We start from the raw sequence: 288358 nt of genomic DNA, 5'->3' as shown, positions 1-288358 counted from the left end.
TGTCTTCATTGTCTGATGTTCTATCTTCTAAGTGTTCTACTCTGCTGGTAGTATTCTCAATTGAGTTTTTAAGTTGGTTTATTGCTTCCTGCATTTCTACGATTTCTGTTTGTTTGTTTTTTATAACCTCTATCTCCCTGTATAGTTGATCTTTTGCTTCTTGGATTTGTTTATATAATTCATTGTCAAAGTGATCTTTCATTGTCTAATTTTGCTGTCTAATGTCTTCCTTGAGACTCCAGATCATCTGAAGCATGCATATCCTGAATTCTTTATCTGACATTCCATCTGCTGCAGCTATTACCTCTTCTAAAGTTGAGTTGACCTGCATTGCTTGTGGTCCTTTCTTTCCTTGTCTTTTCATACTGCTCGCATTTCTTTCTGCTTGGTGAAACTGTTGTGTTTTTGAAATTTTCCCCCTATATATTTATATTGCTCTTGTATAGTTGAAAAGTCTTCCTTGCAGGGGCGGGCGGCAGCTGTGCTCCTCCTCCAGTTGGGGTGATCTGTCTACCACGCTGACAGGCCGCTGGGCCTGTTCTGCCGGTCAGTCGCAGGTCTGCCTACCTTGCAGGCGCGGGTTGCGGCTCTGCTCTGCCCCTACTCCAATTGGGGTGACGTGACTACCATGCTGGCGGGTCGCTGGGCCTGTTCCGGGCCGGGCGGCGGCTCTGCTCTGCCCCTCTGGCTTGATGACAAAGTGAGAGAGACTCAGGTGTTTGTGACTCACTTTCTTTACCAGGAGACCAACTGTTTCTGTCGCCGCTGGTATCAATGAAGTTATCTCCTCCGCCGCTTTCTGATGACATCAGATCTCTGCCATGTTGGTATACCATGCGAATGGCAGCATTTCCCATCCTTTCATTCTTGATTCCTCTCTTTCTCTGTTCCCATGTGATTTGGTGACTTCCTGTAGTGGTGTGCTTTGATTCTGTTCTGTATTTTTTGGTGCATGTACTGCATATTTTTTTCTTTGTGATTACCCTGAGGCTTATATTAAAACATAGTTATAAAAGTGCATTTTAAGTTGATAATAACTTCACTTGGGTCATATGTAAAACTCTTCCTTGTACTCTCTGCAATTTCAATGCTTTATGATGTCACAGTGTGTATAGTTTTATGTTGGATATCCATGAACAAATTATTATAGCTGTAACACTTTTGTCTTTTAATCTTTATATCAGAGTTAAAAGTGATATACACCCCATTACATTGATTTTGATGATTTACTTTCCTTTCACAGTGATTTTTATACTTACATACAGTTTTATGCTACCAATTAGTTTTGTTCCAGCTTGTAGAACTCTCTTTAGCATTTCTTGTGAGGCAGGTCTAATAGTCATGAAATCTCAGAATTTTTGTTGGCCCTGCGCAGTCTGGAAGTCCTACTCAGAGCAATTAGGCAAGAAAAAGACCACCTGAATTGGAAAAGAAGAAGTAAAATTGTCTGCTTGCCGATGACATGCTCTTATATATGAAAAGTCCTAACTTTGGAATTAATAAGTGAATTAAGTGAACAGACTGATCACATAAGTAACATGAAAATATCAATCACGGTTTCATACACTAAAAATGAACTATCGGAAAAAATTTAATGATCTCATTTACAACAGCATATAAAATATTAAAATAGAAATAGATTTAACCAAAGAGTTAAGATATATATGTATACTAAATACTATCAAATATTGGTGAATTTAGAAAGATGCTCACCATTACCACATCAGGGAAATGTAAATCAAAACCACAATGAGATGTCACCTCACACCTGATAGAGTTGCTGGTATTAAAAAGTCAGAAATTGTGGTGAAGATGTTGAGAAAAGAGAAATCTCGAGCATAGTTGGTGGGAAGGTATTGGTGCACCCGTTCAGGAAAGCAGTGTAGAGGTTCCTCAAAGCTTAAAAATAGAACTATCATATGATCCAGAGATTCCACCTCTGGGTATATCCCAAGCAACTAAAATCACTATTTTGAAGAGATATCTGCATTCTGTGTACCTTACAGTCAAGAGATGGAGATAGCAGTGTCCACTGACAGATCATGGATAAATTAAATGCAATAGATAATGAAATAGTATTCATCCATAAAGAGGAATAAAATTCTTTCTTCTGAGACAACATGGATGAACCTGAGGATATTATGCTAAGTGAAAGAATCTAGACACAGTGCCAAAAAACCCTATCTAATTTCACATATAAGAAAAAATCAACAAAAGTCTAGCTCTGGTAGGGAATAGAGTGATATTTATCAGGGGGCAGGGGGCAAAGAGGAGATGTTTGTCAAAGAGTACAAACTTTCAGTCATAAGATGAATAAGTTCTTGCAATCTGATGTAAGCATGGAGATTAAAGTTAATAATGGTGGACTTGAAATTCACTGAGAGTAGTTCTCATCATGACAAAGAATAAGAAGATAACTATATGGGGTGATTGTGGTAAGTACTTCACAGTATACACTTACATCAAAACGTCACTCCATGCATCTGAAATAGATACCGTTTTTTTTTTTTATCCAACAGTCATATCTCCATAAAGCCTGCAAAACGTCTTTCACATGTTGCCTTGACTCAGTTTTTCCTTATTGTGTGAAAGTAGTATAGCCTCCACTGTTTGCATGAACTTTGAAACTTGCACCATACCCAGAGGCCAGCAATGGTGTAGGGTGAATGGAGCTACTGATCCTTAGGGTCCTCAGGGTCCTGGGTGAGAATCTTCCAGGCTCTGGGGCTGAGTTTGGCCTCTTCTGATATCCCCTGTACTGCCTGTACCTGTTCTCTTTTTCAGAACGTGTGGTTCCTTCCTCTCCTTTCCCTCAGAACCCTGGAGACTCCAGTCCACGCTGAACCTCATGGATGGGGAGCTTTGTGTCTGCGTGGAATTCCCAGCATGGCCCCATCCTGCCACCCTCTGGGCAGGAGCTCTGGATTCACTTGGGGATTCACTTGTCTTAATGCTTCTCATGGGCTTGCAAATAACAGGAGCCCTGCTTGGGGGTCGTCACGTTTTCATACAGCTTTACTGGGAAAGAGGGGTTTGAGTTTATTTGGCTGAATAAACCATCACGAGTGAGCATGCTCCCAGGTGAATCTAGGATTTCTTCCCTCAATCTACAGGCCTTTCCTCCTTTAGGATATTGTCACCTTGACTCAACCTTTTATTAGAGTCTGAACCCAAGTCTCTGAATCATATTTGCCTGGTATATTTTCTCCATGACTTTATTTCTCATGTGTTTGGTCTAATCTTGCACGTTTTTGGCATTTAAAAACTTTATCTGACCCTCTTCACCTTTGATTTACTTAGGTATTGTTCTATTATGACTTATTTCTGCTATCCAATTTTATGCTTTATTTTTCCATACTTTATTGTCCTTCCCCCTTCACATTTCCTACTTTATAGGTGAGATGTTCTTCTGTTCCTTTAAATTTGGAAAATTGTGATATTGTGGTGGTGGGTTGCATAATTATTTATGTTAATCTTGCATGTGTCAATATTACTACCATCTCAGCAAATTAAACAAATTCTGGTCCCCTTCTGGCCACCTTTGGTTCTGCTTTGTCCACCAGGACAGCCCAGGTCCAATGGGCTCTTTTCTTATACTTCACTTCTAAGCTGTTCTGGAAATGTTGTTTTCATGTAATTTTAGGTATAATAAATGCCCTTACCATCACTCCTTCTTTCCACATACCTAACATCGTGCACTTAGGTTTATTTTATTCCCAACCAGAGAATATTTTCAAAGGGATTCATGTGACACACATTTTTTTGAAGGCTTTATTCTGATAACATCTTTTTCTATGCCCTCATCTTTAAAAGATTTTTGGCTATATGTAATTCCAGGATTAACATTTATTTCCTTTCAACTCTAAAAATGTTGTTCTACTGAATTCTTGTCTCCAACACTGCCGTTGGAAAGTCTGTTGTCGATCAAAATTTTCCATAAGGAATGATCTGGCTTTTCATTATTTTGACAGGATGTTACAAAACAAAGAAGTCCCCAATGTTGCAAGTGTCAAATCAATTTGCAGCTATAAAGTTAACTAAAATATGAACCCAATATAAAAGGAATTGAAGCCTTCTTGAGACATGCTAGGGCAGAGGAAAATGAGCTATCATGAATTCATTTGGGGAAACAAATGAAAAAATTTAACAAAGGAGACATTTATTCGACGTGAGCCTGGTTGCTGCAGGCATGTGGCACCAGCAGCTGACAGCAGGCCTAGCCAGCTGTCTGTCCTAAACTGATCATGTGGCAAAGGTAGTAATAAGAAGCAGATCATCTTGGTGATGTGCTTGAAAGAGGTCTTGTTTCTTTTTAAACATTTAAAATAAAGGGTAGTAAAATTCCTGAAAAATAAAAACTGATGCACCATCAATATATAAAATTTGAGAAATATACTATATTTTTATGGATTTCATGAGTCCTTTATTGTAGGTGGTACCCCTTTTCAGAAATGTGCTTTAAAATTGAGGGTACCTCGCAGAAACATGACATGATTTTGAACATGTAATGGAGAGAAAAGAGATGATTCATCTTTCTGATTCTTGGCCTGGGGATTCTTTGTGGAGGCTTAGGTATTTTAACATGAGTTCCTCACTGTCCTGCAAACCCAATCAGGCCATCTGCACCGGTGGTTAAAAGAAAGAAAGAAATAAACATGATCATGAGGCTGTCAGTTCCTTTGAGATTCAGGGCCCAAAAGCGCCCTATGGACAAAGCATGGAGAATTTACTGTCAGTTACAAGACACAGTGTAATTTACATAAAACCTGACAATGTAAGCTTAGATAAAAGCCGAAATCCACGATGGGGAATACTGGGAGGAAGGGAAGTTGTACACTGATCTTTTCATCCTACCGAGCTGGTGAATGGTGTTCAGATTGGATAGACAGCATTTTATTTAAGCACATTTATTTAAGACATTGGAGAGCATTTTATTTAAGCGCAGTCTTAAGTACCATATGTATATTATTTAACGAGATTTAAAAATTTAAAAAGTTCACCTTAAAATGATTGGTTAAAGACCAAGTAGAAAATATGGTTTTAGAAGAAGAGAGTGAGGAAAATGAACTATGTTCTCCAGCATTCATAAATCAATAGGTATTACTTAAAATCAATAAAACAAATTAGGTGATTGTATAGGATTATTTATTGTTCAAAGGAATAACATTTAGTGAAAAAACAAACTAGTGAATATGCTTACCTCTGAGGAGCAGAACCAGATGTGTGGAAGGAAAAAAGAAGTGTGTGTATGTGTGTGCGCGCACGTGCGCGTGTGTGTTTTAATTTGCACTCTTTCCCCACCTGTTTGAAAGATTTCCCCAAACACGTGTGTTGCTTTCATTTAAAAATTTTATTTGCAGACTGATGTTGGAATAGTCCAAAATGGCATGTATGTGTAAGATTAAATTTTATTGAGCCAAAGTTATGTAAAAAGCAATGGAATCATCTAATGTCTTCTGATATTTGAAGTTAGACATTATTAAATTGTAATTTTTGCAAGAATATAAACATGCCCACAAAAACAGGCAGAACGTGACACTGAGCTCTGTGTTGTATTTACCTAAGTGAAGTTCTTATTAAAAAATAATGACAAGTTTCATATCTTCTAAGGAATACTTTGAATAAAAATGCAGGAGCTTCTCTTGGATCAAGCTCCTTGCAAGCAATAGTAAAGTCAACCAATATTAACACTTACATTTTCAAATTTGTATTATGACAAATATTTTTATCAAAACATGCAAGCAAAGAATGTTGTAAAGTAATCGTTTCTCAGAATCTTCTTTTTCTGATGGACAGCACAAGTCATATTCAGGGACATCTCATCAAAGAACTACAACAGGGAAAAAATTTTCATTCATTTTTTGACCTTATTATTAATATATAACTGGATAGTCATGACCACTGTTGTTAGTTAGTATCACCATCACATTCAAAGAGCACGATTCATCTTTCTTAACACAAATGAGGAGCACAAATAGGAAAAAAATTTAAAGGCTTCGGTTGCTTATTTTTTAATTACATATGTGTATGATATTTGAGAAGCTTAGATGAGAAACTATTTAAACATAGTCAATTCTCTGTTTCAATATTGAATACATTTGTGTAAAATGTTTAGACAATAAAGATTAGTTTGGAAATAATATATAATAAATGACTGAGAAATTAATAATTATTGAAGTATATGTTTAAATAACTCTTGAGATTTCCCCAAATTTTAAAAAATCAAACTGTAGAAACTGATACACTCCAAAATTTATCTCAAATATTCACTCTGAATCATTTTCTAATGAAGTGGACTGTAAACATATATGTCTAGATAATTTAGATAAAAGAAATTGATTGCTTGATTAACACAGAAGGTTTGTTTCATCGAACTCCAATGTAGGTTTTGCTATGACATCCAATTTTTTTTCCCTCTGACAGAATGTACTCAAACATTAAAGTATCCAAGGAGCTAAAAAACAAAAACTTCTCATCAGAGGAAGACACCTTCCATTGGGGCACACATGCTGATGATATTCATTTGATTTTGGTACTGCACTAATATTTTTTAAACACTAGGAAATTAAAACCCAATGGTAGAAGCAGGTACCATTTCCTCAATGTGTCTCTTCAAATACCATCCACTACATCACAGCCATCACTGAGCAACCCAAGAAGGAATGCAGGGTCTCTTGAGAAGATAAGGCAATCATGTTAAAATTAAATACTGAAGAAGAAAAGGAGCGTTTCTCTAAAATAGAAAGTGCAGAATTCTTGAGGAGGACTCCTTATAAAGCCTTGGATTTGTAAAAACAGAAAGAAAGAAAGAAAGAAAGAAATAGATGGGCTAAACTATGAAGAATAAAATAAAATTATGACAATAAATAGGATTGTGAAATTCCGCACTAACTGGCATAAATGGCTGGCGTTGAGTAATGCTTGCAGTAGGGAGAAAGAAAAATTGAAATGAAATAGTTGGATGACTATTTAGAAAAACCCTTTTCTAAGGTATTTGCATAATCAAATATTTTAAAACATCTGATTTAATGCATGCCTAAGTCAAAATAAGGGAATTCTTCAGAGATCTAGAAGATCAAGAAAATGTGAATCCAGAGGCATAAATGCTACGGCTGGCATTTGCTGTTGTCTCCCAAAGACTAGCAGCCCAGGTCTGAGAGCTCTTTCAGGAAACAGAGGCCCCAACAGGAGGAACAAGGGCTCCAGGGGCTCCCATGTCACTTCTGCATCTCTTAAGAGGAGCACAGGGTGCCTGAGCTAGGAAAACCTCACCTCTGCAAAAGGACAATGAAAATCTTTGTCTGCTTTGTTCTTCACCCCAATAGGAAAAAAAAAAAAGAAAAAAATTAAAAATTTGCTTTCTGTAATACTTCTTAAGTACTAAACAATAGCCATAGAGATGTTGGGTTTGAAGTCACACTATGTATACATTTCTAGAAAACACCAGGGTGAGAAATTAGCCTCCTAGAGACCTGGCAAGGAACTGATCTGAGGAGAGCATCTGCAAAGTCTCATGAGTGTTTGGAAACATCATTTATGACAGAGTTTTCATTGCAGATAAACAGAACTACAGATAACCCAATGAACAGAACCAGCCTAATTGATCTCCACATGGAAAGAAGAAAAAGAAATTAAATCCTCATCCTATATACCAAACACATAAATATATTTTAATTAATTTCAATAATAATTGGTAAAGGTAGTTTCTCAACATTTTAGAAGGAAAAAAAGTGAAGAATCTTCATGTAGCAAAGGAGAATGAATTTAAGGGAAAAATTAATTTGATCACATAAAAATTTTTAAATGCTGTTCACTAAAAATATGGTAGTGTTAAAAAAAAGACAAAACAAAAGTTTGAGATATTTGTATCACATCTTAGAAAGGTTTGGTATTCAGCATATTTCAATGCCTCCTACAAAGTAATTAGTGAGAGACAACAACTCTATTAGAATAAACCTCTTACATAAGAAAAAGTATTCAATGTACATTGAGAGGTCTAAAATGCTCACTTTGCATTTGTAAATAAGTAATATGGACAAATATTTGAAAACAAAATGTAGCTTATCAAAGTTGACTCAAAAGAATTAGAAAACCTGAACTCAATCACAGTCATGGAAAAGAAACTTAAAACTCCAATGCGACTTTCACCTGCCGTGGCCAATTTTTTAGACGTTTAGGAAAGTGGAATATCAACGAGGAGGAGAGCTGCTGAATGTGAACCCAATCCTAGGGGGAGGAAGGATGTGTTCAAAAACAGCTTGCTGTTACCTCAAGCAGCAGACGAGCAGGTATCCTGTGACCCTGTGATTCCACTTCAACCCAGTGGAACCTGGTAAACCCAACACAGGTCCCAGGCAGAAACTCTCGCATTTGTGCATCTAGGACAATGTTCCCACTTTAAAAAAAAAAAAAATTTAACAGCCCCAGTATCTTTCCATATGGCCAGAGCAGAATGGGTAGATAAATTATTACACTCTCCAGTAAGAGAAGATGGCACCAAAAATGAATGAACTGCGGCCGGGCACACCCTCAAAAACATAGATGCTGCAATAGACCTCTGGCCACTGCCAGAATGGAGGGGGGATCTGGAACATTGACAGCTCTGAGCCCCAGGGAGACTGGGGAGGAACAGGAGCTTCCCTTCACTGCAATGCAAAACGGTGCAGCCACTGTGAAGAACAGTTTGGTGATTTCTTACAAAAACAAAACTGACTCTCACCATATGGTAGAGCAATTCTGCTCCTGGGGATTCAGCAAAAGGAGTTGGAAAGCGATGTTCACACAAAAACCTGCACACAGATATTTACAGCAGCTGTGTTCATAATCACCAACACTTGGAAGATGTCCCTCAGTAGGTGAATGGACAAACTGTGGCATGGCCATGCAAAGAAAAATCATTCAGCACTAAAGCAAAATGAGCTGTCGAGCCACAAAAACACATAGGAGAAATTGACGCGCACATTGCAAGGAGACAGAAGCCAATCTGAAGAGTCTACTCGCTGTATACTTCCATCTCATGACATTCTGGAAAAAGTTAAACCACAGAGACAGTAGAAAGGTCACCCCGACACAATGGCGCACACCTGTGCTGGGGGTGCTGCGGCAGGAGGATCTCAAGTTTGAGGCCAGCCTGGGCAGCATGCAAGATCCTGTCTCAAATATGAAAAAAATAATAAAAATAAAAAGGGCTGGCCATGTAACTCGGTGCTAGAGTGCCCCTGGGTTCATTTCCCAGTACCGCAACAAAAGTAAAAAGACAAATAAAAAAACATTGGTGACAAAGGGCTAAGGGGGAAGGAGAGATAAATCAGCAGAGCAAAGGGCATCCACAGGGCATCGAAACTGCTCTGTACGGTACAATAATGGTGGGTATAGGTCATAGAATATCTAATACCAAGCATGAACTGTAATGGAAGCTATGGACTTGGGCTATAATGAGGTGTCCAGGTAGTCATCAGTTCTAACAAATGTGCCACTCTGGTGGGGGATGGTGATGGTGGGGGAGGGCACATGTCGGGGAGGGTGCATGTGGGGGAGGGTGGCATATGTAAGAAATCTTCATCTTCTGCTCAGTTTTATTGTGAACCCCAAACTGCCCCCAAATAGCATCTGATCATAGGATTCAACAAAGACCTCCACTTATTGAAAACTTTGAACATGTGCAAATCTAAACAATAAACAAAACAACAATGACTAGCACCTGAATGATTGACAGTTAAGGATAGTGGCTGCTGTTGGGGAAGGTGAGAGGCCCTGGGAGACAGCAGTGGGCCTCTGCGGTACTAGGGGACTCTGGGGAAACCGGAAGGGGCAGCACATACGCTCACCATATTCCTCAACTGAACATACAAACTTTATATCTGTGATCTATTTCATTAACATAATGCAAGGGGGATATTATAGTCAATTTTGTGTATACACATTTGTAAATAAGTGAGATTAAAAAATATTTGGAAAAATATAATTTATCAAAGTTGACTCAATGAATTAGAAAATCTGAATGGAACTCATTCCATTAAATAAAGTAATTGTGTTGATAATCAATACTTCTACAAAGGGAAGCATAAGGCCCAGGTGAGGTTGCAGACAGTTCCTGTGTTGCACAAATTATTTGAAAGGGAGAAAGAGAATATTTCTCAATTCCTATGAGGAGAGTATAATCTTGATATTGCACATCTCACCCATGCACACAGAGACACCTTTCATAAAAATATTAGGGAGGTGTATCTAGTGATGCCCAAGGGTGACACACAAATTCGTGAAGTGTTCCACATTTTTTCCATCTCACTTCAGTCAGAATAGCAATTACGAAGAATACAAGTAACAATAAATGTTGGCAAGGACATGGGAAAAAATGTTCACTCATACGCTGCTGGTGGGACTGCAAATTGGTGCAGCCACTCGGGACAGCAGTATGGAGTTTCCTTAGAAAACTTGGACTAGAACCACCATTTGACCCAGTTATTCCACTCCTTGGCATTTATCCAAAGGACTTAAAGCTAGCCTATTACAGTGATGCAGTCACATCAATGTTTATAGCATTCGATTCACAATAGCTAAGCTATGGAATCAACCTAGGTGCCCTTCAATAGATGAGTAGATTTTAAAAATATGGTATATATACACAGTGGAATATTACTCAGCTATAAAGAAGAATGAAATTATGGCATTTGCCAATAAATGGTTGGAACTGGAGACTCTCAGGCTAAGTGAAATAAGCCAGTCCCCCAAACCAGAAGCTGAATATTCTCTCTGATATGCAGATGCTAACACACAATAAGGGAAAGGGGGAAGTACTTTGGGTTAGACAAAGGGGAATGAAGGGAAGGGAGAAGGAAGGAAATAGGAAAGACAGTGGAATGAATCGGACATCACTTTCCTATGTTCATACGTGAATCATGACCAGTGGAACTCCACATCACCTACAGCTGTAAGAATGGGATCCTACTTAGAAGAAGTTATACTCCACGTATGTATAATATGCCAGAATACATTCTACTGTCATGTATATTTAAAAGATCAAATTTTTAAAAATAAAATAAAAAGACAATCATATCTACCAGCAAATTTAAAAAAAAGAACAGGTAGAAAATGGTCTATGAGCACTTGGAATCCATATGGGGAAAACCTCCCATTCCATAAATGGGCCCCTACCACTCAAAGGTCAGTTCTAGATGGACAAAGGACTTAAATGTCAAGTGCAAACATATTAACATCCTTCAGAAGACAACGTAGGTGAGGAATGACAACCCAGATCATTGTCTGCCACACAGACTGTGTGAACTTGGGACTGTGTGCTCCGCGTCGTACGTCTAGCATGTGAGTAGTCAGTCGGCCTTATAAACAGTGCATACGTGATTGCTACTTTACATACCTTCAGTCTTTTAGAAAGTCAGAACAGTTCTTCTCAACTACCCACGTGCTCCTCACCCCCAGGCAGTATCAGCTCATGCTGTCCTCCTCCAGGGTGTGGCCATCTTGCTGGAGATGCTGGGATGTGGCCACGAGGTACTCTGCACACTTTGAAAGTGCTTTGCTCTTTTGTTTCTTATTTCTTTTCTTTCCCTTCCCTCCCTCCTACACTCACTCTATCTATCTATCTATCTTACTCAACCTTAGTTCCTAGAGTTATCAAAGCAATATCATGAAAATAGGCACATTCCTTAAGTCCAAGCTCATACTCTATTTTTCCAGTGGCTTCTGACCTGAGATGACTCAAGAGACCCCTGGAAATAGGAGCACAAGAAGAAACCCAGGTCCTTGTCTGTCTAGGTCCCTGCCTGTGGCCCTGGAAGGCCCCTGGTCGTGGGTTCCCCTCCTCAGACCCAGGATCCCAGGCACAGCCATTCCCAGCCTCCCCCACAGACAAGCCCTCTTCCGGACTGATGGGGCTCTCTACTCCCCTTAATTTCCACATTTTGAAAAGCATTTCTCTCTACCTGAGTCTCCTCATGTGCCACACCCCAAAGCATACAGAAGAAGCCCAGTCTTCCTTTGATTTTTTCAGAGTTCCTGCTGTGAATTCCTCTGGTGACTTCTTAAATCACAAATTCCAAGAGTTGCTTGGCATGGGTCCCTCAAGTCAAGTATGAAATGTCTACCTCGCGAGGTATTTGATCTTTGTAATTTCATTACCATTCAGCTGTTCGTAATATATATATATATATTTTAATTTTTTATAAAAAGCAGTCTCTGTCATACTGTTGGCAATTATTTTATTGGATTGTTTTTATTCCAGAAAACTGATCTCTTCATGTGTATGGGATTCTCATCCCTACACACTTTGAATCAAGATTATTCATTCTGTATATTTTTTTAGTAGTTAATAAAATCAGGTTTGAATTTCTCTTGTTGTAGGGTACAGACGAGGCAGGGCACCAAAGAGAGAAACAAACACTTTTATTTGGCTGCAGCCAGGTTCAGAGGGCACAGCTTTTGCTGTAATCAATCAATCCCCTGAACCCTTTGTTCGGGTAGTTTCAGAGTTTTATACCCATCGTGTAAGGGAGGGGCTCAGAAGTTCACAGTCTGCAGAAGTTCACAAAAAAGCAGCTTTTCCTTTTATTGTTCTGGGCAAGTTAACCCTTCAAGGACACCACCTGAGAAGGGGAGAGCTTCTTCTCTGCTTTCTTTCCTCCCCTGCCAACTGTTACCATGGAACCCAACTAGTAACTTCTTTTATCTTGGAAATGTAGACATCTCTGTGAAGCCCCAGCTCTAGGCAAGAGGCCTTCTTAAAGGATTTTTTTTTAAGTCACATTTTGCATTTGTAAACACACTTCTACAAACAAAGATATTGGATAAGTGTTTGTGAAAAACTAGTAAAGGGGCGTCCAGCACCTGGAGTGATGATTTCTTCCAAGCCAGTGGCCAAGTAAAACAGAGCAACAGGAAAACAGGAAGTTTACCCACATTGAAGTCTTTTGTAGAGACTCTTTTGCCAATAGTCCTAAAATCAATTATGGTGAAGATTTCTGGAGAAGCTTAGTCAAGATTTTCTGTGGAGGAGGGGGTGCCACAACACTCTAGCCAGATAAAATATCTTCCACTCCACAAAGCAGCCAGAGGCTCTATTGGAGAGAGCACTGAAAATTTTCATGCAAGGTCCACTGCCTCGGCTGCAAATCACCCCATAATGCAGAGGAAAGTGGAAAATCAACTGCAGGCAAAAAAAATAACCAAGTGCGTGTTGGAAAGACATTTTGGTTAATTCACTTACGAGTCAGTTACGCAGCACTGCAATATTCCAGGCACTGTCCTCGGTACTTTGTAAAATTTAGCTATTTAGTGAGGAGTTCACACACTGGAGTTGTAATGTCTCATCAGTGCTGCCAATTTCTGGGTTCAGAAACCCCACAAAGCATCCCAGCATGTCTGGGAATGTGGTTCCTGGCAAGAGCAGAGCAAGCCCTGGCTGTGTATTTGGAAGGGGACATTCTTAAACGGACAAGTCCCTGGCACACAACTTCCACCAGGACAGGATCTATGGCTCCCACTTTGTGGAAGTGTCAATCATTTCACCCTAAGTATACTTGAGTTGTTCCCTTCCCTTCTCCACCAGCTCTGTCCTGTCTCAATCATGATGCAAAAGTCCAGACTCTTCTACCAGACTTTCTAAGAGCCCTGGAGAGCTTATTCCACAATCTCTTGGACTATCTTTGAGTCACTTCTGATCATTGGCCTAGATGAGCTGCCTCTGTATGTTTCCAACTTTTCTCCTCAATGGCAAGTCCTGGGAAGCAGGGAGTATTTGAGCAGATGGACAGATTTTAGGGATTTCGTTCACCTTTGTGCACCCTGCTGCAGTTTCTCCCATACAGCAGCCGCCACAGCACCTGTTGAGTGAGCACTGGAGCCATCTGGGATGCAAGTTCACTGAGCCTGAGTGTTTTGCAAATTAAGAGACTGCAAAGTCCAGGAAGGGGGCTCTGCTTTGCTGAAGCAGGTGAACAAATAAACCCCAGATACAAACTACTGAGCTCTGAGAAGCAGCTGCACCCAGCTGTCAGGCTGCTCCTCACAGCAGGGTGCATCCCTGCAGGTGTCTCTGTGGTGAGGAAGGAGAGCTGAGTGACATGGCCAGAGGGAAGCTGAGGCACTATGATGTCACTTTTCAGTTGGAATCCCATGAAAGAGAAGCAGGCACACATTGTCAGCTGAGGTCCTGTGGCTTGGCGTTGGAGGATCAGCCCCGCATGGCCCAGCCCCTGTCTCTTACTTTGTCCTTTTCAACGTGAGCACACGATTGTCCTCAACATTTTAAACAGGTTCTCTCTTGTACCTAAAGATGGATAGTAGGCAACTAAGGCGTGCCTGACTTAGCTCAATATTTGGCCTTTGTTGCTAAATGATTTATAAACTACTGGGGAGGAGATGAGGGAGAAGAAGGAGACCATAAATAATCACAGTAAAATGTGCCACCTGAAAGTTTCACCCCAAGATTATTCGGGTAATAATGTCCACCTGTTGCCAAGACACTGTCCCAGCCCCTTCCTGCAGTTAGAGACCTCGATGGGTATGAGCTCCACAGCCGTGGGTTGTCACTGGGTTGGAAAGAAGACGGTCGCTCTGGACAGCCGTGAGAGGAGGTGGCAGTGCAAGTTGGATCAGGGTGCCCCCCACTCAAGCGAGGCCCTTCCCCTCCCACAGAGACGGGGAGCGGATGGAGGATGAGCTCCTGGAGTGTCTGCCTTCCACTGTCACAGCTCTCCGGTCTCTGAGAAGACCATTCTAGGTTGTAGACCTGCTTGGAAGGCAGAGGGAGGGCTTATAACTGCCAGCTTTCTGAAGTGATTCTCTGTGTGGGGGGTTCAGGGCCTCCCTGTCTATAACCGGGTTCAGGCGGCAACCCGCAGTACACTTCCCAGGCAGCCTTGAGCTGTCCCAGGCAGACAGCTTAAGGGGTGCTGGGATCACCCTGGAGGCACAGCCTATGCATCTCTCTGTGCAGGAATTGGGACAGATTTGGGATGTGCCATTCATACTGCCATTGTGAGCAAGTGCTCTCAAAGGCCAATTTCTTACTCTCCACTTTGTGCAGATTTGAGTCAGACTTCCATCTTCCTCGCAGGCCCCTTTAGCTCACCCCCCTCCTCCCATTCAGCACACACCAAGTGAGAAGTGTGCCCCCTTATCAGCTTATCCCAAGAATTGACCATCAGCTGGCCACAGGGAGATATGTCTGTCAAATACCAAGCAGACCCCTGCCACTCACCCCTCACCTGCCCAACTTTCCCTCCGATTACTTTACCCCATCCAGAAAAGCCATTTTTCTTTTTGACTTTGAGATGCTTGCAGAATTCTGAGGTCAGAACATTTTCCTCTTCCAACACTCTTTTTGAATACAGTCTCCTTATCCAAGTCCCAATTTGCTTTTATTGGATACAAGGTCACACAAGAAGTTCATATAAGGGGCTTCACAGGCCCATTGGTGACCCTCGGAAGTTTCTGCCCCTTTGAAATGTGTTGCACACGAAACAAAGCATGGCCCAGCAGCCCTGGGGCGTCATCAACCCTGTGTGTGAGAACCACTGGCTGAGGTCTTTGTCAGCAGCTGGTCAAGCGGCCATCAGAGAAGGACCACAGAGATGCCAGGGAGTCTGAGGTTTTGGTGTGATGATGGTTCTAATCTGCAGTGAAAAGGAGAAGTTTATGTGTGAATATTTGAGGAATAAAGTAGTTTTTTCTTAAAAAAGTAAAATAAAGTGGTAATTTGTTGCAAAAATTCACTTAAATTTAAGAAATTTTGGAACAATGAAAAAAATCCACTAAAAACTCAGGTGCAGCTTAGTGAAAATCTATCTAACGGAACTGTGGCTATTGGTAGATTTCATCATTTATTCCAGCCCTTTTCTAGGATGGCGTCTTGAAATTTTCTCCTCTCATGTGGATCTAGTATTATCTCCCAATTATTCTTACGTAAAAAGTTCTCCCCCTGATTACTCCTTTCCCACCATCATTCTTAGGTCCCTTCCCAAGAACTAATCTAACAACTCATTGACTGTGAAGGCTGGATCTGCCTAGATGTGCACCTTTCTTTCTAAGGCACAAAAGAAACTCATCTCTTTAAATGTTTGCTTTTCCATTCTTCCTCCAGGTATGACTGAGACAATATTTTCTCTTCACATTCTTGACCTTCACTATTGACAGGTCTAGATCCACTTGTGCCCTTGGACAAGTCCTATGTCAACATTAGACTCGTGCCTTGCAGGAAACTCTGGACGTCACCTGTGATGAACAGCAAACTCTTGCCACAAACCATTTCATCCATGCACCTCCCTGCAACACACACAAACTAACCAGGTCTCTCAGCGCAGAGCCACCTCCCTGGATGCCACAGCTTTCCTTGACGGGCCTTCCTGGGAAATTTCAGTGCTGCTTGGAGTTTACTGTTTGTTCCAGCCAAATCCCACTGTAGGCCCCTGAGACACCCCCCCCCCCACCTCCTTTTTCTAAGAGTGTTTACTTTAGAAAGCTTATAATTATAAATCCTTTATCTGCCTGTTTGAGATGTAAATCTTCTACAACCCAGAAATGTCTTTCTGAAAGACCTGGAAGCCAGCCCTTTGAAGTCTAATCATCAAGAAAAGAGCACATGCCTCCCAGGCTCTGTGGGAGGCTGGGAGCCTCACTTTGGTAAGAGCCAATTAGCAAAGACAGATGGCCTAGTGACACAACACCCTGTCCCCTTGCTCAGTCCCTTGCTGTCCTTTAGCGCACTGGAGCATTTGAATAGTTTCTTGTCTTGTTTCCCTGGAGGTGGGTTCTAGCATACCAGGACTGGTGAAGTAGGGATTGACTAGGGGAGGAGATCAACCCCTGGATCTCACTATTAGGCTGACTTTCAGCAGGACAAGCCCCCTGGCCCAGGTGTGGCCCAGTCACCCTTCCAAGGAAGACAGGGCTCCACCTTTGGCTCCTTTGGACTCTACTGTTGCCTGCAGAGGAGAGGATTGTGGGACTGGGTGGTGCAGCAGGCTCACTTGAAGTCCCGGGCCAGGAGCCAGGGGCTGTTTTTCACCCTTTTGGGCCACAAAAGAGAAGCCCTGAGAGTGAGAGGGGCCTCTCTAAGGTGGCCTGTGGGCTCCGTCGCAGGTAATTGAAACAAGCTATGTTCTTACCTGATGAGCTCCACACAGCACTGTTCCCGTCCAAAGTCCTGGTCCCTCTCCAGTCACTTTTAAGTCCCTGGTATGTGGCTGAGACTGTTTTGTCCTCGTTCTTGCTGGATGAGAAGACGGGACAGTCCCTTTGCACGGCAGCGCAGGACATAAAATGACCCTGCAAGCTGAAGCTGCATAGCGACCCAGGGATCACTGTGAAATACTAAGGCTGTTGGTGTCCTTTAATTTGCTGTCAAAACACTAACAGTCTCTGCAGTTGGTTGTAAGTGTGCAGGGGAATGAAAGGAAGTGAAATTCATATTTGTTCTCATGCCTTCATTTAAAACATCAAAACATTCAGAATTAAAATGCATCAAGCAGCTCAGCTTCCCGGTGGCCTGTCCTGACCGCCTTCCTCTGCCACTGCCTCCCGCCATCGGGTCCTGCTTCACCTGCGGCCCACAGCAATGGCCTTGGCCATCCATGGCCTGAGGCCTCTGAAATGGCCGCTCGATGTTAAGAGTTCACTGAAGACTCCAGACTCTCACTCTGGTAACCAGGCGGTCTGCAGGAGTCATCCTGATGAAGGCAACTAGAAATGTGACAGGAAGGTTGTCTGAGTCATTCTTGGGGACATGATAATGGAGGAAGAATTAGGGGCCAAGATCTAGGAAGACGATTGGAGAGGAAGGTGATCCCTGGGTAGCAGCAATTTGTACAGCCCCACAGTGGCTCATGGGACCAAAATGAGGACACACTCCCTGAGACAAGGGGTGTGAGCTCATTCACCTTCCCCCTGTGGCGTTATGAGTCCTGTGTGCTCAGCCATAGGAGTGAACTAAGGAGTCGTTACCACCCAATTCCCTCCTCCCTCCCTCCCTCCCTCCTTCCCTCCCTCCCTTCCTTCCTTATTTCATTTTTTTTTAAATTCTGGGGATTGAACCCAGAGGTGCTTAACCACGGACCCACACCCAGACCTATTTATTTTTTGTTTTGAGACAGGGCCTTGCTAAGTTGCTGAGGCTGGCTTTGAACTTGTGATCCTCTTGCCTCAGCCTCCTGAGCTACTGGGATTATAGGCATGTGCCACTGCACCTGGCACTATGAAATTTCTATTAAGTTTGAACATTACTATTGTGTTGAAAACTTGGCAACATGTTTAGATATTTTTGGCTTCATTTTATTTTAAACACCATGCAGACAATTTACATTTACGGTTGACCTTTAAGATGGAGCAGTTATAAAATGTAACATGGTCAGCAGGGTGAGCATGCGGGCGAGAACTTAAAAAAAAATCACTTGAAAAGCTGATGTGTAATTTGTCACTGATATGAAACTGAGAGGAACACAATATTCTGGTAATCCTACTTTTAATTCTACATCATTAATAAAATCCTGAAAAGAAAAAAAATAAAAAAGTATTAAGTGTAGTCTGAATAGGGCTTGCCTTCCTCCTGTCATATCACTTGTGACAGGGAGACATATAATGACAGGGAGGGAGCAGTGTTTCTAGGCTTTTGGAACCACGCCGTTGGAGGACTAGGAGTCTTTAACTAAACTCATGTGTATTTGAACTGTGCAGAAACAGCACTGGGTGGACTCAGTTCCAGCACTGGTTGGACTCAGTTCCAGTACTGGGGAGGAAATGAGGACTGTGTCTTTCCAGAGCCTGAGGCCCTGCCCTCTGCCTGCATCCCCACACTCAGCTCTCTGCTGTCCCTTCCCATCCTGTCAGTGGCCTCTCAGCTGAATGACAGGTGAGGCCATCTGCCTTTGACTAGGAGAGGGAAGGAGCCCTGTCCCTCGCCAGGCTGGCCTGTTTTAATGTCTTTAAAGAACTTATTACCTACTGAAATAATCTCTTGTTCTTTCATGGCTTGATGCTTTTCTTGATTCAATACTTCTGACACATGCAGACCAATACTCCAAGGGGCAACATTTTCCCACATAAGTTGCCCAAAGTAAAAAAACTGCGAGAATAAAGAGAGAGAGAGAGAGAGCGCCAAAGTGCAGAGCCTTCATGCCTCACAGGAGCCCAAGTTGAAAAAAACATTTTTAAAAACCGAGTACAACTGCCAATATCATTTTTGACACATTGATTTTAATCCTGGGTTTATACGCTAGAGAAAAATCAAATTTCTGTGTTTAAGAGATTCATACAGAAAATAACGTTTTCTCTTTTTAATAGTAAAAAAGAAATAATGAATGACCCCAAGCTAATAAGACTAGAGTGCACATTCTAGTTTCATCCTATGATAGAAGTCCAGGAAGCCAAGAAAAGAAAGTACAGATGAACACATCAAAATGAATTTTGCAAATGTAATATTGAGCCCAAAAGCAAGTTTTCAAACATATATGCAATGTGATTCCATTTGTTTGAACTTAAAAATATGCAAAACAATATTTTATATGTTCTTAACCAATGCATTTATTTTTGTGAAACTCTAAAGACATGGGGATAGTCAATAAAGCATGACTGTGGATTCCAAAACTTTGGGTGGTTTTCAATGTTTAGGCAGGTGGCCTGGACATTAGTGCTTATTTTAATTTTTTTCGTATGTCTTCTGAATGACTTACATATATAACGCTTCACAAGTTTTAAAACATAAGATGTGATAATAATATAAATAGACCAAGGGGGGGTGGTGGGGAGGCATATGTGAAAACATGGCAGACTCGAATCATGTCTGGTAGTAAGCAGAACACAGGAAGCAGAAAAAAGATCTCTTGAATACTTAGCATAATAAAACTAATACACTGTTCCAGAGCACTTTAATCTCTCTTTTTTTTTTGGTACCAGGGATTGAACCCAGGGGTGCTTAACAACTGAGCCACGTCCCCAGCTCTTTTTTGAATTTTATTTTTTAGAGACAGGGTCTCACTGAGTTGCTTAGCACCAAGTTGCTCAGGTCCTCGCTAAGTTGCTGAGGCTGGCTTTGAACTCGTGATCCTCCTACCTCAGCCTCCTGAGCGTCTGGGATGATAGGTGTGCGCTACCGTGCCTTAATATTTTGCCTTAAATATTTTAATGCAATTTTTGGTTTTCCAACAGTGATGCCCAGTTGCCTCCTTTGTGTATCTGTTCCACACACTTGAGTCAAGTGAAAGTACTTCTGAGTTTTTCTGAAGCTAAAACACAGTGTGAAGCTACGTGACATGGGCACTCGTGTGGGGCTACTCCATGAGGAAACAGCAGCCGGTCTTTGGCAGTGGCTCTTAGGAGTCACAGGACCCTAAGACGAGCCTGAAAGATGGAACAATTCAAAACCGACCTGAGGTGAGTACAGGCAAAGGTAGGAGTCTTCAATGGGTGTGAATTCAGGCCATCTCAGGATATTCAGGTCTAAAAACCACGGGCACATAGGTGTTAGCTAGAGAGGGTTCTGCTCAGGAGAGAAAATAGGTAGAGAGGACACCAAAACATAGAAATAATTGATGCTTGTGTTATTTTGCTTATTTCATTATAATAATTCTAAACAGGCTTATGCAAAACACTATGTACCTTTTTATTTTAAATGTGCAGCTTGTATGCACTTGGGTTGTGTGGCCATTGGGGTTTCCATATTTATACAGCCTGTTTTGACTCTCTTCGTCGTCTTCATGAAGCAGTTGATATTCAAAGAGATTGGTCAGTTCCTCTTAGCCAGGGGCTGAGCTGGGACAGAGCCCAGTTTTTCTGATTCTCAGACTATGTTCTTTCCTCTTTATCATAATGGCCCTACCCTAAAAAAAAAAAAAAAAAAAAAAAAAAAAAAAAAATAGGAGATCTAGGCAAGTACAGCATGTAGTACTTATTTCATGTTGTCCTCTGTGAAATCAGGCCAGATGAAATCACCTGACTTAGGAAAACTCTCAGTGGCTCAGGTGGCAACTGTAGCTCCCTTTCTAAGTCAGGATGCCAAGTTCAGTAGGTTTCCCAAACAGAACCCGAGTGGCATTTGTCCCAGGTCACAGAGTATTCCCTGACATAAATTAGGACCTGCTGGTTCTGATTATTTATACAGGCACCTGTGGTCCTATGAGTGCTCTTAAATTTCATGTCCTTAGAGCAAGAACCTATAATTTAGGACACAGTGTAAAGATATAGTAAATTAAGACAGTTCTGCAAGATTTATAGGGCTCCTCATTTTCTTCTCTTTGTCATTTGTGGAACGTGCCTGCTGCAACGCTTTCTATCTCCACACGTGATGAACAGCAGGCCAGCCTCCTGAAATACGGCTGTGTGAAGTACACTGTGTCACATGCTGAGTGTTTCTGTGTGCCCTGGCTTATTTCCCTGAAGTGTTGAAAGGTAGAAAAACATTAATCATAAATCAAGTGATCATCATAAGCCTAAAAGAATAAGAGGAAATAATCAGTAGTTCTGTCAACTAAAATTATTACAAAAAGTGATGCTCTGAAGTCAGCACTATAATAGAGAAAATAAAGCTTTCCAGGAGTCAGTGAAGCATAGTAGCTCATATAATATCCCTCAAGGAGCCACTTGATGGTAAGGTTGGCTGCTCACGGCCTGGAAGAGTAAGCTGTCACCATCAATCTCTGCAGGTTAATGACTGTTTATAATGATCATGGAAGAAACTGCAACTGCCAATTGAAGAAATAAAAATGTCACTTCATGACTGGCTGATAATCTGTAAGAGTCACAAAGAATGCTTCGTAAGTTAAAAAAAAAATTAACACCAATGAATAATCGTATCTTTGGAGCTTTCAAATTGCTTATGGAGAATTATGGTGACTATCCACACACTCTTCCCTCCCCACACCAGACTTCAAGAGGGAGCTTCCCCTCCTGAAAGGTCTAACATTGAGTAAAGAGTTTGCAATGAGCCTTTCCCTCGAGTCCACCCCCTGGGTTGCAGCCAATTGGTGAAAGAGGAGTGGATACTGACACAGGGTGCAGACCAATTACCAACCCACAGCAACAGAGCCTCACAGATACAGCTGAAAACCAAACTCATCTCCTGCCTGAAAATTAGCTTCCCACTCACTTACTCTCTCTCTCTCTGCCCTTCACTTAACCTCTAAAATCGAGGCTCCTACTTCAGATGACTTGAAGTCACCGCATTCATTACAACCCCACTGTGAATCTTGCAATACGCATTTTATTATAGTTGCTGGTGATGATGAAATATACATGTGAAAGTCTTATCTAATTTTCTACAAAGTGAAATATGTCTCTCCCTATTTCACTTTCTTTCAAACACAGTTTCAGAGCACTGGTTTTGAGCTGTCATCCTGGATACAGGTGCTCTCTGGAGGCAGCGTTGTAAGAAGGCACTCAGGACTCTGCCTTAGCTGGTTTTGTCCTGCTCTCCAGGGTTCCCATTACAGCTCAGCAAAAATTGCCCAGAAGCACAGCTGCAGGTCGCTCAAGATATCACAGTGAGTTGGAGGAAACAGAAAGGTAAACAGGTAAGAAACACAGAGTGGTAAGTGCACCAGTGGTTGGTTCTGTGGGAAAACAGGAGGACTGGGCTGAGTCTCTGGAACTCAGAGAAGATGGATCTAAGTCAGGAGGATTAGAAAAGACACAGCCCTGGGAAGGAGCCGGGTGGTGACCTCAGCTGGAAGAAGGAGCAGAAGCAGCGCCATATTGGAGCCAAGCATTGGATTATTGGAACCTCAGAAGGACCTGCTCGCCTTCCTGAGTACCTTCCTCAGACTTTGCCAGTGATAAGTTTTGATGATTTGCCTCATGATTTGCTCGTTCTTGAGATCTTTGTTATTTCTATGGGGCATCTTAAATCTCAGCACCACTTCTTCTGGCTTCCACCACCCTGGTGAATCTGTTGAATTTTATTGAAATGGAGATGAAAATTCACCCTGCCCCCAAAGGACTCCTTCCCTTCAAACTTACATTGAAGCCAGATTTAAAGTTAGGTAGTCAGTGTAGTTAGGTAAATCGGGTCTAATGTCGAGTAAGATCTAAAATGGAGGCCATGTTGAGAATGAATTCCGGGAAAAATTGAACAACTCTTGGAATGTTAATGAAGTCCACTAAAAAGCCCAAGGCCAGAGCCCATCCCAAAGAAGTGTTAATGAACAGCCCCCAGAAAACATGAAGATGCTGATTCAGAAGTGCCCAGACTACTTCTTTGGCTCACCTGTGTCCCACCCCTCGGGCCTTCCCATCTACATTCCATCACTGAAAGAACTATGAAAAGGGGAAACAACCGCACTTCCACAGATTCCATCTCTTGGGTCCCCTTCTTCCTCCGGGAGAAGTCTTTGTTAGGGTCTGTAAACAAGTCAAGATGGCGCCTGGCATTTTGCAAGAGGGAGTGGTTTGTGAAGTGACGCCAGCGAGCCATTAAGTGTGGAGATTCCTTATTGGTTGACTGCTGTATCTAGTTTATGTTAATTAGATAAGCTGTGTGGAATGTATATATACCCCTCCTGTCCTACAATAAAGGGCTCCCACTCCTGCTGTATCAATCTACACAAGTTCCTCGTCACCCCCCGGTTATTTTGCTGCAGCCAGACTGCAGCAAGTCTTTTCTGCTGTCCTTTAATAAACTTCTAATTTCTACTCTGACCTTGCCTTGGCGTGCTTCTCTGGTGTTATTCTTCAACATTGGGGAAGCAAGGACTCCGTCACCGGTCAATAGCGTAACAACATCCCCGATGTCCATCTCTGATTTCCCAAAGCTTTTCTGCTTCCTTCAACCTAACATCCATCTAACCAGACTCCAGACAGTGGTTAATACACTGAACGTCTTCTTCCTTGTGGTCAAAAATGTCCCATTCATACTTGGCACATTTGGGGTGCAGTGCCCCTAAAGGGAGAAACAGACTCCTCTAATCTCCTTCCCAGGATTCTGCAGGAACACGTAAAATGGAAGGATTTGAAGGGTTCTGCCTAATGGTGAATAATGCATTAGACAAAAAACGCCTAGTCCTTCTTCCCGTCCACGTGGTACTCCTAGTCTGGCTATGGTAAAACCTGATGGAAGGGGATTTAGGTTAGTCTGTGATTTAAGATGTGACAATAGAATTGTCAAGCTGAGCTTCCCTCTGGTCCCTAATCTGAAATCCCCTTGTCTACTACACCTTCCAGTCCCCAGCAGGTCCTGAACTTTAATTGGCATTTGGCCTTTTTTAGTGTTCCCTTTTTTATGAAATCTCAGTACTTGTTTGTATTCATCTGTGGAGACCAACTGTATACCTGGATATCTCAAGGATTTATAGAGCCCCCTACCAACTTCTCAAGTACCAGGTTTGAACCTGGAATGTCCACCAAAGGTCCAGGTTCTGAAGGCTTGGTCCCCAGCCCGTGATGCTCTTGGGAGGTGGTGGATTCTTTAGGAGGTGGGTTCTCATGGGGGGAGGCTGGGTCATTGGGGATATTGGGTCCTCAGCCTTCTCATGTGTCTCCCTTTGTTTCCTGTCCAACATGAGGTGAAGTAAACTCATCCACCATGTGCTCCTGCCATGGTCTACTGTAACACCACAAGCCACAGCCACAGGGTTAAGTGATCATGGATTGAAAGCTCTGAAACTATGAGACAGAATGAACCTCTCCTTCTTTTAAGTTGTATGTCTCAGATATTTGCACAGCATTGGGAAACTGACCAACTTATACCTTAGATGCCACATGAGAGACATCAATTTCCCAGGAGACTCCACTTTAATTCCTCTTGTGGATGATCTCCTCCTGTCCTGTAATAGTCATGACAACTCCCTCTGTGTTACCGCTGTTGACCGGTGACGAGTCCTTGCTTCCCCGATGTTGAAGAATAACACTAAAGAAGCACGCCGAGGCAAGGTCAGAGTAGAAATTAGAAGTTTATTAAAGGACAGCAGAAAAGACTTCTCCCGGAGGAAGAAGGGGACCCAAGAGTTGGAATCCATGGAAGTGCGGTTGTTTCCCCTTTTTATAGTTTTGGTGATGGAATGTAGGTTGGAGGCCTGAGGGGTGGGACACAGGTGGGCCAAAGAAGTAATCTGGTCAGGAAGGACTTCTGAGTCAGCACCTTTTTGCTGGGGGCTGTTCATTAACATTTCTTTGAGGTGGACTTTGGCCTAGGGCCTTTTCAGGACTTCATTAACATTCCATGAGTTGTCCTGCGTTTCCTGGAATTATTCTCAGCATGGCCTCCATTTTAGATTTCACTTGGTATTAGACATGATTTATCTAACTACACTGACTACCTAACTTTAAATATGGCTTCATCTGGACACTGAGAACCTCCTCCAGGCACTTACAAAAAGGGCCACACAGAGTGGCCAGACAGAGGTCAATGGTATTTCCTGTGTGTCTCATTTCTACATCATGATATTTCAGCTGTAGGGAAAGACTGTATCTCCAGACTGAGGCTCTGCCATGTAGTATTTTCTCTGAAACATAAACAAAACAAAACAAAACAAAAAAACCAGCTGGAAGGTCTGGACCATACCCTATCCAAGGATGCTTTTCAAAGTCTCAAGAGCTCTCTCTTTTCATCTCCCAACCCTGAACTGTCCAATTACACCCTGGCTTTTTCCTGGTTTGTATATGAGCAAGAAGTCATGTCCTTGGTGTTTTATTTCAGAAGCATTCTGGACCCCAGAGACCTGTAGGGTACTCTGGTTGGACCCTGGACCCAGTAGCTAAGGCATAGCCCCCTGCCCAGGAATAGTGCCCATGACTATCAAACACATCCAGGTTACCTATGATTTAGTGTTAGGCCACCCACTTGAAGTACATGATCCCCATGCTGGGTAGATGCTTTTAGTTAATGAAAACACACAGCACTTCTCTGGTTCTTGACTCACCTCCTGTGAAATATTACTATTCACTTCCCTCTCACATCACAATCCATTGCTGCCCAGATCTTAACCCTGCTCCCTGCTCCCTTTGTCCAGGAGGGGACCCTGTACTCACAACTGTGTCATCAAAACTAGATCATCCCCCTTCCTAGGTTAGATGTCAGAAACCCTTCTTCCCAAGGTTGACCTTATGCAGCACTAACTCCAAAGGGAAGCTGAGGTCTCCCCTGATAGATATGCCATCAGGGCTCCAAAACGGCTTCTTCCAGACCAAATGGTGCCCAGCCTCAGAGACTGAACTAATTGCTCTCGCTAGGGCTTTCAGAAGGGCAGGGAGAGTGAAGGTCAGCATCTGCAGTGATTAATGCTATGCCTTTGGGATAGTACTTGGTTTTTAAGTTATGGAAACAGGACTCATGACAGGAGCTGGTACCCTGCCAAAAGTGAACCTCAAGTGACAGAACTTCTAGAAGCATTGATACTAACCGAGTTGGTTGCTATAAATAAAACTGAGGGACATCGTATTAAAAAAAATCAATAAGGCTCAGGGAAATAACATTGGCTCATAAATATTCTGAGCTATCATCCTCTTCCTTGGTCAGCTAGGAAATCTCTAAGTCTTGTGACTATACATCTGAGGTCCACTTCAGGTAATTAAACTTGTGGTGGGATGGTTAACCTTTCTTTGATAGGGATAGTTTCTTTAGTATACCTTAAAAATACTGAAGGAAATCTTCAGGCCCCAAAGAACAGCTTCAGACTTAGAAAGAACTGGATAGGAAAATACTGGATATTTAATCCACTCAATGGATCTTGGAAACACCCAGAGGGCTACCTAAGTCTATCACCCAAGTCATTGTGTACAATACACAACCCAACTTGCCACAGGAAGGACAAAATGCATGTGTTCTGTGTAAAACACAAGATATATCAGGCAAAAAATGACTTGGGATTTTTGTATTTTATTTGGACCAAGAAGTTTCTAATTGTCTCCTCTGCCAAAAACATAACCTTGGTCTTACAGACCAAGATGGGTTAGATTCTTCAGAAAAATAGACCTGGTCCAATTACCAAAAGCATGAGCCTTCTGGTAATTACCAATACATACTCACTCTAGTCTTTATGACCAGCTATATCAGTGGCTAAGAGTCTCCTAGCTTGAATCTTCCTCTCTTGGTTGTCTCCTCTTGTCTCCAGTGATAGAGGACCACATTTCTCTGGCAAAGTTATACAAAAAATAAGAAAGGAACACATCATCAAAGACTTCACTGCTTTGACTTACCCTCACTCATCCAGTTCTGTAGAAAGGGCCAACAGCATCTTCAGAGACCATCTGGCTAAACTGTCTGAGAAAAGGACCTTATCATGCCCACGGCATTAGCCATCACCCTATATGACTCTCAGATCCTACCTCCGCAGCGAAATATGCAAAGGACTAATGAAGTACAACACAGTCCAACATCAACAAGCCAAGGCTGCCTCTTTCCTGGGACTCTCAGATCAGTCATTATCTGATTCATAAGGAAGTGGTTGGCATTTGGGAAATACCACCATTAGAATATCACCATGCACAAAAGTCAACTCAAAATGGATCAAGGAGCTAGGAATCAGACCAGAGACTCTGCGTCTAATAGAAGATAAAGTTGGTCCTAATCTTTATCACGTGGGGCAGGCCCCAAATTTCTTAATAAGACACCTATAGCACAAGAGTTAAAACCAAGAATCGACAAATGGGATGAATTCAAACTAAAAAGTTTTTTCTCAGCAAGAGAAATAATATGCGAGGTGAATAGGGAGCCTACATCCTGGGAACAAATTTTAACCCTCAAACATCAGATAGAGCTCTAATCTCTAGAGTATACAAAGAACTCAAAAAGTTAAACAACAAAAAAGCAAATAACCCAATCAACAAATGGGCCAAGGACTTAAACAGAAACTTCTCAGAAGAGGATATACAATCAATTAACAAATACATGAAGAAATGCTCACCATCTCTAGCAATCAGAGAAATGCAAATTAAAACCACTCTAAGATACCATCTCACTCCAATAAGAATGGCAGCCATTACGAAGTCAAACAACAACAAGTGCTGGCGAGGATGCGGGGAAAAAGGTACACTCATACATTGCTGGTGGGACTGCAAATTGGTGCAGCCAATTTGAAAAGCAGTATGGAGATTCTTTGGAAAGCTGGGAATGGAACCACAATTTGACCCCAGTATTCCCCTTCTCGGACTATACCCAAAAGACCTAAGAAGAGCATACTACAGGGACACAGCCACATCAATGTTTATAGCAGCACAATTCACAATAGCTAGAATGTGGAACCAACCTAGATGCCCTTCAATAGATGAATGGATTAAAAAATGTGGCATTTATACACAATGGAATATTACTCAGCACTAAAAAATAATAAAATCATGCATTTGCAGGGAAATGGATGGCATTAGAGCAGATTATGCTAAGTGAAGTTAGCCAATCCCTAAAAAACAAATGCCAAATGTCTTCTCTGACATAAGGGGGGTGACTCAAAATGGGATAGGGAGGAAGAGCATGAGAAGAAGACTACCACTAAATAGGGAAGAGAGGTGGGAGGGAAAAGGAGAGAGAAGGGGAATTGCCTGGAAGATGGAAGGAGACCCTCATCGTTATACAGAATACATGTATGATGTTGTGAGGAGAAAAAGAAAAAGTGTGTCACCTTAGATTGGATAGAGAGAAAGGATGGGAGAGGAGGGGAGGAGTAGGGAGGATGGGAAGGGCAGCAGAATAGAATAGACAATATGATTGATGTATGTACAGTCCATGTATGTATTATATATCAAAATGCATTCTACTGTCATGTATGACTAAAAAAAAATTAAAATTAAAAAAAATAAAAAATAAAATAAATGAGAAAAAAAAAGAATACTGATCTTAAACCCAGATAGAAGGGGTGTGTACTGTTTTACTCCTTGTTTGCACTGCTGTGAAATGTCAGGGTGTTCGACCCTGGATTCACACTCTCAGTTAAAAAACACAAGACCTATTCATATGGGAAGAGGTCTCCAACCAGAGACCTTAACCTGGGGCTCCCAAAGCACATGACAGCTGGGGGCAGCCATCCACCAAGACCTATGGAACCAGTTGGGGGATGTGAGGGGAAATTCAGGTTCTTCCTGAGACCATGAAACAAGACCCACCTAGGTTCTCCTTCTCCCCTGCGTTCTTTCTCTACACCTGTATCCCTTACAAGGCCCCATCTCCATCCACACACTTCCTTACTACAGACATGTCCCTTTCCCATCCACAACCACAGCGCCATGATTCCTCTCTGTTCTGTCCTTGTCTTTCCCCGTACTCCGTTTTCCTGTTGTGACCATAATTTCCTCATTCTCTTACTTAGCCTATCAAACAGCCGATGACATTAACCAGAATCGTTGTTGGGTCTGTGGCTGTGTTCACCAGCTTTGTCACTATAATAAAATATCAGAGACCATCAACTCATGAAGAGAAAAGGTTCATTGTAACACACAACTTTGGATGTCTGAGTTCAGGATTCGTTGGCCCCATTGTTTTGGGCCTGAGGTGAGGCAGGAACATGTGACTAAGCAAACCCACTTAGGTCACCACCCAGGGAGCAAGAGACACAAAGAGGATGGGACTGTGGTCCCATGATCCCCTTCAAGGGCATCATCCCCCAAAGACCTAAGGACCTCTCCCTAGGCTCCACCTAAAGATTCTGTCACCTCCCAATTCTGCCACAATGGGGACCAACACATGGGCCTTTGGGGGCCATTCAATAGCCAAATTATAGTCTCTGTGCTTCCTGGCTCTCGTGAACTGAGTGGCTGTCCTCCACCTTGCCCTCCTGCCATGATGCTCAGCCTCATCTCAGGCACAGAGAGATGGAGGTGGTCAGCCATAGACTGAGCCTTTTAAACCATTTTCCAGAAAAACAAGTTCTCTGGACTTTCTTCAACTGACCTCCTTCTAATAGTTTAACCAGACAGCTGCCACTGTACATTACAAAACTTTACTAGGATTTTTCAAAAATATTTCCTAAAAAGTTGCCATGAGAACTCCTGTATAACTTTTTCTTTCCTTTTTTTTTGTGATACTGGGGATTGAACCCAGGGGCACTCCACCACTGAACTACATCCCCAGCCCTTTTTTATTTTGAGACACGTCTTTCTAATTTGATGAGGTTGTCCTCAAACTTGCAATCCTCCAGCCTCAGCCTCCTGAGTAGCTAGGACTACAGGCATGTTTCACCACACCCAGAAACCCCATATTAATTTTTGACACTGTCTCAGGAATTTGGTTTTCAACTTCATAGGTTCTAACATATGGGTTAAACGTTGATAATCCATTTATATGAAATATTTTTTCTTTTAATGTTCATCTTTTCTTTTAATTGTAAAATCTATTAAATTATTTCATTAACCTACTTACCTTGTTCTTGTGAAACTTGGTGGGCTGCATCTAATTTAGCAATATGAAATCCAACTGCCACTAATCCACTGGGTGACCTTCATTAAATTACTTTTCTGGCTTTCAATTCTTCATGTATAGAGAGGGTAGGCTGACTATATAATTTCCAACATTCCTTCTCTCTCTAAATTTCTAGAAACATAAATTAATGTTATCTGAAATGACAGAATTTTATCTGGAATTATTTTTCTTATTTACATTTCTTCAACTGGAATATAGTTTTATTCTCTATTTTTTCACTTGTTGAGATGCATTTTACATGGTCTCTCAAATACCATGACATGTTTATAATGCATGCACAGCAACTACAAATGAAAAAATAATTTACAAGATTGTTGTGTCTCTAGTTTTGAACATTATATCTTGATTGCTTCTATTCGGGATATTTATATCACAGAGATATGGTTATATTGAACACTACTGATTTCGGGGTCAGACTCAATTTTAGTGAGAACTTGTTTATCCTTCCATCATGGTCCCGTGAAATTTTTGCCTCTATTAGTGTGTGGGTGTCAGAGTTGTGTGTATGTCTGACTTCCATCCCAGTTTAGAACCCCCCAGAGGATAAGAATGGCCTCTAATTCATCTTTGGAGCTTGCCTTAAAAGCCCTTGGGACTGGTAAGGCCCGATGTAGGCTCTTTAACCTAAGAACCATGGTGTTTTATTAAAGATCCATCTAATAGGTATAGTCACCCCGAGGGACACAGTAAATGCCCCATGTCCCAATGGCAAGAAGAAATCTAGTTTCATGAAACAGGAACTCTTTGTAAGGGTCAGACTCTCTTTAGAGATATTTTTTCCTTCAACAGCCCTGCAATGCCAATAGCATAGGCAATTCTTTGATCCAGAATCAATATTTTTTGGTGGACTGAAAGATCAGGCCAAGGAAATTACGGGTTAAATTGTGCCCAAATACCCAATTATTCAGGAGATGATGTTTCTGACCCTCCCTACAGTCACAGTTTTGGAGGCTCCAGTGTGGGACCAGTTGGCCCCATTGCTTTGGCCCTGTGGATCTGGTAGTCCAGAGCCCACTCCCCGTTAGCACCTCAAGCCTCTGTGATCACCACTAGAGGCATTAACCGACACTATTATGCTCTGTAAGGGACATTATTTAATACGTGGTCACCAAATATGCGAAGCGCTTCCAACCCATTGAGCTCACTACTCTTTCGTGGTTTATGGTGTCCTTTAAACTCATGAAAGATGTCCCAAAGGAAAATGGGAAACATGAGCGCTCTCACGATCTCTGAAACTCATGAAGGAACCATTGCTGGATTATAAACAGTGTAAATAGGCCAAATTCACAGGTGCCCTCATTCTTGCTCTTCTTCCCTTTTCCCTCAGGTTGGCCAATGCTGTGCTTGAAGATGGGATTTCAAATGGTATTAGGAACAGTACCCTTAGAGTTAGGAAAGTCCAGCTCAAACTTGGGAGAAGTTGTTATTTCATTTACCCACAAGGTATCAGCTTCACAAAAAAGCTGGAGACTACCTCCTGGCTTCTGGAGAGGGTGTCTCTGTGCTGGCAAGTCCCCCGTGTTGTATATAAGTGGATGACAGAGATATTTATCAAGAAGTGGTGGCAGCATAAGTGCATGCCAGAGAAGCAACCAACATAGTTCAAACACCTCCACTGGCTTGTTTGATTCTCTAAAGAGAAGAAGGTTTCCTCAGCTTCCTGAATGGCTTGGGGGACTCTTCAAGGGACTTGGCTTCTTAATACTAACCTTAATGGTATTGTGGTGATGTTTTGTCTCCCAAGTCCTTCTCTTGGGCGGGGGGTGGAGGGGACGACAATTGTCTGCCTCTGAGGACACTTCGACACTGCCTTGGTTACTACATCAACCACCCTCACAGCTCCTGACTTGCATAATGGTTGAAGTGAAGCAAGGGAGGGACTTTTCTTGGGGACTTTGGAATGTAACAACCTTGTTTCTGCTTTGAGGAAAGACATCCATTCTTTCTCCTTAACAAGAGGAGGGACTCCCCTGGGTTGAGCACAGATGACGAGTCTGAACCTGTGCCAAGAGACTTGTCTGTACTCCAGCCTGGCCTTCACCTGCACCAGGCCATGTTCCTAAAGGGGACCCAGGCATCACACTGAATCTGCAATGCTGCCCAAACACAAAATGTACATTGTCCCAACCCATGCCACCGAACCATTTCCAGTCATCCTGACCTGCTTCCTTCTGTCATCTTCCATTTCTGCCTGGCCCCATTCCCTGTGTCCCCCTTTGTCATGTCCCCGTAGTGACCTTTTATTCCCCATCTATTCTTTCTTTTAAAACCGTGCTCACCTTGGTCTTAGTTGGAATTGAGCTCAGCTGATACTGGAGGCTCCCTCCCCCGTTGCAGAAGTCTTCTGGTCACCTTTACCAAGTGCCAGACGTTTCCCTTTGACAGTTTCTAGGAAGGAGGGTCACCTCAGGGGCACTGGGAGCAGATGCATGGGAATGCACGGTCCACAGGATTAGGACTCCAGACTCCCAGCCCAAAGGCAACCCCGAGAGTGCCTCTTCTCTCTTCTTGCTGTCTGGGGTTTTGCTGAGTATGTTGAACTGAGGAAAGGGAAAACAATCACCAACTTCTCAGGTCTGTCTCGTCTCTGTCTTCCCCAGTTACACAACCCCGTGATGGTGCTCTGGGTTAGGAATCAGATTGTGTTGCAAAGAATGTCTTAGATTCTTTCCTGGAAATAATTTTCTTTAGAGTTGACAACTTGGTGTTAACCTCCAAGCAAGGGAGTGCATTGAATGGTCTCTTGAAGCCATCCTCATGAACCCGTAACTCCGTGACCAATTGAGTTTTCTTCCTGCTCTTGAGCAATTTCACTAATTTAGCCCAAAATGCTCCTGGGAGGGAAGTCAGTGCTCTCTGAGATGCTTGGCTGGTGTCTCACAGGTGACGATCACTCTGCAGAGGATTTCCTCCCCAGGAATCTGCTCCTTATGCTTTTTCTTTGCCAATTGTCTATGAATAAAGTAGCAATTACTCTCTGTTTTCACTATTCTGTTTGTTTCTGATCATTCACTGAAGGCGTAACCCAGCAATGGTTGAGCCCTCTGTTCCTGCTTGAGTTGAGCACTTTCTCAGTATGAACAATATGGTCTAATTCTCCTGAATCAATGTTGAGATTTATTCAACTATGAAAATTTATTTTATTTTGATTTGAGAATCTCAAATGCCGTTTTAATATGAAGTACATTTAATATTGCATGCAATATTAAAGTATAATTAATGTTGGCGAAATTCTAAAATAAGTCAAAATGTTTTTTACTTCTGCAGTGTGAGCTTTTGATTTCTTTTCATGATATAAAAAGCATGTCTAGTACTTTGAAAGACTATTAGAGGTGAAGATTAAAAAAGGTTGAACATATGTTTGGGTGCAAATTTTATGGCTTATTCAGGGAAGAGTCATCCTCATGATAAACTGGATGATTGTTTAGTATTGTTTACACTCTCTTTTGATATGAGAGTAAAATTCTTTAAGAAAATGGCAAACATAACTGACCACCATTACAATTCTAATGGCTCACATTTTTTGAGCACATATTTGGCACCCACTACTGTTTAAAGCAATTCACTCATAATTGTGACAGTAGCATTAATTTAATTGTCATGTATTACAGATGATAAAAGACACAGGGAAAGATTAATTGAATTGCATAAAATTATCCAGCCAGGGTGTTCTTCTGTTATACTGGTTATTTGTATGTTAGTGCTGTTCTTGAAGTAACTTGTGGGATGTATTGTAGGCTTATTGGTACTTTCTTGAACTCCCAATTTTTTTTCTTTAATTTTTATTGTTGGTTGTTCAAAACATTACATAGTTCTTGACATATCATATTTCACACTTTGATTCAAGTGGGTTATGAACTCCCATTTTTACCCCGTATACAGATTGCAGCATCACATTGGTTACACATCCACTGTTTTACATATTGCCATACTAGTGTCTGTTGTATTCTGCTGCCTTTCCTATCCTCTACTATCCCCCATCCCCTCCTCTCCCCTCCCATCTTCTCTCTCTACCCCATCTACTGTAATTCATTTCTCCCCCTTGTTTTTTTCCCCCTTTCCCCTCACTTCCTCTTGTATGTAATTTTGTATAACCCTGAGGGTCTCCTTCCATTTCCATGCAATTTCCCTTCTCTCTGCTTTTCCCTCCCACCTCTCGTCCCTGTTTAATGTTAATCTTCTTCTCATGCTCTTCCTCCCAACTCTGTTCTTAGTTACTCTCCTTATATCAAAGAAAACATTTGGCATTTGTTTTTTAGGGATTGGCTAGCTTCACTTAGCATAATCTGCTCTAATGCCATCCATTTCCCTGCAAATTCTATGATTTTGTCATTTTTTAATGCAGAGTAATACTCCATTGTGTATAAATGCCACATTTTTTTTTATCCATTCGTCTATTGAAGGGCATCTAGGTTGGTTCCACAGTCTTGCTATTGTGAATTGTGCTGCTATGAACATCGATGTAGCAGTGTCCCTGTAGCATGCTCTTTTTGGAATAGACCAAGAAGGGGAATAGCTGGGTCAAATGGTGGTTCCATTCCCAGCTTTCCAAGAAATCTCCATACTGCTTTCCAAATTGGCTGCACCAATTTGCAGTCCCACCAGCAATGTACAAGTGTACCCTTTTCCCCACATCCTCACCAGCACTTGTTGTTCTTTGACTTCATAATGGCTGCCAATCTTACTGGAGTGAGATGGTATCTTAGGGTGGTTTTGATTTGCATTTCTCTGACTGCTAGAGATGGTGAGCATTTTTTCATGTACTTGTTGATTGATTGTATGTCCTCCTCTGAGAAGTGTCTGTTCAGGTCCTTGGCCCATTTGTTGATTGGGTTATTTGTTCTCTTATTGTCTAATTTTTTGAGTTCTTTGTATACTCTGGATATTAGGGCTCTATCTGAAGTGTGAGGAGTAAAGATTTGTTCCCAGGATGTAGGCTCCCTCTTTACCTCTCTTATTGTTTCTTTTGCTGAGAAAAAACTTTTTAGTTTGAGTAAGTCCCATTTGTTGATTCTAGTTATTAACTCTTGTGCTATGGGAGTCCTATTGAGGAATTTGGAGCCCGACCCCACAGTATGTAGATCCTAGCCAACTTTTTCTTTTATCAGACGCTGTGTCTCTGATTTGATATCAAGCTCCTTGATCCATTTTGAGTTAACTTTTGTGCATGGCGAGAGAAAGGGATTCAGTTTCATTTTGTTGCATATGGATTTCCAGTTTTCCCAGCACCATTTGTTGAAGATGCTATCCTTCCTCCATTGCATGCTTTTAGCCCCTTTATCAAATATAAGATAGTTGTAGTTTTGTGGATTGGTTTCTGTGTCCTCTATTCTGTACCATTGGTCCACCCACCTGTTTTGGTACCAGTACCATGCTGTTTTTGTTACTATTGCTCTGTAGTATAGTTTGAAGTCTGGTATCGCTATACACCCTGATTCACACTTCCTGCTTAGCATTGTTTTTGCTATTCTGGGTCTTTTATTTTTCCATATGAATTTCATGATTGCTTTCTCTATTTCTACAAGAAATGCCGTTGGGATTTTGATTGGCATTGCATTAAACCTATAGAGAACTTTTGGTAATATCGCCATTTTGATGATGTTAGTTCTGCCTATCCATGAACAGGGTATATTTTTCCATCTTCTAAGATCTTCTTCTATTTCTCTCTTTAGGGTTCTATAGTTTTCATTGTATAAGTCTTTCACCTCTTTTGTTAGGTTGATTCCCAAGTATTTTTTTTTTTTTTTGAGGATATTGTGAATGGAGTGGTTGTCCTCATTTCCATTTCAGAGGATTTGTCGCTGATATACAGGAATGCCTTTGATTTATGCGTGTTGATTTTATATCCTGCCACTTTTCTGAATTCATTTATTAGCTCTAATAGTTTCTTTGTAGACCCTTTTGGGTCTGCTAGGTATAGAATCATGTCACCTGCAAATAGTGATAATTTAAGTTCTTCTTTTCCTATTTTGATGCCTTTAATTTCTTTCGTCTGTCTAATTGCTCTGGCTAGTGTTTCGAGAACTATGTTGAACAGAAGTGGTGAGAGAGGGCATCCCTGTCTTGTTCCAGATTTTAGAGGGAATGCCTTCAATTTTTCTCCATTCAGAATGATGCTAGCCTGAGGCTTAGCATAGATTGCTTTTACAATATTGAGGTATGTTCCTGTTATCCCTAGTTTTTCTAGAGTTTTGAACATAAAGGGATGCTGTACTTTGTCGAATGCTTTTTCCGCATCTATCGAGATGATCATATGGTTCTTATTTTTAAGTCTATTGATGTGGTGAATAACATTTTTTGATTTCCGTATATTGAACCAGCCTTGCATCCCAGGGATGAATCCTAGTTGATCATGGTGCACAATTTTTTTGATATGTTTTTGTATCCGATTCGCCAGAATTTTATTGAGGATTTTTGCATCTAGGTTCATTAGAGATATTGGTCTGTAGTTTTCTTTCTTTGAAGTGTCTTTGTCTGGTTTAGGAATCAGGGTGATGTTGGCCTCGTAGAATGAATTTGGAAGTTCTCCCTCTTTTTCTATTTCCTGAAATAGCTTGAAAAGTATTGGTATTAGTTCCTCTTTAAAGGTTTTGTAAAACTCTGCTGTATACCCATCTGGTCCTGGGCTTTTCTTAGTTGGTAGTCTTTTGATGGTTTCTTCTATTTCCTCGATTGATATTGGTCTGTTTAGGTTGTCTATATCCTCCTGACTCAATCTGGGCAGATGATATGACTTAAGAAATTTATTGATGCCTTCACTATCTTCTATTTTATTGGAGTATAAGGATTCAAAATAATTTCTGATTATCTTCTGTATTTCTGAAGTGTCTGTTGTGATATTGCCTTTTTCATCCCATATGCTAGTAATTTGAGTTCTCTCTCTTCTCTTCGTTAGCATGGCTAAGTGTCTGTCGATCTTATTTATTTTTTCAAAGAACCAACTTTTAGTTTTGTCAATTTTTTCAATCGTTTCTTTTGTTTCGATTTCATTAATTTCAGCTCTGATTTTAATTATTTCTTGCCTTCTACTTCTTTTGCTGTTGTTTTGCTCTTCTTTTTCTAGGATTTTGAGATGAAGTATGAGGTCATTTATTTGTTGGTTTTTTCTTTTTTTAAGGAATGAACTCCAAGCAATGAATTTTCCTCTTAGAACTGCTTTCAATGTGTCCCGTAGATTCCGTTATGTTGTGTCTGTGTTTTCATTTATCTCTAAGAATTTTTTAATATCCTCCTTGATGTCTTCTATAACCCATTGATCATTCAGTTACCTATTGTTCATTCTCCAAGTGATGCATGATTTTTCCTTCCTTCTTTTATCGTTGATTTTCAGTTTCATTCCATTATGATCAGATAAGATGCATGGTATTATCTCTACTCCTTTATACTGTCTAAGAGTTGCCCTGTGACATAATATATGATCTATTTTTGAGAAGGATCCATGTGCTGCTGAGAAAAAAGTGTAACTGCTTGATGTTGGGTGGTATATTCTATATATGTCAATTAAGTCTAGGTTATTAATTGTGTTATTGAGTTCTATAGTTTCTTTATTCAACTTTTGTTTGGAAGATCTGTCCAGTGGCGAGAGAGGTGTGTTGAAGTCTCCCATGATTATTGTATGGTGGTCTATTAGACTCTTGAACTTGAGAAGAGTTTGTTTGATGAACATAGCTGCACCATTGTTTGGGGCATATATATTTATGATTGTTATGTCTTGTTGGTGAATGGTTCCCTTGAGCAGTATGTAGTGTCCCTCTTTATCCCTTTTGATTAACTTTGGCTTGAAATCTATTTTATTTGATATGAGTATGGACACTCCTGCTTGTTTCCGAAGTCCATATGAGTGATATGATTTTTCCCAACCTTTCACCTTCAGTCTATGTATGTCTTTTCCTATCAAATGCGTCTCCTGTAGGCATCATATTGTTGGGTCTTGTTTTGTGATCCATTCTACTAGCCTGTGTCTCTTAATTGGTGAGTTTAAGCCATTAACATTTAGGGTTATTATTGAGATATGGATTGTTCTTCCAGCCATATTTGTTTATTTATGTTACTTAACATGGTTTGTTTTTCCTCTTTGATTATTTTCCCCCCTTTACTGTACTACCTCCCACTGTTGGTTTTCATTGTTATTTTCTATTTCCTCTTCCTGTAATGTTTTGCCGAGGATGTTTCGAAGAGATGGTTTTCTAGCTGCAAATTCTTTTAACTTTTGTTTATCGTGGAAGGTTTTAATTTCATCTTCCATCCTGAAGCTTAATTTTGCTGGATACACAATTCTTGGTTGGAACCCATTTTCTTTCAGTGTTTGAAATATGTTATTCCAGGATCTTCTAGCTTTCAGAGTCTGTGTTGAAAGATCAGCTGTTATCCTGATTGGTTTACCCCTAAATGTAATCTGCTTCCTTTCTCTTGTAGCTTTTAAAATTCTCTCCTTATTCTGTATGTTGGGCATCTTCATTATAATGTGTCTAGGTGTGGATCTCTTATGATTTTGCACATTTGGCGTCCTGTAGGCTTCTAGGATTTGGGATTCTGTCTCATTCTTCAAGTCTGTGAAGTTTTCTCGTATTATTTCATTGAATAGATTGTTCATTCCTTTGGTTTGGACCTCTATACCTTCCTGTATCCCAATGACTCTTAAGTTTGGTCTCTTTATGTTATCCCATATTTCTTGGGTATTCTGCTCTTGGTTTCTTAACAGTCTTGCTGAGCTGTCTATGTTCTTTTCCAGTTGAAATACTTTGTCTTCATTGTCTGATGTTCTATCTTCTAAGTGTTCTACTCTGCTGGTAGTATTCTCAATTGAGTTTTTAAGTTGGTTTATTGCTTCCTGCATTTCTAGGAATTCTGTTTGTTTGTTTTTTATAACCTCTATCTCCCTGTATAGTTGATCTTTTGCTTCTTGCATTTGTTTATGTAATTCATTGTCGAAGTGATCTTTCATTGTCTGATTTTGCTGTCTAATGTCTTCCTTGAGACTCCAGATCATCTGAAGCATGTATATCCTGAATTCTTTATCTGACATTCCATCTGCTGCAGATATTACCTCTTCTAACGTTGAGTTGATGTGCATTGCTTGTGGTCCTTTCTTTCCTTGTCTTTTCATACTGCTCGCGTTTCTTTCTGCTTGGTGAAACTGTTGTGTTATTGAATTTTCCCCCTATATATTTATATTGCTCTTGTATAGTTGCAAAGTCTCCCTCGCAGGCGCGGGTGGTGGCTCTGCCCCTCCTCCAATTGGGGCAATGTGCCTACCATGCCGGCAGGCCGCTGGGCCTGTTCTGCCGGTAGGTAGCAGGTCCACCTACCTTGCAGGCACGGGCAGCGGCTCTGCCCCTCCGTGGGCCGCTGGGCCTGTTCTGTCTGTTGGTTGCAGGTCTGCCTACCTTGCAGGCACGGGCGGCGGCTCTGCCCCTCCCCCAACCGGGGAGATGTGTCTACCACGCTGGCGGGCTGCTGGGCCTGTTCTGCCGGTGGGTCGCAGGTCCGCCTACCTTGCAGGCGCGGGCGGGGGCTCTGCCCCTCCACAGGCCGCTGGGCCTGTTCTTTGAACTCCCAATTTTGGTCTCAAATTGTGAGTGATATTTCTCTTTAGTGAAGTTACAATGTAATTCAGAAACAGTGAACAACATGGAAAATATTTCCTTATTTACTAATAATTGGATATGTCCTAGAATATTAAAAAACCCACCTGTGAGCATTGAATTGAGCCATATTTTAGCTTAGCTGCTCAAATTTAAACTGTTATTATCATTTTTATTCTTTAAATTATAGAGACATTGTACGCATAAGTTGGTATTCCAATTTTCTCTCCCAAGTAAATAAAAGATGAATTTATTTTGCTCAAAGTATTTGTAGAAGTGAAAGCGCATCAGTCCAATGAAGAACAGCCAGACAGCCTGAAGCTGGCTTGTTGTTATGACTGACAGTCACAAAATCATCCCAGATTCTCAGGGTGCCACAGAGCTGAAGGCCACAATTACAAGCTGACCTCTGGTTAATTCAGAGTTCACTGTCATTATTACTCTCCAGTACCCAATAACTGTGTGTGATCCCAGAACATTACGTGCTTAGTAAGAAGTAGAGGAGAAATAAAGTCGTTTTGGACTTTGTATGGTGCTGCCCACACCAACCATATAGGCTTATAGGACTTTGAGCTCTTTGTGGGTCATGATTTCTCTCCTATAATCTTTTTGTCTACAAACAGCCAGGTTGAGGTAATAGTATTCAGGATTTGCTGACAATGAAGAAAATGAAGACAATTTAAATATATTTACTCTGAATATTGTGAATTGCAGACGATATTGATTTTTCAGGGACCTGGATAATTTTTAATCATTTTCATAGTGACCTCAGCTTGCCTGTGTTTATGTGGGAAAACTCACATTAAGAAACATCCCCATTTTTACTTGAGTTTATTTGGGTAGATATGAAAATAATAGAAAATATCTTTTTATGTCAAATTCCTTGTAAATACAGGCAAGCCAAAGAATAAAAGAGGGTCTATAAAAGTATTTTCAGAGGTAAATATTACAGTCTCAACTTTCCCAATTGGCTATTAAAATACATTAAAAGTTATGGTGGTGCACACCTGTGATCCCAGCTACTTGGGAGGCCAAGCAACCTGGGCAACTTAGTGAGGGATGTAGCTTAGTGGTAAAGTACCTCTGGGATGGATGATGTGTGTGTGTGTGTGTGTGTGTGTGTGTGTGTGTATTAGAAGGCAATTGCTTAACCCAGTTTTATGATGTATCCAGAAATATGCTCATCTCCACATTTACTTAAAGCTTTATATAGTAATCAAAAAAATCAAATGCAATTATGATACTCAAAGGAAGAGCTTAGGAATGGGCTTTCACTCCAGGTGCCTTGGAGTACCCGCCCATTCATCATAGGTCACCCTCAGTTGGCAGCCTGCGTCTTGCTTGAAATCACCCACCTTTTAAAATTTTGATTGTTTTTATAGATGCAAGTTTGTATTTCTAATATCTACTTATAATTTTTCTATCCAAAATGAAATGCAATGAATTTTTTTAAAAAAACCAGATGACAAAAATGATGAAAATAAGAAAAATTACATACAGTTATAAACAACAGGTTTTATTCAGCCATTTGTTTCTTTTATTCTCTAGCAAATGTGAATGTAGTCTAGAGAATACAAAATTAAAGAAAACAAGCCAAAAATGAACTTTGAGTGTTACTATAATAAAAATCTTGTAAAGATAAACATTAATCGTGTAACTTAGAAATGAGTCTCCAAGTTTTCACTGTCCAGAAATTTCCCTAAAGTCAGCTTAATTATTAATAGCATATTTTAAAGTTGTAGAATTAATGTATAAAAGCAATAAAACAAAATGAAGCATGAAATCATACAGAATTATATGAAATGAAAAAAATGTTTTTTTTTGGTGTTTACATACTTACCATATTTTCAGTGCTGAGCATATCTTTATTGCTACTTGTATGAAAAATTTAAAGCATCTAGGAAAAGAGAGAAGTCACATAATGAATGAGTGGTACAAAGATCTCACTTGCCTGAGAGACTGCTTCAATTCATGAACAATCTCCACTCATCTGCCCCTAGGTCTGTACAGATTAACTGGAGTATTTCTGACACCCAATCATTCCATCCATAAATATTTCAGTGTTTATCTCTACAAGATAAGCCTGCCCCCCTTTTAGAGCAACACATAAAAAATTAACCAGAATTACTACTTTCCACCGAAATCCAGGCAGTGTTCAAATCTTCCTCATTGACTTATAGAATTTTTCACATTAAAAGAAAATACCAGTACTCTGGTATATTTCATACTTTACAGTTGGTTGTTGATGTTTCTCTAATACATGTCTTATTCTTTCCCTTCTGACTTTTTTATTTCTGTGTGATTTATGTGTGAAAGAAGCTGGGCCCTTTCCCACAGTCTGGATTTCTATGACTGTATCACTGTCCTGTCAGTTAATGACCCACAGTATTTGCTGTGAAAACTGCAGGCTCAGGGGCGTTTCCACCACTCAGCATGGGACCTGATAAAAGCCCAGTCCAGCAATCCCATGACCACAGCACTGTATTTGCCTGATTTTGACAGAACACCAGAGAGCAGAGCCTTAAGAGTGATTGGGGACAGACAGACGGGAGTGGTGGGAACCCAGGGGTGGGAGAATAGCTCTATAAAGTAGGCCCACTATGCTGTGCTGACCCCCAAGTGCTTTCTTTTCTAAGAAGCAATTTATCAACAGCCCTGCCTGGGCTCAGTGGGTAGGATATGTCACATTCTTCAGCAAACTACCTGTTGCCTGTGGGAGAAATGTAGGCCCTAAATAAAGTTGACAATAGGAACCCAAGTTACCCAGAAGGGGGAGACTTTGGTGACTCTTTTCCTAGACCAGATGCCAAAGCTCAGGGAGGTAAGGATAATTCCTCCTAACCATAAAATCTGTAAGAATTTGTGGTTAAGAGTCCAATTAAAACCGCTCAGCCTGGGCCAGCGCAACCCAGAGTTGTCATGGCAGTGGGGACTTGAAAGCCTGATGTCAGTCAAAAGCCAAGAGGTGGGCCTGGGAGGAACTCTCTGGAAACGTCTCTGGGATCCCCAGTAAAACTGGAGTGCAGGAGAGGCACACTGTCCCTCTCCTCTCTGAGAAGACATGCTTTCTCCCTTGAGAGTGTCCCCTTTCTCTTTTCCTGTTCCTTGATAAACCCATGCCTGTTGCTCTGAGTGACATCTCTGAAATCCTTCTGACTTGATTGCAAGAAGCAGGGTTTGAAGTGTGTGTGTGGGGGGGTCTTCATGCCTCGGTTTCCTGGAAGGCCCCGGTTCTGTGGCACGAGCACTGCTGTACACAGAGGGTGGGCACAGGGAGCCTGCCCTGCCTGGCCTCTGTGCCCTGCTGTCCCTGAGCAGCCTCCCTCCCTCCTCTGAAGTAAACTGATGTATTTCTTTAGCTTTAGCTCCAGATTAGAGTTGTAGAATTAAGCAGAGAAGGACAATGAGAAGCACATGGGTAGACCAAGCCTCCCATTGGTAAAGTGACATTTGAGCCGCGATCGGAAGGCAGTGAGGGAAGCAGCCATTTGGATATCTGAAGCAGGTTTGTGCCAGGCAGAGGGCAGAACAGGTGCAAAGGTCCTGGAGCAGGAACAGGCCGCCTGTGTTTGAGAGGCAGCGGGCTGTTGTAGTCGGATCAGACAGAGAGGAAGAAAGATGGTAGGAAACGAGGTCTGGAAGGAGCTAGTTCACCAGCTCTGCAGCCAGTACAAGGACATTGGCTTTTGCCACCAGTGAATGAGCAAGCCAGTGGGGGCTTTGCCTAGAGGAGTGGCACTCTGACAGCTTTTCAAGGATCACAAACAGCTGGAATGTGGCTGCTGGGGGGCCAATGAGGAGGTGAGGGCTGTGATCTGGGGGATGGACACCCTCCGTCTTTGCTTTGTTCTTGCTTTTTCATTCAGGCAAGCTCATTAGCAATTCCAGATTCTTAAGGAGCCTTTCAGACTATTTAGAGAATAAGGCACAGGCCTAAACCATCAGTGCAGACAGGAGAAGGGAAAGCTGGGAGTGTGCAATCAAAGTGCCCTGGAGGGCCGACTGCTGGGCACATGAGGAGGGCGTGGGACGTGGGTGTCCAGGACAGTAGAAGACACAGATAGTGGATTTGGGGGAGAGGGAAAAGCCATTTCAGACAAAGGGGTGGGGCACTGGGGGACCCAAGAGCAGAAGCAGACTCAGGGACTTCGAATGGCTTTGCGTGCACTGCCTGGAGTGTGGGTACAGGGTGCTTTGAGGGGAATAAGGTCCTGGAGGATGAGGGATTGGATGTGGAGGGCTTTGCAGGTTGACCCAGGGCCCCTGGAGCTCATTCATGGGTACTAGGGAGCCAGCGAAGGTTCTCTAAAGGATGATGGCATGATCGCACTCTGGTTCAGGAGCCACTTGTCCAACAGCCACGTGGGGTGACAATCGATGTGTTGTGAGACAGCACAAGAAAACCTGGCAACAGTCCAGGAGAGAGGCAGTGGGTGGTTTAAATTAGAAACTGGCCCCTGGGATGTGTAGGTTGGAGTAGACAGTCATAAGACAGGGCTCATGGAAGAGAAGGGAGCAGGTCAAGGTTGCACTGGGTTTTAAATGCAGGGACCCAGGAGGACAGACCAGCGGCCTCAGCAGGACAGAGCAGAGAGAAGAGCTTTGGGGACTCTTTAGTGTGGGTCGTACAGATTTGGGGGTTTGATACCATTTCCAGTGCCACGTGGATTTTATAGTCCTAAGCATCTAAGAGCTAATCATCTTTTTAGTCAGGGCAAAATCTTCTCATTTAGAAATTCAAAATTTTATTCTTCAAATTTACATATTTGTTCCAGAATATTCTACAGATGCATATCCATTAGATGTTGTGACTTAAAATTTCCAATTATTCTGTAGTGCCTCTTATCACTGTAGTCTTCCGAGGAGGAGATCTCGGTTCTTCGTGAAAATTGTATCATAATAAGTGAGTCAAGAATTTAGGATTCCTTCAAGGTCGCCTCTATAATTACGCTCTTTTTTAACATTAATTGCTTTTTGACCTACTTTACATCTTAACTTTAATGTTATATTTTTCATTGCCCTGAATCCAATTTTGATTTAGGAAACTCTAAAAAGAACTAAAATTGGGTACAGCTTATGCCATTTTGAGAAATCAAGGAGCATATTTCATCATACCCCGGTTTGATCCCCCCACACGGGGAGCATGAGCAGGGCCGTGCAAACACAGCTCGATCACCTTCCAGCTTCTCCTGGTTTCTGTACCTTCTGTGCCCACTTCTCTTCCCTCTGGAGAGGAATTCAAGCTTCACATTTTGCCAGGGCTTGCAATGTATGAGCGATGAGTGTTTATATGGGTCAAATCTTCTTCTTTTTTTTTTTCTTGATGAGGTTTTCAGGAACTTTCACCCCTTTGGGAGAGTAAGAAAGCACCTGAGGGTCATAGGGCACCTCTTCGTCTTCCAGCCTTTGGGGACTGCGGAGGGCAGGAGGTTTGGGCAGTGTGTATGTGGGGTGTACTGACTGTGTAATTGAACTCTCCCTGAGAAGCCCCCTGGGCCTCTACGTGTGAGTCCACAGACTCACCTGTCTTCAATCTCCCACCTTTTGTGGGATCAGAAAAACACAGAATATAAAAAGGAAAAAGGAACAATCTAGAACTTTCTAAAGTTAGAGGCAAACACCAAGCCACACGGATCCAAGAGGCTGAGGACAGTCAATGCTACTTTTCTCCTGACATAAATTAAATGCTTATTTTATTAAAATAAAGAAACGAAAAATAACCCACTGGTAGATATACCAGGGTGAAGGAGAGATGAATCCCATATGTCAAAAACTTATTAAAGAATACTAATATGTTGGCACTAAAACCATAATATAAAAAGCCAGAAGTCAGTTTCTGCTTCTGTGAATGTGGTAAATAAATATTCCATCCATCACTGGGCAATGCCAAGCGAGTCACCCAGGGAAATAAAAAAATAACTTCTTTTGTGTTGAATAGATGAGCCTTTAGGTTATTGGATGAAGAAAAACATTGTAATAAGTATAGATCAGGACTCATGTGCCTATCAGTGCTGTATAGAATCTATAAACTATAATGCCAATTTTATGGTGACAGAATTATTTGAAAATAGCTCTGTCAGATCTAAATTCTAAATGAAGAGACTTTCTTAAACTATCCACTAGATTTAATATTACAAATGGCCATAAATAATTTCTGTTAAATTGAAGCCCCACATTTAGGGAAACAGGTTGCCTTTGTCCTTAAAGCGAACTGATCATTTTACGATTTCTCAGGCTTACTGCCTGCTTTGGCGTGTTTAATTTCACCTTGGCTTTTCACTTTGGTAGACTGTAGGATTTATAGCACTGGGGCTTTTCACAACACCAGTTTAGAGAAGTTTTTCTACTTTTTATTTGGCGTTCTATGTTTAGGTGTATTTTTAGCTGTAAGTCAACAGTTGCATAATCTCCGGTAAAATTTAGAAAAGATTATTATATGTTGCAAAGGCAATTTCCTGTTAAGATTGATGGGACATTGTTTAGGGAAACAAAGAGTATAGATGCACGCTGGGAAGAGAATTTATTAGATCCTACGTATGTATTTTATTAGTTCCATACTTTTTTGGAATGTATCTTCCTAAAAGTATGCTAATATACAAATCTCCAATAGCTTTGAAACAATATTTTGAAACTTCAGGCTTAAAGACTTGAACAACCTTAACCTGTGGGGGAGTGTATATCTGCAGACAAAGGGACAGAGGGGACAGTGCAAATTTTATTCTGCCACTTAACTGTATGCGTATGTCTTCTGCGGTCATTTACCCTATTTTACCATGAACTCCTGAGAAGAAAGTGGGCAAATGACCAAAAGTGATTATATATCAGGAACTCAGACACCAAAGATGAGTTAGTATTCCAGAGTAAATATATATTTTAAGTTTTTTTGTGCTTTAATTTAAAGATATGTTTGTATACATGTACATATTTATAGATACATACGTATGTATTTGCTGAAGGCTGTTTAAGGTCATTCTGATGTCTGTTACTTGTCCCCATCTATAGGCCTTTATGAAAACCCAAGTAAGAAATGACCCGGAAGGAAACAGATAACGGTCTGTGATCCGAACACCCACATAGTGACTATTAGTACTAAATTGCTCGATGGAGACTAGGTATTGTCAATTTGGATGTCTCCAAGGCCACACCCCCAGTGACCCACCTCCTCCAGTCACGTCCCATCTGCCTAGAGCTGCCATCATCAGTCCACTCACTCCCACAGATGAAGTCAGACATTACAGACACCAATTCATTGAGGTAGGGTGCTTCTTTTTAATGTAAACATGGGCTTCAGTTATTCTTGCTAATATCCTGGCTTAACCTTCAAAGTCTGTTTGTAAAATGATGATAGTTCCAGAATTGTGTGTCCAAATTCTGCATTATGTCTAATTACCTTTAAAATGCATCGAAAATGCATTTTCCTTAATATACATATATTATCTGAATTACTGTGAATACTGAAAAGCCATAATTGAAGCTTTTAATTGTTTACAAAGGGAATAGAGGGGCAAAGATGAGATTCTCCCGAGATATTTAGAGAAAGGTCAGGTTGAGTAAAGGAAAAGATTCAAGTTGGCATTCTGATAAAAATTATAAATTAGGTGAACAAACCTGATATATGTAATAGTAAATAAAAGGAAAAACAGAGCGCAATATGTTACTATCTAGTATGGTTGGGGATTTCATTAACTCTTCACATTCACTAGTCGGAAAATTAGCAAAGATATAGAAGGTATGAATGAGTCCATCCTCCAACACAGCTGTATCTATATCTATATCTATATCTATATCTATTCCTATTCCTATACCTATGTCTTTGTTATAGTTTGGATGTGAGGTGTCTCTCAAAAGCTCACTTATGAGACAATGTAAGAAGGTTCAGAGGAGAAATGACTGGCTTATAGGAGTCTTAACCTAATCAGTGATTTAATCCCCTGATAGGGATTAACTGAGTGGTAAATAAAGTGGTAGGTGGTGGCTGGAGGAAGTGGGAATTGGAGTGCAGATTTGGGAATATATTTGTATCTGCAAGTGGAGTCTCTCTCTGCTTCCTGATCATGACATGAGCCTTTCCCTTCACCACACTCTTCTACCATGATGTTCAGCCTCACCCCAAGCCCTGAGGAATGGAGCTGGCCTTCTATGAACTGAGACCTCTGAAACCATGAGCCCTCAAGTAAACTCTTCCTCCTCTACAGTTGTTCTGGTCGGATTTTTGGTCACAGCAACGAAATACCTGACTAAAACAATCTTCTACATATGTATCTATATATCTTCACCCAATATTAGCATAACCCTTTTATTTTCAAGTGCTATGGAACAGCAAACAAGATAAGCAATACACAATATTCTGGGCCATAGGGAACCTCAGAAAAAATGTTAAGACTCTAAATGTTGCACTTTGTATTCTCTGATCCTAATGGCATCAGACTAGAATCAGTATCAGAAAGACAGCAAGAAAATGTACAAACATCCTTTCAGCCCTAACAGTTTTTTCTCCATAAAAATGCATGGAGCTCGACACCAGGCTGCATGTTCACTGAGGATCGTGTGTCTTCATGGTGGAATGGCCTTTTTGCCATCATGTCCTTCTTTGTCTCCAGTAATTTTCTTTGCTCTGAAGTCTACTCTATCCAATAATGATTCAGCCATTCTTGCTGCATTCTTTTAATACTGCATAGTATGTGTTAGTCATCCTATTTTGTTGAACTAGAAGTGAGTTTCTTATAAATAACTTCCAGATCTTAAAGTATACTACAGAGCTATAGTAACAAAAACAGCATGGCATTGGCACCAATACAGACATGAAGACCAATGGAACAGAATATAAGAAACAGAGACAAACCCATATAAATACCATTATCTCATACTAGACAAAGGTGCCATAAACATACATAAGAGAAAAGATAGCCTCTTCAACAAATGGTGCTGGGAAAAATGGAAATCCAGAATGAAATTCAACCTCTATCTTTCACCCTGCGCAAACTTCAACTCAAAGTGGATCAAGGACCTAGGCATTAGACAGAGATGCTGAGCCTACGAGAAGAAAAGTAGGCCCAGCAAATTCTATGATTTTGTCATTTTTTAATGCAGAGTAATACTCCATTGTGTATAAATGCCACATTTGCAGATTATGCTAAGTGAAGCTAGCCAATCCCTAAAAAACAAATGCCAAATGTCTTCTTTGATATAAGGAGAGTAACTAAGAACAGAGTAGGGACGAAGAGCATGAGAAGAAGATTAACATTAAACAGGGATGAGAGGTGGGAGGGAAAGGGAGAGAGAAGGGAAATTGCATGGAAATGGAAGGAGACCCTCAGGGTTATACAAAAGTACATACAAGAGAAAGTGAGGGGAAAGGGAAGAATAATACAAGGGGGAGAAATGAATGACAGTAGAGGGGGTAGAGAGAGAAGAGGGGAGGGGAGGGGGGATAGTAGAGGATAGGAAAGGCAGCAGAACACAACAGACACTAGTATGGCAATATGTAAATCAATGGATGTGTAACTGATGTGATTCTGCAATCTGTATATGGGGTAAAAATGGGAATTCATAACCCACTTGAATCAAAGTGTGAAATATGATATATCAAGAAATTTGTAATGTTTTGAACAACCAACAATAAAAAATTAAAAAAAAAGAACAAAATGAGTTAATAGTGAAAAAAAAAAAAAAAAGAAAAGTAGGCCCAAATCTCCATCACGTTGACTTAGGAGCTGACTTCCTCAACAAGAGTCCCAAAGCCCAAGAAGTAAAGTCAAGAATCAATAAATGGGATGGTATCAAACTTAAAAGTTTCTTCACAACAAAGGAAACATTTTTAGGCTAAAAATAGGAGAAAATCTTTGCCATCTGCACCTCAGAGCACCTCAGAGCATTAATCTCTAGAATATATAAAGAATTCAAAAAACTTAATGTCCAAAAAACAAATAACCCAATCTATAAATGGGCAAAGGAACTGAAAAGACACTTCACAGAAGAATAAATGTATGTAACAATGGTCAAAAAATGATCAACATTGATCAATGTATGAAAAAATGACCAACACTTCTAGCAATTAGAGAAATGCAAACTAAAACTACACTGTGCAAGATTTCACCTTGCTGCAGCCAGAATGGAATTGAGATTACAAGCAACACTAAATGTTGGCAAGGATGTGGGGGAAAAGTTACACTCATATATTATTGGTGAGACTGCAAATTTGTGCAACCATTCTGGAAAGCAGTATGGAAATTCCTCAGAGAACTTGGAATGGAACCACCATTTGACCCAGTTATCATACTTCTTGTTATATACTCAAAGGACATAAAATCAGCATACTCCAGTGACACAGCCACATCAAAGTTTATAGCATTCAATTCACAATAGCTAAGCTATGGAACCAACCTAGGTGCCCTTCAACAGACGAACAGATAAAGAAAATGTGGTACATATAAACAATGGAATATCACTTAGCTATAAAGAGGAATAAAATTATGGCATTTGCTGTTAAATGGATGGAACAGGAGACTTATCATGCTAAGTGAAATAAATGAATCCCCCAAAACCAAAGGCTGAATATTCTCTCTGATGTGTAGATGCTAACACATAATAAGGGGTTGTGGGGAGGGAAGAATAGAAGTTCTTTGGATTAGACAAAGGGGAACGAAGGGAAGGGAGGAGGGATAGCAATAGGAAAGACAGTGGAATGAATCTGACGTCACTTTCTTATGTTCATGTATGAATAGGTGACCAGTGAAACTCCACATCATGTACAACCACAAGAATCGGATCCTCATTAGAGTAAGTTATATTCCATGTTTATATAATATGTCAAAATACACTCTACTGTTATGCATATCTAAAAAGAATAAACAAAAAATACGCATAGCTTTCAATTGGGTATACTTAAATCCAGGTTGTTAATCTTTCACTTTTTATTGAAATATTTTGCAATTTTAAAAAAATAACAGTCTGCAGTTTATAACAGTTCTGGTCTCACAGAAAAAAAACAAGAGAAAAACAAGCACAGAGTTGTCCTGCGACCACTCAACCCCCCTGGTTTTTTGAAAATGTGGCACATATACACAATGGAATATTAATGCACTATTTTCACTACAGTTGATGGGCCACTATTAAGGCACAGCATATAAAGTCTATAGTTTATATAAGTTTTACTTTTTGTGTTTGACATTTTATGGGTTTCAACAAACATAAAATGACACTATCCAAAATCTTAGTGTCATACATAATAGCTCTCTGTCCTAAAAATCTCCTGTGCTCCATTTCTCTCTTTTTGCCCTGGCAACCACTGAACTATTAACTGTCCCCATAACTCTGCCTTGTCCAGAATGCAGTGTAGGTGGAATCACACAGTAAGTGATCTCTTCTCAGTGGCTTTTTTTGCTTAGCAACATACACTGAAGGTTCCTGGTGTCTCTTTGTGGCTTGACAGTTCATTTCCTAATGTCACTAAGTGATATTCCATCATATGGCTGTGCTGCAGTTAGTGTGCACATTCACCTATTAGACATCAGAGTTGCTTCCAAGTTTGGGCAATAAATAAATAAATAAATAAATAAATAAATAAATAAAGCTGTTATAAACATTTGAGTGCCAGTTTTTGAATGGAGAAAAATTTTCAATTATTTGGGTAAAAAGACCTGGGAGAGTGATTGCTAAATCATATGGTAAAGGTATTTTTAGTTTTGTAAGAAATTGCAAAAGTATCTTTTGAAGTGATGGAATCGTTTGTTATTCCCATGACAATTAAGAAGAATTCCTGTTGCTTCCCATGTACTTGGTGTTGATGTTTTGGATTCCAACCATTCTCATTGTTCTACAGTGATATTTCAGTGCTGTTTCAATCTCATTTCCCTAATAGCATGTGATCTTGAACATCTTTTCTTATACATATTGGCCTATGTCATTCTCTTTGGGTGATGTGTCTGTTCAGATCTTTTGCCCATTTAAAAAAAAATTGTTAGGTTGTAAGAAATCTTTGTGATTTTGGATACCAGTCTCTAAATCTGATATGCACTTTGCAAAGATTTTCTCCAAGCCTGTATTGTTTTTTTCCCCCTTGTTTGAGATTATCTTTTACAATTTTAATTTAAAAAATTTAATTTTACCAAAACTTAGTATATTGATTTTGTTCATTTGTGATTGTGTTTTTGATATTGTAACTAGGAAGTTATTGCTGTACTCAGAAATGTATAGATTGTCTTCTGTGTTATCTTCTAGAAGTTTTATACTTAAGCATTTTATACTTAATCTATGATACCTGTTAAATAATTGTGTGAAATATGTAAGGTCTGTGTTGAATTTTTTTTTTACATGTGAATGTCCAGTTCTGCCAGTACCATTTGTCAAAAAGACCATTCTTTTGCCATTAAAATTGCCTTTGCTCCTGAGTCCAACATAAATTGATTATATATTTGTATGCTTCCATTTCTGGTATTTTCATTGATATGAATGCCTATTTTTCACTAATACCACTTTGTAACTTTTAGTAAGCTGTGAAGTCAGATAGTGTTGGTTCTCCAACTTTGTTCTTCTTCAACATTGGATTGGCAGTTCTGGATTTTTATCTTTCCATATAAACTTTAGAGTCTCTTATAGATATATGCAGAATAATTTTCTAGAATTTTGGTTGGCATTATATTAAATTTATAGATCAAATTGTGATGAACTGACATTTAACAACATTGGTTCTTTCTATCCATGTACATGGAATCTCTGTTTACCTAGGTCTTTGATTTCTTTCATTGGAGTTGTGAAGTTTTCCTTATAAAGATCTTGTACATATTTTATTAGACTTGTACCTAAACATCTATCCTTTTTCATGATAATATAAATGGCATTATACTTTAAATTTCAAATTCCAGTTGTTCATTGCTGGGATATAAGAAAGCAATTTGCCTTTGTTATTAACTTCATATCTTGCAACCTTATAATGATCTTATTTATTAGTTTCCCAAGTTCTTTCAGTCAATTCCTTCAGGAGGCTGTCTATGATCAGAGAGTCTTGTTCCTTCCAAATCTGTATTACTTTATCCTTTTCATGTCTGGAAGGTAAAAGAGCAGCCATTCTTGCCTGGCTTCTCATCTTAACCAGGAAAAGCATCTAAATTCTCCCTGTTAAGCATGATGTTAACTGTAAATGTTCTGTAAACATTCTGTAAATGTTTTTTATTATTTTGAAGAAATTCCGAATTCCAAATTTGTCTGATTTGATGATTTTTTAAACAATAATTAATGGCTGTTAGATTTTGTCAAATGTGTTTCTGCAACTATTGAAATGACCTTGTGATTTTTTAAATTTGTTCTGTTGATGAGATGCATTACATGGATTGATTCTCAAATATTGCATACTTAGAATAAACCCCACTTGATCATGGTGTATAATTCTTTTTATGCAATGTTGGGTCCAATTTACTAATACTTTGGTCAGGATTTTTGCACATATCTTTTTAAAAAATTATTATTTTTAGTTATAGATCAACACAATACCTTTATTTTATTATTTATTTATTTTTATGTGGTGCTGGGGATCGAACCCAGTGCCTTATGCATGCTAGGCAAGTATTCTACCACTAAGCCACAACGCTGGCTCTGCACATAACTTTATAAAAGCTATTATTCTGCAGTTTTCATTTCTTATAATGTCATTGGTTTTGATATTAAGGGTAATTGTGGACTTATGAAATGATTTAGGAAACTTCTTTGTCTCTTTTTTCTTTTTATTCAGTTTTTGACCCAAATTCAACTTTTTCTAAAATAAGCATAGCTATTCCTGCTCTTTTAGCTTCCATTTGCATGGAATATCTTTATTAATCCCTTTACTTTCAGTCTATCCATGTCCTTAAAGTTAAGTGAGTTTCCTGTAGACAGCATATAGTTGGTGCTTGTTTTTCTAAGCTACTCTATGACTTTGGATTGGAAAATTTAAAAAATTTGTATTTCAAAGTAATATTGATATGTAAGAAATTAGTAGCATCATTTATCTACTTGTTTTTGGTTATGTTGTTGATCCTTTGCTCCCTTCTTTCTCTATTGCTTTTTTCTTTTTTTAAAAAAATAAATGACAGTGGAATGCATTACAATTCTTATTACACGTACACAGCACAATTTTTCATATCTCTGGTTATATATAAAGTATGTTGACACCAATTTGTGTCTTCATACATGTACTTTGGATAATGATGTCCATCACATTCTACCATCCTTGCTAATCCCCTGCCCCCTCCCTTTTCCTCCCACCCCTCTGCCCTATCTAGAGTTCATCTATTCCTCCCATGCTCCCCCTTCCTATCCCACTATGAGTCAGCCACCTTATATCAGAGAAAACATTTGGCATTTGTTTTTTTTTAGGATTGACTAATTTCACTTAGCATTATCTTCTCCAACACCATCTATTTACCTATAAATGCCATGATTTTATTCTCTTTTATTGCTAAGTAATATTCCATTGTATATATATGACACATTTTTTATCCATTCATCCCCTGAAGAACATCTAGGTTGGCTCCACAGTTTAGCTATTGTGAATTGTGCTGCTATAGACATTGATGTGGCTGTGTCCCTGTAGTATGCTGTTTTTAAGTCTTTTGGGTATAGTCTGAGGAGAGGGATAGCTGGGTCAAATGGTCGTTCCATGCCCAGATTTCCAAAGAATCTCCATACTGCTTTCCATATTGGCCACACCAATTTGCAGTCCCACCAGCAATGTATGAGTGTACCTTTTTCCCCACATCCTCGCCAACACTTATTGTTGTTTGTTTTCATAATAGCTGCCATTCTGACTGGAGTGAGATATCTTACAGTGGTTTTGATTTGCATTTTTCTAATTGCTAGAGATGATGAACATTTTTTCATATATTTGTTGATTGATTGTATATCCTCTTCTGAGAAGTGTCTGTTCAGGTCCTTGGCCCATTTCTTGATTGGGTTATTTGTTTTTTCTGTGCTTAGCTTTTTGAATTATTTATATACCCTAGAGATTAGTGCTCTATCTGATGTGTGAGGAATAAATATTTGCTCCTAAGATTTGCTCTCTATTCACCTCACAGATTGTTTCTTTTGCTGAGAAGAAACTTTTTAGTTTGACTCCATCCCATTTATTGATTCTTGGTCTTAATTCTTACGCCACAGGAGTCTTATTAAGGAAGTTGGGGTCTAATCTCACATGATGGAGATTAGGGCCTGCTTTTTCTTCTATTAGATGCAGGGTCTCTGGTTGTATTTCTAAGTCCTTGATCTACTTTGAGCTGAGTTTTGTGCATGGTGAGAGATAGGGGCTTAATTTCATTTTGTTGCATCTGGAGCTGTACCTTCCAGCCCCTTTACCACACTGCTCCAAGGGGCATCACTCCTGGAAGTGTGTGTGCACCTGCTTAAAGCCACTTATTTTAATATGATCTGGGGAAACTTGTAGATGCTTATTCCCTTCTGCTCCCAGAGCTAACAGGTTTAGGACAGAGTCTAGTAGGAGGTAGCTGTAAAAGTTGGGGTGCTTGATGCAGGGTTGAAACCATGGGAGGACTCAGGGAGAAACAGGGAACTGCCTAATTTTTAGCCCCTCCCTCTCTGCACTGCTTGAAGAAAGAAGCCCTGGACACACCTGTGTGCCACTTTTACCTGTGGTCTACAGACATTCGCATATACGTTGTCCCCTCTGCTCCCAGAGCTGGGAAGTTTTAGGTGTGGTCCTCTCCTGTGGAAGACATAGATGTTGTGTTTGATATGTAGACGGACTCCTAGGAGGGTTCATCCGACCTGGAGTTACTGCTGGGGCAGTGAACCTTGAGATGCCGACCTGCTTCCCAGGCTTCTAGCTAGTTAGTGCATGCCTGCCCTGTCACTCCCTGGCACACATGAGACAAGTAGCCCTTGGAGCAGTTTATTGCACCAGAACGACTTCAAAGTTTATTATAGAGTGAGTAAGTTGGAGATTAATGATTTCATCTGTTTTTTTTTCTTTTTTACTGAAAGCCTTTATTTCATTTCTGAATATCATCTTAACTTTGCTTTAAAATTCTTACTTTCAGTCTTAAAGATGTTGTTCCTTTGCATTCTCATCGGTGTTGTTTTTGGTGGGAAATAAGAAATCTGCTGCCATCTTTAATTTTGTTTTGTTTGTATTTTTTTTTTTTTTTTTTGGTACTTAGGATTGAACCCAGGATTGCTTAACCACTGAGCCACATCCCCAGCCCCCTTTTAAAATATTTTATTTAGATACAGGATCTTGCTGAGTTGCTAAGTACCTCATTGAGTTGCTAAGGCTGGGTTTGAACTCGCAATCCTCCTGCTTCAGCCTCCTGAGCCACTGGGATTACAGGCATGCGCCACTATGCCCGGCCTTACTTTTGTTCTGACCTATGTGATGTGTCTTCCCTACCCTTGCAAAAGGGCTTCTCTTTATCACTGGTTTTGAGCAGGTGATTTTGACGTTCCTGCAGAAAGCATGTACAGAGGAATAAATGAGGTTTTTCAGTCCAACTGGAAGGAGCAGACACTCCTCCTGGCCCCATGTGAGTGTCCAGTACTTTTCTTTTGAGTCCTTTTGAAGGGTTCTCTCTCTGGCCTTAATCAACCCTTCACTCCCTCTGTCTTCAACTCCACAGCTCTGGGCTCCATCGGGGTCCTTGTCTCTCCAGGTAGCAAGCTCTAGCAGGGGGCACCTCACTGAGCCCTATCTTTCAGGGATCACTTTCCTTTGTTTCCTGAGGTCTGTGTTTGGAAAACTGTTGCTTCATCTGTTTTGACACTGTTAATATTGTTTCAAGTGAGCAAGTGAATCCAGGCCCTGTTCCTCATCAGTACCAGAACTTATAACCCGTTACCAATATTATTCATTCTGAACTTCACCGATTGACATACAGTTGCCATACTTTGATAATTTTACCTGTAATCTTTATTACAAATTCTTATCCCTTCTTCAATGGATTTTATTCTAAGAGGCCTTTTCTTTGCTCAAGACTCCTTTTCTAACAAAGATGTCATAAACTATATGTGAATATTCCATGTTCCTTGGCATGTGAGCAGATCATCAGCTCTTTGCTTTCTTACTTGGTTACTTCCTAAAAATTCCAAGTTTTCTGAGAACCAAAATACTTTCTAACTTCCAGATATGCTTATAGAATTAAATATGGATGATCTGATTTTTAAAAATGTTCTTTCGCATGTTATTTTGAAGTTTTCCATTTCTGTTCACACACTGCTGCCTTTATAGTAATGCCTCAGCAGTACTGTAAGGTAAGTGTCCCCTTCCCAGTGTTCAACACTTATTCATTTATAAAACACCTACGGGAGTCCCTGAAAACATGTCCTGTTATCACTCCTACTCAAGAGACCAAGCAATATCTCACCCGGAGTTGCCCATTAAACTGTGTCCCATAGGTGAATAAAATTTTGCTTTTGCCATAAACTTTACATATTGAAAGGGAGGCTAAAAGGGTAATTTTTTTTTTTGGTACCAGGAATTGAACCCAGGGGTGTTTAACCACTGAACCCATCCCTATCCCTTTTTAGTTTTCACTTTGAGATAGGATCTTGCTAATTTGCTTAGGGCCTTGCTAAGTTGCTAAGGCTGGCTTTGAACTTGTGATCTTCCTGCCTCATCCTCCCGAGTTGCTGGGACTACAGTAAATGCACCCAGCCTAAAAAGGTAATTTTTAAAGGGAGACTGAAATACATCTAAATTAACTTCTATATATCTGAAAAAAGAGACTAATGTTATTTAGTAATAAGACCAATATTTTGATGGTTGATTCAACTATAGCAATACAAGAAAACTTTAGGGCTAAAATGAATCCTTATGAAGTTAATTTTTGTTTAAGGGTGAAATTTGCATAAGCATGAAGAATTTCAAAACCTATTTGCCCATCCTTTGGAGAATGTTCTGTAGCTCTTCCATTCCTAGTGAAAGGAAACCTCCTGTATCACTAGGCACCATATGCGTTAACGGACACTTGACAAATTGCAATCTGTTAGAACTGTTGACAGAAACAAAAAGTTAATAAAAGCAAATCATATGAAACAAAATAAGTAGTAATCCTAATGTGGTTGTGAATCTCTCTTTAATGATAATTATGCATAGGTGTTTATTGTGGAATATTAAAATTTTATAAATGTACACTGGCCATTCAAGAGAATAAATGTATTGGCACAAAACCCTTTGAAACCACAAAGAGTGCTCTTTATCCATTATTCATGTGGAAATTGTGTTGGCAAACCTCATTCTACAGTGCTGCAAGAAATTATAGAGCATCAGGAGGCCAAACTCTAACATTTAACCATGCCCTTCCTGGGAAAAATAATATTTTGAAATGTCCTTTACAGCCAAAGAAGAGTGCATTTGCTTTGAGATAGAAAGTCACCTGGTGACAAGAAAGCATTTTATATTAATGACTGTTAGTTTTTGAAAAAGTTCTTAAAGGACATGGGTTTATTTTAATTAATGACAATGTGAATAATTTATTGAACACTTACTATATATTTCAGGTAGTATTTGGCCACTTTGCATAAGTTCTTTTCAAATAATCTTCACAAACTACCCAGACGAGATATAATGGTGCTCATCATAAACACATGAAATTTGAGGCCTAGAGAGATCTAGCGTCTTGCTGTAGGAGAGACAAGCAGGTTTCTAAAGTTTTGGTGCTTTATCTTCAGACCATCTTATTCTGGAGTCACAGGGTCCCCTAAATATCAAGTGTGACCAAGTATTCTGTCACCTCAGGGCTGCTTTGTTTATTCATCTTTCCTCTTTTCTCTCTCTCTCCCTCCCCTTATACTCAAGGGAAGTTTCTTTTAACCTTTGGAACAGAAGATGCATATGATAAGTCGTCTGCAGAGTCTCTTATTTAATATTCTTAGGAAATTCTCTACAGGTGACCTTCATTTCCCCTCTGTCACTACCAGGCACGTTGGATGTGATCCCACATCCTGGGTACAGCCCCTGGAGCTATCTGACTTGGCCGAAAACATTTTGTATCATACAGAGAACAAAACTTTCCCCTTCTTCGATATTTTATACTATGAGAATTTTGTGCTCATATTCATTATTGGACTGAGAATAAAATTGCATGTTTTTGTGTAACGACTAGGTTTCTCCATGCCCTGAGTCCTTGTGAAACTGTGACCTTACCTTGGCCAGCTGCCTGGACCCTGAAAAGAAGGGCATCAGGCTAAGTGTGCTCCTTGTGCCCGCTTGTGTCTCTGCCTCGATGTGCAACAGCAGAAAGTGTGGCCGACTCCACGTGCACAGCCTGTCCTCCTGTCTTCTACTGCGTACTCAATGCCAGCTTCTAGATTGTGCCTTTGTAGTGTGTGTGAAAGCCACAGCCAGTCCTCCCAGGAGGAGACGACCCCACAGTCCTCTCCACCGCATGGAGACCTAATGGCTTTCTAAGGCACCCAAAGCTCCTTGGCTGGCAGCACAAAGTGCGCTGTTCCCCAGATGCAGAGCTGGTTGGGGACTGATAGGAATTCCCTGCACTTGCTACAGACAGAACAGCTTCAGCCCCTTGAGACTCAGAAATTCAGGCTGCACCGAGGCTGCTCCAGCCCTGGAGCACAAATGCAGGCAGATCTGAAAACTCCTCCAGTTCTGTGTCCATTGATTCTCTTCCTTTAAAGAGGAACAGTGTTTCCTTAGAGCCGCAGGTCAGCAGAGTGAAAAGGTGTCCCAAAAGCAGGGTGTCATTATTTCAGCTGGACGTTTCACAAGGACAACTGCCTTCCTGTCTTCTGGGAATGGCTTTCTGCAGAGACTAACCGAAGGGTCAGTTTACTTCCGACAAAACTGGAACATGAATAAATTCATCTCTGACATCTGACTGGCCCCTTTCTTCACCCTCCCTGGTCCCTAGCTCACCCCTCCTCTGTCTCCTGATCCCCAGGCTCAATTCAGTTGATCTCTCTTATATTAAAGTTTGTCTCCCATATTAAGGAAAAGATCTGACATCCACAGGAGATTTCATGATAAATATTAGCCCAGCTCAGTGGTGGAATGTTGATTCACTGAAATCCAGGGTGGCTTTTCTATCTCCTAAGATCACATCTAATTTTGCCACTATGCCTCCTCCTCCTCCTCCTCCTCTTCCTCCTCCTCCTTCCTCTTCTTCTTCTGTTAGAGATTTATAGTTATATAGAGTAGTTGGGTTCATCAACAAACTCATATATGCATAGAGTTGGATTTCAGCTTACAGTCCTTCTCTTTTCCTTCCCCTCCCCTGTTCTCTTTCCCTCTACATCCTAGACATCCTTTCACTATTTATTTATATTTGATTGGTTCTTTTTACATATGCATAAAGGTGAAATTTCCTGTGGTGTATTTATATACACACATAACATGATTTTTTATACCTTTATTTTTATGTGGTGCTGAGGATCGACCCCAGGGTCTCACACGTGCTAGGCCAGCGCTCTACCGCTGAGCCACAACCCCAATACATGATTTTTTAAGAATTCATTCTGCATTGCCTCCCCTCTCCCACCCCTCCACTCTGCCTCTCAAGCTCCTTCGTGTATTCCACTGATCTTCCCTTTATTTTTATGATATCCTATCCTTCCCTCTCTCTTTCCTTCTTTTGACTTAACTCAAGTAAATATTTGACCCTTGATTTTTTGAGTTTGGCTTATTTCACTTAGCACGATATTCTCCATTTCTATCCATTTACAGGCAAGCCCACTTATTCTATGTAGAAGATTCATCCAGATTTTGGATGAGAATTATCTTTTCATGCAAAATAAAACATTGGAGAGAATCTTTTCTTTGATATCTGGACCCCTATGATGTCTTTTTGTAGCAGTATTAACGTGATTTGTTGTTTATATAAATATGAAATCAGGGAATTTATATAGAACAAGGCTCCAATAAATAGCTATGCAAATTTTTATCACATAGCCATTGATTATTATTCTCTCCTCTTCCTCCCATTTCTTTCCAATTAGTCTGGGATGAGAGACTGGGAAGGAAATTTCAACTTATTTACCATTTATTTTATATGTATATTTTAACCGATTGAACTTTGGAAGGATTAACTTTTTAGACCAGTTTGTTGATGTCACAGAAAAAAAAATAACTATATGATGTTTTAGTAAAGAATATTTGTTTTTATAGTTGAGCACAACTTAGTTTCCCAATTGGTCAGGAACGGTGAAAATTGTTTTCTTAAAATATTGATGGATGTCAGAAAAGCAGAAGCGAGGCCTCCTCTTTCTCTGCTCTGTGGGAACATCGATCTTTCCATTCTGTGAAGAATAAGGAAAGGTAAGTGGGCTCAGGTGACTCCCTGATGCTGCAGTTAATGAAAAGCTCCACTTGCGGCGTGATATTCAGCCTGATTGATCTTCCCTGGGACCAAAGCAGGAGGAGAGGGGACTATTTGATATCAAAGTTCTGGTTCAATTTCTGGATGTAGAATGACTTGGGCGCCTGAGTTAAAAACAAAACAAAACTCAGGTTCATCCTCCACCCTCCACTCCCTGAGCCTCCATCACAGAACAAGAGGAGGCTCCTCCACAGCTTGGATGCCTGTCCCCGGGGTGTGCGGTCCTTCCCTGACCTCCCGCTGTCCCTTGCTGGCTGACGCCCACTGGGGTTGGCCACGGAGAGACCCCCGCAGGAAGAGGAGGAGCTGCCAAGTGGGGCTCAGAAGGCCTTTTAATCCCGGGACTGCCGCTCGCTCCCGGGAAGCCCCGCCTGCGGCTGCTGCAGAGCCAGAGCCGCGCCTCTCCTCCCTCTGCCCCTTGGTGGCAGCGGCTCTCTGCTGTCACTCTTCTGAGAGTGCCACACACTTGGTGGGGAATGCTAGGGTTTGGACAAGGGTCGCCAGCGGGCGGGCCATGTGTTACAGGACCAGAGAGTGGTGCTATTGGGAGGTCATAGGACCTCTACGAGGTGGGGCCTTAAGGGAGTCCTGGGGGGTGGCGTGACCCTAAGAGGGGGGGTGATCCTGGGGACCCTGGTATCCCCGACTCTCTCTGCTTCTCGGCTCTTATATGATGTGACCCCTTTGCTCTTCCTCCCATCCATCCATGAGGTGCTGCCAGAGACCCAAACTGCCTGATCTTGGACTGGACACTCTAGAACTATAAGTCAAACCAACCTTTTCCTCGTTAGAAGTTAATTGTCTCCGGTATTTTTGTAATAGTAAGGGAAAACTGACTTAAAACGTCTGAGTGGATTCTGCTTTCTACCTTGACAAATGCAGTAGTGTAATTTTAAAAACTGAATTAATATCACATTAGGTTGCTTAGGAAAAATATAAGAAAAAAGTATTCTTAGAGATGTGGCATCCTTGTAAGAGTAGACAGTCGGACTTTTTCCCCTTCCTGTGCTGGGGATGGAACTCTGGGCCTATGTGCCCATTAGGATAGCGCTCTCCTGCCGAGTTACACCCGCAGCCCCCACTGAAAGTGCTATTAGAGTGGCAAGAAAACGGACATTTTTAGTGTTCTCATTCTAATTTTTTAGAACTGAAAGTTGAAGGATATGATGGATTCCAGCTCCAATTGGAATGCATGTGGGACATGACTAAGATGAAATTGCAGAATGAGAATATAGCACGTGGCAAAATTACATCGAAATAAAAGATGCACAACCTCGCGCACAGGGTTGTGTGTGTTTGTGAAGAAGAAAAGCAAAAATTGCAGGTTGATATTTTGTTGTTTCATTCTGGGTCCAATTTACAAGATGCCTTCCAATTTCTGTTTTTATCTCACTCCAGGCAATTAATGTGTCAATCAAGATTTCACATTTATAATAGAAGGGAGATGAGTGGAGGAGAGGAAGGGGGGAGCAGGGGGAGGGGAGAGACAGGAGCAGGGAGGAACTGCAGAGTGAAATTGAGGAATCATGCTGTGTACACACATGAATATGCCACAGTGGATTCCACCTCTGTGTATATCTATGGAGCATGAATTAAAAACACAAAAAGGGAGAAGACCAGCAGAGTAAAGGAAGCAGGGGGAAGGAGCAGGGCAGTGAGAGTAGAAGTACTGAGAATCGTAATGAAGCAAATTATATTCCATATACGACGTCAAAATAACCCCACTACTGTGCATAATGCATTAGTGGACCAATAAAAAGATTTTACACTTATTATTTTTTTCTGTAATGAAAGAAGTGTAATTTTCATAGTTCTTGTGCAAAAGTAATTTTAAGCAAATCTAATTAATAATTCGCGAATGACTTAAGATTCTTCTGTATGATTATGACATTTGAGTTCATTTTAATGAAGAAAAAGGCTTTCAGGAGTGATTTGAAAGATGATTTTATGAAAAGAAGACCAAAAAGTACACACAGCTTTCATTCCTTTGAGATACCTTCTAAACATTTAATAACTTATTTCTGGAATCTCGCGGTGGTACTTGCAGGGAGTGTGCCCACCTTCTGCCTGGGCTGTGAGTTTTGGAAGCACCGGAAGGGGAGGACCCCATCCCTCCTGTCCCGGCCCTGGCACATGTGATGCTCAGGATGAGCTGCTCCTGCAGGGAACCCCTCCTCACTACCCATGAGGGGGCTGCTCCTTTGCAGGGAAGGCTGGAACTACATTTACAGTTAAGACTTCTAGAAAGGCCAGAGCTAGGGCGAGGGCAGTAAGCATTCGTCTCCCGTGCAAATTTTAAGTAACGGTAATCAAGATAAATAATGTTTTAATGCAATATGAAAATAATAAAATGCACACCCCCCAACAAAACCCCCAAATCAAAACCCATGATGAACAATATAGCAAAATGTTAAATGAATTCAGTATCCATCCCGCACTGAGCTTCCATTCTAGTCTGAATCCCAGCGAAGCCCCAGTGTGCGCGTCGCAGGAGTCCACGCTGCGGAGGGAGTTCTCCCTGCTCCATCTTTTGAGCAGAACAGGAACCGATTTCCTCTGTATCCGCTGCTTTCCTCTTTGGATGAACCGCCCAGTGATAGCGTCGGCTCTGAGCACCTGCAGCCAGAGGAGTGCGCACGAGGCGGGGGCTGTGCGCCCCAGCGGGGAGGAGCCTCAGGTGTGTGGCCACCGAGGGCGGCACGGGGGCGTGGGCCGGGCTGCCGACTCCTCCCAGGCGCGCGGTGCCCCTGCCAGCTCCCGGGAGCGCCTGCCACCTCCGGGGCGCGCCTGCCACCACGGCTAGGTGCTGGAGGCGCAGCCCAGCGCAGAGCGGTGGAGGCGCCCGAAGGCTGTAGTCCTGCGAGCGCTGCAGAGGGACAGGCGGCTCCTCCTGCGCCAGCCGGCTGCGCGGGGCGAGTGGGAAACCCAGAGCCGCGGAGCGCGGGAGCCTGGGCAGCGCAGGGCGTTGAGCGCAGGCGACCCGAGCCGCCGCGTCCTCGCAGCCGGGGGCGCGGAGCGCAGCGAGCATGGCCTCTGCCGCCCGCGCCTTCTTCCAGGTGCTGCTGCTGCTGCTGCTGCCTCCGCAGACCTGGAGCTGGGCAGAAGCGGGGAATCCACGTAAGTTCAGCGAATGCTTTGCTACTTGGGCGAGGCTACCTGGAAAACTTTGTATTTTCATTATTGGTGATATTTGGACTTGAACTTGCAGGGCATGCTCCTGAAAATAAAGAACCTTTAAGGAAACCTAGTCAATTGCAACCTGAAAAATATAATTTTTATTTACAAAAGACTTTCATCTTGTGGAGGGACTTTAAAATATATGATGAATATTTGACTTTTTATCTATATATTTGAATGTACATTGAGAACGTTTTTTATAAAACTGAGAGGAACGTGGCAATAAGGGATTAGTCTACAAATGCTGTCATTTATTCTTTTTTAGGATTGTAGCACCTCAGGAATTAAGTCTAAGAGGGAAATAATTTGGCAGACATTACATCATATTGCATCAATTTAGATGTTAGCAGCGTACAGTTTTGCAGACGTTGGCAGCTTCAGAGTTAAGGTGCTAATTAACTCATGCGCTACGGGGATAGAGCACCTGTAGGTGAAGCTAAATTTTAGAACACAAATTTAATAATCTGCCGCTGCTACTAAGACTAGCTCGAGGGCCGTGCCTTGCTAGGGAACTTCATTTCTCACAGTAGAAAGTTGTTGCTTACAGACAAAACTTAGTCGTTTAAGTGATCTTGAAAATTGCACTTCTCTGGATGCTAATATTTTCCATTTTTAAATTTGTCATTGGAAGCCTTTATTATAGAACGGGCTATATTTGAATACGATGCTAATATCCCGAATACTTCAGCAGAACCCAATGCACCCATATTTTATCATACATTAAAATATGTTAAAATTATTTGTTCGGATTAAATCTCTTCCTAAAGGATATTTCCTTTCTTGATTAATTTAAGCCAGCCCTGAGATTACATTTTAAAAATATCTTCCTCCTTGTAGTAAAATCACTTTAATTTTCTTTGATTTTTCTTTCACTGGAATCTCCCCAGTCTGAGTCTCCAGCTTCTCCTACCAAAATCTCCTTTGAAACGAGCAGATCAGTGCTAGTGGCTATGCTCAGAAATTTAGATTGCTGCAGGAAAGCCAGAGGTAGCTTTCAGCGGTTCGCCTGAGCCACCCTCATGAAGTTTGTCGCAGCTCAGTGTTTTCCTGCTCTGAAGCCTCACACCAGGACACACACTGGCACCGGTGGCCTGAGCACCCTGCATGGCCACGCTGCCCTGCTCCTCTAGGAAGGTGCTCCTGATTCTTTGGTCACACGTTGTACCATGTTTCAGATTCAGCTTTAATTTGATTTCGTGATAAGTCTTTGTCGATAGAACAGGGATGTTTAGGTCAAATCAAACTCCTTAGGTCCTGCAATGGAAACCGCTGCTTTGCTTAAACAAATCCAGAAATGAGAAATGAACTCTTTACAGAAAGGGGAGTAAAGCAACCCAGCCCTGGGCCGGTAGACTGCAGCAATAACATCAGCCACGAGAGGCCGCTCTTGCCACTCACTAGCGGGCTTCAGAAGCCTCCCCTGGAGGAAAGTCCAGCAGTGGTGTCCAGAGGAGACCCTCGCACCAGCTTGCCTGGTTCTGTTCTCGGGGCGATGGCGTTCAGCCTGCAGGATTAGTTGTTGATGGTATTTTGCTTGGAATCCAGTGTTTTGATTCAGAGTCAACAGGAGTCGGGCTGCTCCCTTTCACCGTGAGCATCCTTCTTGGAAGAGGAGGGGGCACCGAGATGAGCTTTGAGGAACCCACGTGCGAATGTTCAAAACGAGCTCCTCACTCATCTTGGTCTGGCCGGTCCCTGGCCGACACCGAAAACCCCAGGACTAGAGTTTTTTCAGTCTCCTTTTGTTGAGAGTTTTAAGATTTTCATATTCAAAGCATTTTTATTCTTTTTAAATTGCCTTTTACAAAGAATAATTGTTCTAGATAAAAACTATGTAGCTAACAAAATTGAAACCATCTTGAATACCAAGAAGAGAACGGTGAAGACTCGTGCCAGGCTCCTCCTGCAGGCCCTGGACTCTCCAGAAGCAGAATCAGCACCACCAGGGCATGAAGTGAGGTCCCGAGAAGAGCCAGCCAAGATCTGGCCTTTTAGGGGTTCTGTATTTTTCACTTGAATATTAGTTTACCTGGCAAGTGAATGGGGAATTTCCATGTTGGGAGGATTCTGCCTGAAGGGGGATTCGTTTCTTAACTTCAATGATGATGGGCTTGCTTTCTTCTTCCTTCTTCTCTTTCTTTTCCTGTATTGATCCTGTATACTCTCTGTGTTTCTGGAGATGAAATATCTAGAATGTATTGCATTCTTTGCATTTTTAGGATAGTTCCTGATACTGTAAAATCTCTGAATGGAGTCACCTGTTTCCCCGCCCACCCCCCACCCCCGAACTCATACATGGTTATGACATTTTGAGGACAGACCCCCAGAGTTCTGCATTGTCTTTATGTCCTTTCATCTCTTGTTGGTTCTCTTACTTGCTACCAAGGACATGAACACACCTCTGCATGTTACAATCACCCTAGTTCTGTTCCCAGTTCCCTCCGAACACCAGGACACCGTGGAGGTGGCTGTGCAGGAGGATCTGACTTCCATTGGACCTTACGTTAATCAAAATTGGTGCCTAATAATGAGTCTGATTGTTTTTCAGCATTCATATTAAAGTTGTTTTCTTGTCTTGTCATTTTCTCTCCTGTCTAAGCGTGGATGAAATGTCACTGATGGCTCTCACCCAGCACCCAAAACAGTAGGAAGAATGCAGAGACAGGGCAGCTCTGGGCACTGATCTCAGGGGTGTATAATCAAATGGTTGGGTGGATTTTATGGAAGTGCCTGTAACTGGTAAAACGCTGAGTAACAGCCTTCTGTGTGGCTTTTCAGTGCACTCATTTATTCATTGCTTAGCTACACACACTTTTACTTTTAATTGTTTCTTTTTTTTCCTATGTAGTTGTTATTTTTTTTCAGGTTCACTAGCCTGGTTGGGAGAAGAAGGGCAAACCTAGCACAGAGTTTGTGGTTTAGGAAGGTGATTCATTCATTAAGCGATACTGTTTTAGTCAGCTTTTTTTTGCTGCTGTGACTAAAAGACATGGCAAGAACAATTAGAGGAGGAAAAGTTTATTTGGTGGCTCAAGGTTTCAGAGGTCTTGGTCCATAGACAGCTGGCTCCATTCCTCAGGGCTTGAGGTGAGGCAGAGCATTATGGCACAAGAGTGTGGTAGAGGATAGTAGTTCACATGATGATCAGGAAGCAGAGAGACTCCACTCACCAGATGTAAAATATGAACCCTAAAGCCACACCCTACCTGCCTTCAGTCATGACCCAGTTAATCCCATCAGGGGATCAATTCACTGATTAGTTCAAGGTTCTCGTAACCCAGTCATGTCTCCTCTAAACCTTCATGTATTGTCCCACATATGAGCTTTTGGGGACACCTCACATCCAAACTATAACAGATTTAGTGATATGTGTTAGGAAGAGTACCTCATACTGTAGGTGGGTAATTATTTCAGCAGATGCTTCAATTTGGACCTTTCAGTAATACCGTTAAGAAAAAGAATCTAGATAAGTAACAGACTGTTCAGTTTAGTGTCAAATGGGGCACCATAAAAGATAGAGTCCATATTGTCTTCATTCTTTTCCTCCAAACTCCATACAGACAGACTTTATGGAGCATAAGCAGTCCATGTAAATAATAATCACTTCTGAAAAGTGAATTGACCATGAAGAAACCCAAATTACTCATTTTTCCTCTTCTTCTCTCCTCTTTTTGAACAACTCTGTCACCAACACATTCAATGAGGCTGAGCAGAGTGGCATCCACACTGGGTAAGGAGTGGCCAAGGACCTGGAGCCGGGTTCAGACTCCTTCTGCAGGGTGCAGAAGGTACCACAGAGTGGCAAGAGTGGGCCTTGGGGAGACAGTGCTATGTGACCTTCAGCACATTGTCACAGGCTGAGAAGGGTGTGGAGGGAGGCTTTCTGATTACAGGAGGTTAAGAAAGCTTAACAGCTAAATGCTAACCATGATACTGCACCGGATGCTTGTTCTGTAAAGGACATTATTGGGAACTGGTGAAACTTGAACAAGATTTGAGGATTAAAAGTTGGACTTGTATCCAAGATGACAATCAAATTTTGGTTAAGTGGGAACTGTCTTTGTTTTGGAAATGCATGTTATTCAGGGGTGATGATATATATATATATATATTCATATAGCTCTGTCTTCTCCATAAATTCAAGATTGTTTCAAAATTAAATGCTTATTTTAAAAAAATCGTCCAAAATGCATTTAAAGTCATCATGGAACAATAGAATGACTCAAAATAAGTAAACTTAAATTGACGCTTTTACCTAGAAGCATGTAGACTGAATATCAAGAGGATAAAAAAATTAAATAGTTAGTGAGAATTAATGGTACATTTACCCATGGAACAAATTAGCCTACATTTCTGAATGACAAATGCACTTGGCACTGGGATTGTTCCCCCATTCTTTCCAGGAACATTTGGTGGCTGTGACTCCTACATCAGACTTCTTCCAAGTACTCTCTAGGACTGGGCTGTCTGAATGAATCCCTTGGACTGACTGGATAGTGTCTTCTGGACACCCCCCCCCCTTGTGATATGACTTTTCACTGAAAGGCTGATTGCTGCTTGGCCTGTTTTTATCTTTGTTGCCTGGTACTGGAGAAGTTGGATCATAATATGGCTGTACTCATGCCAAATGTGTTCTCTCTGCATAAAGATATGACTTTTCCACTTGATATATAAAGTATAGGACTGTCTTAAATATCCTTTGTCAAGAATTTCGTATAGCTGCTAAGTGTGGTGCTAAGTATGGTAACTTTCAAAAGGAACTCATGAAATCCATTTCCCACGGACTCCCAATTTGAGTCTCACAAGTCCGATTTTCTAGTGAGTGAAGTGTATGTCTAGTCTGATTCAGATTTCATAGTGAATCTACTACTCTCATGATAAAGATGGAAAAATTACACAAAGTAGGGATAAAAATGATATTTTTTGTGTTTGAGTTAATGAGCATTTTTTAAAAACAATTTGTTTTGTAATAGTTGCTTTTATTTTATTTGTTAATTTTTATGTGGTGCCGAGGGTCGAACCCAGTGCCTCACTCATGCTAGGCAAACGCTTTGCCACTGAGCTGCAGCCCCAGCCAAACAAGTATCTTTATTGTAATAAAATGGAGAGTGATTAAAGTCTAAAAACAATGGACATTGAAAAATAGTTGTAACATTGTAACTACTGGATTGCAGTTTAAACAGTATATCTATTCAATAAGGCAGCAATTAAAATTATTTCTAAGAAGTGAATTACTAAGAAAAGTGATCTAATACATATCAGCTGGGCTGTGGTTTTAATTTCTTATTTGTTTTAGGTGCAGTATAATCTCATCTCTTGAGAATGAAAAAGACCAAGGTGTTACTTGCTTCTGATTCACAGAGATGTTTATGCCCCTTAAAATATTTGCAACTGAAATATTAAAAGGATTATATACTAAACCAGCATATTGAATTATGCCTTTTAACTCAATATATATCTTCCTAATTTTTTTAAGCATGTAGAAAGGGGTATTTTTTATGTATAAAATCAAGTATACATTTTCTGGCATATACATTATGCATTCATCCCTTTTATTTTTGTTTTTATTAGTGCATTATAGTTTTACATAATTGTGGGGTTCATTTTGACATATTTAGAAATGCATATGACATAACTTGCTACATTTTAATCCCCAGTACTACCCACCTTCCATACCCTCCTCCCTCTCCCTGATCCCCTTCCTCTACCCTGTTGGTCTTCCTCCTATTAATCTATTTTTTTAAATTGGCCCATTATAGTTATGCATAAAAGGAGAATTTATTGTGATATATTTACACATGCACATGACATAATTTGGTCAATTTCATTCTCTGGTCTTCCCCCTTTCTTGTCCCTCTCCACTCTAAGTCCCCTTCATCTAATCCATTGTTCCCCCTTCTATTTTCATGAGATCACCTTTTTCAAAAATTTTTTTACTTCTCTTTAGCTTCCAAATATGGGAGAAAACATTCTACCCTTGACTTCCTGAGTCTGGTTTATGTCACTTAGCATAATGTTCTCCAGATCCACGTATTTGCTGGCAAATCCCATACTTTCATTCTTCTTTATGGCTGAGTAGAATGCTGTTGTGTATTCATACTACATTTTCTTTATCCAGTCATCTGTTGAGTGATATCTAGGTGGGTTTCATAACTTGGCTATCACGAATTGTGCTTCTATGAACATTGCACGTATCATGTATCACTATTGCGTGCTGATTTTAGTTCTTCATGATAAATATCAAGAAGTGAGGGTAGCTGGGTCCTGTGGTTGTTCCATTCCTAGTCTCTGGAGGAATCTCCACACTGCTTTCCAGAGTGGTTGGCTTAATTTGCAGTCCTACTAACAATGTATGAGGGTACCTTTTCCTTTACATCCTCCTCATCATTTATTATTATTTGTAATCTTTTTTTAAAAACTTTTTTTAAATTGATTTTTATTTTTTTAAAATACACGACAGCGGAATATATTACAATTATTATTACACATATAGAGCACAGTTTTTCATATCTTTGTATAAAGTACCTTCACGGTGGTAATTCATATCTTTATACATGTACTTGGTTTTTTTTGCATCATAATTCTTATTACACATATATACCACAATTTTTAATATCTTTGTTTGTATATAAAGTAGGTTGACACCCAATTTGTGTCTTCATACATGTACTTTGGATAATGATGTAGTCTTGATGACTGCCGTTCTAACTAGAGTGAGATGAAATCTCAGTGTAGTTTTGATTTGCATTTCCCTGATTGCTAATGATGTTGAACCTTTTTTTTTCATTTATATACATTGGCCATTACATTTCTTCTTTTGAAAACTATGTTTAGTTCATTTGCCCATTTATTAATTGGGCTTTTTTTGTGGTATTAAGTTTTTTGAGTTCTGTTACATATTCTGGATATTAGTCTCCTGTCAGAAGAGTAGCTGGTGAATTTTTTCTTCCATTCATGGTCTTGTTTTCTTCACCATGCAGAAGCTTTTTAATTTGATGTCATCCTACCTATTGGTTCTTGGTTTTGTTCCTTGAGCTTTAGGGGTCTTATTGAGGTAATCAATGCATGCAACAATATGTCAGAATGTTGAGCCTACATTTTCTTCTAACACCTGTAGTGTTTCTGGTCTAATTCCTAGGTCTTTCAGCCACTTTGCATTGGCTTTTGTGTAGGGTGAGAGATGGAGGATCTAGTCTCACTCTTCTACATATGGATATTCAGTTTTCCCAGCACCATTTTGTTTAAAAGGTTATGTTTTCTCCAATAAATATTTTTGATACCTTTGTTAAGGATCAGGTGACTGTATCTATGTGGATTTGTCTCTGTGTCTTCTATTCCATACTGCTGGTCTTCATGTCTGTTTTTATGATAATACCATGCTGATTTTGTTTTGGTAGCTCTGTGTTATATTTGAGATCAGATATTGTGATGCCACCAGCATCACTTTTATTTTTCAGCATTACTTTGGCTATTCTATTCTAATCTTTTATTCTTCAAAGTGAATTTTAGGACTGTTTTTTTCTAGTTCCATGAAGAATGTCATTGATATTTTGATGGGAATTGCATTGAATCTGTGTATTGCTTTTGATCATATGGCCATTTTGACAATATTACTTCTACCTATCCAAGAACCTGGAAGTTCTTTCTGTCTCCTGAGGTCTTCTTCAATTTCTTTCTTCATTGTTCTATAATTTTCACTATAGGCTTTTTTTTTTACCTCCTTGGTTAGATTTCTAAGTATTTTATTTTTTTTGAGGCTATTATGAATGGAATTATTTTTCTGATTTTTTTTCTTAGCAAATTGGTTATTGAAGGATAGGAAAGCAATTGATTTATGTATGTTGATTTTGTATCCTGCTACTTTGCTAAATTTATGTATCATTTCTAGAATCTTCTGGTGGAGCTTCTTGGGTCAAATATAACAAATATAAAATTGTTACCAGCAAACAGATAATTGAACTTCTTGTTTTCCTATTTATATCCCTCTAATTTCCTTTTCCTGCTTGATTGCTCTGGCTACAGTTTCAAGGACTATGTTGAATAGGAGTGGTGAAACTGGATACCCTGTTCCTGTTTCTAGATGGAATGCTTTCAGTTCCCCTTTTAGTATGATGCTGGCTTTTGGCTTGTTGTATTCAGCATTTTTGATGTTGAGATAAGTTCCTTCTGTCCCTAGTTTCTCTAGTGTTTAAACATGAATGGGTGCTGGGGGTTGTTAATTGCTTTTTCTGCATCAATTGAGATAATCATGTGATTCTTGTCCTTAATTCTATTTATGTGGTGAATTACATTTATTGATTTGCATATGTTGAACCAACCTTGCATCCCTGCAATGAAACCCACTTGATCATGTGTGGTTTGAATGTAGTCTGCCAATGTTTTATTAAGAATTTTTGCATCTATGTTAATCAGGGATATTGGTCTAAAGTTTTTTTTTCCTTGATGTGTCTTTGTCTGATTTTGATATGAGGGTGGTGCTAGCTTCATAGAATAAATTTGGCATGAGCCCTCCTTTTCTATTTCATGGAATAATTTGAAGATAATTGTCATTAATTCTTCTTTGAAGTTCTGGTAGAACTCAGCTGAGAATCCATCTGGTCCTGGAAGGTTTTTTTTTGTTGTTGTTGTTGTTAAACTTTTAGTAGCTACTTTAATTTCATTATTTGATATTGGCCTAAGTTTTTTTATAGCCTCATGGTTCACTTTGGGTTGGTCATATGTGTCTAGGAATCTGTCAATATCTTTGAGATTTTCTAGCTTATTGGAGTATAAATTTTCAAAATTGTTTCTACTGTTCCTCTGTATTTTAAAAGTGTCTGTGGTGATATGCCCCCTACCCCACTTATCTCTATAATTTTGTTAATTTGGGTCTTCTTTCTCTTTCTTTTGATTAGTTTGGCTATGGATTTATCAATCTTATTTTTCTTTTTAAACCATCAACTCTTTGTTCCCTTTGTATTTTTAAAATTTTCAATTTCATTAACTTTGGTTCTGATTTTAATTATTTCCTGTCATCTACTGATATTGGTATTAGTTTGTTCTTTTTCTAGGGCTTAACGTGTAAAATTAGCTTTTTATTTGGTGTCATTTTTTTTTTAATGTAGGAACTCACTGTTATAAACTTTCCTGTGAGAACTACCTTCCTACTATCCCAGAGATTTTGAAATGTTGTACTTCTATTTACATGTGTCTCTAAGAATTTTAAGATTTCTTCCCCAATTTCTCTGTAATCCATTCCTCATTTAAAAGTATATTATTTATTCTCCAGGTTTTAGAATGGTTTCTGTTTTTTATCCTGTCATTGATTTCTGATTTCATTCCATATGATCTGATAGGATGCAAGGAATATCTGTTGTTTTGTATTTGCTAAGATTTGCTTTGTGCCCTACTATATGATCTGTTTTAGAGAATATTTCATGGGCTGCTGAGATCAAAGTGAATTCAGTCGTTGATGAATGAACTGTTCCATAGATATCTGTTAGGTCCATTTAATAGTATTTTTAATTTCTGAAGAATCTTTATTTAGCTTATATCTGGATGATCTATCCAGTGGTGAGAAAAGTGTGTTTAAATCACCCAGTATTATTGTATTGGGATCTGTCTGAGTCTTCATATCATGTAAGGTTTGTTCTATGTAAGCAGGTATATTGACGTGCATAAATATGTAACTATCATCATATCTTGTTTTGGGATAGTTCCCTTAACCACTATAAAATGATCTTCTTTGTCTCTTCTGATTAATTTTGGCTTGAAGTTTAATTTTTCAGATGAAAGAGTAGTTACTCCTGCTTACTTTTGATTTCCAGAGCCATGGTATATCTTTTCCCATCCTATGACCTTCAGCCTGTGGATGTTTTTGCCTGTACAGCAAGTCTCTTTTGAACAACATATGGTTAGGTCTTGTTTTTTCTTCCAATTTGCTAGTCTGTGTCTTTTTTTTTAATTTTAGCATAAAGTATTAAAATCATCTTGAATACAATTGAGATTCACTCCTGCCAAATAAATATATCCTGAACAGAATTAATTACTTTATGCTTTTCTAATTAATCAAGAACAATATTCTAAATATTTTAGAAAAACAAAAATTGACACATGTATCATACTTCTTTTTTCAACATTGATATTCTCTAGAAAATGAGTTGTTTTTTTTTTTTAATTTTTATTTTTCCGGCACTAATGATAAAAACCCAATGGTGCTTTACTGCTGAGCTACATCCCTAGCCCCCTCCTTTTTTGTCTGTGTCTTTTAATTGGAGAGTTGCGACCATTTACATTCAGTGTTATAAAAAGATAATTTTTGTTTTTTATTGTTCTGATTTATTTCTAATATTGAATTCAGATTTTATTGTGTTTTACTTGGTTATGCTTCTGCTAAGTTTCAACCATTCACTGACTCTGATACTCATTTTTTATTTCTTCTGCTTATAATTTTTAATAAATATGTTCTGTATTGCTGACTTAGTAGTCACAAATTCTTTTAGTTTCTGCTTATCTTGAAAAGTTTTTTATTCCACTTAAATTATGAAAGATAGCATTGATGGATGTAATAATCTTGGTAGGCAACTATATCTTTCAGAAATATATTCCAAACTCTCCTGACTTTTAGAATCTGGGCTGAAAGATAGGAAGAAAGTCTAAATGTCATTTTCTGTTTTTCCTCTGGTGAGTTTTCAAATTTTATCCTTGTTCTTATCTTAGGCATTTTAATTATAATAAATCTTGGAGAGGATCTTTTTTGACCTTGTCTCTTTGGAGTTCTATATGCATCTTATATTTGTGTTTCTATCTAGTTTTAAAATTTTTTTGATATTATTTCATTGAAGAGTTTGATATTCTTTAGTTTGTATTTTGGTGGTCTTATCTATGCCAATGATTTTTAGATTTGATCTCTTAATGTTATTGCAGATTTCTTGAATATTGTCGGCATGGTCTCTTAACATCTTTTCCTTTTTGTTCACTCTATTTTTAAGATTACACACTTTGGTCAGGCACAATGGCACATACCTGTAATCCCAGCAACTCAGAAGGCTGGGGTAGGAGAATTGAAAGTTTAAAGCCAGCCTCAGAAATTTAGTGAGGCCCTAAGTAACTTAGCAAGAATTTGCCTCAAAATAAAAATAAAGAAATAAATAGATAGATAGGCTGGGGATGAAGCTCAGTGGTAAAGTGTCCCTGGGTTCAATCACCAGTACCAAACTAAATAAATAAATAAAATAAAATAAAAAACTGCATATTTTGTCTTTGAAGCTGAAAATCTGTCTTATCTACTGGTGATGCTTTCACCTGAATTTCTAATTTGATTTATTGAGTCATTTTCAGGATTTCTGTTTGATTCTTTTTCTGAATCTCTATCTCTTTATTGAAATGTTATTTCACTTCCTGTACTTTCTTAATTCATTTCTCATATCTTGTTTTAATTACTTGAGTGTTGTAATTGTGAACTTTCTAAATTCTTTATTTGAAATCTCCTCCACTGTGGTGTCAATGGGATCAGTTGTTGAAGTGTTATGGGCTCCATGGGGGGACTTGTTCCCTTGCTTTTTCATATTGTCTCTATTTCTACCCACTGCTGGGATGATTATCTCTTCTACTTTTATGCAAGGAACTAGTTAATGAGCTGCTTTATCTTAAGTTTCCTAGACTGTGTGAAAATCCAAGTATGGGTCCTCCCAGTGTGTATCCTCTGCTAGGCCCACTATCCAGGACTGTTAAGGCGCTATTCCAAAATCCCAAATAAAACTCTGGGTCTTATTTAAGAAAAGACAAAGGATTTATTCTGGCCAGGGCCAAGGGAGCAGAAAGCCCCAAGAAGCTGAACTTATGGGTGAGAGGGCCATTTCAAAACAGAAAACCACAAGAGAGGGGTGGAAGAGCCAAGCAGAGTCACTTGGTAGCAATCTGCAACTGCGGGACCTGTGAATACACCTTCCTAAGTTGAGTATTTTAACTGTGAACTTTCTAAATTCCTTATTTGAAATATATTTAATATAATATTAAATATATTTTCAGAAATATATGACTTATAGTTTCTTGACTTAACTTATTCTATAGTTAAATACCATTAAAGTTTTTTTTTTTTTTTTTTTAGTTCATGCCACTGCATCTTAGGCAAATGTAAAGTTAAGGGGGAGGTTGTACATATTGGAAATCATTTGGAAGTCTTAGTCTTGATAGCTCAAATCTTCTATGACTTTGACCTTGAATTCTCTGGCTTGTGGCTAGAATCTTTTCACTACCCTTTCAACATAAACCTAATGTTTATGGAATTCCAGACCCAAAGGGAAAGAGTTCTTTGGAAACGGAGCAAGCACTTTGAATTATTCTTTGACATACTGGAATAATTTGATCTAAAATACTACCTATCACTTTTAGATAGCCATTAAATCAGAGGTGCCTCCAGTATAGGAAGATAACACTTGTTTTGGACTTTGAAATGTATTATCTTTCCAACAAGGTGGTAAAATTTAAGTTGGATATAACATTCAGGGGCAGCAAGTTGACGGGGTGCACAGAAAGTGAGAGAAGAGCTGTGAGATGCGTGGTATGGACCTGAGGGTCCCAGAGACCTGTGTTAAAGGCTTGGTCCCCAGGCTGGTGCTTCTAGGAGGTGGTGGAAGCTTTATAAGAGGTGAGGTCCAGTAAGAGACCTTTTGGTCCCTGGGGGAGTGCCCTTGAAAGAGTGTAGGAACCCGGCCCCGTACTCCATCCCTTTGCTTCCTGACTGGGGAGGTAGGTGGTTTGGCTCTGCTGTGTTCTCTGCCATGATGAGCTGCCTCTCCACAGGCCCAAAGTCAGGGGCCGATTTATCATGGACTGACACCTCCCCAACTGTGAGCCAAAGGCAACCTTTTGTCTTTATAAACATTTAATTATCTCGGGTATTTTTTTTTAAATAGTGACAAAAGTTGACTAGCACATAGGAGAATTAAAAACACATTGTCCCCATGTTGCATTTACCCAGTAAAATTACCATTGGGACGAGGTGTTTTTGTATTTGCAGAGAATACTTCGGGCTTACATTCATAAGAAAATGAGAGTTGAAAATATAGCATCATGACTCTTCTGATAGTTGCCTACACCATACCCTCAAACTCCACAAGAGGAGTGTCCTCTTGAACTTCCTATACTCAGTCTGCCCTCCGACAGGTCCCTGTATCTAATCTTTTTGAAGATAGCAGTGAAGATACGGTACCAGAAATGGACTTGGATGTGAAAATCACTAGAAGACGATCCTAACTTTATTTTGAAGATAAATCCATTGACACAGATACAAGGAGAAAGGCATTTGAAGCAAAATCCCTATGACAGCAGATCAACTTTTAAGAATGGTTCACTTTGGGTCTCCAATTTTAGGTACTTTTGAGGTTATATATCGCCACCATAGAAATGTATCTAAATGCTTGATTTTTCTCCACTTTAAGGACTTGTGCTATGACTTCACATTTTTTTTTTATAATTAAGATATTCATGATTTTGTTGTAAGAAGATTGGTAGGATAAGTGTTACAATATCAAATGGCAAACATTTTGTAACATTACACAATTGTTTTCTCTTTTCCTCTCTAGCTTCCACATGAGAGAAACCATACAACCCTTGACCTTCTGAGCTTGGCTTATTTCACTTAACATAATGCTCTCAGGAACTTGATATTTTTCTATAGGAATATACAGAAATAAATATTTGTGTAATGTTACAAAACTGTCTTGTTCCATGTTCGGATGATTCTTGTGCTAGTTTGAACTGTTGTATAACATCAGGGGAAAAGTTCACAGTTAATTAAGAAAGCCCTAGGGCCTATGAAATTCTATAGCACAGCTTGTTACAAAGCCAAAAATTTGCAAACATCACTAAAGCTTAGGGAAAGTGTCCCAATAGAACAAGATGCTGCTTAGCTTTAAGAAAGCAACTAATCCACCCCCTGCTGTTCTCATTGTCTGTCAGGAATTCCAGAAACCCAAATAATCTCTAAAATTGTAATAAAACTATAAAAATATCTCAGATATTATGAATCACCATAGGGTAATAATTTGTTATTCTTCATGTATAAAATAAGACACTGATTAATAAAACCTAGGCTATAAAAGATTTATTTCTGGGCAATAATGTCTTTTACGGAATTAGCTCTATTTTTACTTGTTTTCCTAGAAGACAGATTATATGTGCTGGGAGACAGTTCTGCAGGGGTCTCTGGAACTTCTTCACACTCTGCAAGTGAGGCATTGTCATTTTAAGGCTGTTTGTAGAGCAGAGTCCTGGGTCCCATTCATGGTGTTTGCCTCTAGAGTAAAGGATGTAGTGTTTACTGCCCATAGAGAGACGTCCAGTTCCTGAGAGCATGACGCTAAGTGAAATAAGCCAAACTCAGAAGGTCAAGGGTCATATGTTTTCTCTCATATGTGGAAACTAGAGAGGAAAAAGGAAAAGAGAGGTGGGAGTGGGATCTCATGGGGAGACTGGGATGAGTAGGAGACAGAAGGTCACTGTGAGTGGACATCTCTTCCTGAGACAGCAGGGTGGGTTGGTAAAGCTCCCCTGCAGGTGCTAGCTCCTTGCTGTGGGGTGAGGACTGTGAGTGAGCCGCTGGTGGGCATCTGCAGGCCTTCCCTGGTCAGCTCAGCAATGGCCAAATAAGAGGTGAGCCAGGAGGAGTGGGGCAGGGAGCGGGTGGCCTGCCAGTGTAGGTTAGGGTCATAGTGCACTGGTCTGCAGAATAAGTCCGTGTATTTATTCAATTTTAACACATCTGTATTTAGAAAGCAAGTTTTGCCTTCATGCTACATCTCATTGTTAGATTATCTTCAATTTTAAATCCAAGCTCCTAGGAAAGCAGACCAGTATCGTCACAGCCTCTCTTGATCCTTTTCTGAGTTACCAGTTCCCCGGCCCCTTCTTCCTGCCCCTCAATACAGCACTCCCTCAGCCAGGCCTGCAGCTTCTTCCCTACCCTTTCCCTTTGTGGTCTGCTGACTTTCCCTGAACCATCTGTATTTCCTAATCTCTCTGGGAGGCTGAGGAGCAGACTTCACTATCTGCGGGATGCCTTTCCAGTCGCCCACACTCTGCTCTCTCCACGTGTTTTATTGCAAACCCCTAATTCCTGAGGGGCTCTGGTCTTGCTGCACTGCAGTGGATCCCTTAAAAAAGGCACCACGTCCTCTGGACAGCGCTGCATCCAAGAGGGGTTTGCCACCCCCAGCCCCTGGCACAGCACCCGGGAGGTGATCAGCGTCCAGTATCTATGGTGTGAACAGGTGCATCGCTGGCTCTGACTGGTGGACACGCAGGGGAGGATGAGGCTGGACGGATCAGTGGAGCTGCAGCCCCCAGGGTGCTGTTACGTGGAGAAAGCCAGAAGGGTGACTTTGACCCGAGAGTCCCTTTACTTTTGCAGCTGATATTTGGAATTCAAATCTAGGCATTGTATTTATCTGCTGTGAATATCATTTCCCATTTTGTGAGATTCACAATCTAAACGGGCTTGCATTTATTTTTTAAATGACTATAAACTAGATCATGAAGTTAATGTGCTTGTCTGTGTGCACTCTTGTCTAGTTTATCACTTATTTTCTTTTGTAGCTCTCACAGGATAAAGTCCTTGGGGTTAGAATGTTAAAGTCAATGTGTCTTCATGACTTTATAGTCACAGGTCCCTAAGTCGCTAGGAAGTCACTTGGACACGCTGGTGCCAACAGGTATTTGGCATCCCTGTAGCAATTTTTCTTCAACAAGTCCAACGTCCTTCAGAGGGGGAGATGGGTTGGACTCCATCCTCTCGATTCTGCTTCCTGCCATTGACTTACAAGATGTAAACAGGCTTCCGCGGTCTTCTTCCAAGCATCATCTCTTCCCACGGTGGGTCACAGGATTGTCTGTCACTCCAGGAAGCAGATGCTCCTCTGCTGGTCCTGCCAGTTGCTCCCTCACCCGGTCACCACAGCAAGGGCCCTCTCTGGAGTGAGGTCCTTGTGTGTCCACCCACCTGCTGCTGCACGTGGCTGCCACGGGGCTCCCACGGAGGAGGCTGCTCCCACTCCACAGGGCGCAGCTGTTCTCCATGAGATGCACCTGAGCGTTTCTGTGTGCACACAGGTGAGAGCGCTCAGGGCAGAGCTGGTGCTGGAGTGGAGCCTCAAGGTCAAGGTAGAGGAGGAGCCGAGAGGAGGGCAGAGGGCACTCCAGTACAGGAGGGACAGCACGGGCAGTCAGTGTGCACCAGCTCAGGCAGGCCAGGTGCAGGAAATGGGGAGAGCATTAAAGGAGGGAGCTCATCTGAGAAATTTGTAGGGGACCCAGCTATAGCCTACAGTGTAAGAGGACCAGAAGGTGGAGGGCACTGAGTGCCAGACATCACACCTGAATTTCAGAACGCGGGCAGAGTGGGGGCCCTTAGAGGTGTCTGAGATTGTTAATGTGTGACTCATTTTTAAAAGGTTTCTACTGTGGGGATCCGTAAGGTATGTGTTGGGCAGTAAATCAGCATTGGCTGTAGGATTAGTTACCCAGTGAAGCTGAGGACCTGGGGGAGGACGATGGTGGAGATAATGGAAAAGCATCTGTACCTACAAAGGAAAAGAGGTGTGATCCTTGGTGATTCCCTGGCTGTGGACTGAAAGTAAAGGGTAGGAACTAAGGGGCAGTGTTCCTATTAGACATCCTTCAACTGTAGGTAGTGAAAGCTCCAGGAGGCTTAACCATGAAGGAATCACAGTTACCCCTGATTCATGCCCAGCTGGATTTAGAAATGGCAAAATCCTGTCATGGCGTCGCCTCTTCCTGCTTCCAGTGGACTCCCTGCTTCACTGTAGATCAGCTGTTACGCAGCAGATCCCGGCACACGATTAATTAGCTTAGAAACATGATCACTTTCCTTGCTCTTAGTGACTTCCAGTTCTACAGATCATATGGCTTTGTCTGTCCCCTTTTGGAGGACAGGGGCTGGGAGGTCCTGTCTGGAGCCCTGGAACACACAGGGATCTCTGGCACACGCAGATCTGCAGCGCGTATTTGCTGAATGAATGGTGGATACTTGCCAAGGGCTCAGCCAGAGTCCCAGGTTCTGCCCTCAGTCACCCAGCTTGGCTTCCTGACCGTCCTGAACCAGCCCCTCCCAGTAGCACATGCCATTCACCTGGCCAGCTCTGCATCAGGTGCCCATCTGGACCTAGGTAAGGGGAGCCTTATTCCAACACCACGGAGTGAGGTTTAGGGAAGGCAGTGACTGAGGTCGATAGAATAGACTCAAGACCACTTGAAACAGAGGTTTCCACAAGGAGAAAAGTAGACTTTAAGTCTAGAGTTATCACTTCTGTTCCCTGAGCGGAGTGTGCTGTTCCTAGAATTCCCCGTGGGTAGCAACACACAGGTCCTGCAGATTCGAAGCAAACACTTTCAGTACCTTCTAAATAAGAGCTTTATTTGGGCTCTCACTACACTAGTGCTAAAGAACTTTAAGAACCAGAATCAGCGATACCAGGGAAGAATGAGAGAGTGCTGCCCATGGTGGACACATGGACATGTCCTGAGAAAGGTATGTGATAGTTCAGGCCTCAAAGTTCAGCACCAGTGTCAAGGTACAAGGTCAAGATGTCAGCAGGACACGTGCCCTCCAGAGCTCTGGGGGTGCCCATCTTTGTTTTTTTCCGCCCTCTAGTGGCAGCCCACTCTCCTGGACTCATGGATTCATCTCGCATCTCTCCCCCCATCTTCCTCTTCCTTTGCACTTGAGGTCACTCATGGTCATTTGTGTGTCTCTTGCAGGGACAATTCTAATGGCACATAGGACCCACCCATTTGATCCAAGATAATTTACTCATCCCAAAGTCCATAACCACATTTGGAGAGCCTCAACCTTCAGGTGACAGTTGTAGCTTCTGGGGATGGGATGAGGACATATCCTTAGGAACCATGACCCCATCACCCATGGCATGCAAGATTCACCTCTCATAAAGACCCTGAATACGATGTGGTCTAATCTCTAAATCACAGTCCTCAAGCAACAGTGTCATTTCTCATTCATGTCTCCATACCAAGATGCCAGAAGGGGTCCTCTTTAATTTTAAAGACCCTCCCCTTGTCCCCTTCTCCTTGTGGCTTGTCCTCTTTCCTCTGAGATATGGGCTCAGTCCTCCCTTGAATCATCCACACAGTCGTCTTTATTCCTTTCTTAGCACAAGAGTCCAGAAACCCGTCACACTGTCCCTCCTCTGGAGCTGTGTGCAGGGGGCAGCTCAGCCTGCAGCACCAGTTGCCAGTCTCAGAGCTGCAGTTTTGACCTTGAGGCAGTGCCCTGGCCACTTCCTTTCAGAAGCTGGGTTTGTTCCTAAGCAATTAAGATGCTTCCATCTTAGACAGTGTTGTCTACAGTTTTTGCTCTTTTCTGTTTTGCCTATGAGGTATTTTCACTTCCCCTTCCTGCCGTGACCAGCACAGCCGTTAATTCAGAACCAGAGGAGCACTGGGGGATGAAGAAAAGACAAACAGACACACGTAGAGAAAGAGCTGGGGCCAGGTGGTTCAGCCAACCCTGATGGAGCAAGACTTGACACCAGAGCTAGCTCAGCACGTTTATTATATAGGTTTTATCATCAGAAGGTTATTTGTGAGAAAGTTTTAGCAAAGCAGGCAGCCTGAAGGATGTGGCAAAACTTGCAAGACATTAAAGTCATCTTGTTATGCGCAGAATTATCTATCCCTGGGAGTTGGTGACTGAACTCAAGTTTCTGACTGATACAGCAGTGTGCCTTTGCATATAGCCTCCTTGGCTGGCATTGCCATAGCAACTGGGCCACCTTGACCTGCACCTTTCCACAGGAAGTTCCTAGGCAAATGTAGCCCTATGAGGGAATCAGAAGCTATCGCTCAAGTCACCACTCTCCACACCTTCTCATATCAGATTCTAAACTTCTTCAACTTAGAACCAGGCCTCTCTTTGTCCTCAATGATCCTCTGTGTATGGTAGGTGCTCAATACAATTTCATTAAACAAGCAGAATAATTAATATATTCAAATGAAATGATGCTTTGAAAAATATTATCATCTCTGACTGACTTAGGAAGGTGAAGGCAATTGCATATATATATATATATATATATATATATATATATATATTTTTTTTTTTTTTTTTTTTTTTTTTCAAAGAGAGAGAATTTTTTAATTTTTTTTTTAGTTTTTCGGTGGACACAACATCTTTATTTTATTTTTATGTGGTGCTGAGGATCGAACCCAGTGCCCTGCACATGCCAGGCGAGCGGGTTACCACTTGAGCCACATCCCCAGCCTGCTCATATTTTTTAAAGCATTTTTATCTCCACATGTTAAAAACTGAATTATAAGATTAGCTTACCTGTCACTCCACATTGCATTCATGCATCAAAACATCACCTTGTACCCTATAAACGTATACAATGATTTGTCAAAAATATCAAACTTAAAAAGAAAGATTAGTATTCTATGAATGCAGTGTTGGTTTTTGTGAAGTCCATACACTATTTTGAATGTTCCTTGTCTTCTATGAGCATACTGCTGAAGAGTGGTTTCTGGCCCACACTTTCTCAAGCAGCGCAGTTCAAATCACCAAGCTTGCTGTCAACTAGGGATGGCAGGGTGAGTGTGACGCCAGGCAGGGGCCGGTGGGGTGGGAGGGGACAAACAGAGTGGGATCAGGAGGCCCGCAGGTAGGACGAATCCCCAGGACCAGGTGGAGAAGCCCATTTTATGAACGTTCTCTTCTTCAAACCTGTAAGTTTTGGCGAGACTAGCTGAGTCACCCGATTAAGTAACAAGGCAACAAGAGGTTTTTGTAGTTGTTTTTTGGGGAATTCTAACATTTTTGAATAGATATAAAATAACCTTGTAGAAAACATTTAATATAATTTTCAAACATGATTTTATAGCAGAGCAGCATTATAACATACACCTAGTGGAAGTGAATCTCTATCTTTGGCTGGTGAGAGTAACTAAGAAATATTTTTCTGTAGCAGCACAATAAAACTCTACAACCTTCCATGCTGAGTCGAACACATGGAAACACAGCGACTTTTGACCAAACTTCCAGATAAGCCGGAGGAAGCCCAGGCCTCCAACAACTGGGGGGATGCCCAGAATTCAGAGTGATAGGGAAGGAACAGCAAGGAAACTGAGGTACCAGCCATGTGCTTTTTAAAAAATAGTTTCTTGCCTTTCTAAAGGTCTGACTTCTTCAAGCCTGTGCTAGAAACGGCCCTCACTGTCAGGGGAAGCCTTGGCAGACACGTGCTATTGGCTCCTGGATTTTCCAAAGGGGAAACTGGAAATTCCAGTCATTCTGTTTCCAGCTGTCTTTAGAAATTTATTTCTTGGACTTTAATATTGTTGGAAATCATCTGAGACCAGAAAAGCAGAGTTGGGAAATTAATTAAGGAGAAACCAAGTGAAAACATAACGGTGATATTATCTGTTAACACCTATCCACAACATTCTCTTGAGATCACCTTAGTATATGAACCTGTGATGTCTCTAAGACTCTTGACTTTGAACTTGAACAATAAAATTCAGTCTAATTATTAAGGAAGATTAAGTTTAATTAAATCTACTGCCTAACGATGATCATACTGTTTACTCAATCAGTTAATAAGTGCTCAAGAGCAGTTTACTGAGCATGTGCCGTCTTTCAGATGCTGTGCTAGGTGTGCAACCCACAAAGTTGGGTAAGGCTTGTACTGTGCTCTCAGAGAGCTCATGATTCCCAGGGGGAGCTAGGCCTGCCAGCCAGGAGTCCCAAGGGCACGTGGAAAGCCCAATGCAGCAGTATAGAAAGAAATGGAATGCAGTGTGATTTTAGTTAGCATGTCTTTTTTTCCTTTATGATGTAAGAATATTTTTACTCAGTATTTTTAATGCTACTTAGAAGTTGTCCCTGGGTTTTTTTCCCCCCATCAATGATGAAGGATAACAACATTAGGCAGGTACATTGAGGAGGCAATATTCCCTAAATGCTGCCCTTTCTTCTTGGATTCTGCTGTGACTATTCATGGGAGCATGGGACCTGTCACCTGAAGATGGCTTGGTTGTCTTTTTTTCTCTATGCTTCGTCACAGTTTTAAAATGCTTTTTTTGGGGGAAACTATAAATAGTAAATATTTATCAACTTGGATTAGTATTTATCTATTTTTTTCTTATCCCATTATCTAGCATATTTGCTAAATTCTGAGAATCCTCACTGCCAGTGTTATCCAGGGAAAATGTGGCTGGGGAGTATGGAGACAGGCTCTACTGTCGGTGAACCTTAACTCTTCTAAGTGTGTTAATCATGGTCTCAGCCAAATTGTACTGCTCTTTTTATGTTAAGATCACAAGCCCTAAAGTCAGACTCACCTTATGTAAATGTCAGTTGTCACCTAGAGGGGATACATAGAAAGATATTTATGTAGCAGCTACTTTGCACATATACCTAAGCAGTGAAACATTGTTCCCCCTGTTGTGGGATGGTTGCTGCAGGATGAGTTGTTGATCTGTTGTTGTTCTCACATCTTAAGATGTGTCACTGTCTTCATAGTATCAAAAGGAAAACTTGAGACGAAGTGACTTTAGCAGAGCTTATTTGAGCAAAGAAATATTTGACGAACCAGGCATGGTGATGTGTGCCCATAATTCAACTACTTGCGAGACTGAGGCAGAGGGCTTGTGAATTCAAGGCCAGCCTGGGCAACATAACCAGACCCCACCTCAAGGAAAAGAAAAATAGAAGAGAAAAGAGAGAGGTTTCCTGAGTCCACCAGCAGTCCAGACATAAAATGGCTCAGTAGACACCACCTCACCACATACACAAGCTTTATCTATCACCAGAGAACAGGAAATGACATACAGAAGTGACCTGCTTGGCTGCAGTTGTGGTTTGCCTTATATGGTCAAATCTCGGCAGCTTTTAGCCTCTGATTGGCTTTTGGTTCAGCTGCTATGAGACTTGGCACGTTGTTGTAAGAGTGTACTTCCAGGTCTGGTTATGCATCAAATTAGGTTACAGTTCACAGCATATGGAGAAACCTTTAGGACAAACATGAAATATATATGGAGACAGCTTCAGGCAAAACAATTCAAATTCCATTTAACAGTGGTAAGACACTCTTTTAGAAATGCTGTTGTTAATTCCAATATTTTTTTATGAAATCATGTTCACTAAAGCCAATTTTATGTACTGGATTTGTTTCTGTGGTTCCCAGTATCATGTACTCAGCCTAACAAATCATCAGGGGAGACCCCAGGCTACCTCTTACATCTAGCTAATTGACGGTACTTGACATTTTGCCAGGTTATTGCAATATAATTAATTCTGTATGCCTTTGCCCCACCTTTAGTGAACTTAACAACTTGCTCACAAAGAAAAAAGTACATATAAATACACAATTGAGAATCTTCTAATGATATATTCGAGGTATAGCATTCCTTTTTCATAACATATCCCAATGCATGATAGAAAATATGTTTAAAATTAACAGATCAATAACCATGGTAAAAAGAGGTAGCTTTCTTAGAGAAAATATGCACAGCATCTGAAAGGGAAATGAGTACAGATTTGAAGGGCACAGAAGTAACCCAAGGCACACAGAGTACTTTAGTCAGCTTTTTCACAGCTGTAACTAAAAGGACCCAACCAGAACAGCTGTAGAGGAGGAAAGGTTTATTTAGGGGCCCTTGGTTTCACAGGTCTCAGTCCATAGATAGCAGGCTCCATTCCGTGGGCTTGAAGTGAGGCAGATCATCACGGCAGAAGAGTGTGGTGGAGGGAAGCAGCTCACATGATGATCAGAAAGCAGAGAGAGAGAAAGACTCCACTCTCAAGATACAAAATATATACCCATAGCCATGCTCCCAAGGTCCAACTCCTCCAGCCACACCCTACCCACCTTTAGTTACCACTCAGTTAATCCCTCTCTGGGGATTAATTCACTGATTAGATTGAGACTCTTACAACCCAATCATTTCTTCTCTGAACCTTCTTGCATTGTCTCCCACGTGAGCTTTTGGAGGACACCTTACATCCAAACCATAACATTCTAATCCTGGCCTCCAAAAGCTCACACTCATCTGACCATGCAGAATATATTTAGTCTATTCCCAAGAGTATCCATAGCCTCCTCAGTTCCTAGATTGCTCAAAGTTCAAGTCCAAAGTCTTCTCTGAAGCTCAAGGCAATCTCGCATCATGAGCTCACGTAAAATCAAAAGCAATTTACAAGTATCCAGTATATAAAAGTACAGAATAAACATTTCCATTCACAAAAATAGGGGCATGGAAAAAAGGGATGGGACCAAAGCAAGACTGAAATCCAGCTGTTCAAGCAAGTCCTGTAGTTCTGTGTTTGGCATCTGGAGCACTTTGCATGATGTCCTCTCCGAAGGGCTTGTGTAGCTTTGCCCCTGTGGCCCTGTTGGTTGCAGCCCAAGTGGCCTCCCTGTTGGCTTGTCTCTGTGTAATTCCTGCAGCTTTCCTAGGACGATGTCCCACATTATTGGCATTTCTTAATCTCTGGAGTCTCCACTGCAGCTTTGGCTACCTCACATCTCCACAGCTTGCCTTCTCAGGGAGTGCCTGCAGGGAATTCAACACTGCTGCCCTTTGCCTGGCTTCCAAGGCCTTCCTTTGAAATCTTGGTGGAAGCCTCCATGATCCCCTAACTCCAGTGTCCACAGTCCTGAAGAACCAGTATCATGTAGTTGATGCCAAGCTCTGCCGCTATCTTGATCAATAGCTGTGCTTCTGGGGACCCTGGCTGCAGCAGCCTCTGATTGTCTGGGTAGCTGAGCATGTTGAAAAAACTTCCTAGGCCCCCTTATTCAAGGATTTCACGCTGGTCTCTTCTCAAGAGAATTTCCACTTTTATTCCCTTGAGCCTGAGATGGATGTGGTCTGGCCAGCTCCTGAGATGCCTTATTGTCTCTGGCCAAAGTCTTTAGCATTTATTTAGTGGCAGTAATGTCATTAACAACTGCGGCTTCCTTGGCCCCAGTTTTACTCCTGCCTTTCAAGTTTAAGTTTTTCAAATATTTCTGCTCTGCTTTCTGCTCCTGAATATCATAATAAATTTGGCTAAAAGCAATATCTAGACCACTGCCTGAATGCTATGCTGTCTAGAAATTTTTTCCACCAGATTAAGAAGTTCATTGCTTTTAAAATGAGCCTCACAGAAAGTCTCAGGACTTGAGCAAAATGCAGACAGCTTCTCAGCTAGAACATAGCACAAATGGTCTCTAGTATAATTACTAATAGTATATTCTTTTTCTTCTAAACCCTCTTAAGCCCTGTCTTTATTGTCCAGAGTCCTATTGGCATTCTGGTCTTCTGAGCTTCTACCAGAATCAGCCATTAAGCTCCGCTTACCATAACAAAGCATTTTCAGATTGCACTGCTAAACATCTCAAAATTCCTCCCACCAATTCCCAAAAGCTCAAAATTCTCATGAACCACAAGTTCAGTTTAGTCACAGCAGTGACCCCACTTCTTGGTGCCAATTTCTGTTTTAGTCAGCATTTTCACTGCTGTGATGGCCTTTTCAGGCCATTCCCTGAGAAGCCAAAGATGCCAGGCAAAGGCGGGGGCACACACCCTGTAGACAGAGCTCCCCCTGAAGAGGTCAGCACAGTGAGGTTTCCAGTTCATTGCTGCAGATTTGCTTTTCACAGACCCTGGCTTCCTGCAGGTAACTCTGACTTGAGCACCTGGCATACAGTCCACCTATCTTGTCCCCCACAGGTTCTGTGCAGGAAGGGGCACTGTGAGAACTTCTAACCACAGTCAAGGTCTGGGCATGGAATTAATGCTGCCCGTGTGGCGGTGTCCCTAAAGGCCACAAACATCAAGTGCAGTTTCCAGTAGTCTTGGGTTAGTGGTGCACCCTGACCCCTGGCTGAACACGAAGATGTGTGATGTGAGGGAATTTCAGGGCTGAGGGACCAGTTCTGTATCTTCATTATGGTCGAGAGCACACATGGCCGTATGCCTTTGTCAAGGGACTTTGAAAACGATTTAAATCAACTCTCAGGAAGGTCACTGTGTGCATCATACTCCAACAGAAATATTAAGAAGTTAAAAACTTAAGAGTGATGATTATCCTGCATCCTAATGTTTTTTGAGCTCCTGTTTCTTCACTCCATTTCACCTGCATATTTATTAACCCTAATGTGGCTTCCCCCCTTGGCAGGCGACTGTGACGCTCCGCTGGGATCCGCCTTGCCTCCGTCCTCCTTCAGCAGCTCCGCGGAGCTGTCCAGCAGCCACGGCCCTGGGTTCGCCAGGCTTAATCGGAGAGACGGTGAGTCTGCTTCTTCCTTCTTGCTGATCCTTGGTGAATCTCATTGGGTTTTCACTTAATAAAATAATTGCAATTGATTGATGCTTTATAGAAGGAAATAAAATTCCAAATAAGCACGTTTGCTCTCATTGGACTCTGAGGATTTATTTTGCAAGAATTAACTGGCCCCTGGGCAGCTGGTGTGTCTGAACCTCTGGGTCCAATCTTCACAGCTTTGGAACAAGTCACACACACCTGGCTTTGACAGTGTTTGATCTTCCGGTAAAATCGTTTTGGTATTTAAGTGTGTGCTGAAGGCTTTAGCATCTGCTGTGTCCTGTTATCTATCCTGAGTTGTTTCGTTCCTCCTTTCTTGTGTACATTGCCCCAGATTGCTTAATTAGCCCTATTTAGATTGAAAAAAAAATGGCAGATTAAAGAAGCATTTTCAAAAGATTTTTATTGTTTTAACTAGAACTCCCAGTTTGCTTCTCATGATGGCCCTCTGGATTTTCTCTTTAGCATTCACTGAGGAGAAAGAGCATTTAATGGTTTATTCGTGTTCCATTGTGAGTTTCCATTGATATCTACAGACATTTCTTGAGAGGAGCATGTTTTCCGTTACATGGGTTTAAACAGAGGTGTACGGAACTGAGTGCTAACTTGCCGTGTGGTACAGTTTGGGTAAGTGTCCTCCAAAGACCCATGACTTGGTCCCTTGGTGACCCCACTGGGAGGTGGTGGCACTTTAAGTGATAGGACATAGTGGGTAGAAGTGAGGTCACTGGAGGTATGACCTCAAAGGAGTTATTGGGACCCCTAGCTCCTTTTTGTTTCTCTTAGCTTCCTGGTCAACATGAAGTGAGGATTTCTCCACCATGTGCTCCTGCCATGTTTTGTTACCTCACCACAGTCTAAAGGCAGTGGGGCCAGGTGACCATGGACTGAAATCTCTGAAATTGTGAGCCAAACATTTCCTCTTTCTAAGCTGATTATTTCAGGTACTCTGTTATAGTAATGGAAAGCTGACTTACACACTATATCAAAATAGGGAATTTAAGAAACCTTATACATAGTGATGAGGCACCATCTGGCATTTTTAAAGCAAAAACTAAGGTAAACATTCTTTGAATAAATTCTCAGGAAATTGAATTCACAGTATTGACAAAAAATATTTGTAGGCATATATGAAAAGACTCAAAAAGTGCACTATAAATACCATGCGTCCTTATTTCCTTATTGCCTTCTTTCTTGTTGTTTGTTCTTACTGTTTTTTTTTTCTTGCTGCTTTTCTTGGTGTTTTCAATATCTGAGCACATTTAGTAAGTTGCACTTTGGACCAAATTAATGTATTATTTCCTTTGTTATGGACAATATGGTTATCAGAATGAATGAACTCACTTCATTTTGCTGAAATGCACTTATGTGAACACAGTGGCAAATATGCAAATAGACTGCATGAATTCTAAACTAATACATAAACAAATATGTTGGCTGAAATACCATGAAGTCTGCTATTTCATTCATTTGCTAAGATCTGGTTCTTTTACTCCAGATGATGTTCCTGCAGAGCCTAAGTGAATGTGGCCAACATCACTGGAGTAGTGATTGATACTGGGCACAAAGGATAAAAGAAAACAAAGGTCATCTCAAGCCATAGCTCTTTTTAATGGCAAATCACATTTTATGTTAGGATAGGACTGTGAGGATTCTCCATCATCATTTTTATTCTTAGTTCATGTTCTTGCAACTCGTATAGTGCAAAGGCATGATATCAATCTTAATAAAATTTATTTTCATGTGAATGAAAGAAAAATGGTTCCATTTTATCATTTTAATTAACTACCAGCTGAGGTGTTTATAAATTCATTGTTGTGGGTTTTTATTTTTTGTTTGTTTTGACTTTTCCTCCTCCCTATAAGAAATTCCAAATTGTGAGTGATACATGGAAGGCTGTAGATTATCTCTGGTGTTTTAAGATCCTTTATCAGATTTAGAGTGATTTATGAAGAGCAACTTAACCAGTCTTCTGATCATAAAGAATTAAAGCAAAATACAATTGACTCTGGGTCACAGATATTACAGCCTTTCTCCAGAGGAGTGCTGAGATCTCAGAGCCACATTCAACAGTCAGGAAACAAATGCTCTTCAGTCAGACAGCCCAGTACTTGGAACCTCTAGGATGGGAAATTCCATGAACACATCTCTGGTCATTGCGAAAACCCCAGTGTGAGGGATGAGAGGGGAAGGTGACTGTGTAGTCAGTGAATTACATCTGACCCGGTTTAATTCCGTCTGATCCTCCAAAGATTGCTTTTTTGGAAGTGTCTTCATTTATGCCTCTGGGAAAGTAATAAACAAACTAAACTAGTTCTTCTGTTTCACTAAATGAAGAACCCCTGAGCCACAAAGTTAATGTACTTATCAAACCAAGTTATTCTCTGCCCCCCACCTTTTTTTTAATGGGGAAATACTCCAATTTTACATCAAACATTTCATAAACTATGAAACATAATCCAAAGTTACTTTCCACTTATAAAAATTCATTACCATACTGGCCAGATTAGAATGTAATTAATCAAATATATTTTTGCTTTCTACATTTTCATAGTTGAAATTTTAATATGCTTGAATTTTAGTGCGTTAATGAATACAATGAACACAGTTTTTTAAATTGACATGTAATGACTTTACAGATTTATGTGGTACAATGTGATAATCCGATACATATAAACAATTTTTAATGGTTAAATCAGGATAATTGATATTTCCATCTTCTTAAATATATATCATTTCTTGGAGCTAGACTCTTCAAACTCCTCTCTTTTAATTCTTTGTAAATCACATAATAAATTGTTCTAAACTAGAGACCAACTACTGAAGATGCACATTTTAAAAACCCAAATCTGTATGCAGCAGGCCCGGTGATAGCACTTACAGGTTGACGTGGGGTCTCAGAGCAGGAGCTAATGATCACGTGTGCCTGGGACCAACAGACCCTTGAAGTGACAGCACAAGGTGCCTTAGTGAAATATTTCCCCCTGCACTAGGGGAATCTGAAAATGCATTTTTGTAACCTATAATTATGCATTTGCAACAAGGAGAATTTGAAGAAGTAGAAAGAATTAGAGTTTGGAGTACAATAACAGCACATCATTGCTCCCAGAAGCAACAAATGCTCTTTTTTAAACCTCTTCCATCTGCTCCAAAATTTCCATCTATTGCTAAAAGAGGCAATATTGTGATTTCTTGCTGATGCATCTTGTTTTATTTTCTACTACTGAATCTTTGCATAGCCTGGAATCCCTTTTAATGTTAAGATGAAACTCTGCTACAAATGACAAGTAGAAAGTTAGCTAAGATCTATTATTGATGAAGAGGGCTTAAGGGCTCAGGGTTAGGGCACGTCCCTAGCATGCTCACAGCCTTGGGTTCAGTCTCCAGCACCCAAAAAAGAAAAAAAAAAAAAACCAGAAATAAAATGATTCTGATTCTTGAATAAACCACAAAAAGGGCTAATCTTAAAATTTAGTGAGTATTTTTTTGGGAAGTGTTTTAGTGTCCTAAAATAACCCACTCTTGGAGGCGGGGTGTGTACCAGGGATTGAACTCAGGGGCACTCAACCACTGAGCCACATCCTCAGCCCCAATTTGTATTTTATTTAGAGATAGGATCTCACTGAGCTGCTTAGTGCTTCACCATTGCTGAGGCTGGCTTTGAACTAGCGATCCTCCTGTCTCAGCCTCCTGAACTGCTGGGATTACAGCATGCATCACCATGCCCACCTAACCCACTGTTCTGTGACCTTAGTGTGTAATGGTCACTTCTCACATGCTTCTGATGATGGCATGGTGCCTATGGGTCAGGTCCTAAGAAGTAGAGGACTAATGGACTTTTCTTGATAAATATTTTCTGCAGCTTAATCTATGTTGTAAAAATATTCAAAAATCAGTCCTTATATATTTAGCTACCTGGTAGTTTCCCATTACTGGAGAGTGCTTTTAAATAATTAGGAAAAATATACAGAATTGTGATAATTATATCAAAGCTGACATCAATTAATTGCCAAAAAAGGGGGGTGGGTAATAAGAGCTGATTCCTTGTGCTTCAGGGGAGATTTCAAAGTTTGGTGCTAGACTTTTGTTGGAGTGAGCCCAGGAGAGAGGTGATGGGGGAGGTCCTAGTTACCCATCCCCACAAGAAGCCCCATGTGCTGTGGGTCATTGGGGGCTGAGCAGGGGTCCATCCTACAAGGAAAAGGGGGGACAAGTCAGGAAGCTCAAGCAGGTCTAGGGCGACCTTATATGCCACAGATGAAGTGGCAAGGAGGATGGGGACTTAACTCAAGGCCTATACGGGTGCCTGCAGCTCAGCCTCAGCTCTGAACCAGGAAGCTCTTGCTATAAAGGTCAACAGAGCTCTTCTGCAGCTTGAATCCCTGATACACTCATAGCATAAGGCAACCCCATGTCTGCAAATGTTCTCTGGCTCCACCACCCTCTTGCCCAACCACAATGAGCTCCTGAGAACTCTCGGGCCAGTGTCACATGGATGTCCAGTGCATGGCCAATCCCTGCATAAGATCCCATTGACTCCTGTCTCTGTACTGGACGGAAGGAAGAGCAGCACACCCGGGTACAGTGCCCAGCTCCCTCATGGCATCCTCCTAATCCTTTCCAATCATCATGGACCTCTGGGTTTCCCAGGTCCACATCTGTGAGCCTTCAGGGGTACCCACCTCACTTTCAAGATTAGAGTTAGTACTACTTCTCATTAGGACCTCAGCTGAAGATGAGTCGGGAAGGGTCCTCTGCTAGGGTCCTGTCACACATGGAGGCAGGTCCTGGGGAGCTGCAGGGGCCACATCAGTAGATAACAAGGAATTACTTAGCCTGCCTGTTGGCACTTTACCCATCAGCAGGTATAGAGACAAGCAATGCATGTCTGGTTTTCCCTCTCCTGAAAGTCAAAGACTGCGTGAGAAATTAAATTTGTGCCAAGTATGGGGCAGGAGGATAAAATGGGGGTGATGGAAATCATGACCAGATCAATCATCCTGTGTCATTATCCAGGCCCAGAAAATTCATCTTACAGGTGAAGGGCACTGCCATTAGATAATGTCATATATTGTCATGACTAGACAAATTAGAATGAGTGGCCTGCGAGAGGGTTCAAGGTTCCCTTCTCTCTGGCTTAGTGCTAGATGGTAAGACCAAGAGATGTGAGAGTTCAGGAAGACACGCTCACTTGACTTAAGTATTAATTTTTAAGACACCAGATTTGTAAGTGATCTAGATTTGGTGGGACAATTGATGGTGTGGTTCGGGTATCACAAACCACCCACCCACATGCTCACCTGCACGGGACAGGTGTCTCAGACACCCACTGAACATGCAAATCTAACTTGCCTTCTTCATAGGTGATAACATTGAGTTAGTTGGAACATGTTAGCACGATGGTCAAAAGCATGATGCACAAGACAACAACATGTTGGGATCAAGGTGGCGTTTTGCACTTATTTTGGAACCTGCTTGCACAGATTTGAATAACAAATGTGTCAGCAGTGCCTGGGAAAGTGATTGCAGGATTTGAGTGGGTCCCAAATGGCATGCTAAACAAATTCAGCTTATGAAATAAAAGCCTTATCTCCCCAAATGTCAACTTTGAAACAGAAAATTGCTTATAGTAGGCAGTTTCAGGTATGAGCTTGAGGGATGCTGTAAGTCCCTTTGAGTCCCCTTGTACTATAAGCCAAATGTTTAAATCTTTGTACATGTAAGAGTGGCAGGAGCCAGTTCCCTGAGAGACCCAAACGCGGCTTGTCAACAGGGTTTAAACTCCTAAGATGAAGTCGGGTTCCAGAACTGTTTGATTGACAATTTGGGGCAAGTAGCCAGACTTCAGAAACTTTTAAAATTTATGGCACTGATTTTTCCAAATACTCTGTCACAATGAAAAGTCCTAATGGATTAATTTCCAGACCTCAAATAAAATCTTGTTTTCAGTTGAAACATTATAGAGGCAATCAAATGAGGAAAACTTGGGGTGGAAATGGTCTAATATCAGAAAGTATCTATAATTCTGTGAAACGTTACACATTGCATTAAACATAAGATATAAATCGCAAGCAATATTGTGACAGAATCCAAAGCTGGTAAGGGTAATGTCTGAACCACGTTTTCACGAGTATTTCATGTGGACATTTGACAGGGCTGAACTTCTAACATGAGACTGGCTCATCAGAAGAGAAAATTGATCTGCTGTAAATTTTATGATGCCAAGGATCAATTTGCATCTCTTCACCTTTTAGATTGAACAACTCACCACTAAGAAGTGTGTGGCATATTTCACATAAAAGTAAAACTAAAATAAACTGTCAAAACTTTAGGAAAGGAAATAAGATGGGCAGAATTTTATTTCTAAATAAGAAAGAGAATTTGAGCAAAAATCAGAGAACAGATTTTGATAATGGTGTCAGGGAAATTCAGAGAAGTCATTAGAATCAAATATTTAATTATCTTAAGATAATATGGTTATTATTCTTTTTGCTATGATTGTTTTGGGGACACTCAATTAAAACTTCTGAAAACTAACATATGGTCTAAAGTGTCTAACATAAGAGAATTCAAATAATATCTTAGCACATAGTAAATTCTTGCTATTTTTGAGTGAATGAGTGTATGATCTATATTAGGAAATCTTTATAAGTGTGTGCAATTGTAGGACTTGATTTTCTCCATGATCAGTAATTGACTTTGAGAAACAAGTTAATTATATAGTCATTGTAATTGGCTTTAATACACTTTATAATAAATTGATCAATGTTCTGTTTAGTTAGCAAACATACTCAAAGGTGAATGAGTTTTGCTTTTTGTGTCAGTCTGTTTTCTCATGTGTTTGGTCAAATGGTTTTATGAAAATCTAATATCTTACTTTAGGCAATTTTAATCATTAATGAACATAGTGCAGTTATTATTATTTTCACTTTAAGTTTTTTAAAAAAGCTTTTCTGCATATCATTTTGTTTGTTGGCTGAAAACACACATTTATTTGTGCATCTGGTACTCTCTGACTCTTCTGCATATATTTTATTAGCAGACTAAGATCAAAGTTATTTTTCCATACTTCAAATTCCCTGCTTCTTATGCTGGTTTTCATAATGATAATGATATGACTTTCTAAGATTAGGACATAACACTCTCTTTGGCATATTCTTTTAATCCTATCTAGAGTTATTTTTATGCAAAACAATGGACTAGAATAAACTAATTGCAGTTTCTTCACGAGGGAAAAATTTACACTTTATCCCTTCTCCTTTATTGTGATTGTTTATTCTTATTTGGAAACTTCAAATTGCCTCAAAATTTTCCAAGATCAAAGAAGACATCTCACCAACAGCTGTTGCTGTTGTCTTCCTCTTTAACTTTGCTCATCTTCTTCAGCAGTGGTTCTCTCCAATTGCATTTCATTTAATTTTAAAGATGCAATCATATGGACAGTATCTCCTGCTTGTTAAAGTTTTAAAGTTAGGGAAAAAAAAGGTCCCTGAAATTTCCAAATAGAACTATAATAGACCTCCTGTTTATATTCCTGTAATGTGAGGATTCTGACATAAGTGAGCATTTGGTGGTTGCTCATTGAATGGAATCTTGGCTACTCTCATTACTGTCATGATGAGAGTAACATAAATACTATGCTAGTCAGCTTTCTGTTACTATAACAAAATACCTGAGGTCATCAGTTTATAAAGAGAAAAGGTTTATTTTGACTTATAAGTTTGGAGGTTCCGGTTTGTGATCCAATTGGTCCTGTTTGCTTTGGGCCTGTCATGATGCAGCTCATGATGGTGGGAACATGCGGTGGCAGTAGAAAATCCCTCACCATGGAGCAAATCAAGAAAGAGGAAGGGGGCCAGGGTCTCACAGTCCCCTGGAGAGCATATCTTCCATGACATGAGGTCATCCTACCTGGTCACACCTTTTAAAGTTCATACCACCTTTCAATAACACCACGCTGGGGACCAATCCTTTTTAGCACAGGCCATTGGGGACTCTTAAACAAAAGATAGCAAATAATCTTTGCTCTAAAGAGAGGAAGCTCGAGACTCAGCTGCTGTAACCCTCACTACTGCGCCAAGCTGGATCCTTTAATACATGGTGTCACTTGGTTACTTTTAAGATACCCCCCTTTATGAGTTTTCCTCCTGAGGCTAAAGGAATGCTCTGTATTCAGCAGAATTTGGAGGTGATGGTGAAGAACTGGAAAATGAAAAGCCTAGGAGGTGTGGTGATGACCTGTCAGAGTCAGGGAAGAATTAACAGCATGTTATGATGTTGTCATGAGGCCTCATCCACATCTGTCACATTCTCTAGCATTACGCCCAAGGTCAAGGGGAGGAAGGCTGCATGAGCCATGTGACCCCTGGGTCATTCATGTCTCATTACATCCCTGTTCACATGCTTCACCAGACTTGGGAGCCACTAGGAGGCTGCATCCCTAAGACAATGCAACGTAAAGAGAAGAGAAAACATAGTAAGCTGTGGCAATGTGTGAAAAACATCAGAGAGACTTTGGCTTCTCTTATCATGGGTATAATTCTGCAGCAACAAGTTAAATATATACTTTTCCCTAAAGATAGCGATGGATTCTCATGGCCTAAGGAAGATGACGATATTATTGTTCATGGTTTGAGACTTTTACAGCAGCCCCTTCTAAAAATCACAAAGTGAACATACAACAAAATAAGCAGAAATATAACAACATTGGGGGCAAATTTGGCGTGAAACTTCTTGTTTATGGGATTGGGGAGAAATACCCATTTCTAGTAAGTGTGACAGAATTTCTAAATTCCTAAATTTAGCAATCCTAAAATTTATAGGATTGCTAAAACAATCCTATAAATTTTGGAATAAGACTTATAAAATACAAACAGTCCACCAGAAACGGTCTCTGCTCATTCTTCGCCATGACAACCACGGGGGGAGTTGCTGTCTATTCCTGTCAAAGCTGAACTTAATCAGGTCTTATTTTCCGAAGCTTGGTCCCGGTCCTCCTGGTTTCCCCTTCCAGCACTGACGCTTTGCGCCTGGACAGACTGGTCAGCTGTGCTGCTGTGTGTCTTAGATTCCTCTCCATTTCCAAGCCTGGTTCTTTTTTTTTAAATTCAGGTCCTTGTTCCCCCATGACCCCAGCCACCCACGACTCTGACTGTACAGAGCTCCTGACGCTAGGAGAGCCCCGGTGCAGGCAGGAAGGAGGCTGTGACCTGGCTGCAGCTCAATGACAGTCCCCACCTTTGCTCCCATCTGCCCCATGGGCATGGATCTTACGGGGATGGTCCCAGCCCAAAGTTAGAGAGTACCAGTTTGGTTCAGTACACTTTGAAAACACTTGCTACCACAATTCAGTTCTTTAAGTTTTCATTTTCATTTTTTTTTTTTTTTTTTTTTTTGGTGCTGGAGATCAAACCCAAGGCCTTGCATATGGTAAACATGAGCCCTAGACTAAAACCCTCAGCCCTAGTTCTTTTTTATTTTTCCTTTTGGTACCAGGGATTGAATCCAGGGATGCTTAACCAGTGAGCCACATCCCCAGCCCAATTTTTACTTTTTATTTTGAGACGGGGTCTCACTAAGTTGCTGAGGCTGGCTTTGAACTTACGATCCTCCTGCCTCAGTCTCCCGAGGTGCTGGGATCACAGGTGTGGGCCACTGTGCCCAGCCTAGTCCTTTTCAGTTATACATGACAGTAGAATGTATTTTGACATATCATCATACATGGGGTATAACTTCCCATTTTTGTGGTTGTACATGACGTGGAGTTACACTGGTCGTGTGTTCATATTTGAACATAGGAAAGGGATGAGCCATTCATTCTACTCTCTTTCCTATTCCTATCCCCCCTCCCTTCCCTTCATTCCCCTTTGTCTAATCAAAAGTACTTCTCTTCTTCCCTAACCAGCCCCCCTTTTTGTGAGTTAGCATCCACATGTCAGAAAGAACACTTGGCTTTTGTTTTGGGGGGATTGGCTTATTTCACTTAGCATGATAGTCTCCAGTTCTCCATCCATTTAATAGCAAATGCCATAATTTCATTCTTCCTTATGGCTGAGTAATACTCCATTGTTATTTACCCATTCCTCTGTTGAAGGGCACCTAGGCTGGTTCCAGAGCTTAGCTACTGTGACTTGACCAGCCTCTTTCTTGATATCTGTTTCATGAGGAAAATAATTCTGGTATACAAAAGTCAGAAATGGAACCTTCTTTCATAGTTGGCAGATGTCACTTGGGGAAAGCTGCTCAGAAAAAAGAAGAGGTGAGAGCCATACTTTCTCAGAAAAGAGAATAGAGAATGAAAATCAGCTTTTTGACAATTACAGGCTCAGAGATTCCTAAATCATCTACCAAATGCAATTGCTGATATTTAAGAGGGGGAAAATCAGCAAAGGCCAAATGACCCAATAGCAGTAATGATCTTGAAGATCTAACCGTGCAACTAGAACTGAGGAAGGTTCATGGAGTTTTTCAGGGGGCTTTCACTCTGAAACAGGATGTCTTGTTTGGGAATCTATAAATGGCAAAAATGGACGTTGCTGTACAGCTTTCTGTTGACGTGACAAAAAACACATCAAGTGATATCGGCTTTGATTAAATGAGAATTGTGTTTAAGAGATACTCTCTGCCTCACTTCAACTTTAATTATTTGGGAAAACATCAGGAACTGATCTCGCAGGAAAAGAGGGGAGCAGGGAGGGAGTCTAGGGGGCAGTCCTTCTTCCACACACAAAACCAAGAGTGCATTAGCGGCCTGATTGCAGCGGTGGATACATTAGCCCAGGTATCAGATGTCTCTGCAGCTCTGCAGAGGAAACAGGAGAAGCAGAGACACTGGTTTCTCTTGCAGCACAGCCTGAATCTTCTAGGAATGGCTGAGCACTTTCTCTCTTTGCACAAATAACTGACTCAACAGAAAAAAATAAAAAGCAATCTTGGCCCGATTGTGCTAAAAAAAATGCAGAAATTTACCTGTATACAGTAAATATATCAACACAGTTGGTGATTTTTCAGTAAGTATAGAAAACATTTAAAGGGGTGCTTCATTTTCCAAGCAGAGAGTATAAATATTTGGGGGAAAATGGTATCTTTTTGATGTAATCAACCTACATAGGATAGATTCCAGTGTCAGTAAGAAAAATAGATTCTGCTTCTCTGAAGATATGTGTGAAACACATGGAGAAATAATGGTCAAAAGTTGCTTTTAATATAAAAATCCAAGGATCAATTTGTTACAGTAGTACTCGTACTCCATATGAAGACTGCTCTATTACTAATTCAAAATAGAGGCCATTAAAGTTGGATAATTTGTGGGGGGGAGAAAATCTCAGAATCGTCCTTGTCTGCTCAATTGTTCCTTCCTAGCCAGTTGCTGAATTCTGAGTATTCTCTTTGAAATATTTCACTCTTAAAAGTCTTTCTTCTTCATTTCCATGGATTTTGCCCCAAATCTGTCCCTTAATGTCTCACTTATGTGGCCTTAATAGCCCCATGACTGATCTTCTACCTTTGAAGCTTTCCCTAATTAAATAAATCCCTAGAAAAGTCCTCAACTGACCTGCTTTGAAGCGCTGTTCAGTTCTGCTCACGCGCTCACTCTGTGGATCTCAGGAACTAGCCCCTGCACGAAGCAATCCTCAGACTGCTGCCTACGGGCTATCTAAGCTTCCCCGAAATTAGGCAGGTGGTTGAGACACTTTAATAGGAGAAAAATAAATATATGTTTCACCAAATGAAAAAGTGAGGTTAATTACCATTTGGCTAATGTAATTAAGAGAATATAGGATGTCTCTGTGAATACTTCTTTGTGTTTTAGAGTATTGCTAATTTTTTTTTTTTTTTTTTAGATTTGGTAGCTATGACTAAATTGTACCATGTTCCTGCTTCAAGGATATGAATTAGTGACTCTACATGGTTCCTGGAGGCATGGAAACAAAGATGATCAGAGACGTGTACATTTCAGAATTGAGCTTAGAAAACACTTTTAGTAACCACTACTCAAATAGATAAAAAAAAAAAAAAAATCTGTGTTAACCTGAGACAAAATTGACTCTGCATGTGATAGTTTTGCCCAGGCAACCAACCAGGGAAGTGTGGGGTGAATGTTTGGAACCTGGACTTTCTTAACAGGGATGTGCTCATCCCTGGCTCCTCCTGTGGCTGTGTGCTTGGACACCGTGTCCATGTTTTCAACTAATTTTCAAACAAAACTTGGGTCATATAAAATGTTCAAGAATAACTATGGGATGATGTTTTTCCAATATTAACTTGGCAAATTTTAGGAATTTTGGTTCCTAAAATTTGAAGGATAGGGAGAGCACGTGCCTAGCCAGTGCGAGGCCCTGGGTTCCATCCCCAGCACCCCCTGCCACCTCCACAAAGTGTGTTTGCACTACCCAACCATTGTTTAGAGTGGCATACCTAACACCCAAAACGTCTGTGCCACCCTTTTGTGGCCTACAAACTCCTGAAGTCCATCACAAAGTTAATATTTTGTTTGAAGAGATAAGTAGGATGAACTATTGGCACATTTCTTTAACATTTTTTTAAAATCTGATCTTCCTGAAAACTATTGATGCTGGTGGCAATGCCTTTCTATTTAATCAGTCACGCTTTTGTGAGTGATTGTGCAAGTCAGCTAGAAACAGGACAGGAAAACAGCTGCCAGGTGAGCTGTGCAAACGAGAGGGCTGACACATGGATCAGAGAGCGCCCCGGAAAGCCATTGTTCATATATATATATATATATATATATATATATATATATATATATATATATATATATATATATATATATAAAATTTTTATTTACATATATACTTATTTGCACATATATTAATTTATACATATTTATATGTCATAGATTTATATTGATTCATTTACATATATTTTATTTTTATTTACATATATATTTACAGATATATATATATATATATATATATATATATATATATATATATATAATGTCATGCAAAAAAATCACCAAGTAAAATCTGTGCTGATCGTTATCATAATGCACTGGGAGTTGAGGGGTGGAGGGATTTGAGACTTAAAATTAACATAAAAACTTTCTTTAAAACACTTGCTAATTCCCACAAAGACCTTCTTTGTGCGATGGCCAGTGCCCAATCAATGTAAATGACTCTGGATTCCAAACTCACTGAATTCTTTTCACTGCTATTCTGGGTCTCTGCTCCTAACTCAGGTTGTTGCTGGTCGTCTTGTGCAGAGAGAGGGGATCGCTGCAGCCTAGGAAATTTCAATAGGGTTGGACTTTAGCATGGGTGGGAGATGGTAGGCTCCCCGCTGAAGCTCTGCCCTGATGCTGGCTTCTGAAGGGGAGCACCCTCACGGGATCTCCACTGAGGTTCTTGTATTTCAGTGTGTTCTCCCGAGTGTCTATTGGAGAGGAGGCAGCTTGTCCCCAAAAGAAATCTGCTCAACATCCTCATGAGGGCACATTAAGACAGTGACAGGTCTGGACTGCTTCAGCTCCAGGTAGCAAGTGAAGATGGTCCCAGTTTCCTGAACTGGGCCCAGACCTTGAGTGAATAGTTTTGGTCTTGGCCCAAATTGGAGCTCCAATTTTGAGAAGTTCTTTGGGTTATGGAAAAAAATGAAGTCACACTTTGCCTCCTGGGTCTGTGATTGGAAACTTGACACCTGTGTGTTGATTCTGATTTGTCCCAGGGGCATAACAGGCCTATATTCAATATCTCAACAGCTTGAACCTTCCACTTCTAGGCCAAAATGCCATGTCCTGAAGGATTACTTGAAGTTTTCTTAAAAAGACTTAGATGTGATGCAAAGTGTTTGCACCAATGGAGCTTCTCACTTGTACTCACCAGAGCCACAGATACAAAGTATGCACAAAACCCACTGACTGCTTTCTCTCGAGATAAAGCAGCCAGACTTGAGATTTGATATGTGCCATTCGAGTCAATTGATAATTTGTCTGCTGAATGTGGACAGCTCTGATGTCTGTATTTATCCAGAATCATCTGAGAAAATCACCAGGCCATCCTCAGGGACCTGTAGCTTTAAATTAGATTTTTCTGCATAAGAGATACAAAGGGTAATGCAGTGAATTTACTGCCATCCATCCTTGAGCTCCATGTAGGTAATTTGGTTAGGATTTGCAAATATTGATTTCTTTCTCACCACCATGAGTTAATCCTTGACATCACTTACGATTTTTATGAAACCTTGGTTCATTTTCTAAGATTAAAATTGTGGTGAGTATTCTTTCCAAATTCCTGAATTTATGGACCCCTCTGTATGCCAAACACTCCTAAGGTTAAGAGGTGGAGCATTCATTCCCCTTACCTTTGTGGGAGGCACCCTCCACACAGGCTCCGCCTACCCTTCCCTCTGAGGGACCTCTGCTCCCTTCTCACCTTTTAGCTTCATAGCAGCCTGAATTGCATCCTTCTGTCATTAGGGCCTCAGCATTTACCAGAATCCCCCAGCAGGACCAACTCTCATTTCAACTTTTTAAAATTCTACTTTAGGACCTGGGTGAAGTGTCTTCTATTTCCTAATCACCCCGCCAAAAAGAATCTCACCATCCTTTTAAAACAGGAGTCAGCTAGCTTTTTTTTTTTTTTTTCTAAAGAGAGAGAAAGTGCTTTTGGCTTTTAGGATCACTGCTTTATTTCTCCTTTCTTCCCCCTCCTTCATAGTCTCTGCCCACCCCACATGCACCACTTTAAAATTTAAAACCATTCTTAGTTCTCTGGTCATAGAAACAGGTCATAATGTAGGCTTGGGCTGCCAGCCATATTTATTGACCCCTGCAAATTAAATATGTCCAGCACTATTCCTCAAAAAACTCTCATACCATTTATCACATGCTAGCATGCAGACTGGGTGTTTACATGGTTTTTCTTGCTCTTCTTCTAGATCTGCTGAGGGAAGAGTGCCATCTTATCCTTAGTGATTAGGAATAAGCTTGAAGTCAGATGATTCTGTTTTTTTGTTTGCTTTTATTTTAACCCTGATGCTACCACTTACAAGCTGTGCGATTTAGGACCAATGGATTTATTTCCTTGCATTTTTGTCTCCTCAAATATAAAATGGTATTAGTAATAGCACCTTTTATGAGAGAGTTAAACTGAGTGAGGATTAAACAGATGAACACACCTAAAGCAGTTTGGATGTAGTACAGAAGTGTTCCCAGCAGATTTATTCAGAGCAGCCAAGAGGTTGAAACAACCCAATCATCCATTTGATGGATGAACAGAGAAATAAGAAACAATATACATGCAATGGTATGCCATTCTGCTACAAAAAAGAAGGAAATTCTGATACAGTCTTACAACATGGATGAACCTTGAAGGCATTGTGCTAAGTGAAATAAGGCAGTCCCCAAGGACAAACACTATATGACTCTATTTACATGAGGTATGGAGAGCAGTGAAATTCATTGGGACAGGAAGTGGAGTGGTGGTTGCCAAGGGCTAGGAATGGGGTTACTCTTCAACAGGTGCAGAGTCTTAGTTTGGGAAGGTGAAAGAGTTCTGGAAATGGATAGTGTTGATGGTGGCAGAACAAGAAGGTACTTCAGACTATCAGATCTCTTAGATCCATGAACTTAAAAATAGGTCAGATGGCAAATTTTATGTTAGGTATATTTTACCACAATATAAAATTAGCATATGATCGGATCCAACACAGCCTAGTATTTATTAAGTGCTTCTTAAGAAAAGAATAATTGTTAGTAATTATAGTAGGAATAAAAGCCATTAAGCCTATTATGGCTGTCACAACTTCTAGCCCAGAGCCTTGCAAGAAGCAAATATGAAATAATATATACTGATGTGGTAGAAAACTTCAGAATAAAACACAAATTAATGCCAAATAATGTCAGTTGTTATCAAAGAAATGTCCAAACCCTAAAAAAGCTTTTTCCATTAGGTTATGGCAGCCCATGGGGCTCTTATGATGTACAACTAGTTTGCAGTGACCAAGTTTCCTTATGGTTTCATTTAAATTGGTCACCACACTGCTGGTGATATGACATTGACAACTTAAAACAAATCTAGCAGAAAAAGCCCTAAGAATAAGATTAATGGATTTCTATGTTGAAAGCAGCAACAACAACCAAAATAAATAAATAAATAAAAATTAAAATGAAAAAAACAGAAAAATATCGTAAACAGTTTAATTATGAAGTAGCTGTGACAGTTTTAACTTCTGAGTTAGAAATAAAATTTATTTTTGTGCCTTTTAATTAATTGTATCAGGAGTGCCAATCAGATAAAGAGTTTTAAAGTTGCCACTGTATTTACCAACCTGAAGAGCTCTTCACTGTTGTATTTAATACTTCACTGAACACTGAATTCTAAATTTATGCCTCATGTTTTGTAGATCAACACCATTTTGGATTATTCCCACCAGTGGAATGTATATGAATATTTTCTGCGTAGAACTAGCTAACTCAGGACCCTTCCCATTGTCCCATAGATCTTTATGAATGTCAGTGGATGTAGCAATCTCCCTCTGGTTCAGATCGTAGGATGCAAAATGACGACGATGATGATTGTGCTGGCGATTCCTTGGATATTACAGGTTTTGCTTTTAAAAATTGTTGATTGGCCTTTAGGGTAGGAGCTGCTTAGGTCAGGTCTTGAAGATCATGGAACTGAAGTTAAAAAAATAATTAAACTATGATTGATTTAGGAAGTTCATTATGGAGTCTTAAAGAACATGGTTCTTCTTACCTTTCTTCCATGAAGAAGTTCATGTGTACCATCTCATCACTCCCTCTTTCCTATTAGAGTAAAGCTGTAGGAAGATACCCTCTAATGATTGCAAAGATAGTTAACTGATCTGTGATTTACGTTAAGCCAGAATAAGGGACTTTTATGGTTTAAGATATCAATAGATATGAAATGGAATTCACACGATGATTCAGGCACTCAAAACATTGGATAAATTAATGTAAAATTGATGTAAAATGCATTTTTGAAAAGAGTTGCGACAAGAAGACAGAAGTCTTTGAGGCTTTGTAGAAAGTGGGAGGACTGGGAGAGAATAGTGCCACCTGGGCCAAAGAGGAGGTACCCAAGCCACAGGGTCCTGGTGTGACCAACTCACCCACAGTCTGCTCTGTCTTCTTATCAGATACCTCATCAATGAATATTGTAAAGAGGTAGTAATTATAACCCAACAAATGTAAAGAGTAGTGGTTCTTAAAAGCATTAACAGTCACAAATATGATTTTAATACTCCTAATTTATAGTAGTCACAATTGAAATTCACATTTCTTTTAGAAATTCCTGACTTGAAGTCTGGGAATGTATGTATTCCATTCTAATCTAGAAACTGCACAGCCTTTACCTCTTTATGCAAAGAAACACAAAGGGATGAAAAGCTAATCCCAATTGTATGATTAATTTTGCCTACTTAATTTTTCAAAATTGATAGATGTTAAATAAATGTACACAAATAACTGTATGTGTGTCTGGGTGTGTGTGTGTATGTGTGTGTGCATGTGTGATCTCCCAGTTCCATCTCAAGTTCTTAAAATTTGAGATTAACCATAAAACTGACTTGTGGTCATTGAATTTATATTGGTAGTTGTTAGAATGGGAAATTGCTAAATTTTTTTACAAAACCAAAACTCTTAAAATATGATGGTACATTATAAACAAGAAAAGGCAAATAAGTAAAAATTAAAAAAATAAAAAAAAGAAAGAAAGAAAAGAAAAAGTTCAGCTCTCTTTTTCATTCTTTTTAACCATATTCTTAAGCAAACTATGCAATTTCAGGTTATTTAGATCTTTAAAAGCTTCAAAAATAAAACATTAATACATGCTGGTATTCAGTTATCCTATTTGCTTATCAAAATTATCATTTTTATGATCATTATACCTTTAATTGTGAGCATTTTTTGGGTTTTCTCAGTAGCATTTTCTTGGAACCTGCTTTCCATTTCTGTGACTGCACACCCTCCTGTCAGAGTGACATGGCGGGCAGGAGTCGAGATGAAATGAATAGTCTTGCAGAAACAATTTGAAACTTCCTAGGCAAAAGCATGTGTGTGCTTTGTCCTTTTTCTCCCCACCAATAAGTGCTGCCTTAACTCTCCTTCACAGCCAGAGGCAATCCTTTATCAGGGACTCAGGGAACGCTTTCATACTGAAAACCACGAGCTCTGATGTGAAGAGTCCAGCCAGAGAACAGCAGGCCCATAGGTCAGGTTGGAAATTAGAATTGCATAGGAATTAGTTTCATCAAAAGGGAAAATCCAGAAGCCTGAGTGATTTCCTGCAAACACAAAGCAAATGGAGACACACCGGGTATTTTCTTCCTCTGTTCTCATCCATCACCACGTAGATGTCTGCCCACAATCATGCTTCCTTAAAACACTGCCTAGGTTCTAGGTGATGAAGAGGCAGAGAAAATATTTGCCTAATGCTTCCAATTAAAGAGGGAAGTGAATGGTGCTGAGGCTTCATGCCTGGCCTGTGCATGGATATACTGGCTGTGTAGGAGCAATGGGGGATGAAGAAAAGACAAACAGACATGGAGAAAAGGCTGGGGCCAGGTGGGTAGCCAAGCCCTGGTGAGGCTTGGCTGACTCAGAGCTAGCTCGGCAAGTTGGTAACATTGAGAGGTTAATTGTGGGGAAGTTTCAGCAAAGCAGACAATCTGAAGGGCACAGGGCTAGCAAGACATTAGGGTCATCTTGTTTTGCTCAGAATTCACTATCCCTGGGAGAAGGTGTTGAACTCAAGGCCAAAATAGATACAGCCCCACAGCTTCACGTGTAGCACCCCACCGGGACCCCACATCACCATAGCAACTGGGGCATCTTGACCTGCAACTTCAAACAGGCAGCTTTGTCAGCCCAAAGCTATCCCTGAGGGAGTCAGAGGCCATGATTCAAATAAACCACTCTCCACAGAATGGTTCAGGATATTTGTGTGTGTCATTCAATGTTGAGATATGTATTTCTTACTTTAGAAGTGATAGCTCCTACTGAAAACTTAGCACTGTACCTAAAAATCAAGTTACTAAACAAAAGAAAAATCTTTACATTGTAGGAAATGACCCTGACCTGGTTTCTTATAGCATGTGGCCTCTGACTATGAGAAGTTTCCATTGCTCTGCACAATGCAATATTTCAAGACAGAACTGAGTGTAAGACTCCATGGTTTTGTGAGGCATCTCTTTGTTAAATAGTAATTAACTTACGGCTATGCCACATTGTGTTTATCTATTCACTAGTGATGTACATATGAGTCGCTTCTACTTTTTTCTGGTATGAGTAATGTTGCTATGAATATTCAAATTTTAGAGTGGATGCATATTTCCATGGAGTGGAATTTCTGGGTTGCATGTTCACTCTAAGACTTAAATGACCACAGCAATATTATATTATATTTAGCAATAATATGAAAGGTACTACATTTCCTTAGCTTTGTAAGCTATTCCCACAGAGGAACGTCATCACACTCCTTTCTAGGGTCTCCACACCATGCATTCTATCTTATGAAATTTTCTCCCTTTACTTTTCCTTATTCAAAAAAATCCAGTAATATACATGATAACTCAGCTGTCATGCAATACTTAGCACAGATGTGAGCTCGAACAGGAAGCTTCCTCTTTACCAGAGGTGACTGGATTATTAATGGTATTGCCCCTTCTGCTTCTGGAAAAATAGTACATATCCTTGCCCTACTGCTCCAGCTACATATGTTTCTAAAACAGTATGATATATAGCAAACAAACATAAGAATGAAAAAAAATGGAGAAGAGAAGGAGGACCAGTTAGGAAACTGATGATCTGAGGAATGGGGGGAAAAAAGAGAGAATCTGGGGCATAGAGGAAGGATCTGCACAGATGGGTCAAAATGAGTGGCTGCTGCTTAACTATAAAGAGTAACAATGAGGAGGGGCATTGTGGCAATGAGATGGGTCTCTTTCTTAATTATGCTGGTGGTGACAGGACTCTCAACATGTTACGAAGTGACACAGAACTTCACAGACACATTATTTTCCTGGTTTTGATATTCTAATATAATTATATAAGTTGTAACTGTTGGGGGAAAGTAGAAGATGAATACATGTTATGTCTCTGTACTTTCTTTACTGTTTCCTGTAAAGCCAGTGATTTTAAAATAACGCCAACTTGCTGAATGGGAGTTTAATTTGTGCCACAGAGCTGACCTAAAAGAACCATGGCCAATAACAGGAGCTGGTAAAACACCACAGTGGGTTCTGTAACCAGATACCTTAGTTACTAAGTCAGCATTATATGAGGCACTCTTGAATTTCTGCAGCATGTGATGGAGATTGGCCCATTTTCCTTCATGATCGTGCTTGGCAGTTGGATTCTTTTGAGGTGGTCATTATTTCCCACAAAGAGTTCAATAGGACAACCTTGGTGGAATTGCTTTTTCCCTAGTGTGCATTACCTGTTGAGTTATTTGTCAACAGCACTTATGTTATGATAATATTTAGAGCACATACTGAGATGTTACCACATTCCATGCAATAATTAATAAGTGCATGTATCATCTCATACAAAGTGTTCCTGCAACTTTACAAACTATAATTACTTCAACAGCCTAATACTTAGGGAAATGTATATTTGGAAGAGAATGGACTGAGACTTATAGTTGACTGAACAATGAATCACATGCAGACAGATTTATTCTTCACTGAAATTGTTATTTCTGAGCATTTTGCCCTTGAGTTTCTTTGCATGATACCAGATGGCATTAAATAGGAAAGAAAGGTGCCTTCCTTGCCTGCTCAAGTGACATTTTGAGATTCCATATCTTATCCTATACATAGTGAGTGTATGAAAAATGCACAATGGCGGTTTTATTGAACTACACACAGTTACGGAGATGAATGGAACCACATACCTCAAAACCAAGATGCAGCAGAGATGGGGAAGGATAAAGGCTGAGTGGTTTAACCCTCAGGGGCTCTTTCTGGTATTTTCTGCGAGTGCCCAGTGGGGCTCTCAGTGGAGGGCCTGAGTGTTGACGTCAGTGCCCAGTGGAGGAAATACCTGCAACAGGGTGAACACCCCTAGCCTCTGAGGTGCCTGAGGATTTCTCCCTGTCCCACCAGCCTGCTCTGGGAAGGTGTCAGCAGTTTACAAACCTGATTGTAACAGGTGGGAATGAGACTCCTTGTAGCTCTTTATTTCTTTGGACATATGCTTAGAAGTTGCATTTCATAGATTTTGATATGTTGTATTTTTACTTTCATTCCATTTAGAATATTTTCTGGTTTCTCTTTTAGTTTTTTCTTTGATTTATGGATCATTTAGTCTGGTAGTTAAGTTTCTTAATGTTTCTCAAATTTCCAAAGATCTTTATTGATTTCTAATTTAAATATGTTGCATATCACAGACAATATCCTTTGCATTAATTAAATCATTTTAAATTTATTGAGCATGTTTATGATTCAGAATATGGTCTATTTCCTTGAAACTTCCAAGTGAATTTGAAAATACTACTTATTTTATTGTTGGATGGAATATTTCATAAATATCAAAGAATCATACTGGTTGATAGTGATGTCTCTATGCTCTTTTTCTGCCTTTCTGTTCTGCCAATCATTGAGAGAAGGATAATACAGTCTCTTACTATAATTGTGGATTTGTCTGTTTCTTTCAGTTTCATCAGGTTTGCTGCATGTATTTTGAAGCTCTGTTGTTACATGTATAGGATTATTAGAACTTCTTGACAAATGAGCATCTTTTTATTATGAAATGTTCTTCTTTATCCTTTGCAATAACTTTTCTCTGGAATCTACTTTGTCTAATAACATCAATCCATATATGTATATTTTTTGATTAGTGTTAGCATGATGATATCTTTTTTTCCATTTGTTTACATTTCACCTATTTGTGTTTTTATTTTTAAAGTATATTTCTTGTAGGTAGCACATAGTTGGATCTAATCTGACACCATTGACATTTAATTAACAGTGTTTATACCATTTATATTTAATATGATTGTATGGTTAATTTTTAAGTCTATCATCTTCTCTTCGATTTTTATTTGCTTCATCTATTATTTGTTAATTTTCAGGCTATCAGAGGGTATAAATGCATTTTGTAAGATAATAAATTCTATAAGTTGTTCCATACACTCTGAGATCTGAGCCATAGGTAAGGGTAATTCTTCCTAATGAACATATTTTTGGGAGGTTGAATGTTCTTCCTACATCAGTCTTCCAAGGTTGAAGAAAAAATAGCTAAAAGAAGACCAGAGTGAAAAGATAGATTCTCTGGAAGGATAAGTATATATTTTACTTGGTTAAAAAGACTGTAATACTTGAAATTCTGCACATGTCTGGTTAGAGCTTCATTTTAAAAAAAATCTAATGAAATCAGGCCTCAAGGAAATGTTTACATTACCTCAACAAAAAGGCAGACTTACTGACAAAAAACTTTGGAGTTCAAAGCCCATAAATCTCAGAAGTGGGATAAGGAAGTTCACTTAAAATCCACTCTACTCCTTCCCTAGAAATACTTAAAAATCACACTGGAATGTAGGAGTGGTGATGGACCCACTCTCATCTCTCACCTCCTGCTGCCTGTTTACCTACTGGCAACACCTGAAATCTGTAATGATTCTGCAATGTATTAAGAGTCAATTACATGAGGAAAAAAGCAAACATATTTGGATAAAATCACATTTGAAACAATTGTCTTATAGGAAATTATCTCTTTGTGATGAGATCAATTTAATTATTTATTTGATGGATTGCTAGAATCCCCTACTGGTAGTTAGCTTTGTATATTTACTTTGTTTATTTATAGTTTGTGTTCTTGAGTACCTTTAATCTTGGTACTCATCACATGTTGAGGAATGCATAGGATGATGATGATGATGATAGTGGTGATAATGGTTGTGCTGATGATGGTGGTGATGGTGATGGTGATGATGGTGTTGATGGTTATGGTAGTGATGATGGTGATGGTGGTGATGATGATAGTGATTTGATGATGGTGGTGATGGTGGTGATGATGGTGGTGGTAGTGATGATGATGGTGGTGATAGAGATGATGATTGTGATGGTGGTGATAGAGATGATGATTGTGATTGTGGTGATAGAGATGATGATGGTGATGCGTGGTGATAATGGTGGTAATGATGGTGGTGATAGAGATGATGTTGGTTATGGTGGTGATAATGGTGGTAATGATGGTGCTAATGGTGGTAATGATGCTGGTGATGGTGGTGATGATGGTGGTGGAGGTGAATGTGGTGATGATAGTGATGGTGGTGGTGGTGATGATGATGGTGGTGGTGATGTATGGTGATGATGATGGTGATAGTGGCGATGGTGGTGATGGAGATAATCATGATGATGATGATTTACTTTTGCATAACTTCCCTTATTAATAAAGTCTTGTATGCTCTTACAGTGCCACCTCTTTATATGTACTATAGTAATGGGAATTTTATTGCTTTTTTTTTTTTTAAACTAGAAGCAATATGGTTTCTGCTGAGGGATTTCTACTCAACTTGTTCATTCACACTTTCAGGTATTAAAATGTGATTGTCTACCCAGACAGAAAACTTACAAAATAGTGACCAAATTCACCCAGGTTATTTATAAACAAAAAGCACTAAGTGATTGATAAGTCATGTGAATATGTTCCTGGATGAGATTAAAAAATGAAAGAGGAGCTGATTTTTAAAATAATATCTTTACATGTATGTAAATTAATTGTTTATTATTTTCTCATTAGTAAAATGGTTGCAATAAAGCTGAATCACTGGATGCTTTTAGAAATAAAAAATGATAATGTGGATGGAAATACCTAGTAGCATTCTCAGCACACAATGCATGCCTCACTGTTTTTCATTTCTCTTCTTTCCATTTCCATTGCAAAATAAGTGGCAAAACTTCAAACATTTCCTCAGAGCTCTGAGGTGTAACAATGGAGAAAATTGTGGATGAAACAAGTGCCAAGTCATGTGCTCATATGGAAATAGTATGGTAGCGAAGCTCAGCATTCCTGCTGTGGTCCCCAAGTCAGTCTTCACAAAATAACTGCCCTTTAAAAAGCAGCCTCTGCTGTTCATCACATGATAGCAATCAGGAGGGAGATCTTTAGTTCCTGGACTTTGCTTAGTCTCATTCAGGTAGTGAAATGCACCTGTCAGAACATACCTAATGAATGGGTGGGATGACGTTCTGATCATCACAGGTTCTAAGGATCGACTACAGGCTGAGCTCTCTGCCTATAGTTCCATTGAGTGTTTTGTGACACCTCAGTTAGCTCAGATGCATTGTCCTGCCAGAAAGCAGGGGGGGGAGGAGGGTGAAGAGGAGGAGTGGAGCCAGTGATAAGCTTAGGGGATGAGCTGGGGGCACATGCCCAGTGCCTTTTAGGTGTCTTTAGCTTTAGTGACCATCAAATAGACTATGCAAAGATGCTCCCAGGTTAAGTGGAATTGTTCGGTGTGTAATCTTGACTCTACCGTTTGCACAAACACTTTCATTAGTTTTAATTTAAAGAAAACAAAAATTGAATATGACATCACATTTGTATAAAAATTTTCAGTTCCAAAGTGCTTTAGCATCAATGACTCCGTGGTTCTCCTTGCAATCCTATGAGAGTGGTTAGTGTTGTCCTTTTAATGTTTTATTATTTGTGTGTGTGGTGAGGGGGAAGAACGTGCATGCCAGGCCAGTTCTCTACCACAGAGCCGCACTCCAGGCTCTACAGTTTTAAACAAAAACAACTACAATGCCAAAAAAATAATTAATTAAACAACAAAAGACAACTAATTAATTAAACAACAAAGGACAACTTTGTTCCAGAGACAGATGACGGGGCAATTGCCACACACCCGTTGGTAGAGTCAGCCAACTTTCTTTTTCCATGACTCCAGTGTGGCCTTCATTACCAACCACCAAAGCTGCCTTTAATGAAAGCAACTAGACCAGCGCGGTGGGACAGTGATTTTCTATTTCCCACCATGACTATTCAGTGTGTAATTAAGTCACCTGCAAAGCAACACATCCTTGAAGCCCAGCTGGGATTGCAGGTTTCCTGAGGCTGCCACACCTGGTGCAATTCTTCTAATTCCAGGGTTCATTACTTTATCCATAGTGGCTGAACGGGATGGCTGATTTGCATATGAATACTGCCTCTTGGCACAGGTACAATGGAGTAACTGGAATGTATTGCTGTCTGTGAGCAGGAGTGCCCTTATTAAAACAATCTAGCAAACTGTGAGTGACAGAGGACAGGGATGACCAGGGTTTCTCTTTCTTCTAATGATAACTCATGATCCCAGGGCAGCACACCAGGAACAGGCTGATTCATTTTCTCTCATTCTCCTTCTCCACATGTGTTTCTGTGTTGATTACTTTTCTGGACCTGGGGTGAGAGGGAATGAAAATACAGAATTTTTTTTTTTAACAAAAATATACAGTCAAAGAACATGGACTATACCATCAATGCTAGCTAATGACGAGGGGGAAAATCCAAAATACTTAATAGTTCCTCTGAGGTCTCAAGTGAAATATATAAAATTCCCAATGTACAATAATATTGGGGAGAGGGATTGGTTAATAGCATCTCTTTCGCCTTTTTCCAACTCTTCTGTGAAACAATTGTTTAAAAAAATTAAAGAACAGGAAAAGAAATGCAGTTGCAGTAGTGTTGTACCTTTGGGACTCTTTGTTGTTAGTTAGATGAACCATGGAAGGATTTCACAGTTATTAAACTTTACGTGGACTTGGGAGAGTGGTATGTTAGCTTCTCATCATAGTGAACAAAATACCTAACAATGAATTCATTGGACGACTATTAATCCATTGGGTTGACCGCCTACCTCCTCCAGCCACTCTCTACCTCGTACAGTTACCACACAGCTAATCCACATCAGAGGGTCAATGCACTGATTAGGTTAAGGCTCTCCTTCTAATTGTTTCACCTCTGAAAGTTATTGCATTGTCTCACACCTGAGCTTTGGAGGGACACCTCCTATCTAATCCATAATAGGGACGATGTTTCAATACAGGAGCTTTCTGGTGTTGTTCCACATCCAAACCCCAACCTCAGGGATCTGGTAGATCTCAACAGGAAAGTGCCAACAGATAAACCCTCACTCTTACTGTGCATCCGCTGTAGGATCCTGGGCCTTGTCTGACCAGGAGGATGGAGTGTCACACTGCCTGCACTTCCAGAGTACCCGACTCCACTCCAAACCTACATTACATCCTTTGTGCATCTACATAGGACCTTCATGTCCCATCAGCACCTTCAAAATAATATGCTATTAAGAGTTTGTTATCCCAGCAGCTCAGGAGGCTGAGGCAGGAGGATCACAAGTTCAACTTAGGGAGACTTAGCAATTTAGGGAGACCTTGTCTCAAAATAAAAAAGGGTAGTGGTTGAGTGCTCCTGAGTTCCATCCCCAGAACCCATCCCCAATCTCCCCCAATAAAAGAGTCTGGGATGTTGTCTAGAAGACAGTGACTTAATGGTGGCCAACTCTGCACATTGGGCCACTGAAGTCTCCCCTACTTTTCTGACACTCACAGGTAGGAGGTGGGCACAGTAGGTGTCCTTCTGCACATGGGGATCATCCTCCATTCACACAGCATGCTCTTTTACATGAGGGAAGATTGAATCTTGTATGATCTGCAGCACAATTTACATTTGTCCCTGCCAGAGACAGTGCAAGGATTTGGGAGACACCTTATGTGCACCTCAGTGGAAACTGCTCCCATGGTTTCTTTCCCACTCCTGATCCTCCCAGCATACTTCACTTTTCAGGCAGTCAGAGAGCACTACCTACCCATTTCCATTCTTGTGCAACATCTCTCAATTTTTAACCATTGAGAGCTTTGGGTCAGGCACAGAGTTCACTTTACAGGAATTTTGTCATTTAATTCCAAAGGTAGCCTTAGGAGATAAGCAGCTTACCTGGATTTTATTTAGAAAAGGTTCTCACTGAGTTGCTTAAGGCCTCACTTTTGCTGAGGCTTGCTTTGATCCTCCTGCCTCAGCCTCCAGAGCTGCTGGGATTACAGGTGTGTACCACCATGCTTGGCTACCTCCCAGGATCTTCAAGTTAAAGTACAGAGCAATAAAAAGCAAAGCAACTCCCCCCCATATCTATCTATCTATCCATCCATCCGTCTACCATCTATCTATCAGTATCTGTAAGTATATGTATAAATATATGTGTGTGCATATATATACATATATACACATATATATCTTCAGAGTCTGGATCAAAAAGGTTTGTGCTTATGGTACATTCAAAGGGAAAATATTTTGAACATAGATTGATTACCAAAAAAAAAAAGAAAAAGAAAAAGAAAAGAAATCTTAGAACCTGAATTCTAAAGAATCTGAAAAATTTGAGCTCATAAGCACATAGTATTTAAATTGTGCTTATCAATTCAGAGAGGTGCCTATAAATACAGTTCTCTGCACTCCTACGTCCCATCATATAATGGTGTAATATCATCCCCTCATTCATTTCTTTCCCCAGTTATGTCAACAATAACAAGCTTTTTTGAACCTTTACATTATGCTGGACATGGTACTGAATATTTTACAAATTAGGGTATAGTTATAAAAATAATCCCTAATAAAAAGACACATACCCCGAGTTAGAAAATAGCAGTGTCCAGAATGTTGATTATTAAAGAAACAGTAGTTCAGAAATATCTCCCATTTTATTTATTTGACCAGAAAAATGACAAGCATCAATAAGACCTCACCAGCCATTGCTATTCTTGGTTCCCGTGTGACCTTTGTCAAAACAAAAAGAGCAGAATCTTGACTCTGTGCCCAGCAGACTGCGTGCTCGATTCATGATACTTGGCAGACTTCTCATTGTCTAAGACACAGGCACTCTGTGGGGCTCTCCCCATCTCCCTGTGCTACAGCCAGAGAGCCCACAGCCCTGCCGGGGACTCCCTCCTCCACTCCCTGCTCTGGGCCTGTTCATTCATTTTTAATTTTCAGGTTTTACCATTGTCTCTCCATCCCATACCCTCAGTCCCTGGTGACCCTGTTCTATTCTCTACCTCTGAGATCCACTTCTTTAAATTCCATGTATAAATGAGATCTGTTCACAAGTATGCTGTAGTTTGAAATCCCTTTTATTTTTTGTGACACTGAAGATCTAACTTGGGGCCTCTTGAATGCAAAACAGGTGCTTTACCCCAGAGCCCAGCCACCAGCCCCGTGAACTAGTGTCTGCCTCGACTGTAGGCAGTCTGAGCGCAAGGACTGTGTTTTGACTATTTTCATTTACTTAATGCTCAATACTGTGCCTTACTGTAGGAATTTAGTCTCTTATGTTTGACAAAGGACAAAACTGGTCCCCCAGGAATGACGGGAATGATGAACTGGCTGCCCACATGACATCAGACACTTCCTCCACTCAGTGTGACCCTCTGAATGGCAGGAGTCATCTAGCTAAATGTGAGGAGAATGTAGGGTCCATCCTCGTTCAGTTTCTTTTTTTCTAACACGAATCTATGATTTTCTCAAGTTTATGTATACTTCTAAGCTGACTGTTTGCTACTCCAGGAACAGGTATGCTAAGTTATTTCCTCCTCCTCCTTACCATTCTCCTTCTTTTTTCTGCCTTAAAAAAGGAGCTGGTGGATGGACCCCACTTGTGTCAAATAAATACCAATGGCTGCAGATTGACCTTGGAGAGAGAATGGAGGTCACCGCTGTGGCCACCCAGGGTGGATACGGGAGCTCCGACTGGGTGACCAGCTACCTCCTGATGTTCAGTGACAGTGGGAGGAACTGGAAGCAATATCGACGAGAAGAGAGCATCTGGGTATGTTTTCCAATAATTAGAATCACTACTAGTTGCTGCAAACCCATAAAGAGAAACAGTCTTCATGTACACTTTTTATTTTGTTTTCAATTGACACATAACAATTACACATATAGGAAGTACAGTCTGTTAGATACATGTATGCACTGAGTAGTAACTAAATCAGGGTATTAGTTTGGGAAAGGATATTTTGGAGAAAACTCCAAAATCACAACCAACAAAACTACAAGTAGAAAAATCAGATTATGACTAAGAAGCTTCCATACAACACAGGAAGCAGTGAACAGTGAAGAGATAACCTACAGAATGGGGAAAGATATTTGCAAAAGATACTTCTATTGAGAAAAAGGATTTTAAGAATTACTTTGAAAAAAAATTTTATGTGAAAGCAAGTTGCCCATTTCAAAGAAAATATTGAAAGAGCCTCTTGTTACTATATCCTTAAGTAGTGTGGAAGATTAAGAATAATACAAATCCTATGTAATTTTCCTTGTTTTGTTGAATAATATATTTTAGCATTGCCTCTGCATGATTTCACATTAGTATATTGAATTTATTCTTTCATTTTCTCTGATTTAATCCCATGCTTCTGAAAGATACTGAAGTTTTAAAATTTAATAAATGAGCAGATTCTCTATGTAGGACAGGTTCAAGAACACAGGCTTTGAACTTGAAAAATCGTGTTTTCTTTATTATGTAGATACATTGAGAAATTCCAGGCTGTAGATCTCAGTGAGATCCTCCAGAAGACTTTGAATTTCCTCACGGTGGTGGCATTTCTATTGGTGATTATGTCTCAAAGCCTTTTTGGAGGAATAATTTTTGTTTTAATTTTGTGAATATTTAACTTATTGTGTATTTAACTAATTGAAATGTATTGCAAAAATAATTTGGTACCTAATGTTTGGAAGTAACTCAGATGTGTTTGAAATCTTGCTCTGCATTGATGAAGGCTATTTAAAAGGTTGGGGACGGTTTCCCTATAAAAGAGATATTCTAAAACCAACACCATCTGTCTCCTCTCCCTTCTTTCCCTGTTTCCTTTTTTTAAAAAATCTTATTCTAAAAGGTAATATGCTTAGGGAGAAATAATGTGAAGAATAAGGTCCTTATTAATCCAAAATAGTGTAAGTAGCACCAAATGCCAGTCCCCACCTACCATCCCCTTGGGCTGAGCTGAGCTTCTCTGGAGTGACTGGTTTCCTTTCCTGAAGCCACATCACAGCGTGAGCGTCCTCTGAACTCGTCGTGTCTTTCTGCATCTCTGGTTTGGGTTGACTTGTGCTTCTCCAAAACACATGCTGGAATTCTAACCTACAGTATGTTGAAAGCTGACTTTATTTTGAAATTGGATATTTACAACCACATTAAAATGAGGTCAATAGGGTTGGTCTTAATCCAATATGACTCCTCCTAAAATGAAGACATTTGAACACAAAGATGGACACACATGGAGGGAAAGAACACTCCATGAAGAGGAAGTAAGACGTCTACAAGCCAAGGAACACTGAGGTCACCAGAAGCTAGGAGGTAGGCAGGCGTGGAACAGGTCTTTCCCAAGTGCTTGTAGAGGTAGCTGCCCTGTGGTCAGCTCTGTCTTTTGGCCTCTAGGAGCTTAGTTACTTTGTGTGAGGTACTTTGTTATAATGGCTCTAGGAAATAAGTGCATTCCATGGAGTTTAACTCTTCCATGTAGAGGCCAGAAGATGAGCAAATGTTTTCTGAATTAATGAGTGGGATTCATCCTCTCCCAGGATGCCTTTCTTGAGCAACCACACTGACCGTAGTCTCTCCCAGCCCTGCACTTGTCTAGGACATGGTTGCACTAAAACCAGGATGCATGGTACTGTGAGGATCTGGTTCTTTCCGCCATTTTGATCCAAGAAGTGTTTGAGGGCAGGGCTTTGTCATGGCTCTCCCTTCATCCTCCATCCCTCTGACCTGCAAATAGTCACCATTTAATAAATTCAGTGCCTACTCTGATTGCACAGAATTTTGTAGGGTGAACCAAAGTTAATGCTAAAGAGATGGAACCCACAGACCAGCCAGAGATGATTATTGGGTGTTCACCTACGGGACACAGACCCCAGGGACTGCAGAATGGAGCTTAGACAGGCCTTGAAGAGAATGTTTGGAGTGCTGCAGAGTGATGAAGTAGGTGTCCTAGAAAGCAGAAGTAACATGAACTCCGAGATGCAAGAGGACTGGCCATACTGAGATGGGGAGACTATGAGGAGTTTCATGAAAGTTATAAAATAGCCAAGAGCGAGGGTCTCACGTTTGAATTATGAAATGCCTCTGCAGATAGCTGAGTTTCTCCACCTACCTCAGCATCCAAGGGACCTTTTCTTTGTTCAATCATCCATTCTTGCTTTTAGTAAATAAGTAAGTGATTGGTAGACTTTAATAATATCTTCTAGGAAAATATAAGCTGAATCACGATTATATTCTTGATGAGTGTGGCCTCTCTGGTGTGTTCTGTATCAGTTACTTTTTCAGAAATAAAATTCATTGATTGTCTTAGGTTTATCATTTTCTTAAAAGGATGAGTTGATATTGGCTGTTATATAGTCTTGTCATCGCTGCTGTAATAATAGATTGCATATCTTATATGAGCTTTCACCCTTTATCTAGGCAATAATTCTAGATTTCATGAATGGAGTTAAAATAAGTTAGCTTAAAGAGATTTGGTTTTTATGTATAAAATTATTTACACTATGGATTAAAGAAAACTGCATGTTTTTGTAAACTTACTATCATTTTTTTTCTAGCACAGATTCAGACTGGCTGCAGTGCTTGCCTTAGATTTATTGCATTAACCTTCCTCTCGCAGGAAAACAGAATGTGTCTCCAGATCTCTTCTAAAAAGCCTATTTCTTTTATTTTTATGATAAGGACACATTAAAAATTTATTCTCCAACCTCGTATATTTCTTGGATGCTCTCCTTATCCTGTTTTTTTAATGGCTTTTTAATTTTTTGGGCCTGGGTCTATTCATTAGCTACACTACTGTTTTCTATTATTAAAGATCCACACTTGCTTCTCTGCAATGCCTAATTCCAGAAGCAAAGTGATTAAAATGATAAAACCCAAACTCATATAGCAACAAAATCTGAATGTTCCAACTTTGGGGCTGTTTATGTTCTTTATTTATCCTGCTTAATGTGAATATCCATGTGTTTTATTGCAGAAATAGTCATGTGTAAGATTTCCGCCTAGTCACTGATACTTGGTGTATGCAGTATAGGACCTTCCTAAAATCTGAAAGAAAAACAATTTGAATCTGAAACAAATCAGGTGTCAAGGTGTCATGCATTGGATCTGGAATGTCCCCCAAAGGCTTTGGCTCTTGGAAAGTGATTAGATCAGGAGGATTCTGGCCCCAGGAATGGATTAATCCATTGTTGGGTTCATAGCTGAATGAACTATTGAAGGTGGTGATTATTGTAGGTGAGATCTGGATGGAGGGAGTGAGTCCTTGAGGATGTGGTCTTGGGGATTAGATGCATCTGCAGCCCCTTCCTCCATCTCTTTCTGCTCATCAGAGGTCCAGAATCATTGGACCCAAGTGATTATGGACTGAAACCTCAGAAGCTGTGAGCTAAAAATAAATATTTCTTTCCTTAAGTTATTTTTCTCAGGTATTTTGTTACAGCCACAAGCCATCATCCCTAGTGTAAATTTTCCACTTATTTCTGTGAGACTTAAGAACCAAACCTGTAAAGAAATAGATCAGTCTTTAATTCCTCATGAAATTTTCTACAGGCTGGGATTGGCTATGGTCAGATCCTTATCCAATCCTTCCACTTGGCTTCAAGCTTTCCCCGTAAGCATCAAACTCCATTTCTGTTTGGGTGTCAAAAATATAAGAAAATGAGCATGCTTAAACACAAGTTATTGCCTTCCACACCCTCCCCACCACCAAACCTATCTCCCCTGGGCATCTACCTGTCAGTAAATATTGCCATATTTACCAGCTGCTTGAGCCAAGATCCTTGGAGTCACCAGTGACCTCTATTCCTGCACACCCCACATTGGCTCCATCAGTGTATCCTGTCAACCCCAAATCCTTTGAAAATATGTGGGGTCTGTCAGCTTCCATCACTTCCCCATTACCACTACGGCTTGCCTCCCGGTCCTCCCCTGGACTATTGCATATGGCTTCCAATTACAAAATTCATGGAATTTTATTTTCTTCAATTCTTGCTGCAAATGACCATGGATTTTGTGTACCGTACAATTGTAGTTGTTTTCAAGAAAGAACTTCTGTAGATTAAAGGAAGCAAAATTGACTGTATTCACTGCTTCTCTCTGGCTTCATAACATTTTGTGCTACACTGTGCTTCTGGATGCTCTTTAAAGGTGTCAAGTGAGGTCCGTCTTTTGTAGTATCTGTTCAGTCCCTTTGAAATCTTTCCCTAGGTAACTTAGCATATATAACTTCCTCGGTTCATTTCTCAGATAAATATTCTCTTCTGCATAAAATTCTTTTATTCAAGGCCCGAACACACATACACACAACCCTTCCACCTCATCCATCCTTCATCCCTGTCTCTTCCTTTGCTGTGTGTTTCCTTGTGGGACTCATTATTTCTTGGTACTGTGTATGGAGTTTTGTTTGTGTTCTGGATCTCTTGCTCCATTAGAATGTTTTATGCAAAGAAAAAACGTATCCCCTGAATAATATTGTGTGAGTTTGTTTTGTAACTTTTTAACTTTCTGGCAAAGAGGATGAGTTTTGCTTTAATTATATCATCGGTTATCTTTATCTTCTCCCAAGTTTTATCTTTATCTTCTCCCAAGTTTCGTTTCAAAGAATTACCTTTCATCTGTATTGAAATTCAGCCGAATTATTTCTCAGTACTGGTCATCTTATCACCATTTTACTTTGGAATACAAGTAATATCCACAGATATTAAGTCCTTCAGTAGGAATAATTAATATTATGTGAAAATACAGTCATTTGCCTCATAATGAAATTTTAGACAAAAACAGCCATATGTGATTGTGGTCCCATTGGACTGTATGACTTAGGGACATCACAGCCATCTTAGTTTGTGTTAAGTACATTCTAATGATCACTATATGACAGAGTCACTTAATAACACATTTTTCAGAAGGTGCCCTTTGTTAGCAACTGGAGACAGGGTGTCTAGGTGTAAGATATGACTGTTAAGTTATGTTAGTCGTTAGGACTTTTTAAAAGTAGTTTTAGTAAAAGAAGTGTTTTTCCCCCTCATTTGTATTCCACATAATATCCTCTTTAGTAAATATCTCTTTTCAAAGAATTTTGTATCTGTGTTAGTCAATTTTTTGATGCTGTGACCCAAATAACCAACAAGATCAACTTAGAGGAGAAAAGTTGGGCTCATGCCTTCAGAGATTCAGTCCATGTTTGGCCAACTCCATTGCTCTGGCCCACGGTGGGGCAGAACATCATGGCAGAGGGCCACTGTTCTATTCATGATGGCCAGGAAGGAGGGGGGGGAGGGAGAAAGGGCCACAGGGAAGCTGTATTCTTCCCGGGCACATCCCCCATTGACCCACTTTCTCCAGCCATGTCCCACCTGTCTATAGTTACCACATAGTTAGTCCATTCACAGTAAGTTGGACTGATTAGGTGACAGCTTTCACAATCGAGTCATTTTACCTCTGAACGTTCCTACATCAACACAGGAGCTTTGGGGGGATACCTCTTATCCAAACCATTCCAGGATCCAAAATGTCTGACCATCCAAACTGGGAAATCTAAATATACCTGCTCACTCTGTGTGTTCCTGAAGAACACTGGTAGACCTCCCTGGCAGTATAGGTTGTCTGAATTTTCTCCTTGATGGTCTGGCCTGATTGGAGCACAGGTGAGGGCATCTAATTCAAGAGCATGAAGATGGGGGATCAGAGAAGAGCTGATCATGTTGGAGTGAGCAGGGACCAGATGGAAGAGGCTGCACTAAGCACCAGGCAGACAGAAAAGCTCTTAGTGGCTTCTTTGTCCTTCTACAATAATGCAAATGAGTGCATCTTCTGAGCCCGGCAACAGTTAGGTGACCTGGGGAGAAGAGGAGCTGGTGGGGTGGCTGGGTAGCCAGCAAGCCCTGTGCCCCTGACAGGCATTGACACAGTGAGTCAGAGGGAGAGCAGGTCTGCAGGACAGAGCCAGGCCCCTGTCCCGTTATACAGGTGCAGTGCCTGAGCTCTGTTTCCTCCAGGCTCAGGGGTGATCATTTGATCTCCTGTCTCCATTGATGTTTATTCTGCTTCTGGCTCTAGTGACTGTAGCTTGTTCCTTCTATATACCCACATCTTCACATCACCTTCCCTTCATCTAACACCAAGTTGGGCATATTGTCTATATAAAGCTGACTGCATTATCAACAGATCCATGTATATTGTGCACATACAAAGAATACTCAAGATTAGGCAATATTTTTTTCCCCTTGAAGGAAAGGGCTTTTCCTAAATAGGGAGCAAGAGGGAAAAGCAAATATTTTGTCCATGATTGAAACTAATGCCATCTGCTATTTATGAAGAACACTCTGGGCGTCAGGCTGTATGCCCTCTGGGCTTGCCAGTACCTCCATGCCTGATCTTTGCACCATTGCATCCAAAGTCCTGATTTCCAAGAAGGTGAAGAAACAGTCTTTTTGCATTTTTCCTGATGAAGTAGTCTGCAAAGATTTTAGCTCTGAACATATGTAATCCACCTCAGAGCAAAACTCAAAGAGAAAGAACGTCAGTAATGACAGAATCTTTTCTGTGAGTGGTGACCATTGAATGGGAAGTGTTTCTTAAGCTGCGTTTAAGGTCAAGCAGCCCAAGCTTGAAAAATTCCTTGAGGTAGGTCTGTGCAAGCCAGGAGTGCCACATCAAGTGACACCTCTACAATTTGACCTTTCCAACGCTCTGGGCCTTCTTCCTTGCAAACTGAAGGGCGTCACAGGGTGTCGCCCACTTCATGAGTTGTTAAAAGGCATGCTATGAGTTTCAGTTGCAGGATTTAAAGAGTTCTGAGGATGGCTGGTGGGGACGGATGCATAATCTGAATGTACTTAATGCCACTGAACTGTAGGCTTGAAAATGATTGAAATGTTAAGCTTCACGTGACATCTATCTTACCACAATGAAAGCATTTTTTAGAAAGTATGCAACAAGTTACTTCAGTAGTCAGTGGGCTCTATTAATAATGCATGATCTACACAGCACTACTCATTTTTTTTTTCTGTTTTTAAGCTAAAACCTTTAAAAAGCTCCTTGGGTTAATATTTTTAGTTTAATATTATTCATCCGAGTTCAGTTAGTGTGAAGGGGGAGCCCTCTGCATCCCGATAGCACCAGGAGCACAGAGGTAGTCCCTGCAGGGAAGGATGTGGGTCAGGGCCACATAAGCTCCATGGGTAGACCTGTGACCTTGAGACACAGCAGAAGCAACTTGAACTTACACTTGTGTTCTCTTGAATGAATAAATTGCCCAGGAATTTTGTGGAAAATCAAAATGGCAACTGTGGATGAGTGTCATGAGATAATCAAAGATGGCAGTGGAATGCCATCATTGACCTCCAACCCCTTGAAGGACAAGCTCTTCCAGCTCCTTCCTTATTCCATGCCCTAAACTTTTGAAAGCACTTAGGATGATATTAAGAATGACAGGGCTACTCCAGAATCTCACTGATTAATTTCACAGTGAGAGATTCTGTTTTGTTAGGGATTCTGTTCTTTGGTCACATTTAGAATCCATATAACAGCTCAGTCCCATTTTGTCTTGGTAATAGTGAAAATCTCCCCTGTTGTGGCTTGGACACAAGGTGGTCACTCACATCCCCTGGGTTGATGCAGGAATGTTCAGAGGTGAGATGATCAGATCACAAGAGCTGTGACCTAATCAGTGGATTGATCCACTTGATGGATTAATAAATTGAAAGGACTGGATGGTAACTGTGGGAAGGGTGAACATCTTGCCACGATGTTCTGCTCACCTCGGGCTCAGAGCAGTGGAATCAGTTGGCTGACCGTGGCCTAAACCTCTGTAACCACGAGCCCAGATAAGCTTTTCCTGCTCTAAGTTGTTCTTGTCAGGTGTTTTCGTCCCAGCAGTGAAAACCTAACTAACATGCTCCCCTTGTGGGTTCTTTAAGAAAAGCAAGGCCCTGAAGGAGACTTTCTCAATGGAAGCCTGGTTTACTAGCAGAATCCTTTGATTTCCCTCTAGGTTCCTGATTGTGAGTCATTTAACGTTCTGAAAACAACTACCCTACAACTACAGACTTCCTAAGAGGTCACAGCCTTCATTTTTCATTCAGTGACATTGACAAATCAGAGCTATTTGCTTACCTAAGCAGTTTTCTTTCAAAAGAAGTAGAGTATATACTCTACTTCTATCCAAGATATTGACATGTAGGGCTTTTTCCTGCACAGAAACTTTGGCTACCATGATAAACTTTATCTTAGGGAGAATAGCCCTCTATATAGTTAGTGAAAGTTCTAATTAATAATAACTGTCAGGGAAATGCAAATTAAAATTACATGAGATATCATCTTGCATCTTTTAGAGTGGTTCTTATAAAAAAAATAGCCAGGCACGGTGGTACACACCTATAATCCCAGCAGCTAGGGAGGCTGCAGCAGGAGAATTGAGAGTTCAAAACTAGCCTCAGCAACAGTGAGGCACTAATCAACCTAGTGAAACCCTGTCTCTAAAATAAATACAAAATAGAGCTGGGGATGTGGCTCAGTGGTTGAGTGCCCCTGAGTTCAATCCCCGGTAATAAGAAAAAGAAAGATACCAAGTGGTGAGGGTGTGGAGAAAAGGAAACTCTTGGTAGGAATCTCTATTAGTGCACCTATTATAGAAAACAGTATGGAGATTCCTCAAAAAATTAAAATAGAACTTCAAATGATCCAGCAACCCCACTACTAGGCAAACATTCAAAGGAAATGAGGCAGCAAGTCTAAGAGACACTTGCAGTCCAGGTCTGTAGCAGCACTATTCATAGAAGCCAACATAGCCCCTCTAATTGGTCATCAATGGATGAATGGAGAAAGGAAATGTGGTATATGTAAATGGCAGAATACTCTGAGCCTTTAAAAAGGAAGTCCATCCTTCATGACAGCATGGAGAAAGGACATTATCTTAAGTATAATAAGCCAGGCACAGAGAGACAAATACTGCACAGTCCCACTTAGATGTAGAATCTAAAAAATGTTGAACTCAGAGGCAGAGAACCTGGTGGTGCCTACCAGGGGCTGGCTGGCAGGGAGGAGGCTATTTGGGGAGATGTTGGTCAAAAGGATGCAAACTTGCAATTACATTAGAGGAATAAATTCAAGAGATCTGTTATTCAACACGGCCGCTATAGTTATGGTGTTCTGGAAAATCACTGGGAGTAGATTCCAAGTTCTGTCACCACAAAAATGGTGCATGAGGTAAAATGAATACATTAATTACCTTTATTTTTGGGTACTGGGGATTGAACTAGGGGGGCTTAACCACTGACTCACATCCCCAGCCCTACTTTTTTTTTGTATTTTATTTAGAGACAGGCTCTCACAGAGTTGCTTAGTGCCTTGTTTTTGCTGTGGCTGGCATTGAACTCACAATCCTCCTGCCTCAGCTTCCCAAACCCTGAGAACATTTGTCAATTTAAAAAATAATTTTAAATACCAGGTATTGAACCTGTGGGTGCTTAACCACTGAGCTACATCTCCAGCTCTTTTTATTTTTTATTTTGAGACAGGGCCTCACTAAGTTGCTTAGGGGCATCACCAGGTTGCTGAGACTGGCTTAGAACTTGGGATCTCCCTGCCTCAGTCTCCTATGCCTCTGGGATCACAGGCGTGTGCCACCATGCCCAGCTAAAAAATTAATTTTAAAAAAGAATAAGCTAAGCAATTAGTATAAAGAATTATAATAAGGGAAATTAGTCCTACAAACAGGAGAAATATATAATAAATTTTTGGATGCTAAATATTAGTATGAAGAACAGTGGAAAAAAATATGGTATCTGTTAATAAATTACAACATGTATGCTGATATGTCAAATATATGATATTTTAAATAAATAAGAAAAATAGTTACTTAATACATTATATGAAGACAATTAAGTAGTTATCTGCAAAAAGAAAAAAAATGCTGGATCCTGACCTCACTTCTTTTTTTTAAACATTTATTTTTTAATTGTAGTTGAACACAAGATCTTTATTTTATTTATTTATTTTTATGTGGTGCTGAGGATCGAACCCAGGGCCTCGCATGTGTGAGGTGAGCGCTCTACCACTGAAGCCACAACTCCAGCCCCTGACCTCACTCTTTATGTCAAAATAGATTGCATATATTTAAAGATATAAATTAAGGCATCCATAGAGACAGTCTCAGAGGATTCTGGGAGAAAGTTTGCCTGTACAGTATTGGAGTGAGCACATATTTTTAAGTAAAATGCAAACCCAGATCACACTGAATAGACAAATTATCTTTCTTGAAGAATACTACATGAAAATATGCCACCAAAGATATCAATCCAGGATTGGGAAATGAGATTTTAATGGACACAACACTGTTAATTTCCTTATCTATAAAAGTACCCTTACACATTGATGGATAAGGACGGAAAGGCAATGTAAAAATGAGAAATGTTAATGAGCAGCCCAGACCAAGAAATGATTCCTAAATGTATGAAATGATGTTCGCCTTGCTTACACATTGAAGAAACAAAAATAAAGCCGCAGCACTGAGACTCTCCTCAGCTCAGCAGGATGGATTAAAACATTTTATTTTCTCCAACTTTTACAGTTACGCATTAAGTGTAAAGTCTCTTAAAATCAAATGTAAACAGCACACCAACCCTGTGAGATCATGGATAGTACTGCTTAGCCTAAGACTCATGTTAAAAAAAATTCAATGAAAATGAAAAAGTTTTAGTTTGAAGACCTAACAACCTGAGTGCTTCAGTGTGTACCCAGCAAGATCTTTTGTGCTTTGTACATGTTTAAATCCTTAACAAGACTCTACGAGGTAGATACTAATGGTCTTCCCAGATAATATCAAGGAAAGCAAAAAAAAAAAAAAAAAATTTACAGGTTTTGTCTATTTAACCCAACTGTAGAGTGAATGGGTAGTGGCTCAAGGATTTGAACCCAAGAAGTCTGGCTTCAGAATCTGAGCTCTCTTCCTCACCCCAGAACTAGACCTGTTATGTGCCTGCTCCTGAGTTGAGGGTGGAATTTGGATGATTCAGAATCAGCACCACTTCAGATGCTGGAGGGAATATATATTGATACTACTCCTAGACAGCCAGCCATTTGACAATATCTATATTTCAAAATTGATCTCCTTGCAGTGTTCTGGATGAAGGTAATGCAAAAAGAGCAATGTTTTCATCTCTCAATGTATAAGCTACATAAAGCAGTTCTACTTGCAGGAATGTATCTCACCCTTACGGCACTAATATATGCACATATATGCATGTAGGAACATGCATAGATTATACCATTTTATAATAGTAAAACTATATGTTGATATAGTTCTCTAATTGCTAGGTGACTGATAAATAAATTCAAACATTTATCCTCTGCAATAACACTCACCCTTAATAGAGAATGAGGTAAACATATCGACTGATAATGAACTTCAAGATTTTTTTTTAAAGCAAGGAAGAGAATAAATTATTCTCCCATTTGAAATTTCCAAAATGAATATCTACATCTATAGGTATACTGTGTACGTGTAAAATACAGGACGTTTTTGGAAGGGTCCACTAGAAAAATAATTGTAGCAATTTTTCCCCTCTGGATAAGAATAGGGGTTAAATATATATATATTTAAAATGGATCCATGTATGGCTTAAACTACATGTGTCATATAGTCTTTTCAATTAAATTCAAAGCAATTAAAATTCATTTAAAGTAATAAATAATGTAATTCTTTTACTTATTTATTTATTTATCTGGTACCAGGGATTGAACACAGAGGTGCTTAATCACTGAACCACATCCCAGACATTTTTAATTTTTTTAATTTTAGAGACAGGGTCTTGCTGAGTTGCTTAGGGCCTTGCTAAGTTGCTGAGGCTGGTTTTGAACTTGAAATCCTCCCAAGCCTCTGGGATCACAGGCGTGCGCCACGGTGCCTGGATAAATTATGTAATTCTGTTATCCACTGAAGTCTCTCCAGGATGAAAACCACCTGGCAAAGCTCTGCTATAAAGCCTTAGAGTGAGCGTGCAGTCCTGTCTTGCCCTGAGAGGGAGGGGATCGTAGGGGGTGAAGAGGAGAGAGGAACTGGGGTGGAGTGGCCCACGTGGATGGACATCACTGTGTTGGAAGGAAGGGGACTTTCATGGACTTTCAAATGAGGAAGAGCAGCCTCATGTCAGAAAGAGACCCACAGAGGAAGGCCACATGGAATATTGTGAAAGGGACTTATTGGGTATATATATATATTTTTTTTTTCTTTCTTTCTTTTCTTTTTAATATCTAATATGTATCTCACTCAGGGTAAATGCCATTCTAACTTTGTTAACATTTATTTTGGTTATAAGCCCCATGGAATTAGACTGGAGGCATCAGATTCTAGTTTTGATATTTATTTTAGTGGTATTTCGATGACATATTTGTTTGATGTTTAATGAATGATATTTATCCGTGCCCTGAGCCCTCCAGCCTTAGATGATCATGGGCTATGGTGGGGATACCATCTAATGAAGGGTAAAACTGAGCCCTGTTCCTAACGTGGCCTCTGGTAAAACCCTTGACCAAGCGCCAGGGGCTCAGCACCTGTGAGCTTCTCTTCTTTTTATTACGAAGTGAAAGGTAGAGGCAGGATCCAGTCTTGTGCTACAGGCCGAACCATGTGGAATTGCCAGCGTCTAAGTAATTTGACCTATACAAACAGCAGTGTCAGGTGACAGACTAATAGACACAGATTGATTCTCTTTCTAGGCTTAAAATTGAGTGGTTCAGCATCTGTTTGCCACAGAGGCAGCTGCAGCTCATTCTAAGTTCTGATCTGTGCCCTTTTCAATTCATAGTGTGAACTTATTTCTTGTGTTAGTGTTTCCTGGGTGTATATACACACATGTATTTGCATGTGTACACGTACACATACACACACACATTGCTGCAATAAGCTGGAAAAAAAGAAGCCTAAGGAAGACTGAATGATGAACTTGGACCTCCTTAATAAGTAATCTACAATAAATAAGAACAATGATGTAAAGCTTAGCAAGTATTATTCATTATATTATTGTGCTATAAAGTATATTGAAGCTCAAAGAAGTATTAGCTTTGCTGTGTCCTCTGCTTTCTATTTTTATTGACCTTTCTGTTGATAGATAGGGTATCAGAGTTATCACAGAGGATCCATCTGAAATGAGGAAAACGTATGAGTACAAATCTGTCAGGATTTGGGTGAGTTCGCTAGGGAACCTTGTGAACAGAGGTGACACATCACCTTTGTTTTAAAATACATTTCATAAAAATGTGTTGCTTTGCTGTGGGAGCCGTGGGCGCTGTCCACCACTTTAACCCTGGCTTTCTTCCAAGATGATCTCCTTTTGCATTTCAATCATTGACTCAGTTTCTAAATTTTTGCAGCTAGATTAATCACTAGGATTATAACTTTGACCCTCATGATCACTTGTTTCCCCAGGTACTGGGAATTTATCCCAGGGGCACGCTACCCACTGAACTCTATCCCCAATTCTTTCTTTCCTTCCTTCCTTCCTTCCTTCCTTCCTCCCTCCCTCCCTCCCTCCCTCCCTCCCTTCCTTCCTTCCTTCCTTCCTTCCTTCCTTCCTTCCTTCCTTCCTTCTTTCTATTTTGAAACAAGTTCTTGCCAACTTGCCCACACTGGCTTGAACTTATGATCCTCCTGCCTCAGCCTTCTTCCTGAACACTGGGATTACTGGTGTGCACCACCATATGTGCTCATGAGCACTCCTTGCTTGTCCTTGGTTTGGGGCATACCTGCCCAAAGCTTTGCATCTCATCACCTCTGCCTGGGGCCCTTTGACCAACAGTAAAGCCATGTGCCTGCCATCTTCAAAATATTTCTCTCCACCTTGAAAATATTCACCAAATTATTCCTTCTCTATCACAGAAATGGCTTCTGAGACAGTTCCATTTCCAGAGGTTTTATGAATTACCAGGAGCGGAAATGGTTTGCCTGATCTCTCCCTGACAACATTTGAAATTCAGTTATTTTCTATTCTATTTTGCAATGACTTTCACTCTGCTCTCTATACCAGCTATACATGAATGCCTGTGGACATTAATATCTATGGACTACTGGCTAAAATGTGTATCACTTAGTCTGTCTCATTATTAGAGATAGCATTGTTCATTTCATACTGAGAATTCTAAGAAATGAGGACTTTGTCATATCTCCTTAATATGGATAGAATCTTAAATCATCTCTACAATGGATGTTTGCCTAACGTGTCCTTTTAGTACATGGATAAGAATAAATATCAATAGTACTATATTCTAAACGACCACCTTTTTGGATAAAATGGCATGTGTTATCTAGTCATGTCATGGATTACGTTATAGATGTTTCTGTTTATTTATAGCAAGACACTTTACATAGCTCTGACAGTGTATAAATACTTACAAGAAATGCTCTTCCTCATAATGGAGGAGTAAGATCTGAACCAGGTGACTCACTCTTTCTCTTTCTCTTTCTTTCTCTCTCTCTCTCTCTCTCTCTCTCTCTCTTGGCCTCACACATGCTAGGCAATTTTATTCTACCACTGAGCCACAACCCCAGCCCTAGACATCTCCTACCACTGAGCTATGATGCCCTTGGCTCTCAAGTGACTTCTCTTCTGTCCATATTTCCAATTCCTCTTTTTGTCCCCTTCTAAAGATGCTCCTGTAAAAGCCTTTCTTTACAGCAATAAAATCACATTTCTCCTTTCACAAATGTTCCTGTGCAGTAAACTTTGGATGCTGTGGAAAGTTGTCCTTTGTAAAAGATTCAAGGGCCAACGCATCACTTCTGAAGTAGCTGCAAGCCCGAAGAGAAAAGATGGGCCTTAAAAACATCAACCACTTAGGCTCAGAATCGTGCGTATCAGACAGAAATGATGCAGAAGAAGTCAGTTTTGTTCTCCATTTTAAAGATCGATGTTCGTTTTGAATTTGAAGTCTTATCTCTTATTTTGTATTTGTAAATGTCCTTATTAATCATTCAAATCATTCAAATCAAATGGCTTGTCTTTCTTTGGGCGCCTGGAACATTCTAAAGACACGATATTATTCTTTTTAAGAGAGAGAAAGAGAAAAAGTACCTCAATGGTGGAAAGAGGTCCCTGGGGAGCTATTGTGCTCCACTCCAGCAAAAGCTTCATTAGCAAAACTTCTGACTGAAAGGAAAGAAATTCAGATTCGAGAAAGGCTTGTATTTATTGTAAAGAAGTTTGCAAAAATGACTATAAAAAATACCTGAAAACTTAGTACAAAATTACTCTGGCAGTATTCTCTCCACCCTTGCTTCCAAAATAATAAAATGGTCAATAAATTTACATTAACAATGATTTTTTCCACCCTCTAATCAGAATTGCTTCCTTAATTAGTTAATTAAGCAAACTCAAATGAAAATTAGCTTCTCTTCAAGAGCTCCCACGTCAGAGATGCCAGGTCACAATTAAAACACCTCTGTACTAAGAAGGCATTGTCCTTATCACATCTCATTAATTTGCTACAGACAAATATTTGAATACATTTGTTGAATTCTCACAAGGCTTACCATCGATTTCTTATTCTGTTTGGAATCTTAATGTTGAGAGATTTTTTTTCCCCATCTGACCCAAAATCGTTTTGCTATGAGATGAAATATTTTTTAAAAAATTATTTCTGAATGGAAACTACATTTGTGTACTCTGATCAGACTGAGCAGGCTCTGGGTCCACCTGAATTTGGGCTCAGGAATATATATATCTTCTCACAACCCCATCCCCCCATCTTTCATGGGCTGCCTGCTTTGGTATTGCTTGCAACTTCTGGTTACCAGGAATCCATGGAGTCACATCTTAGGGCAAACTGCTGCTTGCTCCCAGGGCTCCAGAACATTCGGTGTTGGGTTAGTCACCCTTGTCTGTCTCTTCCCGTCTTCTCATCTTCCCTCTCTTCTCCACCCATCTGTCCAACCTCTTTCTCTCTGTTGATCCTCACCTTCCAGGCTCCTCAGATTGTGGCACAATCAGTGTGGCTGGACCTGATTGGCTACCTAAGGTGCCAAAGGAAAACATTAGTAGGAACCTTCAGCACCCGACCTCTCTTCTGGCACATGTGTGCATCCCAAGGGTGGATTTCTGGAAATTATGGTCCTACCTCTGCAGTGTAGCTCAAGATGGACTCAAACACTTGGAATGTCAAATCAGGTAGGACAGAGCTGCCATCCGAGCAAGCAAAGATTGGGTGAGCAGGAGGAAAGAGTAGGAGGGTAGGTAAAGAAGGCAGAGGCGGGAGTCAGATCTGCTGGGTTCAAATATGGGGTCCACCACTTACTAGCTGTGCTGACCAGTAGCTTAATCTTTTAACACCTTTTGTCTTCATCAATACAGGTAGGTATTACTCTACTATGTACCTGTTGGGATTATTGTGAGAGTGAAACAAAAATATCTGTATCAATGAATGAGAGATATAAAATGATCCGTAACTTTATCTGCCCAAGGACAGGGGCTGCCTGATGGCAGGGGTTTAGGAGCAACACGAGATAATGAAACAGAGGAAGCAAGTAAGGCTTGGTAGAAGCGTGATGCTTGGGGAAGGAGATGGACTTGTGTGAGCAGAAGAGAGGATGAAGGGGAACCTAGAGACACTTGTGTGTGATTACAACCTGGGGGACTCGGTCTACTACTTTCAAGAATACCTGAAACTGGATGAGTTATAAGGAAGAAAGGTCTAGTTTGGCCTATGGCTCTGGGGGCTGGGAAGTCCCAGAGGATAGGGCTCCATCTGTTTGGCTTCTGGTGAGGGCCCCATGCGGCTCAGGTGTGTGTGGAAGCGACAAAACACAAGGGACTCAGAGAACAGGTACCGGAGGGAGTGGTAGGAAGAAGGACCCAGGATATAGAAGACACTGGAAAGAGACAGTGCTTTTTCTGAAACAGGAGGAAGAGGTAATTATGTGTTATGTAAAATTTCTGAAAGGGACTTTCTGCCTGTTATCTATTTGTTGTCCATAAGATTCAAGTTTTGTGGTAAGAGCCATGCGGGAAAGTGGAATTGGAGCAGGGAGTCTGGATGTGTGTACGGCAGTCATGTGGAATGGAAGAAAGAATTGGACATGGAAGGAACAAAAGGGACCTCTAGTGACAACATCTTTTTACACTGAGAACGCCTACGTGGGCCATTGCCCAGGTCACTGAAGTCTGAAACTCAGGCGTGGGGGACCTGAGCATGTGTTCAGTGATCCACCTGGTGATTTCAGTGTGAGTCAAGCCTGGGAACCGCTGTCCTGGTGGCTTAAAGACCACAGGCTGGAGGTCATGTATAAAGTCCCCTTCTGCAAGGCTGGGGTTTCTCATTAACATTCAAATATGTGAAGGACTTGAGGAGGCAGCTCATTGGATCGGCCCCAAATTAGCCTCTGTAGGGATGTTGTCATTGGTGACTTTGACACTAGCATGCCAACAAATTGACAAAAGAGTGAGTGAAAAAAATATACTATTGTGGCAGCAATCGGGAGGATAGTTAGACCTTGAGAGGCTGATAAAGTCAGAAAGTCAGCATGTCCAAAGCAGATCTATATGAAGGTGAGAATTCTGACAGTATTTGGAAATGTACACCAATCCATAGAATTTAAATATCCAAGATTTGAAAAATGGCACCACCATCCCAACAGATGGTCAAGGTGGCCGTGGGAGAGAGCGCCGGAGTGGGGCAGTGGAGCTCACGAAGCTCAAGCACGTTCTGTCAAGGCATCTTATGGGTCTGCCTCAAAGCTGTGCGAGTTCTGAAGTTGGGATGGAGGAGATGGAGGTAGATGTGAGGGAGTGCCTTGGAGTTTAGTCCATGACAGTGGCCAGGAAATGCAGAAGGGGCAATACTCAGGAGATATTTAGGAGAAGGGTTATTTTGTCACTGCTTTTGGTTATTTTTTGTGAGGGAGGAAATTTATTGTTCTGCAATTGATGGGAGATTGATAACAATGCTTTCAGATCTCACCACAAGGAGGACGAGGAAACATGAGGGAGGTGTGTTCCTAAGGGTTTTAGGACAGTGATGTCCAAAAGACAGGTTTGGATTTCAGTCAACATGATCATCACAGACTGGCACCTAATACTGCTGAATGTTTATTGTGAATCGGGTGCCATTATAGGAATTTTTTTACAGTATTTTTTTTTAGTTGTTGATGGACCTTTATTTATTTTTATGTGGTGCTGAGAATCGAACCCTGTGCCTCACACATGTCAGGCAAGCGCTCTGCCACTGAGCTACAACCCCAGACCCATTATAGGAATTTTAGGTGTATGATATCATTTAGTCTTTCACAATGAAATTAGGATGAAGAAATGCAATTCAAAGAGGTTAAGCAACTTGTTCATGTTGCATAATGGGTCAGTGGGGGGATTGATTAGAAACCTGAGCTGCCCTAATAGAGAGGTCTCAATTTTTTCTTTCTATAGTAGAACATTCTAACATTAAGCAAGTTTTTTTTTTCTTTTCTTTCCTTCTTATTCCCATCCTCTCCCTCCCTTCCTTCCTTTCTTCCTTCCTTATAAATGAGGGATATAGAAGAAAGAACTGCAAGAAAGGAGGAGAGAAGTAGGAAGGTACATTAGGGAGACAGGGATCCTGAGAGCAGATAAACTGGCAGGTTGATCTGAGGCTCTGTGTCCAGGGAGATAGGAATGAGAAGCCCGGGGAAACTGCTGGCCTCGGGTTCTGAGCAGCATCCTGGAGGGATGTGGTTTGCTGCTGTCCTGGCTCAGACCACGTTCAGCGTTTTACTTAGCAACAAGTCGTTTGGTGCCTCTGGATTCTGTCTGCCTAGAGAGTCAGACCTGGTATAGACCAGGCACAGCTGTTCTAATCAGGTTTGGAATTCATCAGGGAGGAAGAGTTTAGCATTAGGTAAAGTGCATGCCCTGCTTCACAAGGAGACCCATCAAAAAACCCCGGGATATCTGCATACAGAGACATATTGTATGCAGAAAATATTTCCACAGAAAATCTTCACTAAGCTTCTCCAGAAATCTTTACCATAGTTGGTTTAGGACTGTCAGCAAAAGAGTCTACAAAAGAGTTCAGTGTAGGTAAACTTCCTGTTTTCCTGTTGCTCTTTTTTACTTGGCCACTGGCCTGGAAGAAATCTGCACTCCAGGTGCCAAAGGCCCCTTTACTAGTACTTCACAAACATTTATCCAGTAGAGTAGTTTATAGAAGTGTGTTTGCAAATGCAAAGTGTGATAATAAAAAGACAAATCCTTAACTTCAAGGCCTCTGGCCTTGAGCTGGGCTTCACTGAGATGTCTACATTTCTAAGATGAGAGAAGTTACCAACTGGGCTCCATGGTAACAGCTGGCAGGGGGAGGAAAGAAAGGGGAGAAGAAGCTCTCCCCTTCTCAGGTGCTGTCCTTGAAGGGTTAACTTGCCCAGAACATCGAAAGAAAAATCTGCTTTATGTGGACTTCTGCAGACTGTGAACTTGTGAGCCCCTCCCCTTACACACTGGGTATAAAATTCTGAAACTACCTGAACTTGGGGTTCAGGGGATTGATTGATTACAGCAAAAGCTGTGCCCTCTGAACCTGGCTGCAGCCAAATAAAACTGTTTCTTTCTTCTATTTTTGGTGCCCTGCCTCATATGTCCCCTACAACAATATCAGATGGAGGGAAAGACAAGTTTGGGTCTTTAAGTTGCAGTCCTAAGAGGCTCTTCCTGTCCCCCTCCGATGTGTTCTCTGAACAAGTCTGTACCCAGGGGACTGGTTCTAAATCACTGTCCCAGTCTGAGAACTACAGAGGAAAGGGAGAAAGAATGCAAAGAAGATGCAGGGGAGAGTGGCAAGGGGCAGAGTGTGGAGAGTCCTCACCTGCAGAATAAATCAAAGAGCAGAGCTGACTGTTCCTACGTGGGGGCCTGGAGATTTAGGCCCCACCAGGTTCTGGGCCTTCTCTGCAGAGTTTGCTGCATCGTTTTTATTTTCCCTTTTTGACTTGTTTTGGGGTTGCATTTGCTTTGGTTTGGCTTTCTGCTTTTCTCGTCTTCATTGTAGCTTTATTAATTCCATGTGCTACCTCTTTTCCAGTGACCACTTTCCTCCCGTTACTGCCATTTTACCTTGAAAGCCAAAGGCTGATTTTCTACTCACTCATAGTGATGCAAACTCATAGAGGGAAGTCTGACTGCCCTTTACAAAAATGGCAACATCTGTAAGTTAAATCATGTTCACCTTGAAGGAAATCATCTGCTCAGTTAAAACCGAGGACTGCTGTCCCTGGGGACCGTGCGTACACACATCATAGTTGTACTTTCACATGTGTATTAATAACAATGGTCAATGCCCCATAACTTATGTTTTTAAATGTGATACAGTATTTAAGAAGAATACTGCAGAAGCATGTGCTTTTATTTTTCTAAATTATTTCTGGCTTAAATCTCCCATCCAAATACTCATGAAACAATAATAGTGATAGGAGGACTAAAGGGTGACTTATGATAATGAGCAATGTGAGAAGCAAATACTTTACGTTGGGGTCAAAGTGAAGAAAATGATTAGCCGTGAGGTCTGAGAATGTGCTCTCTGTGAGCACATAGGAAGCAGACCCTGCAGACTTGAAGAGGATTCGCACAGCTCTTTCAGAAAAGCAGCCTGAGAAAACACCTTGCTCTTGCAAATTGCACGTATGCAAAGCCTGAAACACAATACTGTTTCTTCCAGTATAACTCCTTTCTAGATCCTACTTTTCAACCTAATTTTCCTTTACCCAAATGAGAAAACATTTAACTTGGAGAGTTTAGTAAAGTTTTGAAATACAGTAAGAAGAAAGGAGTAAATCACGTCTTAGCATTTGTTATTTTGCTGTGGTTCCTCCGGCCCCTTTCAGATGCCTTGGAGAATTTATGAGAGCAAATACCAATAAATAAAAATGTTATGGTCCTGCCCTGAATGCCTGCCCGCAGGCCCCATGTTGAAAGTCTGGTCCCCAATGCAGCAAGGTTCTGAGGGGGAGCTTTGGGGTGGGATTGGATCAGAAGGGCTCTGACCACAGCAGTGGATCAAGCCTTTATGGCTGAATGGAGCACCGGGAGTTGGGACCATGTTGGAGGAAGAGGTCACTGGGGGAATGCCCTGGAAGGGACTGTCCTCTCCCTGACCCATTCCCCTCTCTCTACTCTCTGGCTGCCATGAGCCTACCAGCTTTCCACTGCATTGCATCTCTGCATGATCTTCTGCCTCTGAGCCAGTCTTGGATTCAGAGGATTGAATTCTCTAAAACCATGAACCAAAATAAATCTTTCCTCCTCCGAGTTGCTCTTGTCAGGTATTTTGTTCACCGCAACAAAAAGCTGATTAACACAGACATATCTTTGTCCTTCTTTTTTATTCTTTTACTACCTTCTTTCTACCTTGCTTCATTCCAAAGTGGATTTGAAGTAGAAATCATTTGAATTTTCTAATGTGCTATGTTTGAGGACATGTGCACATCTTTCCTCAGGTAAGGTCCTTGTGGGGTCACTATTATCTCCATTTTGCAAATGAAGACATGGACATTCCAGGATGACAGGTGACTCATATCATAGTTGAAATCATGATAGTTCTTGAACTTGGATTTAGATCTTCCAGTGTAAAAACCATCCTCCCTTCCATGAAATCTAGTGGAACTTCACTCAGCTTGTAAGTAGGTTGCACGTGGGCAGAAAGATGCTAGGTACTTACACTTTCTCAGGGTCACATCATCTCCTGCTGAAGGTTTCTCACAGGCTGGCCCATAGGGATTTTGCAAAGTGAGCCTACAACATGACCTGTGGGAAGCAGCCTTGGGCCATGGCTCTGTAGAGGATGAAAGAGCTGGAGGATCTCACCACCCTCGGTCTATCCAGGCCCATCCTGAAGCTGCAAAATTTTGTGGGGAGTTCTCCTAATGGGTCCAGCCAGGAATCACAGAGAACCGGTTCCCAGGGGATCTCTAAGTTGCCTGCACCACTGAAGAAGTTTCAGTGATAGGAAAAATCTAAACCCTACAGAGATAATATTGAAATCATTGGTTCAAGATATGAGTGTCAAGATGACAAATGTCACCTGAATACTAAGATTTGTTATGGACCACTTCAGCTAGTGATTTAGAATTTCTACCATATGTTCTTTATTCATTCATCCATTGACAAGCATTTGTGTTGTTCCCCATCTTGGCTGCTCTTAGTAATGTTGCAATGGATGTGGGAGGACAAATTGCTCTTTCAGATCCTGACTTCAGTTCTCTTGGGAAAATACCCAGAACTGGGATCCTTGGATGCTATGGTACATGCTCTATTTTTTATCTTTTGAGGAACCATGCACCATTTTACATTCCCACCCATGGTGCACAAGAATTCCCTGTCCTCCACAGCCTCATCAACACCTGTTATCTTTTCATGCATAAAGTTTCAATTACATAAGATGAATAAGTTCTAGAGATCCTCTGTACAACATTGTGCCTATAGTTCGACAATACTGTGTTGTGCACTTCGTTTAAGAGGGTAGATCTCAGGTGTTCTTGCCACAACACAAAACTTCTACCTGAAAACATGCCTACAACTTCTTCAATGACTATAAACTCAAAATCTACCAAGAAAATGCTTCTTAATAGCAAGGAACCAAAAGGCTGGTAATATTCTTTACTACTTCATCTAGATTTGAAGTGAGTATTCAGAGTTAAAAAAAATAGGCAATTTTTTTTTCACTGTTTTCATTTGGAGTTGCTACAGAAACAGCCATAAAATTTTTAAGAAAGAGAAGTTCATGCAAAAGTGTAGAGAAGAATGATTACTTATACCCAGAAATCTGACTCCTAATAGTCTCAACTTGTAAAGAAGGAAGCAGTTTATATGTTAGGAGTGTAATTATAAATTGGTTAAGTGTCTTTTTTATCACACGGTGGTACATTTTTATTGCTTTAACTTGCTCAAGTTTTCTTCATTGCTTGAGATTTTTCTCTGAAATATGCGTGGAGGAAAGAGCTCTCCATTGTAAAGCCACAGCTCCACCTTAGACCTCCCTCAGTTCATGATCCACTTCCTCTAACACAGTCTATACTTTATTTCCCTCGTAGAACCAGCCCAAGGCAAAAGAACGAAGAGCCCAAATTTAGTCTTTTATAAAGGGTGACCTATTCACTGCATTTTTTCCAGTGCCCAAGAGTCTTTCATAAATATTTTGAATAAATTAATGAACAGGAAACTAACTCATAAGAATCACCAGGAAAGGGAATTTAAACTCTAATAAGGGGATCCATGAGCACTAAAAGGCTTGCAGGCAAAGGATGCCTACTTAGATGGTGGCACCTCAGATACAAGATCTGGAGATGACATTTTGAGAGAAGTAACTCTTTCTAGTAGTTTTCTTTTTAAAAAACAAACAACAACAATTTTTTTTTAGTTGTAGATGGACACAATACTTTTACTTTATTTATTTTTCCAGACCTGGGGAACCAGTTGTAAAATATGTTAGGCTGAAACAACCATTTTTGGTGAGTTCAGTTAAATTCTTACTTTAGTCTTACAATAGAATACATTTGCAACTCTAAAAATTGTATTTCTAAAATGCAGGAAAACATTTTAGTTTAGCTCTCCTATACTAAAATAAGGAACAAGGAATTTTCTTCTAAAACTGGAAATCTAAAATCTGTAAAATAATCTAGAAGAAAAGTAGTGAAAATCAATATTTCTATGTAAGCTCCAGAATCGTTCTTGCATTTCGACCAGATTTAGGTGAGGGTGATCATAGTTGTCATGACAACTGGTCAGGAACTGTATCTAAGCAAGGGCCTGATGAAGTTCATGGGAGGTGCCCAGCACACAACCCTGATCATGCTGATGCCCAGGACACTGGTTTGCATCAGGGAATATAATCCCCTCTCCTTTGGCTTGTTTGAAAGCTAGCCAAAATTCAGTTAAAGGGGGAAAAAATCATTAAATTTTAGCAAGTCATTCTATTTATTCCTTCATTATACCAACCTGACAATCTTCTGTGGCCAAGAAGAAAAATACACTGTGCAGTTCCTGCAGTCACCGACTTGACTGAATGCTTAAAATACACCTCCATGTGATGGTGAAAAGGAGTGATTCAGCAATGAGCTATCCTGTGGGTTAGGAACATATCCCTAGGAAACCCTCGGAACAGAAATAAATAAGGGCAATTCCACCCTGTCTGCACAGGATGTTCACCGCAGTGTCATATATCTGTCAAAATGGCAGTTCTCTAGTGTCTAGAAGTTTATTGATACAGAAGAGGAGAATGATGTTTGGCGCACATCATGCAACCCTGTCCAGCTCTTAGAACGAATGAGGCCCAAGTACACAAAGCGGAGAGATTTCCAAAAGTTGTCTCATTGAAGTGAAAAAAAAATTTAGGAAACAAAGCAAAGTATGTTCCCATTGTTGTTAAAACACACCCAGACAACAGCATAAAGTATATAAAATATATGTGACCACAGTGTTAAGAACTTGAAGAGTACTTCCTGTTTTGGTTATTCCTAGGGAAGAGAGAGAATGAGAAAAAGAGAGAGGGAGGGAGGGAGGGAGAGGGAGAGGGGACAGACTGGAAAAAGATGACTAACTCATTTTGCTCCATATATTTAGGTATTCTTTGATTTTTATAATTTTTTATTTTGTGTGTGTGTGTGTGTGCATGCGCGCACGCATCAGGGATTGAACCTGGGACGCTTTACCACTGAGTCACCTCCCCAGTCCTTGTTTATATTTTATTTAGAGAAAGGGTCTCAGTAAGTTGCTTAGGGCCTTGTTAAGTTGCTGAGGCTGGCTTTGAACTCTCCATCCTCATGCCTCAGCCTCCTGTATTGAAGCTTTACAAGAACACATGTCTACAAACATAAATAATAATGATAATAATAATATAGGTTGAATATCCCTCATCCAATAATCCAAAATCTGAAATATTCCAAAATCTGAAACTCTATGCACTGATACACAAGGAGAAAATTCCACACCTGACCTCATGTGAGAAGTGGGCGTCCAATCACAGGCACACTAAAAATATGGTATAAAATTACTTTTGGCCTAAGTATATGAGGCATATATGAAACATAATTGTGTGCTTAGACTTGGGTCTGATTTCTAAGATAACTCATAAGGCATATGCAAATATTCTAAAATGTAAATATATAAAAAAAACTGAAACATTTCAACATTTCGCATAGGGAATCCAAGCTGGAATAATCATGATAATAAATACTTCTTGCATATGGTATCCTAGCATTTTATCCAAAGTCCTGAATTTAGTAAGTGGCTCCAGAGTCTTTATTATTAACTTTCCTCAAATTAACTCTCCTCAAATCATAGAAACTGGCCCCAATACAAAATGAAAATATGGGGCTTCTTACTCAAAAATCATTAGGAATTTAATAATTCTTAATGATGACACAAGCAGAGAATGAGACCAAAGACTGATGGGGCCCTTTGAAGCCTGGGGACCTGTGACACTACACAGATTATATATGCATAAAGTTTATCCCACAGAGAAGGAATAAAAAATTATCAAGAAAATGAAGACCTTAAAATGAAGGCAGTTCCTGAGAATGTTTCTAAAACGTAGAGTGATTTTTATCTGGAGGTAGTTAGGAACATGCTCTTAGAGATTAGGCAGATCTGGGAATCCAGTGCTGTCAGGGACCCTCTGCTGTCCTCTGAGCAGGTGGTATCGAAGGGTGACAACTGACCTGAAAATTGAACCATAGGACACAGCCAAGAGGGATCTTTCTGCACTTGTTTGCCAGTCTGTGCCTCACGGGTTACTGTGGTGGGAGGAGTTAGCAGGCTTGGGGAAGAGTTCATAAACTCTCCTAATCTGGGGTCTAAAATCCCCAAAATCTGAATTTTACATGTCTATTTTAAGATCTCAAAAATGTACTCCGTAGTTATAAATAAGAGCATCTAAGAATTCTGGAGTATAGGAAAGAAATATTTAGAAATCAATTCTGTTTCTTCTATTATCATCATTATTATTATTTGCAGTATTGGGGATGGAACCCAGGGCCTCAGGTATGCCGGGCAAGCGCTCTACCGCTGAGCTACATCCCCAGCGCTTCACGTTTTTATATAGGTGGAAATTGTATTTCAGAAACAAACTCTGAAGATGGAAGTGATGTAAACAGAAGTTAGTGTAGTGGAACTTAAAGTGAACCAATCTGATAGACAATTCATGAGCTGCGTGTTTCCTATTTGCCATATGTCCAGTATGAATAGCAAGTAGGCCACAAAAGTGATTGTCATTAGTGCTGCCTTTGTGTGGGTGAACAAGATACACCTAGGGTCACTGATCAAAGAGAGATGCAGTTAAATACTCTTGAGTTCTGTGAAGGATTGTTGGAAGCACAGCTAAAGGAGGTCTGTTCTGGCTGGGAGGAGAGAAGGTTCTAGAAAGACTTCCTGTGAGGCACAAAGGCACGGCCAGACCCCAGGCTTTCAGGTGGGGAGTAGGAGTGAAGGAGCATTGTTTCACACTTTTCTCATGACCTTCCAGCCTCTAGTTTCTCTAGAACCTCGTGAGTGATGGAGGTCATCCCCCTAGCCAGTAGAGGGGTTGACTGCCCCTTAAGCCACGTCCTTCCCAGTTTGCTCTGCGCTGTGCTGTGGGGATTCCCACCAGAGAATCTGAAGATCCACTGCTAAGATACAATCCAGGGGGTGATTTGGAAAAGATTCCCTCACATCCCTCTTGTTTGGCTAGAGTAGGGAGCCTGGGGGGTGACAAGGGCCCCTTCTCTCTCCTGGAGCCTGATACTGAGGAATAAACCCTCCATTGCACCCTCTGGGATTCCACAGCATTTCCTGTGATTTAGTAAGTGGGTCCATCTGGGAGACCACGGTGGACGATAGTGGTTAAATTTCTGTAAGCCTCGGTTATGTCTTTGAACTCTACAAGGTGGTGGGCATCGTGCTAGGAATTAGGAACTCAGAGCAAAACCTGAGAGAAGGCATGGAGAGGGGCCCCGCGTGAGCACAGCCACCACCATGCAGCCTAGTAGTGCCATCAACAGCAGCAGCTATAACAGGAGTAATGGCACACAGCAGGAGGGACGGGGATGAGAGCCAGGATGACACTTGATCTGAAAACAGAACGGAAGAAGGGGGCAGCCAGAGAAGACCGTGGCAGGAGGCACATTCGGAGATGAGGGCAGAGTTAGAAAAAAGCCTAAGAAATAGGTGGGAGTTTTATAGGGGAAAAAATCACAACAGGAGACCAGGAAACAAGTGGGAGAGAGAACTAGGGAGGGCGTGCCACAGCAGTGCTCTTACACACCAGGGTAACCAAGGCTGAGAGCTGAAACCCAGGGTCAGTGTGTGACAATGAAGCTGGTGGTCACTGAGCACCAGGAGACGTATGGGAAGGGGGACTGGAGAAGGTCTAAAGTTAGTGTGTGCAGACAAAATGGAAGGAGCAGCCTTAAATTTTATATATATATTTATGTATATCATGTATATATTAATTAGATTATGTATTTATTAATTATATCACATATAATATAAATATAATTATACATTATACTTATATATTGAAATATATAAATATTTTGCATAAATATAAAATGTTTATGAATCTATATTTATGTTTACCTCTTTCCTGGAGCGAGGTTGTCAAGGTGTATCAGTCAGCTTCTTTTACTCTATCAAAACACTTGAGATAGGCATCCTAGAAGGCGACAGGTTTATTGTGGCTCACATTAGGGAGGTTTCAGTCCACGACTGGCAGACTGTCACTTTGGGGCCTGTAGTGAGGCCGCACATCCCGGCAGGAGTGATGGTAGAGCTGAGCTGACTTTGTGGTCATTGAAAAGCAAAGAGAGAGAAAGAACTGGGGGGTCCCAACATCCCCTTTAAGGACATGCGTTCAGTGACCTAACTCCCTCCCACATGGCCTCACCTGCTAAAGGTTCCACCAAGTCCCAGAGCTCTACAGTTTGGGAACCAAACCTTCAACACATGGGCCTTTGGGACAAATTTAAGATCCTGACTATAGGAGAAGGCGTCCAAGAGCAGGAAAAAGACGTCTTTGAAGTTTTGCATGGTTCATGGTAAGATGGAAAGTAGGCAGGTTTGTTCTGGTTATTTTGGCTAGGTGATAGATGATAGAAAATAGAGATAGATATGGATAAAAAGTAGATGGCTAGGTAGATTAGATAATGGAGATAGATCAATAAGTGATAGATAAGAGAGAACGATAAAATACATGTACCAGCTATATATTTATTGCATTTCTGACAAGTAGTAAAATCACTAGAAATAACCAACCTGTAATATTTTCTAACATGGCAGAAAATCAGTATGCAGTATCACATAATAGAGACATGCTATCGCTGGCTTTTAGATATTTTATTAAAAATATTATTTCCACCATGTGTCATTGTACATTATTGTCTTTCCATTTGTCTGTGTTATTTTAAAAGCTATGTAAAATTAGAATCAGCATTATTCAGAGGTACAATGAGAAGACTCCTTGCTCGGCATGCTTCTAGGGAATGAGAACAGGGGTTGTTAGCCACACTGTGTCCCTGAATTGGACCTCAGCACCCTGTGTGTATCTACAGAGCTGCCCAAACATGAGTGCTTTGATCCTTTTGTGGGAGTTCAGACAAAATACCCATAAATTATGAGGATCATTGTGATGACTAGTGAAGATTCTGACATTTGGAAATAATGTCAATTAAAGGTAACGTTAGGGGGCTGGGGATGTGGCTCAAGCTGTAACGCGCTCCCTGGCATGCATGCGGCCGGGTTCCATCCTCAGCACCACATACAAGCAAAGATGTTGTGTCCGATAAATATTAAAAAAAATTCTCTCTCTCTCTCTCTCTCTCTCTCTCTCTCATAAAAAAAAATAAAGGTAACATTAGGCTGGGGAGGTAGCTCAGTGATAAGAGTGCTTGCCTACAATGTATGAGGCCTGGGGTTTGATCCCTAGCACCAGCAAATAAATAAGTAAATGAAAAAAAAAGGTGAAAGGTAAAAATTTCCAGAACAAATGGGAATGCTTGGTGTAGGATGATTATTTCTAGTGATATTACTGCTTATATAAATGCCATCATAAGTAGACAACTGGTATACATTTTTATCCTCCTCTCTTATCTATTATCTGTCTCCATTAGATATTTTCCACTGATTTTGGTAAGAATTTTTATCATAGTTTATAGTGTCTATTTAAAACACCATTAGTCTCTGTGAATCATGCTCTCCGTGGTAATTCAGTAATGGTTTATCCACAGACAAGTTTTTCTGTTAAATACCAGAAAAATCCCTAAACTAGTTTAGTCAGCAAGAAAGAGTGTCCTTCAATGTATATAAGCTAAGTTGGTGTGTTAGCTTTTCACCACTGTAATCAAAATACCTGACAACAACTTAGAGGGGGCAAAGTGTATTTTGGCTCACAGCTTCAGGGAGCTGATCCACTGTTGGCAGACTGTGGCTCAGGGCCTGAGGTGAAGCAGAAATCATGGCAGAAGAATATTCTGGATGAAAGCTGCTCAGTTCATGGCAACCTAAAGGCAGAGAGGGAGGGAGGGGGAGATGGAAAAGAGAGGGAGCCAGGACAAGATATAATCCCCAAGGGCACTCCCACCCTAGAAGTGGCCTACTTCCTCCAAGGACCCCCCACCTCCCTGTAGTCCATTCACATTATTAATCCATCAGATGGATTAACCAACCAATGAGGTTACATCTCTCATCATCTAATGGTTTCACCTCTGAACATCCCTGCATTGCCTGACACATGAGCTTTTGCAGGGGACCCCCTCATATCCAAACCAGAACAATTAGTATTTCCATAATATTTATTTACTTCTTGTTTATTATTTAAAGATGGGTGGATTTTTTTATCTTAAAATTGCCTTTGCTAAACCTAATTGGAGAAGATACATTTTAAAGACTATTAGCCAACATCTATGACCATTATTAATGGGAAAATGTTTTTTTTTTTTTTCCCTAAGGGTTTAATTTTAAAAAGTTTGTACCGAAAGACAGATTTTAATAGCCAAATTTTTTAGGTTTTCCTTTTTCTCAGATTTTTTCCCTTAGAAAAATCATCCAAATGGAGTGTTTTTTGAATTGAACTATCCCCACCCCCCTACCCACATTCCCATGTTGAAGCCTTAACCCACAATGTGGCTGTGTTTGAATGTAGGGCCACTGGACGGGTAATCAAGGTTAAATGAAATCGTGGGGATCGGGGGCTCAATCCAATAGGACTGTGGCCTTTTAGGAAGAGGAAGGGAGATTTCTCTCTCCTCCATGTGAGGACACAGAGAGAAAGTGGCTATCTGCAAATCCAAAAGAAAGCCCTTGTCAGGAGCCAGCCATGAAGACAACCTTAGCTTGGACTTCTCACTCTAAGGACTGTGAGGAATGAAACCCTAGTGTTGAAGGCACCCAGTCTCTGATAGTGTACCATGACAGCCTGAGCAGACCAAGACAGACTGGTAAGACATCTGGACATTTCCATCGTTTTAAAGCTCTTTGGAACTGTGTTAACGATTCCTAAGAGTCAACCCATAACTCCAAGATAAATATTTGCAGAAAATTGATTCCTTCAAACACTAATCCACCTCTATGCCAGGAAGTTATTCTTGAGGGAACATTTGCTGGTTTGTCTGTCTAAAGTGTTTGCTAGTGCTTGCCATTGTCTCCGGTTAGCCCCAGTGTGAAGGCGTTATTTCTACGTGATCATATTTCATGGACTTCAGCCATTATAACAGGGAGCTGTGGGTGTTCTTTTTTTTTAGATCAAGTCTCACTATGTTTCCCAGGCTGGCCTTGAACTCGTGGGCTCAAGTGATCCTCTACTTAGTCACCCTCTAAGTAGCTGAGATTATAGGTGTGCACCACCATGCCCAGCTACTCTTTTTGTGAATTTTCAGCAAAGATAACACAGAATACAACTGTTAGCTTATAGAAGGAGCCAAAGTAGTCACTAGGTCTCAGCCTCAAACTCATGAGCTCAAAGCTCAAGATATTGAAATAGTGACATATATTCTGGCAAACAATGTAAAATACTTGATTATTTAAAGCTATAGTGCTAAGTGGTAGAAGGGAAACTATGAAGGCTATGAAACCCTTTGGAAAAATGTATAAGGGACAGTGCATCTACTGACTGAAAGATCTGTAGCCACACAAAATAAGTCCTGCAGGCAGAGGCTCCTGACGGATATCAATAATGGACATTTGGACAGATTGCATTAGTTCAAACTGACCATTCATCCAACTCAGCTGATCCCAGTCTGCTCTTGGACCAATTTCAGATCTACTTAGAGCTTTAAGATGTGATAGATTCTACTGCTTTGCCCAAAATATTAAATAAAAGTTTTCTCTGAAACATATTTGGGTTTACCGAAATAGCTCTAAGTCCTATTTTCTGAAAGTAGACTTCATTAAGCCAGATTTAGAGTGGGAGATGATTACACAAGGAAAAGGAAAAAAAAAAGGGAGAAAATTTATTGAATAGAGTCACTCCTTGGTATCCATCAGGGACTGGATCCAGGAGCCTGCCAGTATACCAAAATCCATAGATGCTCAAATCCCTAATGTAAAATGGTATCCATTTACATGGATACCATTATACGTATCCCATTGATACATATAATTAAGATAATAAAAATAATGTTTCTAACCTATGCATAACTTATGCATGTCCTCCTGAATGCCTTAAGTCATTTCTAAATAATGCTTAATACAATTTAAGTACTTCTTGATTGCATTGTTTAAGGAACAAAGACGAGAAACACATCTGTGCATGTTCAGCGCAGACCCAATTTGGGTGGAATATTTTTGACTCATGACTGGTAGAGTCTATGGATGCAGAACTGTGGTCACAGAGGGCCAACCGAACATAACTTAAAAGTCAAGTGCAGTCTGAAATGGTTGACATTTCTCGAATTTAATTTTCATGAAGACGTATGGTCAGACGGAGAATCAGCTAGGTGAAGAAACGTCACTCAAGTCAACTAGTACTAACTTGGGTTGAATGAAGACAGAATTAATTTCTCTTGAGAGTTTCTCAGGCAGGTACTTATATGTTTTATCCCAAACATAGAACAGCCACCCATTCTGTAGGGTGTGGAAGAATCACAATTTGAACAGATTTGGCATGACTTGTTCTATATTTTCATCTCATTGTGAAACCCTCCTTCTCAAATTTAAGATGGCAAGTTTGGACTCAGTCCCGAGCCAAAACTTATTTTAGCATGTCTGTATGAAACAGTAATATCAGTGGCAGATCCAGAAATCATGTGACCTGGAGCGTAGTCAAGACCAAATGATTTCAATTAGTTCTGCTGCTTATCCTGCCTCCACCAAAACTCTAGTGAAGAATGGAACACAAGCTCTAGGGCAGAGGGATGATCCAAAACAAAACCTCCCAGTCTGCAAAGAAGAAAGAAAAGAAGGCAAAGGCAGCTTTTAGGAGTGATTGGAAAGTTTCCATAAAGTGGAAACACATCCCGAACCGATCAGAGAAACTTGTGAACATTGTCATCGAGAGGATGTATTTTGTGAATCTGAACTGAGGGGAGCGGGGGGAGAAAAATCAGATAATCAAGGTTATTATTCTAGAGATTCAAACCTAAACATAGTTACTTCTTTTTGCTAGACATATGTAGCAAAAGGAAGTAATTTATCCAAACAAAAGTTAAAAGATAGGGTAAATGGATATATACGGGTACAATATGAACTGATAGAACTGGAGCAATTAATGTCTCCATCTCCTGGGCATGACTTTGTGTTTGGAGCCTCGAGCTCCTCTATTCTAGTTGTTCATAAAACATACAAAAGGTTATTGCAGAGCGCAGTCACCCCACGGTGCTGCAGAACATTAGAACTTATTCTGTGTTAATAAAGTCTTTTAAATGTTTGATGAGATGGAAATATCTACCCTGATTTGATGATTACAACTATACACATTGTTGAATTATCTCCCTATATCCCATTGATACGTATAATTAAAATAATAAAAATTAAAAATATGGGGAGTATCTTCTCAGGGGACCCAAGAGGATGGAAAGAGGCTGGTAACCAACCCTGTGAGGTCCTCTTGGTCAGTCCTAAAGCAGAAGCCAAACCATTCTATGCAGCTCTGAATCTCTCCCTCTTCCTCACCTCCTCTCCTGGGTAGGAGAAACAGCTAGAGGTGAGGGAAGGGACCCAGGCCAGCTATCTCTGAGGCAGCAGGGTCAGGGGCTGATGCTCTCTGCAGTCTGAGGCACCCAACACAGGATGAGATAAAAGCAGATAGGAACCTGGCACAGGTCAACTAATACAGCTCCCCTGTTCTGCCCCATAGGCTGCAGAGAACCAGTGCCCCCACCTTCAGATCACAGAGTCTCCCCAGGGCACATCATGGCCCCAGAGCAAAGTGGGGAGGTCTGTGTGAAGCTGCCCATGTGGGAGCCTGAGCACCTACGTGCCAGGGGAGGAGCTGTGGAGTCACCACAGACACCCTGTGGGGTGACGAGGAGTCAGAATGGAACACCCCCTGACTAAAGATGAACGTGCAGCTTAAGAAGGGGTGGTCACGACAAACCCTTGAGCAGTTATTTTCAAGATTGAAAGAAAGCATGACTTCCACTTTTATATTAGTTTTTCTGTACTTTAATTTTCTTTCTTTTTTATTTTTTGACACAAACAATCATATAATATATATTTATGGGGTCTGGTGCGATAATGTGATACATGTATACGACGCGTAATGATGGACTCAGGGTCATTAGCATGTCCATCTCCTTAAACATCTATCATTTTATTTTAATTTTTCACCAACTCAACAGATCATATTTTTTTCTTTGTTATTCTCTGATCAAAATCAGACAACAGAAGGAGATAAGCAGAATGAGTCTTCCCAAGGCTCACTTACCTCTCACTGATGGAGACAGATGAAAAGCAAGACATTTATCTCCATATAATAAAATACCAGGCTAACATATTAGCAATGGAGACTTTATATTTAATACTTAAAATAGGCACATTTAATGCCTATTCCCAAGGGAGTCAAGAGACCTTCTTTTAGGGGACTGATTTCCTGGGGGTCATTGTCAGTCACCTTGAATCAGCTCTCTGTCCTCCATCTGAGGTGTCATGTTACATATGACAAGGGACAGGGACAGAAACAGAATGTCTCACACTCATTTCAATTTGCTTTTCAGATACATATCTACTTTCCTTTTCTCTCCAATTCAATATTTAACTTTTCATGTGTAGCAGCATGCATCTCAAATTTATTGTCAATAATAGGCCTATTATCATTTTGGATTAGCAATATTATGGACTTTTGTAAATGCTAAGGAAATCACTTTTATCTTTTTACCAAAACATCTAAAACAGCTTTAAAACATAATTTGATGGAGGTTAGCCATTTATTTTAACAGATTTCAAATATATCTGGCTAGATTTTGTTTAAATTAATATTTCCTTTAAATGCAAAATTGATTTTTTTAAAAAAAGTAATTGGTTCCTTTTTTTAGTAGAACATGACAACAGAATCCATTTTGATATAATTATATAAGCATGGACTGTGTCTTATTCTAATTAGGACCCTCTTCTTGTAGATGAACATGATGGTGGGATTCATTGGGATATTTTCATACATGTACATAGGAAAGTTAGGTCAGATTCATTCCACTGTCTTTCCTTTTCCTATCCCCCTCCCCAAAATAGATATTTTTGATAAATGATGGGTGCTTTTTTGTATGGATAACTTCTCCTATGATAATAAACCTATTTCTCTTATAAATATATTATAAAACTCTGTTAGTCCATTTAACTTTACTATAATGAAATACCTGAGGTAGACTAACTTCACTAAGAGGTTTAATTAGTTCATAGTGTTGGAATTTCAAAGGCATGGTACTGGCTCAGCTTTGGTGAGGGCCCGCATGGCTGCATCACATCATGGTGGATAGCAGTGGTGACTTTGTGTACAGGAGGGAGAGATCACATCTCAAGACAGGAATCCAGAGAGACTGAGGTGTTCTCAGTAACCTACAGGTGCCCCTTGCGCTCCCTTCTTAAAAGTTCCACCACCGTGCTAAGGACCAAGTCCAACATGTGGACATTTGGAAGACCAACTTAAGGTATATCCAAACTATAGCAAGACATATCTAACAATTCCAATTTGAGAAGAAACTTGTGAATGACGTAGTTTTTTTGTTTGTTGTTCTTGCTGTATTGTTTCTTGCTATCAAAATGGACAGTTATCCTCTTAAAAAGAAAAACCCAACTAAAAAATGATCAAAACTAGCTTTGGAGAGAAGTATTATTGATTTAGAATTGAGTTGATAAATATATCCTGATTGGGAAGCTCTTGATTTTTCCAGCAAATGCCATTTGGGCCAACTCAGAGTGATTTAATACAGATCAGGTCGTAGCTGAATTTATTCCCCGGAAATGGAGTATCTGTTCAAGGTGACTCATGTTCTTTTAGCCAGTTTTTCTTATTCTCTTGTGATTATGAACTTATTTTTAATTAATGATTCCAGATGCAGCATATGTGATTCAACCAGAACTTAATGGTTAATGAAGATATTAATACATTTCCCTATTCGCATATTCTAAGCACATATCACGGTCAAAACGAATGATCTCAATTTCAAAGACGCGTCATGAAACCATTGGCTGACCTCATGCAAGAGTGACATATAGTTGTTCTTAAAGTCTGTCTCTGGAGACATGTTGGCTGTCACTTGGGTTGTAAGTGTGCAAGAAGCTGTCTCTCTTAGTATAACAGGTGTGCCTGTGCTAGGCGGGATGGGCGAGTATAAGAATCAAAAGGTAAATCTCAGATACATTCTGCAGACCCTGTGTAGGCCCTTGTCCCCGTTAAGTCTGGCATGTTGATTATTTGCCTCTGGTATTTCTGTTTTTTAGTCTAAAGCATTTTACTTCCCTTCCTGTGATTACTCATCTTTCTTTCTGTCATCAATATTTACAGTCTTGGAGCTTCAACTTCAATTTCATGGTCTATTTGATTTCCCCTAAAATGTCATTAGCATACTTCTAGGTCTTTCAAAGTTGAGCCCTTTTTAAGTCTGACTAAGTGAATACCTATTCAAACGCACAATACTAGTTGATTAAGGAGATTCTAAGAAATATGAAATTAAGCAAATGATTACATTCAAAAATGGGTAAGAGATTTAAAGTCCTAAATCAGGAAACTCTAAAATTTAAATGTTCAGCAAATAAAAGCTTCGTAGGAGTATGATTTGATCTACCAGTTGTTTCACTTTAAATAAGCACACCACTTCCAGAGGGAAGACGTTCAGAAGCTCAGCTGTTGCATAATCAGCATGGAAAGGTAGGTAAGCCTGTGAAAACCACACCCAGCTGGGAACTAACCTAATCCAACCTCCATGAGGAATATTGAAAGACGTGACCAATCACGGGACTAATACACTGTCAGGAGTGAGCACAGATTCTGAATTCTGAAGACCTTGACCTCAGAGCCAGCCTCACAGAGAAGTATGTAAAACAAGACTTTGTCGTTAGTTAGTTCTGTAAAACTATGGTGTCAATCCAGTTCTGCTGTTTTCTCAAAGTAGGATGATGCATAACAACTACAACTTTAATTCCATACAAATGGAGCTGAATACCCACCATAGCTCTGCACCCACTTTCTGGCTACCTGCATGCTTTCAGGGACTGTTTTTTACTCACAATAATAAAAAATTAATTCTATATTTATGAATCGGTATGATTCTTTGGGTCTTGATTTCTTTTTTCCACCTGTGTGTTGTTGAGGATGGGAATTCTTGAGTGAGTCCTTCTACTGGGTCAGTCTATCACAGAATTCATGGCCATTTTTTTAGTACTTTTTATTGTTTAAATATTAATAATGTAAAATATGACCATCTTTGATCAGATAAGAGACCCTGACTAATTGCATAAAAGATTTCCTTCATCTTCTTTGGCTTAGTCGTGTCAGATTCCCTAGGAAAATTTCCAGCCTTCACCACAAATTTTGATTTACTATTGAGCAAAAAATGTGTAAGTGGGTTCTAAGGCCTCACTTGTTGAGCACACAGGAAGTCCAGAACACTGCAGCAAACCTCTCTTTCAGAAAGCTTGTCCCATTTGATGGTGTTTGGAATGGCCATATTTATGAAAATTCTTCTTTACGATGGCCAGAGACAGGCTCTTTGGAGACAGACAAATTTGTCTACGCACAGGGAGTCTGGAAAAAAAGCCTCACCCACAACAAATGGATTATTTCTCTCTCTGAGATAAATGTTATTCAGGAAATAAGCAAAAGAACAGAAATCCATGAGGGTGGATGGAGCCGCCATAGGAAGAGATGAAGAAACCAACTCTTTCTTTCCAGCTCTCGGTCCTCCTCCGCCACCTCCTTCTGTTCCCTTGCCTCCCTTCAGCCTGCCTTGCTCCAATCTGGGAGGGAGGTGACGGTTGGCTCTCAATGGCTGTGGGTAGCAATGAAACACCTTCTTCTCCAAAGGGTCATGGAATCAACTAACAAAGACAAAGAAATTGGAGTGAAGACACGCAGATTCATCCCTTGTGTGGAGGCAACTGCGGAGTGTGACTGCACACAGGCCCCACGTGACGCAAAAGCCTATCTATCTGCTTTCCAGGGGGAAGGAAGAGTGGGGAGGATGCACACAATATTGGGGGGTTAGTAAACTTAGGGAAACTCAGTAGGCCTGAAGAAGGCAACACGGAGGGCTCTGGGTCAAGGTCCATTGGGCCTGTGGAACAGATAGTAGATCAAAAATGATTCCTGTTGGAATACCTAATGCCACTGAAATAGGAGACAATGCTATGTGACAGAAGTATGTCCAGGGCTGTTGACAGACTTCAGCTTTCTTCCTGTGATGTGAGTTCACTTGGAAAATGCTCAGGGAAGGGACCAGAAGTAATATTTCTCCCTTGGTGGATCTGGACTTTAGGCAGATAAGGGAATGGTGCAGAAACTCTCTTGGTGGGAAGAAGCAAGATGGGTGAGAGGGATCTTGCTTCTGAGCCTGCTTTAAGTCCTTCTAACTTTCCTTCTGGTTAACATGACAACGTCCCAGCCCCAACACCTGGGATGACCTCTCTTTGGAAGGCACAAAACATCACCCTTACTAGAATATCCTGATGTTGGCTGTCCTGACTCTCCTCTGTGATTTCCTCTAACTTAAGTAGGAAAACCATAGTTAAGGATCCAGAAAAGATTAAAAGGAAATCAGTAGTCATTGGGAAGATGGGTAAGAGATTATGTCTAAAAAAAAAAAAAGGAAGAATGCGCCTTTGGTTTTAAGAGTGGTTGTCTTAGAAACCTGGAAGAAAGGAGATAAAAAGAAAGTGAAGCTGTCATAGGAGAAGAGCTATTTCTGGAAAAGAATCCTGAGGAGTTTTCAAGGAAAGGAGAGCTTGAATCAGGACCAGGGGGACCCTTGACATACCTGATGGAGCAGAATTTCAGCATGTGCAGTAGAGGCACAGATTTTTTTTTTTTTTTTTTTTTTTTAGGACAGCAAGGAATACACATTCAAGGGAGAATGTGGGTCAGCCCACGAGTGGGAGACATGTTTTGGGGACTCCTGGCTCTTCTTTTAAAGAAAACTTGGTGAGGTCTGGGTATGGGAAGGTGTGTAAGAATGCCATCAGTCTGGGGATCTCAAGATAAGGTGTTTGATGGTTTGGACATTCTCAGAATTCTTCATCTGACGTGGTTTCCATGATCTGATCAATAGGTAATGCTGAAAAGTCCCCTAAATTATAGGTTCCTTAAAATATCCTCTCTCTTTCTTTACTTAGTATATTGTGTGGTGGGTTAATTGACAATACACAAGGTTGATTCATAGATTTCACAGAAACTTGGGAGTGCCAAGCCGCTGAGAGAGAGAGACTAGCTTGGAGAGTGACCAACTGAGAAAAGTACATGGAACTTTAAATTAAAATTATATTTCCTATTCCTTCCTTTCTGTCTCCTTTCTGCCTATTTTCTTTTTATTCTTCTATCTGACCTCAAAACTACTGTGGCAAAACAGGAACTGAAACTATAGAGCCAAGCAACCAATAACTATTTTTCATCTCAACATAGAGAAAATCAGCCCTCCCCCTTGGAACTCCATTAACTCAAATGTCAAGTCCATATGGTCTTGCCCCCTGTGGATATTACCCACCTTAAGAGTTCTTTTTCTGTTGCTCTTGGAAGATTCAGAAAAATTTACAGAGATTCTCTGCAGCAGTGTTTCAGTAAACAGCCGTGTGTGCGGGATCTACACTGCCTGCTGTGAATTGCTGCCCTGGTGGATTCACTCAACTCACAGATCAACATGACTGGGCCCAGATGATGACCCCACCCACCCCAATCAGGGAGTGCATGGCCTTGGGAAGCCAGCCATCCTCCTCTCCCAAGATCCAAGTTGTACCATGGGAACCCAACACAGGGCTCACTGATGAAGTCCTTGAATTCACTTTCTTTGCCTGTGGTAATGCCACCATAATGCACTCAAGGGTCAGGTGGGATTTCCTTGGCAATTCACTCAAGCATTTCAAAATTGATGGGGATCAACCAAAGGGAAGATCAGAATATGGCATTAGTCGTCTACTCTTTGTAGCAGTCATTTTTTTTTTAAAGTTTCTTACTTTATTGGCGGAGGGTGGGGGCAAGAATTTTCATGCTGGGAATATTCAGGTTAAAAAAATACATATATATATATATATATATATATATATATATATATATTTTTTTTTTTTTTTTTTTTTTTTTTTTGGCTGGCCAGGGCAGACAGTTTCTTGTATCTTGATAAGAAACAGCAACCCTGTTATGAGGAAAAGACAAAAACAGAAAAACAAAAAGGAAAACAAAACTTGAGATTGCAGTGCTAGCTGTCCAGTTAGGATCATTCCCAGAAGAGACACACTTCAGTGGGCCCCAACAGCAGATAAGAGAGAGTGTTCTGGTGGAGATCCACTATTGTAAGAAAACAGAATATTGGAGAAAAGAATGCTGGAAGAGATGAAGGAAAAATGCATAAGATGCAACCTGACCCCAAGCTTTATTTCCTCCTCCAGGAGCTTTGACTCCCAAGATATCAGGCAGGAAATAATTGACAAACGGTGCAAACTAGTGGCCAGCATTGACCTGATTGGTGGTGATGGTGGGGTGGGGGTGGGGGTGGCAGCTGTGAGTCTGTTTCTTTTCTCATCTTAATCTTTCCCTTCTCTTTCTTTATGCATCGTGGAGCCAGATATTATGTGATTTAAAAAATATTTTTCTGATAAAATATGGGACAGGTAAATCAATATACTTTTTCTCTAGTTTAAATATAAAGAATAGAATCTGTAGTTAAAAAAACAAAACAACCAACCAAAAAACCACTAGGGAAATAGAGTATGATAAGGATAGGGATGTTTACCTTGTTGTTCTTCTATATTACATGCGAGAAAGGGAGGAAAATTTAATAAGGTAACATGACTGAAGATATACACAAGATCTAATAGAAGGAAATACATTTGTGATTCCTCTGGCCCCAGGGGTACTGACGTTGCTACTATTTTAATTGGCATACCAGTGTCAGCTTTTTCTACTTTAGCAATATGTTCACTTTTCTTCTCTGTACCTTTAAGTGAAGAACCAAAGATCCTTTTTGCATTCACCTATGAAGACTTGCAATATTCATGGCAAGGGGTTTAGAGATCCTGCAGGATTTAGAGATCCACCTACTACATATTCTCGGCATTCACAAGAGAATGTAAAGTAATTTTCCTCATGGTGGGACTTCACACTAATTCAATATGTGGATGATTTATTGATAGCTGGCGAAACTTTATATGCTTATAAAGAAGTCATTGTAACTTTACTAAAATGCTTAGCTTCCCAAGGACATAAAGCATCACCAGGAAAATTGCAGTATAGTCAAACTGAAGTCAAGTACTGAGGATATGGGCGATTGATATAGTCTGTCTCTATATTTTACGAATGAAGCCAACTGCCACCAAAAAACAAGTTTGCCAGTTTGGGGTGTGGGTTCGTAATTGCATGGGTCGGTACCTCTCTTTTCTGAACAGACGAAGCCTATGGTCAGGGTGGTCACACACAGCCTCTGCTGGGGTCTATTGAAACTAGAGGAGACTTTCAGAGCCTTTCCGAATTCCCCACTTAGGAATCCCTAAGGTTGGGAAAGAACTCTTTTTTTCTATTAGGAGAATAAAGGGCAACCCCTTTATTTATTTTTACAGCCAAAATTCAGGTTGTGTTGGTCACTGTTGGGTGCTTTTCTGTGATGTTGGATGCCATCACTCTGGGGTTGTGAGTCTGTTCACAAGCCATGGCAGATCTTCTGAATGAAAAGCTCAACTCTGAACCCAGTACAGAGAATGTCCTTGTGCCCCATGTTGCCGCCATTCTACAAATTCATCAGACATAAAACTTACCAGTGCCCCACCAGAGTAGCTATGACCCAGTGTTGTCCTCTAATCCTCATGTGATTCTAGGCAGGTGGCACCTTGGGGACTAGCCACTGTGTTGCCAGATGCTGACCAAAGAGGTGGCCTGGACTGGCTCAGAGTTTTGGAAGGTACTTACCTTAGTTTGATTCATACGACGCTGACAGAACCATTTACTGGTGTGGTTTGCACGAGAGATATGGGGAAATATGGATACATTTTATGCCATCAATATTTTGTACAGAGGACCTTCTCTCAGAATATTTTATAAGTGAATGTAAATGTAATTTTTTTTCTATTTCACATGGTTTTTAGTGGCTAAAACCTAAAAACTAATAAAAGTCTTTGAAACTGTTACTGTTACATAGTTCCAGGTCAGACAGCTGACTCCTGGTCCAGCCACTCCAAAAAACAAGAAAAGGCTGAGCGTGGTAGTGCATGCCTATAATCCCAGTGGCTCAGGAGGCTGAGGCAGGAGGATGGCGAGTTGAAAGCAGCTTCAGCAAAAGCAAGGCACTAAGCAACTCGGTGAGATCTTGTCTGTAAATAAAAATACAAAATAGGCCTGGGGCTGGGGCTCAGTGGTCGAGTATCCCTGAGTTCAATCCCTGGTACAAACAAACAAAAAAACCAACCCAAGGAAAGATCATGGTGAAAAGCAAGAAGAGAACTTCAGGCACCATGACCCTATTGGGAAGGCCAAGGCAGACCCAGCATCTCGGGCCTGCCTTCAGGTGCTGACAGGAGCTTTGGGTTTCAATAGAGGAAGGACAGGCAGAGGCCAGGTCTGCCTCACTAAGCAGCCTTGGTCAGACTGAGGTCTGTTGACCACTCTCAGGGCTGGTTCAAATCTTGCCTGAGTCTTCAAGAGGGACAGGGTAGGTCAGGTCAACGATGGGCTAATGGACCTTGTGTCACTCATTTGTAGATGAACACCTCTTACATGATTGCATGCCTATGTGCAGAGTGGAGCAGGGATGTGACCCACAGTTTAAGGTAATAAAGGAGACAAATACAAAATGAAGTCAGAGATGGCGAGCTTTATCCTGCTTTTAGTTCCCCGAGGGCATCTGCAGGCCCAAGAGCCACTGCTTCCAGCATGGGTGTCCTGAGTCCCTGTTATAGCTTCTTCCCCCAAACCTTGCCTTGTCCACTCCTAGACCTGGAGGGTCAAAGGGGATCAGCCATCTGAGTCTATGGGTTTCTTAGCCACATGGTGAACCAGTATGGAATGGGGACAACCAGGGTCTCTAAACAATGGCTGAAGTATTTAAGTGAAAACAGCCAGATGCTTAAGTCTAGAAGTAAATTGTAAAGCGGAATACAAGAGGGGGCCAAAGTCAGACGATGTTCCATTTAATAAAGTATATACAAGTGGGAGCCCTTTTGCTCAATGTCTCCCTGAGTTTAGCTTTTCTTTTACCTCCATAATAGCACATTTGCCTCTGGTTAAATTTCCCTGCTGGGTGTTCAAGACCAAGCCATTAGCCCTGTGTTGGCTCAAAATTAACCTTTTTTCTTTTTACTGGTAAGGCCAGTCAGGATTCCTCAGGAGTTATTTTTAGGAACATGGTAGTATAAAGATTCATTGCCATTTCTGTCTGTCCTATAGGCAATGGCTATTCTTTCAAAATACCACTTGGATTATTCTGTTAGAAGTAGTACTTATGCAAAATGTTAACAAGCAACAGTTAAAAGTAACAGTAACCATTCCAGTTTGTCTTAGGAATAAATGTCATAAAGCCTTAAAAATAAAGTGGTTGTGGTCTTTTAAGTAGAATGTACTTGCTTAAAGATGCATCGCCTGAGTGACCAACGTCCACTCTTTTTAATTGTCCGTGGGGCACGGTTCCAAGTGCAGTGTTCAGGCCTGAACAATTATCTTTGCTCAAAGATGATGGTCATGATACAATTAGGGATACACAAGTATAGGCTGGAGAAGGCTGTTGTGACTATGAACAATGTCTGTTTGGAGGATACAGCTTGGTAAATGTTCTCTTCAGGTTTGCATTTTAGAGCAGTCTACTTGGGGAACATAAATACATTGAACATACAAACAAGTCAGTAATAATGAACATCACAGACACACAGAAGACCTATATATATTAATTTAGTCTTTATTTTTGAGCAAAATTTACAAACCATGGCTCAGTAGGATACTTTATGTGTCTGTCTTCAATAGGTCTACATAGGTAATATGATTGATGGAGTTAAAACTCTGAACAAGTTTAGGAAGTAATGCAACTGACCTGGTGATATACAGGTGTATCTCATATACACAATAATAAAACACTTACTTCATCAAAGCAAATAGATGTAAACCAGGGTATAAGTGGCAGGGAGTTTTTTTTTATCTGGATGGTATTGAACGCATATGGCAGAAACGTTGAGTTTCATTGACCACTGCACATATTTAGGTCCAGCTACAATGCGTATTGTGTAAAAGAGAAAACTAACTGCTTACCTTCATGTATTAACCTGTACACCTTTAACCTTACACATTTTTGTATAATATTCAGACAAAGCTCAACCATGGCATAGTTAGCCCTCAGGTGCATACACATCTCTACTCACAGCTATCTAGGGTACCACATACATAGTACGGTGGCCCCAAATAATAGTTGTTTATAAAGTGGTCATTTATAAAATAAAATAGACACTTAAATAAACCTTAACTCTGCTAAGACTCTATTTCCTAAATAACAAAAGCCTCACAAAGACAGCAAACACAGAGATTCTTCTGATAGAGCACAAAATCTTTGTTCTTCCAGCCAGTTCTTGGTAAATGTGACTAAGAGCAGAAAACCTGCTGTCTCAAACGTGGAGGATTCCATTTTGGTTTGACATCAGTGTATTAAACTTGGACCTCAGTAAAGCCCTTCAAATAACTTTTCCAGTTACAGCCAACTTAATCATACATGAATTTCCTAATGTGGTCCTTCACAAATCTTCTGTGACTGGTTTAGACATTTTACAACTTGTTTATATCCTTAGTTTTTGTTCAAGCTTTCTTGTTCATTTGTGACCTTAGGACAAAAAAAATCTTATTTTGCCAATCAAAATCTTTTCTTTTTAATCCCCAAACTTCCCCCCCAAAAAATGTCCTCACACTCATAACCTTTTTATATGTCTTTTTCCTACTTATTGATTCTTTTTTGGCCTTATTTTATCTTTAGTTTACAATAAGAAATAATCCTTATGAAACTTTTAAATTTAGGCCAATTGTTCCTTTTTTAATAAGACAAAATGGTTTATGCTTTTTATACCTTTTTTTTTTTAAATCAGAACACAGCCTCAAGTTTTAGTAGGTTTTTTCAATGTCAATTAGAATTAGCTCTTAGTGGTCTATGTAGAGAAGGCTCAGGAAGAAAACAATTTCAAAATGTTTTCTAAATCTGAAAAACTTACAAAAAACCACATTTAATAGGCCCCAATATAGTGTATTTTTGTAAATGTTAAGATGCTTATTTGCAAGTTTTATATAAACCTTGGATTAAGCCGTTTTCTATGGCAATAGACCAGTTTTCAAAGGCTTTCTTTCATTCCTCTCCCTTTTTCTTCAGCCCTGTGTGAGTTGGAGAGTTAACCCTTTCCTAACCCTCTTGGTTTTCCAGACTGGGTGAGACTTAACCCTTGAATAACCAGTTTTCTGAGTAAAGACAGCAGAACAGACAGAGGGCCAAAAGCCTCCATTTACACAAAACCAAACAGAACAAAAATATATGAATTTAAGCACGCAGACCTTCCTCCTCAGTGAATTCAGCAGAATAACCACGAGCTCAAAAAGGCAGTTGTTCTTGCAAAAAAAAAAAAAAAAAAGAAAGAAAGAAATGGCTGCAGTTTCTTTCTTTCTTTCTTTCTTTTTTTTTTAAGGAATTTGTGGGTGGGAGATTCACCCAGAGGCACTGAAACTGGACCAGGATTATTAGACTCAGAACCAGCTGCCGTAAAAGATGGGGTTTTCTCCAAGCCCTTCTCCTTCCCTTAACTCCTTTCTCATTTTAGTGGAAGTGCCCCTTTTGTTAGGCCTTTATGATCAGGTGTTCATAGAACCTCTGCCTTAAAAGGGACCAGGTTAGGATGACCAAGAGGAGACAAAAGAAAGAAAGGAAAAAAAAAAGCAAATTTACCTAGCGGAGGAGCATCAGGAGAGTCTCAGTGCTGTGAGCAAATGTGACAAGTGTTCTGAAACAAAGGATTTCCCAGTTACCCAAACATCACAGACCAAGAGCCAGACAAGAAAGGGAGAACAGTAACTTTGAATCCAAGTGCACTTTCAGATACAAAGGCCAGCCGTGCTGCAGGGGAAAATCATCTTAGGTTTATAGCTGTTAAAAAATTAAAACAACAACAACAAAAAAAACAGATAGTGAAAAATTTCCCTAGCCTTGAGACAAAATTAGCACTTGCCATTCTTAACCAAATACAACAGATCTCCCCCAATCAACCTCCTTTCTGCATCTACCTTGGTCCCTTCCCTCCTAATTGGTACCACAGATAAAATGCCAGATAAAATGGCAGAAGCCCAAGTAGGTTCAAAAGAACTGGCTCCACAGAGCCCCAGACAACAGGAAAAGGAAGGGCAAGGCCCAGTGGGCATTGTCAAGGAGAAGACATCAGAATCCAGGGCCCTGGGCTCCAGAAGTTCATTTCTCTGCCTCACAGAATGGAAAATCAGCTCAAGCAGGCACAGAGGGGAGGAAACAGAAATCCTGAAACAAAGGTGGATTCAGCCCCAGCGTGGCTCACCCTTCTCTTCCCAGGGTGGAGGTCAGCCGGCCGCAACAGGCTGATGCTCAGACGGTGTGCTTTCTCCCCTGGCAGCTTGCTACAGCAGAGGCCTGACTCCAGAGATCCCCCCAAACCTAGTCTGGCCACTCACCTTAAAAACCAAGCAGAAAAGATCATGGTGAAAAGCAGGAAAAGAACTTCAGGCACCATGACCCTATTGGGAAGGCCAAGGCAGACCCAGCATCTGGGGCCTGTCTTCAGGTGCTGACAGGAGCTTTGGGTTTCAATAGAGGAAGGACAGGCAGAGGCCAGAGGTCTGCCTCACTAAGCAGCCTTGGTCGGACTGAGGTCTGTTGACCACTCTCAGGGCTTGTTCTGGGAGGAGCTGGCTCTGCAGAGGTCCTTACCACCTGAGGGGGCAAGTCCCACCTGCTGTTCAGGGTGTTTGTCTGTGGGACCTGTGATCCTGGGAGGGGGACATGACTTGGAGCAGCACTCCAGGGGCTGAAACAGGTGGCTACAAATCTTGCCTCAGTCTTCACGGGGACATTATAGGTGAGGTCAATGAAGGGCTAATAGACCTTGGGTTACTAGTTTGTAGAAGAACACCTCTTAGATGATTGGCATGCCTACGTGCAGAGCAGAGCAGGGACGGCAGGGACGTGGCCCAAAGTTTAAGGTAATAAAGGAGACAGGTACAAAATGAAGTCAGAGATGGGGAGCTTTATCCTGCTTGAAGTTCCCCAAGGGCATCTGCAGGCCCCAGAGCCACTGCTTCTATCCAGGCACCCTCTCTCCCTGAGCCATTGTCACAGCTCTTCTTAAACTATGAGGACTGTGGACTGTTTTCCACAGTAGCTCCTGGATCACGACCATTTCAGTGGCATATCCAACACACAGAGAGAAGGTCACGTGGATAATCCAGTTTAACAAAGTGTGTTGATCTGTTTTCTCCTAAAATGGACAAAATGGATCCATCTATCCGATGGCCAGTACTGACCCTTAAACATGACAAACAAGTGATCTGAAGAACTGTGTTAGCTTCACATCACTGTGACAAAATAGCTGAGATAATTGACTTAAAAGGAGGAAAGGCTTATTTTGGCTCAGAGTTTCAGAGGTCTTGGGCTGTGGTCACCTGGCCCTGCTGCCCTGGGGTGTGTGACAGCACTGGACACCAAGGCAGGAGTGTGGAGCACAAAAAGGGCTGAATTCTTGACAGCCAGAAGCAAAGAGGAGAGGGAATGGGCTCATCACCTCTTCAAGGCTACTCCCTGGGCCTCACCTCCTTCCTCTGTGCCCCCCCGCAAGGGTTCTACTAGCTTCTAATAATCCCACAGGCTGGCCACCAAGCCTTTAGCACACAGGCCTTTACAGGGACATTTAAGACCTAAACTGTAGCAATTAAAACACTACTTAGGCCACTGATTTAGTAATAGTCATTCCCAACTCATTCTTAATCTGGGCAAGTTGGGACCCTCGGCAATGCGAAAGGTGAAAACGGTCCAATTAAGTAACTGCTCTGTGGTTGGTAGCAAGCGGCAGAACGTGACTGGAATAAGGGCAGAGGTGCAGATGCAGAGAGCACCCCATTCCAGCCAAGGACTGCAGATGCCCGGATATGTGCAGACCAAGGGCCCGGTCTCTAGAGATGACCTCTGACAACCAGGTCAACCCACTAGTATCTACTAGGCGCCAACTATGTGCTCAACACCGGTGAGAGCCAGGAAGGTCAGAGAGGGGTGTGAGTCTTGGGGGCCCTGGCCCAACCCTCAACACAGAAGGCATTTATTGACCTGGAATAGGCCCTGATTCTGCAGCCATGTCCACTATGTGCCAGTACAGGCTGGTCACTGAATGCCTCCAAGAAGTCAGAGATGGCACCAGGGGAATGGCCTGGACTTTAATGACAAGCCAGCTCTAGATGTCTGATAGGACACCTGAGAGCAGGAGGACCTGCTCATCAATGTCACAGAGCAGGGTTCCCCCAGGGCCAAGTCAAACGACAGTTAGATGAATTACCTGCTTTTAGAAAAGGCATTTAATTAATTAGTGGGGTCACTTAAAGTCAATGGCAATATCTCGGTAAGAAAGCCTATTGAACTGTGTTATATATGTAGGTATCCGTGTATATAAAATACCTGCTTCAGGGCAGGTTCCGTGACCTGCCTCCTCCAGCTAGGACCCACCTTCCACAGTTCTCATGGCCTCCCAATCATCATCCAATCATGAATCCATCAAGTGGATTAATCCAGTGAGGAGGTCAGAGCCCTCATGATCCAGTCATTTCCTAGAAGCCCCACTTCTGAACATGCTGCATCGGGGACCACGTCTTTAACCCGTGAGTCCTTCAGGGACACTTCATATCCAAACCATAGCACATGTTCAAATATCAAGCATCATGCAAACATTCTCCACGACTCAGTCTTCAAATAAGAGTCTATACCTAGTTAAATATATCCATCTATCTACACATGTATTTTAAATATGGTACTCATACTATTGGGGATTATTCCTTCATTTTCTCTATAACAACTGAGCTTGTCTATACCTGAATAGAAACCCAGTGTGTAGACCACAGTCTTTCAGAGCTAGAGGAAAACGCTTTGGATTTTATAGTAGTTTGTACGGTGCCCTCCATGTAAACTGACACCTCAAGTAACTCACCCTGAATCTCACAGCCAATCAATGTAAACCCAGCACCACCACCCACAAGTCATGCTCCTGGTTAAGTCCATTAATTTGTGCTAGAATCAAGTGAAGCCCCACTTTCCTTATTTTATTTATGTTAATAAGCACTAATGTATTATAGTGGCTAGTAAATTATTAACAGAAAATGATGATTCAAGAGCCCTTACTTTAAAATAATTAAGTACAGCTGGGTGCAGTGGTGCACACCTGTAATCCCAGCAATTTGAGAGGCTGAGGCAGGAAGATTGCAAGTTGGAGGCCAGCCTCAGCAACTTAGTGAGACCCAGTCTCCCAATAAAAAATAAAAAGGGCTGGAGGGGTGGTCTTGGCTCATTCTAGAGTACTCCTGGGTTCAATCCCTAGTACTGAAAAAAAAATTAAGTATAACTCCTCACATAACCAATTATAGGTACCAATTTAAATAAGAAGCAGTTTTACAGGCTACATCACTTTCTATAATCCTCTGAAACTAATATGAAAAAAAAATGCTATTCTTTCCTAATATCACCTGCTAGTGAGGAACTGCCGACCTATGGATGAAGATGAGTCCATTTGAGAATTAAGGGTGTGTGCAGAGGCTCATGGAGAGTTGTGGGGTTAGGGGGCGTGGATATACCTTATTCTCTGATCCCTGCTTCAGAGAACAGTGTTATAAAAAGAGGAGGAAATATTTAGCATAGCAACAATGACAGTAACAAGCAGCATTTGGTAATGATTAATCATTTATCATATGTTCATCCTATTCACATGGGCCACCAGTAATTTGTTCACAGTCATGGAACTAATAACTGCTGGGACTTAACTCAGTCTCAGTTCAGTCTGTGGGGCTCCTATAATTTTCCACTTACTGGAAATTCCAAACCGTAAAAAGCCTTCAACAGTGTCTTAGCCTGTTTCCTGTAGCTATGACAGACTACCACAGACTGAGGAATTTAAAAACAATAGAGGTATATGTGACTCACAGTTCTAGAGGCTGTGAGTTCAAGTTCAAGAGCATGGTGCCCCTGTGCTGCAGTGTAACACTGTGGAAAGGCAAGTGAGCTTGGGAGACAGAAAAATTGGACCAAAGTTATACTTTTTATCAGAAACTCATCCCCATGATAACTAACCAACTTCTACAATAAGAGCATTAATTCACATGAAGGTGGAGCCCTTGTTACTTAATCACCTCTGAAAGTTCCCATGACTTAATGTTACAATGTTAATAATGTAACATGACAAAGATTCTTTTTAATTTTTAAAACTTATTCATATGTGAACATAGAAAAGTTCTGTCTGATTCATTCTACTGTCTTTCCTATTCCCATCACCCCACTTTCCCTTCATTCCCCTTTGTCTAATCCAGTGAACTTCTATTCTCCACCCTCCATGCCCAGAGATAACATCTGGCTTTTGGTTTTCTGGGACTGGCTTATTTCACTTAGCATTTTACCTGCAAAAGTCATTCTTTTTATGACTTAGTAATATTCCATTGTTTATATGTATCACATTTTTTTTATCCACTTATCTGTTGAAGGGCACCTAGGTTGGTTCCATAGATTGGTTATTGTGAACTGGGCTGCTATAAGTGTTGATGTGGCTGTGTTACTGTAGTATGTTGATTTTAAATCCTTTGGTTATATACTGAGGAGTGGGATAACTGGGTCAAATGGTGGTTCCATTCCAAGTTTTCTGAGGAATCTCCATACTGCTTTCCAGAGTGGTTGCCCCATTTTGCAGTCCCACCAGCAATGTATGAGTGTACTTTTCTCTCCACATCCTTGCCAACACTTATTATTATTTGCATTTTTATAATTAACATTCTGACTGGAGTGATATGGAATTTCAGTGTAGTTTTAATTTGCATTTCTCTAATTGCTACAGATGTTGAATATTTTTCATATATTTTTTGACCATTTGCATTTCTTCTTCTGTAAAGTGTCTATATTCAGTTCCTTTGCCCATTTATTGGTTGGTTATCTATCTATCTATCTATTTATTTTTGGTGTTAAGTCTTTTGAGTTCTCTATATATCCTGGAGATTAATGTCTTTCTGAGGTGCAGGTGGTCAAGATTTTCTCCCATTCTGTAGGATCTATCTTCATTTCTTGCGTGTTTCCTTTGCTTTGAAGAAACTTTTTAGTTTGATACCATCCCTTCTATTGATTCTTGATTTTACTTCTTGTTGAGAAAGTCAGTTCCTAAGTGACATGGCGGAAAGTTGGGCTTACATTTTCTTCTAGGGTCTCCAGTCTAATGCCTAGGTCCTGGATCTACTTTGAGTTGTTTTTTGTCCAGGGTGAGAGATAGTGGTTAAATTTCATTCTGCTACATAAGGATTTCCAGTTTTCCCAGCACTATTTGTTGAAGAGGCTCTCTTTTCTCCAATGTGTGTGTATGGTACCTTTGTCCAGTATGAGATGGATGTATTTATGTGGATTTGTCTGTGTGTCTTCCATTCTGTTCCATTGGTCTTCGTGTCTGTTTTGGTGCCAATACCATGCTGTTTTGGTTACTATAGCTCTGTAAAATAATTTAAGGTCTGCTTCACTTTTCTTGCTAAGGATTGCTTTAACTATTCTGGGTCTTTTACTCTTCTAAATGAATTTCAGGAGTGTATTTTCAATTTCTGTGAAGAACATCATTAGGATTTTAATAGGAATTACATTAAACCTGTATACCACTTTTGGTAATATGGCTATTGTGGCTATTAAATTTCAACACAAGTTTTGGAGGGGACATCCAATGTAGCAGACAGTCACAGAAGTCAATCACCCTGCTGGAGTGATGGCTTCACAGTCAGCTGGGACAAGTCTCTGGGACAGCCCCAGGCCACACCTGCAGCAGCCCTTCCTTCAACCACAGCTGGTCCCTGGAGAAGAGAGAAGGTCAGGAGGTATCAGCAGAAGGTTGAAGGCGCTCCATCCAGATACTTGGGTCCACATGCTGGAGCCTGTGCGTGTATGTGTGTGTGTGTGTGTGTGTGTGTGTGTGTGTGTTTGTGTGTGTTTGGCTTTGAGTGCCAAGGGTTTGACTGGTCATATTCTTCAATGAGGCATCAGTAAAGAATTGTTCTGGTCTGTGTGAGGTGGCCCTGCTCAGCCTCCGTATCTCTTCATTCATTCATCATTCCTACGATTCACCTTTCCTGAGTCCAATGTATTTTGTGTATTCTTCTAAAAAAAAACAAAAAGGCTCGATTCTTTTGTTCACACATATTTAAATTTACGTAAATGTTGTTTTATCTTTCATCATGGTTTCTACTAATTCACTTTTTACACAGGTGTAATTATACTACTCATAGAAAGGTGATAAAGATAATATACTCACTTTTTAATAACCTGTAGAAGCACCATTTAATTGCTTCATAAAATGCTCTCGGGGCATATGCCGGGTTAATTACACTCCTAATGCTCTACACTTAGCATTAATACAATTTTTTTTCCTAATAACACTTATAAATTACAAACTATCTTAATCAAATAGTCTTGTTAACATATCTTATGGGGCAGGTTAATTATATCTTTCATTTGTATAGCTCCTTAGAATTTTTAAGGCACTTTCAGAAACTTTCAACAAGCTGTAAATTGGGCAGAGCAGTTGTTATATTTCCCATATTATTCACAAAGAAGCCGAGATCGCAGAGACTGAAGCTCGTGTCCAATATCAGCTGAGTCGGTCAATCCAAGGAGAATTATAGCCGAGGAGTACAGGGTGCTTCCTTACCCAGGGGTGCTGTCCTGCCTCATAACCATGACCGCTAAGATAGTAACAGCATATTGAAATAAGAGTCTTGTTTAGTACAATTTTTTTATAAAGTATATTTTTTTGTAGCTGTAGATGGACAGAATGCCTTGATTTTATTTATTTTTATGTGGTGCTAAGGATCTAACCCAGTGTGTCACACATGCTAGGCACTGAGCTCCTTGTTTAGTACATTCAAGTGTTGGGAAAACAAAAAAACTGGTATCTTTCATACACGTTTCTTTGTGAGTTCTGACTGAAGAAACAGTGGGGTTGCTCGGTGCACTGGTGGTACCTCGTGGAGACTTAATCCTGCTTTCAAATGTCTCTGAGATTCACTTCTGTAACTCATCGTTTAAAATAAAGATTTAATAAAAATCCATTAAAGACAGAACTGTTTCAGAATGACAGATCTCTAAGAGGCTTCTTAAAAATTACTGTTGTTGGTGAATCTTAGACTGGCCGCCCATTTGTCTACTGAAGGCTGGGCGTGTGATAGTGACCCCACATCAAGAGTGTGGTCCATGAAGCCACATTAGGTAGGAGACCAGGTGGTCCCATGAGCGTTGTAGCCCCTCCAGCCTTCTGATTGTTAAGTCTGGCCAATGTGAATGTGAAGAGCAAACCAAAGTGTTAGGGGACAGACAGAGGAGGATGGTGGGAACAGGAGGTCAAGGGGATGATTCTATAAAATGGGCCCACCGTGCTGACCCTCACGTGCTTTCTTTTCCAAGAAGCAATTACCTGCAGCCCTGCCTGGCCTAAGTGGACAGGATACGTCACATTCCCCAGCAAAGTCCCTGTTATCTGCAGGAGAAACGCAGACCTAAGTTGATGTTGATATGAGGAATCCAAGTTACCCTGAAGGGAAGAATTCTGTGGCCATAACCTGAAACTGGAAGATAAGGATAGTTCCTCCTTACCATAAAATCTGTAAGAACCTGTGGTTAAGAATCCAATTAAAACTGGTCGGCATAGGCCAAGGTGACCTAGATTTGTCGTGGCTCTTGGTGCTTTCAAATCTGAAGTCATTTTGCTGTCAGTCAAAAGTCAAGAGGTGGGTCTGGGTGGGACTTTCTGGAAACTTCTCTGGGATCTCCCATAAAACCAGAGTACAGAAGAGACACCCTATCCCTCTCCGTTCCGAGAGGACATATTCTCTCCCTTCAGAGTGTCCCCTTCCCCTTTCCTATCCCTTCAATAAACTCATTCCTGTTACTCTGAGTGACGTGTCTGAAATCCTTCTGACTTGATTGCAAGAATCAGGGTTTGAAGGGGGTCTTTTGCACTGTCTCAGTTTCTCAGAAGTCCCCCCAAAGCTGTAACACATACACACGAGTGGTGGGGAATTCTGTAGAGAGAATAGTCTATAATCTTACAAATCCTTTACATACTTTAATGGGTTTAATCATGTCCATGATTTTCAGGTAGACATTATTTTTTCACTTTCAAAAGAAATTATGGTGCCTTCCATGAAGGTCAGGTGCCTGAGCAAGGACAGAAGAGAATTTGAAGGACTGTGGATTCTAAAAGTCATTTGCCAACCGTCCCCTCTCAGTAGTGCTGTGTTTCTTATCTGTCTCTAAATGAAGATTTAAGGCTCTGGAGAGTTGCTGAGGGCTGTATATTTCCACAGAGAATGCCTGGCCCTCTGCTTCTAGAACCTTTGTTTTCTATGAAACAAAACCAGGCAGGAAGAGCTCTTTATTCTTTATGTCTAACGTGCTTCTGTTTTTGCTTGCCTATAAATTCATGTCTCTTATGGAAACTCTCAAGGCAAATTTGGAATTTAATGAATAAAAGACTACCTTACATTTTTAAAGACACAGTATTTTATTGAAAAATAGAAGGTGATTTCGAGAATGAGCCCTAAATGTTACAGGAGTGAAATACTCGTATAGATCATCCCTCTCTTTTTAATTTCTGCATCTTTAAAGAACGACTTTATTTGGTGGGTATCTTAAGGAACTGGTTATAATTCTAAAAAGATATGAATAATATGACTTTACACTAGCATTGAAATTGACCGCCCTCACTAAGGCTGTTCTGTGGTTCAATTTCCATTTATTTATACCAAGGGAAGCCCACAGGGGGTCTGGGACTTTGCAGATTTTTTCTAATTCCATTTATGTTGTTAAGCTGGCAAATTCTTTAACAAAGCAAAATAATTGGGCAGATAACATCCTTTTAAAAAATTTGTTTTAGGTGTAGATGGACATAATACCTTTATTTATTTATTTTTATGTGGTGCTGAGGATCAAACTGAGCACCTCACATGGGCTAGGCAAGTGCTCTACCACTGAGCCCCAGCCCCAGCCCAGATAATTTCCCTGACAGTTGGCTGAAGTAATGGGCCAGCTCCAAACATTGAGTGTAACTGCATGCCCCAGGCATGTTAGGAAAAAGCCATTCTACTGTTAGAGTCTCGGCAAGCAGACGTTTTGCTCCCTAATTTCATGATTATTAAGTGAAAGGGTCTCTCTGTCTTTGAATTTCTCTCTAATTCAGCTTTAGCTGCAGCTAAAAAGTTTAAAAGTTCTGATTTAAACCTTTATTCATTAGGAAGCCGGTTCTTCATGAATCCCTCATCTCCACCCACCTCTGCACTTTTTCATAATAAAACCCACATGCTATGTTTGAACACCCTAGTAAAGGGAGTTATGCACAGCAGAAAATTGTATAAGAAATGAAAATATTAATTTTTCTAAGTGTTTTACTTCCATGTGAGTGGTTATCAGCACTGTTTTTATCTTATTGATTGAACCGGTCATTGCTAAGTGATCTCAAATAAATGTGTATGAGCAGGAATATCAGTCTTCCCCTTGTTTCTGCACATTTTTATTAGTTTTGATTTTTGATTAACGTGTCCTAATTGTGCCTGGTAGTGATCCAACCTCCTTCACCTGCCCTCCCTCCCACACAGCAGGAAACGAGACAAAAAGTATTTTATATAACCTTCTTTGCTCACACTCTGGTCTTTCATGATGATGATCAGGTGGTGACTAGGCAAAAGCACTGTCCTTTGCCCTGGGCAGATAAGGTTGGGGGGGTGCCGGGGGTGTTCCCTGGATACCCCCAGAACTCTGGCCACAGGAAATCTGGGTTATGAGGTACAGTAGGGAAGAAGACCTGCACTGATGTGGAGACAGCCAGGTAACATGGGATAAACTCTGCAACTGAAGTAGAACCCCTAGGAAGTGAGCCCTCCCACCCTAAGTGGTAGCCACTGACCTCCAGCCGGTCTCCTGTCTGGAACCTAAGGGGATGGGGCTAGATCCATGCTAGGACCCCCACCACGTCCCATTTTAGGGTTCTTCTGTAGTATTGGATGTTCATCACCCAGGTGTTTTATCACCCTGGGTGATGTGGTTGATGGGAGCATCTTTATTTCCTGGATATTAGAGGAGGAGATAAAAAATTCAGAAAAGCAAATCTGATGGAAGTTACTGTGTTTATGGACATGTTAAAGGTGCTGATGAAATTCCCACTGTCCTGTAAATAAAGAAAACTTGGACAATGGTGACTGATGGAGAGACCCAGGAGAGGGTGTCACATCTGGGCTGAACATTAGCAGATATTCTTGAAAGAAGGCTTTTCCACAACAACAGAGCGCACTTGCTGTGCCATCCATGGAGCGGAGGCCAAGGGAATGTGGTACTCTGCCCTGACCTGGATCTTTCTCTGATTTCTCGCAGGGATTTTCAGGAAACACAAATGCGGACAGCGTGGTGCACTACCGGCTCCAGCCCCCCTTCGAAGCCAGGTTCCTGCGCTTCCTGCCTTTAGCCTGGAACCCCAAGGGCAGGATTGGGATGCGGGTCGAGGTGTATGGGTGTGCATACAGTAAGTAGCCTTGGTTACTGGAAGAAATCCACACCTGCATGAGATGCCGCAAAAGCCAAACTGCCAACTGAACTTGACTTCTGATTTTTAAATAACTGTGCAGCCATACTGATTTTTTTTTTAAATCTTGTGTCAATCTTCCCATGTCAGAGTGGACTTTAGTTTTTACTTTTTATAGTTGAATTTAGAGGTGGACCTTAATCAAGATGTATTAATATTTAGATTTCCAGAGTTTAACAGAGTACTTACAATGTAATAGCCATTTAATTAAGTGAATAAAGTTCAAACCAGGAGCAGATGATGCTGTTCTTCTGATGTGGACACTCAGTATAGGAATGCAGGGGGGATGGGGGGGCTCTGGTTTCTTAGGCACAGCGCCTGCTCAGTGGTGTCTCAGTTCTGACTCTGCCTCTCTCTGTTGACGTCCCTGGGAAACCTCTGTACAGCGCACTGAGGCTTCACTTTTTCTTCCTTGGTGGGGATACATGTATATGCATTATGTCAGCCTCTTTTTCTCATCTATTAACTATAATCAAAGTCAAAAGACTCGCCTGTAATTCTAGCTCCTTGGGAGCTGATGCAGGAAGGTCACAGGTTCAAGGTCAGCCTGTCTCAAAATAGAAAATTAAAAGGGTTGGGAATGCAGTTTAAGGGCAGAGCGCTTGTCTAGCATGTGCGAGACCAAAGTAAAAAGAACAGAGGTAATGTGAGTATAACACAGACGTGAAAAGCAAACCATGGAATTGTGTGGCAGGAGTTTATCATCTAGCCGTTATTGGATAATCCAGGATATACTTGTTCTGTTTCTTTATATCATCATAGATTATTGTCAGAATGGGACAATAATAAAAATAATTCCTGTGTAGACCTGGAGAACATGCAAAGAATAGACTGGATGGAAATATCTTTGGCATCTCAGGTTTGGTCAGGTTGGACCCCCGTGTGACACCATTTGCACACAAACACCCGCCTCCCTTCTTTGCTAATCCCGGCTTTGACCTTGCAGAATGTTAATTTTCTAAAACATAATAATAATCTACCACCCATGAAGTATTTAAAGTCATGAATGCTATTATTCACATTCTGTGACTCAACCCCTGTGCAAGCCAATTAATTTCCTAACTCTGTAATCTAATGTTTACATTTCTATGGGACATTAAGTATAATGGTGTTGTTTTGCCATCCGACTTTCTTTTCTTCCCCTCCCATTGGTCATTTTCTTTCATCACTGTATTCTCTTGAACCCAGCTGAGTTCACTGTTGCAATGGCTACAGTGTCTGATACTTGGAATTTCTCTTTGATGCTCGGAAATTAGCTTGTCCTCCCATCACTCTGAAACAACTTCAGGTTTACTGACTTCAAAGCAGAACACGCTCTTTGATGGGGATTTGCCATTAGCTTGATGTTCCTTCATGAGGAGATGCTACTCCAGCTCCTCAGAGTAATATTGGAAAGATCAAAGCTCCGTGACCAGTCCCAAGAAGCACAGTGCGCCGTGCAGATCTTGTGGAATCTCTCGGCACCGTTCACTTCTGTAGACTTGAGCTGTTGGGTAAGAGTGACTGGGGAAACAAGATGCAGATGGATAAGATCTCACCACTACTGAGAAATTCAAAATATGTCCCCCAGAAGGTGAATCTCTACCATGTCCTTTTTGTCTTAGAGGAATTATTTTTCAGATGTATTGATTTTGTTTATGCTGTTGACACTTTATGTTAATAAGGGTGGTACGTTTTAGTATTTTCATTTGTATGTCCACTGCCCTGTTTTGATTCAAGAACTTTATTATGGGATATGACGTTGCTTTAAGGCAGTGTCTTTTCCCAGTTACACTCTATTTATAGCAAAATGCTCACTGTCACTATAAATTTTCATGGATTCTGATTAGCATGTGCAGTTTCTCTATCTCTGCCGCTTTTCCAGATTCTAGGGATTGGACCCAGACACCCACATGTGCTAGACAAGGGCTGCACCACACGTTGAGCTATCTGAATGGAGACATAGATTTTACCAAATTCCTCCCAGACAGGTGAATACTGTCTGTGACAGTAAGTTCTTAGTCTTACAGGAATTAATCTTTGAGAGCCTCTGAATGCATCAATCTTTGGCTCTTTTCCAATATTCCTTTCTGGGAAGCGCAGTGATGATGTAATTGTACCAATCATCTTCAAGTGTCATTTCTACACTCTCTCTCGCCTCTAAAATGAATAGATAGACATACTTCCCAGTAAGATTTAGGTCACCAGCGATTGAAATGAGTCAGGCTCAGAAAGAGGCTGGCTGGCAGAGAAGGAGGCAGCTTAGGTGTAGGATCGTTGTAAATATCTCTCTCCTTGCCGGGTGGGATCCAACCATGGGACTTGAAGATTTCTTGCATCCTTCAAAAATGAAATTCGTTATCATTTTAAGCTGCTGGCTTTCCTGTAAGTCCTCTGTGTGCTGTTGAAAACTAATTTCCACCTTTTTTTTTTCTCTGCCCAGAGCTCTAGAAATCATAAGCACTTATCCACTGTGGGCCTTCTGTGTGCTAAGCACTGTTGTGAAACTCCACAGATGTTAACGCGTCGGATTCTCACAACAGTCTTGTGAGGGAGGCCTGTTTTCAGTCTCATGTCACAGATGAGGAAACTGAGCTCAGAGAAGGTGTGTAACCTGTGTAGGATGGAACTAAGATTCACGCTTTAACTCCTTTGTCCTTCCTCTGAACTAGTACGCTATATTATGAAATGTCCCAAAAAGGGAAAGAAAAGAGCTGGTAATGGGACTAGAACAGAGTCTTAATATATAAGACAAATTAACCTCCATACTGGAAAATATAGCTCTATCTAATGGTGGTGTATCTGTGTTGTTAATAACCACAGAAATCCAGTAATCAAAACTATAATCTCAATTGCTAAGTTGAATAATTATAAACCAAGTTCATATCAAATTAGACAAGCCCTTCCTGTTTTAAGCCAAGAACTAAGTTGTCGCCATTCATTTGGGATGGCAGAAAAATTTGAAGAAGTTTGGATTTCTGATTTTCCAGTATCCCTCTGCATTTCCTATTCATATAATTGAATTTTGTACCAATAAATTTTTCTCTTAAGGTTATTATGAAAGTTTATAATAAATATGATACTGAATTTTTATTATTTTAATGTTTTTATTCAAATATATATTATAGAGGTTTACTTGTATTGATAGGGCTATAAAATATTTACTTGCTCTTACAAGAGTCTTAAATTTCTAAAAATATGGCAGATTGCCGCTATCTGTCTGGGCACAAATCACTAGCCACTGAAGCAGGAACAAACTTTATTTTTGAACTGCAGGAAAACACTTCACACAGCTCCCAGGGAATCCTCCCAAACGCCAAGGGGCTAGTCCAGGAACCCCCAGGCGGAAATATCTCTCCTGGAAATCCCTCCTCCTGCACTTCCCCAACCAATGGGAACTCCTGGGGAATCCCCGGCAATCCCCACGAGAACTCCAAAATAGTGCGAGAACTCAAAAGTTGCGGCAGAGGCGGATAGTAATGCCTCGCCTGTCAATCAATACTGTTGGCAAAATGCCAGGGGCCACACAGACTCGGCAGTGGCTCTCAGCAGCAGATGTGGAAAAGGCTGACTTTTAGACTACCTGTAAGCACCAAGTCCTGAAAGGCTTGCTTCTCTGATGGGCAGATCACTCCTGAGAGAGACCTTGTGGAGATCTCCCTCACCAGCACCCAATTTTCAAAAATTAAAATTGCTGCTTAATTTTTGAGCTAAATGTTCTCTATCCCAAACATGAGCTTTTATTTAGTTTCATTTTTTTTCATGTATTGACTTCACAAGTCAGAGTTGACTATTTTTTAACTTGGATTTTTTTTTTATCGTATTAACTTATTTCATTCAAAAGTCCCCATACTGAGTTAAAAGCATGTGGTTAAATTTCTAGATTGAAGCAGCGTAGTCACGTTTGACAGAAAGACAAGGCATTACCTAATGGACTAGACCTTGAAACTGGTCTTGAAACAAGTCTTCTAACACTTACGCTCTACCATTTGCCTGAGAAAAACGTTTCAGGAAATCTCCTTCGTGTTTCTTAGAAAATCAATCCTGCTGTGGTCTAGAGTAGTCACAGTGAGAATGAGGAAAAGCAAAACTCAAAACTAGATCTAAATCACCCAGGCAAGACCTCTTCAGGAGCAGAACACTGTGTTAAACAACTGCAAAATATAAAATCCCAAATATTAGCGTTATCTTTGAGCAACACATAAAGACACAGTCACAGCAGAGGTGATGAGAACAGCAAAATGTGAAGTCTTTGCTGTCTTTCCAAAGCTTTCCTTAGTTAATTGCCAACTCCTAACTGTACGTGGCTTCATTTGGATTTGACAGTTTTGCTTTTAATTGTGCACATAAAATTAGTTCTATAACAAGGAATAATTGGTTTACATATATTTTGCACAGAATGTAGTATAATGTAGTATAAAGTAGCACTTAATACAATAATTTCTCTTACATACCTTAACCCCATGTGAGAAAATCAGACTTGTAAACTTTCAAATATTAGCTGCACAAAATGGATGATTTTTTGAGGCACAATTTTTTATATATTTTTGCATAACCTAAAGAAAAGGGATAACCACATAAAAGACTTGCAGAAATATTTTTGTGAAATTAAATACGATAAACAATCTATCTCAGCTTGAATGATTGGGCTGGTTGGCTTCTGATGGCTTCACATGTTTTGTGCACCTCCGTTTATTAGATACATATATTTTTTTGAAGATAACTGCTTTCTTTTTCTTCCTTTTAATTTAAAAAAAACACAAGAGATTTTTCTGGGTAATGTTAATTTTTTTTTGTCTGTTGTTCCATCTTCAGTTGATTTTGACAGATGTTCTTTTGTATTATAGATAAGACACACTTGTTTTTTGATGAAGTGAATGATCATGACCTTTATAGTTGAAATTGTAAGGCCCTGTTAGAAAGCTCAGAAGAAACGGCAGAATTGTAGTTCTGACAGGCTTCTCCGGAAGGCCCAAAATAGTGTTATTGAAGTCATGCTCTCTCAACAAAGCATCGAAATAAAAAATGTATGCCTTTATTAGTTAAGTTCCTCCAGAGAAACAGAACCAGCTGTGTGTGTGTGTGTGTGTGTGTGTGTGTGTTTTATAAACAAACAAAATCTTCACTAATGTGTGTACATGTATAAGAATCAAGAGAAGTCAAAGTTACTGGGAATGAATAAATCATTTAAATTGAGTGACACTGATTCTTAACAGAAGAACGATCTTAAAACAGACAACTCATTTAGTAGAAATACAACATATTTCCTGATTTTTAAAAATCAAATAGAATGAGAAGAAATAAACCAGTATAAAGACAGAAGTCAGTGAGAATATATTAATAAATGTGTTTTTCAATGATAAATTTGGAAAATGAAAAAGCCTACCAATGAGTATTAGGTAAATCAACTTGTGACACCAATCAAGAATACATGGTTATCAGTGTTTCCAACAATGAGCAACTAGAAATGTAACCTGTGTGTTTGTGTATATTGAGGTGTATTGGCCTATCCATTTCCAGGTGCAATGTAGGATGTATTACAGTTAGAATTACTTTGTCTTATCCTCTTTCCCAGGATCTCAGGTGGTTTATTTTGATGGACTAGGAGCCCTGCTATACAGATTGGATAAAAAGCCCATGAGACCGATAAGAGATGTTATTTCTTTGAAATTTAAAACCATGCAGAACAATGGGATTCTACTCCACAGAGAAGGACAACATGGAAATCACGTATCTCTGCAATTAATTAAAGGAAAACTTGTCTTTTCTCTTAATTCAGGTAAAAGGCATTTGTACTTTCATGCCAGTGATTAAAATAACAATCTGGCTAGTTTGAAATACATCCATTGGTACTTAATTTTCACAGTTAAGGAAAGAGACCATATGATTTATCAGTGAAGCCAAACACCTTTGAAAGTTCAGGGACACATTACTGATAGTTACCCTGGGATAATGAGTGCAAAGTGGAATTGTCATGGGAAAGTGCGAATAAGAACTGAGGGACATTGCTAGCAAATGCATCCAGCCTGTACACATCTCCAGTAGGATTTACGCAAACAGCACCTACTTTGACAACTGTGTAAGAAGGCCATTATAAATGCATTATACATATAATATATCACATATCGTCATTATACATAATCATACAGATAAGAATAGGCTGTTGTGAAATTATGAGCTGGTGCCGAGAGTGATGTTCTAGCAAAGAAAATACTTGCAAGGTAAATGAGGATGTCATGAAAAGTAATAAAAAACAAATCACTGAAAAAAAGCAATTTCAACAAAGTGTAAAAATGAATACAAAAGAAATCACAAAAGATGTCAAAATATCATTGTTTTCAGATGAAGAGAAAGTTGGATGATAGCTACGTGGGATGGAAGGGTGGACCTAAGTTGTAGTGCTGATGCAGCAAAGGGAATCCATGGTTTTTAACAGAGCCACCTCAGCCTGTTGTGCTTTCTCCTTTCAGGCAATGCCAACCTGCAGCCTGCTGGTGCCCACGTGAACCTCACCCTGGGCAGCCTGCTGGATGACCAGCACTGGCACTCCGTCCTCATCGAGGTCCTCAGCACTCATGTCAACTTCACGTTGGACAAACACACTCGTCATTTCCATGCAAGAGGAGAATCCAGTTACCTGGATCTTAACTTTGAGGTTATCATAAATTGCATGATTAAAAAAAAAAACATTTGTGGTTTTAGATGGATAGACTGCCTTTATGTTATTTGTTTATTTTTATGTGGTGCTGAGGATCAAACCCATACGTGAGGCACGCGCTCAACCACGGAGCCACAACCCCAGCCCTATAAACAGTTTCTTAACTTCTTTGAGGACATAACATCTTTTGCAATACATCGCCCGTATGTATCTAACTTTTCAATGACATCTATTCTGCCTGTTCTTCAAGGACAGTTTTGAGCTACTTTTGAGCACATGAAGAATCAGAGCAAACCAGGAAAGCTGTGATGAGTGTCTGATACCCATGGTTTTGGCACATAATATCTACAGAGACCCTGGTCTATACCAGATCATCCATGGTTTTATTACCTTAACTGTGTAATAACAAAAGATAGGACCCAGTGTAGAGGTTGGCACTTTATAGGCCCGAATCTGGTCTTATTTTAAAAGAGCCATTTTGTCGTTTTAAAAAGTTTCATTGGAACACATGTCCATTTCCAAAATGTGTTGTCTGTGGCTGCTTCGGTGCTAAAACTACACTATGGAGTGGTGCAGAAGGGACCAAGTGACCCACAGAGCAAAAAATATTCACAACATGGCCTTTCATAGAGAAAGTTTGCCTGCCGCTTTCTTTAAGTTAATGCACAAAGTCTGGTACCAGAAATAAAACCATCAAAAAGTGCCACTTAGAATAGGGGGGGCCTCATTTGAAATGAACAAATGTGGAAATATAAGCAGATGCAGATGGATTTGTGACCACCATTGCTGTACCTGTTAACCATCACTGTTTTAAAGAGATAATCAAAACATCACTAAACAATGTTATTCATGTCATTTTTCTTTCTAAGATCAGCTTTGGAGGAATCCCGACATCTGCAGGGTCCCTGGCAATCTCACATACAAACTTTCATGGATGTATAGAAAATCTTTATTATAATGGAGTGGATATTGTTGAATTAGCCAAGAAAAACAAACCACAGGTCCTTGTTATGGTAAGAAGCTTAAAAGGAAAGGGAAGGAAAATGAATTCTTAGTGTTTTGTGCCCTTAAAATATTTCTTTTGGGTGTTCATTTCATATAATATTCATAAAATCAACTCTTATTATTTAAACAGTGGCATGTGATATAAGTTTTTTATTATGTATTGAAAAGCTAAAAAGTAAATGTGCCTTGCGGGACATGCTTATTTCATGTTAATATGAAGTAAAATAACTTTTTTGCATGGAGATCAGACATTGTATGTCTCAAATATTTTGGGTATTATTATTCTCAGGGGACTAATTATTTTGCAATGAAATTCTCCAATGAGCTATCCCTAGATAACTTGAAATGCTTCCAAATCAGTAAACTTATTTCCATGTTTAAAATTAAAAATACCTAAGTTTTGGGTTACAGGGCAAGTTCATGTTCAGTTCAACAAGTGTCAGAAGCACATCACGGGACTACTTACTGATATTGTTTTAAAAAGTGTTTTCTTTCCTCTTATGGGCTTCAAGGAGTTGGCTTATGGGATTTAGGACCAAAATCTGACAATACCTTTGGTTCTGGCTCAACAGGCCACAAAATGAATACTTCACTTGGGTTTCAGGTAGAAAGGGGGAAAAATAGCCATGAGACCCATGAATCTTCCAAGGAGCTTAAGGGGAAAAAAAGAGGAGAAGGAGGAGGAGGAGGAGGAAGAGTTAGAAGCCTACTGTGAACCATGCCAAGGAAACATAAATGGTGGCTAAGAAAACATCAAGGTGCTTGAAAAGCGAAACACGAAGGGAACACTGATAAGAAGGATCCAGGTACCTTTGACAAGGTGAAAGATAAAGGAAGAACAGTCTTTTACCTGAATCCCCGTCCTTGGAGAAACTGAGACACGGAATATTTCTGGGACAGGAAGGAGAAGGGAGACTCTCAGTTACTGACACCAGCTTTGCCAGAGGTGCATTCTCAGAAACCAATCTAATGCAAAGATGTGTCTGGACAATGGGCCTCCACACCAAGATGCCTAGCTAACACCTCTGGAACTTCAAGCCATCTCGTGTTTGCCAATCCCTGGTGTAAAGAAGAGTCCTTCATCCCCGCCCTGACATTTTTGGGGCTGCTGCCCTATGTACTGTCATTGAGGTGAATAGGAATGAGTTAAGAATGAGTCACAAGGAGCCACACTATTGGAGGGACTCAGACATTGTTTGCCATGCAAATTTCATATTACACTGGATCATGGATGGATTTCTTGGCATAATTATCATCTGATTATAACCAATCAGGAGAACCACAATAACCCTGACACCTATGGGGTCCTAAATATCCTTCTAACGAAAACTATTAACTAATTAATTGAATTGGTTGAAGATGGTGAAATGTATCAGTTTGACATGGAAACAAGTGAAAAGAAGATTCCTTCCAAATTGTGCATGGGAATAAAAAATGGTAGATCTAAGAATTCCATTTTGAGAGTTATTTCAATGTCAGGTGTTCTTTATAAAAATAGAAAATCTGTTGCTTCAACATTTAAAAGGAATATATATATATATATATATATATATATATATATATATATATGTAATTTGGAAAATTCAATTGTCAGAATTGACTCATTCACCTACTCATCACTCATCTGTGGCAGGAAGCTTCACTTCTGGGTGGGTGCAAACAACTACCACCTAAACAATGAGGACAAGTGTTTGGAACAACCCAGCCCTGATAAGCTAAAGAGGGAGAGGCAGACAGTCAGGACTGCACAGAGTGCTGTTTATTGGGGGTCTTATGGACAGAAGCTCCATCCTGGGTGGCAGCAAAACCAATGCATCCCCACAATTTGGGTCAGAAGGAGGGGCATATGTGTGGATTAGGACAAAAATGACTTCATGTAAGCCAGAATGTTCCTGGCTTCCTTAAGCTAATGCCAAAGAACTGAGCTCATTCCTGCACCAGGGTCAGCTTCTAAAGCTCCACCTACCACTCTGATGGTCTTATCTATTTGTAGTTTGCTATAAAACTGTGCAGAACAAAACTGGCCAGCTTCCTCTGGGACCATGATTGTTATGACTCAAGATGGCTGTGGTCAAGTCAGACTGGATCCCTACCATTTGCAGCTGATGAAAAAATTTTAAAAATTAATAATTGTCTGATGATTAGATTTATACTATGGGTTAGTGTCTATTACTGTTCATCTTTTTATATTTAATTCATCATAGCAAATTTTTTTACAATAAAATTTATCACATTCAGTAGAATTTTTTTAAAAAGCCAAGAATGGATGTTCTGATTTATATATATATATATAGTTTTAATGTACATTGAAGATTATTTTAAAATGAAAACTGAATTATTTTAGTTTCTGAAGTATGTTAAGACAGAATTTTTAGAAATATGATTCAGTCTTAAAAGTGACTTTAATCCTTGGATCACTAATTCTAAAACTTGGCTTTAGCTTGGAGGCACCAGAGGAGATCTAAAAGATACTCTCACCTCAATCCACTCCAGGAGACTGGGAATTAATTGGTCCAGTTGTGGATTTTTAACAGCCATCTGGTTCAACAAGGCTTGAGAACTACTAACCTAGATTATCTATGTTACTTTAGTAATGCTTCCCCCTCCCGAAATCATATACAGTATATTAATAAAAATTATTCAAAGAAAATTCCAAATAGAATAAAATTGCTTTTTCTCTGCAACTGAAATTCATACATGTAAATAAATAACCACTGTTCCTTCCTTCCACCACCTGAAATAAAAAACAAAAACAAACATAAAGAACAACATAAAGATGGTGCCTTACAGAGCTAACATCATCAAAATGGTGATATTACCCAAAGTTCTCTACAGGTTTAATGCGATGCCAATCAAAATCCCAACAGCATTTCTTGTAGAAATAGATAAAGCAATCATGAAATTCGTATGGAAAAACAAAAGACCCAGAATAGCAAAAGCAATTCTAAGCAGGAAGTGTGAATCTGGAGGTATAGCGATACCAGAGTTCAAACTGTACTACAAAGCAATAGTAACAAAAACAGCATGGTACCGGTACCAAAACAGGCAGGTGGACCAATGGTACAGAATAGAGGACACAGAAACCAATCCACAAAAGTACAACTTTCTTATATTTGATAAAGGGGCTAAAAGCATGCAATGGAGGAAGGATAGCATCTTCAACAAATGGTGCTGGGAAAATTGGAAATCCATATGCAACAAAATGAAACTGAATCCCTTTCTCTCACCATGCACAAAAGTTAACTCAAAATGGATCAAGGAGCTTGATATCAAATCAGAGACACTGCATCTGATAGAAGAAAAAGTTGGCTACGATCTACATACTGTGGGGTCGGGCTCCAAATTCCTTAATAGGACGCCCATAGCCCAAGAGTTAATAACTAGAATCAACAAATGGGACTTACTCAAACTAAAAAGTTTTTTCTCAGCAAGAGAAACAATAAGAGAGGTAAATAGAGAGCCTACATCCTGGGAACAAATTTTTACTCCTCACACTTCAGATAGAGCCCTAATATCCAGAATATACAAAGACCTCAAAAAATTAAACAATAAGATAACAAATAACCCAATCAACAAATGGGCCAAGGACATGAACAGACACTTCACAGAGGAGGACATACAATCAATCAACAAGTACATGAAAAAATGCTCACCATCTCTAGCAGTCAGAGAAATGCAAATCAAAACCACCCTAAGATACCATCTCACTCCAGTAAGATTGGCAGCCATTATGAAGTCAAAGAACAAGTGCTGGCGAGGATGTGGGGAAAAGGGTACACTTGTACACTGCTGGTGGGACTGCAAATTGTTGCAGCCAATTTGGAAAGCAATATGGAGATTTATTGGAAAGCTGGGAATGGAACCACCATTTGACCCAGCTATTCCCCTTCTAGGTCTATTCCCTAAAGACCTAAAAAGAGCATGCTAGAGGGACACTGCTACATCAATGATCATAGCGGCACAATTCACAATGGCTAGGCTGTGGAACCAACCTAGATGCCCTTCAATAGATGAATGGATAAAAAAAATGTGGCATCTATACACAATGGAGTATTACGCAGCACTAAAAAATGACAAAATCATAGAATTTGCAGGGAAATGGATGGCATTAGAACAGATTATGCTAAGAAAAGCTAGCCAATCCTTAAAAAACAAATGCCAAATGTCTTCTTTGATATAAAGAGAGCAACTAAGAACAGAACAGGGAGGAAGAGCATGAGGAAAAGATTAACACTAAACAGAGACGAGTGGGGGGAGAGAAAGGGAGAGAGAAGGGAAAGCATATGGAAATGGTAGGAGACCCTCAATGTTACACAAAATTACATATAAGAGGTTGTGAGGGGAAAGTGGGGAGGGGAACAAGGGAGAGAATTGAACAACAGCAGATGAGGTAGAGAGGGAAGATGGGAGGGGAGGGGAGGGGGGATAGTAGGGGATAGGAAAGGTAGCAGAATACAACAGTCACTAATATGCCATTATGTAAAAACGTGAGTGTGTAACTGATGTGATTCTGCAATTTGTATTTGGGGTAAAAATGGGAGTTCATAACCCAATTGAGTCAAATGTATGAAAGATGATATACCATGAGCTTTGTAATGTTTTGAACAACCAATAATAAAAAAAAAGATGATGCCTTACTTGCCAGATATTAAAACATGCCCTAAGCCCATAAGAATCAATATGGTGTTGGGTGGGGTTAGGCAAGTTGGTAGAACAAAGCAAAAACATCAGAAAGATCCCAGGCTACTTGTAAGTTAGTAACAAGTTGTAGGGTTCAGCCCAGTGGAAAATGGAGGAACTATCTCATAAATTCTTCTGGAAAAGACCAGTGTCCATAAGGCATAAAGTAAACCTGGATCACTATTTTGAATATACCAAAATATGTAAATTTCAGGAAGATGAGAAACTAACAACAATGATAGCAATTCTTGGAAGAAAATCTGCGTGATTATGCATAGAACCTGGTGGGGGGCATGAAACTTTCCTAACAGACTGGAAACTCAAAAGCTACCCAAGAAAACAGAGACATGATTGAGTATAAAAATTAATATCTTCATGCTAAACACACTATAAGCAAACTTTTTATGTAACTGCCTGAGCTGGAAAAAAATTTGGAATACTGTCAAAGTATAATTTTCCAAAAGCTAAACAAATATGAACCATGTAATTGTTGAAAAACCTTATGTCAAAAATGTAATTGACTCATTAATTAATGGGAAAATCAGTAAAATAATGAACTTGGTACAAAGCACATTTTGAGGAATGTTATTTAGGAAAGATCAAATGTTGTCCAGGAGAACAGTCAGAGTATGGAAATGTCCTGGTCATTGTCATCTGTCAGAGGACTGGAAAATGGCGGAAATAGAATAACTCCTATTGAATTAGATGATACCACTATTCCTTTGCTAATGCTGAGAAATAGAATAGAGGAGATTTTCACACACACACACACACACACACTCATACAAAGTCATCAGGATAGGTTTTCCCAATTATGATAATACTTACATTGGAAAATCAGACAAATATAATAGATTCAAGCTTTATCAAGTAGATTAATATCATTCTGGATTGAAAAATAAAAGCCCTTGTAAATCTGTGCAAAGTCTATCTTTCATTAGACAGAAGCACCGTGAAGCTCTAACATGACCTTTTGTTTTATTTATAGGGAAATGTGTCCTTCTCATGTCCACAACCACAGACCATCCCTGTCACTTTTCTGAGCTCTAGGAGTTATCTGGCTCTGCCAGGCAACTCTGGGGAGGACAAAGTATCTGTCACATTCCAGTTTCGTACATGGAACAAAGCAGGACGTTTGCTGTTTGGTGAACTGTGGCATGGTGCGGGAAGTTTTCTCCTCTTTCTTAAGGATGGAAAACTCAAACTGAGCCTCTTCCAGCCAGGGCAGTCATTGAGGAACGTCACAGCAGGTAATGTATGTTCACATAAACCTTACAACCAACCAGAGGGTGACTCATTGTGTACTAAGTCCATACCTGAGGCCACGAGACACCTAATGCTCCTATTTGGAGGAACAGGATGGCCATTTTCCTTGAGGATCTTCCAGACTGTTTATATGGGGGACATGTAGCCATCACTGTAGTGATCCTTGGACCCAAAATGATTATATATAAGAAATGAGAACCCAGCAGCTCCAGAGGCTGAGGCAGGAGGATTGCAAGTTCAAAGCCAGTCTCAGCAACTTAGTGAGGCCCTGTCTCTAAATAAAATATAAAAAGGGCTGGGGATATGGCTCAGTGGTTAAGAGCCCCTGGGTTCAATTCCCAGTACCAAATAAGAAAAAGAAAGGAAGGAAGGAAGGAAGGAAGGAAGGAAGGAAGGAAGGAAGGAAGGAAGGAAGGAAGGAAGGAGTGCACTTTTCTGCAGATCTACTTCTGATATATCAGAAAAATATGTCGTATACTTAAGCTCCATTTCCTGATAAACATGTGCCCAGCCTCCATCCAGTAGAAATGCCGGGGGGGACCTAGTGAAGCAGATACCACACAGAGATGTTCACTTTTCCGTTACTTTCCTCCCTTCTTCATCTCTCCTCCTCCCTCTGCCTGCTCTCCTCTTCTGCTATGGGGAGAGGTATTCTCTACACAGTAGGTAACTTGCAGCAAAGGAGGAGATCCACAGAAGTAGCCGTGGAGATTTTGAGCCCTGGGTTCTTGCAATCTCAGGAAGGATCTCAGACGAGTCACATGCAGGAGTTCATTTGGGAAAGTGAGAATAAGAGAGAAGTATACAGCGTAGATACTGAATGGCTCAGATGGTCTCTGAAAAGAAGGGAGTGGCCTTGCAGAACTGAGGATTCTAAGGGGTTTGAGTTTCTTTGTCCTGGTTCTATTCTCTTGGACCCCCTGACGTGGTTAATTATGTGAGGGTCTTGATGACCAGGTCACAAGGGGTGGTCTTAACCTGGTTTTAGTGACAAGGGAGGGTCCTGGCCACCTGGTTACAAGAGATGGTGGTGGCATGGTCTGGAACTGGCAGTTCCATTAAGGGATTATAATTAACCATGTTTGGAGAAGGCCCATCTCTCTGGAGCTTGTCTGCTTTGATGAAAGTTCCCCCTGACTTCAAGCGAGAGTTCCCTGAAGGGATTATAATTATGTATGGGTTGGCGAAGGTTGGACAGTTTGTCCCCCCAGCCCTGCCATTTTGTAGAAGGCTGCCTGCCCAGTCAGGCTCCCTGTGGCCTCAGTTTGGGGACTCATGGATTTTTCTTAGTGATGTCTGAGGTCTTCCCTGTTTCTTCCTGCCCTCTGTTGTCCTTCCCCTACCCACCGGCTCATGGCTGACTCGCCTACCAGACAAATTGATAACTGTTGCCTTGTCCTGAAAGATGCCAGCAAATACCAGGAGTCCTTACCCTTTTGCTGAAGGCTGACCCATTTTCAAGACACCCTGTGTTCAAGGAAGAATCTCAGCAATTCAAAAATCACAGATGCTCCTAAGCCTCACTATTTTCCCCTTGTGAAGTGGAAACCTTAGTCTTTCAAAGAAGGGAGAACAATAGGAAGGAAATCTGGTTTTATTAGCATAATGGTTATTCCCCCCCATCAGGCCCCCCTTTTTCCCATCTCCCTCCCAGGACCTGTTTTTGTTGGGCAGATACTTCTGGAATGATCCAGCAAGTCCAGATATTAGAATCTGTATCTACCCTCCTCTGATCCCAGAAAAATGACTGAGGATAAAACAGAGGTATTCAGATTGAATATGTATTCTTCACCTTTTGAAAATGCAAACCTATTTTCTGTTTCCTCACAAATAGCATTCCCCCCTGAAAAAAAAGTGTGAAATTGTTCCCCCAAAATATACAAAATAAATATATGTCAAAGATCAACTCATTCACTAGTAACAGAACCAATTCTGAGGAAATAAAAATGAGATCACCTGCCAGTTTAGTGAATCTTCTTCACAAAGAGAGAAAAGAATGAAATGGTCTTGTTATTGAATAAGTATTAAACGAGTCTTTGATGCGCATCTCAGTGATTGCTAACAAGGCGATAAAAAACAGAAAGAAATTTCATCCATCTCTGCAGCCAACCAGATGTCACCCGTTACACATAAGTCCTCAAGGTTAAAAAGAAAATCTAATAAATAAGCCAGGCTCAGTGGCACATGCCTATTATCACAGCTGCTCAGGAGGCTGAGGCAGGAAGATCACAAGTTTGAGGCCAGTCTCAGCAACCTAGGGAAACCCTGTCCAAAAATAAAAAGGGCTTGGGATGTGGCTCAGTGGTTAAGCTCCTCTGGGTTCAATACCCAATGCAGGAAAAAAAAAAAAAAAAGAAAGAAAGAAAAATCCAAGAAACAAGACCACGTAAAAGTAGAAGGGAACTATCAGTGAAGAGGAACAGGATGTGGGAGGAGAGGTTATGGTGTGTGGGAATGTCCAAAACATGTCACCTTCATGGGAGAATGTGAGGCCCACTACTCTGTATAATTAATATGCTCTAATAAATAATTTCCTACCAAGAAAAGATAACTCCTCTTTAAGTAAGGGGACCCAACAGGGCCTTTTGCTACAATAGCCCATACTAAATTCCTCTGGTAGCTGGGGAGACCTCTGTAAAGGCTCCTTGTTTTATCCAGAAGAAAACTACAGCCCTTCCCTCTTTGACAAGCAGGTAAGTCTCAAGGTGGGACCAGCACCCTTGTTAAACCCCCACACCGACATCTACAAATCTACATGTCAAAGAAATGTCTCCAGGACCCCAAGAAAAAAAAATGTCCCTAGGTTGTCAAACTACAAAGAATCTAAATCAAATTTTTATAAGTTTTTTATAAGATTTCTAAAGTTATTTTAAAACTAAGTATTTTTTTTTCTAAATCTACATACACATCTACACATCGAAGAGGCAGAGGAAGAATTTACAAGTTTTCTAAAGGAAATGTTCTAAGAAAAGGGAGCATGAGTGAAAGTCTTTGGCATTAAGGAAGTTTTTATTTGTATGTTGCTGAGGCTGGCTTTGAACTTGCGATCCTCCTGCCTCAGCCTCCCCAGCCATCTGGATTACAGGCGTGTGCCACTGTGGCCAGTGATTTGTGTTTTACACCAGGAAAGCCAGTTCAAAAAAGAACTCCAAATGCTTCACATTTATAGTCAGAAAAAGGAATCCTGAAATGAAATTGCAAATAAGTGCAAATCTAGCAAAACTGGTCAGTGTCCAAAGGACAGCAAAGCCCTGTGTTCCTTCCCTGAACTGCGTGTGTGTCTCTGAATAGGTCTCACATGCATTGCTCTCTGTTCTCCACAAGTCAGTTTCTGTCCCTACACGGTTGTAAAATACCTAGTCAAAGATGGAGAATTATAAAATCAGCTTAATTCTTTCATTGAAAATATTCCCAGCCACCTCTTTGGTCCATTTCAAAATCTGTTCAGATTTTTTCCTTCAGTAGTAAGACATTATTGCTAACGTGTTGCATGTTTCCTAGATGTGGCAAAGTGCTGAGCAAGCGTTTTCTCCAGTTCCGGTTTGCACCCTAACAAGAATTAAATACAAAGTCCTTACATCACACCCACACACCCACCGCTTTAGCTGATGGATTTGCGAGAGTGACATTGTGCTTCCAATTTAGTTGTTGACAAGAGATCGTCTTCACATGCAAACGTGTTTAAAAAAGAATCTCTGTTGTAGAATCTTGCTTCATTAATTTAAGATTTCTCATTAAAATGTTCATAAATACTGTGAATGATTTCCTTGGATATAAATTATGGTCAAAGGCCAATTATAACCTAACAGTAAAAAAGAAATTATTTGCAGGATAAATGATAAACTTAAAAAAAAAAAAACTATACCAAGTTTACTTTCATTTGTCAAAGATATTTTTAGAGAGGGCACTATCGGGATTTTACATAGTTATAAAAAGAACATGTCAAGGATTTTTATTTAACTCATTAGTTAGTGAGGGAACCAGATGTTACAACAAATTCAAAGGATAATTCAGAGGATGACAGATAATGTAAGCAGAAAGTGACAATGAATTTACATATAATATAAAACTAGTCTGTTTCCTGGGGTGGGACTGGGTGGGAGGAGGAAGGAGGTCAGTTGGGTTTCCACCAAATTCATTTGCATGTCTGGGGACAACCATCTTTCACTTAATTTGACTTTTCTACTGTTTTAACAGTAGCAAAGGAACTCAAAGAAGGTAAAAGGCACAGAGATGCACAGTATCAAAGGAGCCCAGAGATTGTGTTTAGACAGGGCCTGTGTTTACATTGAGGACATTAGTCATCTGGTACGTTTCAAAGTGCAGTTTTTCCTTATTACTCTTAGTATTTCTGTTTCTGCTTCACATATCACTGAAGGTTAAAAGGGAAAACTGAAATATTAATGTTAATCGTTAAAATATAAGAGCCACACTACATTTTGCTAATAATATATTAACTTTTTTTTTAAAAGTATGTGTGGCAAGGAAATAAATTGAGCAAGAACCATTTTAATAATTAGCAGGATTCCTAAGATCATCATCTAAAATGTTAAATGTATTAAAAAAAATTCCCAATAACCTAGAGGTTAATAGATTTGACTCCTTAAGATTTTTGCCTAATTTTGAAACACCAATGAAGTGTTCACATAACAGGCTAATTTTACACTTTTAATCCATTTATTGGAACGTATCTTTGACATATTACTTAATGAAGGAAAATAATAGTCTACCTGTAGTAGTTATAAATACTTAGTGCTTAAAGTTGTCATCAAAGAATTTATCATGCTATCATATTATTTCAAAATAATATGATATAATAATATGGATATGAATGTAAATATATAAAAATAGTGTACTTACATGTAAGGTATGCCTCTAGTTACTTCCTAAGCATTTTAAATCAAATATTAAATAAAAGAAGGTACAATGATGTCTGCAATTGTAATGCTCTCATTCAGAGAACACAGGGATATATGTTAAAGATTTTAGCTGGGGTTGTGGCTCAGTGGTTGAGTGCTTCCCTAGCATGTGTGAGACACTGGGTTCGATTCTCAGCACTACATATAAATAAGTAAAATAAAAGGTCCATTGACAACTAGAAATAAAAATAAATTTTAAAAATATTTTATTTAGCTTATTAGTTACAAGGAAACCAGTAAGATGAACCAATCAGTTCAAAGGAGAGTTTCAAGTACCATGCATACTGGTTGACAAGGAATGACAAAATGAGTTTACAAACAGATACAACATCATCAATAACTAATTATTGTATCTCACAGGCACAATAATTTGCATTTCTGTGGACAAAAATCGTTTTGCATTACCACCAGTTTTGCTCAACTAGTCTGAAGTCCCTCAAACAGTGAAAGCAGAGTTGACCTTGATGGATGCACTATAGTGGGTGCTTAATGACCTTTTCTCCCATTCAAGACTTTTACAGTTTTTCTCCTTCTTCTTCTTTTTTTTTTTTTTGTACCAGGGATTAAATTTAGGGCTATCAAACCACCACTGAGCCACATCCCCAATTCTTTTATTTTTATTTATTTTTTTTAATTTTGAGACAGGGTCTCACTAAGTTGCTTACGGCCTTGCTAGGTTGCTAAAACTGGTCTTGAACTTGTGATTCTCCTCCCTCAGCCTCCTGAGTCACTGGGATTATAGGCATGTGCCACCACTCCTGGCTACAATTATTATTGACTTAATTTGAACAACTATCTCCTGATTCTTTGAGAATATTTATTTTTATTAGATTTAGTGAAGCAAGTAAATATTCCCTTTGAAGACTGAACCTTATAAACTGCATTTTAAATCCCATGGGTAAAGGCTTTGGGCATGTATGTCTGATCATTAAATTCAAGGTGCTACTTTAAGCACATTATCAGAATTTATTAAGTGACTCGTTAGAAGGAGTAATATTTTTCACCTGTGTGCTCTGGTCAAAATAAATGAAATCCTTTCATTAAAGAAAGGTAGCTATTTTTTCCTTTTCCCCGTGATATATCAACATGTAAATACTGCTCTCACTGGACTGATTCAGTGGTCTGAAAAATTGTTTTCAAGTGTTTACAAAGTTCATAATTCATCGTTGCCTTGCACCGACCTTCCCTCCAGGTGCTGGGCTCAATGACGGGCAGTGGCATTCTGTGTCCCTGTCTGCCAAATGGAACCACCTGAGTGTGGTGGTGGACAGTGACATGGCTCTCCAACCGCTGGTGACGGGGCTGACGGGTTCCAGCAACACCTATTATTTTGGAGGTAAGTGTAGACAGGTCAACTACAGGGAACAGTGGAACCATGTTTATCTTTACTGCCCTGCCTGCATCCAGGGTCTCTTGTCAATTTAAATCACTTCATATTAAGAAATGATCTCTCTCCTTCTATAACATATCTAAAAAGTTTAATTTATTAATATTACTGATGGAAAAATCAATCCCTCCAGTAACTTTACTTACTGTTTCAATGACCTCATAATTTCACATAATGTTAAAAGAAAATACATGCTAGCTACACACAGTAAACTGGAAACAAGTGGAATTTTTTCAGACGGCAAATGTCATAAGCAAATTCTCTACAACAGATGATTTTAGACTTCTAACAGCTTTTAAAAATCAAATAAATCAGGCTGGGGTGTGGCTCAGTGGTAGAGCGCTCGGCTAGCATGTGCGAGGCCCTGGTTTCTATCCTCAGCACCACATAAAAATAAATAAATAAAATAAAGGTACTGTACGTGTCCAACTACAACTAAAAAAAAATATTAAAAAATCAAATAAATCATATTGTCCAAAGTCATTGGCTTACTTAAAATCTTATGATACATATACTTCAACTCATATTATTTAATCATTTTATACTGCTCAGTTTATAGATGGATAAATAGATATTTTTTAATAGGAAGGGAGTAATAGGAAGTATAAAATATTCTGTAAAGAATTTTTTGAACATCAAATGAATAAATAGGACACAAGTATACTAAATGTAGCCATAGTGCAATTGGTGCTACATTGGTGCAAAGGGCCAGATATTTATATGCTCCCTAAATCCATATGGTAAAATCTTAACTTTGGGAGGATAATTAAGTCATAAGGGTGGAACCTCAAGAATGGGATTGGGATCCCTCATAAAAGGACCCAGAAACTTCTCTAGCCCAACAGGAGGGTGGCCACCTGTGAACCATAAAGCAGGCCCTCTGCACACCACGTCTCCCATGGCCCTCATCTTGGACTTGCCCCTCTCCAGAACTGTGGGACATTAAGTAGCACTCAGTTGGTGGTGTTCAGTGTCGCCATCTGAACTGATTAAGGCACCCGATGGACAGCACGGATCTATTATTAGGAAGGAAATTTTGCTTCTTTTTTTTTTTTTATTAAAAGAAACCCTAAAAGCAATGTCGTGGATCCTAGATGCTTCCGTGAGACGAGATGTGCCTTCCAGATTAGGCTTGTATACCCGGAAAGCCAAGTGAAGAGAAACAGGTGAGGAAACCACACAAAGGAGCACAGATACCTGTGCATGGCAGGACTGTCACAGTGACACCAGCTATGGGAAAAAAAAAAAACTATGGGAAAGAAAACTACCTATGGGAAAGGAAACTCATTCTGGAGTAAGAGAGCTTTCAACCCAGGAGGAGATTCCAGGGGAATGTGGACGCACTTCTCACCATACAGTTGGTGGATACCCCAACACTCAGGGCCACTTAACTAATGCAACCATGTGTTATTGGAGTGCTCCACAGAACTACATCACCCCCCTTTCTTTTTCTTTCCCTTTTTAATTTTGAGGTCCTGGGGATCAAACCCCAAGGCTTGTGCATATTAGGTGAGCATCCTACCACTGAGCTATACCCCACCCATCACCCATCCCTCCTTTCCTACAAAATGAAGAATCGTATATACTCAGGAATATAGACCTAGTAGAAAAACTCTTTTGCATACATTCCACAATTGCCTTCTGATATGTGTGTGTGTGTGTGTGTGTGTGTGTGCGTATTTCACAATGAACATGTACATTTTCAAACAAATAACCACATATATTCAAAGACTTCACTAAGCTGTTTTGTGCCACAGAGTGTATATTTATACTGTTACAGTAAATTGAAATGACCTAAAAAAATCCCTGAGCAAACAAAGCTAGTTAGGCTTCATAAGTGACCTTAACCGTGTTTGATTTGCAAACATAAGGTAAAATTTATCTTGGTTTATTTCTTGAAAATGCCTGTCTTTCAAAAATTCAAAACTGATGTTAATAGATCAGAAGCCACCAACTAACTTACATACACAGGGATTTTCCAGCATGGTATACCAAATGGGCAGTTGTATAACCAAACAATCGGTGTGTGTGTGTGTGTTTGTGTATACAGAAAGCAGATGCTCACTTCCATGTTTGAGGACAAAGCCTTCCCATTCCACCCTCATGGCAGAATCAACTCCCTTTTATAGCTGCCTCACTTGAGAATTGTTCTTAGCTCAAATAAAACACTTCACATTTTACTTTTCCTCAATTTACCTCTTAACAGTTGTATACATGTATCTATAGTTAGATGCTCCACTTCTCTGGGTAAACAAAAGGAGTTTCAGTTTCAAGACATCAAGGAATTAGCATCTTGACTGATCTTGAATGGATGATAATATAAGGAGTCCTCTAAATAAATAAATAGAAAATGCCGCTACACATGCCAACCTTTGGGACCATGCTCAGTTAGCTTTAGGAATGGTGGTCCAAGATTGCTAGCCATCTGAGGAGTTTTGCATGTTGAGGATGATGCTAAATTTAGGATTTCCAAATATGAGTTACAAGATACCCCTTACGTCTGCTCTCAAAAGATGTGATATTGTCAAATAATTATCTCTAATAAAAAAAATTTCCAACCAAATGCAGATGAACAATAAACTGTTCAGGGATATTCTGTGAAGATGAAGACAAAAATCTGTATAATGAGAGCAGATGACGGAATTGTGATCCAAGTGGCTTTGTTTGCACAACTGTTAGCCCAGATGGAAAAGGTCCAGAGAGAATCCACTGAACAGACAATAGGAAATGTGAGACGTGGCACTCTCTGGGAATGCGTGTTCATACATGTTCCCATTTCCTTCAGAAAGTATTTGATGTGTCTCAATAGACAAATACATGAAAGCCAACAGGATTTCATGAAGGAATGTGTGAACATTTTGGGTGGGCAGAGCTCCCCCCAGAGCTGCCCTTATCCCTGGAAGCCATGAACGTGTTACATGGTTGAAAAGACTTTGCAGATGTAATTGAGGTTACAGACCTTGACATGGGCACATTATCCTGAATTATCCAGGCAGGCTCAATGGAATCTTAAGAGCACTTGGGGATTTGACGCTAGTTGGTGGCAGAGAAGCCCAAGGGAGGTGTGACAGAGGATTCAGGCAGATTAGAAATAGACGTCTGTGCTGTTGCTGGTTTAGAAGATGGATCCAGCAATGTGACTAGGAAAACAGACAGCCAGAAGGATCAAGAGGCCCCTGCTGACCAGTAAGGAAACTGGATCTCATCCCTACAACTCCTCATCCTTTCAACAGAAAGTTAAAATGTCAGAACAATGGTTTTGTTCTGTTTTGTTTAGATTATGGGTGGTCTCAGAGCTAACATAACAACGTGAGCATGAGCCATAGAGCAGATAAAGTGTTAGAAATGGTGAGGCTGACCCAGGACCAAAGTCACCTTTGATCCAAACATATAGGAAGTGTCAATAACTGTTTGAAATAGATACGTAGCAACCACAACCCAAGTGGGCATGTGCACAGGTAAAATCCTATTTTCTTCAGAGGCAATGAGATGGGTTGGCTTGTCCCTCCCTCAGATTCACAGGGAGCTCAGATTATGACAGTATCTGGAAATAGGTCTTCCCTGGTGAGGGTGGAGCAAGTTATGCTCTGTTGGTGGGAATGTAAATTAGCACAGCCAGTAGGGAAGACAGTGTGGCCATTCCTCAAGAGACTAGAATCCAAGCTACCTATGACCCAGCAATCCTGCTCCTGGGCTTATAGCCAAAGGACATGCCATCTGTGTGTCAGAAAGACACCTGCACTCACAAGGGTGTCACACCACTGTTCCCAACAGCCAGGATATGGAATGCACCCAGTTGTCCATCAGCAGATAAATGATTTTTTAAAAATGGTATATAAACACAATGGAATAGTGCTCAGGTGCAAAAAATCGTGAAATCTGGTATTTCCTATGGCATGGATGAACCTGGAGCACATTATGTTAAATAAGCAAGGCACAGAAAGACAAATGCTGCATGATCTCACTTTCTTGTGAATCTAAAACAGTGGATCTCATAGAAGTTGAGAGTAGAATAATGGTTACTGGAGCCTGGGGGAAGGATGAGAATAGTCAACGGGAGTGCATTGCATATCTCAAAAGAGAGAAGAGATTTTAAATGTACTCACCTGGAAGAAATGATAAAAATTTATGGTGATGGACATGCTATTTATCCTGAGTTGATCCTTCATTACCCAGTGTATACATGAATTGAAATGTCATATTGAAGTTCATAGATATAAACAAATCTACATAACAACAAAAAGTATAATTGATTTTTAAAAACTTAAATTTAAACAAATGAGGTCATTAAAATGACCTCCAATCTAATACGACAGGTGTCCTTATTTTTAAAAAGCAGAGGGTATAGCCAGGCAGGGTGGTGCACATCTATAGTCCAGCAATTTGGGAGGTTGAGGCAGTAGGATTGCATGTTTGAGGCCAGCCTCAGAGATTTAGGGAGGCCCTCAGCAACTTAGTGAGACCCTGTCTCAAAATAAAAGATAAAAAGGGCTGGGGACATAGTTCAGTGGTTAAGTGCCCCTGGGTTCCATCCCTGGAGCCAAAATAAAAAAGGGAAATGAGAACACAGAGAAACACAGAGGGAGAACACCCAGAGAGACACCATGTGGAGATAGAGCATTGGGTGATCCACCTGCAAGGCTAGAGCTACTGGCTACTTCCTCCTGGACCCCAGCACACTACTGTGCAGCTGGCCACCAGAGGTCAGGCCTCAGCCCCCTGCTGCTGCCACTCTGCCAGGAGCCCCTTGATTTTTTAAATTTCTTTTTAAAAATATTTAGTTAGCAAAAATTATATATATATATGCATATGTGTGTGTGTGTATATATATATATGTGTGTGTGTGTGTGTGTGTGTGTGTGTGTATAAGGTATACATAACATAGACGAACATCGTGTATGGATTACCACTGTCAAATTTATTAACACATCCATCCCACCACTCACAGTTACCATTTGTGTGTGGGAAGAGGACTAAGGACACTTAAAATCTGTTCTCATCAAGCTCCCAGTAAACAATACAGTATGATTAACTACAGTCACCATGCTGGCTTACTTTGTTTTTAATGGGGATGATGAAAAGAGATTGGGAATTATGAACTGAAATGCATGTCTACCAGATAAGCTTCATTAAAGGGTCATGTGTGGGGACAATTTTAAACAGGCCACCCTTTATGGAGCTTCACTTCATCACGCTGCTCCATAGGACAGTCACAATGATAAATGATCGTGAGTACTTATTTTTTTCGCCTGTTTTATTGCATGGTACATGGTACATATGTTCCCCAGAGCCTTGGCTTCTCTAGAATATCTTAGGTATTTCTTGCACCTGATAAATGAAAAGCATGTTTTGTCCAAAGTGACTAATAGTTTAACTTTACCAGTGATTGCAACTTTCCTTTATTGCTAAGGAATAACAAGGGAAACATTTTACTAAATCAAGGAACATGGCAGCCTTTCCTAAGCAGAATATCTGCCGGCTCTTTGAGTGCAGCTAGAAAACATCACAGCCTTGGAGAGGGAGCTCAGAGAAGGGAGGCTAAGGAAGGTGTGATAAATCTTCATCTTTGGGATGTTCACACGGAAGGTCCTCATGTCATTCAAATTGCCAATAGTAAGATGTACTTGCCAATCAGTGCTCCAGCTGCTGATGGCATCAGGACAGCTTCACATCTTGCCACTTTCTTCCTAGAGTTGTTTTGATGGAGAGAGTGCAATATTAAAGGAAAATTCATCTTTAAAATTGACGGCAAGCCCACACATCATGCATCCCATTGTTCCAACATGGACCATCCTGTGAGCACCTTCAGTGAGAGTGCAGGACACTGTCCACCTGTGAAGCTCTGCTTGCTCTCTCCCCTCCCATTCTGAGGAGTGCACATCTGACCAAAGTTGCTTTAGGATGTTGCTTCATGTGATAGATTTTATAACAACCCTAAGGGGCAAATAGTCAATAAAGCCAAGAACTATCATTTCAAAAGTAAGAGTTTATGAAGCTCTGACAGGTAGGAGGGAAAATGCCATCCAAACTCTTTATAATAACAAATAAAATTAACTACAGGAGATTATTATTATTTGTCAAACAATGAATATTGTATTACCACTTACAGTTTAACATTCTGCCTGTGAGTTATAATAATGCCCAGGCATTCAAGAGCACATTTCTATAAATATATATGTGCTAATGTAATACATGCTTGTTACTTTTATTTATGTCATAATAGTATTTATTTTTACTAAGATCATTACAAAAATATTTTGAAAATATTTAATATTTTTCAAAAGAATGTACCTATTCCATTACATGAATACACCTATCTTATTTATTACCTCTGCTCTTCAATTTGACTATTGTTAGACAATTGTCCTCTCTGCTTTTATTTTTTATAAAATTATATAAAAATTACTTTTATAAATATTCTTGAGCTTGTCTGTTTTTTTAGTAAATTTTGAATTTTCTCTATGCATGCCTATTTAACTGAATTTACCCATTTGAATGTAAACCTTGGAAAACAATAGATTTAACCATTTTTACAATGTAAAGTGGTTAAGTTGAATTGATGCACATGAATTAGAAATAGATCATTTCTTAACATAGAAACAGCCTCTGGTACAGCTAATGTTCATTACCTAGTTTAATACATTGAAGACCACATGATCCTATTATTATTACTACTACTACTACTACTACTACTACTACTACTACTACTACTACTGCTGCTGAATATTGAGCCCAGGAGTGTTCTCCCACCTACCACCTAAGCTACATCCGCAGTCTCTTTTATTTTGTATTTTTGAGACAGGGTCTCTAAGTTGCTGAGGCTGGCCTTGAACTTGTGATCCTCCTGCCTCAGCTTCCCAAGTTGCTGGGATTACAGGTGTGCACTCCAGTGCCCAACTCCAGATTCTTCTCAAACATTGTGCATTGCAAGCTTTAAGAGGATTTTATTCCATTCCATTCATTGATTGAATTAATTCCTTGGTTCCAATAAAAAGAATCTTCATTGCCTGTTCTTTGAAATTGTACAAGTGATCGATAACATAAAGTCAAAGACAGATGAATGAAAACCACCTATGTTCTGTAATCATTCTTTAATTCTTTTTTTTTCAAGCAATTGTTGAATTAAGTTTGACACTTTGAGGTTTTATTTGAATTATAGTTCTTGAGTAATGCACAGATGTTAAATAATCCATGATAAAAAGCTAGAAAATAAATTTACCTTTGGTAACACTGGTAAAATAAAGAAATAAATTCCAAGTTACAGATCAATCTAGAACCCATAGAGCTATGGCATTTACTTTTTTGGGGGGAGGTACTAGAGATTGAACCATTAAGCTACATCCCCACCCCTTTTGTGTGTGTGTGTTTTATTTAGAGACAGGGTCTCACTGAGTTGCTTCAGGCCTTGCTGAGTTGCTGAGGCTGGATTTGAACTCATCATCCTCCTGCCTCAGCCTCTCAAGCTGCTGGAATTATAGGCATGCACCTGGCAATACCTAATATTTAAATGATGTAAAAAATAAAGAAATTAGATTCCATAAGCTTGAAAAGAATAATGCTGTGCAGTCAACACAAACAAGTTTTTAAAAAATAGGGCAAATAATAAAAAATTTCAAAAGCTAAAATCTCATGATACACAATCAAAATTATTAATTTGATTTATGATGTATTTGGCATTGTGCCATTAAGAAATGAGGCACCCATTTCATAATCACAACAATATTTACTAAATCAAAATTAGATCATCTATGACCCATGACTTATTATATAGGCCAAAGCAAAGAATTGTTTCATATGTTTAAAATGTTGTTAAGAAAAATAAAAAGCAAGGAGAATATTTGATAGAGATCATATTGTGCTCCTCAGAACCTTAAGCATTACTACCTAGCCTCCTACAGAAAACATTTGCAGACTCTTGTTTTAGATAAATGCCTTGTAATTTGATTCTGCAACAAGTCCCTTTGTAATGCTTTCCTTTCTTTAATAGTAGTGTGCACTTTTATCCCTTCTCTTAATCTGGCAACACGTGAATCTAAGTTCCATTATCAAGTTATGTACTGTAGCTCAGCAGATGGTGGGAGAGTTCAGATCACTAATTTTCTACATGTTTGAATTTATGTGTGGGTAATATTGCCTAATTCAAATCAAAGCTGTGGTCTTGCTCATACTTGTTAATGTAAGTATTGCTCTTCCACAAAGCCCACACGGTCAAGGTAAATTATATCATAAGCATTACCATTTGTAAGTTAGTTGATGGGTGTGATGAGACTTTTAACATTTAACTTATTATATTGGAAATGATCAAGTGTCTGTTTAATTTCTGTTCGCTCATGGAACAGCCTATACTTTTCTTTTATTTATCATTATGTGCCCTAGAAGTGAGGTGTCTCCTTTTTCTTTTTGTACTAAGTTGTTAACACTAGAATGTAGTCTTTGGTTATATATGTGACTAAAGCATCTAATAAAATAATTCTGTTAGTAGAAAAGCCAATCTAAGTATTTCTGTTCAGTCAACGTAGAACTAGTTTTAAAATATTCTCAAGTGCACACACATTCTAACACACAAAAACACCTCCAGGGTAGATATTAAACATGTTTAGATACATAGGAGCATCCAACTATACTTTTAAGTAGCATTTTCCACACTTCATAAATACAGAGGCTCTTACACGAAATATGGGCTATGACTTGACTTATTTTAACTTCACCTTCATTTTAATTTCTCTTACTAATGCTACATGATGCCAAAATATATTATTTCTTCTTCGATGAAATTTTAAAAGCCAAACATCTCTTCTTTTTGATGTACATTAATTCCTTGTCATGAATTTTAAATCTTACCCCCCCACACTTTTTAAACTTCTGAATTCCAGGTATTATCCGACATTTGATCAACTCGGACTTGTGTCCTTCTCACCTATCTAGTGAGTGATGTAATGTGTCACCTCCTATCAAAATTCATTCTTCAAGAATCCATAAACAGGGGAAGCTGCAGTCCTCAGAATAAATGCTGTGGACTAGCTTGGTGAGGTTGTGGATTTCCTCCTGTCTTTGTCTCTGTGTGCAGGCTGTCCCGACAACAGCTCAGGCTCTGGATGTGCAAGTCTTCTGGGAGGGTTTCAAGGATGCCTGAGGCTCATCGCCATTGGTGGCACAGTGGTGGATCCCATCTCGGTACAGCAGGGGGCGCTGGGGAGTTTCAGCGATCTTCAGATAGACGCCTGCAGCATCACCGACAGGTAGGGGCCTCCTGGGCCATCTCAGCAGCCCTGCCTCCAAAGCTAAAAGGAAAAAAAGGCAGACGCATGGGGGAAAAGTGAATTTCATTCTCTTATTTTATTCTCTCTTTTTATCTACTATCTTTCTGCAGGGAATAAAATAGTCATATTACAGTGAGGATTCAAAACCTTCATTGTTAGTTGTATAAACTGTGTTTTTCAAATGATAGCATTTTATAAAAAGGCTTATGTATACCTTAGGACTTTTAACTAAAAATGGCCCCATGTTACTGGGCTCTTAGTCATCAACCCAGTGCTGGCCACCATGCCACTTGTGGGTGGCCATGCTGAGGGGCAGTGTGTCTGGACAAGGCACTGTTGTTTTCATTTGTGGGGTCAGCTACCAAATATCAAATCTATTCCATGGAGCAGATATGAAGTAATCTCTGTAACAGTTTGAGCCACAGAGGTTGGTGAAGATAGTTGTGTACTGACAAACTCAGTGAAATATGGAGACTGCAAGAAAAATATTTTAATTTTTAAAAATTAAGCCTTCACACAGTTCATACTGCCAGTTATGCCTTATCTCTATTACTTTTGGCTGAAAAGTTATAATCACTTACCTGAATGATATTTCTCTATATGAAATGCCTTATTGCCTTCCCCTTGGCATGTGCCATCAATAAATAAATGCAGATTATGACACGTAACTATAAGTGTGGAAACATCACACAGTACCCCCACAAACCTATACAGCTTTAATGTCAATTAAAATAAAATAAAGCCAAGAATTAATGCTATAGATTAAAAATAAAAAGTTAATACAAATTTTAGAATGTCCAAACTTACTGCCTTCTACTTTATAAGTAGTTTGTTAGTCATTCTGCTTTAAACATTAGCCATAAAACTGTCTTCTCCCCCTAAACATATTTCGGTTTACAAAGCATAGTGATATTTTAAAAGAAAATAATTTCCACGGATTGAAATTTTCACTACTAAGAACTTGATTTAACCAAGAATAATTTCCCCCTTGAAACTTCTGTTGATTTGTAGGAAAACAGCCAGTCAAGGAGGAAGAGTGTATCACAAAACAATTGTTCCCAATAACTCCTACTTTTGCCTGTGGGGTTGGAATTCTTGGCAGAGACTCAGGACTGCATGGACGGGACCAGGCTGTGTCATGGGGATGGTGGTTGGGAGCTGGTCACCTGTGTCTGGAGATATGCCATGGAGCTGGTCACCTGCTCTTTGGGCACCAGCTCACCAGGCAAGATGCAGGACCCTCAGCCAACAGAGGCTCACGGGGAGGTATCCCAGGGCTCTCACTGTGAGGACTGAGGGCAGTCAGCTCAGCTGTGATGCAAATGTGTGATTTTCTCCTTTTGTAAGTCATTGATATCTTGTCAAAGACCCCAGATGTGATCTGTTCACATCTTATCTGTTATGAAGCGCTATGGTTTGGATGTGTTAACGGCTTCCTCAGGTGGGAATGGAGAAACCTCAGGAGGTGGGGCCTAGAGGGAGGAAGTTAGGTCACTGGGGGCGTGCCCTGGAAGGGGAAGTTGGGACCCGCCCCTTCCTGTCTTTGCTTCCTGGCTGCCATGAGGTGAGCAGCTTCCTCTGTCATGTGTTCCGCCCTGATATGCTGCCTCAGCCACTGTGCGCTGTAACACTTCAGAGAAGGGTTTGTTGCTGTTATCCTGTTGTTTTGGTAACAGGGATTGAACTCAGGGGCACTTAACCACTGAGTCACATCCCCAGCCCTATTTTGTATTTTATTTAGAGACAGGGTCTCCCTGAGTTGCTTAGCACCTCACTTTTTGCTGAGGCTGGCTTTGAACTCATGATCCTCCTGTATCAGCCTCCAGAGCCACTGGGATTACAGGTGTATGCCACTGTGCCCCGCTCAGAGAAGGGTTTTAAGGAACACTTTTAAATTCTTTTCAAATGGGATTACAAATGTGGGTTATTCACTCTTTCATTCTTGGGTCAGTGTATAGAGTCCAGCCCTTCAACATGTTTTTAAAACAACTACATATCATAAGCAATAAAAATGGGAAACCTGGTGCTACCATGTGATACTCTAAAGAGTAAAAGAGCTTTGCTATTTCCCTTCTCATTCAGTTTGGAAATCCTGAAAACTCACCTCTAAATATCCTGAACACAGGTCTATGAACCACTCTCGCCCTTTTGGGGAATTAAAATTATTTTAATTCACAAAATAGAAATATGTCCTTCAAACACCAAAACTAAAAAGCCTACTAAAGGTATGGGATATGAAGTAGCCTTTTTTACCAAAATTTTAGGCTAAGCAAAAAACAGCCACGTGTACTCGGGATGACATGCTGCAGAGCACGGCCTCTTCCTTCAGACTCTCATGACCTTAGCGTTAAAAAAAAAAAAAAAGTCCACCTTTGCCTTCCATGCCCTGTGTCATGGTCCAGGCCACCTGGAGCTCCCTGAACAGGAAGGCCTGCTACTTCCCCACTAGAACTGCCAGGTGGCACAGGCTCCCCACCTCTGCACACTTTCTCCAGCATTAGTCTCCTTTACTCTGGGTGGCTTCTCTGTACTACAAGTAAAATTACTGACATGTTTAGTTGAAAAAAATTATGATGAGCCTGCTCATATGTTTCTGATCACTTAATAGTTCTTCTAAGATATTTTAAGTAAAACTACATTATCAGCAGTGGTTTGTAATCTTCTTATGACTTGTGGAATCTTCAAGTCAGGTTGATCTTAAAATTTTCCATATGTTAACGAGAAGGGGAAGAGGGGCATGGGCAAGGAGAACGGGAAGGGGAGGAGGACACCTGCCAATGGGCCTCCTCCACCCCGGCCTCCCACCTTCTTACCTGTCGGTCTGACATCTACTCATTGCTCTGGATCCCTGTCATACTTTGACCCTTGAAATATTTGAAAATTGTGATGCTGATTGCCCATAATTATTCTCCTCTTAGACTAAACTCTCCTTAACTTGAGGTAATTAGTCAAAATCTTGACCTTAAACTTGTGGTACTTTGCTGGGGTGCCAGCACTTGGGGGTGCTGGGGGCACGGGCAGGTAATTTCGTGATCTCTTCTTCCACAACCTTTTCAGTTTCCTCGAAGGATCCCTTTGAAGCCCCTGGAGACTCCTGCCAGTGTCCACATGGTAGCTTCCTGCCTAGCCTTGGTCCTCCAGCCACAAGCAGGAGGTCTCACTTCCCTCCTCCCCGCCCCTCTCCGGCTCCTGCTCTGGGCCCCTGCAGGCAGGGCCAGGTCCTAGCTCCTCTGCACCTGCCTTTCCAGTACACACTGCTTTTCCCCTCGCAGCCTTGGCCTCCAAGTGCTGGGCCTACAGCGCAGAAGGCCAGTGGTGTTTAGGTCCTTCACTTCCCTCCTATCTCCTGAGCAGCATTCTCAGCCATGGGACAAGGTGGGCAGGGGCAGATCCCAACACAGCCTCTGGGAGGCCACCATTTCTCCCTGGAATCTCCACACTATGCTTAGAAACTTGCCCGTTCACCCAGCACCCTTCTCCAAGTTCTTCTAAGAACCTGGAGGCCAGTAGGCTGGAACAGCCTCTGCAGCTTTACAGTGGGATGCAACAGAATCCAGAAAGCTCTGAAAGTGCGAGAACTCCAACTCTGTTTTTTATCATGATTGTGTTGGCTATTCGGGGTCCCCAGAGACTCCCCATGTACCTTAGGATAAATTTTTCTATTTCTAAAAATAAAAATTTAAAGCCATTGACAATTTTATAGACATTGCATTGAATCCACAGATGGATCTTAACATTGTTAAATCTACCATTAATTGATCACCCATTCTAAATCTAAAGGGCAACACGTGGACCTAAGTTAAATGTTCTTCACGATTCCTGGAGCTATGTTGCATTATGATGGAAGGTGCTCCTGTCTTCCTCTCCTCCTTCTCTGTCTCCTCTTCTTTGAAAAATGTCCACAATGTAGTATAATGCGTGGCAAATTTTATATTTGTAGTTGATTTTGCCAGCCACACATTAAGTTAGTATTTTGTCACAACAACAAAAAAATATGACGTGTTGAAAGTTGTCAAAGATACATAATGATCAGTTATAGGCCAGTAAATGTATTTAAATAAATATATCATGGTGACCAGAAAATCTTGATGACAAATCACTAGTAACATGGCATTTTCTTGGGTTGCTATACTTTTGCATTAATCTATTTTTAGTAAAGAGGATTTTTATTTTATGCAGACTCATCAAGGAGACTACAGCCGTATCTGTTTCCTTACAGATGCCTGCCCAGCTTCTGTGAACATGGGGGTGCATGTGCCCAGTCCTGGGACACCTTCTCCTGCAACTGCGAGGGCACAGGTTACACTGGAGAGACCTGCCATTCCCGTAAGCCTTCCACCTCATTGTCCTCATTTCTGTGTCTTTGTCACTTCATTTCCTTTTCATTCATTGTTTATGTGTGCCTGCATCTTTGCGATCACATATTCAAATAAGTCTTTATTAATTAAAAGTAATTAGTTATTAATATTATCAATTAATAAATATTTAATAATAATTAATTTCTAGATTATATTTAAACCACCTCACTTTATTTTATCATTAATTAGTTATCCCCCACCATGTTGGGGATCAAACCCAGAGCCTCATGCATGCTGGTAAGCACTCTACCACTGAGCTTTGTCCCCAACCCCAAGCTCATTTAATACAAGGGTGTTGAGACAGTGTACAGAAATATGGAGTACTAAGTCGGTTACACAAAAGAAGCTGGTAAATATGATGAATTAGGTATGGTAGAATAAAAGTAAAGAGTAGAATTAAGCTAGATTAAATCAGGAATGCATGATGTCACAACTCATTCATTCCTTTCCTTGAGTTGGGCTGTAGTTTCAATTGAGAATCCTTTTAATCAAAGAAAAGTGGAAAAATACTCAGTTGCCTGGCTTTCAACATTTATTATTAAATATAATAAAATTAAGTATAAAAATAATGGGATGGAAATTATAGAAGAGGCAATTAGATATCAGCTAAAAACTAGCAGACCTTTAAGGTTTCTTACAACTGTAATTTTCCTTGGTGGTAAGGATGATTATAAGTGAATAATTATAAAAGTATGCATTTATGGAGTACATAAATATATCTATCCTCATGCAAATAGTGATTTGCATGAATTAACTCATTTAACCCTAAAGCAGCTTCAAGAATAAAGTACTATTATTATCCTCATTGCAAACTGTGGACAGAGAGAGGTCAAGTAACTTGACCTTTAGGCTACTTAAAGGCACCCTGAGGATTTGAACTTGAGGAAGTAGGCTCTAGAGCCTTAGCTCCAGCATTTGAAGGGTGCTCCTCATACCAGAAGCTTCAGAGTCACTGGGAATGTGTTATAAATACAGAACCTCAGGTCTTATCCAAACCTATTGGACCTGAATCTCTTGGGATGGAGCCCAGAGGTCTGTTTGAACCAGCTTTGCACGTGCTCCTAATAGACACTGTAGGAAGCACTTCTAGGTGACTTGCTATAACTTGTCTATACTGCCTCTCCCAAGTAGACGTCATCTGTCTTTAGTGAAGAATCATCCTCTATCTTTTAAAGCCCAGACTAGTTTATTGACCACTAATTTGTTAATGATTAGAACGTGCCAGAAGCCTTGAAAATATCACACACACACACACACACACACACACACACACACACCCTTTTTTGTTGTTGTTGTTTGAACTTTTAAAGGTCTCTTCTTTCTGTGCATCTCTGCTGACATTTCTCCACGTCTCCTTGCAAACAATTTGCCCTTCCCTGGGTCTTTAAGGAAACGGTGTAAGATAGGAAATCATCACTTCAATTCCCTTGCACTGAGGTTCTACTTGAAACTTATAGCAACTCCTTGTGACTTCTTTAATTTGATTTTTATAAAAACTGTAACAGGAAGGCAGGGTGTGGAGTGTTATTAACTCTGCTCTCTGCATGCAAATGAGGCTCAGGGAGAATCCTGTGCTCCCAGCTTGAGGATCTGGACAAGAGCTTCTCAAGGGAGCAGACAGTCCACGGCCATCTCTGCTGCAAATGTAACTCAGAGGAAATCTGAGGGAAAATATCAGAAATTTGAAGAGAAGTTATTCAGATTTCACTCTGATGTAATGATTTGGTTGCTAATTGTGGTTCTCCATAGTTGTGGCTTCCAAAGAGGTACACCAAGCAAAGGTGAAATTTCACCAAGCCCACAGTCAAGGACCGTGAGACAAGACTGCTTAGAGTTATAACAGGTCATTTTTGTTTGGGACACTCATATAATTACATGTGTACACATTGTCATTTAAGTCAAGAAATTAATATAAAACAAGAATTCTCCTATTTGTTAACTATGCAGGTCTAATCATTGTCATTAATATGAATGAATCCGAGCAGGCATTTATAAGTTTGTGCATTTAAATAAATATACAAGTGGGAAAGAATGACAGAAAAGCAATCTATCCTACTTGTGTTTTCATCTAAGAAGTTTGTTAAATAACTCTGTTGATTTGGACCATTTACCGTGGGGCCATTCTCATTTGATAGCTGGTTGTATTTACCTTAAGATTGCTTAGATTTAAGATGTCCTCTTGCAAAGTTTTTTTCCTCCTGTTTTGCAAAATGAGAGAGAATAACTCTCATCCCTTTCCTTGGGCTTTGCTGCGGACCCAGAATAAGTCAACCTCATCCAGAACAAAGAAAATTATGCAGATTGGGGGCTAATTAGAATTGCAGTGCAGGAAAACACAGATTTAAGCAATCTTGAAAAATGTATCCTGAGGTTTTACTAAATGGCAGAGAATTTATAGCTTTAAACCATGAGGGGGTTGGAAGTGGCATGACTTGTTGGAAGGTATTAGGCTGCTGGAGGAGGTTAAGCTGTTCTGTAAGGGAGGGAATTTGAATAGAATCATGAATCCACAGCAGATAGGATTCAGATTCACAGATTTCTCTAAAATGCCCCTTCAAATTTTTGACACTAGGCTTCAGAATCTTCATCTTCCTTGCTCAAAAGCAAGAGTACATTTACATAGAGAAAATACAATCCTTAGACATTGTCCAGTGACCTCTGTTTACATAGAGAAAATACAATCCCTAGCCATTGCCCAGTGACCTCACATTCCCATGAAAATCTTCATTTTAGTCACCAGTACCCTTTTTCCTTTTTCTTCAAATAGAACTATATGCCAAATATTTGTTCAGCACCTAACGATGTTCAACACTTAAATCCATCTTGACTTGCTAACGTCCTTCTCCTTTGTTAGTGAAAGTAAATTTAATTTATAATATGTCACCTTTCTGTCTTCTACCTAATCAAATATAATGTCATACAAACTAATAAAAATGATGTCAGGTAATATGTATCATGTGTCTGTAATTCAGAAATGGAAACCTTTGGACACTAATTAAACCAATTGAGGGATCCCTTCTGCTTCTGATGGATGGTGTTCTCCTACAGCGCTGTATGAGCAGTCCTGTGAGGCCCACAAGCACCGAGGAAGTCCTTCTGGGCTTTACTATATTGATGCTGATGGAAGTGGCCCCCTGGGACCGTTTCTGGTGTACTGCAACATGACAGGTACGTTAATAACCTTCAGACCTGGATATCAACTGTTTATGCCCATGATCAGGATACACCAGGGAGAGATTTGCTAGTTGGCAGCATTGTTAAAACATGCAACTTGATATATTGGCTAATTTTATTGTCAATAAAACTTCCTTGTATTTCTTATTTACCTTGGTTGGGTTATGGGTGAAACTTAATGTTCTGCTATGGCTGCAACACTTGTCACAATTACATATTTTTCATATGCACCATGATGACATATAAAGCTTTGGTTCTGTGATTTACATATTTTAAAAATTTAGAACAAAAAAGAGATCTTTAAAAGTACTAAGAAATAAGATATGTATGTATGTGTGTGTATATATATCTTCAATAGCATGTAATTTTTATAATAAAAGAAATCTGATTTGTGTTAATATTATAAAACCACTCCTGGTTTAGGTATTATTACGAATGAACACAGCTTGATTGTTGAAGGTTGCCGTAAAATGCCTCTTAGGTAATTAAATTTTTACAGAAATCTGCTCTAGCAGATTTCAGTGAGCTCTCTGGAAAGAAGAAATATGAAATAAATAGTTCTCATTTAGTGTGAGAGAAAAGGTTGTGAAGTCCTGTGAAATTGGACAGTGACCAAATGGACCAGCAAACACCTAGAAAAGAAGGAAACAGACAATTGAAAGTACATAGAAATTTAAAATGCTTTAGTGAATATTGCCAAAGAATGTTTAAAATGTGAATATTCCAAAAATTTAGAACCACGTGATCAGCAAAGTGCTGAAGATATAAAATACAGAAGTCCCACCAACAGAAACTCACCATCTCCTAAACTCCCTGATTCTAACAATCATACTAATGTGAGAAGGGTCCAGCACCCAGTCATGCAGCTTTCCCGGGGATCCCTTGCTGTGGTTCAGCTTCTTCACAATGGGCTCTTGCGGTAAAGTGGTCTTGGCAAATATCAAAGGACTCAACCAAGGTCACACTTGCAAGGATCTTGTCATTGTTTTAAGATGAGAAGAATGAGGCTTGGTGAAGTTGGTAAGGGAAGCATCTAACGACAAAATCTAGTTAATGACAGAGGAATCACTAAACTCCCCTAGAAAAAGTCATCTTCTCTCTGGAGGTTGCATTGCTTATAGCAGATTAAGCAAAAGCAATTAAAAAAGGTGCTGTTGTCAAATATTGTTCCACTCGCTTGAAAAATGCATGTAGAGTAATAAGCTTTCAGGAGCCAGTGGCTTCCATCTGTCTTGCTAAGGAGTTTGGAAGTCACCGCTCCATCTTACTAAGTAAAAAACTGGACAAAATGAAAAATCAATGACTCTTCCTAGATCTAGCAAAGATGTGAAGTCGCAGAGCAGACTGCTGCCCCCCCCCCCCTCCCCATTGGAGAGAGAAGCAGGCAGACACAGAGAATCACCACTTCCCAGAGCAGAAAGCCCCAGGCACACCAGTGCCTGGGTGGGAAAACCTAAAAGGTGATGGACAAATGGCTGGAGTCCCTGCAGAGACAAGTCTGGGAATAGAGATTTGCAGTCAGAGAAGGATCCTTATGCTGTGAGCTGCAATTTTCAGGAGCTTGACCTGTTTCTTACAGTGATATTGGAGGAAAATCTCCTCATGCTTCCAGAAGGATAAGTGGAGAAAGAATCATCTGGAAACACTCACCAGAGCATTCTATTCTCCTTGACCTGCCCTTGAGAAAGAATGTTTTCAGAGCCTAAACTATTGGGATAGGTTTCAGAGCCTAGCCTAAGGAGGAAAAGGGAAATGCCTGAGGGTGCTGGGGAGGGAGCTGAGGCCACAGTGCAGAGGCCCAAGCTCATGATGGCATCACACAGGCCCTCCCCTTGGCTGCATCTCCCTTGATTCACTAAAGGTCTGGTGGCAGCATGACTTGGACCAATGCATCACCCCTGGCTATCAAGAAAAAATTTTAAGGCAAAACAAACAGCAGAAAACATAATTCAAAAGAGAAAGAGGGAGCCACAGAAACAGACTCCAATACGCAGGCAGGGATGTTAGAATTAGCAGACTAGGAACTGAAAACCACTGGGACTAACAGATTAATGGTCTAAGAGACCAAGCAGACAGCATGCAAGAGCAGAGGAGCAGTGCATCAGAGAGGAGGGAATTCTCAAAAAGAAGGAAAAAGAGATGCCAGAAATCCAACTATTGGAACAAAAATGAAAACATGCCTCAGATGAGTTCATTAGGAGACTGGATATAGCAGAGGAAAGAAATCTCTACGTTTGGGGATATCAAAATAGAAATTTCCAAAACTGAAAAGCCAAGAGATTAAAAAAAAAGACTGAAAAAACTAAACCCAGAATATCTGAGAATTGTGATATAATTATAAAAGGTGTAACTTCCATGTAAACGGAATATCAGGAGAAGAAATAAAGAAAGGAACAGAAGCCAATTTTGAAGCAATAACAACTAGGATTTTTCATGAATTCTTGTCAAAACACCCATCACAGATCCAGGAAGTTCAAAGAGCACTAAAACAGGATATGCTACCACCACTGCCAACGTAAAACCACGCCTAGGCATGGATATTCAAACTGTGGGCCATCAAAGGTAAAGAAAAACCTTGTCAGAAGTCAGAAAAACAAAACAAAACAATAACAATAACAACAACAAAAACCCACCTCACCTCCACAGGAGCAAAGATAAGAATCATATCCGACTTCTCAACAGAAATCACACAAGGAAGAAGAGCTTTACAGGTGTGTAAGTCTCATGATGCCCACAGATTACCGTTCTGCTCTCTGGGGCAGCAGTTTTCCAGATAGATCTCAACCTGTTTTTCTGTTATTACACTGTGATCATGCATGACTGCAAATCTATTAAATGGAGCTACCCAGGACCATCAAACCATGACTCAGGACCCAAAATGGCACATGACTGATTATCTTCAAGGCCCTACTGAGTGTCAGGTGTCTGTGTATTTGATCTAGTCGACAGGAGAAACCTGAAGGTGAATGGAGAGTAGGAGTCATGCGAACAGGATGGCCAGGAGTTTAAAGATTCTAAAATGAAAAGAAATTCATGCTGAGAACCTTATGAAAGGAAAGAGCCTGGGAACTGAGATTGCTGCAGGAGACCTTGGCGGCCCCTCTATGAGGACAGCAGGCCGCGGTCATTGAATTCAAGCCTGCGTTCCCTCCTTCAGTTCACAGGTTGTGTCCGTCCTTTCCGTCCCTTCGTGGACACTGTGCTCTCCGTAGGAACCATGGCCAAAGGGTTGTTCCAACCGCACTGCAGGCTTCCTTGTGCCTCTGTTTGTTATTTTGATATGGTGGGAATATGGTTTGTTATTTTGATATGGTGAGCAGCGGTAAGACTGTTAAACTTCTCTTACACACATTTGGAAACCAAGTTATTAAAAATCCTGAGATGTGACAGGATGGGAGGGTGATTTCTCAATAGAAAACCTAATATAGCTGGGCATGGTGGCACACACCTGTAAACCTAGTGACTGGGGAGGCTGAGGCAGGAGGGTTGCAAGTTCAAAGCCAGCCTCAGCGACTTATCGAGGCCCTAAGTGACTCAGAGAGACCTTGTCTTAAAATAAAACATAAAAAGGGTTGGGATATGGCTCAGTGGTTAAGTATCCTTTTGGTCAATTCCTGGACTAAAAAACCCCAAAAACAAACAACAAAAAACACACGTACTACATTGCTTTGATTTTGAATTCTTAAAAATGTATATCCATATGAATTTTCCCCATTCCTACAGTTTGTAAAACTCCTATGTAGAGTGTCCATTATGCTAAATATGTCTTTTTTTTAAGAAGCTAAAGGACCAGGCAGTATTGAAGTAGTTGAACTGGAGTGACTTCAAAGCAGGTCCTTGTCCACTGACCCATAGCTATCCATGCAGCTGGGCAATACTTTACACCATCAGGCATGAGGTCCCTTGGTGGGAAAACGAAAGAACCTAAAGTTCTTCCCTTGGAAGACACTTGTTGTGTTTGTTTGTTTGTTATTTTACCAAAACAAATCTAATGGTTGGGTGTGGTGGCACACAGCCTGTAATCCCAGAGACTTGGGAGGCTGAGGCAGAAGGATTACAAGTTGGAGGCCAGCCTGCACAATTTAGCAAAGCCCTTTCTCAAAGTAAAAATATGTAAAGGGCTGGAGGTTTAGTTCAGTAGTACAGTGCCTCTGGGTTCAACCCCCAGTACCACAAGAAACAGACAAAAGTAAAAGAAAACAAATTCAAGTGATCAACACAACAGAAATACATCAGAAATTATCATCAGATGGACAGATGGCCAGGATTACTGCCTGGACGCTCTATGGGATGCCCAAAGCATGTCATTCTTCAGGGCTTGCTTACTGAGAAGGTGATAGGCTTTGAACAAAGTTGCTTCCTGTGGTAGTTCATCAATCTGTAGGTCCCATCATCCCCAAATGCATCTTTTATAAACTTATTTGATAATAAGGAAAACACACAGATGAGGAAAATACTGAGCACAAAAGATATATGGTCATGCCCAGTTTAGCCTCATTTTTTGTGTTGATATAAAAAGTGATTTTTGCATTATATTATTAGACAAGTCACAGAAATTTAATCATCAGTTCTCCCAATATATTCTTCTCTTTGAATCTGAATTCTGGCTAATGCGTTGCTAAACAAATCCAAGGCAAAAAGTTCACTGCGAACTCGCAGTAATTCAAATTTTGATTAAAAACTTAATTAAGATGAAATCTCAGTGTAGTTTTTTATTTGCATTTTCCTCCAAAATTACACTGAGATTTCATCTCACAGCAGTGAGAATGGCAGCCATCAAGAACACAAACAATAATAAATGCTGGAGAAGATGGGGAGGAGAAGGAACACTTTTACACCGTTGGTGGGACTGTAAATTAGTACAACCACTATGGAAATCAGTATGGCGTTTCCTCAAAGACTAGGCATGGAACCACCATATGCCCAGCTAGACCGCGTGTAGGTATTCATCGTGAAGAATTAAAGTCAATATCCTGCAGTGACACATGCCTACCCATGTTGATAGCTGCACAGTTCTCAGTAGTTAAACTGTGGAACCAGCCTGGGTGTCAGTCAACTGATGAATGGCGACAGAAAATGAGGTATATACACACACAATGGAGTTTTATTCGACCATAAAGAAGAATGAAATTATGTCATTTGCAGGAAAATGGATGGAACTAGAGACGATTATGTTAAGTGAAATTAGCCCAACTCAGAAGGTCAAGGATTGTAGACTTTCTCTCATATGTGGAGCTAGAGAGGAAAAGAAAGGTGGGGGTGGGGGTTGGGATCTCATGAAAAGCAGAGGAAAGGGACCCGAGGAGGGGAGGAGGGGACAGAGGGGAAGTGCTGAAGAGTGGCATTGGCCTAATTATCTGGGTATATTGGTGCAGGCACCAATGGGTAACGACAAACCCCACCATGTTCAGCTACAGTGCACCAAGAAAAACGCGGGAAAGACTTAATTGAAATAAAAGGTGTTTCGCAGCCTCTGACTCCTGCCCCGCGGTGACTCCTCCTCTTTGCCCCTTTCTGCTTCGCAGACGCCGCGTGGACGGTGGTGCGGCACGGTGGCCCAGACCAGGTGACCATCGGAGGCGGCCCCCGGGGGCACGCACGCTCGGTGACCTTCGCCTACGCGGCCAGCGCGGGGCAGCTGCGGGCAGCGGTGGCCCTGGCGGAGCGCTGTGAGCAGCAGCTGGCTCTGCGCTGTGGCTCCGGGCGGCCCCCCGCAGACCCACGAGGTAAGGACCCCTGCCTGGGACCGCGCTGCAGGGCGCCCTCCTCACGAGATGGACGCTCAGCGTGCAGGACTAGTGACATGTTTTGTTTTTTTTTTTTTTAATCAAAGCAACTTTGCTAATAACAGATGCCAGCTTTGACAATTAGAGGAGAGTGGGGTTTTAGGGTGGGTGAGGGTTAACAGTTCTTTCTGGAGACCAGCTGGGACCAATCCGCCTCCCCACTCTGTTCAAAATCTACCCCTCAATCCACCTGTAACGCTGGATCCCTCCCTTCAGATTTTCTCAGTAGGTCCACCTGTCACTCCCAGCCCCACCACTCCCGTAAGTCGGAGACGGAATAATTACTGAAGTTATTACAAGAGTTTTCCAGCTGGTCTCTCATCCATTTCCCCAGGTTATCCAATGTACTATCTTCATCTTCAAAAATGCAGATTATCTCGAGGAAGCCCTGCTTGCATCATAACCTTCTGCTCTTAAGTAGATGTTTACTAACTAGTGTAAGTTAGCAGCATAGTAAAGCCACTCTTAACATTTTAATCTACAATCTTCTATTCAAATGCATTGAAAGGTATTGGTGTGTGACTCTCAGTTGCAGATGTGTCCTTCAGAATCACTGTCACATACCTGTACTGCCTCCCCTAATCCCCATGGCTCCTGGTCAGTTGGCCCCCGTGGAACATTCCAGACCACAGTTCTTCTCTGTGCCAGAAATTTCCTGCTACTTTCTCTGCTTGGATGGCCCCCCTCCTGCCTTTCACCCTTGAATCTTACCTGTTGTCTAGATCTATGCAGTCCTCACTTGGGTCCCTTCTCAGAGTGATCTAGTCTCCTTTGAATGCCTATTTGCTGGTTCCATTGACTAAAAAGAGCAAAGGACTTGTTTCATCTCACATCTAAGTTTGAAGTCCAAGTCTATTCTGTAGCATCCGCAGAAATTCAAGCAATTGCTTAATCTTTTGCATCTGTTTCTTCTTCAGAGACACTGAACTGATCTCATGGAGTCCTAGATAAATGAGATAAACTACATAAAGTTCAGGAAATAAGTAATCCTCACTCCCAGCTCTGTAGTTTTATTCTCATTCCCAGCTCTCCAGGTTTTTATATTTATAGTCGTCATTACTAGGTTCAAGTATTTGTTAATTCATCATGGTTGAAGTTTAATCAGTGAGAAAGATGATTATAGTAAGCCAGACCAGGACTATGGAACAAAACATACTAGATAGTTACCAGGGAAAGCCAGGCATGGGGAAGAAAGGGTACAAGTCACATGGGAGTGACCTCTAATGGAACCAGTAAACAATATTTCCTGATGTGTCAGTGAGCAAGCACGGTATGCGTGGACCAGCCTGTGCCCTGTACACTACACAGGTATGCACAGACCCTCCCATTGGGGTTGGGATTTAATCGATGCACTCGCCAGCCGTTGTCCATTTGGTTTTATTTCTAGATACAAGATGAATTTGGAGAATGGATAATTAAAAGTGAAATAAGATACATTTCTAAAACTACATTAGGAAAAATGTAGTGTCATTTTTCTATGCCTTAGAGTTATTGTGGCAAAGGGGCCACTGGAGAATTTTAAATATAAACTTAACCTAGACAGACATGTAGAATGAACCTAAACCTTTCAGAAGCTCCTGATTAGGGAAGAGATGACATAGAAGGGTAACATGGGCTGAACTTTCCTTAGGATGCGAGCTCTGATCTGCTTTGCCTTATAATGTGTACAAGCAAGTCAGAAAGAACTTTAATCTGACGCCTTGCAACACTCTAAATGAAGTAACATGTGACTTTGCAAATGTCTTATACCTGTAAATTACAATTTAACTGATCTGAGGAACAGCCTGGGCTTGGAATTTTAAAAAAGATCTTCAGGTGATCTTTTGGAAACTACTACGTTAGGGGCTAAAATAATTGAGAAAATGAAGTATCCTACTCCAGTCATTGAAAGTTTTCCTGTTTTCTTTTGCAACTGAAAATTTGAGCCAACTGCACATTCATATACACTTATGAGAAATCATCAAGTGAACCCGAGTACCTTTACCCAGTTCTCCCAGTGGTAATGTCTTGCAAAACTTCAGTGTAGTATCACAACCTTGTCAGTCAAGATACACAAGATTTCCATCGGCATGAGCCTCCTCTGGCCCAGTATCCACACCTGCTTCCACCTCCTGCTCATCAGCGGTAACCCCTGGCAACCACTAATCCGTTCTCCATTTATTTTCCATTTGAAGAATGTTATATAAATGGAATCAGAAAGTAGAAACTTTGGGGATGGACTTTTTCACTCAGCATAATCCCCTTGAAATTCACTAGAACGTTGTACGCATTATGAATGTGTGATCATCAGTGTCATTTTCCTGGGATCAAAATGGCCAAGAGTGCAATTGTTGGGTAATTACATGGATAATTTTATAAAGGAAAAAAAGGTGCCCAAGGGGTTTCTGGGGTGGCCATACTAGTTTACATTCCCCAAACTTTCACTTTATAAGACTTTGATTTCTTCCACATCCTCCTTATGCTTTAGCAAAAGTTTTGCTTTTGATGAGGTCGGATTTATCGGTTTTTTTCCCCCGTTTGTGGGTTGTACACTTGCTGTGAAGTCTAAGAATTCTTTCTCTAACTCTAAATCCTAAAGATTTAAAAAAATTTTTTTCTAGTGGTTTATATTTTATATAAAATATTTTATATTTTATGTTCCACTTTGGGATAATTTTTATGTGTGTGAGAGTTTGGCCCAGTTTCCCTAATGCCATTTATTGAAAGACTGTCCTTCCTCTTTTGAATTACCATTTCAACATTGCCAGATACCACTTGGACATGTTTGTGTGGTGGGACTATTTTCTTGATTCTTTGTCTTCAAAATCTATATGTCTACCCTGCATCAATATCACAATGTCTTGATTAGTGTTTCTATGTAGTAGGTGAGAATTATTCCAACCACATATATTTTCAACTAATTTGCTTAAATGCCTTGGGGTATAATTGCTGGATCTTATGGTAACGCTGGTAAGCCTATTAAGCACCAAATTGTCTTCCAAAATGCCTGTGCCATTTTATATTCCAATCAGCAATAAATGAGAAGTTCTGTTGCTTTACATCGTGGCCAGCATTTGACAAGGTCAGTGTTTTGAACTTTAACCACTCTAACAAGTGTGCAGTAGTATCCCATTATTGTTTGTGTTTGCAGTTTCCTAATAACATGTGATTTTGAGGTTATCTTCATATTCTGTGTTTCATCAATAGATCTTATTTTTTCTGGTATCTGTTCAGATCTTTTGCCTCATTCTAATTGGGTTACTTATGGAACTATTGAGTTCTACAAATTATTTGCATGTTTTAGATAAGTCTTTTATTAAATTAGTGTTTTTCATTTTAGAAGCGTTTTAATTTTTAAAAAATCCACTTTATAAAATGATTTTCATTGATGGGACTTTTGCTGTTGCATCTAAAAACTCACTGACACACCCAAGATCAACTTGATTTTTTCCTTTTACCTTCTAGAAGTTTTGTTGTATGGCATTTTAATTTTGATATGAAAGGTGGAAAGTGCCTAGATTCACCTTGTTTTTCATGAGGATTGTTAGTTGTTCTAATACCACTTTTGCAAAAACTATACTTTCCCCATTGAGTTGTCTTTGGTCTTTTTCAAAGTTCTGTTGATTATCTGTGTGTGGATCTATATGTAGGTCCTCAATTCTGTCCCATTGATGGGTTTATCTACTCTTTTTCCAATGCTATGCTGTCTTGAGTATTGTGGCTTTGTAATGGGTCTTGAAGCCAGGTGCTATCAGTCCTCTGACTTCATTCATCTCCAGTAGTGTGTTGGATATTGTCAGTCTTTGCCTTTTTATGTAAACTTCAGAATCAGTTGTCAATATCCACAAAGGAACTTGCTGCGATTTTAATGAGGCTTGCACTAAATCTATAGATCAGTTTGGGAAGATCTTAACACTTTCACACTCTCAGTTCTTCCTATCCATGGACATGATATATCTCTCCATTTACTTAGATCCTCTCTGATCTCCTTCTTCAGAATTTTATACTTTTTTTCCCATATAGATTATGTGCCAATTTTGTTAATTTACACCTAAATATTTAACTTTTAGATCTAGTGTAAAATATGTTGTGCTTCTAATTTCATATTCCAGTGGTATACTGTTTTCTACAAGAAAGCAATCAACTGCTGTCCTGCAGTCTTGAGCTAAACACTTTTCTAGATGTAGATGTTTCTGCTGTTGTTGAGTTTTTTTTAGGGATTTTCTATATAGACAATGATGCTATTTGTGAAAAAAAAAAACAGTTTTAATTTTCCCTTATAATCTATATACTTTATTTTCCTTTTTGCTTACTATATTACCCAGAACTTCCAGTACAATGTGGAAAAGCAGTGGTGAGCAGTGATATCCTTTTCTCATTCCCAGTCTTCATGGGGAATCATCTTGTCCCTCACCTTTAGGACTGATGCTAACTGTAGGTTTCTTTTAGATGCTCTTCACCAAGTGGATGGCATTCTCTTGTATTCCAAGTCTGCTGAGAGTTTTATTTATCATGAATGGCTATTGGATTGTATTGAGCACTTTTTCTTCATCTATTCATAGGACCATATGGTTTTTCTTCTTTAGCCTGTTGATGTGAGGAATGATGTTAATTAATTCCATGATGTTCAAGGCATATGTGGAAATAAATCCCACTTGATTATGAGGCATAATTATTTTTGCGTACTGTTGGATCCAGCTGATTAATACTTTTAAAGATTTCAATGCCTATATTTAGGAGAGATTTTTCTGTAGTTTCTCTCTTTTCTTTTCTTTCTTTTTTGTTCTGTAAAATGTTTCCTAGTTTGAGTATTAGGGTAATGTGGGCCTTTTAGAATAAGTTAGGAAGTATTCATTGTCTTTCTGTTTCCTGGACACATTGTGGAGAATTGGTATCATGTTAGGTAGAATTTTCTGATGAAATTATCTGGGTCTGAACCTTCTGTTTTGGAAAAAATTATCGATTCTTGATTCATTTTACTTAATAATAAAATCTATCTTCTTTTCCCATAGGTGCTATAACAAAGTCCTAGACATGGGTTGTTTAAAATAAGAAAAAATCATTGTCTCATATTTCTAAAGGCTAGAATTACAAAATCAAAGTGTTAACAGAAACTTGTGGCATCTGTTGGTTTGTGGACAATCTTTGACATTCCTTGGCTTGTAAATTAATCATTCCAACCTCTCAACTTTATATGATATTCTCTGTGTATATTTTCATATCATCTTACCTCTGTGTGTGTCTAGCTCAGTGTCCATATTTCCCTTTCTTTAAAAAATAAGACAAGTCACATTAAATTGGAGCCTACCTTAATTATTTCATCTTAATTCAATTACCTCTATAAAGACCACATATTCAAATAAAGTCATATTTTGAGATAAGGAAGGTTAAGACTTCAGTGTAATTTGTTTTGGAGACATGATTCTACACATAACATACAGCTGTCTAGATTATTCCTCCTTGATGAGGCTAGGTAGATTGTGTCTTTCAAGCAGTTGCTCCATTTCATATAAATTATCAAATATATGTGCATTGAGTTGTTTAAAATAGTCCTCTAATATTATTTGGATGTCCATTAGATCAATAGCAATGGCCTCTTTTTCATTTCCAATGTTAGAAATTTCTATCTTTCCTTCCTTTTTCATGGTTAGCCTGGCTAGAAGTTTATCAATTTTATGATCTTTTCAAATAACCAGGTTTTATTTCACTGATTTTTCTCTATTCATTTCTTGCTTTCAATTTTTCTGATTTCTTCTGTAAATTTAGTTCCTTTTATTTTTCTTACTTTGGATTTAGTTGGCTCCCCACCTGCAGATTTCTAAGGTAGAAACTTGGATTATTGACTTCAGTGCTATAGATTCCTTCTATACACTGCTTTCATGGAATTTGCAAATTTCAATAAGTTCTGTTTTTGTGTCCATTTAGTTAAGAACATATTTTTTCCACTTGGGACTTCTTTTTTGGCTATGTTTGATTTATTGTTAACTCTCCAGATACTTTGGGATTTTCCAACTATATTTCTACTATTATTAGTTGTTATTATTATTACAGCATATTTTGTATGATTTCTATTCTTTTGAATTTATTAAGATTCATTTGATGAGCTGCAGTGTGGTATAACTTAATGAATTGTACCTATATACCTGAGAAAACTGTGTATTCTACATTGTTGGGTGAAGTATTCTATAAATGTCAATTAGATATAGTTGATTGATATTTAGTTTAAATATATCCTTAATGATTTTATGCCTGCTGGATCTGTCAATGACTGACAGAAGGATATTAACATTTCCATGGGGTAATAACAGTAAATTTGTCTCTTTGTCTTTGGAGTTCTGTCAGTTTCTGCATCACATATTTTGAGTCTCTGTTGTTTGGTGCATTCACGTTAAGTATTGCTATGTCTTCTTGGAGAATTGACTTTATCATTGTACAGTGCCCCTTGTCATCCTTGATACTTTTCCTTGCTCTGAAATTGTCTTTGAAATTGATATAGCTACTGTAGCTTTCTTTTTATTAATGTCAGCACAATGTACCCTTCTCCATCCCTTTACTTTTACTCTGTCATTTTATACTTAAAGGGGTTTTGGTAATCAACATGTAGTTGGATCTTGTCTTTTGTCCACTCAGTCTTTGTATTTTAATTGGCACATTTGGCCATTTGCACTTAACGTGATCCTTGATGCTTGGATTACTATTTACCCTATTGCAATTTTTTTTTTTTTTTTTTTGGTTGCTGAATCAGTCAGCTTTTTATTTCCATAACAAAATACTTGATAGGAAAAAGAAGTGTATCTAGTTCATACTTCTGGATATCGAAGAGTGTGATGCCAGTATTTACTCAATTCTCATGAGATGCCCCCATTAAGACTGGCACATCATGGTGGATGGCATCATGGTGGGAGTGCATGTGGGAACAAGAGATCACATTACCAAATCAGAAACAAGAGGTGGGGAGGGGGGAAGGAGAAAAGAGGGGGGGAGGGAAGGAGGGAAGGAGAAGGGAGGGAGGAAAGAAGACTCAGGGGTCAGGCTTGCTCTTAAGGCAACTCACTCTCATGAGAACTAACTCAGGTCCCATGAGAACCACCTTGATCCCTTCCAAGAACAGCAACCCCAGTCACTAGGCCCCACTTTTTAAGAGTCCACACCACCCCCACTTCGCCAAGCTTAGGGCCAAGCTTCAAACACATGAACCCCCGGGAGACAAACCACATTCAAACCACAAATGTCTTTGTCCTTTCTCTTTCTCTTTTTAACCCCTCTCTTTTTCTTTTTATACTTTAATTGAGCCTTTTATGATTCCATCCTTTCTCTTCTCCTCGCATACATTTATTTTTAATTTTTAGGCAATTTCCATTGAGTCTGAAATATAGATTATGATCAATCTTCTTCCATTTTCAAATAACATTGTCCCACTTCATTGATAGTGATGGTGCTTTATAACAGAGTACTTCCAATTCCTCTGTCCCATCCTTATCAGAATCCTGTCACCAATTTTACTTATCCCTAAGCTATAATCACCCAATACATTGTTGATACTATTATTTTGAACTTACTCATATATTATATCAATTAAGAATAAGGTAAAATATTATATTTTTTTCAACATTTACTTGTCATTTATTATAGATCAGGCACATCACCTGTATTATTTTATTCAGATTTCACACCTACAACCATATTACATATTAATATTGTAATATTAATATTATATTACACACAGTACATATTAATATCATCCATATTTTATAGAGGCAATATGTATACAAGAAAGTAACATGATTAATGAAAGGAAGATGCAGTATCTGAATCCCAGGTGGATTTTTCCTCAATCCTAAGTTTTCAATATCTATGTCTTACTGCTTTGCAATTATGTGTCATTTTTTAGTTATAAATCTAAACTTGGGTGTTATTTCATTAATTTCCATATTATTTCTCATATTCTGCTATTATCAGTGCTTAATAAATGCTACAATAATTGCATTTAAATACTAGACTTAATACCTGATAGTCATTCCATAAATATATTTATCATTTTCCATTTTTACCATTCTGTTTTATTTCCTTTTTTCATTTTTTTAAATTTTAATCTTTTATATATGACAGCAGAATGCATTACAATTTATATTATACATATAGAGCACAATCTTTCATATCTCTGGTTGTACACAAAGTAGCGTCACACCATTCATGTCTTCATACATGTGCTTAGAGTAATGATGTTCGTCTCATTCCACCATCTTTCCTACCCCCTTGCTTCCTCCTTTTCCCTTCTTCCCCTTTTCCCCTTTCCCTTATCTAGAGTTCATCTAATTCTTCCATTCCCCTCCAACCACATTATGAATCAACATCCTTAAATCAGAGAAAACATTGAGCATTTGGTTTTTTTGGGAGTGGCTAACTTCACTTAGCATTATATTCTCCAACTCCATCCATTTACCTGCAAATGCCATGATTTTATTCTTTTTTAGCACTGAATAATATTTCATTGTGTATATAGACCACATTTTCTTTCTTCATTCATCTACTGAAGGGAATCTAGGTTGGTTCCACAGTTCAGCTATTGTGAATTGTGCTGCTATAACCATTGATGTGGCTGTGTCCCTGTAGTATGCTGCTTTTAAGTCCTTAGGGTATAGACTGAGGAGTGGGATGGCTGACAAATCATGGTTTCATTTCCAGTTTTCCAAGGATTCTCCATACTGTTTTCCATATTGGCTGGACCAATTTGCAGTCCCGCCAGCAATGTATGAGTGTGTCTTCCCCCCCCCACATCCTCACCAACACTTATTGTTGTTTATATTCTTAATAGCTGCCATTCTGACTGAAGTGAGATGAAATCTTAGAGTAGTTTTGATTTGCATTTCTCTAATTGCTAGTGATGATGAACATTTTTTCACATATTTTTTGATTCATTGTATATCATCCTCTGAGAAGTATCTCTTCAGGTCCTTGGTCCATTTATTGGTTGGGTTATTTGTTTTTTTGGTGTTAAGATTTTTGAGTCCTTTATATGTCCTAGAGATTAGTTCTCTATCTGATGTGTGTGTAGTAGAAATTTTTTCCCAAATTGTAGGCTCTCTATTGAACTCACTGATGGTTTCTTTTGCTGAGAAAAAGCTTCTTAGTTTGAATCTATTCCATTTATTGATTCTTGATATTAATTCTTGCACTACAGGAGTCTTATTAAGGAAGTTAGGGCCTAATCCAACATGATGGAGATTTGGGCCTACTTTTTTTCTAATAGACATAGTGTCTCTGGTTTAATTCCTAGGTTCTTGATCTACTTTGAGTTGAGTTTTGTGCATAGTGAGAAATAGGGGTTTAATTTCATTTTGTTGCATATGGATTTCCAGTTTTCCCAGCACCATTTGTTGAAGAGGCTATCTTTTTTCTCCAATGTACGCTTTTGGCGCCTTTGTCTAATATAAGATAACTGTAATTATGTGGGTTAGTCTCTGTGTCCTCTATTCTGTACCATTGATCTACAAGTCTGTTTTGATGCCAATATCATGCTGTTTTTGTTAATATTACTCTGTAGTATAGTTTAAGTTCTAGTATAGTGATCCCACCTGCTTCACTCTTCTTGCTAAAAATTGCTTTAGCTATTCTGGGTCTCTTATTTTTCAGATGAATTTCATGACTGATTTTTCTATTTCTATGAGGAATGTCATTGGGATTTTGATTGAAATTGCATTAAGTCTGTATAGTGCTTTTGGTAGTATGGTCATTTTGACAATATTAATTTTGCCTATCCAAGAACAAGGGAGATCTCCCTTTCCATCTTCTAAGGTCTTCTTTAATTTCTTCCCTTAGTGTTATGTGTTTTTTGTTGTAGAGATCTTTTGCCTCTTTCATTGATTCCCAAGTATTTTATTTATTTATTTTTGAGGCTACTGTAAATGGGGTAGTTTTCCTTGTTTACCTTTCAGAGGATTTGTCACTGACATACAGAAATGCCTTTGATTTATGGGTGTTGATTTTGTATCCTACCACTTTGCTGAATTCATTTACTAGTTCTAGAAGTTTTCTGGTGGAATTTTTTGGGTTTTCTAAGTATAGAATCATATTATCAGCAAATATTGCTAATTTGAGTTCTTCTTTTCCTATCTGTATCCCTTTAATTTCTTTCGTCTGTCTAATTGCTCTGGCCAGTGTTTCAAGAACCATGTTAAATAGAAGTGTTGAAAGAGGGCATCCCTGTCTTGTTCCAGTTTTTAGAGGGAATGCTTTCAATTTTTCTTCATTTAGAATGATGTTGGCCTGGGGCTAAGCATAGATAGCTTTTGTGATATTGAGATATGTTCCTGTTATCCCCAGTTTTTCTAATGTTTTGAACATGAGGAGGAGCTGTATTTAGCCAAATGCTTTTTCTGCATCTATTGATGTGATGAATAACATTTATTGATTTCCAAATGTTGAACATTGCATTCCTGGGATGAACCCCAATTGATCGTCAAAATATTATATTTTAGCTTCATTTATTCTTTCTTTAATGCTCCTTCTTTCTTTATATAGAGCTAATTTTTTCTAATCCATATCATCTTTCTTCCTTCTGAGAAACTTTTTATTTTAACATGAATGGGGAATTGTAATGAAATTCTATATGAACTATGATAATTTCCCTCCAGTTCAGGGTCCTAACCAGTTAGCCTTCCTTTTTCCTCCTTTCAGAATCTCCTGTGGTTCTTCTTGTGTGTTATCTCTAGGGTTTATCATTGTGCTTGGTGGGGAGAAGCAGGAAAAGATAAGTGTACGCCATCCTCATCAGTCTGGAAATTTACCAGAAGTCTTTTGATTGTTCTCTAGAACACTTTAAGACATTTGAGCAGAACCAAAGATATTTACTATCTCTCAAAAACTTATTTTTTACCACTTTACAGGGAGATTTGCAGGTAAATTGCACTAGGATATAGTGAGTATTTTTCTCTTCAATCTAGCAAGTGTAGTGGTGAAGGAAGTAATGTAGCATTTCTCAAAGTAGCATTTTGAGAAAAGAATATTAAATTTTCTGAGTATCTCTTATTTCCTAGTAACAAGCTTTCAATGTATTTTTAAGAGATTCTAGATATTGACTCCTCTATAAATTTTTCAGGATTGCTTTTGTTTTTTTAAATTTCCTTTCTTTTGGGGGTGGGAGGGTGGAAGTGAGGATGATGAATGCAGAGATATTACCTATAAATGAATCTTAATTGAGTTGTATTAAGCATTAAAGGTAGAACCTGGGATAAGTTCCAGATCTCAACTCAAGGCCCAACAATAACAACTTACAAATTTGAAAAACAGCACCAAATGATCAAGCACATTTGGGAAATTGATTGAAGCAATCCAATTCCATTTTCTTCATCCTCTAATTTTGGGATGACTGCAATTTATCTTCTCCTGCATCTTCCTCTAAGAGGGCTAACCTGCACACCTACTTCTGTAATCATCCCAGGCTCACTGCCATGTGCATCCTGGCCCCCTCCCCACAGCATGCCTGGTCTTAACATGTGGTTCTGTACAGCTGAGATAGCTTGTTGAGGGCCACAGCCAAGTCGGGGATGACGCATGGCATTTTTGCCAGAAGTAGTGGTTGAGAGGTGATGCCAGCGAGCCATTAAGATGATGACTTTTGAGTTCTTGCTGAGTTCCCGTTGAGCTCTCGCAGGGATTCCTGAAGAGTTCGCATTGGTTGGGGAAGTGCCGGAGGAGGGATTTCCGGTTGGGTGTTCCTGGAGGAGCCGCAGAGTTCCTGGGGAGCATGTGTGGAGTGTGCTGGTGGAGTTCAGAAATAAAGTTTGTTCCTGCTCGAATGGCTCGTGATTTGTGCCCAGCCAGACTGCGGCAATAGCTCCCAGCTCTGTCATCTGACCACAGCCAGGGTTGGGGAGATGGCACTGAACATCTGCACCGGGCAGACTTGGTTTCTCAGCATCATGTTCACTTGAGACTTGAAGAAGACCTATCCATGCGTTTATTTAGCCTCCAGATAAATAGTCAGGCCTTGTAATACAAGAAAAACACATATCTCAAAAATATGTGTGAAGTCCTGACAGAGGGTGCCATGCCTTTCCAAAGGCCTACTGTATAGCAACTTTTCTTTAAAAAAAAATGTGGGGCGATAGATCATTGTTTCTGTATGACATTGAACTTGCTCTGGGAGCATTTGTCATCTCAAACAGATTCATCCTGGGTATATAAATTACTCTTACTCTTGTTTTGATGGCAAATGTTTTTTGAATGTTATTTTTATGGAAAATATGTGATATCCATGTACAAGTAAGTTAAGGACTCATTTCCTAATAAAATAAAAATAGATGATGGGGATTATTTAAGCCTAGATATTGAAACACTGAGGGGAGAAGCTTGGCCCATATATTTGGAGAAACCACATTTTTATTGGCAGGAGTAAAATATAGCTTCTGAAGTGAAGTGTATCTTCCTTCTCTTACACAAACACACATACACACACACACACACACTCACACACACACACTTGCATTTTAGACCTGGGAATAAAGGGAACTATTTTGGACGGAGGTGGGGTGGGGGGTGGGGGAGGGGCAACATAGATGTCACCTTTCTCATACTTGTCTTTCAGATGGAACCCCACTGAGCTGGTGGGCTAGAAGAACCAATGGAACTCACACTTACTGGGGAGGTTCTCTGCCAGATGCACAAAAGTGCACTTGTGGACGAGAGGGGAGCTGCCTGGACTCTCAGTATCACTGCAGCTGTGACGGTGACCAGGATGAATGGTGATTTTCACATGCTGTCCCTGCACAGAAATGTAGTTTTTATTTCTCAGTTATGCATAGTTAATTACACAGCAGTCAGATCGGTACAAATAAGTAACTACATGATGTTCAAGTAACTTAAAAGTATAAGCTTAGATGGAATACCTTCAGTTAATCGAAAGATTAAATTGTATGACCAAAGATTCACTATTTCACTGCGAATACCAGATAATGTGCTTTTTATTCTTTTTCAATTGGAAGTACTTGGTAAGTCTCCCACTCACTAAAAGTCAAGTGTCTTCTCTCTGAAGTTCAGTTTAATTGAGCAATCTGGCACTCATGGCAATAATTCAGAAGGTGAATTCCTCCAAAGCTTTGTCTTAAATATATTTAGGAGATAACACTATATATTTCTTAGGAATTTGTGAGTAAACTTCAACATGGGAACTCCATTAACACGATGGAACTCCAAGAGGTTTTGTATAAAAGGAATCAACTATATCCCCCACCCATTTAGCTCCTGTTTGATGTAGTCAGGAGCTCATTTAAAGCAGTATATTAAAAAAAAAAGATAATTAGCACACCAATTAAAGCAAGACTTTTTCATTAAATTTCTACAGTAATTCCAATATACCAAACATTTAACATAAAATACACATATGTAAAAGGCACTCTAATAATGTAAAATGTTAAGCTATGCTCCAAGTCAATCTATAGGTATAAATTTATAGTAGACATTGTTCAAGAGTCTTTTATACATTCTCTACAATATACATACATCATAGAATTCAACTTCTCCAAAAATCCATAAGTTATTTTGCTAGTTAGGATGATCCCTGCAGCTATATATAATATTGTTTTATATTTATTATTATTATTTTATATTTTTGTCTAAGGACTTTTGTTTAATTATTATTCAGGGCAGATATAAAGCAAAACATAAGATAGTCTAAACATATCCAGATGTGCAACTAACCCCAGTGAATGTGAGGCACTCTCTGTCCATTTTGAAGTCAGACATTAGGCATTATCATATTATATTTTTTAAAGAAACCATAGCTTGTTCACAGAAGAGAACATAAGCACCCAGTAAAGTTGGAGGTAAAAGGGTGAGACATTTTTACCAGGTAAATACAAATCAAAAGGAAGCAGGTGTAGCTGTATTAGGTCAGACAAAGACAACCACACCGTTGGGGATAAAGTTGGACCCTATATGATGCTGAGATTTGTTCATGAGATGCTCCAACGACTCTCATATGCACCATCAGAAGTATATCAAGAAAAAAAAGTATATCAAGAAAGAATTAGCAAGGAAGCAAAGGGAAGTAGAGATATTATTCAAAACACTGAAAGATTTCAACATGACTAGGGAGAATCAGTAAGTGAAACAGGCAAGAGTATTTCAAAACTAAAGTTAAGAAAATTGATATTGCAACCATTCATTGTAGAAAACACAAAAGCTGATACACATGCCAGTTACAAACACCCACACACATACACAGAAACACACAACAAACAAATGATGAAAAGTTTGTAAAAAAGGAAACAAAGCTGCCATCATTACCTACCAATGACATGATTGCCTACACAGAAAATTGAAGGTGATATAATGAAATACTATCAGGGTGAATGAGAGTTCAGTTGATAAGCTGAATTTTTGATCAATCAGTATTGAGAAATTACTTGAATATCTATAAAAGCATAAATTAATTAACACTGCAAGACTTAATAAAAACTATTTGCTATGTTATAATGTAAATTTCTTTAGAATAAGTATAATACTTTTATCTTAAAAAATATTGAGATTTAGAAGACAAATAAATAGATTGATTCACTACTGTCATAGATTCTGTGAGTCAGTAGTAGCTTAAAGCAGTAGTCCTCAATCAAGTATGCTTTTGATCCCCCCGGGGAATGCTTGTTTTATCTGAAGACAGTTTTGTGGTCACAAAGGAAGGAATGTTTCTGTGTCTTTAGTAAGTGCTAAAGGCCTTGGGAGGCTGAAGCAGGGGGATCACGAGTCAAAGCCAGCCTCAGCAACTTAGCGAGGCACTAAGCAACTCAGTGGGACCTTGTCTCTAAATAAAATATAAAAGTGGCTGGGAATGTGACTTAGTGATAAAGCACCCCTGGTTTCAATCCCTAGTACAAAAAAAAAAGTGCTAAATATTCTACAATGCACTGTACAACCCTCATGGAGCAAAACTATGCAGTCCAAATGTCAAAAACACTGCTATTGAGAAGCCCTCTTTTAAAGATGTCATTTTTCCAAATTATTCTATAAACTTAGTGGGATTTCTAACAAATGCCAAGTGTTTTACTGATTGGCGTGGATTGCAACAAGTGGATTTTCAAATCCATATGGAAACTCAAAAGAATAAGCAAGATGATTTTTAAGATGAAGATCAAGATGATGAGATGGGTCCTAGCACATATCAAGACAAATTGTATTACGATTGTAATTAATTAATGCAGGCTGAATTGGCCAAGAGAGAGGCAAGAGGTCAATGAAACAGAAGTTGAAAAACTGGAAAGATTTTAAGATTAGTTGTGGACCATGATATGTATTTTATTACTAACCTAGTTATTAAATGTTGAGGTGGACTCAACATTTTTCCTTTTGGGCTTTTTCAACAACCTCCCAAATTTATAGCTCTACTTTGCATCAAATCAAATCTCTTGGTAAAGAATTAATAGTAGTTCTTAGAAGTCATGGCATTTCTTAGGAAAGCATAATTTCTAGAACAATGGGAACTTTCAAGCAAAAAGTCTTTGAAAGTTCTCTTACTGACTTTTTAATACTACTGGAAGGGGTTATCATATCTAGAAATATACTCTTCCCATGTTTACACTACCTAGAGGCTCAGTATTCCTTATCTGAAATGCCTGGGATCAGAAGTGTGTCAGAATTTGGATTTGGGGAATCTGGAATATTTGCAAATACTTAATGAGATATCTCAGAGATGAAACTCAAGTCTGAACCCTGTATACACGCAGCCTAAAGGGACCTGTATACAATATTTTTAATGCATCTTCATTTTGACTTTGACCATCACAAAAGGTCTTGAGTGGAGTTTTCCACCCGTGGCATCATGTTGGGGCTCAAAATGTTTCATGTTTTGGAGGTTTTCCCATTTTAGGTTTTCAAATTAGGACTACTTTACCTGTAGTATAAATTTCAGAAAATAATAGGGAAAAAAGAAAAAAAAAAACAAGTCCCAATTGCTGAAGAAATTTTGAGGAAGTCTGGTAACTATGGCAAATCTTCAATAATCTATATAAATCTATAAAGGTTGAGATCTGCCTATACCAACAAAAAATTGGTGAAAAAATGTTAGCCTTTTTTATGATTGACTGGGAGCTTTCCAAAATAATGGGGGAGGGGGAGACTTAGTATCTCCTCCAATGCAACTGAGGTGCCCTGCACAAGCTGTCACCTTACACAGCTCAGTTTTTTGTATGCTGCGTTAAACGTCAAGAAACTTGGAGCTTCTATGCAAAATGAGTTTTTAAAATTCAAGCATCCTTCATAAATAGCTCATAGAAGTGCAGCTCCCCTACTAGACTACCTTGATGAGATGATGATTCCCAGCATAGATGCTGGTTTTGATGCCTGCTGTGTTCATACACAGTCTCCTAAGCTGACTGTTTCCTAGGAGAACATTTCTGCTTGTCAACCATCAGTCCACTCCGGAGCTAAATGATGGTGACAATTCATAACTCATGCTCTGTTCTTTGCACAAACATCAATGACTAGGTAAGCTTATGGGATGTTAGTCTGGATATGAGAAATAATCTTTCTGTATCACTAAATATTTCACATATTGCAGAGTACCTGACTTACATGAATTGATATCTCTTTTATACATTACAGATTACTTCATTTATTTACATGATGAGAATCTTAATATAGCCATTTTATTTTATTTCTGTCTTTTCCAATTTCAGGCTTTGATACCTAAAGTCTTTAATAAAAATTTAAGAAAACTTTATTTTTTGCCACTATGAAAGGATTTACATGATTTGATATTAATTATTCTGATCTTTGGCCATAAATCCACGCCAAGGAAGGTTTTAGAAATGAGTGACTTAAGGACAAGAGTATTTATTAGATTCTATAGAGATTCTAGAGCAGGACGAGGAACCAGAGTAAGGGTGCCTTGTCTCTGAATCAGAATACGTACACAACTGAGTGTCACAAAATAAACATAAACAGGTTGCAAAAGAAGAGATTAATGCCATTATTTTGGACAGAGAGAATAGGAGTGGCACAGCTGTGACCAGGACCCCAGGCCCTCCCAGCTCCTGCTGCAGACCTGCTTGTATTTCTCAGTCACTCACACGTAGGAAGATGTTGATGGCCATAACTATGGTTGGAACATAGTGCCCGGTGGGCTGTGCACTAGGGGCACACACTGCTTTTTCCCATGTGTCCTCAGTGCCTCGCTCAGGGCCTGATCGATGTTTGTCCACTGGATAGCTGGGTTCTGCATCTCACAGAACTTTCACATACATTAACTTGTGTATTACTTATAAAGGTATTCTATTTAATTCATTTTGATCTGTAGGTTTAATTTTACAATTTACAAAGTTATTGAGGAAAGAAATACCCAATAACCATAAAAGGATTTCAAATATTTAATGGTAAAATTCTGTGAAGATCTAAATCTGTAACTATTTATATCTGTAATTGATAATCACTTGAGTAGTATCCTGAGACTAATTTTTAAAGAGCAGTTTTATATGCTTGATTATCTTGAAAATACTATCCGGTGCTTGCAAAATGAGCCCCCTTCTTGATTTGCCCCTTTTATTCTCTGTGTTCGGTGAGTTCAGGAATTGGCAAATGGATCAGGAGTCGCTAAACTACTGCTGTGAGTCACGTCTGCCCACTCACCTGTTATTGTCTGGCCCATGAACTAAGAAATGTTTTACATTTTTAAGTAGTTGGAAGGAAGAGTGTTTTATGACACATCAAACTTGTTATGAAGTTCAAATTTCAGTGTCCATAAATTTTGATCACCCCACAATCATGCCCATCATTAGTGCCTGTGGCCGAGCTGAGTAGTCGCAGAGGCTACATGGCTTGCAAAGTCACAATCATGTACAGAGAAACTTTGATTTCAGTTTTTAACAGTTTCTGTGCTCTCAAAATGCCAAAAATGTTTGTAAGTGTTCCATTAAGTCCTGAAATGTCAGTTTCAAATAAGAGATCACAGGTGACTGTGTGTGTGTGTGTGTGTGTGTGTGAGAGAGAGAGAGAGAGAGAGAGAGAGAGAGAGAGAGAGAGAACTGGAGTCATCTTAAGGGTCCCTTTGTCGTTTTCCAGGACCAGTGACATCACAGTCCTTTCCCAGAAGGAGTACCTGCCAGTCATTCAAGTGGTGATGACGGACAGGGGCCGACCGCCCTCTGAAGCTGTGTATACATTGGGGCCTCTGCTCTGCCAGGGGGACAGTAAGTGCTGGCAGGAAAAAAAGCTTTCTCTTTATAATAACATACTTTGATTATTTAAAAAAACTAAGTAAGTGCCCTTATTTTGGCTGGAGAGAAAATTCACGGCAGTGCTGGGACCAGAGCAGATATCAGAAAGCCTCGTGCTCCTCAGCTTTCTGTGGCTGTGACCAAAGATCTGAGATGAAAACCTTAAAGGGAGAAAGGTTTATTCTGAGTCACAGTTTTGGAGGTTGGGTCCATGGACACTTGGCCCTTTGCTTGGACCTGTGGCGGCACAGGGCATCATGGTGGGAGAGAGAGTCAGAGGGGAGTGTTCACCTTGCCACAGCTGCACAGCAAAGAGACAGGAAGGGACCAGGACCCAGTACCCCTTCATGGGCACACACTATATGACCCAACCTCCTCCACTTAGACTCACCCACTAAAGACTCTACCACCTCCCAATAGTGACACAGGCTGGGCACCCATGGGCTTTGGGGGACATTATAAATCCACACCATAATGAGCACAGGGATGGAAAAGCACTGCGTCTGTGCTTAAGATGAACATTTCACGAGTGAACAGCCATTTAAATCTCTCTCACCCGAGATGCTCGGGACCCAAGATGTTTTGGAAAGCGGTGTTTTTCAGACTTGGAAATGTTTGCCTACGCGTTAATGAGATCTCTTGGAGATGGAACCCAAGTCTAAATGACACTCGTGTTTCGTGTAAACCTTATACAAATAGGCCAAAGGTAATTTTATACAATAATTTTGGTGCACGTGCATTTTGACTGTGACCTGTCATACGAGGCCAGGTGTGGAATTTCCCTCTTGTGGCGTCAAAAACTTTTGGATACGGAACATTTTAGATTTCAGATTTTTGGATTATGGATGCTCACCCTGTATTAGTTTACAGAGAATGACTTCTCTTTATTTTAACATATTATTTGGTTGACTGGTTAATTGTCCATTTATTGTTTTTCTTCCGGAACAGTCCTTAAGAAAACTATTTCCCAAATTTGTGAATGATTGAGAATGTTGGTTGATTGCCCTTATATTTTCAGGACACCGTTAACGGTATAAAAACAGTGAATGCCACTTTCTTTTCTCAGACCCTGTACACACCACATCACCATCATGGGCTCTGGTATTAGATAGTGTTTTTCCCTGCGGGATTCTCATTCAAGGTTGAACGCCATGGTCAAGGTTTTCCTCACTGCTCAGGGCTCATTGCCTCCACAGTCCCAGAATTCTTTCAAACCTGTGAGGATCCCCTGTTGCCCTAGTACACGAGCAGCTAGTGGCTCGATATAGAGACCTCTTTCCTTAGGGGAAAGTTCCAATGTTTTTACTCATAAGCATCGTATGCTGCTGGGCAGACGTCTGGAGTATTGATTTTTACTTCTCTCCCTTAATATGAGGAGGGTGCTGCTGAGGGGTCATCCAATGTGGACCCTGAGCATCCCTGCATGTCCTTGCTGAGAGTGTCAGAGTGTGTGTCATTGCTGTCCCCTAATACCAGGCAGTTTCTGTGCATGTGTGGGAAACAGAGTAGCTCCAGGAGAGTACATCATCACCACCTATGATTCACCAGTCCCCAGAGTGAAGGGCACTGGGCCGTTTGCTGCTTGCTCAGAAAGTTCTGGGCTCCTGTCCCTGGGATCCTCATCACACACCAATCACATGGCTCTGTGAGATTCAGAGCAAGGCCACCATGCTCACACTGAGATGCTCACACATCTCATGGTGATATAAATAATAAAGTCCTTTGACTCCAACCCAGAAAAGTGTGTTTTCTCTCAGGCTCTGGGAAACTGTGGCCAGCTGCAGTGGGGTGAGACCTTAGACGCTCCCCAGTTCTTGACCTGTCCCCCTTCAATCTTATTCATCACCCAGAATAGGCCTGAGTCTTAGTCATTTTCTATTAATTTTTCTGAAACCACTGTGCTTTTTGATCTCAATACTTTGTTCTTGTTTAAGAAGAATGGTTTTATTATGCTTTGAATGCCTTGTGTTTCATGTGTTGGATTCTCTGCATCTGAGACATGTGCCAGCTTTACTCCATGCATGCCCTCTGTCCTCCAGTTCCTTTCATCTCTGTCCGTCTCCTCTTCAATGCACTTATCTAAGCATTCCTCCATACACGTGCCACGCTCGCTCCATTCCTTACTTTGTTATAGCTTTTTAACTTGTTGGTGTGTAGCGGGCAGCTCTGATCCATTTGATTGATTGATACATGATGTGGTTCAAATCTTCTTCACATCCAGCTCCTCACAATGTGATGCATCTTTCTTGTCCCTTCTGAACTGTGATCTCAGGTCTAGGGTCTGTCATTCTATCACTTTTTTTCCCCATGTCTCAAGTTGATGAAGGAGGGGTCTCTTGCACTGTGTCTGATCAACTGCTCTCTGTGCTGCTTTATCTTCAACAATTACAAGTGTCCTGTTCTGCGGTCCCATCACAACACGATGTGTATCCTATACTTATATCAGGATGCCACAGGCGTCCAGTTCTTTTTACACTTCAGTATTAGCTCCTTCACATTTGGAGCCATGGTTCCTGTTTGTTGAGGTTCTGATCTCGAGCACTGGTCTGTAAGAATTCTGCACTTAAATTTTCTTCTGGATTCTTTGTTCTCTGGCAACTCATACCAGCCCTCCACTTCTCTCCGAATGTGGGTGTAACCCTGAGATGACTCAGGGCATTTCCTTCATGTCAATTTCTCAACAAAACTTCAGAGGGTGAGGTGATGGTCAAAATAATTCTTTCTTCAAAAATTCCTTCTACAGCTGCGTACACCTGTGATCCTAGTGACTCGGGAGGCTGAGGCAGGAGGATTGCAAGCTCAAAGCCAGCCTCAGCAAAAGTGAGGTGCTAAGCAACTCAGTGAGACCCTGTCTCTAAATAAAATTAAAAATAGGGCTGACACCCCCACCCCAATTCCTCATTCTTCTTTCTCTTCATCTCTACTTTCTTTAAAACAGTTTCAGTTGGTTCTTTTAGCTTCCCTTAAGCAGCCCAGAATGGTGGGCCCTACTGTGCCAGGCCATGGGGAAAGGGAAACATGAAAATCCACTGAGGATTACAAAACCAGATGTTTCTCAGTGACCCCACTGAGAATGGGGTCACCCATGTGGAAAGAAGGAAGACCGAATTCTAGTACCCTGTGGTACTAGGCTAGAAAAGGAGGTATCAGCATGAACTCAAGGGTTTTAACATATACACAGTAGATAATATGAAATACACAAAAAGGTGTGTTTGTGTGTGTGTGCTGTAGGTGCATGTGCCCATACGCCTGTTCCCTGCATCTGACTACTGAGAGGGCCTTGAAGTCATGGCACCTTAGTAGCAAAGAGATATAAGCATGTGACTTGATATCTTGACTTCTGAATGTCATTTCTATCCTTCTCCATGAAAAGAAACCACCACTCCTTGGGAAAATGACTGATTTCAGAGATGGGACAGAGACAGTAGAGGATAAGCCCAGATGGTCCTCCTATATAAAAATAATTGCTCAAAAAATTGCACTGTGTCCAATCAACCGCTCTTGTCAAAGGGTCTTGAGAAGGCTCCCTCTGACCTGATTTGGGACAGCGTAAGCCTTGAAATCAGTGATAGTAGTAGATTATAAACAATTTATAACAATAGGGATCCAGGAGTGATGCTGGATAAAAAATTGAAATGGATAAAAAACAAATAGGAGGTCCAGAAACAAGCCCTTCCTAACAGAGTGCACGATGTCAAGGAATGATGGAACATCACCAGTATCATCACAATTCAAGGACCATCAATCTGCTATAAAACCACTGGATGGAAAAGTGGACCAGGTTATGTAAAGGCCATTAGATGTCCAAATAGTTTCAAATCACAAAGAGAAAAATATTGACTTTATATGGGAGCAATGACAGATACCATAGCAGAAAGCAATTAAAGTAACATGGCAAGTAGTGGGACACATTAGCACAGTGCAAGTCCTGATGTGATACACTCCGAAGGACAGAGCATCACTTCTCTGCTTTTGAAAAAAAAATGTTCTTATTAATGCACTACAGCTTTACATCATAGTGACATTCATGTTGGCATTCATTAATGCATATAACTTAACTAGATCCATTTCAATCCCTAGTGTGTCTCCTTTACCTCCCCTCCTCCCTCCCCTTGATCCCCTACCTCTACTTCATTGGTCTTTGTGCTTATTTATTGTTTTTTAATTATGAGTTGTAATTATATGTGAATGGAATTAATTGCAATATATTCATAAACATACCTAGCATAATTTGACCGTCATCTCCAGTTCTCCCCTTTCCCCTGCCTATCCTCTTCTTGTTTCCCTTCTATTTTAATAAGATCCCCATTTTCATTCCCTTTTTATCTCTAATTTCTGTATTTGAGAGAAAACATTTGACCCCTGACTTTCTGAGCCTGGATTATTTCACTCTGCATGATGTTCTCCATTTCATTCATTTGCCATCAAATGGCATAATTTCATTCTTTTTTATGGCTGAGTAGAACCCCATTGTGAATATATATGTACATTCATATATATATATATATATATATATATATATATATATATATATATATATATATATATATATATATAATATTTTCTTTATCCATTTGTCTGTTGATGGGCACCCAGGCTGATTCATAGCATGACTCTTGTGAATTGGGCTGTCTAAACATGGTATACATGTGTCACTACAGTGTGCTGATTTTAGTTCTTTGGGATAAATACCAATGAGCAGGATAGCTGGGTCATATGATGGTTCCATTCCTATCTTTTGAAGAATCTCCATACTTCTTTCCAAAGTGGTCATACTAATTTGCAGTCCTACCAATGATTTATGAATATACCTTTTTCCTACATGTTCTCATCAGCAACTACCATTATTTGTAATCCTGATGATTGCCATTCTAACTGGGGTGAGATAAAATTTCAATGTAGTTTTGGTTTGCATTTCTCTGATTGCTAAGGATGTTGAGCATTTTTTTCTCATACATTTGTTGGCCATTTGTATTTCATCTTTTGAGAAATGTCTATTTAGATTTTTTATCCATTTATTGAGTGAGTTAATTTTGGGGTGTTTTTTGAGATCTTTATATATCCTGGCTAGTAACCTCCTCACAGAAGAGTAACTGGCAGATTTTCTCCCATTCTGAAGGCTCTTTCTTTACTCCTTTTGTTTTTCTGTGCTATTTTTGACAAAAATGCACAAGACTAATCTAATGACAAGTGTCAGATATATCCAAATTGAGGAACATTTTACAAATAGACTGAAAAATACTCCAGAAAATATGAAAAAATAAGAGGTTATTATTTTAGTCAGCTTTGCATCACTGTGATCAAAAGACCTGACAAGAACAACGTAGAGGAGGAAAAGTTTATTGTGGCTCATTTCAGAGATCTCAGTCCACAGACAGCTCACTTCATTGCTCTGGGTCTGAGATGAAGTGAAACAATATGGTAGAAAGGCGTGGAGAAGGAAAGAAGGTCAGGACATGGGAATCAGAAAGTAGAGAGAAGGCCCTGGTTCCCAGGGACAAAATATCAATCCCAAAGCCACGCCCCTAGTGATCTACCTCTTTGAGACACACCCAACCAGCTTATGATTACCCAGTTAATCCATATGGATGGATTAATCCACTGATTAGCTAAAGTCTCTCATAACCCAATCATTTCACCTCGGAAAATTCTTGCATTGTCTCATCCATGAGATTTGGGGGGTCTACTCATGTCTAAACCATAGCAGTCATATTCATGAAAGACAAGAAAAGTCTAGAATGAAGGGCACTAGAGAGGCTTGAGAAATAAATATGAAGTGTGGTCCTGGATTAAATTCTGGGCCAGAAGGAAAAAAAAAAGGAGTTTTTTGTTTTGTTCTGATTTTTGTTTTTGCTATGAAGGGCATTACTAGGACGATGGATTGTATTTGTTTATTGTTAGTTTGCAAAAATTATGGAAAGCAAGATTCTATGATCTGGCTTCCTGAGTCGTAGACCAACTGCTGCCTCGAAAAATCCACCTGGTGCCGAATAGAGATTTCAATCGTAATGTATCCCTGTCAAACTTGCTTCTTCAAAATTATTCCCAAAACTCTTGGTGTCATTTCAGACTCTCTTCCACTTGCATCCAATTTAGCAGTGAATTCTGTTGACTTGAACTTGAAAATGATCCTGCAACCTACCCCTGTCTTTCCACCTCCCTGGTCACCTTCTCCCTCATCTCTTGCCCATGTTGTTGGTGTGACAATCAGTCACACTTTTGCTTTGCTTACCCTCAGTCTTTTCTCAACACAGAATTCTAACCCTTAAAATAATCACCGAATGCCATGTCCTGATGATACGGCATGAATGAGAACACTCAGTGAGGCAGGGAAGGCTTCTAGAAATTTCAGTAAAAATGATTCATGAGTTTTTCTTTTTTCCTTTTTTTTTTTTTTGGCATAAACAGAGTCATTTTGGAATTCGGCTTCCTTCAACACTGAGACCTCATACCTTCATTTCCCCACTTTCCATGGAGAACTCACTGCCGATGTACAGTTCTTTTTTAAGACCACAGTTTTCTCTGGTGTGTTTATGGAGAACTTGGGCATCACGGACTTCATCAGGATAGAGCTGCAGAGTGAGTGACCCCCACTCCCCCCCAGGACAAGTCACAGGATCCCATTACTTGGCATTGAAAACTGACTAAACAAAAATTTAAATAGTGTCATTCTTACCATATTTATTTTTTAACTACAAAAGTTCTATAATTTTAGTCAATCTTTTTAAGGGTCAAACCATGAAGCATAAAGTACACAATAATCCATAAAATTGTTTCGCTTTCCCTGGACCATTGCCATCTAGAGTCAGAACTTTAAACCAAACTCAAAAAATTGTTTCCTAAAATATTTGATCAGACAGATTTTTTTTCATGTACTCAGAGCTTAATTTATGACTGTAAAAATTTGCATTTTTTTTTGGTTTTAAAATTAGAGGAGACTTTGAACCACTTTTGAGTAAAACTACTTACAGATACAAAACAAATTGTGTTTCTTATTCTCTCTAGGGGTACATATCTACTGACTAGAACTGAGTGCGTTAAGTATTAAACTCAAAATGAATATGTTAAAATCAGTGTGGTTTTGTTTTTATCCTCCAGGATACCAATTTCTCCTGCCCCCCTTCCCCAACTCGAGTCACATGTCTGCATCGATACCTTTGTCCCCTTTTGTAAAGAGCACGCCATGATGTTTCCCTGACTCGACTCAGTACTCCCCTGGAAATGAACTTGGGCAATATTCATATATGATATTTTTAGCTCCCACAGAAGTGACCTTTTCCTTTGATGTGGGGAATGGACCTTGTGAGGTCACTGTGCGGTCACCCACCCCCTTTAATGACAATCGGTGGCACCACGTGAGGGCAGAGAGGAATGTCAAGGGAGCCTCGCTGCAGGTGGACCAGCTCCCCAGGAAGACACAGCCGGCCCCTGCGGACGGGCACGTGCGCCTGCAGCTCAACAGCCAGCTCTTCATTGGTGAGTGCCGTGGCCACCCCTGAACTTGGTGGGACCGCAGAGGGCGCCAGCAGACAGTCACAATGGTGGGAGTACTTTTAGTGGTAAATGCAAGCAGCAGCTAACCGTTGGCGCTGTTTATTGATAACCTTGTAGGTTCTGGAGCGGTGCAGGGCTTCTTATTAGGTAACTCATTTTGTAGGTTTTATCGTCACCTGTTTCCAGGTGAGATCATCACGTCTGAAAGAGGTCAAGTAACAACCAGTGAAAGGAATCCAGCCCCGGGATCTCTGATGCCCAGGCTTGAACAGCTCACGTTACAGACGGTTGGCATTTGTGACCACTAGGTCTGATCAACACGACTTGTGTGACCATTAGCCACTTGTACCCACTTCTTCCCTTTTCACTTCCAGTAGAAAGTTTATCTTATCCGTGGACAAAAGTCATCCACTGTCTGCTTAAAAACAGACCACAGATTTGCTCCTTTATTCCTGCAGAGCGTTTGTATAGAGAGGTCAGCCCTGGGTGATGGACGTCTTTCCTTTAGCTTGCCCATTGATGGTTTTATCATTGTTTATTTACCCCAAGGGCAAAAATATACTTTGCCATATTCCTTTCCAAACAATTCCATTCTAATGTAAAAACCAAGCACACTGAGGTAGTAGTGCTCACTTGTTTATTTCTTATGCACGATGAAGCAAATAAGGACACGGCTCCAATTAGAAATTGGACTAAATCAGAAATTATCTCACAGCCTGCTTTACAGGAAGATTCATACAGCTTCCAGGTACTAAGTGCTATACCACTGAATTCTAATGTGTGTAAGTCTTCGTGTGTGTGTGTGTGTGTGTGTGACTTTCACACATGCAGGAGTTTATGTACTATGACTCCATAAAATATAACTTCAAGCATAGGTGGTTCTTACATTAGGGCAAGATGAATCTTCTTTGAAGGACTTGAAACCACAAAACTACCTGACATATCACTGCATTAGTCAGCTTTTTATTACTGTAACAGATACCCAAATTAAGCAACTTATAAAGAAAAAAAGGATTAGGTTTTGACCCTCAGTTTTGGAAGTTTTGACCCATGACCAGGTGGTCCCATTGTTTTGGGGCCTCTGGTGGAGGTGGGGAGCTGGGGGCAGAGCTAAATGTTCAGTTCATGGCCAGGAAGCAAAAGTGAAAAAGGAGGAGATGAGGGTCCTACAGTCCTTTTAAGGGCACACCCCTAAGGACTTAAAACCTCCCAAGGAGCTCCAGGTGGCAAGCTGAGGACCAAGCCTTTGCCACATGGGCCCTTGGGGTATTTTCCAGGTACAAACTTAGCAGGAGTTAAATTAAGAAACTTTATTTTCTTACTTACAATTTTTAGTATTATTTAAGGGAAATCCTAGGAACAAAATCAACATAAATATTTGCCTAGAATAAACATTCATATTAAGGCAAGGTTTATAAAACAGTGGTGGAGAAATCATCAGAGTCACCCATGAAGCTGGTTAAAAATTCAGATTTGGGTCAGGTGTGGTGGTGCACACCTATAATCCCAGTGACTCTGGAGGCCAAGGCAGGAGGATCACAAGTTCAAGGCCAGCAACTTAGCAAGACCCTGAGTAACTTAGTGAGACCTAGCTTGTTTCAAAATAAAAAATAAAATAAAATAAAAGTTCTAGGGATGTAGTTTAGTGGTAAAGTACCCCTAAGTTTAACCCTCAGTACCTCCTCCCTCCCCCCTCCTTGCAAAAAAAAAAAAAAAAGAAGAAGAAGATTCAGAATTGGGATCCCCACTGCAGGTCCACTGAATCAGAATATCTAGGTGGAGGCTTAAGAATCCACATTTCACAGGTAATTCCTGGAATTCTTTCATAATAATATAATGGTTGTTATTATTACCTTCGAATCCACGTCTATCCTGACATAAATGTTGCCAACTTCTCTGAACAGATTCTTTAGTGTTGAAGGTTGATGTGATCAGATGTGCATGTGCATATTATTCAGTAAAGACTTACCACTGTGTCCTCAGAAAGGAGTGGATGGAGTAGGGGTCAGCTGTTGGTGCCTGTTGGTATGGTGTCACCCTTTGGGCTTCTCTTTCTTTGCTTCTCAGTATCTTTTCATTCTTGATTTCGAGCAATCATCCACATATGAAATTTAACTACATCTATTTTTATTCTTGTAAATGTTTTGGAAGTCCATCCAGAACCGTTCTAATCTACATCACTGTTGATAAACATAAGCAAAATAGGATTGATGTGATCTATATTTGGTGAAATTAAAGAAATGGTCTTAGAACGAGTATTTGCCAATCTTACTACATCTAAACGTTGTTGAAGGAGGTTTTATCCGATGTCTTTTGTGGTTTCGTGATATCTGATACAAGTTTATATTTTTAAAATTTTATATACTCACGGTATGTTCAACAATTTGCAATTTTTGCCACTCTCCCTAAAGCCTGACTTTAACGTGGACAAAATATCCTGGATAAAATACCAAGGAGCACATTTCTATTTGCAGTGTTTCCCTTGTAGGTGGGACGGCCAGCAGGCAGAGGGGCTTCCTGGGGTGCATTCGGTCCCTGCAGCTGAATGGGATGGCCCTGGACCTGGAGGAAAGAGCCACAGTGACACCAGGAGTGGAGCCAGGGTGTGCGGGACACTGCGGCAGCTACGGACACTTGTGTCGCAATGAGGGGAGATGTCGAGAACGGCTCAAAGGGGTGGCTTGCGACTGCTCGGCCTCCGCCTACGAGGGCCCCTTCTGCTCCCACGGTGAGTGAGGCCAGGGATGGGACTTTAGAGAAAGTGGGGGGAGCCTACAGCCTCTGAGGGACACCTCTGGCATCTGACACCGTGAAGCAAGGGTAAGATTTGCCATTATTAGAAATAGAGTCATTTCAGACCCCCATCTCTCTACTGAATTTAGGAGAGTACCAATTTTGAAAACCTAAGATTGTGCAATTGAATATCCATCCTCACTGGATTCCTTCTTTGGAAAATCTCTGTGTTACTCCTGTCTTCTGATCAAGGCTCCAAATGATTTTCCAAACTCTGCCTTTGGGTTGTTCTGATTTTAAGATCATCCAAGCATCATTGTTGTTCATTGCAATGATTTGATGTGATGTAAGGATAAGTTTTAAATTACCTTTAAATAGAAAACAAATATATTAACTAGGAGGGGAAATGCATATTTAAACATTAAATACTGACTTGTCATTAATAGCACCAAACAGATGCGTTCCTGTAAGATGTTATGTTCTTAGAGGAACTTGGTGGTGTATCAGGCAGCTTCTGCTTAGGTACAACTCATCTTTTGAAGGCAGAAGGTATTAAGTATTAAGTATGCTGAATTGACTTCTTAAATATACTTACATTTGTAATACTTCTATGGAAACTCTTAGAATGTTGATTCATCAAAGCTAAATTTGTATCTTCAGGTGTTTCTTGGCTGTCACACACACATTATGTTTAGCTATATAATAGGCTTTAATTGCTACAAAAATTGTTTGCCTTTCAAAAGAATCAGTTACATAGAAGTCACAGAAATTTTCCAAAAGGCACCTTCATAAGTTTTCTGGTTTTCCTCTTGGAGAAGTTATAATTAGTGTCTATCTGTGGTAAGAAATCATATCGTTCTAATAGGGATACTGAACACTTCTCACATTTGATGGTCAGCTTTAGTCAGGGGTGACCACTTCTTCATGGTCACAGTGTGGGCTTCCAAATAACTTGCAGCACTCATTGGCAAAGTTAAATTTGAATGTCATTTCATAACCTAAATTATATTGCATATAGACACTCTGTTATAGGTGAATAAGAAATGGCCCGCCCTCCAGTGACTAGAGGGTAAGTTATAATTACTTTCTTAGCCTAAGTAAGAATAATCCAGATTTTCAGGGAATTCTTTGTATTTTAAGGAAATACAAAGAGTGCGTAGTACTCCAAGACAATGATCACCTCTCAACATCTTTCTTTTATTTATAAATGGATGGATGTGAGTGTGTGTGTGTGTGTGTGTGTGTGTGTGAACACTAAACATATTTTTGGAATAAATCTGATGTAAAATTAAAATGTCAACTTTTTGTAAAAAGTTTTAAGAGAAGCTAAAAATATTTCCATCTTTTTTCTCTTGGAACAACGTAGATATCACCCTTCTTAAGATTTTATTTTCTGAAAGACTCAGGGTGCAGCTCAGTGGTAGAATCCTTGCCTACCATGTGTGAGGACCTGGGTTCACCTCCATATCACCAGAAAAACAAAAAAAAGATTTTATTTTCTGGTGAACAGTAAGTTTGAAGAATATCTCTGGCACAAAAGGAAATATCTCAGTTCTGATCTTGAAGGAGAGCTGATCCTAAAGTGGTCCTCTTCCTAGTTAGTGCAGGAGTGCTATTCCATGGACTCATCCGGCAGAGGGTCTGGATTAACTGGATCAGTGGTGGAACAGTTTGTGCCTCTCGGGGACGCAGAATTCATTAAAATGGTCCAGGCACATCACTAAACTAAGAAAAGAACCAAACAGCAAGCTCTGGGGAGGATCCATGTCTAGAATTGTTACAATATTATCTGCAATATCAAATTTTCAACCAAAATAAGAAGTCATGAGACATGAAATAAGAGTGTTCTCCATATATAGGAGGCAAAAGGCAGAAAAACACAGCTGCCTTTGAGAGATTCCCAAAGTCAGGCTTAGCAAGCAGGAATTCCAAAGCGGCTATTAGAAATATGTGCAATGAAATAAAAGTAACTATATGTTATGGAGTGAATGAACATAGGAATGTTTAATTCATATGCTGAAGCCCTCATCACCAACATTATGCTATGTGGAGACGGGGCCTAGCTTTAGGTCATGAGGTTGTGAGGATGGAGATCCCTCTGCTAATATATGCATCCTTATAATAGGAAGAGATCAAGAGGCAGTCATCTGCCAACCACAGAGAGGGCTCGCAGCACACACCACATCTCTGGCACGTTGATGATAACCTCCCAAACCTCCAGAAGAGTGAGAAAAGAATAATGGTTTGAGCCACCTTGATTATAGTGTTTTGTTACAGCAGCCCAAGTAGACAAAGACACCATGCTTGAGTGAGAGAAAATATGACAGTTCTCATCAAATATAGAATTACAGTAGATGAAACAAATATTTATAAAAAGAAATAAATAGAAATTCTGGCATTATAATGTACAATAATGGAAATGAAAAATTCATAGAGACACTCAACAATAGATTGGAATCAGCAGAAGAGTCAGCAAACTTCAAGATGGGTCAATAGAAATTATGTATCTTAAACAACAGAATAAATAAAAACCGAACAGATCATCAGAGAAGTGTCAGACATCATTAAGCATACCAACATATAATGTAATTGAATGTCAGAAGGAAAGTATCAGAAAAAAAATTATTTTTCAAATAATAGTTGAAAATATCCCCTAATTTTTGAAAACCATTAACACACACACACACACACACACACACACACACACATGAAATCCAGGTAGGATAAACATAAGAAAATCCATACCCAGGCACACCTTGGCAAAAAATGTTGAAAGCTGAAGTCAAAAAAGAAATTTGTTAGAAAGCGATAAGAGAAAGATGGCTCCTTTTTCCTTGGTGTAAAAGCAAACACCAAGATGAACAGCTGATGTTTCATCAGAAACATTGGAAGCCACAAATCAGGGAAATAACACACTCAAAAATGTCAAATAAAACAATTGTCATCCAAGAAAGTTATACCCAGCAAATCTAAGTTTCAAAAAAATGACAGCAAAATGATGGTATTCACAGATTTAAGAGAAAATTGCAAAGAGAAGGTGGTGGAGGGGAGAACTCACTGCCAGCAGGCCTGTCTGAAATAGCAAAGGGTGTTCTTCCTGCTGAAAGAAAGTAATCCTGGGCAATAAGACAGTCTATACCTGTGCACTTGGGTGCACATACACACACCAGCATAAGTTTATAGGTAGTTATAAAAAAGAGTATAGTGGTATATTTCTTATCCTTACTTTTTTTAACTGATATAAAAAAGAAATTATATAAAACTATAATGAGAATGAATGTGTGTGTGTGTGTGTGTGTGTGCGTTGTTGGCTCTGGAGATGTGTATTTGAAAGTAACAGCACAGAGGAGACAGGTGGGAGGAAAGCTGTAAGGGAATAGGAAGTGAGACTAGATGGTAACATGGATTTCAGGAACACAAAGAGTTAATGTGAATACATACTTTTTTCTTTTCTCAGCTGCTTTAAAAGACACCAAATTTATAAAATCCTAATTAAATGAGCACAGAGTTTCTAATTAAAGCAATGGAATGTTGGGTTTAGTATAACAGTAGCTCAAAACAGGTAGAAGTAATAGAACTATACGGAAGTACCATTTCTATATCACCCTTGAATTAAGTTAGTGTAGATATAAAGCAGATTTTTACAAGATATACATTGTAAGCCCTAGAGCAATCACTGAAGAAAAGAAAATTAAAAATTATGGTGAAGCACAGTAAAAGGATTATACATCAAAACCTACTGGGATATACAGTGTAGGATTTCAAGAGTGGTTCAGCATTTCAATATGTGTTACGCAAGATTAACAGAATGAAAGAGGAAAAAGATGTGGTCATCTCAATTGATGTTAAAGAAACATTGAAAAAAAATCTTTCATGATAATAAAATATTTAATAAGCTAGGAATAGAGTAAAACTTTCTCAATATAATAAAGGCCACATGTTGAAAAACCTACAGCCACCATCCTACTCCATGATTAAAGTTTCTTTTTTGAGATAAGGAGCATGACAGATATGCCTAATACTTTTCATGGTACAGGGTGTTCTAGCCAGAGCAATTAAGCAAGAAAGGAAAAAGGTCATCCAAATTCAAAAGAAAAGAACTGTCTCTATTCTTGGATTATGTTGCTTTAATTACAGAAAACTCTAAAGAATCCAGGGAGAAAAAACTGTTAGAAACAATAAGTGAATTTAGCAAAGTTGCAGAATATAAAATCAACATGCAAAATTTGACTCTATTTCTGTACAGTTACAATAAACAATGTACAAATGAATGAAGTTTTATTACATGATCCAACATGGATCACATTGTATTAAGTGAAATAAACCATAAAGTTGGCAAATGTATGATACCAGTTTTACTAAATATTGATAACAGGCAGATTCATAGACAAGAAGTAAATCAGAGGTTACAAGGGTAGGAGAAGGAAAGGAATACAGACTTATTGTTTCATAAGTACAGAGTTTCTCCTTGGGATGAGGAACATTTTTTTCCCATATGTTTTATTGGTGCATTATAATTGTACATAATGGTGGGGTTTCTTGTTACATATTTGTACATACACACAATATAGCAATATAATTTGTCCAGTATCATCCCTCCCCTTTTCCTCCCCTCCAGGAGTAGGAAAATTTTTGAAAGTAGAGGTTGGTGGTGATTGTTCAATTTCGTGGATTTAAGTAATACCATAAAAAATTACATTTTAAATGGGTTAAAATGGCAAATTATGTGTATATTTTGCCACAAAAATATAATAAAATAAGAAAGGAATTAAAATGATATACTACAAAATATTTACTAATGTAAAAGAAAGCAGAATGAGAGTGGAAATAAAACAGAAATGAAACACAAAAATCAAAAGTAAAATGATATATATATAAATTTAACTATCAATAACAATATTAAATTTTCATGGTATAAACAATACATCACAAGGGAGATTATTATCAGAATGGGTAACAATAACAAAGAAGGTCTATTGATATGCTGTCTAAAGTTTGATTGAAAGATAGGTTAAAAATAAAAGCATGGAGAAAGATATCCTATGGAAGGAAGGACAATAGAAAACCAGAGGGGATGTACTAATATCAGAAAAAAATACACTTTACAGCAAAAGGTCTACTAGAGATAAAAGAACTTTCATAATGATAAGAACTTTTATAATGTTTAAAGAGATAAAAAAAAAATTGTAAGTATTTGTTCAGTTAATAATATCATCCCACAATACATAAAGAATACCTGACAGAATTAAAAAAATAGACAAATGAAGAATAACAGTTGGAGGGTTCAAAGTTCTACTTTAAATAATGGGTAGACTAATTGGGCCAAAGATGATCAGGAAAATAGAAAACTTGGGGGAAAATAAAACCCACATCAAATGATCCTCCACTCAATAATAGCAGAATATATTATTCTTAAGCACTCATGGAACATTGTCCAGTATAGACAACATGCTACCTGTAAAATAAGCCTTGATAAACTTAAATTTTAATTGAAATCATACAAAAAAATCCTTCTAAACACAATGGAATGAAATTAGAAATCAATAGCAAAAACAAATCATGGAATATTATAAATCTTACACTTCTAGTTTGACAAAGAAGAAAAAACATAAGGGAAATTAAAAAGAGATAAATGAAAACAATACCTATTTGATGCAGCTAAAGCCATGTCTAGAGGGAAATTCATAGCTCTAACTGTCTGTATTTTAAAAAGAAGAGAAGTCTTAAATTAATAACCTAACCTTCCATCTTAAGACACTGGACAAAGAAGAGCAAACTAAATCTAATTTAATGAGAAGAAAAATAAACATTATAGTGAATTTCATAAAGTAGGTACTATAAAAACAACAGAAAATGAACAAAACCAAAAGTTAGTTCTTTGAAAAGATTAACAAAATTGACAAACCCAGTAAAACTGACAGAGAAAACAAGAGAGAGAATTTAAATTACTAGAATTTAAGTTATAATGTCACTAGAGTGGACAGGGGCAAGAGAGACATTACTAATGAGTAACAGAAGTAACCCAGATTGTTAGGGAATATTATGAACAACTACATATGTGAAAAAATCAGTTAACTTAGATGAAACAAATTATTAGAAAAACACAAACTACCGAATTTACTCAAGAATAGAGAAAATCTGAATAGCTTATAACGATGAACAAAACTAGTTATTTTAAAACAATCACATAAGATAAAGCCCAGGTCTGTATGCTTTCACTGGTAATGTCTATGACATTTTTAAATAAAAAGTACTATTTGTTATTCAAAATTCTGCTAAATGAGAGAGAGGAGGAGGAGAGGGAGAGAGAGAGAGAGAGAGAGAGAGAGAGAGAGAGAGAGAGAGAGAGAGAGAGAGAGAAAGAGAGAGAAAGAGAGAGTGTTTCCCAACTCATTGTGTAAGGTCAATATTTTCCTGATACCAAAACCAAAGATTTCAAAAGAAAACTACATACTAATTTCACTTAAATATGTAGATGCAAAAATCCTCAAGAAAACACTGCCAAACTAAGGCCAATTGCATAAAATTGATCATTCACCAAGATAAAATAGCAATTATCCAAAAAAGTTGTTTTAATAGGTGAAAATCAATAAATATAATACAATATAACATTTTGGAATAAGGAACAAAAATACATAATCATCTAATTTCTGCGGAAAAGTAATTTGACAACATCCCACACACTTTCCTGATTTTAAAAAATGAAGAAATTAGTAACAGACGAGTTCTCTGAGCCTAACCAGTGGCCTGGTGAAAACCTCACAGCCAAAATCATTTCAATTGTGAAAGATGGAATGTTTTTCCATAAGGTCAGGAACAAGAAAGAAATATGAGTACTCTCACAACTTCTCTTCCATGTTGTTCTAGAGGTTTCAGCTAGGGCCAATAGTAAAATAAACTACATCCAGATTTGGAGGGAACAAGAAACACTTCCTGTATTTGCACACGATATAGTCATTTTTACATGGAAAATCCTGTTTTCTGTTACCAAATACTAACAGCTATTCTACTATTACCAAAAAAAAGTTGATAAAAGCTTCAGGATAAAAGATCAATATATAAAATCAACTGCATTTCTGTGCACAGGCTATGAACCATCTGAAAATAAAATCAATAAAAAACAATTTCATTTATAATAGTATCAAAAAGCAAGATATGTAGCAGTAAGAAAAGAAATGGAAGATGTACGCTGTAAAAGCATAAATCTGAAAGAAAGACAAATAATCAGAGAGATACTTCAATCATGGATTATAACAATTAAAATAAATAAGGCTTAATGTTTCCTAAATTGATCTACAGATTTATTTTTAGCAAATCTCTCAGGATTTTCTATGTTAAAAAAAAAGACTAAGTCATGTGCAAGTAACTTTTACCTTTTGATACAATTTCTATCAAAATCCCAGCTAGGTCCTTTCCAGCAATTGACAAGTCCATGGTAAAATTCATATGGAAATGAAAGGGATTCAAAATAGCCCCCCCAAAAAAAAATTAAAAAAAATTGAGAAAGCACAGATTTAGTGCATCCAGACTTTCTGATGTCAAATCTTACTGTAGAGGTATTATAAGCAAAACAGCGAGTAGCTGGCCTGAGACAAGCCATATAGATCAGAGTCCAGAGTTATACTTTCATGTCTGTGGTCAATGGATTTCAGAGTGATAAGGAAGTTCAGTAGGGAAAAGAAGGGTCTCTGGGACAACTGGGTATCCACGTACACCGCAGAAGAGTGAGAATGGACCTCAGTCTCACAATACAAAGAATGTACCTTGAGTGTGTTGCAGAACTTGATGTGAAAGGTGAAACAGTAGGATTCCTAAAACGTGGGAGAAAGAAAGGACAGATCAACTGGACTTCAAAATTAAAAACATCTCTGATTCAAATGGCTCAATCAGAAAGTGAAAAGATAATCCAAATCATGGAAGAAAAGAAAATGTTTGCAAATCGTTTATCTTATAAGGTCTGGTATCCAAATTATATAAAAACTCCAATAACTTAATCCAAAGGACAAATAACCTAATCAAACAATGGGCAGAATTTGTGAATATTTCTTCAGCAAATATATACAGATGGCCAATTAACCTGTGAGACGATGCTTGATAACATTAGCTGTTAGAGAAATGCCAATCAAAGCCACAATGAGATATGACTTCACATCTAGGATGGCTGTTATTATACACATACACACACACACACACACACACACAGGCACATACAATTGTACATGTGTATGAGGTACAGCATGGCACTTCCATACATATATATGTAATGTGTAATGATTTACCAGGTTCATTGGAATATCGAGCACCTCAGATATTATCATTTTTCCTCTGGTGGAAACATTCAAAGTCTGTTCTACTCATTCTTTTGAAATATTCTTTATTGCCAACCATAGTTCAAAAACAGCTATAGTTTTAAAGAAAGGCAATAATGCATTTTTGGTGGGGATGTGGGGGTATTGAAACTCTCATAAATTGCTGTTAGGAGTGTAAAATATTAAAGATGGAGTTATGATAAGACTAAGATATTCCACTCTTGGGTATATATTAAATGAAAATGTATGTTCTCACAAAAGTTTGAATGTTGATAGCAGCATTATTTAAAATAGCTCAAGTGGAAACAGCCCAAATGTCTATCATCTGATGAACTGATCTACAAAGTGTGGTACCTCTGTTCAATGAAATATTATTCATCAGTGAAAAAGGAATGATGTTCTTGTAAATGCTATAATTTACAATATGACCAACTATTGAAAATGTGCCAAGAGATCGTGCTATTGTTACTTTATATGAGTAAACAAAATAAAATAAAACATTGAAACATTCTTTCAACAAGACTTGTATTTGCATTCTGTTAACATGACAAAAATTGCTTTTCATTCTAGAGATTTCTGCATATTTTGAAACTGGCTCCTCAGTGACCTATGATTTTCAAGATCATCACCCCTTAGGTGACAACACCAGCTCCCTTGCTTCTACATTACACAGGGATGTCACACTGTCCCAAGAGACCGTCACACTGAGCTTCCGAACCACGCGGACACCCAGCTTACTGCTTTATGTGAGCTCTTTCTATGAGGAATACCTTTCCATTATCCTGGCCAACAATGGTGAATATCTTTTGTGTGAAGAAAAAAGAGAGAAAACACTGAATTAGAAAAATAGGACTATAATGATATGGGTCTTTTCAGCACTTAAACTACAAATAAAGAAAGTCGCATGCCTTCTAAGATGCACTTTGGTTTTTCAGTACTCTCCATAATGCTTATCATAAAAAGTAGTATTTAAAGGTTAAATTAAGATGCTTTTTCCCATTCCAAGACTGACGATTTCACAGATTTGATATGAAATTATACTTACGATTGCTAGGATGCTTTAAAACTCCATGATGATCTAAGTCTGTTTGAAATAAGATATTTGGATATTTGCCAGGTATTTATTTCCTGCTCATTCTAAGTAAGTAGAAGAGCATTAATATGGATGATATCATGGAGCTATTTAAAAGCCAATTTCCTTAAGCAATTGATAAATGCAGTGGTTCTTTATCTCATCCATGGTTGACAAGCAAGTTAGATGACATCCACCTAAGAACAGTGACGGGACAATCTCTCCACCAGTGGCAGCTGGGGCATTACAGGACTTTCACAGTTGGACAGTGAAGTCATACTTTATATTTAGTGAATTAGGACAAAAATCTGATTTCTAGACAATCCTATAGTATCAGAATCTTCATGTAAGTTGTTAAGAGTTATGAGCCCTGAGGGTATATCTGTGTAAGAGAGCTAAGAATGTTAGAAAACATGAAAACTACACAAACCTCATCTTCTAATAAAACCTTTTCTCTTCCCTATTCTTTGTTATGGTAGAAGACTTCATAAGGAAACTCTGGTTGCAAAATAAAAACTTAATTATGCACATATCAGTAACACATCAAAATAGATGCTATTAAATAAGTTATAATAATAGGAACTGAATATTGATACAGTGTTACAGTTTTATCATTTTCTAAGATAAATATAGTTGTAATTTAGATTTAAGTTCTGAGTTTCTATATGTATAATTTAAACTTCTTCATTTTGGAAAGATTTAGAAGACCAATGATTATCAATGCACCGGATCTTGACTTAGAAACAGTATAGTTGGACTCAGGTTGGCACTTAAGTCGCCTCTAGTATAGAAGAGGCAAGTGTTGAGTGTATTCAAGTCAAAGCTAAATAGAGTCAAAGGTGCATGAAATAAATAATAATATAAGTGCTCTAGAATCTGCATTGAAATATTTGTAAAATACCATTGTAATTTAAAATGTCATTTATTTTCCTCTTTAGGAAGTTTGCAGGTCAGGTACAAGCTAGACAGACATCGAGATCCAGACGCTTTTAACTTTGATTTTAAAAACATGGCGGATGGGCACCTTCACCAGCTGAAGATTGACAGGGAGGAAGCCGTGGTCTCTGTAGAGGTAATGCAGCAAACTTGAAGGTCCCAGTAACCACCATGAGGAGTCTGTCGGAGAATGGAAAATCTAATGCAAAAGTATGATGATAAATAGTAACAAATGAGCAAGTGTTCTCCATAGATCAAGGCAGAAAACCAAATATAGCCAGGGTTTAGAGGAGTATTTAGTTTGTTTTGTTTGTTAAGCAATGATCCTGTCAAAGTTATTATTACTTTTAAGTCCTTTTAAAAATGTCAAGATGTCCTTACTTGTTTTACTTGATTCAGCAGGGAAATGTCTAGTTTATCATGGTGACGACGGGTGGAATTTGTTAATTAATATTTCAGTAGGTGATAGCAAAAGAACAGATAGGTCAGCAATTTAAACACAAGATGAGAGCATGCGAGATATTCATTGAAATGGGAATAAATAAGAAAATAGACCTGAGTCAGAAGAGAGTCAGGCAGTTGTCACTGACATTCAAAAGAAAATATATTTTAAGTCTGCACATAAAACTACAATTATTTTGGCTGTGTCAAGTCTCCTCCAGAGAATAAGTTTTTACATTTAAAATAATTGATTTCCGTCCTCTTGTGGATTCTGCCAACTGCAGATACATCATAAAGAAAAGTAAAGCAGCAAAGAGAGTGGGGTGGGGTGGGAGGGCAGGCGGCTTGTGGCAGTTAGAGGTTGTTCATAAAATCGGTTTCCCCTCCTAAATGTTGTTTTAAGGTGAATTATTTAAGCGTTGTTGAGAACTTACAAGTGACTTATTTTTATCATTTTTTTTTCTGGCCTCCTCTGCTTCCTTATCATTAAAACTGTATCTCCTTTTGACATTCGCTTCCCACGGGGCGTTTAATAGGTTAACCAGAGTGCGCAGAGACAAGTCATCCTATCCTCGGGGACAGAATTCAACGCCATCAAATCCCTCACGTTGGGAAAGGTTTTAGGTAAGTGGCAGAAAGATCTTTCTCCCAAAAAACATCAGATCGTAAGTGTCATGTCACACACTCTGGAAGCACTCCTTATGCTGAAAGAAGCTCTTTGTCTTATTTTAATAATAATTTCCCAGTGAGTGACAATCAAGGCACAAATGGCACTTTTGTCTGCGTGCACATAGAACCATGAGTAAGTGCTGCCTGGCGGTCAAATGAGCAAAGGCTTCCCCTGAAAAACACCCCACACTTACTTTCCCCCTGGGCAATCAGGCAAGCGTCACGGTGTTTTTCTAACACTTATTGAAAAGTGAACTGTCACCAAAGCCGACATGGAGTGTCAGCCTCAACTCAGGGACCTCCACTCAATGATAAAACTACCCATGAGCTGAAGACAGACGAAAGAAGGGTTGATTTCCTTCAGCAGATGGTAGCACCTTGAACTCAGTCCCAAGTCCTGCTTGGCCTATGTTTCTGTCCTTGATGACACTGAACCAGAGCTATGAAGCGTGCTCATAACCACCTTTACCCAGGGGGAAAGATGAAGTGAGAATGATACCCCAGGGAGGATGTATTTGAAAGACACAGCTTAACTTTAAATTAACATCATAGTTACTGAGGAAAGGAATCTTTCTGGAAAGAAATATGTCAATCAGCTCTGAAAATGAACTATTTTAATGATATAGACTCTAAAGAGAATCACAAATTAGGAAACAATATTAATTGCATAAATTCCTGTTTCCCTCCAAATCAGTATGTGCAGGGGGTTAAGATGTTAATTCAAATGTTATTCAAAGTCATATAACTTAGGGTTTAAAAATGCAAGTTTGAATTGAGCAATGAAGCATGGAGTCTGAAACCACTGACCTCAGAAAGTGATGAATATTCATTCTGCCGATGCCTGGCAAATATGAAATAATAATCAAAGACTAAAGCAGCACTTCATGATTTGGACAGCTGTCTTTGGGATGGGTTTTTGTTGTCTTTTGCTACTGTTCAGCCATTTAATAATTATGCCAATATAATTTTATATTCAAACTTGGAGAGCCATGTGAAGTATATTTATTCTCTTAACTTACAATAAGATAGACTGTCATATTGAGGAAAAAAGAAGCCACTAATTTTCCAAAGAAAGTTGTTCAAAGTATTCAGTGGTAAGTCATCATTATTAATTGTCTTAGCCCCTGTGAATCATTCCCTTATCCACTCACTGAAAAATATTTGGTGAAAATGGACTATGGACACTTAATTAGATGTCGAGGCAGCTTATGAATAAGAGAGTCACTGCACTTATCCTATCCTATACTCACATATTAATAAGAAACTTAGGCTAGTGTGTGAGCAATTATAATAAAATAATGCTTGTTATTATTTACCATACTTCAGAAGAAATAGCCCAGAATTCATTAAAGTTAACATGCTGTTTTTATCTTCCCAATTCTTTTGTGTGTGTGTGTGTGTGTGTGTGTGTGTGTGTGCCAGGGATTGAACCCAGGGGTGCTTAACCACTGAGCTACCTCCCCAGCCCCATTTTTAATATTTTATTTTAGAGACAGGTCTTGCTGAGTTGCTCTTAGACCTCACTAAGTTGTGGAAGCTGCCTTTGAACTTTCGATCCTCCTGCCCTAGCCTCCCAAACTGCTGGGATGATAGACCTGCACCACCACACCACACCTGGCTCTTATCTTCCCATTTCTGAATCTTCTTGCTTAATGAAGACCATTCAAATTAATTATCTCAACATCAATTCAGTATACACCCACCTCAATGTAAGCTCTTGAAGTCAAATTTTCTATGTAGTTTTGAATTTTATCAGAGAAATGTCTTAAAGAATGTCAACACTTAAAATACTATAATCCAGGAGAAGTGACCTGTCACTTTTGTTAGATTCTTTATCCAAATAATTAGGATTATTATCCTTTTGATTTGGCTGTTTCTGTGTGTGTTTTAACCACAAACTTAAAAAAGAAATGTACTAAAACAAAATAAGAAATATAGAAGCTGAGCATGTCTTTTTATCTTCTCTCAGAAAATAAAGCAGTAGCCTATAAGTTTTTACATTTTATTTTCATTTAATTAATTAATTAATTATTTTCTCTGAAGTACTGGGGATTGAACCTAGGGCCTTGAGTATGCTAGACAAGTATTCTATCGCTGAACTACATCCCCATCCCCTAAGCAAAGCAGTGTAAATACTCACATATTATCACAATTACACAGATATGAGAATGTCAAATGCTTTTGGTAATTAACTATTCCTGGAAATTATGTTCTGAGTTCTACAAGGAGATGTCACATAAGACATAACATTTAAAGCTCAGTGGAGCAATGGCTTTATATTACTTTTATACTATGATATTTGCCTCATTTACAAGGGTTATTGTATTTTGGGTCTGAGATTTTCTTTACCTGATTCACAAGCTACTAAAGAAACCTACAATTGATTTGTGGATGCTGGCAGATGATATAAGATCGCTTGGGTTAGAAATAAAGGGCTCTATTATTTATATAGCAAGTTTCATGCACATTAGCCATTGGCACGGTTTCCCCGATGTATTAAGTCTTATGGAGCTGGGATAAACATTCGGGTCAATGCTGCAGATGGGCCGGGTCTCCACTGTAACTGAGGAACACATAGCTTAGGGAATCTACAGATTTTGTAGCAAGCACTAAACAAGCCTATTCCTTATCCCATAGGGAAGATATCCTTATCCCTCAAAATTGCTTGTGCCAAACAAATTTGAGAAGCGGTCTGGATAAAGTGCTGTCAGGTCTTACATTTCTTGGTTTATCAGGCAAAAACAGAGAAACACTTGAGCCCAGGGCAACTTACTTTTCTCAATTTTATAGAGTGAAAACACAAGAATTCTAAAAAAATTAAAAAGATGAGATTTTACATTGTTTATCAAGGAAGATCCAAGATTAATTGTGTAAGTTAACTCCTTTTCATATCATCTGTAAAATGAGGAAAACTTAGAAATAATTTAGTAGAAATCCATAGAAATCTCTTGAGATTTTCTAACTTAACATTAACTGGGAGTCAGTGAGGATCATGGATGTTTTGAGGTCTTTGAAATTATGAGCCTCCAAGACCAAGGCTAGCAAATAGAGCTTTCTGTGATGGTGAACTATGCTGACTTACACAGTCATTCCTAGACACACCTAGTTTTTTAACAAGTGAAATGTGGCTAGTGTAACTGAGGGACTAAATTTTTTATTTTATTTAATTCTAATTGATTTGAACTGCATGTGGCTAGTGTCTACCATATTGCACAATGTAAAACACTGTCCATTTGCTTGCTTATGTAGTCATTTTTTTTTTTTCATTCAAACAAATGACACCCTGTTGTGAAAGCAGACACCTGTCTAATTGGCATGACACTGGCCTGGGAAGCCAGCCCTACATCAAATTTTTTTTTCTACCTCCTCAGGTGCTAATGCTTCAAATTCCATAATTAAAGACCCATTTCTTTTGTACCAAGTCTTTCCTTCTGCTAAAATGCATATACTTCTTAGAGTACTATCAGAAACCATAATTAGGTATTTATGCAAAAGTGAATTTATTCAAGAACAGGCTTTGATGGAAAATAAGAGAGAATTGGAAGGAATCCAGGTAGAGTACCATAGAGAGAGGGGGACAGAGTGACCCACAGACATTTTTGATTAGAGCTAATTAGCCAACAGGTGCAGAAATGGAAGACAATGTCAACTTGTCAAGGCAATAGGAAAATCGAATTCAGGTCACTGCCGAAGTGTTGAGTTCTACTTAAAATGTGTTCTACTGAGAAACAATTACTAACAGTGTTTTGTTAAAAGCCAGGAGTGTTTCACCCTTGGGTTTCTTCCTGGGTTGTTGAATGAGTGATTGCCTGGTAGACTCAGAGTAGGCAAAGTGATTACTTCCTTTCAGACATTTAAAAAAAAAAAAAGTATATCTGGTGATCATTATTGACTTAAGTAATTTACTGAGGAATTAGAAGAGCTCTATTCTGTTCCATCACCTTCAAATTAAATGAATATTCACCATTCATCAGAAAAAAAGATCCCCTAAAACTATATGATTCTTGTCCAAAATACCATGATTTATTGTAAAACCTTTTTGTATTATATTGTGTCAAAGAGAGAAATATTTTTACACATGACAAAATGGCAGACTTTCTTCAGGACTAAAGGAACTCTGGACTGGGATTTTGCAGTGAAGAGATTGGGCTCAGCTTAAAATGCAAGGAAAAGTGTAGACTGACAGCCAGCCAGGTTGGGTGGGGGTGGGTGGAAAATTACCAAGAGGTTAGGAGAATTCTTACTAAATTGACCTATTGGGATTCTTGATGAAGACCCGCTGGGCTAATCAATCACCTGGAGGACTGTCAAGGACGTCAAGGAGAGTGGAGGGTTCTGGCTAAATTCCACAATTCAGAAACAAAAAAAAAAAAAAAAATGGGGCTCGTGGAGCAGATGGCTCAGAGAAGCCTGATTAAAGTTTGATTAAGGGTAGAATCTCAGTGATGTCAAAGTTCTTTCTTAGAAAAAAATATATATAATTATACAAAGGTTCTTGAAATAGAAGAAGAAAATACATAAAAGTAAGGGAAATGGTAGTTCTAGTCAGGAGATAAGCATGAGTAAAACTAAAGAGGGTTAAAGAGGGAAAACTAAGAGGAAACAACACTGTCCAAGGCTCACTCTCTGGCCTGTGGGTAACACAGGGAGGGGAGGGGAGGGGAGGGGGCCTGACCACTATTAAGGGCCCATGCCCAAGGGCTCCTCTTACTGACCGCAAGTGAGCCAAGAGATGGATGAATGTGTTGGGGAAAAGAGTATCTTGTTTTCACGTAATGGTACAAGAGAATGTTTCTGATTGTGGGTGCTAAAAAAGTGGAACTCTCAAACTCAGGAAAGAGAAAAGGAGAAAGAAGAAGGAAACTATATAACCCCAGCAGCTCTGGAGGCTGAGGCAGCCTCAGTGACTTAGGGAGGCCATAAGCAACTTAATGAGACCCTGTCCCTAAATAAAAAATAAAGAAAAAGGACTGGGGATGTGGCTCAGTGGTTAAGCCTGGCTTCAATCTCTGAAAAATAATAATAATAATAATACACCACTAAATCAACAAAATAAAAAAAACCATCATGCAAAATAAATAGTGTAAGATAAAATGAATCAAATCAGATATAGAAGTTGTTACTCTAAATGTGAATAGCCTCAATGCTGTCATATTCAGGTCAAAAAATATGTAGTTAAATGCTCTTACAATAAGGAAACCACTAGGAAGTCCCAGCTAATGAATTTCAGAGGTGCAGCGTTGCCAGCAGACAAGATGCGCCTGAGGTTAGAACAACTGAATGAGCTCAAAGGTGGGGGAGGGCATTATCTGGGGATAAAAGGTACAATTTGTTAAGAGGACATGAAAGCCATGAATCCAATGTACATCATGAAAGATGACAGTTGAACAGAAGGAGTAAAAACTGAACTTCCAGAGCTCTGTCGTCTCCAGGAGTCAGTTTACTATAATTCCTCCCGCGGCTGCCGGCTGTGGTCTCCCTGACAAGTGTGTTTTAATGATCAGTTTTTAAAAACCGAGTTCAGATCGTCGCCTTGAAGCCCCCACAGAGTCGCTGTCCCTCGCAGCTGTCCACGGAGGCCCTCTGCCCTGGAAATGGCCATCAGCCGCCTGCTCTCGCGCGGGGGGCACAGGGGGCGCAGGTCGGAGCCGGTGGCGGCTGTGCAGGCGGGGTCCGCAACCGCGCCCAGTGCCCCTGCGTCCTAACGCTGTGTCGCTTTGTCCCCGCAGAGCCCCCGGGCGCGGACCCCGACACGCGGCGGGCGGCGGCGCGCGGCTTCACCGGCTGCCTCTCGGCGGTGCGCTTCGGCCGCGCAGCCCCGCTGAAGGCGCTGCGCCCCGGAGGCCCGGCCCGGGTCACCGTCCGCGGCCACGTGGCCGCCGGGGCCCGCTGCGCGGCGGGGGCGCGGCCCGGCGATGGAGCGCGGGAGCTGGCTCCGCGGCGCGCAGGTGGCGCAGGTGCGTGGCCCCCTGCCCCTCCCCGCGGGCCTTGGAACCGCGGCTGTGCGCGGTGGAGAGGGCCTGCGACGCCCTTGGCAGCCTCCCCTTTCCTACCCTAGGTCGTTCCGAACCCGGCGAGGAGGGAGAGCCTTTGGTGAAGGCGGACAGAAGCGACTCTGGGGTCATCGGAGGTAAAGGGGCTGAAGGAACTCGTCTGCGGCATTACTGTCGCCTTTTTAAAAAAAAACTTTTTAAATTTTAAAAATTATTTGTTCCCATTTGACAGTATTAACTTAATAGAAAAATATAGCTAAGAATCAGCACTCCAGGAGGGGAAAGGGTGCTTGTGGGTTTTCTGAGTTGATGTTTACTGATTTAAGCTGGGGTTGGGGAAGTGGGAGGATGCTTCTGTGATGATTCCACTGAAAACTTGATTTTTAAAGAACAGGTAAAGTCTGGCGTGGTGGCGCTCCCGGGATCCCAGCTACTTGGGAGGCTGAGGCAGGAGGATGGCAGGTTTGAGGCCAGCCTGGGCAACTGAGCAAGACCCTGTCTCAAAATAAAAGGGCTGGTGATGTAGCTCAGGGGTAAGGGGGCCTCCGGGTTCCATCCACAGTCCGAGGGAAAATAAAAGAAAGTTACAAAATAATGAAAAATTCTTATTTCATAAATAGCTGTATTCCCTAGGATGTGAGGGATATATAGGAAGGAGGGAGAGATAGATAGAAAGATAGATAGAAGGATGGATGGATGGATGGATGGATAGATAGATAGATAGATAGATAGATAGATAGATAGATAGATAGATAGATAGGGCATAGATCTGATATAGCTATTAGAGCAAGACACTGCCCCAAGTAATTATATTCACAGCCACAAAAACCTAAGACAAAAGCCAAATAATGAATAGAGCACACGTGTTATGACACTTTTAAAAAAAGGCAATTTGCATGATTTAGATGTTTCACTTATTATTTGATTTTTTTAAAGAAACTTTTAAAAATTTAAATATGCTGAACATTACTTCAAGTGCATTTTTTTTTTTTTTACTGTACAATTCAGTGTCATCTTGTACATTCTCAGTGTGGTACAGCAAAAGCCACGGTTTATTTCACTTTTAATTGTCCTTTCCAGTTAGTCTGATAGGTTATTTTTCACTGAAGGGAAAATTGAATACAATCTAAACATATCTTTTTGGCAATGAAAACAATGTTTCATTTTTTTGAAATATAATTTATCCAGAGCTGGTATGAAAAAAATAAGATTTCATATTTCCTCACTAATTAATTAATTGATTATTGAAATATCGTTTTCTTGTTGTATAGACTCTTCATAGTACATACAAAGCAAATTTTTTTCCTCTAAAATGATAGAAAACAAAACAATTCAGACATTATGAAAACCTGACTAAATATCTTTTTTTGTGTATTAACATTTGTCACTCTCTTGGTTATTTTTCTCTTTGAAATCAGTAAGGTATAAAATAAAAATACATGACCCAATGAGGAAAAAAGCAGTTTTACACAGTTTTATGTGAGAAGGTAGTCAAGAATGCATATCTAAAAAGTAGATTTTAAATCAAATATAATCCTTAATAAATCCTGATTTTTTTGAGACAATTTTTCATTGCAATACAAAAGCAATTTAAAGATGTTCAACATTCCAGAACAGGATCCCAAGTCCTACAAGTGTTTGCAAAATGTCAGACTTAGCCCCTGACCTTCTTGAAGAGCTAGAGGTAGTCAGCAAATTAAAAACAGAACAACAATAACAATAACAACAAAAACTTACTTTTGGAATTTTATTGCTTTTGGTCAAACATCACTGGCAAGATTTTCTGTAAATATCACTGGCAAGATTCTCTGCTGTTCAACAATCAATCATACAGTGCTCTTGGGCTGTCCTGAGAAACTCTAATGAGCTCTTGAAGGAGGGGAGGGGAAGAAGGAATATGCGCAGAAGGATTCCCCTGGTCTTTTTTTTTTTTTCAATAATTTATTTTATTCTTCTCATATATATACTTCAGCCTTATTTCTTTCACATATTTTATTGTCATAATTTGCATAAGAGATAAGATTCAGAGAATTTTTCTGTTATGTCTGTTTATTACTAAATCAAGTGTTTGTTTTTTACTGTTATTTCAACCTGATCCTCTGAAATACTTGCTAGTATAATAAAAGAAATATTCAAGTAACCATTAGTCATTGAATTAGAAATATAATTTTATGAAGTTATTATGATTTTTAAAACTAATAATAATTTTCATTTACTGAAAGTACCATAACTATACCATACCTAGACTTTAATTAATTGTTTTATACACTTTATTTCATTTAATAATCACAAAGACTCTTCACAGACACAGTCTTCATATTCTAACAGTCACCAGATGGAGATACAAATTGATACCCTTTGTCTTACACTTACAATGTGGGCACTCCAAGCTTGGCTTTATACGTAGTTATTTGGTGTAGCATAGATTTGACTTTCATTCTTCACAAATATGATTGCTGCACAGCTAGCTTTCTTGGGGGTGCTTTAGCACTCTGGCTCTGAATTACAGCCTTAAACTAGAAGGAGGCACCAGGTCTTCCCCTCAGGTATTCTGATTCAGCATGAGTTCGGGTTGAGAACCATGGCATAGCTAATGGTCTCAATATTTTAGAACATTTACACCTGGTTCTTTCAAATAGTCCACATTCCACAAAAATAAACTTAATAAGTATCCCTGCAATATTTTTGGCGACAGGGATTGATCACATATATGTTACACTACTGCATTTCAAAATTATGTTGTCATTAAAGTGTTTTGGAGTTGGGGAGGTAGCTCAGTGGTAGGGTGGTAGGCCCTGGGTTTGATCTCTATCATCAAAACAAATTTACAAAGATATAAAACAATTTCATGAAAATGTATCTACTTAGTTAAAAATAACATTTATTTTAGGATGGTACTAAACATACTATACTTTTTCTTTTAGTAGTAGTAACCTTTTTTTTTTTTAAGCTTTATTTTATTCATTTATTTTATCTAGTGCTGAGGTTTGAACCCAGGGTCTCACACATGCAAGGAAAGCACTCTATCACTGAGCAACAACCCAGCCCCTATACTTTTAAGATAATTTAAAACTTCGTCTCAGAGCCTTGTGTATATTTGTTTTTGTTGTTTGTTTCGGAACCAAGGATTGAACCCAGGGGTACCTAATCACTAAGCAGCATCTCCAGCCTTTTAAATTTTTTATTTAGAGACAGGGTCTCTCTGAGTTGCTTAGGGCCTCACTAATTTGCTGAGACTGGCTTTGAACTTGTGATCCTCCTGCCCCAGCTTCCCAAGTCCTATTTCTGTTTTTAAGCACAAAAGCTGAATTTCAATCACAGGCCTTTAGGGAAAAGGACTACCCCAGCTATATCCAAAAGTCATGGAAACTCAGACATACCAAATGTTATAAAACCACTGGACCTTAAAATTCCTGAGGCTTGATGGTCCCAACTTATGATATAGTACATGGTTGGTTTGTTGTAACCTAACTTATTAGGCAGTGATGTTAGCAAGGCCCCCAATTAAGGCAAAAATCACCATTTATATTCTGACTTGGTGTTCTTCTGTCTTCTCCCCTACCCCAGGTGTGATAGCAGTTGTGATATTTATTTTGCTCTGCATCTCTGCTATAGCCATATGCATTTACCAACAGAAAAAGTTACGCAAAGAAAATGAATCAAAAGTTTCGAAAGTTGAAGAGTGCTAGGACCACTCAGCGAAGTGCACGTGTCAAGACACAGTCCTGAGAGACAATGTCTTCTGGTTGGCAGTGGGCTGATCTACCCCAGCGACTGTGGACCATCCTGATCTGGTCATCCCTGTGGGTGGGCCAGTGCTAACCACCTGCTGAGGACCTGGGGTGCTGGGAGGCCCATTCTGCCTTGGTGGACACCTCCCTCCAGTGCAATTTATATGACAGTGAAGGAGGAATCCTCATTCATCATGGTGGAGTAGTTTGCCCCAGAAGGAATGCTCTCTTCCAACACAGAAATTTAATTTGTGTAATAATTGTGGATTTTAGCTGAGAAAATGGCCACGAGGCTCTGGTCCTACGAGACAAAGTCAAACTCTAATGTTCTTTATTGCTCAGAAGCTTATCTGGGATCCCGTTCCTGTTCCCTGCTGATATTTTTTTTGGACAGGAAATGCTTCTTTGATCACTTCACCAGCATTTCCGTAGTCCTGCAATCCAGTACCAAGGGCCTGCTAAAAAGTTAATGGCGTGTTTGATTTCCTTATCCGATGGTCAATGCAATGCAAGAGACCTGGAAATGTTATTTTTGGTGTATTGCTTTTTCTAATTGACTGTTTTTAATCATTTTGATAAATTTTAATGTTGAAATCAATATGGAATGTTGGTGATAACATTTTAATATCGAATTTTGTAATGGAACAGAAAATTGATAGGTAACAAGATGCAAACAGAATGTCAATTAGAGTCTGCCTATTTTCTTTGTAATCTGTAATTATAGTTTTTGTAAATTGTGATCATGCTTTTAACTAAATTTATGATGACATAAATACTACTTCTTATACTGAAAAAGATTTATTCTTTATTTATATCAATACCTGAAGGAAACATATTTTAAACTTATTTCCCCCCCCCCATATTGAGAAATTATGTCAGTTTTTTATCATTCTATATTTATATTTCTCTTTTTTCTTTTTCTTTTTTATTTGGGGGGTGGGGTGGAGGGGTGGGGACAGTGCTGGGGATCAAACACCAGGTCCCTCAGCTCTATATTTCTCTTTCTAAACATTGTTACTGATATGTCTGATTTCCTGAATTTTTACTGAATATCTTTCAATTTATTAGGAAAATCAGCTGCAATTTCTTTTTCAAATATTCAATTGCTCTAAGCATAAATATCATTGTATAGTATCCTCTTGTCCAGTTGCTTTTGAAGTATAAGATGGAGGCTACTTGCTCCAAGGAAAGGCAGAATTTATAGGCTCCATATTAAATCTGCTCTTCTAATCACAGGTTTATGATCACGAAGCCAGATTTTTAAAAGATCACACCAAACTGAATATATGCTACTAAGTAATGAAATGTGTCTCATTCGAGTTTATACACACACCAAGATAGCCGAAGATTGGAACTAACAGTTCCAGGAACGAGTATTGAGATAGTGGTTATTTGGTAACCACATGGAACTACCACTGGTTTAAATAAACCACTTACATAACAACAGTGATGCTACAGTCTCCAGAACCCAGATGCCAGCTGCCTGCCAAGCACTAATTAGATCATGGAGTTTGTCCACACCAGGGCAAGCTGGAAATATGCCAGTTAGCCTGACTACTACATAACTGAATTCCCATCTCATTTGTTTCAGTTTTGAAGGGATTACTACAGGTACTGTCTGAGGTCTGCTCCCAGCATAGGAGTTCTTCTCAGAGTACCTCGTCTCTACTGATGTTTAAGTGAATGACAAAAGATCTTTTATTTCTACAGTAACATGTAGGAAACACACTTGCATGAATGATAATTTTTTTTTTTTTTTTTTGGTTTTTGCTGTATCTCAGAGATCTATGCAGGGTGAAGAAAGATTCAACAAAGATAAAGTGCATTTGTAAGTTGGCATAGACATCATGTAATCACTAAAATTTTTACACACACATTTTACATCACAGATTTGGGTAGTTGGTATTTTATCTAATTGCAGAGAGTAAAACACCATAAACCACTGTTCTCAGTGTTTCTTGCAAGACTGAAAAAGTGCATTGATATATCATCCACTGTCAATCTTCTGTACTGATTTTTGGACTTTATCTTTTCGTTTGAAAATAAATTCACTTTTGGAGTAAAATAAAATTATTGTAAGGGAAGTTGTGTGAAATTTAAATTATGAAAATGTGACTTTCCCCCCCTAGTTTATATAAAATGTGCAGATAAATGCATTTTGTAATAGTTTGAGCATTAGTTTATATTCCTTGTATATTGAGATTAGCAAGACCTGTTTACCTTTTTATGATCTGATATTTATCATCTGGTAAGATTTTCATTCTAAATTCTTAAACAAAAAGTAAAGAAAAGATAAGTCTTTACTGATTACTAGAAGTATATATGTATGAATGTATATATTTCACCTTCTGCCAAGAGCAGCCATCAATTGACTAAAATACAGATGGAGTACTTTTTTATGTTGTTGCAGAGAAATGAGTCACTAAAAGTGAAAACCACTCTAATTATATAGAGTTTAGTTGTAGGTAGCACCCTTCTATATATAAAACTAACAGTGTAATGATTGCCCATATTTTGTTCTCACAAAAAGAAAATAGCATAACTAATACTCTTTATCTGAAAAGGCTGAAGTTTTTTGACTCTTAAGAACTTCAAACTTCTAATATTAAAACTAGAGTGGTTAATATGACATTGACCAATTGCTGGAAAATGGTGACATTGGCAAATGGTCTCATCTTGACACTGTGGCCCAAATTCACTGTAGGAAATCACTCCAATTCTTCATCATTTCCTAAGTGCCATCACTTTAAGCATGAACTTAACCTCTTTTGATTGTGGTTATTGCTGATAAATGTCTGAGTCTATCTCATGTTTCTATTTCTGTGAAGGGTCAAATGGCTTGAATTAAAATATTTCTCCAGTTTGCTTTGATCCTTCATGGTAACAGAGACGTGGGGTAAATTGTGGGTACATACATAAGATTTGTTTTCCCTGCTGGGTCAGCTGTAGAGATGAGGAAGCAAACACAAAGGGTGAGAGTCACTTTGCCAAAGGGACAATACCATTGAGCTGTCATACTTTTATGAAACTCCTGGCTCATCTCGCTCTTGATGCCACTAAGGATAGAGCCATCTCCCTGCCTTCTCAGCATTGCTGAGCCGAGTGCAGAAACAGATTCCATTACTTGACATTCCATTTGCCTAGACTGATCAGTGCTTCTGGATCTCTGTTCACATCTTTTGAAAAAACAAACATTTAATGGAAAATTGATCTTGATTTTTTTTAAAAAAATAAAATAATACTTTCATCCTAGAAGCAAACAAATGTCCCTTTTGTTTGGGTTATTCTGGAATCTACACTATAATTGACACAAATGGATCATTAAAATATTCTTGAAGTTGGAAAATAATCAAATGGACACTTTTTTCCCAGTTTCACAATTATTTTCTAATATTTTCTCTTTAGTTGAATATTTTCCTATTAGGGGAACTGTGTGCTTTAGTAATAGTTCATGACCTAAGTAAGGGAGAGCATAATGGTTGATCCAGAAGCAGCCCGATTCTGAAACCAAAAACTAAGGAATTTCCGATGCTAGGAACCCAGAATGATTAGACTGACCTTTATTCAGCTCTTCTATAAAAGCTCCGTATCCCTTGGCTCATTAGCCTTCTCTATCAGAGCAAAATGGAGGCATTATGTCACTTCTGCTTTCTATTATGATTGTTGCTATATATTGACAAATGACAGTTTTATATGTTTACGGGGTATGGAGGGATGTTGTGATGAAATGCAACAACAGGATGAAATTGTGAAATAAGCCCATGATGGGAAGGTGAGTGACGTATAGCCTCACTGACAAGTGGAATTGGAATTGGGGCTCACAGAAACGTGGCAGAATGGAGGTCACCAGAGGTTGAGAGTGGGATGGGATGGAGAAATGATAATTGAGGGGTACAAAAGTTAGGAGGAAGAAGTTTACTTACTTATTTATTGTCCAAGAGCTGCCCTGTTTTGCAGGAAGGGTAGATCTCAAATGTTATCATCATGAAAAGTGCCAAATATTTGTGGTAAGGGTCATGTTGGTTGGCTTCCTTTGACAGATTTTTGAATCAGAACATGATTAGGTGGTTGTGCAATATGCTATGGAGATATCCGTCACGCACTGTTTTAACAAATAAGCTTAAAAAAAGAAACTGATTTTTGTTCTTCAAAAAACTCATTCCAGGAATTATAGATTTTTCAGTTGGGAGGAATATTAACTATCATGTGTGCCAACCCTTTGTTTTCTTGCACATGCTTCTTGTGGATGTTGCTGAAGCTTGGCTCATTGCTGGTGTGTTCTCAGAACATCCCTGATGGGGTTTTCGTGGTAGTACTCCACTGGAAGTGTGGATAATGCTTAAGAAAGTTAACACCGCTATCACTAAGACTGGCATCTGGATTTATATATTGTCTATTGTCACATTGTTGGGAAAATATACTGGAGAACTATTTGTATTTGTCTTTTTAAAACTATTCCAATAATGTACTTTATCGCCCATAAATTGACCATGACCTAAAAAGGTAGTTTTTCATTTTATTGTATCATTATTTATTTTAAAATGTGAGATTCATAAGATGCCATTTGCCATATAAGTAAAAAGGTCTGTAATCACAAAACCAAACTTACTTATAATTTGGGGAATATTAAAATTGATAATTTAGTTGGCTTATAATACCACCTAAATATTTGAGACCCATGTAGATATAGAACCTATATAGATAAAGTGATATAGAACCTATATCACTGCATAATATCTAATACCACATTTTAACTCTTTAAACAAACCAGGATGGGGAAGCAGGTAATTTTTCCCATTTCTGAAATCACACAAGGGCCTTCAATGCTTCTTGTTGTTGTTGTTGTTTGTTTGTTTGTTGCAATATTGGAGATTACACCTGTGAGTGCTCTAACATGGGGCTACATTAATTTTTATTTTGATGCAGGATCTTGCTAAATTGCAATCCTTCCACCTCAGCTTCCCAAGTCCCTAGGACTACAGGTGTGTGCCACTGCACCCAGCTCCCTCCATATTATTTTAATACCAGATACTCTCTCTTTAGTACTCTGTGTACATTTGTGCTGCACCTAAAGAGTGCACCTTTTCTGCACCACCCCCATCCCCAGCTAAGTGTTGCCCCATTTGGAGGCGATGTCACTTGGTTGACAGAGCACTGAAGAAAGGAACCGAGTGCAGAGTTCACACAGGACAGGGAGTAAAGCAGGTCACTGCCAGCTGTCCTGGAAATCCTCCTCGTTAACAGGGACCTAGGGAGAGTAGGCAGGAGGGGCTAATAGTGCAACCAGGGGCTACACACTGCTATGGTCCCACTGAACACATCCGAACAGACCCGGACAAAAGAACAATTATCAAATGGTTTCTAAATCCCTGGGGAAAAGTTCAAGAGAACATACGGAAATATAAAAATTTCCAACACCCAACAAAGTAAAATCACAATGACTGATACTCAGAATAATTACCAGGCATGCACCGAGGCAGAAAAATATGACCTATAATAGGAAAAAGTTAATTTAAGAAATGATCCAGAACTTATTCAGATGTTGAACTACTAGTCAACAGTATTAAAATAACTATTATAATTATATTCCTATATTCAAATACATAACATGGATGACATTGAAAAGGTTCAAATAAAACATATGGAAGCCCAGCATGATGGCACATGCCTGTAATCCCAGGAGATTGGGAGGCTGAGGCAGGAGGATCACAAGTTCAAAACCAGCCTCAGCAATGGGGAGGTGCTGCAACTCAGTAAAACCCCATCTTTAAATACAATACAAAATAGAGCTGGGGATATGGCTCAGTGGTTAAGCACCCCTGGGTTCAATCCCCAGTCCGAAAGATAAAAATAAATAAATAAATAGGAACCATCTAGAGATAAAAGTTTCAGTGCATGAGATTTAAAACCTAATGGGTGGGATTAATGGCAGATTAGACTTTTCAGGAAAAAAAAGTTGAGTCAACTTGAAGATACAACTATAGAAGATTGCCAAAATAAAATAGAAAAGTAAATAAATAAATAAAAACAGGAGACAGGGAATAAACAGAGAATCAGTGACCTGAGGACAATTTCAAATAGCCCATGTTTAATTGGAGTTCCCAAGGAGACAAGGGAAGGGATGGAGAGAAAAAAATATTAGAAAAGAATATTGGCTGAACATTTTTGCATTTGATGAAAATCAAACCGAGATCCAGGAAGCCCCACAGCCTCAAATACAAATGGTATTAAGGAAACAAGACCACGGAACATCACAAAGAAATTGCTTAACCCCCGCCATGGTAAAGAGAGAAAATCTAAAAGCAGCCATAGAAGAAGGCAAGTTTTATACAGAGAACAAGAACAAGGACAACAGTAGATTTCTTTTGGAAGCAAAACCACTTTTAACCAAAAAGGAAAAAATAAAACAACAACAAGAAAAAATTCTTCCTTAGATTTGTATATCCAGCAAAAAACTTGTTTCAGAAAAAGGTGAAATGAAAAATTTTCCAGCCACACAAAAGCTAATATAATTTATTATCAGCATATCTGCCCTCCAAAAGCAGTTTAAAAGTCTTTGAGGAAGAAGTATGAGAACAGATAGAAATATGGATCTGCACAAAGGGAGGAAGAACACTTACGTATATATAAGTAAATAAATATGACTTCTTCCTTATTATTTGAGCATTGACTGTTTAGAAATAAAAGCAGTATTGTGTAAGGTCTGTAGCATAAGTGAAATTAAAATGAATAAGAACAATAGCACAAAAGCCTAAATAAATGAAAATGTTGTTTGTACAGTTCTGAAACATTGTATAATATCAGTTAAATGTGGACAATAATAAGTTTTCTTTATAAAACAGTAATATCTAATTATTCAATAAACATAACAAAATAGAATAATAAAAAATACTTGAAAGTTGAGTAAAAAAGAGGAAAGGTAATAATACGTGGGGCAAACATACGACAAATAGCAAGATTAGATGTAAAATTTTGACGTTTGATTTTAAAATCCACAACTCCTCTTAAAAAGACAATGTTAACAGAAACAAAAGTCAAGCCACAGATGAGAAGAAACTATCTGCAACATTGTAGCTGAACACAATACACTTGTTTCCAAAATATATAAAGAACTCTTACAGTTTTCTTAAAGAGCAAAACAGAGAGAATAAAAACGAGTGGATAAAGTTCAGTTACCAAAAGCAACAGACAAAGGACACACAAAAGATGGTCCATATAATTAGTCATTAAGGAAATGCAAGTCAGAGTTGCTTTTCTATACCCAAATATGACTAAGATGAGAAATATCGACAATACCAAGTATTGCGGAAAATGTGGATCTGTTGTAATTCTTACATATTATTGACTATAAAATGCTGCAATCTCTTTGGGAAACACTTTAACATCGTTCTATGCACTTAAACAAACATCTAGCCTATGAGCTTACAATTCCAATCATGGATATATTTAAGACACACACAAGAATGTTCCCAGAACTTTTTTAGTAATATCCTCAAACTGTGAACTACTAGAATGACCCTCAGAAAAAAATGAATAAACGTATTGTGTTAGACTCACAAAATAGAGTACTCCTCAGTTATGCAATGGAAAAACCACTCTGACCTTCATCAAATTTGGATGAATCTAAAAAACCCTCATGTTGAATGCATAATTAAGTTAGATACTACAGAGAACATTGTGGAGTTCTAGAATAAGCAAAATCAAGATATGGTCATAGAAATCATATCAGAGGTTGGGGTGTGTGATAAGGTGAGAGCCGAATGCAAACACACACCAGGGAATTTTGTAGAATGACAGAACAGTTCCATATCTTGATTGGTTTTGGTTACCCTGGTATACACGTTTGCCAAAACTCATTAAATTTTGTATATGGAATTTTTGCATTTTGTACATAAATTGTATCTCAATAAAGATTATGTATAAAATGAGTACATATTTTGATATATATCATATCACTTCAAATCATATGTTTGTATAATAGAAAACAATGGAAAGAAGAAATTTAGGAAGAAATTATCACTTTTATTTAATCTTTTTAATATAGACTTATAAGCATTCATAATTATATAAGTATAAATCTCAAAAAATGTGGTATTTTCTCTGTGGTATAGAAAAATTCCTATATATTCTATGTTATGCAATGAATTTAAAAACCACATATTGCCAGGTATGATGGTACATGCCTATAATCCCAGCTACTTGGGATGATCACAACTGTAGCCCAACCTCAGCAATTTAGTGAGACTGGTCTCAAAATTTAAAACAAAGAGGACTGGGGATATAACTCAGTGATAGAGCACCCCTCGGTTCAATGCTCAGTACCACAAACCAATCAATCAAAAACAAAAACACAAAAAAACAAAAATCCCAAATCAAGACGTCTTTGCTATTCTATACATTTCCATATGTTCTGTAGTATGAAATTAAGTGGTGAGCTCCTTCGGCAAACCAATGCTCTACATTCCACATCCCACTTCTTGTCAATCACTTCAATCCCTTTTTCTGGAGTCTTTCCCAATAGAGAGTTGACCAGTCAATGACATTTTTCAGCCACTCTTCAGGAGAAGTCCCAGGAACGGTCAGAGACACTTGATTTCCCTTGGAAACACACATAGTAAAGACTTTGCTCTATTTTTAATCAACATGGCTATGTGGAATCAGATTTCAACTCCATCTCACTTCCAATTTGCAGGAGGCATTCAGATAGATTTTTTGGTGAATAAAAGTACAAAGATCAGCTGGGCACAGTGGCTCATGCCTGTAATCCCAGCGGCTGGGGAGGCTGAGGCAGGAGGATCGCAAGTTCAAAGCCAACCTCAGCAAAATCAAGGCGCTAAACAACACAGGGAGACCCTGTCTCTAAATAAAGTACAAAATAGGGCTGGGGATGTGGCTCAGTGGTCAAGTGCCCCAGAATTCAATCCCTAGTACCTGACCCCCCCTCACCCCGGCCATGAGATTAGAAATATTCAAAAGATTAGCAGAGAGAGGCACCTGAGTTTCTCCCAGATCTTGTGACACACAGGAGGAATGGGCCAGTGGAGAAGAAAGAGGTTGAGTGTCATGTCATGTCCCCAGCTCTGCAGTCCAAACTAGACAACCCTGCAGACTGAGGGAAGACCTGAGAGATGCTGAAGTGCCCCCAGGGAGCCCAGGGTCCTTCCTCTGGGAGGTGCTGAAGGATCAGAGGATTTCATTAGAAGGGAATGCCATTTCAAAACATTTCCTGTTAGACCATTCCTGGAGACTTAAGCTGTTAGCTTTCTGTGTGATGCTGATGGAATCTGGTGGAACTTTCTCCACTCCCACAGGCTGTTACAGCATCAGCTCAGTTCTGCAAAGCTTCTCTAATGCATAAGAGAGAGAAATACTTCCCTGTCAGTAGGAGCATATTTCAGTCCAAAACGATGCAGGACATTAGATACATGGGTCACAATCAGATGGAGGCTTTTAGATTGGTCACCCCAAAGAAATAAGGGCATATATTGTCCTAAAGTAATCTTTTCTTCCTCCCCTTTTCCTTTTTCTTTTTCCTTCTTCTTTTTTTTTCTCCTAGGGATTGAACCCAGGGGCCCCAGTGTTTATTTTTCCAATTTCCTGTCTATTTATCAATCTATCATCTATCTACATTTCTTCAGTGATCTCATAACAACTACCTAATGAAAAACAATGACCCAAAACAACAGCAACACCTATTAAACCTTTTTTTCACCATTTGTAAATTTGCTATAGTTGTTTAGACAATTGTATTGCTAAAATAATCCCATTTCCAGTTTTTTTTTCAAATTGCTTTTCACACTCAATTAGATTATCCACCATGTCTCCATTTTTGTGTGTACCTTCCAACTCTCATTAAATCCAATCACTCAAAACTCAAACCCTGAAGGTGTTCATAACAACATTTTTTGCAGCAAGTGTTTCAAAGATTTTGTGTGGTATTTTCAAGTAGACCAAGTGTATTAGTCCATTTTTCCATTGCTATAACAAAATACCCAAGGCTGGGTGACTTATAAAGGAAAGAATTTTATTTAGCTCATGGTTTTGAAGGGTAAAAGCCTTCATAGCATGGTGCCAGCTCTGGTGAGGGTCCCTCTGGTTTCATCATATGATAGTAGATGGCACCATGATGGGTCAGGAAGGCAGAGAGTGAGCGGGTCTTTTCATAATAATCTTCTCAGGAGAACTAACACTCTCCCACGTGGCCCCATCTCTTAAAGGTCCCACCATCTCTTAACATCACAACACTAGGGACCAAGCCTCCAATACGAACCCATTGGAAGCACACTCAAATAATATCCAAACCATGACATCAAGCTTAAATGTTCACAAAAAATTCTCCTTGTTATCCTTCCCAAGTCTCTAGTTTTATCTACCCTGGCATAAGGAACACTGGAAGAAAACTAACTATCAGTGCAAAAATTTAAGCTTTTTCTGCCCCACAGAAGTATACATTTAAATGTGTCCCAAGTTCTCCAGGATTGTTGGAATGACAACAATACAGCACTTCCATTAGATTTTTTTTTTCAAAAACAAAGGCAAATAAAATATATGTTCTGGGTTAATGCTGAAGATAAAGTCAAATGATTATTGATCCTTTAAAACTGAAGTTATATAGTTAATTTTTCAAAAGTATCTTTGGTCTATAGAAAAATTAAACCCAGGAAATTAGAAATATAAAAATTTAGAATACTGAAGCAGCATATGTCATATGTTTATTGAAATTTAGTGGAGATCACTTTGGATTGAATTTAAGTCTTTGTGCTGATGTAACAAGTTCACCTAGTAATTTGGCAGGCAACTGACTTGTTAATTCACAAGTGATTCAATAACAATAAATGGGTTTTGAAATCTCCATGCTGGATAAATAGACAGCTACTATATTTAATTGTAGGCAAGTACCCTCACCGCCACGAACATTTTTTAAATACAGCTCCTTCTCTCTACTTTGTGAATAGCAAATATTTTAAAATGGCCTTTACCAGCATCTGCTGCTTGGCAGGATGTGCTTGGCATTTCTACTCTTTGATTATGTCTACAAAAATCACATCAAGACAAACAAGGCTGGTTGTGCAGGAGAAAAAAAAATTCAGACTGACTTTGAAAAGTGGATTCTACACGCTGTATTTTATGGGTGGATTAGCTAAGCAGCACGAATAGGTCACTGTAACACCAAACCCAGTGATTCAAAATAACAAAACATATCGCCTATTTTAGGAATATGGTGCAAACACACGTGTTATGTGAAGAGATATGACAGCAACTAATTGCTTCCCGGTGTCTAGTTTTTAGGATTTATAATACATGGTGGGTAGACTTCCTTTCTTCATTTAGTAAAGTTCTAGCTTTCTTACATGGCATCCCAATAAGGAGGAGAACTTCTGCTTTGATATGTTCTGGCGTCCCAGGTACTGCTAGACTCTCAGGTGTTGGGAACATCTGCACATGTCCCAACTCGGAGTAACCCCACCAGCTGTTCACAGCCAGGAGACACAGAACCCTAAACCCACCATACCCCAGGTCTAGGACCATCTTAGGAGTCTTGCTTTCTCCTGCTTTCTACGGACTTTTAAATTCTCACACCACTCTACTCCATCCACCATTTTCTGGTAATGAAAGCCTCCTCTATCTCCAGATTAAGCTTAGGGGACCACCTTAGGTCACCTTTCCTTAGCCCTCCAAATCTGAGTCTCCTTTGTAAAACCACGTTGCCATCTTTGTTCTCTTTGGTCATGATGGTGTCTCAGTTTGCTAATGTTTTCAGGAGATCATCATCTCCTCCAGTGAACTGCCAGGAAGCAGAGCCGGGCTCACTCTGGATGTGTTCTTGGCCCCCCACCAACCCGGTCCCCTCCACGTTGTTCATGGACCACTTGTGTAGGGACCCAAATGTCTGCAATCAGAAAACTTAGAAAGATATTGATTAACCTTTGATATATATGTTGAATGTCTTCCCTCTCTTTCTCTCTCTGGATAGCATTTTAAATCACACGGGAGAAAATGAGGAGAGTTTAAGGAAAATCGTTTTCTTATTAGAATTAGGGGGCCACTTAATGACTTCATCCATCCTAAGGAGGAACTCCATAAAGAATCTGATTTAAGAAAAAAGTTTTACCTAGTAGAGTAAAATATCTCCTACTTTGTTGGTCAAAGTCATGCAAAAGACTCCATCCTAAGTAATTGTTCTCAGTTTTCATAGAGAAAATAAATTAGGAATGCACACATTTGACCAAGGGGAATTTGGGATAAACATTAGGAAGGAGATTCTTATTAACTATCATATTATCTTCTTTTAAGGTGGAATAAAAAAATTATAATTAAAAAGAGTCTAAACCAGAAAGTAATAACTGAATCAGATGTCTTTCAAGCTTTCTTGGAAATTAATTCAGCACATGATTGTGAGACTTGGTAAAATCATGTTACTCCAGTAACTGGGTATAGTTAAAACTATGTAAGAAGTTCTGCATGGATGCTTGGTAATAATGAGAGTGATTACTTATAATCATTAGTGTGATCACTATATAGCTATGTCCTAGAAGTAATCTCAAATATTCTAATTGTCATAAATTATGTAAGATAACAAAAATGAACTTGAAGTCTTATTAGATGAGATTTTAGATATTGCTCAGAGGTGCGTTTCTCTGTGTTATAATTAAATGACCTTTTCTGTGTAATTCCTGAAATTATTGTGTTAGCATTGGTCAAACATAATTTCAAATATTTGAGTAATCAATTCAAAAATACTAAAATCATTATTTGTATAAGGCAAATCAATTACTTTGAAATAAAATTGTAATACATTAAATAATTAAAGACTATGGCTTTAGACAATCAGCTCACTAAAAAAATCACTTTAGGTCCTCGCCCTTCTTTAGTAGAAAGCAGAGTCTTACATATGATGACTATTGTTTTCAATTATTGCAATCTTTAAAATGTAAGAGTTTTTGTTTCTCACACTTTAAGTTGTCTATTGCTTTCTTGACAGTTTGAACATTTGAGGAAAAGGAAATTCTGTCAAAATGTGTACTTTCATGTTTTATATAGGGCACTTTTTATCACTTTGTAACATTATGTTAATAAATAGGGTTCCATATCCTATAGAAAATATTTTGAACCTAAATAGCAAATGTTTTGAACTGGCTCTTGAGACTGATGAACTTCTTTTGTCTTAACATTTTTATCTAATTAATCTGGTTTTCTGTGCCATTTGCAATATTCTGGAATAACACCAAGCCCTGGTTTTTGAGGTGGAATTTGTAGAAATGAGGCACAATAGAATACTGGAAGTGTAACTGCTACTTTGAGTTCTTCATTGTTCTTGAATAATCATTTCAAGGAAGAGCTGAGATTAGTCATTAATCATCTCAACTAAGAGTGGAAGATGTCTGAAGCCCCTGTAGCAATTTAGTTTCCAGACTTGCTGTCTTCCACAAGGTCTGTCTTTGCTGTCAAATGTCACCCATTGTGACAGTCTCCTTGGCTACAGGGACTGGATCTTGCATTCTCTAAACCTCTAATATCTAGACAGTGGGATGCCACATTTAAATAACAACCAGCAAATGAATCAATACATGTTTCAATGAATCAATATGTTCCCACCTACTTGCAGATACCTAAATAATAATAATAATAATAATAATAATAATAATAATAATAATATTGTGGGTAACAAGAGGAAGGAATCTACCTTTTGGGACAAGTATAATTGGAAATTATCATTTTAATACATACTTATAGGGTAACCATAGGCTCCCAGGGACTGTTCTCGATCATCTGTACCCACAAAGTCACAAAAATCCTCACAGAAACTATGAGGTGAATCACTAATATTATGTCCCTTTTATAAATGAGCAGATGACCAGAGTTCATTCAAATAACTTACCTAAGGTCGTTCACTTGGTAAATGATGGAACTTGGGTTTGAACTTGCTCAGTCCGGCCCCTGTCTTACTCTAAAGTTCAGCGAGCACTATCGTCACTCGTAGAGATAGTCTTTAGGTTACTGGGTAATGACAATGACCCCAGGGAATGGATGCAGCATTATTCCACAGAAATAATTCTAAATATATGAAATTTCTCTGTAGAATGTCCTTATTTCCTTATTACTTGAAATAGTTAACGCTAAATAAGTTCATGGTCAATAAAAGTTATGCAGATATGAAGGAACATCATAAATCATATATATTAGCCAGTTCTCCATCACTATAGTGAAATACCTGGAGGCAATTACAGAGAAAAGTTTTAGTTGGGCTCATACTTTTAAAGTTTCCAATACAAGATCTGGCAGAGCCATTGTTTGGGCTTCTGATTGCAATGGCCAGGAAGGAGCTCAAGACACAGCAAACTGCATGGTTAGGAAGCAAGAGAGAAAGACGAAGGGACAGTGTCTCAAAAGCCCCTTTGGTCTGACATCCCCAAACACCTAAGGACCTTCCACAAAGTTCCCTCTGGTAAAGGTCCACAGTGCCTTGTGACAGCCCCATACCAGGGATCGAGCCTTCAACACAAGGGCTTTGGAGGCATCCAACATCCACATTGTGGCTTTGATTGTTCTAAAGGTATTTTTTTAGGCTGGGGGTGTAGCTCAGTGGATGAGCTCTTGCCTAGCATGCACTAGGCCCTGGGTTCATCCCTAGCAGTGCAAGAAAAAAAAACCCTCAATTTTTTTTAATAGAAAAAATTGTGATGCCTATTTTGGATGCTGAGCAAGACGACCTAAAGAATGGTAGAGTGCAGATAGAGGCCTCCAGGAGGGAGGCTTTACTTAAAGTTTACATAAAGCTTATGCAACAGCCCCAACTTTGTAATATAACATTTTCCATTAAAACTTTCAGCATTTTTTTCAAATACTTTATGTGAAAATATTGGAGGTGTTTAAATGCATAAACTGAGAAACTTTGTGATTAAGACTTTTTGAATGGCAATCACTGACTGAAAGAAGAACAAATTTCTGTAAATTTTTCTTTCCCTTTCAACATTCAATTGTCAAGTCCTTTCATTTTTCATTTTTTTAGGAATATTCTGGAAATTCTGGCATTCTGACATAAAACCCAGCCAAAGGCTGATATAATATCAGAAAAATGTAATATACTTGACAGAGACACCCCTAAGAATCTTTTCCTCGGTTTACAATTCCAAATCCCAAAGGCCAATCCCAATTGTGAATTATTCAATGTAAATATTCAATCCCAGTCCCAATTTATCAAGCATAAGAAAATCAAAGGCAAAACAAAACAAAGCCAAAATGCCAGTGAAACGCTAGAAAACCATTTTCTGGCATAAATATAATTAAATTCTCATCTTGCTGCAGTTGGCAGAGTGGGCTTGCTACTGAGGTTCGCCCTAATGCTAGGAAGCAGACCATAAAAACCTAGGCTTTACGGTACAGTTTATGCGGAATGGACTCTGACTTTAGGGGTAACCCAGATTTAGTTGGGGAGCATGAACACAGCTGTCTTGCCTGGTGGCTGAGTGTCTCTGTGGAATTGCACTTAAGAAAAATAGAAAGCAGAGCCATGAAAGGTAAGTGAAAAGCCCACCATATCCAGGGTGTTCAGCTGAAGACCCTCACCCCCTTCCTTAAATCCTTCCACTAATCCTTTGGTTTCCAACATCTCTAACTGCTGTAAACTCTGCAGTTGCTCTTTCAGCTGACTTCCTGTTAATATGTACTTCTTTGTTATTTCTCCCTCTTTGTCTTCATTTTTTGTAACCTAACCTCCCAGCACCTTTTTCCCCTATATTTTTTTTTACTGGAGCATTGTAATTAGACATAACAGTGGGACTTGTTATGCAATTGTGTGTGCACGCAACAAATCAACATGATTGATCCCTTTTCAATGTAAAACTACAATAGATCCAGTATTGCTTTTAGCAAGTCGTCATCTATTTCAGTCCGTCTCCTGGCGCTATGCCTCCAAGGACCAAGCTCTAATATTGTTATCATGCATCCATCATGAAAAGTGGCCCCTCGTCTAAGGAAACTCAGGAGCTGGGCTCCGTGGTGCATGCATGTAATCACAGGGGCTCTGGAGGCTGAGGAAGGAGGATCACAAGTTCAAAGCCAAACTCAGCAACTTAGAGAGGCCCTGTCTCTAAAAATATAAAAAAGGGCTTGGGATGTGGATCAGAGGTTAAGCACCTTGGGTGCAATTCCCAATGTCAAAAAAAGAAAGATAAAAGAAAAAAAAAAAGAAATCCGAATAACCATTTTTCCCCCCTCAGGAAACAGACTCTTGGGATTTGAAATTGTAAGCAGAGAAAAAGATTCTAAGATTCTTAGGGATGGCTCTGCCACGTATGTTACATATTCCATAACTGCTCAGGTTTCCTCCGCCATTTGGAGAATATCACCAAGGCATTGGTAGCTGGGCCACCTCCTTCCAGCAGGCAATAGACGTGACTAGCAATACCTGTGTCTTCTTCTGGCCACTACAACAGAACGTCACCGACTGGATGGGTAACCAGCAGATGGCTGTTTCTCACAGCTTAGCGGCTGAGAAGCTTGTGATCCACGTGCCAGCCCCTGTTGGACAGGTTGTGGTCAGCTGCCTTCACACTGGGTCTTCACAAGGCCTCTCTGTGAGTATGGGACAGGATATCTCCCTCCTCTTTCTAGAAGGACACTAGTCCCATCGTGACCCCCAGGACCTAATCTAAACCCAATTACTTCCCAAAGGCTACACCACCAAATACCATCACACTGGGGATGGGGCTCCCATTTATGAGTTTTGGAGGGACACAGACATTCAGCTCATAAACTGCCACTAGAGGTAGCTTCCCTCAATGGCCATCTCCTCTTTGGGGAGATTCTTCTGAAATTTTTTAAAGCTTTGGCTTCTTGAAAATGATCCAAAGTACTTTACCAGGAACAAGGAGGACTCATTTGGAAAGACAATTGGTACTCTGCTCACAACAGAATAAATGTGAGGTGGTTAATAATATATCTGGGTTCTTTGATGAATAATGGAGGTCCCTGCATCATGGGGAATTATTGATCTGGCCTCTGCTTACTCCTAACGAGTGTTCTACCAACAGAAAAGAAAATAGGGTTTCCTACTGCAGTACAAACTGCAGGTTTTGTCTGAACCCTTGTGGTTTCTTAGAAAGGAAGCTCTTTTAATTTTTTCCCTGAAAATTTGGGTTTTTCTATTCTCTTTCTTTTTATAAGAAAAATAAACTCTAAATTTATGGTAATAAGAGTTAAAATCTGGTTTACACCTAAAGTGTCTTTAGGTTTTTCTTGTGGCCCCTCCCTTATGACCCAACTATTTATTTTTAAAACATTTATTTCTTCAGCAGACATTACAGCAACCCCCCAACGTTGGGTATTTCCAACTGACCTAAACCCTTCTCATTGTGCACAATGAGATACTATTCTGCTTTATGGGTTCTCACTCAAAACTAAGAATGCATCGTAAACCCATTTGCCTACACCAACATTTCTCCCCACCTTGTGTCTAAGGCTTATTTATTGTTTAGTTAGAGTGATAGCACAACTGACCAAGTCTTAGCAGACATCAAGGCACAAAACCTTGTTAGTAAAAAAAAAAAAAAAAAAAAAAAAAAACACTCAGGACTTCTAGGCCAACAATATAATTGCCTATGAAATCTACAATTTGCTGCTTCCCCAAAATGAAATAAAACAAAACATTAAACTCTGCTACAATCTAAATTTAGCTATCCATTGAGGGAAGCAATCTACCTCAGCCCTGAGCTTCTCAAAGTCCTTTCTGCAAAGTGCAAGGCTCAACACTTTATATCTACGAGGACAGTTGTTACCAGAAAAACAGAAAATGACAAGTGTAGGTGAAAATGATGAGAAATCAGGGCCTTTGCCTGTTGCTGGTGAGAATGCAAAATGGCAGAGCCTACTTTTATAACAATTCCACCTTATATGAATTGAATCCGAGGAATCAAAGTGACATTTGTACACCAATGTTCATTTCAGTGTTATTCAAAATAATCAAAAAGCAGAAACAACTCAAGTGCCCATCAAGAGATTACTGTTAGGATTTGTATCTGAAATGTCCTCCAGGGGCCAAGTGTCAAAGGCCTGGCCACCAGCCTATGGTGCTATTAGCATGTGGCAAAACTTTTAGGAAGAAACTTGGGTAACTGGGAGCAGTGTCCTTGGAAGAAATATTAGTCCCTTCTCTTTCTTTCATTGCTCCCTGGCAACCATAAAGAAGCAGCCTCCATCATCATGCACTTCCACCATGATGTACTCCCTTGCCACAGCCCAAAGTGACAGGTCCAAGAGTTTATGAAACCATTAGCCCAAACAAATCTCTCCTTCTGTTATGTTGGTTTTTCTCAAGTATTTTGTCACAGTGACAGAAAGTTTACTAACACAAACAGGTAAGTAAAATTCAGTATGTACTTAAAATAGATAATTCAGACTTAGTAATGAAATCCTGTGCATGCTACAATATGGGTCAACTTTGGAGACATTGAGCTTAGCCAGTCACAAATGGATACATAATTCTACTTGTATGGATTGCCTACGGTAGTCAAATTCATAGGGACAAATAGTGGACTGGTGGTTACCCAAGGCTGTCGGGAGTGGGGAATTGGGAATTAGTGTTTAACGGGCACGCAGTTTCAGTTGTACAATACTCTTTTTCCACACCATTTCTCCGTGATGAGTTTGTAACAGCAACCTCAAGAGGTGAGATGTCTCTTTCTGGGATATCAAACAGACCTGTTTACTGCCTAATATAAAAGCATCCAGTACCCTAGTTTCTGTGTTCCTCAGCTGATATGCTAATTCATTACATGTGCAGGACTGACTCATGCCCCTTGGGTAGTTCCTTGTGGAACTTGGGGCGGGGGGGCGGGGGCAAGGGAACTCTCATGACATCCAATGTACCAGTGCCATGAGTAATGAAGTCTCTTGTCTCTGGCCCAGGACTATGGTGTCTTCTGCTCATCCATGAAATAGTAGCAGACTAATTTAGTAGCCAATCACAACTAACAGTAGAAGATTGGTTTAATAGCTTATACAATCTCAAACCCTGACCCCACTTTTCTTTCTCAATGTAGATGACTGTTGTATGGGGAATCTACCAACTATTGCTACTTTAATCATGCACTTTCCTTACTGGATTTATATTCCCTTGCAGAGTCTTGATGTGCCATTGAAGTAATCAAGACATGTATTTTACAGTAGAGGATATGCTTTTTGGATATACGTTATGGAAGCTACCATTTTTACCTTTGACAGTTCTCCTCAAATGGTTAAACTGAAGTGTAGAGTAAGCCCACAGCCTTGCTCAAGTGTTAAGGCTTATCTTCCACAAATGAGTAGACCATCCTTTGAGATTATTTATGATTTAAACATGATATATCAACAAGGCAGCTTTCCAATTTCCCTGGCACTTCAATTAGAAATTGAAAACAATGACTCTGAGGGCATTAAGTCATTAAGATTAAAGCCCATACTAGAGTTGAAAAACAAAGAAAAGTCTTGAGATGATTACTGTAGAAAACAAGCATCCTCCATTGGTTTTGCCACCACTGATAAAAACCAATAATCAAATGGATGTTACTTATCCAAGGGACTCACTCTTAGATGAAGAAAATTGAAAACAAAATGTCCTGGGAATGCCTAAAGGATAACCAAACACACCTCTTCTGTACTTCATGCAACTGGGGAAGAACTCCGAAGAAAGGAGCCATTTGAACACTTACCAATACACTGTACTCAGACATCAAATTATGAAGTTTTTCAAACATGTAGCCTTCACTCAAGATAGTCCAAGTGAAAATGGATCATTAGGAAATCATGCCTACAATTAGATTTCCATATTATTATTGGATACTTCTCCTTTCCTCACTGTTTTTAAAATTTTTGTCTTTATGCAAGCTATGAAAATTGAAATCCTAGTCTTTGTTCTCTTTTTCTTGGTTAACTTCATCCTGATAAACACTGTGAAGTCACTCTAATCCATGAGTTAATTTTCACTTTATAGAATAAGAAATTGAGGTAGGAAGGTTGTCATGATTTGGATATGAGGGATCCCCCCCCCCGCCCCCGACCAAAAAAGCTCCTGTATTAGTGCAGGAATATTCAGAGGCGAAATGACGGCATTGTGAGAGCTGAAACTTAATCAGTCCATCCTAGTTTGAACGAACTAGCTGGGTGGTAACTGTAGGCAGGTGGGGTGTTGCAGGAGAAGGTGGGTCACCGGCAGTGTTCCCTGGAAGGGCACGTGTTCCCTAACGCCCCTTCCCCTCTCTCTTTCTCTGCTTTGTAGCCATCCCGAGGGGAGCAGCTTTCCACCACTGGGCTCTTCTGCCATGATGTTCTGCCTCACCTTGGGCCCAGACCAATGGACTCGGCCATCTATGGACTGAGACTTTTGATACCATGAGCCCAAATAAACTTTTCCTCCTCTAAGTTGTTCTTGCTGGGTGTTTTGGTCATAGCAACATTAAAAGTGACTAAAACAAGAGTTCAATTAAACTGCCTGTGGTCACATAGATAAAATATTAGAAATTCGGGATTCTAACCCATGTTGCCTGCCTCTTCATCCCTAAGACTTCATGGTGGGTGGGTGATAAAATTGTGAAAGACAAAGATGGAGCAAGTTCATAAGCAAAGCCCAAGAGTAGTGAGAATGTCAATGAGCATTTGGGTGCAATTTTGAAGAAATTTTAAAATGTCATAGTTCAGTTTGGTTTTATATTATGCAAGGAAAAACACTTAGTCTCAAAATGAAAAGCAATCATTAAATAGCCAAGAAGGGAGTTAAAAAAATGACAACTTATGAACAACCTTTGACCTCTCCTTTAGAACACCCTTAGACACAGCCTTAGCCATCATTATGTTATGGATGTGGACATTCACATTCACAGATTAATGGCTCAGTAACTTGCTGAAGCTGTACTGCAAATAGAACAGAGAGGATTCACACCTAGGTATTTTTACTAAAAATCCCAGACTTCTGGTCTCTGCTCCTATATATGAAGAACTTGGAAATTATCACTCCCACCCTCCTAATAATAAAGCTGAACAAACTGAAAATCAGCAACTAAGATCCATCACAGAACTGATGTCACAAGGCAAATCAAAACCAGAGAGATGGGTGAATACAGAGAACCATAGCTTACAGGGAGCAGAAGGTGCTATATCTAAGAAATATA

At 39.7% G+C, this 288358-nt stretch overlaps 1 protein-coding gene across 3 annotated transcripts; it reads left to right on the top strand.

The window, feature by feature from the left end:
- Positions 1 to 89564: 89564 nt before the first annotated feature.
- On the top strand, positions 89565 to 267173 carry LOC114104756 (contactin-associated protein-like 3). 3 transcript variants are annotated; one of them, XM_027950984.2, is made up of 24 exons: positions 89565 to 89703; positions 118351 to 118544; positions 174973 to 175120; positions 180735 to 180938; positions 181630 to 181814; positions 182687 to 182830; positions 188491 to 188752; positions 194880 to 195023; positions 204142 to 204313; positions 208554 to 208660; positions 211741 to 211860; positions 215697 to 215699; positions 217392 to 217592; positions 230218 to 230374; positions 235683 to 235810; positions 242246 to 242416; positions 243095 to 243313; positions 245820 to 246059; positions 254944 to 255168; positions 256384 to 256517; positions 257359 to 257446; positions 263221 to 263448; positions 263550 to 263621; positions 267052 to 267173. In XM_027950984.2, the coding sequence occupies exons 1-24, from the start codon at positions 89571 to 89573 to the stop codon at positions 267171 to 267173; spliced, it is 3801 nt and encodes a 1266-aa protein (XP_027806785.2). In that variant the 5' UTR covers positions 89565 to 89570. The 3 variants fall into 3 exon arrangements, with proteins under 3 accessions (XP_027806785.2, XP_071458872.1, XP_071458873.1); XM_071602771.1 differs by lacking the exon at positions 215697 to 215699 and having other exon boundaries at positions 89601 to 89703; XM_071602772.1 differs by lacking the exons at positions 215697 to 215699; positions 245820 to 246059 and having other exon boundaries at positions 89601 to 89703.
- Positions 267174 to 288358: the final 21185 nt, after the last annotated feature.

This window comes from Marmota flaviventris, chromosome 16, assembly GCF_047511675.1.
Source record: "Marmota flaviventris isolate mMarFla1 chromosome 16, mMarFla1.hap1, whole genome shotgun sequence".
Taxonomy (NCBI): Eukaryota; Metazoa; Chordata; class Mammalia; order Rodentia; family Sciuridae; genus Marmota; species Marmota flaviventris.
Note: the sequence above shows the minus strand (reverse complement) of the source record. Positions and strands in the feature narration are given on the sequence as shown.

What these genes read in the sequence shown, in the direction of transcription:
- LOC114104756 (XM_027950984.2), top strand. Translation starts at nt 89,571, where the DNA reads ATGTGGCTTCCCCCCTTGGCAGGCGACTGTGACGCTCCGCTGGGATCC. An exon ending in CAACAGCCAGCTCTTCATTG is followed by an intron (nt 243,314 to 245,819) that starts GTGAGTGCCGTG and finishes TTTCCCTTGTAG; the next exon opens with GTGGGACGGCCAGCAGGCAG. An exon ending in AAGCCGTGGTCTCTGTAGAG is followed by an intron (nt 256,518 to 257,358) that starts GTAATGCAGCAA and finishes GGCGTTTAATAG; the next exon opens with GTTAACCAGAGTGCGCAGAG.